The sequence below is a fragment of the Sphaeramia orbicularis genome, chromosome 9, assembly GCF_902148855.1.
Source record: "Sphaeramia orbicularis chromosome 9, fSphaOr1.1, whole genome shotgun sequence".
NCBI classification, from domain to species: Eukaryota; Metazoa; Chordata; class Actinopteri; order Kurtiformes; family Apogonidae; genus Sphaeramia; species Sphaeramia orbicularis.
In genome coordinates this window covers 17,450,693-17,739,050 of record NC_043965.1, presented here as the reverse complement: position 1 = coordinate 17,739,050, position 288,358 = coordinate 17,450,693, and the positions used below count along the sequence as shown (strand labels likewise).

Here is a 288,358-nt window from a genome sequence, read left to right as displayed (position 1 = left end):
GTGTGTGAGTGTGTCCGAATCCATCCATTTAGGTGTCACAGAGTGGGATTTCTTTCTTTCTGCTGAGTGTGGCAGGTAGAGGACTTTAAAAGATAAGTTAGAGCAAACTTCGACCTCCTGCTGAGCTCAGAGTTTGCCCAGAACTCAGAAGTACAGGCAGAACAAAAATAATATCATACACAGCCAAAACTGTGCAGACACCCTAGGTCTGCACTCACAGGGTTTCTGAGCTTTAATCTACTGTGAAGGCGCTTCAGTTTTTGAATTTCAGGCTGCAGCTATTTGGTCCTTTATTTTCATTAATAATTTTCTGCTGACAATTAATGAAAAAAAAAATATTAGTGTATTTTTTCATTTTTTAAAATATACATCCGAGGAAATAACAGCACAATTCCTCTTAATGATAGATGAACAGCCATCCATAATGTAGACATACTAAGTTCAGTTTTCAATATAATTGCTAAGCTTTTTTTTTTTGGTACCAGTTGACGACAAACACTGGCAGTTCTTGAGTTTTTCCTCACCAACTTGTGAAAATGGTGTCCCTACAGGCTTTGTGAATTATTAGTAAATGTTGTCATGTGAAAACAGCTCCACTCTAAAAGTCCTCACAGAGGGGCAGGGGTCTGTGTGTACTCTGGCCACACATATATGCAAAAAAAAAAGATTTTATAATCAAATAAAATGTGATTAAAGCATAAGAACCTGATGAATATTTGTGTGTGATTGCTAATAGCTGAAGTTTTGTTAGAAAGCAGCTAAACTGTTAGTGAAACATGGCTGAATTTTGCTGAAATTGCTTAAACTAGTCCTGCTTAAAGCTGCGTATGACTTTCATCACCAATTTTTTATCAAACCTGTACAATTTTTCCTTTTGATAAATTTATTTTCTACTATCCACTTTTTTGTAGCTTTTTCAGTTTTTCATTTTTATCTTAAAGCTGCATATGACTTTCATCACCAATTTTTCATTAAATCTGTAAAAGCTGAGTCATGGCCTAAGTAACACAAATCCATAAGTCTTTCCTTGGTTATGCACCTGAATCTCTTCCCTCACGGTGAACAGTTTCCAAAAACACTGTATGTGTTTACAAACAGTGGTAGGTCACTTGGGCATTTTTGGAAATTTGTCATGACGTGCATTGTGGGAAGTGGAGCTCCATGCACCTGCTTTCGCTTGGTCGACATGTCTGTTGCTGCTGCTACTGCAGCTGCATAGAGCTCCACTTCCCACAATGCATGTTTCAACAAATTTCCAAAAAATGCCCAAGTGACCTACTGGCTCTGTTTGTAAACACATGGATTGTTTATGGTGGAGTACACTTCGAAAGTGTTCACTGAAATTGTTTTGCTGCTACAAACATTTTAAATTTTGCCCATTATAAGTAAATAGGAAAAAAAAAGATTTTAAAAATTCATAAAAAATTTGAACTTCGACCTACTTTCCCAAAATGTGACCACATCTATTCTGGGTCACTGGCAATCTATTAACCCAGTTTGGTATGAATTCAACCAATAGTTTTGCTGCTACAGAAATTTGAAATTTTGTCCATTATAAGTAAACGGGGACAAAAAGAATTTAAAAATTCATAAAAAATTTAAACTTTGACCTATTTTTCCCAAAATCTAATGACATCTATTCTAAGTTAACTGGCAATTAGGTATGAATTCAACCAATAGTTTTACTGCTACAAACATTTTAAATTTTGCCCATGATAAGTAAAGGGGAAAATAAATATTTTAAAAATTCATTAAAAAAAATGTGAACTTTGACTTAGAAAGAAAGAAAGAAAGAAAGAAAGAAAGAAAGAAAGAAAGAAAGAAACTGAACCAAAAAAAATACCCCTTGCCTCCCCTTTGGGGGGCGAGGTAATAAAGTATTAAATGAAGAGTAGGATAATGTGTGACTGCTGATGTATTCAGTAATAAAGAGTGCATACAACAAGGTCAAAACAACAATCACACAATGATAAAGAGTACAAACAGCATAGTGTGATTGCTGAGTACATCAGCAGTCATACAATAAAGAGTGTGAAGAACATAATGTGATACAAATGTAACCCATAAAGGAGTAGAATTACTGATAGAGCAGGTAACAGAAACAAATCCCCCGTTTGCTCTTAACTGTTTTCTTTTTCCAGCATCTTTATTGTGGCCCTGCCTCAGCCAGGGTCTCTGCCAACAGAAAATAACAGCCGCTGTTCATCATTGCATTCATCACTTGGCTGACCTTCTGCGACTCGCCACTAGTTGGACTGGCCTTCGAGGCAGAGACAGCTCGAGAGTCACTCCGGCCATTATCAAAATCATAATTCATCTTATCGTAAAAACTGTGCAGTGTTTTAGATTGATTTCTAACATCAGAGCTGCCCGCCTGGTAAAGGGCCCAAAAGTGTCGTAACCTTGTGATAATGTTTCATTTCATCCTCTCCTTGTCTTCCTGTACAGTAATACCTCAGCTGGATCATTTGGCCCATAAAGCTTAAGACTTGCTGGGAAATTGGATTTGAAGCTGAGTGAAGGCCCTGGGGGCTGTAACATGATGATGTTAGGGACAAAAAAATAAAAAATATTCACTTTGTTTCCTTTGCGGCTTTTTCACTCCCACTACTTCTGCTCTTCTCTTTATTTATTTCAGTTTTTGAAATAAATTATTCTAGGTTTATGTGTAGTGTGGAATATAATATAATATCCCTGCACTAGATTTTATAGGAAACTATTGTGCTCAAGGCAGAGACACTGTTAATGCTTTATCGGGCAAGTGACTATTTTTGGTCATTTCCACATGCAATACAAGACAGTGACAGCAACAGTTACAGTGAGGACAGTGAGGCAATAACCTCAGGTCCAATGTGGTCTACAGCAGTGTTTCCCAACCTTTTTGAACCGCAGCACATATTTTACATTAGAAAAATCACAAGCTACACCACCAAACAAAAAAATTTCACAATAAGTATATTTATTGAAATATAATGCAAATCTAGTCTCAATTTACTTAATGTGTGAAACCTGGGCCTGTGGAGTTGAATACAAAGTTGATATTCTAGCAGGGATTGAAGAAAGACGCAGGGAGTTAGGAACGACAAAGCTGAGAGGGGTGTGTCGGAGACCCCTTGGACAGGCTGACGGATTGGGATCCATATAATAGAGGCGTACCCCCCCCCCCCCCCCCCAACTCAAAATGCAGGTCCTGCGGGTATCCTGCTGATCCATGGATCACTAGTGGCGGGGGCTTTATCAACAGAACGCACCACATATGGGCCGGTTCACTTTCATTTTCACTTTGCAAAGGAAAACTGTTGTTGGAGTGTATCATTGGTGCCAGTCAGGTGAAATGGGCTCTATGCACAGCTGTATTACTTCCTGAACTTTAAGTTGCTCCTTTACTTCCTGTCTTTCATTATTGGACACAGTGATTAATCCAGGTGTGTCTGCTACTTCTTCTTGTGACTACTGTGGTCAGACACACCTGGATTAATCAGTGTGTCCAATAATGAAAGACAGGAAATGAAGGAGCTGCCTTAAGTTCAGGAAGTCGTGGGGCTGTGCATCGAGCCCATTGGATAATCTTCCACGGCACACCTGATGATTTTCCACGACACATAGTGGTTGGGAAACACTGGTCAACAAGGTCTGTAAGGTCCACCGCTGCATGAACAGTGCGTGTACCTGCTTTGTTAGGTAAAATTAAATCAAATCAAAATTTATTTATATTGTGCCAAATCATAACAAAAGTTATCTCATGACGCTTTACATATAGAGTTGGTCGAAACCAGACTCTAAGCCAATTTACAGAAACCCAACAGAATCCTCCAGGAGCAAACACTTGTGACTGGTGACAGTGGCGAGGAAAAACTTCCTTTTAACAGCAGAAACCTGGAGCAGACCCAGACTCCTGGAGGATGACCATCTGCCTTGACCAGTTGGGGTTAAAGAGAGAGAGTAAAGGAGGAGAAAAAGAGAGAGCGACAGAGAGAGACTAGGGGAGAGGGGGAGAAGGGGGGAAGTAGGAGGAGTACCATGAAGTAATGGTACTAATGTAAGGAATGATGTTCAAAAGGATAATGTGGATTTGGACAGGTGTGTGTGGATCAGCACTTATGTTGGTCTAATGTTCTAAAAGGGATGTTCCTTTCACCTTACATGTGTTTTTCTTGTATTTTTTTAATACAGATTTGGACTTCTTTATTTACTTTTGCCACTTATGGGTAAGAAACCTAATATGGTAACTTCATCAACCTTGATTTTCCACATATCAATTAACAATTTTTGAAAATTTCAAAAAAGTAATGTCTTATGTCCTCTAATATCACACTAAGGTTGAAGTTTTGAATTTCAGAGTATTTCTATGAGTGTCTTTTTAAGGGTTAAACTTTATGAAGGCCTGTTCTACTAGTTCAGGTCTCCTGTGACACTTAAAAAACAGATATAACATTAAAAGTATTAGGCCCCGCCCATTTTATTACAATCAGAGGTTATACAAAAAGGAATGAGGCAGAACGAGAGTAGGAGAGGGACCATAAAGATCATCACTGATTAATATCAAGACGAAGAAGAAAGAAGGTGAATAAGAAATGCAGAGGAGGAACCTTGGAAAAAACCTGCTTTTGAGGAATTAAAGTTGACTACAGATGAAATGGAACAGCCGTCCTCTGGCTCAAATGTATGCGATTAAACACCACACAGCTGCTGCTTCTGCATTTTCCCTCTGTTTCCCTTCCCTGTGGTAGGTCAATATCACAGGAGCTGAAACCTAAGGGTGGGGGCAAAGATGGAAGAATGCAATATCCTCACTAAGCCTGGACCCCCTCCGGACTCTGGAGCTTAGGACTTTATATTTCATCCGGAACTGTCAGCTGACGCCTTCAGCTGCTGATCACCTCCACCCTCCATCAGCAGCTCTCTACAGTGCAGAAGTAACATCTCTTCAGGTGCTTGGCTTCAAATGCACTTTGAATGTGGTCACGGGTCGGCATGCACAGGTCAGCACAGCCGATGACGGATCTGTCACATGCTGCTGTGTTTTAGCCTCTGGGTTGGAGCCTTGGGCAATGAAATTAGCCTGTTTAATATGAATGGCAGGTTATGTATTATGTATGGGTGCCTTTGGAAAGTATAAAGATAGACCCTGTCATAATCATAACGCTCCACATGCTTTTGTGCATCATTGCTAACAGAGAATGCACTATTATCTTGTCAAAAAGGCAGACAGTCTAAAAATCACTTAAGGATGTATTATTCATGAACATATCAAGTATCACAGGTCAGGCTTAAACAATTACCCAAAGTATATTTACAATATTAAGCAGGAAAAATTTAAAGGAATGATATTTTGCTTTTTTAAATGGAATTATGTATTTTAAAACATTTCCCTGTGGTCTACATAAACTGTAAATGCTATGCTTGGGTCTGAATTCTTCATTAATTCAACTCCACAGGTCCATCTTCAACCCTATTTCTGAGTAATGACACCAGAAAGGTCATTTTGAGTGCTGGCCCTTTAAATGTAAATGAGTTACTTCACACCCCGCCCCCTCCAGGTTTTTGGCTGTGCTGCTCTGTCCCGTTCAACCAACAACTGAACATTTTAGGTAATCAGCTCAAAGTTTGGACATATTTTCAGTATGGACTACAACCGCTGCTGCTGATAAACTATTATGTCGTATTCAGAGAAATATTTGTCAGAAGTCTTGCCCTTATATGTGCAAATGTCATGATGTAACTAGTTATAAACCATAACAAATTAAGCAGGAATTGAAACAGGTGGTAGAAATCCACTCAATTTTTGCTGGAATGAATATAAAGATAGCTTTGCAGCACCTGGAGGGTTCAAATTCAAACTTTTGGAACCATTAGGATCCCTAAATCAGGGGCACCGCTACCAATTGTGGGCCCCATGAAAGGTAAACGTTGTGGACTCTTCATACAATTCAGTATCTTGTCAATCTGTTGGAGTGTGTGTGTGTGTGGGGATGCAGTCCATACATACCGTCACTTATGGTAGCCTGAAACGAAACTGAACCTTAACATACTTTCAACATCCAACTCCTGACTTCTATGCCTCTCTTATACAGCGGATCTTACAAGAAATTTTCATAACTTCTAGCCTGTATCCACTGGACCCCCGCCACTGCACTATGGGCCCCCCAACAAATGCTAGGCCCCATGAATTTGTCATGTTTACCCCTCCCTTATCGGTGCCCCAGCCCCAAATACACAATTAAATGTATCAAAGACTAATAAAAGTGGGTTTAGCAAATTATGACCCCTTTAGGATAAGCCAGAGCGTCCTAAAGCTTTTTGTACAAAGAAACTCCAAACCACTGCACTCAAAACACTGCTGAAGAGCCGAATCTGCTTTAGTTTGGAATAATCCACTTTGAATAGGTTTAAAATTATAGATAGCCCACATAAAGCAGCTTATAAAAACAGATTGATATACATGCATTTAATGTAACTGACCACTGGTCATTGATGTGTGGGTGGGAGTAACTTTTGACCACAGAATAGTTTACTGTGGGTCCCAGCAGGCGGTGAGGAGGTGGAGTCTGCCGGAACCATCCACAGTCGAAGCCTCCGGCAGCTGATCCAGACAGCAGAGCAAACGGTGAATGACCTCGCTGCAAGTGCACACACAACTCGCCCTTAAAGTTTGTCCAAATGTTTTGTATATAACAATTTGAACCAAAAAAATGAAAACATGTTATGAGACAAACTCAGAGACTGATTTTCACTTCCTGAAGGTGCATAGTGTAGCTGATTCTAGTGGTGAATGTAACTGTATCCTCATGGCCTCACCCACCCATTCAGGGACCATTGGAGAAAGTACTGTGGCTGATAAAAAAAACCCCCCAAAAAACATCAGAAATGTTTGTTCATTCAGGGGTACTGTAGAAACATTAAATCAGTGCAGCATGGTGTGGAAGACAGCCTGCTCCTTCTGTAGATATAAAAAAAAAACTCCTTCTAAGGCAACAAAAACACAGCAATTCTTATTTTCTGGTGATTAGACACTAATAAAAACATAATAACAAAAATATTATGTTCCATGTCTGCATATAGATCCCCCTAAATCCTACAAACTGCTCCTTGAATATGACTGTATATTTTCTCTTCTTCGTCAAGGATTTTGAAAAATAATGAAACATTTGATACGTATAAATCCATGATTAAAGGATTATATAGATGTAGAATAAACTGAAAGCTCACCCTCACATTCCAGACAGGAGGAGATGTAAAATGACAAAAATGTTTTGTTTGTCTATTCTGGGTTCCATTCTAGACACATTCAAAACAGTGCAACATGCTGTGCTGAGTTTTCCTGTTGTGTTTCTCTGTTTCCTTTGAGTCCTCGTCACCATCAAAAACAGGTAAGTTATGTAACATGCATGTTTATAGGTTCAGCCTCCTGTCTCCTATGGTAGCTCACTGCTCCTAATGTGCTAAAGCTAAAGCCAATGCTGATGCTAGGTGCTGTGTTTATTAGGATGTGTAAAGTGAGCTCACCTTTAAACTTAACCGTTAAAAATGGAACATTATAATATTATTACTGTTGCATAATGTATGTAAAATGTTGTTTTTTGGGTTTTTTTTTGCTGTTTTTAAATTCATGGATAAGCTCCTTTGTGCTCTTTGGATGTATGACTTGGACTATGTTCACACTGCATCAAAAGTGGCCCAGATCTGACCTTTGTCCCCATATGTCAGTGGTTCCCAACCTTTTTTGGAGAAATTTTTTTGCTAAAATTAATTTGTTTCTGATCATGTAACAATTTGCTATGCTATTTTGCAAATAAACATTAATTTTAGATGACATTTAGTCTATATAATGTATATTATTATGGACGGAGGCAGAAAAGCCAGGTGTAGATTACTGCACAAAGTGAGAATCTGATTTTCCTTGGTCAGGATATGTACAGTCAGTCCAGCTTGTATTTACAAGGCTGACAATTAATACTGAACAAACAAGAACTCAAACTATGAATTATGAAAGAGCTGCAGGATCTTAAACCAACCACAAGGAATATTTGAAAGATAAACAGTACCACAGTGCTTCAGTTTCAGCTTCACAGTTTGTCATGTTTTTTATGTGTTATGATTGTCTCTCTCAACTCACCATATATTCATTATTATTATTTTAATCAATTAATAGAAATTTCAGATGACCCCATTTGAATTCCAGGCAACCCCATGTGGGGTCCCAACCCCAAGGTTTAAAATCACTTCCATATGTGATCTATTTCTGATTTCTTATGACAGTATGAGCAGCACAAATATATATTTTTTCCTGATCATACCCAGGCTACTTTCATAGGTGGGTCTAAATCAGATCTAATATTTTGGAATGTGACTTCAGTCTGAATGGTCATGTCGCTTTTCATCCGACTTTTACTTCACTGAAATGCGACAGTTGTCTATTTTGCCCTGGAGGAGGTGGGACTCAGTAAGATGCATAAACACAGAGTGACATTATGTCTTCATCTGTGCATGCAGGTCACTTTAGGTCTGTAGACTGTTAACATGAGTTCTGATGGCAGTCACATGTGAACAACCAAACAAAATAATCAGATTTTAGCAAAAAAAAAAAAAAAACACCCTAAAGCATGAGCATTTAGACCAGTAGTGTGAACGTGGCCAAAGTTGCAGAGTGCAGTCTGGTTTTACAGGACATCACAGCTTGGGCAGAATAAAGTCTTCAGCCTAAAAATATCAGGAAAACTTGACCTCACCAAGTCGGGCTTCTCAATTCTAATATCCAGCCTTTCTATTTTACATCTCTCCTAAAAAAGGTGTTTCTTAGGCTGCATTCAGACAGCAGGTCTTAATGCACAATTTGGATTTTTTGATGAAATCCAATTTTTTTGTGTGCTCATTCATATTACACATGCGACTTCTAGCAGTTTTTAGTATGAACTGAATGTGACCTTGAAGTGACCCACGTGTGAGAAAGAGGTCCTGACATAATACGTGACCATGCAGGCATGGACTGCGTTTATGGAAGTAAATGTGTTTTTCCCATCACTCCTCCTCCTGGGACGCAGAATTGTGATGTTTGTTGCATTTCAGTTACGTAAAGGTTGGATAAATGCAACCTGGCTGTTCAGACTGAAGTCACATTGAAAATATCCGATGCGTATGGGATTTAGGACCACATATGAAAGTGACCTGGGTCGGATTTGAAAAAAATCAGATTTGTGCTGTTCAAACTGGCTTTAACAGATCGGATACAGGTCACATATAGGGGTGTATATTGGCAAGAATCTGGCGATATGATACAAATCACAATAGAACTATTTGATCAGAACAGGATCTAATGCTATATCACAAAATTTTTCTAATTCTCCTAGTTTCCAAAGGAACTAACATCTGCCACTCTCAGAAAAAACAGTAAAAAGTGCTTTAGGATGCTTCAAATAACCATTATTTAATAAAACAGTGTTAAATAATAATAAATAAGATATAAACAATATAAAAAACAAACACGAAAATCCACCATATCTGCATTTGAATAAATACCTAAAAATATTGATCCAATACTTTTTAATATCCAAGGGTTTTTCTGAACCAGGGAACAGGGGTGCTGCGCCCTCATACTTTTGGTTAGCGCCCCCTTACCAAAATTCCGATTTTTTTTTTCTTACCCCGAAGCTCACAGTTACGCCGTACAATTATAGTTACATGCAACACAGTACTTACACAACATGCAATCAGAGGTTGCGTTAACCGAAAATATTCCGTCACTGATGGATTTTTTTTTTTTTTTTAAATGACGGAAAATTCTGAAGGCTGTCCGTCGTTTTGACAGATTAAAATACTGAGGGTAATCTACTGTTAACCTTCCCTGCTCAGCTCGTCCGACCGTAGTCAGCGAGCACAGGGGAGATTTCCTCCAGGGCCGAAGTCAGGGTTACCTCCCTTGCCAGTAGTGGAAAAGAGCAGACTCGGGTCCTTGCTCTCAGACAGCAGCTTTTATTTTATGTACAGTATATTGATGTTAGTACACTTTTTCCTTCTGTCCTCTTACACACTCATACTCAAAACTGCCGCTTCCTCACCTTGCTCAACCACTCACACCATGTGCACACGCATGCGCCACACACTGCTCTCGCACTTAAAGGAACACACACACACACCAATCTCATAACACTACCAAAGAAAGTTTTCACACAACACTGTGAACAGAACCTGCTCGCAGAATCGCTGGTCTGTCTCTCTCTTAACAAGGCATCAAACAGTCCATAATAGCATCCTACCTGTATAGAACCAACAGCACCACTGTTCACAACTACGCTGAATACGGTACTTCAGTACTTAGTTCACCTGTAGTAGACCCCCTGTCCAGTTGGTGCCAGTGTGCATATTAATCAGTCAGTGTCAAGTCTTGTGTCGTTGTTTTGCTGACTTTAGCCAAAATTAGATGTTACGTTGCTAGCGCAAACTGTGAAGACAGCCGAGTCTCCTTAGTTATTTTAAAAAGCCCAGTAAATGGGATGGCATCGATAAACGCAGTGAAAAAAGAGGGACTGATGCGGTGAAAGATGACGGACAAGCAAGGAATACTCCAGTTCTTACGGCATTTGGTGTGCTATATGTACGCATTTTCTACCTTTCATGTGTTATTTGATGGCATGTAAATTCGTGCCAAGATCTCTGGTTCACATAACCCGAACCCTAACCCTCAGTGCATGGTATCTGACACTGTGTGAACATACACAAGGAAAGCTTAGAATGTCTACAGATAACACACCAATTAAAAGTGGCATAAATAATTATGTGAGTCGTGATATCACGCTGGTTTATCAGCCAGCAGCAACTACAGTTGCTGCATCATTGAGATGTTTTTGAACATTAAATACTACTAAATATATCTCATCATTAAAAAATTAAAATTTGAAATGACGGATAATAATATGTTATGACAGAATTTTTACAACCCTGTCTGTCAAAATGACGGACAATAAAAATGTCTAGCGCAACCTCTGCATGCAATCTTTCCAAAAACGATCTTTTCCCGGCGAAACTACCACAGTAACAACGCATGACAATGTGCCTGATCATCAAAAACGATATTATTCCAAAACTATTGTAAACATAGTAGGTAGACCGTCTGATGGTTCAAAACGACACGAATTGGTGTTTTTTCAGACCGCGGCGCCCTCTTACTAATTTTTTCTCGAAAAACCCCTGATATCAATACAGAATTGTGAAATGAAATATTGTGATATATTGCAGAACCGATATTTTCTAAAACCCCTAGTCACATACGGGCAAAAAAATCGGATTTGCCTGCAGTCTGAACGTAGCCTTATTCTGATTTGAAACAATGCTGAAATCCGCCCTCTAAAGGCCAAAAACAACCACTGCAAAATCAGTTGTACACAACATCTTTAATTTCTAGTCTGGTCTCCTTATGTAGATAGGTAGATAGAAAACATGACACAAGTGGCCCAACTCCACCACTGTGCCGCCCTTTAAATGCATTTATTTTGATGTCTGTTGTTTGGGCTTTGACTGACAGATATGATTAACACCTCACTCATCTACTGAGATAGACATTCAGAGCTTCTATTTATACAGCTCTGAAGCCCCACCCCTTTCACTGTGCACCACAAGGCCTAATGTCCAACAAAACATGAACGGTATCAATGGAGAGAGTCAAAAACTTTATGATCCCGTTGGGAAGGTGCCATATTCTGATTTCAATTCACCAGACTGAACACCGCTGAACTGCGCCCTCTAAAGGCCAAAAACAACCACTGAAAAATCAATTGTACACAACATCTTTAATTTATAGCCTGGTCTCCTTATGTAGATAAGATAAGTGGACAGAAAACATTGACACAAGTGGCCCAACTCTTCAATAAAAGAGCTGCTGCAGTGTGGAACAAATGCAAAACATGCCATCTCTCTAAGAGCTTGGTTACGGTGTCACCTGCAGTCAGGAGATGTCGTCCGTCATCCCGGCACTTTCACGCTTCGAGGCTTTATGACCACATCCATTCCCATGATCTCTCCTAACACATCAAACACAATATGAATTCCACCTCCCTTTCTACCTCGCCCCCCCCTCATCTTCACCTCCCCTCCCCTTGCGCACAAATGTTTCTGCCCCAGGTCGCTCCAAGCTCTTTTCATTATCAACGAGGCCATTTGTCTGCCAGGCGGATAGTCGCCTAGATTAGGATCTGTCAGATGTCAGGTAACAGCCTTCGAACAGGGTTGTTATTTTCCAAAGGTCTTGGCAGAGAACAAGGTTGTATTCTAACAGTGGCAATAATGCAGCATCAGAAGAAATGCGTGTCGACTCGGAGATGATGTATCATGAACACAGGCTGTAAGAGTGAAGATTTGTCCCCTAGTTTAATGGTTTCTAACAAAATTCAGTTTTTTTTTGTTTTTTTTTGTGAGTGTCCAACAGCCAGGCTTCTCCTAGAATTCATCATTGCAAGAGTGCAGACAAATTAATCAAAAACCTGCATCACAATAGTCAAAATCAAGACCCAGTGCTAATCTGTGGCAGTTCCCATATGAGTTTTTTTTCCTATAAATTTAATTTTGAAGTCATTTATCACCATTTATTGTAATATTACCCTCTGTTTTCCTATATTTAATTTACTGATTATGTAGATGTTCATGAAAGCTCAGATTAAAGTTGAAAGTTATTATATCAGAAATAGAGAAAACTGAAAAAAGTGAGTGTTTCAACAAAATATATCAATAACTGAACATAAAACAAGTGTATCCATTCACTGTCAGTGATCCAACTCCATGGGTTTTACTGGTGAATCAATGTTGTAGAAGATGACGGTGTTTCCACATTCACTACGGAGCCTCTGAACGTCCAAATAGGTCAAATCTGATGACCATGAAAAGATGACAAACTGCATTTTACACTAATTATTTGCATGAATTGATAGGATTAATGGATCAGAAGTTATTAAACATTTTTGATCAGTAGATGGTTTGGGTCTGTATGGGTTAAACCCCAGTATTATAACTTGTATCAAAACATAACATTAATATTTGCTGCTTTTTGACTTTGAAAAGAAGCTATGTCAAAATTAAGGACATATCTATTCGGTTTTGGATGCTGGTGGATATTTGGGTCTTTATGGGCTAAACGAACCAAAGTCATTATCTGTGTCTTCATGCAGATCTGAGATGTGACCTTGCTGGAGTTGAGATCTGTTTGGCAAATAACTTGCTAAATAGAATTCATTTATATAAATACATCTGTCATCCACAGTGATTTAAAGTGCATCTTTCATTTACCCACATGGCCAATAAACCTATATTTCAGTACATTTCCATATCCTGCTGAATATTCACTCTGCTCGAGCACTTACACCAGTTAAAAGTGCTTTATTGGAGTTATAGGTATATACTTTAACATAATGCATCTGCATGACAGTGTGTTATAAAGCATAAAGTCATTTATATCCTGATTAGAAATGTTACCCTGCTTCCAAACATAATGAGTTTCTTCTCCCATGATTCAAAGCCTTATAACCAGAATCATCTATAATGGAAATAAATAACAGAGTGAAAGTAAAATGGCTATGTGCATTGATTACCACACTTTTTAAAAGCTGAATACAAGGGATGAAGTAAAATGCTATCAAACTCAACAGGTGTCCTTCTACTTTAAAAGCCTTAAATGTTCCTGTTTTCATCATCAACTGCAGTAAAACTTGCCACAACATAAAATGTGATAAAACGGCGCTACACTTTTGTTCAAAAGCTGGTACTTAAGCAGGATATAGGTTGCATTGCCCTCAAATCCTTGATACAAGATCAAAGCGGTGCATAACACTTGCAGAGCTGAAAACTCTAAATGCTGCTTTTGTGAACCCGGGTTTTGTTGTGTGTTTAATGTCAGCCAACACCTGAGTTTCTAACAAGGCGGATTTGTAAGAGAAAACTTTTTCTGACATATTTTTCAGAAAGGTTATCTCTGGTACAGCCGGCATCAAAGCAGTCTTCCGTATGAAAGAAATACAAAATGAAAGCACGAGGAATATCTTTCACTGTCAGATGTTTTACATTAAATATTCAGCAATCTGCCTGTTTGTTTTCCTTTGTTTGATGTTTGCTGAGGTGTAGTAACACATCTGTTTGACATGAATCAAATGGATGAGCACTGACTCAGGGTGGAAGAAGTGCAGTGATTCCGTCTAATCAAACCCTTTTCTTAACTGCACCACAGGTTACGAGTTTAGTGTTTTTTTTTGTGATGAACACATTCGACCCTCAGTTCTTGCTTAAGCAGTTTGGTCATTATAATGGAGGATATTCAGGTGTTACATGTAACCTGTTTTGCTAAATGACTGATATAATGTCTGCAAGCTCATGTTTCGAGTTCATTTGCCCTTGCATTAATTTTTGATTCAAACCTTTTCATATCTTGCTTCTTGCATCAAGACACATGTCTACCAACATGCAGCATGGTGAAACTCAATACAATGCTGTCCATTTCAGGGTTATATACAGAGAACAGTTCAGATTACTGCACAAAGTGAGAATTTTATTTTCCTTGGTCAGGGTATGTAGTCAGCCCAGCTTGTATTTACAAGGCTGACAATTAATACTGAATAAACAAGAACTCAAACTATGAATTATGAAAGAGCTGCAGCACCTGAAACTGACCACAATGAACATTTGAAAGATAAACAGTACCACAGCGCTTCAGTTTCAGCATTTGTCATGTCTTTTATGTATTGTGATTGTCGCTCTCAACTCACCATATATTTTTTTATTAGTAAGTGTTTTTTTTTGTTTTGTTTTGTTTTTTATCAACTAGAAATTTAAGGCAACTCCATTTGAATTTCAGGCGACCCCATGTGGGGCCCCGACCCCAAGGCTGAAAAACACTAAATTAAAGTAACAAGTGCTGTTGCGCTCTAGGCTTGGTTGGAGGTTATATAGTTAGTTTTTGCATGACTCCATCTTCATCTGTTAGCACAAAAGCTGTCTCATACGTTTTAGTAAGTGCTCATCAAAATGCAGATGCATGCATTGGATTTAGCCTTAAGCCACCTAAGCAAACTACCAATATATGTCTTGTAGTATATGAATGCATCATGCGCTGACCATGACAAGGTTCATCTCACACCTCTATTGTGCTCCATTGTATGAGCACACACTACTTTCCGTTTGCCATGCTCTCTGGGGTCTGTGTGACCTTAAGTGTGACCACTGTATTCCCCTAAGAATAAGGCTTTGTTAATAGTGTTTCATAGGAGCAAAAGGGACAAAGACAGTTTTTACACAGCTGCTAACCTTGAACACCCTATACCGCTCATTCCAAGGCCACATCCTTTAGTAGCTCCACCAGGGATGTTATATTTTTGTTAGTATTTGTTTGTTTTCAGGTGGAATAATACAAAAATACAGAGCAGATTTTCAATAAAATTGGTTGCAGGATGGAGCATGAGTCAAGGACACTACCTTTGGTGCAGATCCAGAAAAGGGAGAAAAAACTCAAAACATTCTCTGTTGGTTGAATCCAAGGTTATCAACCACAGCTGAAAACTACAGCCAGTATAGAAGTACCTTTGATGACATGATAACAGCTGCTTCCGAAAAAAACTGGATCCACAGTAATTGATTCCTAGTCAAATAGTGAAATTTCTCCCTAGAAAATCAGTCATTTTTCCAGGCTTTCTGGTCTCATCCACTTTAAGGATCCTCTGTTAAGTGGTTCTTCTGTGAATTAATCCATCAATCCATTTCCTGAATCGCTTAGAAAATGGGGAAGGGAGGTGAAGGTGGGCACACCCTGGACATGTCACCAGTGGATCATATACAAACAATCCTTCACTCTCATATTCACAACTAAGGGGGATTTAGATTAAACCTCATAAGGCACATGTCTTTAGATTGTGAGCTGACAGTGCTAACCACTGCACCACCGTGCCACCCTTTAAATGCATTTATTTTGATGTTTGTTATTTAGGCTTTGACTGACAGATATGACTGACAGTTCAGTTTTGTGTGAAAAGAGTTTAACAGTTTTGTACTAACTGTTGTAGTAGTACATCCACTGTTCATACTTGTTCTGTAGTAGTAATATTAACAGTCATGGACCTTTAGTCTGTTTTTTTAATTATAATAACACCAGCTGATCTACTTTTGACAGTTCTAGTTCAGTTATTTGTGCATCAATTGTATCCATGTGCCTCCCCCTACTTCCCCCCTTCTCCCCCAGTCTCTCTCTCTTTTACCCCAACTGATCAAGGCAGATGACCATCCTCCAGGGGTCAGGATCTGTTCAAGGTTTCTGCCTGTTAAAAGGAAGTTTTTCCTCACCACTGTCATCAGTCACAAGTGTTTGCTCCTGGAGGATTCTGTTGGGTTTCTGTAAATTGGCTTGAGAATCTGGTTTTGACCGGCTCGATATGTAAAGTGTCATGAGATAACTTTTGTTATGATTTGGCGCTATGTAAATAAAATTTGATTTGATCTGATTCAGTCATCTGCTGAGATAAACATTCAGAGCTTCTGTTTATACAGATCTGAAGCCCCATCCCTTCTGTTGTGCATCACGAGACCTAACTTCTGAAAAAACATGAATGATGGTCAATGAAGAGAGACAAAAACTTTATGATCCTGTTGGAATTGTGCATACATCTATATTATAAATGCCAAGTGGCCTCTGCGTGTGTGCATGCATGTGTGTCTCAAGATTCACAGAAAATCCAGAAAGCACTGACTGCTGCAGTTTGACATACTTACGCATTTTTGGTCAAGGAAGAAACTAGCAAAAATGGCAAGTTGACAGGACCAATATTTTGGGAGATATTAGAAATTTCAAAATACGATAGCCTTACAATCACTTTGCTATGCTTTGGCGGTGACTGCTGGACAAACGTGGTACTGCATGCATGAATACACAACAGCATAAACACTGCCACATCTAGAACCTGTGGATCCCCACGGGTAAACATGCTAAAGATCATTTCACGCACCATGAAAGTTACGTAGTGAAGATGCATGTAGTTTAGTGTGGAATGGCTCAGTGGACTGACATGAAAGCGACACCAAAATGACAGTTGGCAGTAAAAGGTCATGGCGACGCTGCAGACATCTACACTGACTTTTTTTTTTGGTATTCATGTGTTTTCAGACAGACAGACAGACAGATAGATTAAAGGCTGTGGTATGTACTCTCTGATTGCCCTTCTAGTTTTATTAATGGACTTGGCTGCACAGTTTATATTAACCTTACATGGAGCTTCTCTCAGCAGAGGGGAGGTCAAGGAGTGATGCAGAGGGGTCAAAGGTCGTGCTGACTGGCTCCTCTTCACTCGTGCTGCTGTTCCAGCTGCCAGAGGCCACCTGAAGGCATGAATGCAGGGCTGAGCTTTTAATAGCATAATACTGCAGGTTAAGGATGATGCAATCAGCAGGTAACATGGAAACATTACTTGAACATAATCTTAAGAAGCTTTTAGAGAAGTGTCTGAGCTGAAGTCAGATGGTGTAGGTTTGACTTAAACACGTGTTAAAAGCTAAAACCACATGTCTTCATCCATGCTCACAACAAATATTACATTAATTCAAGCAGTGACTTTGAACTATGTTTGCAGAATATTAATATACTGTTTATGTCTGCCAATACATGTACAGTAGGATCACCTTGGAACTAAGCAGATAAACTAAGCCAGAGGGTAAATCTGAAGTGAAACTGAGCTGATGTGAGTTCCTGACTCACTGTCTGAGTCAGAGCAGAAACAGGGTGGTCAGGGCTCCATCCTCAGCTTCTCCTCTTCTTTCTGTTCCTCCAGCTCCTCTTTCTGCTTGAGGTGGAAGTAGCTTTGGCTTTGCTTAATTACTGATGCCAAACGCCTGCAAAGCTCAGAAACACAGAGCCATAAATACAGACCGTCAACATCGTACATTAACAATGATATACATGTGCTTTCAGACAACCTAAATGACAGAAATGAGAACAGACAGAATGCACATAAACCAGAAATGCCAAGTCTGAACATTAATCTCCTGTCTTTGTCAGACATAAAAATATCATCAAAGCCAATGAGCTACGGTCAAAAGTGCTCTCCTGTCATTAGAATAATCCTCCCACAGCCACACATGCACACATCCACACACACAACCTGCTGTAAATCATCCAAATCAGAGCACGCCAATGCAGCAGGCAGGCACAAATGACACCTAACTAGAGCATTATGGGTGAAACGTGTTACGTCTGGACAGATTAATGACTTAATTATGGTGGTTTAGCTTTCAACCATAACCTTTCCTCAAATACTGTTTGCTTGTTTTTCTCATACTGCACGCATAATTACCTTTGCATTAATGTGGTGGTGGAAAATTAAAAGACAAACGCGCGGAGGCAACTGTCGAGGTGACTTTGCCAAGAGACCAACCGACGTAACACACCTCGGCGTTTCATACTCATTTCACATGAGTGGGTTTCCTTCTTGTGAGGAAAGGAGGCAGAGAAAAGCAAGTCAAGGTGCAGACTGCTGCAAAGAAGAGAGTCAAGATGGTGTGTGTCACAGTCCTTTCTTGTTGGCATCATATGGGGTTAAAAAGGAATAAAGAGTTGAGTGTGACTTAGGATGAAATGAGAAAGCATCGTTCAGCTCATATAGATGTTGTGGATGGTGAAGGAAATTCAATATGACTGTAATAACATGCATTTATGTGAAATTGTTGAAGACAATGTACAGGGGGTTGTGTATTTAAGGTCAGACAGAAATTCTCTATTCTATATTATAGTGTTTATTTATATGTAAATGAGCCTGAAGATGGGCGCTGTGTTACTGTTTACATAAAGGCAACAAAAGCTACAGCAAACATGGGCAGGAATTACATGTCTCCTGAATGCCAATTTCTTAAGATAAACAGTTGTTAATCTATAGAATAGAATAGAATACAACACAATAGAATACAATACAATAGATCTTTATTGTCACTGTCACAGGAATAATGAAAACTTAGTTTAAAAAAAAACGTTAAAAAAATCGCTTAGCAGCAAAAACACTTCGTACAAAAAGGACTGTATAAAATATCACACAAAATATCACATAGAATACTGAAAAATTTAAGCAATGTACGAACCTTTCAAAATAAAATATTAAGTATGGGTCCGATCAAGTGAAAGTGATCATCAACATGAAAAAGTAAATTTGCACACATCATTTATCAAGTGGGCTCATTTTTAGCTAAATATCTCCATCTTATGGAACTGTTATCCTTTTTAAAACACCACTTTTAGAAAAAAGTTACAACCGATTTTTGATTGTACTTTTTACACCTTAGCCATAGCTCAAATCTGATGCTAAAAATCCTACCTAAAAATGTGAAAATTTATTCAATCTGTTGATTATATAGATGATTAAGTTTCAAGTATTAGATTTTCATTATTTGGAGAATATTATTGATATTTATTGAACATTTGCGAGTTGCTTAAAAGGCCCTGTCCACATGTTACCACAAAAATACCAATTTTTAATTTTCAAGTTACTTATAATTCAGATATTTGACTGAAACTTTCAGAAAGTAATGATCCTTTGAAACATTTTGGGTGATGCATACAGTGGTAAAGAGTCATGCACGTGTTACCACATTCTCATGCCAATAAAACAGAAACTTCAATATTTTACTACAAAATGTATTTTCAGCATAGCTGAACATAATATCTAAAAGGTTTTGTCCTACTTAATATCAATTTCTGTCGATAACCGAGTGTTTTGAATGTTTGTGTAAAGCTTAAAAAAATTGATGTCTGTTTTGGGTCCATGTGTTACTGAGCAGTAATTTGACATTTTTCACCTAAAAATTTTATTCCCCCAAATTTTATTATACATAATGTTAAAGTGCTTATAAATACCTACTCAAATATGTATAATACATGCATATAAGTTACTCTGCTTACATGACAGAGTGTTGAACACCAAATGTGTCCATGTGTTACCGCTTGATTGGACCCATATTCATATCCCTATAACGCCAAACGTATCATATTTGATACATGAGCTTTGAAGCCAACTACATGATCAATGTGATATGTTTTGTCTTGAAAACCCTGATGTATACAATTAGATACATGCAATACACAGATAATTGACCAGGGGGGAGGAATTCATTCACCAGAGGCCTTTCCAGTGACACTACATGATTGTCATTAATGAGGAAGGAGGCAGAACTTTGTCAATTTTGAAAAAGAATTACCAATTCGTTAGACATGGTTGTGTTATATTGTTTTTGTTTGTCCAAAAATAATATTTGAACACTGAGATCCAGTGTATCAAATATGATACAAAATTGAAACTCATACATGGAAATTGATACTTGAAAACAAAAAAAAGTTTTCTTGTTCAGAAGAACAAATAAAGGCTCCAGTTTCAACAAACTGGAATTTTCTGTCAATGATTTAATGGTTCAGGCTTTACAGGGATATAGTATTAAAGTACTACAAAAACTGCTGACTTATACAAAAAAGCAAACTCTATACTACAGATAAGAAATGTGTACAACAAATAGAATATATACAATAAACAGTTGTGTATCTTTACGAATTGTAAACATGAGTAGTTTTAGATGCACTGTGGTGTAGTGGTGAGACCTCCTGCCTCACAGCTGGAAAGTTTTGTGATCGATTCTTGGTCGTTATCTCCATATCACGTGGACCTACCTACATACCACCTCTGGTTTCCATTACCATCAAAAACAGGTACATATGTAATGTACCTGAATCCTCCTCCTGTCAGTGCCCTTGACCATGGTCCATGAAGATCTGAGTTCATTCCTGGGCACCTTCAGTGGCAGCTCACTACTCCTAATGTGCTAAGCGTTAATGCTAATGCATGGTGCTGTGTGGATTAGGATGGGTAACATTCAGAGACAGAATTAATACCAGGATAATAACGTGAGTCAACCAATGAAGCATTTGCACTGATTATAGACATAAACCAAACCTACATACATTGCGTCTCACAGCAGTTTGGTTTATTATAAGTACTGGCTGATCTTTTTGAGAAAGTTGGTGCACACATTAAATAAAAGTAAAGCATTTGTTGCAGACCAAAGAGGTAGTATTTAATGCAACCTCCTACATTTAACATGAGATTTACTGCATTCATTTTCTACCATATTCTACCTGGTTTTAGTCTATATATGTGAAATGTTTCTTTCAGTTCAGGCAACCTTTTTAGTATAGGAAAAATCAGACCAAATACTGACTTTAGCCTGTAGAAGCCATTTAGTCCAGATGTTTTGGTGTTTTTTTTTCTTCTTTTTAAAACAGTGCATGTGTTTTCTGTATTTTCTTGTCGTACTTGAGGAAAAGAGCCTGAGAAATACACATGTAGTTCATTACAACTCTGCAAAAAAAAAAAATTAACCTTTGACAAATACTGTACTTACCATGATGGATTTGGTAAATGTTTGAAAACAGATTCTAATGATTTGTTTGTCTTGCTCAATCTGAAATGGTTGCCATGGTGTCATTTTATTTTCAGAATTTTAGACATCATATAAAATAAGTCTGAAATGTGCAAGAGGCAGAAAACAGGTTGGAAAACACCAGAATGATTTTTCATTATTTTAAAGATAAATAAAATACCATGGTTATGGGAGATATCACGTTGCGTATGCATTGACCAATGGAGCAGAGCAGTAGAGTTGTATCTTACAGAATATTAACAGTAATTCGTAATTAAAGCTGTCATGTATCTGTAGCAATCATGTATCTTCCATGTATCTTTACACTCACACTTCAGTTACAATATGGTGAAAGGTAATTATGGAATTACTGTCCATTGACACCGGTAATGCATTGCTCACTGAACCATTAATTCATAAAGAAACCCGCATAAATATAATTCTTTGAAACATCTGAATACGCTGACGCAGCCTTTAAGATGGTTGAGCTTGTTAAGACAGTAAATGTTACCTATTAATCATCTAGTATATAAATCTATAATAGAGGAGTTTTCTTCTATATGAATTGCATTTAATACAACAATACCTAAATCTACTTCAGGAATTGCTCGTCATATCTCCTGTTTTCTTCAACAGTGAAATTAAATATTAACATCTACAAAAAAATGTTTAATCCCCTCTGCAATAGCTGCTCTTAGCAACACAAAACAGACTGGAAGGTGGTTTTAGTGATTTTAGTCATTTTATGGGATTTACTTGTTTTTATCCATTGTATTGTGCTTTTGATTGTGTTGGGGTGTTTTGTCTGAGTGTGGGTTTTAAACTTTGTCTTACTGTTGTTTCAAACGATGAATTTCTGTTTTCAGTTGGAACAGACAATAAAGCTATCTATCTATCTATGGTCCTTTCCCTGCAGAGTTGTAACCAGTTTTGGTATTATTATTATAAGCAATTCCTGCTGCTAGTGTCTCATATATTGACAGCTGATAGTAACTTGGCTAGCAAACTGCAGGAAAGAGGATGCTGGACGTTAAAAATTACATTTGTTTTTTTTTTTTTAACCTGCCACCACCACCCCTTTTCGGAGGACAACTTTATTTTTAATTACGGCTTGTGTTTAAGTAACAATCTCAAACTTCATATTCACATGTTCATCCATTCCTTGCTTGTATACATATACATAGAGGGAGGGCTCATATAGATGAAAGTGTACAGGGATAGGACGACACAAAACAGCGAGACAAAACAGACATAAGACAAGACAATGGGACAAGCCAGTTAAGTGGTTGCTGTTGAAAACATAATCAAACATCTGAAACATATGACAACAAGTAAGACAAGACAAAAACAGATACTGATTACATATTCATCATTATACATTGGGGTGTGTGTGTGCGTGTGTGTGTGTGAGGAGGGGGCACCAAACAGACAGGGGCTCTGCTGCTGGTGTTGCGTGGTTAGGGTTAAGGTTTTCCAGTGAAATGTGTTCTAAAAAGGGAGAGGGGGAAAAAAAGACAGTTTTACTATATTTTATAACAGAAAATGTTATATGAAAATACATTTGTGGATAGAGACAGCGCATGCCTGTGACACCCTTAAGTGTTTGTTTTAATGGCCAGTGATAAACTGTCTCATCGTGCTGCTCAATTAGTCTTTATGTGTTCTGTATTTAGGGAATGTCCTATCCCACAACATATATTAACAGTGGAATTGGTGTTTTAGTGATTGTGATGCTGAGGCCAATTATCTGATGCATGTATAATGGATCCTCCAATATCAATCACCAAAAATTTCTCCCATTGATGCCTCATGCACATGTAATGACATCTGACTTAAAGTGAGTGTAAAAACTACACAGGCGTCACATTTTCTGATGCTGAATCTAACCAACTATCAGGATGGAATGTGCAGGTCACGGCTACAGTGACATGACAAGATTCTTGTGACCTTTTCTTCCCACAGACTTGGTTTGACTTGCATGGATGAAAGCAGACAAGTAAAGGCACAAACGCCTGCATATGTTCCAACACTCTGCTGCTCCAGTTCCTGTTTGTTATCTAGTGAGCAGCTGGCTGGTAATATCTCGCCCACAAGTGGAGCCAAGCACTTCAGCTTGGAGCAGCTAGGAGTGGAGGTGTGGCGGTGTGGGGGTGGGGGGTGCACTTGTGTTCCAGCATGCTAATTTGGCTCAATTCAGCGATACACAGAGTGCACCAGTTTAGCTCGGAGGCATGTCTGTTCTATTTGCATACCACCACACCCCTGATATTACTTATTAATCTTCAGATGTGACATCTAAGTCCAAAAACGCAGCAGTCTTAATTAAAGTGTGTTTCTATCAGCATCGCTAATGACTCGTAGCTTCAAATGTGCAAAAAGTTTTTCCCTGGAGTCGCTGCCGGCTGCCAAGAGTGTAGGAGGTGGCTCAGTGACCTTGCTTCAGACGTGACTAATTTTGTTCGCTCTTTGTGCTAAAGTGATTCTTTCACTTTAGTTAAGTTAATGGTTTTTTTTTCTAACTGGTTAATTCCTTCTAACTCGCCGCCAAGTGGGTGTCTTTTTCTAGCTGTTGAGGGCCATATGCACAAATATTTGCGTCTGTGTGTTACATGAAAGCTGAGCAATAATAAGCTGAAGGGAAAGGAGGGGGGGGGGGGGGGGGGGGGGAGAAAAAGAAAGACGTAGACAGAAGAAAGCTGCCAAGTCAATGACAGGCTGCAGTATCTGGAGTGACAAGAAAATAAAAGGCATTGAGAAGAAGCAATGTATCATCAATACGTAACCACACAATGAAACTTTTGTGTTTGAAAGCCAAGAAGCTCTGAAGTGAAACCCCATTATGTTTTCTCTCAACACCACCGTCTGTCCTTCCAGTCAATAACAAGTTGTTCTTCTTTGTGAGACTGAGTCATCATCAAAACTGACTTGAAAACTCATTAACGATGACAATATTTGGACGAAAGGCTTAATAGGTGGTTAAAAATTGACTGTGGTGTTAATTATCCGGATGCTTGTGCACAGGGTAAAGGTGGTGGAGGGGGACAGTTTACACAGATCAGATCATGGTAGCCCTTAGGTGGCAGTCTGTTGCCAGGCAACAAAAGAGGCAGGGTGAGGAATCTTTACATTGATCACAACAATGAGCATGCTGTAGCTCTGTTTGGAAATTCATCGTCTCTACTGTCACATCCTCATAAATTTCGGTGCCTGATCTTAGTCATGCATGAAACATGATATGTGCCATCAGCGAGGCGAGTTCTGTGGTGTATGACACACAAACAACATGATGCAAATGAATTCAATCACATGTTATAATTAAATCCTAATGATAAAATCTAGCGCAAGATTGTTACAGTACACGGGTGTAATCCATCAGCTGCAGCGTGATGAGAAACAGGCCTCGCGATAGTGATGACGGGGCAGCATGGGATGTTTCATGTCAACATTGCTGGAGACAAATGGTAAAACGTGACAACACAAGCTGGTGTAGTCATAAACGACAACACCACAGTGTGAGTCACGAGCCAAACCACTCGGAATAGGCTTTGTAGTGTTTACTGAGATGAAATGGGGCTGCAGGAAATACAAAGCCAAATGTTAAACTCAAAGTAGCTGCAAATCAGATAATTCCATGCAGCACTGGAGCATTGACTCCATAATGTGTGGCAAAAGGGAATGAATGCAGTATCAGCACATGAGTTGAATTATAAGTATTTATGCACAAAGTGTACATAATATGGGTGGATAGTGCAGGAATCAATACAATTCAAGTAAAGAGCTTTAAAATTATACTATAACATCACACCTTGAAGCAGATGGAAGTGACAACATGGCATGTCTTTCTAATTAACATTTAATAAATTAATTTTTTTGTTTTACTTCTTGTGTGTGTTTATGTGAACTTTGTGTTCTGTGATGCACAGGGATCCAATCATTTGTTGATGTTGGTTCACTGGTTCACATTTCTTAAAACTGGGTTGTACACTGTTGTTAGAGGAACAGAAGACAGACAATGGAGATCAAGTGATGTCAAGTTATTATTTAAAAAAAACTGACTGGCAGTCAATAGAGTGAGACAGATGATTTGTGGATCCTGTCTGAATTGTTAAATTAAATGTATGACCCCGCCCCTTGAAGGGGAGGCAAGGAGTACAAAAGTTTGACAGAAAAAGACTAGTTACTCTTATCTGTAATTGTTTTGGTGTATTATTGCATTATTGAAAATCAAGAAGGTAGAAACAAATTACATGCTTTCTTTAATTAAATTTATAGATATCACTGAAAACATTGCTGCCTTGAGCAGGTGACAGGTGAATATATAAGTAAATTAAATGTGTGACTTTAATGATTGAATTTAATCTTACATTTTTCAGATAAATTGCTTCTGGCCTATTAACAAGAAAAAATTCACTCATAATTATACAGTGGGTAAAAGAAAACGTGGACAATGAAAATGACACGCCATAGGAACATGAAGATAGTAACAGGTGGTAAATTATCAGTATTATCCCACCTCCGAAGGGAAGGCAAGGGGTATGGTTCAGTTTGTTTGTTTGTTTTGTTTACACTTTAGCAGCAAAACTAATGGTTTAATTCATACCAAATTGGGTTTATAGACTGCCAGTCGCCCAGAATAGATGTCATATTTTGGGAAAAGTAGGTCAAAGTTAAAATTTTTTATGATTAAAAAAAAAATCTTCCCATTTACTTATAATGGGCAAAATACATGCGCGGGGCGGGATTTCTTGTGCTTGGCACCACATGTTTTATGTTCAATTTACAAGTGATATAAGCTCTCTTTTCATGCAAGTCCTACACACACACATTTTTTACAATTTTTTTTGTGACTGCCATGGTTGTAATGCTATGTTAAAGAAAAAAAAAAAACTTAACATCCTCCATCAGGGAGTTTAATAAGGCAGATACAGAGTTGACGCCTCCCTCCCTACCTCCCTTTGTTCGCCAGTCTGTGGCCATAGATGGAGTCCATCACATTGTACCATTTCCATTTCTTCCGATTCAAGCCACTGCTGCCATTGTGGTCCTTTATGGAACGATTGTCACTTTTTAACTTTTTCAGTTTCTCCCGGCATTGTGTGAAGGTCCTTTGGTAACCGTGTTTGGTCGTCTGCTCAGAGTTGCTGATAAACTCACTTGCTGCGTGTTGCCCCATCAAGCTCATGCTGAATTTTTTCATCAGCCACCAAGGACAGAAATGTCTGAACCTCCTCGACCGACCATGGTGTAGTTTTGCGGGCTGCCATCATAGATTAACCTACCACCATATTTACTGTAAAGTTCCAAATCTGTTTTTAAAAAAATGGTGGGTTGCACATTGATGACACAATGAGGCAAAGGCAACTTGTAATGATCGCCTCCCTGTGTACTGTTGCTTTAAATACTTTTGATTATTATGGTGATGCACACCAACATGAGGATGTAACCTGTACACCTCAAGGTCAGACAGGTGTTGCTACCTGTACAATACAATGCTTTTGTTTACGAGTTGGAACTCTCAAACCATTTATTTGCTTCTTCCTCAACAAAAGTGTGCTTATGCGACATGTGAAAAATGTCTGAGCTTCCCTGCAAACATGAAATGTGCAGTGTGACGGTAAAGAGCTGTTTCGAGTCATGTTCACAACTCTTCTGACTTGTGGAGGCCTCTCTGACCAGTACAAACTCTCTGACCAATCAGTGGTTTGCAGTGTTCACACATCACGTTTTAGTATCTCTTCCCCAATTTTAGAACCTCGGTGGAGCAGATACCAAAACTAGTACCAGGTACCAGATTCCAGGCCCTTTTCCATAATGGAAACGCGAAAAGGTCGAGCTGGTACCATGTAGTGGAAACACGGCATAAATGGTCACTTTAACCTTTACAACCACTTTAGATCACTTTTTGTGTCTCTTTTAAGGCTGTGCACATATTTCTTGTGTTTTCTTGATGTATCTGAAGAACAGAGAATGAGAAATAAATATGTGTGGTCATTTTAACCCTACAAAAACAAAGCTAAAGGTGGACTAAGTACATAATTAAGTAGTATTACATGGAGAGTTTTATTGACATTTATATTATCAATTTCTATGTAACCCTTTCACCACTGGCTCGTTAAACAGAGAAACCCTACTTAACACTAAGGGAAGCTGTAAGACTTTTTTTTAACTCAAATATGTTGTCATATGGTGAAAGAGACACCTCACTGTAAATTAACTGTCTAGGGTAAATTATGACTCACTCTCTTTAATAATTATTTAGGCTAACTGGAATACTTCTGGTATTTCTGACCCTTAATGATATGCAAACAGAAATATATTGGGGTAACTGCTTTATGAATTTCACAGCAAGCAATAACACACAACTAGAGTGTCTCAGCTTTCTTTGGATTTGTATTAACAAAATGGGAATGTGTGGAGTTTGCATGTTCTCCCAGTGTCTGCGTGGGTTCTGTCCAGGTACTCCGGCTTCCTCCCACCATCCACAAACATGCACTGATCGGTTAATTGGTTGATCTAAATTGCCCATAGGTGTGAATATGAGACTGATTGTTTGTCTCTATGTCAGCCCTGTGATGAACTGGTGACACGTCCAGGGTGTACCCCACCTTCCCCCATAAGTACGTGGGACAGGCTCCAGCGACCCCCATGACCCTAGTGAGGATAAAGTGGGTTCAGATAATGAATGAATGAATTCACATAAATGAAAACACCTTAGTATGAAAAATAAAAAAGACATAAATGACCTGGGATTTGATTTGGTCTTTAGTTTACGTAACCTGAGTGCACTGTTTGTTTTAAGCTGTTGAATTGTTGGTGCGCTTTAAAGATGGAGCTCATGAAGAAAAGGTAAACGATGTTGTGCCGAATTCTACTCCTTGCTGAAAACCCTCCCCCTTGAAGAGGACAATGTGCACCAAATTCAACCTGTCACAACTTTTTCCCCTTTCTGACCGTAGGGTATGAATTAATTGTGAAATATTCAACCTCTTAACACCATCATAGCTGTGTAGCAATTAAGTAATTAATAACATTGTGAGATATTGCAGTTATATTTTTTGATCTGTTTAATATTAAAGAATGTGCGAACTGTAAGGTATATAAAACGTTCTAAAGTTAAATCTTAGATACACAACACACAAAATATATAACAATAAAAGCAGATACCGGTGAAAACTACAGCACCCATGGCTGGGGATGCAGTTTTCGGCAGAGAGCAGAATTCGGCCCAACAAACAGTACCTCTATGTGTGGAATGAACACAGCTCCTACCGTGTGGAAACTTCCTCCGGTGATTTCCTGGTCAGAAGCAGCACAGCAACAACGAGAAACAGGTGCCACGGCCTCACCATCCACAGGAAAAAATCCGTTCTCTATGACAGGGAGTCCGCTGAAGCTCCTCAGGTCCAACGGCCTCCTCTGGCATCCGTACCGGGGAAGGAATGCGAGTAACGCGATGCGGCGGCTAAGCTAACTCAGCTAGCTCAACTAGCGAAAAGAAAAAAACGCCCGTTCTACCGGCGGAAAACAGTCCAAATTCAGTTACTCGAGAGTGTGGCAACCAGCAAACAGTTCACAGTCCATCAGAAACAGAAAATACACAATAACACAGGCTAGTCTGTCTCCACTCTCACACATTTTTGTCTCCGCTCTCCGCCATTTTCCTCCTCCTTCTTCCTCTCACATACAGGTGACCCGGAAATGACGACTCTATGGGGTCATTAACTCTCGAACGTAACAAGAATTACTTTTTAGCTTTTTTTCCCCTTTTTTTTCTTTCTTTTTTTTTTTAACCACAGAAACAGTCATGAAATGCATTTTATAGGCACACATTTTAACTGTAAATTATTTATGCATTTTAACCTCTTATTTACCTTAGTAATATGAGCTTAACCTTTACGACTGAATATTCATCAGGCAATATTCATCAATGACTTAAAATGTTCCCAAATTTTAAAGAAGAGAAAAAAATAAAATATAACTGATATTTATCAGGTTACTACATCTACATGTGATGCTAGACAGAATCTGTAATGTGTGTAGTGTATTCTAATGTGCAGACTTTTTTTATGTAGAACTGGTAGCTCAGAAACAAACAATGCTTTACTAGTACCCAGTCACTTCGTTTCTCAATATGCGTTCTTGTCTGCTCTTCCTTTCTCAGATTCTCGTGAAACGTCATTAGTTGCAGCCCAAGTACTGTTTTAATTGCAAGTTCGCATAAACCAAGAACACATAGAATACCTGGATGTTGTTCTTGTCAGCTATCTTAAACCAAGGATACACTAGTTGGTGACTCGTGTAGACTTGGCTGGGAAATAATTCCCAAGACGCAGTTTGTGCCGTCCTGGCTGTAAGCCTGCCAGCTCGACCGGGACCTGGGCGGCTGTGCCCGGCTGAACCAACAAAATGTATTACAGTTGTGAAAAATATACAAAATGTATAAATGACATGTAAATACTAATGTATTGTGTACTGAAATCAAATCAAGTGACATTGTGGTGATTTGAGGGAAATACATTAGGGAACTGATGGCAGAAATACAGCAGAGACATGGAGGAAAGTTCACAAGTACGCAGCCGTTCCAATTAAAGATAGACTTGCATTCTTAGGAAGTACATTCTCTGAGACCGTTCTTACCAAGCCTGTACTCGCTGAGTTCACAAGACCATACCCTGCGTTCTTGGTATTGAGAAATGGCCATTATTAATTCATAAAATTTTACATTTTGACCCAGTACTGTGTCTGGAAAACTGCAGCCGCCCTGCACCTTGGACTTCATTTGTCTTTATCGGTGACTCAGAAATGTTTTGAAATGTGTCTGAAATTTTGTCTGAATGCTTTTGCTTGTAGACCAGTGTTGCAAAACATTTCAATTTCATCATGTTTGTACTGATTATTATGGGGTTTACTGGGTCTCACAAAATGGTGCAACACATGAAATACTCAATATGCATGAAGCAGTTGCAGAGTTTAATGTAAAACTGCATCATATAAAACAGAATAAAAAATGAATAGATATGTCCTCAATTTTGACAGAGCTTCTTTACAAGGTCAAAAAGCAGCAAATATTAATGTTATGTTTTGATACAAGTTATGATACAGGGGTTTAACCCATAAAGACTCAAACCATCTACTGATCTGAAATGTTTAATAACTTCTGATCCATTAATCCTATCAATACATGTAAATATTTGGTGTAAAATGCAATTTCTCATCTTTTCATGGTCATCAGATATGACCCTTTTGGGCGTTCAGAGGCTCCGTACTTACTGTTGAAACACCATCATCTTCTACAACACTGATTCACCAGTAAAACCCACAGAGTTTAATAAATAACAGTGGTTGTAGACACTTGTTTTATGTTCAGTTCAGTTTTCTCTGTTTTTTGGTATAATAACCCTCAAGTTTAATCTGAGCATTTACGAACATCTATATCAGTACATTAAATATCGGAAAATACCTGATTTTCACTGGAAACAATGCAAAATACAGAGGATTGTTTCATAATAAATAGTGATAAATCACTTAAGATAGGTTAAATATAGAGAAAAAAAAAGTCAATTTGGAACAACCACAAAAGTAGCACTGGATCTTTATGAGTTAAGACAGTCTTACTCAACTGTGGGTACAGGTACTTGGAAGAAGCCCAGGGGGAACTTGAAATTTTTTGGGGAAAAAATACATTGAATACGTCATCATGTTCTGAATACAAAATAAATAATGACAGTGACTGCAGAAATATAAAACACAATAAATACATTCATATAATAAAACTGACACTTCTGACCTATATTATATTTCTATTATATTTAATATTTTCAAAAACTTGAAGCCCCCCCCAGCTTAGGTAACATTTTATGAACAATTCTATTTTATATTATTCAAGATGAGTTTATTGTAAGTATGAGTTTATTGTGAGTAATTAAGTTGGGAGTTTTTTGTTGCTAAAAGGTTCATTTGTTCATTAAGGACAAATTCATTTATTTTTCTTATCAATGAAAGAGGGCACTTTTCAGTTTATATTTTGTGCACAAAATTTACTTAAATATATGTTGTTTGTTTACAAAGACACCAAAATGCTGAAGCGAGAGAGTTCGAGGTACTTGGCCTAAAAAAATATATTTCAGTGGGTACTCCACTGTAAAAAGTTTGAGAACCGCTGGTTTAAGACATGATGTTGACCAAAAGAGAAGATGTGTTTGTTCATGCTCTGTGCACCTCTCTGATACATTATGGTGCTAATCAATCAGATCATTTACAGCACTAGATATCCATTACAGGGTGTCATGTGTTATTGCTAAAAATCAAATGATGTCAAGTGTTTACACCGGTGCTCCCACCAGCACAGAAAAACAACCCCAGAGCGATTACATTGAATAGGTTTACTCCGGCTTGGGAAGCAGTGAGATGTATGAGCTTTCAACATGTGAGCTGACAGAGAATGGAGCTGCCATTTGGCCTAAAAGCCATCACGGCCGCAAATCATTACTATAGTGTATTCACTTGCAGGGATAAACAGCCACAATTCATTTGGGGAGGGGGGTTAGTTTCTCCTGTGAAAATGGCACCCTTTCCCCATAACACCTGTATGAATAATTCAGTACTCTGGGCTCTATCAGAGGCTGTCAGAAATGTCAGCCGGTTGGAAGTACCCTTGGCTGCCCCCAGAGGATGTTGTCTCTACACCCTGTGGTGGGGTTAGGAGGTTGCACACGTACACACACAGATAACACACACACACATACACACATACACAAATAGGACCAAATGCCACAGCTCTGTTAGTGCCAGGACTCCACAGCCTACAGGACACACAAACACCGAACACTGAGCATACCTGCAGTGAACAGAACTGTTGTTGACTTTTTCCATAAAAACCTCTCACTGCCCCTCGTTTTTTTTTTGTTTTTTTTTTTGTTTTTTTATAGCAGTAGAAGCATGGTTAACTCCTGCATAAGAAACATTGTAAATTCTTGTGTTATTGAGCCACAGATGTGCATCCTACCAGGTATAATCCAGATGCTTCTTTTCTTTTTCTTCCAGTTTCTTTACGTCAAACTGATGAACTCTGAAAGGAGCGTGCACCGAGACAAGATTCCGACATAAACACAAGAAGGAGAAGCAGCTACCATCTTATTTTTGTCTTATCATTGTTTGCTCAGGAACTCAGGGCACATGTTCACCCATGAAAGACTCTACTGCATCCCCATGTGACCTCTGCAGAGGCAAAGTGGGCAACGGGCCAAGAGCGCAAATTGGGTCTCCGATATGTGTGAAAGTGACAGATAATCGGGTAATTAATCTCTACATGATTAAAAAAAACTTGTGCAAGATAAATGTGATGTTTTCTACAGTATAAATTAGATTACGGGGGTGAGAGGAGTATAAATGTGGGTTTAATGATTACCAGTCACACCTAACTTTCTCTTGTGGAATTTGGAAGGATGCTGTTAATGGATCGGTCGAATATCTTTGGCAGATCATCAGAAAGGAGTGTTACATCTGGCAAACACATAGTTTGCATCCTGAGCCATTTTTATAATGACATAAAAAAATAAATATGAGATGACTTTTGTTTTTTTTTTATCATAATAAAACTCAAACCCATAATCACACTGTAACACAAGGACTGTTTATGCACATGTCTATTAGCTAACAGTTCCACTAATAAGACTGTGAAACGACTTTTTTATACAGTGGTTGATGATGTTAAGAATTTAGAATAGAATAGAATAGAATAGAATAGAATAGAATAGACTTTATTTGCCATTTGCACAGATACATCGCAGTATAGATACATTGGAATTTTTGTGCGTTTCCCTGAGTCACAGAGTTAGAAAAAAGACATGAATAAAAACAGAAATAAAACATAAACACGACTAAAACATAAACACAGCTAAAACATATAAAAACAGTTATTGCACAGACAAACACAAATACACATTTGTAAAATGAATACTGATCAGAAAAAAAAAGTAATAATAATCATAATAATAATAATAATTAGAGTACTGAAAGGTAAAAACAAGTTATTGCGCTATTGAATTAAAAGTACTGGGAGGTAGAGCAGGTAGAGCATTTTACTATGTCATTAAAGTAGTGTTTTGCATTAGCTCACCTCTGACTCCTCAGGCTCCTGTGGTTTCTCCCATTTTGTCCAAATATGGTCATTTCTGTCTCTAAAAGCCATCGTGGCATATCACAAACTACTGGTTTAAGAAAGACAGTTCAGAAACCAATGAGGCGTGTCATGGTTCCTCTACTGACTAATTAAATACAGTCTATGGATGAAACTAACCAAAGCAGCTTATTCAAGCCACAGTAGCTGAATATAAATAAAAAGCCTTTTTGTCTACTTCTGTGAGAAATCAACATTCAAAATCAGCTGCTCTTAGTTAAGTGCTTCTGGGCTGTGTGAGAATACAGAGCTTGACAGGAGGAGAAAATGAAAGGGATGAACAAGTGATGACTCCTGGAACATTTCCAACTGATGAATGTAAAATCTTATTAAAAATGTGTCACCTTGCAACGCTGATAAAATTTGACTTTGCCTTTTAATGTCACTTCATAATCACAACATTGTTTTTTTTTAACAAGCAAAAAGGTATAACTGTATAAAGTCGATTTTATATTATTTTATGTTTAAAACTGGAATTACTGCCTTGTAGATGGTTATATTCCTGCACCAACCAGTCAAGTTTGTTCACATGTAAGTCCATGCACTGAGGACTTTGGAAGAATTAACTTTATTTTTTAAACAGAAATTATTACAAAGACCTAATGGCTACCAGCAGTGCAGAGGCATGATCATAATGTTAGTTTACTTTGCTCATTCACAAAAGGTCAAACAGTGTCACAGCTTTGTGCATATTACCCCTTTATCAGACAAGTGACTATTTTTGGTCATTTCTGCATGCATTACAAGACAGTGACAGCAACAGTTCCAGTGAGGACAGTGAGTCAACGATCTCAGGTCCAATGTGGTCTACAGGGTCTGTAAGGTCCACCTCTGCATGAACAGTGAGTGTACCTGCTTTGTTAGGTACCATGAAGTAATGGTACTAATGTAAGGAATGATGTTGAAAATGAACCAGCACTTCTGACACAAATATGTATTCTGGTACCTATGGCAAAGACTTCTGTCTGGTTAAACAAATCAAGTATCCACTTATCTCTGTACACATGTATTGTTTAAATTGTCTTGGTTAATTCTACAGAAGTTTTTTTAGCTGAGTAGTTCTTACTCTTGTACTTCTTTCCATGTCTGTTTTGCTATTGTATGATTAGCCTATTTATTTATTTATTTATTATTATTCAATTTTTTTCTCCTCTCTCTTCTTCTCTCCTTCCATCTTTTAAATCTTATTCTTATTCTAGGAAATGAATTGTACTTTTAGAATGTAAGCTCCTTTTTATGTATTTGGCTGTGACCTTTCGGCCAGAGCAAACTTTCCTATATCTGTCATGTTTAACAGTTTCCTTCCAGTGTATTAGTACTTTGTAATCTATCTGATGTTTTATTATGTTGATCGTTTGTCCAAGACAATAGACGGAAATTAGCTTCTCTGCTAAAGCTGGTGCATGCATCTTGTTCTTTGTAACTAATGCCAATACACACTGTCCTGGAACTAAATAAATAAATACAAATACAAAGGGAAAATGTGGATGTTGACAGGACCTGGATCAGCTCTTATGTTGTTGTAATGTTCTAAAAGTGATGTTCTGATGTTCTAAAATACATATTCCTTTCACCTTACATGTGTCATTCTTGTTTTTTTTTTTATATATATACAGTACTTCTTGGATTTTTTTTTTTTTTTTTGGCCACTTATGGTTAAGGAACCAAATATGGTATCTTCATTAACCTTGATTTTCTACATAGCATGTTGTTGTAATGTTCTAAAAGTGATGTTCTAATGTTCTAAAATACATGTTCCTTTCACCTTACATGTGTTTTTCTTGTATTTTTTACATATACTTCTTGGATTTTTTTTTTTTTTTTGCCACTTATGTGTAAGGAACCAAATATGGTAACTCCATTAACCTTGATTTTCTACATAGCATGTTGTTGTAATGTTCTAAAAGTGATGTTCTAATGTTCTAAAATACATGTTCCTTTCACCTTACATGTGTTTTTGTTGTATTTTTTTTATATGTACTTCTTGGGTTTTTTTTTTTTTTTTTTTTGCCACTTATGGCTAAGGAACCAAATATGGTAACTTCATTAACCTTGATTTTCTACATAACAATAACAAACTTGGAAAAATTTCACAAAAGTAATAAAGTCTTATGACCTGCAATAACACACTATAGCTGAAATGTTGAATTTCAGAGTATTTCTATGAGTGCCTTATAACGGGTTAAAAAGTGAAGTAGCTGTGAAAATTTGCTCTTCTGCTTTTTGAGTTTCCTTTTAAGACAAAAGAACAGGCAGAGAACTGAAGCTGAGCTCTTAGTCTTCAAGAGGGTACAGCATCCAAAGGACAAGAGAAGGTGTGGACGAGCGTGGAAATGCCATGGACGTCATTTTTCACTATGAAGCTTCTCTCTGAGCACCCATGCCTCTGCTTGGCCCTTGCTCCTCCTCTTCATCTTCCTCCTCACCCTCCATCTCCTCATCATCCCCTTGTCCCCACACACTTCCGCTGATGGATGGGCTCATTTGCTGCAAATCTCTTTCGAGTCATACCGGGACACTGTTGTTGCCTTTTTGCTACTTCAGTGGACACAAGGAAAAGAGACCTCAGCATCTGAATACTGTACACACACACACACACACACGCACGCACGCACGCACACACACACACACACACACACACACACACACGGTCCTAAACATTATTTATTGTAAAAATTGATTTCTTTACAGTCTTTGTGTGTGGTGCGTATTTATTTATTTATTTTTTGCAATATCCAAGATAACAGACACACACTGAACGCTATTGTTAGTACTGCATTTGTCTTAACAGCACCACAGAGAGCTGAATCAAAAGCACTGCAAATGCAATAACAGAGCAGAAAGTGCAGAAGATGAGATTGCTTTGTTTCCTCTTTTACAGTGTATACACCGGGCTGCTCTCGTTCACTGTACTCATTGACACAACAGGCAAGGCTAAACCAATTCTGTGAATGAATCTCTACAAGCAATCGCATCCTGTTGTGCTAGATCGAAGTTCAAAAGTCACTTCATATTATTTCACACTCATTCCTGGATGAAATAAGTTGTAAAACAGCTTTCCAAAAAATACCTTTCCATAGATAAGCCACTCCATTCTGATCTGTCAGTTTTGATACCATCCACGTATCTCTCTATTTGCCGGCTAGGCAGCCTGTGACAACGTCTGAGCCAGACTCACAATAACTATGATGAATGCAGTGTCCACAGGAACAAACCAGCCATTTGACACTTCATCCCCCTTGATGCATTATCTGTTAATATCCCATGGATCTGTGGCGGACGGTTTGAGGCCCTGTGATTTGCTGTGACTGGCCACTGCTGAGTCCTCCCCTGAGTGTAGGTGACTGTAGTTGTCTTACAAATGGCAATGTCTTACTCCAAAATACATTAGTCAAAGGGAACAGACTTTGGAGGATCAGACACAGCATCTGTGTTACCGAATAAGGAGCATCCACTGGGCCTCCAAACTGTCTCTAACTGGCTTTAAATCTAAAGTAAACTGGGTCATGGGTGCATTTGCTTTTCTTTGTCAATTTGGCCAAAATATCGTTTCATCTGGGATAGAAAATCTTATTTGCAGCCCATTTGATGTGCTTGATCAGAGAGAAGGATCAGTGTCCATTAAAAGTAGATGAAGTGGCTCATTTTCTTACACGGGACCGTTGAGTCGCTCAAGTGGAAAGCAGCTGAGGTGACAGAGAAGCCATGAAATGAAAGGGATCATGTGCATTGACAGAAAGATGTGAAAACGCAGCAGTTCAAGAAAGGTGAAGCAGGAAAGGACCGTGAGGATTTTCTGATCTTTACTCACAGCAAGATGCAAAGGGATAAATAAGAAATGTGACAAAAAAAAACAAAAACAAGACTGTGATGAGTTTGGGTTCCTTCTCAAATGAGGAGATGAATAAACTGTCAGTGATCTTTGAAGTTAATCCTAATTCAAGACATCAAAATGATTTGGTAATGATGTGTTTACAGGGGGTGGAGAGGCTCATTTCACAGAATATATTCAAATGTCTCTCATTCTCCAAAACACACAAACACACATAAACAAACTCCACTGACTTTGATGGAACTTGTGACTTTTATGAAAGGTAATAACTCAGATAACTTGTCTTTGTGTTCCTGATCCTCCAGTCTTACTGGCATGGTTTGTTATGGTGAGGACCATTTGTTTGCATCATGTGGCTTCCAGAGAGCGACGAACGAAATGACGAAAACTAGAATTGAAAAAACAGTTTCGTTAACTGAAATTCATAAAAACTATAATTAAAAGGAAAAAAAATAACTGAAACTGTATTGTGTGCTTACAAAACTAAAACATATAAAAATTATGGATAAAATTCCCTTTGTTTTCATCTTTATCAATGTCGAATTGATATGAAATTGATCCATTCAATAATTATTTAACTTATATGAGTTGTACTGGTAAGATAAAAACATTTGAGGCCTTTGGTCAGTTTATAGTAAGTGGCTGTTCAGTGGTTCTTGGCTGGTAATTTAGCTTTGTAAATAGATCATAAAAATACTGTAACTACAGTAAACTACACATTTGGGATTTTTTTTTTTTTTTTTTTTTAGCTTACAATTAATTCTCCACTTTTTATTGTACATTCTTTAACCAGCATGAATCAAACTACATTCAACCATTAATGAAATAAACTGTACTGAGTTGCCATTTTTTGCTAACATACTACTGTTTCAACTTTTTTTTTCTCCTTTTTTGTTGTATATTGTGTTATAATTACATATCGTGTGCACATTGTTAATTTGATGCTTTTGTTCAAAGATGGTTGGAATACTTTTTCTAAGTATGTATATTTCTATAGTACTATACATTCTAGTGTGATGGAGCTGATTTCAAAGTCACCTCCCCGGTGCTGGTTTTCAGATTAGTAGCTTAATAGTTCCATCAGTCAGTGCCAATGTGGCCATCAGACCATTAATCTACTTCTCTGTGTTCCATCTCTTTGCTACCTGTTTAATCCAAGTGAATCTTCCCAGTATAACTGCAACAATATCTGTAACCAATTATCTACAAATAAGGTTATGGCCACAACACTGTTTGCAGTCTACTCACTTACTCTGGGACTGTCTACACCAGACCAATACAATCTGAAGATATGAAACTAATATTAATCAGATCATTACTAAGATCAAGACCTGTGACAATGAACTGAGAAGAAAATAAATCAAACATACATAGAAAGAACATACTGTATTACTTTACTTCTTTGCAGTGACCTCAGCTGGAACATCTATTTGTGTTATACAGTATTGTCCAAAAGTCTTAGTCCACCTTTTAGCTTTATTGTTTTTGCAGGGTTGAAATGAGCATACATATTTATTTCTCATTCTGTTTTCTTCAGATACAACAAGAAAATAAAGGGAATATTTGCAAAGCCTTAAAAGACACACAAAAACTAAACTAAATGGTGATAAAAGTTTAAAATCACTATTTATTGTGACCTTTGACCCCATGACAAAAGCAGCACAAACAGTTCGAAACGTGTTGAATGAAACCTGGTATAAAACATCAGAAGATTAATGCAATAAATCCAATATTGTCGGAAAAAAAGGGCTAAAGACATGTTAAGTGCAAAGGGAGGCCACACTAAATATTACCTCTTTGGTTTATAGAAGCTGTTTTTAAATCTTTCATGCATACTGGTCACTACAGTGGACAGCTATTCTTCAGCTGTTCTCTTGTACATTCATGGACTTTGTTGTTCTTTTCATTGTTTTTTTTTTTTTTTTTTTTTTTTTTTTTTTACACATATCTTTATTAAAGTTTTAAGATACTACATATCTTTTCTGACATGAATTGGTAACATTATGTAGATCTCTCCTGAGCATAAACCCCCAGAATCACAACCCCTCCCCATAGTTTTCACATAGTTTATCAGTAAATACATGTTTCTGTGCATCAAAAATTAAATGTGTGGTGTCCAGCTGAGTGGAAATTTTTGCAACTTCATGAAAAATAAGTTCATAAGATTTTTTTTTCATTATTATTATTTTTTTAATGTATTTTTTTTTTTTTAAATTTTTAAATTATTTTTATTTTATTTATTTTTTTAAATTTATTTTTCAGAAGAAAATTTTTAATCACATTGTTTTTTTCATGCCTAAAGAGGAATAAAAACCCTCAGGAAAAAAATTTGATTAAGATTCTCATAATTTGTGCATGAAAGGGTTAAATCCAGACTAAGAAAATGCATATGTGTGGTCATTAGAACTTTACAAAACCTACACACCTAATATTGGACTAGGAATTTTGCACAGGACTGTATTTTAGTACTTTCATACAGCCTTATACAGATAAAATGGGTTTGTTTTTGTGGTACTCACATATTCCAGAATTAAAGAAATAATTAATATTTTTGCAGGTTTTTATCTGTTTCTTTTCCCCAGTTTTACCAAACTTTAGTCTTATTTTTGCAATCTAGTTTTAACGACTACCATGAGGACCTTTGGTGCACTGTAAGCATGGGAGCGTTTAATGTGAACAGGGAGGAAGTGTCTAATGATGGTTTTAACAGAAGGGCCCGTATTTCAGACAGCTCCAGCAGGAGCGGCAAAGAATCTCCAATTTAACCTCACGGTATATCTCACAGACAGAGACTGTGGGCGAGGCATCACACAGAGTGTCAGGAACATCTGTTCAATCTGTTTTGTGCTCCAGTGGACAGTATGCCAAGATCTCAGGGCACACAACTCAAAAAAAAATGAAACACTGACAAGTCTGTCACACTTGATAAAAGAAGGAACAATAATAATCCTGTTGAAACTGCAGGGAAAAAGAAAAACGGACCTTCTTACATTCCCCATACACACACATATACACCACTGAAATGTTTCAGATAACACACAAAAAAGGACACTTTGCAGCTTCAAGCGGAGGTCTTTCCAAACAAATTGTTGTCGCTGAAGGTCCTGTGAGGGGTGAAACAGGAGGGGAAGAGAGTGTATCACTGGCTCATGACAAGACTGAGGAGCCCAGTCACTGCTGACAGAATAGACTTCACTGGGATGTGTGAAGAAGAGTTTTCAGGCAACAGATGCAACAGCTCAAACACAGTCTAGCCTCAGCCAACTGCATGCTATTTGCCATCGTGCCCTTAAAGTTATAAATACAACTAATTAGTCTGTGTTTCGCCTTCTGCGGGCCAGCGAAAGGTAACAGCCTCCCCTACACACCCATCACCCCATGCCCACACACCCTTCTCATGGGATCGGTATGAGTGCTTAATAAGTGCTAAAACAGACAGAACACTATATAAAGGCCCTCTGAGATCCCACCACAGTTAATATCAGAGAATCTCTCTTTTCTAATTCCCTAACTCGTTAAGTAGATTTTAATTGCTGAATTTCCCAAAAACAGGGTGCCAAAATTTACTCTCTGTCATCAAAAGAAGCTGCCTTTTCTTTGAAATCTTCACTCACTGTTTTTTCAGCATCACTTGAAGCATGAGTGGGAAGGCCAAAACAGAGCTGTCTTCTGAGGAGCATGGCAGGGGTGCGCCCTGCTACCCCTTGAGAAAATGGTGGCGGTCCAGCCGGCTTTTCAATCAGGACGTTGGATCGCTGCCTTTCTTGGAGCCGGGGGAGCGTCGGTGGATGGACGTGGACCGGCTCCAGTGGAGTCTGGCAGCCTGCTCCTGGCCCGGGTACATACCTGCTCCCCTGTTTGTGCCCTACATCACTGAGTCCATGCATCATCCCAGCCAGAAGATGAGTAAAGAGCAGCACAAGTGGAGGGTCAGTCTGGACGTTGGTCACTTCTTCCCCTCAGAGGTTTCTCTCAGCGTCAAAGATGGATTCCTGGAGGTCGGAGGTACAGAACACCAGCTTACAGCGTCTTTAATTAAACAGCTCTAAAGGTTCACATTGATAATTACTTTTCCACACAGGCTGGTCCCTGCTTTTTCATCCATTACTTCAATATTAAAATCTCATCTATCTAATATTATTATCTTATAAATTGACAGACTTATCTAAATAGAGTTTTCTCACACTTCACAGAATAAACCCTTAAAACTAAACACTAATGGATAGGACGCTGAATGTAACAAAATTAGAAAGCTGCTTAACTAATGTGCTCAGGGAAATTAAAATCACAGCTCTGTGGCAGAAATTAATTTCTATGTTGAGTGGTTTCTCTGTGTTGCTTGATCCTGCTGTGTGTCCTGAAATTCTTCCCCATAAACGGTAATCCATCCCCAGGGAAACACGAGGAGAGACCAGACGAGCATGGATTTATTGCCAGATGTTTTACAAGGAAATACAGGTATGCAAAGCAAACACTGGAAAATCCACAATTTAAACTGCTTTCAATGCCTCTCAATAGGCAAAAGGGCTGAGTTGAGAGTCTGTACAGCATTAAAAATGTTCACTGGGCTGCTTAATTAGATATTACATGTTTCATTTTTAGCATTTACAACACTAGCACATTATATTTGGTGACTCTGTTGACATTTCTTTGTCGTTTTTAGACTCCCAACTGAGATAGATTCCACCAAAATTGTCTCATGGCTTTCTGTAGATGGTATTTTAACTGTGGAAGCTCCAGTACCTGAATCATCTGTTCCTGCTGCCATCATCATACCAATAAAGGTGATTATAATAAGACACTTCTGGGTGCTTCTATGAAACTGGTCCCTAAAAACAGGACATAGGGGCTAAAAATTCAAACCAGATGAAGACTAATGTTATGAAGCAAGTTTGGAAGCACTTTGGGTCTATTTTAAAAATAAATACTTACTGAGATAAAAGAAAAAATATTTTTCAGATAAAACACATTGTTATATCATTTTACATTATATTTAATACAAAAATCTGTATGTAACATGGTCAAAAGGACATGAAAATTACATGCTACTATTTATTTATTTTTTTAATATCTCTTTATTCTCTCACAGGTACATTTTGGGAATTGAACTAATCATGCAAGGCAGAGTGTTTCACAAAAATGACTGCTGTTGCAAAATCAATCGCAATTTATATGTGTTTAAATGGGCAGGTTCCGCTTGTAACACAAGTGGACACGAGGGGTTACACACAAAACCTGGAATGAGACTGAGATTCAAGAAAAATCCACATATCTGGGTTAGAAAAACCACAAGGATTATAGTGCGATTTAAGACCATTTCAAGCCATGTTTTCTAGATCAAATGTACTGACACCTAGGTAGCTTTTCCTGTCCCAATTTGGGTCCTATTTTTGGACCCCAAATTTTATTAAAAAATAATTAATAATGGGATGGGTCAGAGCAAGAGCATAATTTTTTTGCCTTTGTCTGAGGTCATCATTAGGTACAACCTTGAGGGAAATATGTCTAAATTTCTCTTTTATTATTGGGTCTAAAAAGCTGGCAAAGTGCCAGGTACCAAAATGTACCCAGCCTCATAGAAGCACCCAAATACACCTAAACTGACATTTTCATAGTAGATTCTGAAGAATATGCTGAATATTCTAGCAGACTGGCTTAGAAATTCAATTACAATCAGATGCAGTTAATTTCGGTGCTGTTATCCTCTGCATATTTACACATAAATGCAGGTGGAGGTAACAGGAGAGGAGGAGGGAAAACATGAAAAACAAAACACTGCTGATACAGACCCAGAGAGCTGCAGGGCACCAGAGGCCCCAGAAGTTACATCTGCAGGAGTACCTGATCATGGAGAGTCTCCTCCTGAGCTTCATGGTGATCAAGCCCATACTGACAGCCCCACAGCTGGGCTTCAGCAGCAGGAAGAGAGGAGGGAACAGGAGGAGGACACCCATGAAGAGGCAGCAGGAGAGTCCCACCCAGAGGACACTCACCAGGATTCTGCTAAGAACCATGAAACCTTGGACATATCCACGGAGTTAGAACATAAAGAACCACCTGTGGACAGAGAAGTCCAGGGAAAAACAGGCTCAGATGAGGCGGATGAGGGGAACACCCATACTGAGGAGCCGGAGCTGGGGAAAAGCCCACCGAGTGAGGACCAGAGCCAGGCAACAGAGGCGGCTGACATTAACCCATAAAGACTCAGTGCTCATTTTATGGCAGTTCCAAAGTGAATTTTTCTCTCTAGTTAACCTTTCTTAAGTGATTTATCAACATTTATTACCCTGCCCCCCAAAAAGGAAGACAAGGGGTATTGTTTTTGGTTCAGTTTGTTCGTTTGTTTGTTAACACTCTAGCAGCAAAACTATTGGTTGAATTCATACCAAATTGGGTTTATACACTGCCAGTGACCCAAAATAGAGCTGATTACATTTTGGGAAAAGGAGGTCAAAGTTCAATTTTTTTTTTAAATGAATTTTTTAAAATCTTTTTTTTCCCCATTTACTTATAATGAGCAAAATTTCAAATGTCTATAAAAACATTAATTTTGTTTCAATTTACTTCAAATTTGGCACATATATAGAGGCAATTGATTGCTGCTGACGTCAGCACATGCATAGACATGATGACATCAGCTGGATCGATCGGGGTTTGTTGTGCCTGGCACCACTTGTTATAATATTATCCCTTGTATTTTGCATTTTCACTGTAAATTATGTATTTTCCTATATTTATTTTCCTATATTTAATCTATAAAGACCCAGTGCTACTTTTGTGGCAGTTTCCAAGTCAATTTTTCTCTATATTTAACCTTTAAGTGATTTATCACCATTAACTGTAACATTATCTTCCTAATTTTGCGTTTTTTCAGTGTAAGTCATGTATTTTCTGATATTTAATTCACTGATCATGTAGATGTTCTTTAAAGCCCAGAGTAAAGTTGAAGGTTATTATATCAAAAACTGTGAAAACTGATGAAAAAGTGACTTTTTCAGCAAAGATATCAATAACTGATCTTAAAACAAGTGTGCCCATCCTCTGTCATTGATCCAACTCCATGGGTTTTACTGGTGAATCAATGCTGTAGAAGATGACGCCGTTTCCATGTTCACTATGAAGCCTCGGAACGTCCAAATGGGTCATATCTGATGACCATATAAAGATGATAAACAGCATTTTACACCAAATATTTACATGGATTTATAGGGTTAGTGGATAAAACAGATATTAAACATTTTAGTTCAGTAGATGCTTTTGGTCACTGGTGGATGTTTGGGTCTTTATGTGTTAAACAGGAAGAACAGGAGCACTAATGATGCACAAACTCTATTAACAAAGTCAGCCTGCATTCACTTGGTTTGCATCAGATCTACAGATACACTTTAGCCTTCTCTGTACTGTAGTCCTATAACCATGCTGCATTTGGAGCTCCAATAAAGCAATAGCAAGCAGATGTGTTGTTTGATGACTTCATTGCAGTTTTCAGCAGGATTCATCACGGATTTCCACTCATGTCTGGTAGAGATGATGAAAAGCTCAAAGAAAAAACAATAATAGCATCAACAACAATCTATGTAATTAAACAAAATACTCTTTACGCAACATAAAGTGCGACTTACTCATATACTTACACTCACTCAGGCTGCATGTTCCACCAGACAAAGGAAAAGTCTGGAGGTGTGGCCTAAAATGTCAGGCCAGGTCATACCCCTCCTCTACCAGGAAGTGCAGGTTTCAACCCATATAATATAGTCAGTTAAAAAGAAAATTTCAAGACAGTCACCATTTTTGGGTGAATGTGTCGAACTGTTAGAATGTGAAAACATGTAAATACATAAAAGGTTCAGTATGTGTCTGAAAGTTGCAGTTATTGATCACTGGTACGTTTCTGTCCGATAAATCCTTAATGTCATTCTCCACATGGCAGTTCACATCACTGAAAATTCATCTTTGCTTTTCAATATTTACAGGAAACGAAATCAGGTTGTTTCTTTACATTTAGTCTTGTAAAAGATTTAGGGAAAAGTGTGTATTTAAAAAATTCTGGCATTTTTCCTGCAGCTTTATCTTTTAAAGACCCAAACATCCATCACTGACCAAAATCATCAACTGATATAAAATGTTTAATACCTGTTGATCCACTAATCCTATCAATACATGTCAAGAATTGGTGTAGAATGCAGTTTGTCATCTTTTCATGGTCATCAAATATGACCCATTTGGACGTTCAGAGGCTCAGTATTGAACATGGAAACACCGTCATCTTCTACAACATTGATTCATCAGTAAAGCCCATGGAGTTGGATCAATGACAGTGGATGGAGACACTTGTTTTAAGATCAGTTAATGATATATTTGCTGAGAAAATCACTTTTCCTTCAGTTTTCTCAGTTTCTGATATATAGAGATGTTTATTATATAATAAACCTCAGCTTTAACCAGAGTTTTAATGAACATCTATATGATCAGTAAATTAAGTATAGGAAAATATGTAATTTTCACTGAAAAAAAAAAAAAAAAATCAAAATACAGAGGATAATATTATAATAAACAGTGATAAATCACTTTTAAAAGGTGAAATCTAGAAAGAAATTCATTTGGGAACTATCACAAAAGTAGCACTGGGTCTTTATGGGTTAATATACTGCACATTGAGCATCTGTGTGTTAATCATTACATAAAAATCTTGCTGATGATAAAGTGGTGTGATTCCAACTACTGTTGCCATGGCAGCCCAAGTCCACTTCTATCACTTAATACAAATACAACAGCCTATAAGTACTGATACATTACAGGAGGTGCCACAGACTTTTGTTATTTGCAGTGCAATTGTACTGTGGAAACTTTTTCCATTCAAACCGATCATCCCTCTTGATTTCACTACCCAGAGAAGATTACATTATTTTGCATCACACAACATGCAATGGAACTGGCCCAATTTCTTTTGTGCTCCTTTCAAGAGCTCTGGCGATGCTGCCTCCATGCGTTCGACCCATTCTGCAGCACATGGCCGTGCCAATCTCACCCAGCACTAAGCCCTCCGCTAATCTGCTGCCCAATTCCTTCTGTTATCCAACAATAACACCACAGGCTCCCTGGATCCCTGGAACCAGGCCTGTGAGTGGCATGGTTCTCAATAAAAGACACAGATGTTAAGACACACTGGGACATTGGCTGGACATTTTTATTGCGTCAGCCAATACAAAGACATCAACATAAAAGAAGGCAGGAAACAAACGTGTTTGGCAAAGAAGTCAGTCTGTCTGCTCCAAAATCATGCAGTCATCATCCTGTATGCTCAAATAGAAAAAAAAAAAAAAAAACGCAAACCATATTCTAACACCGGGAACACTTCAGATTATTATTTAGAATGAATTGGCACATATTAAAATCTATTTACAATACACTTTGGTAGAATGCAGTATAAATACACACAATCCACCCTTGATTAAATCACCAAAAGGTGACTCACTTTCATGTCGTCAGTTTAAGTGACATTCATTAACTCAATAACAAGCCCACCTTCAGAGACGAAGTAAAAGCACAAAAGAAAATAAGGCCTTTTTGGTGATTTATTTCTTCTAAAATAAACTAAATTGCATCTTAAAATGCAATATCTACATTTGGGTTTTGAGAACGAATAAGTGAAAGAATATGTGATTAAAGTTCATTAATGGTCCAACTATGGATGCTCATGTTATGCATAGATCACTAAAAAAATCAAAATACTATATGTGTATTAATGACAATAGTATGTTCACCTGATGGTTTTTAATCTTTTTGTTGTAAAGACCTGCATAGAGACAAGAGAAGAATAAGGGGCCAGTTTCATAAAGAGAGTTTAACTGGTGTACAGTCTGAGATCAGTGTAAATTCTGCTTCTAAATCCATCTGATGTAAATTACAGCTTTACAAATGTAAAGTCTGATGGGTTCTGATCTGTATCATATACCCAGAACAGACTGTCACATTAACCAGTAGCTCCAGCTGACAAGAAAGAAAACATATTTAGTGGTTTGCTTATGATTTGACTATTATTTAAAATAATAAGAGGCTAAAAGGTTAAAGAGGATGTGCTGCACACTGTACATTATTTATTCATTTTTTTTTTTTTTTTTTTCAAGAACTGAACCTACATTTTTTTAAATAAAGTGTTGAATTTCTTTTTCTACAGACTGAAACTTAGTTAAACTTAGTCCGTTTTAAGATGGTAAATTGACTAAACAGATTTGTGCAACAGGTACATTTACTGTAGACATCTACTGAGGTCTGAATATTATTATCAATACTAGAAAAAGCCCTAGTTTAGTCAAGGTCTGTGTCTATGAAACTGACCACAGATGTTCACTGAAAGAGTCGTTTGAGAGGACACTCCTGCCTGAATGAAGACGTGTACTTCCTGTTGTATATTGGACTTATTTTAATTCACCCTAAATCTGAGGGCCACATATTTCATATCAAACTTGTAGCAGGATGATTTGGTATGTCAGTGGGGAGGCTGGATCAAAGTCAGGGTTAAACCGTGGGTGCCTCTTGGGGTTTCGGGGCCTCCCCCTCCTGTGTGTCACAGATCTGGGGCCCCTCGTCGCTGAACAGGTAATATGGGGGAGTCTGCCGAGCTTCGATGATGAGTACGCCTTCGGGGGACAAGGAGGCGAAGACTGTCAGAGGGTCCACATCTATCGGGATCCTGGAAAAAAAAAAAAGAGGAGAAAAATCCTGAGAACGAGAGGATTTTGTTATGTGCAGGGTGCGATTTGTGGGGCGGAATCCACCCCCCCTCTGGTTTTTACATCCCTACTTCTGCTGATTGAATTTCATCTTCATCTGCTTCATGCAGTCTCGGAATTCATGAACATCCCCATGCACATAAATACACTGTATACCTTACCTATCTCTCTGTGTTTATATCAGTCTCCCTCTCTGTATCTGAAAGTGATTTTTTTTTTTTTACCCATCCCATCTTCACCTGCGGGTAACTGATCTGCTTATCACTAGTATGGACGTACATCTGCAGGCGCCAATGTACATGTTCAACTGCATCGTAGTCAATTAGGTTCTATGCTTCATTTTACAGTGTGATTGAGTTGCCCGTTGGCCATAAATCCTCTACCATGTTGGTGTGATCGGCCCCTATCCATGGGCCTGAAATTGAATTAGGCCACCTCCCACATCACAGGTGTGGCCGTTGCAGAAAATTAAATGTTTCATATATCCTTAGTTCACATTAAAGATGAATGTTTGACTGTTGGACATGTAATAGGGCCGACCGGCTGACTTAAACAAGAATTAGGCCTGTTGATTGCTTGATTTTTCATGATAAAAAAACAACAACAACAACAACAACAAAAACACCTCCCCTCTCTGTTTTTTTGATACATCGCACCCTGGTTATGTGTATAGATTAGATTATATATTGCTATAGATTAGACAAGATAAGGATAGATAGATAGATAGATAGATAGATAGATAGATAGATAGATAGATAGATAGATAGATAGATAGATAGATAGATAGATAGATAGATAGATAGATAGATAGATAGATAGATAGATAGATAGATAGATAGACAGATAGATAGACAGACAGACAGATAGACAGACAGACAGACAGACAGACAGATTGATAGATAGCAGCATAACAAACAGTAAAAAATAGAATACAAGAATAAAATAAAACACAAGAGCACGATACATAATAAATTACAAGTATATATATATATATATATATATATATATATATATATATATATATATATATATATATATATATATATATATATATAAAAAAACTGGTACAAAATCTAGACAAACGGGATTAAACAATAAGGTGCAACAATAAACTGTAATGTGCAAAGTAAAATGTATTTTTTTCAGTAAGACCTGTACATACAAGGACAGAAGTTTAGCTTAAGTTTACTTTACAGCGAAAAAAAGTGTGTGAAGACGAGCACGTTTAAAAGCACAAGTGGGAGAAACTAAGTAGACAGCAGCGTTCAGCTCGTCCCATCTGATGCCCAGGAGATGAACTGAAAACCACCAGGAGTTTTCATTAAAAATGCTGCAGCTTTGCAACAAAGGCAGACACACTACTGATCCAGGTGTGGGGTTTGCAAGAATGGAGCTGGAGTCCAATTAAAGTGAAGTTGAACACCTGTAACGTTCCATCTGTGTGTGTGCTCCTAATCTGCTGCTCTCAGCCGTCGTAAAGACAACAGGTTATTTTGCATTGGGCGTTTTTCCCTTTTGCCTCCTTTTCTATTACTTTTCATACAGAAAATGTTTTATTTTCCGAAGCACAGTGCAGTAATTGGCTCCTAAACCATGCAGGATGATATAAAGTTTGGATGGAAGTCAGCCAGTATGACAGTGTGTGAGCATTTTCATTCCAAAGGAGATGATCCACTCTAGGAACCAGGATTCTGAATCACTTTTCTGCATGTAACCGTTTATCGGGCAATATTTGGTAATTTCCACTAACAGTGCTCCACTAGCGCTAATGCCTAGGTCGTAAAGATTCTTACGAACAATGGGTTTGTACAAATCTTCCAGTTCATATGAAATTTGGAGTTTGTAGACATTCGTGGAGGGAGCATGTTTACGATGTCCAGATTTTGTACAAACTGGAAGATTCGTACAAATCCATAGTTGATAAGAATCTTTGTGACCTAGGCATTAGCGCTCTGTCCTTGAAAATGACAACATCCGGTCTCAGAAAATGAAAAAAAAACCATCCATTTTTGGTCTGTTCTTCCATTTCTGTCAGGTAGTAACTTTCTTTTTTGTTATTAGAAAGAGCAAACGAAAATCAATCCATTTTGTAAAACTAGGTTGATTTGTTTTGACACTGAGAAAGAAAAACACCTTGAAATTAAATTTTAATTCATTTATTTTAAAACGAAAATCAATTAACCACTAGTTTTTCTTTTGTTTCTGAAAAGAAAATCCAATTACCAAAAGACACACTGACCTACACGGATTGAGGTAGATGACGATGTCCAAAAACACACTAAGGTTTAAATTTTGAATTTCAGTGTATTTCATTGAGTGCCCTATAAAGGGTTAAGTCCAACTCAAGCTTCATTTTAAGGTAATACCAGTGTCACTGTGGAATGAGAGCTGTAAAGTGTGCACACATAGATCCATGGAAAGCCTTCTTTGTCTGACAGCATGGCCAAATATGGGTGTTGGTCGGTTTTCAGCGAGAGCAGCCAAGTGTCTTTGTAAGTTAATATAAACATCAGTCTGCCCGGGCCCTGTTCAGAAGAAGAGATGGTGGGTTTAATTAGACTGAACCCTCCGCTAGCTTCCCACTCCACTGAGAAATACAAGTGAGAACAGGATCGAGTGGGAACACAAAGACTTCACCTAACAGAAGCAGACGCACACAGTACAGAGGTCGAGTCAAGTCTATTAGTGTAGCCAAATACAATATCTAACTGAGTCCACACCGCTTTGAGATGCAGTAGCCATAGGTGGAGAAAAGGGCGATTACAAAACAATGAAGAGAAAGTTGTAAAAATAATAGGAATACAGAGTCCAACAATGGGATTAGAGGAAAACCAATATAGATAAAACACATCCAGTATGCTGTGACCAAAGAGATAAAGTGTAGCAATATAGGTGCATGAAATGTTGTTTCAGGGCTAAAGACAGTCCAGTGGGTGTGGAGGTGGGTGGAGGGGGGAGGGGGAGGGGCAAACTCAGCTGCAGATATAAGACACAAAAATAACAGAATCTACCACACAAATACAAGAAAAATAACGGTTTTGTAGTTGGTGTTTAAAGGTGGCATGAAGCAGAAGCAGTATTGGATTTTTACCATATTTCCATCTCATACATGAATATGTCTCTGCATATTTCGGTATCTGTGCCCCCCCCCGCCCCCCCAACACTATCTTTCAAGGAGCCAATTGCCGCCAAGCAAAGTTGCCCCTTCTGACAAAGTCAAATCACTCAGGCGGCCCATTACGTGAGACTCTGGCAGAAACCTTATCTGTCCAGCTTGGGGAGTTTATTTACCTCTAGCAAGCGCACATTTTATCTCAGACATTGATTTTGTACAGCTGCCAACAAACTGTCCAATATGGTTTTTCCCTGCAGAGATGCTCGAGCAGAAAAAGACAAGACAGTGAGACCGGACGGGGTATAAGCGTACATGTGTGATGGTAACGTACATGAACGCTCCCTCCCACTCACAGTGTGTATTCAGACTGAGTCGATCTGAGGTTTAGATTCACTAAAAACCACTTCAATATGAAACCAGACATGTTACATTTGCCTTAAAAAAACACATGACCTGAGTTCTCAAAACTACCCTTTATCTCTTTACTGATTCACAACATATTTGGTTAATAATTGATATATTTCTACTTATTTTTACCTTAGTCTGGACAAAATGGAGGACAAACCAACCCTTGGACTCATGAGCTTTTGCTGCTCAGTACACATAATCATTTGCTACAAAGGGTTTCATGTGCTGATATTCCAAACTGTCAACAGCAGGGGGAAGTCACCAGAACACACTTAGGACTACCAAAACCACCAACAAATCCACACTATGAATCCACAGACTGCATCATTCACTGACACAAACATAAAGCTCATTGTTTACACACATCTATATTATGGGATCATCAAGTTCTTCAAACTAAAACTTATGGTTGGTTATTTTGACAGTCGATCAAAATAACACTGTTTTACAATATTCATCAGCTGATAGTTTACATTATAGCTCTGTTAGCTTAGCTCTGTTTTTAGGCTGAAATCAGCCACAGTAAAAACCATAAATCACCTCTGTTTTCTGCAGTTTGTGTTGTCAGTAGCTGCACTAAAGAGCTGTTTGGAATCGTCCAAACAAGGTCAGAACTGTCACAGTTCAGTCTGAAAAGTGGATCAACCAACAGCAGCTTAGCAAAAATGAAAACATCCCATAATAACTATACCTTCATAAGAAACTGCACCTGAAATACCTGAAACTGCACTTTATATAAGTATTACACGACCGTCATATCTGCTGCTGGTTAGTTCCATTATGCACCTCATAACCATTACTGTAATTGTACTACTGCTGCTACACATCCACTTTCTATTCTGCTAGAGTTTATTTATTCTTTTTCCTTTTTTTTTTTTCCTCTTTTTTTTAAGTGCATGAAATTGAACAAGGTGAGAGAGAAACACTAACTTAATTTTCTCTCTGTTCTCTGTTGTTCTGTGCATCTAGCAAATTGACAATAAAGAATCTCTGAATCTTTGAAGCTTCATAACCAAACTAACCTGTGTAGATGAAACGCTGCGCTTTCATCAGACTATTTCCACCAGGACGCAAATGTAAATATGGCAGCTATTCTGCTATTTATGTGCAGAAAAAAATGTTTGATGTGAATGAGGACCGGTGTAGATGAATGGATGCAACTTCCAAATGGAAAACCGCGGTTTAATATATGTATATATATAATATATATATATATGTATTACTTTTGAGTTACATACAGACTCTTGTCATAAATGCCCCCCCACCCCCAATGCAAGAGATAGGAGAGCCTTGGGATGCATAAATTTGTGCCCTGAAGTACATGTGGACGATAGCTCAGTCAAATAAAGCTACAGTCTTTGATGTTCAAATCCCAGCAGGAACGCATGCATTTTTTTCAACCTTTTCCATGTTCAAACAGGAGGCACGGCACCGAGGACCGGTAGATAAATCTGCAATTGATAAAGAATTCTACCTAGTAATAGAAACGTTAGCTTAACTTGTCAGTGCTGATCACAGGGATCATGCTAATGCTAACTAGCTTCTGTAAAGCAGGGTTAGGGTTAGTAATGAGCATACGTCCATGTAGACAATAGACTGTCTTCTGCCATCTTCACCCATTGGCTGAACACCAACAGGAAATAGAACTTTCCTGATGCATTTTTGCTTCGTTAACATCTGGCAGTATTCCTGTTTTTTTTTTTTTTCATTTGAGCAATTAAATTATGGGCAAAAAGTGTGTTGTAATGCAAGCGCTATTGAACATGTACCGAGTAAAATGTTACTGAAAACTGATTAGTAGTGCCTTACACTACTGCGTTACAGCAAGAAGTAATCTGTTACTGTAAAGCATTACTTTTGTAATGCATTACTCCCAACACTGGAAGCTGGTATGGTGACCTACAGAGATGCAGGAGACACTTCATGTTGATTTTTCCTTCATTCTTTTCCCAACATGTTATAGAAGATAAAGACTTAACTTTTCTTTACTGTAACTTTAAAGCACTGTGTGAAAAACAGGCTGTACAAACTCCTGCTGTGTCTGCAAAAACAAAGTATCAAACAGAATCATGGAGTAGTATATTATTAACCAGACAAACACAAATAATGCTAATTCTCTGTGCTATACCCCTTCCTGTGCCTCAAATATGGCTGGAGGATTTGTGTATTGAGGGCAGTTATTTATACATGATCCCCCCCGCCCCATCTCTACATATTCAGTCTGTCATCCGCTTCAGGTTTTGCTTCGCTGAGGAACACCGGCCTGATCCGAGGGCTTACCAATTACAAGGATTGTCATATGAGCGTTGTGGGGCAAGCGCAACTACTAACTAATTAGCCAACAGGAAATTAGCAGAACCGGAGTGACGCGCCAGTGAGACGGCGATTCGCACCAGTGATTAACGGTGCTGTTTGAAGTCTTCCCAGTGTCCAATTAAGGCGGTGTGCCGGTCAGGTTGAGGAAATTCTGTTATCTGTTTGGCTACAGCAGGAAAAGGCTTTGTGATAGTTGTGCACTGATCCGTTGTTCAGTATTAATTCACCATGTGCATGATGTTTTATACTGGACTGTTAGGAAGCGTTGTATTGGTCAGTGGTGTCACATGAGAACCTCTGATCAGAGCCGATTGTGTACTGAAAGCTCAGATACTTTTAAAGAAGCTGTTCTAAACGATTTAAAGTGGCACAAAAACTACTATTGACTCTTACATGGACTCTGGACTCTAACAACCATATCTTGTTCACCTTTAAATGATTAAATACAGTCTCAAACTCACACTGTTGAAGAAATACTCTATCATCTTTAAAAAAAAAAAAAAAAATACTGGTTAGAAAAATGTCAGCTCCTGTAGCACTCAAATATTTACAGTATGTATTGGCTTTAGCCGAAAAATTCAAGGATACAACAGTAAATATGTAATGTCATCACATAACTATAAAGGATTTAATTTAACACTACTATGTTTACAGCTAGAGAATGTAAGTGTAAACAGGTTGTTTATGAATGTCAGGAGTGATAGACATATTCTGGTCATTTACTCAAAAGTATTAATTAATACAACACAGCAAAAAAACTTGATTACAAGCAGCACATACTTACATGAAATATTAAATGTCTGTTGTGCAGGTTGCATTATAAATTGTTTTTTTAAAATTGTATTTTAATTGTTTTGCACTGTAAAGTACTTTGCGACTCCCTGTCTGTCAAAAGTGCTCTATAAATAAAATTTACTTACTTACAATAAAAGGTCCCTGCCAATGCTTTAATATTATATACGAGGGTTTTTTTTTTTTGTTTCATCACTGCCACATTGTGTTTTGCATTTGCATTCTGCTGCAGATATGGAAGTTGAGCTCATTTGAACCACTTTATATACAGTTTGATATTTTAATACACAGCAGTGCATCATATTTTATAAAACCATATGAAACACACATCTCTAAAAGGTCAGCTTTTTATGACTTTTTAGGGGGGAAAAAGGCCTGTTTCCAGTGTTTTGATGACACCTTTTCCAGCAGATCCTGAGTTTTTTTTAAGAGTTTACTTAGCTTAGAAAGGAGGACAGTTTTCTTAACTCATCTTCCAGCTTCAATCATAGACTGTATATACTGCAATTAGTGGACAGATGAAACAAATAGGTTAATTTGGTTGTCTCGATATTGACTTTTAGGAATCATAATTGACCAAATTTGAACAAAAGGGGTGGGATTACAGAAGCCAGAAGGGTCAGAGGTCAGCTAAATCAATCAATCACTGTATAACAAAGTCATTTTACAGTCTTGTTAGCGGAACCTGTTGGATCAGTTTGTGTGGGAAAAAAAAAATAGTTTTATTGATTAAACTAAAACTTATCAAATCTGACTCAGGGGAGTGAGTTGTCACACACACCTGTCAATGGAAATCCAACATGACAGACGTTAAAGATTCCATTGGATACACGAGCTGATTAATGGAGGAAAACTATTAAAGCTGGATCAGATCCCTTATTAACCCATAAAGAGCCAAACATTCACTGGCGACCAAAACCATCTACTGATCTAAATTGTTTAATACCTGTTGATCCACTAATCCTATCAATCCATGTAAATAATTGGTGCATACACTTATTTTTATGTTCAATTAATGATAGATTTTACTGAAAATGTAACTCTCTCTAAAGTTTTCTCCATTTTTGACAGAATAACCTTCAAATGTAATCTAAACAATGTGATTAAAATACATGATCAGTTAATTAAATATAGGAAAATACCTGATTGTTCCTGAAAAAAATGTAAAATACAGAGGATAATATTATAAATTGTGATAAATCACTTAAGAAAGATGAAATAGAAAGAAAAAATAATTTGGAAACTGCCACAAAAGTAGCAGTGGGTCTTTATGGGTTAAAGGGTCAAAATAAAATGGATGAAACTGGAATGAGTCCTGGGAAAATTACTGACAGTATTTAGAAAGCAATCCAATATAAGTATGTGGGAGTCAGGGCTTTTAATAACATTTAATCCACATTATGACATATGTGGATGGACTGGATTGGACTGCAAGGGCATGGGATAAAAAATGGGAATCCTGAAAGTAACTAAAACTTTAAGAAAAAAAACTAAGTGGAATAAAAAGTACAATATATGTTCTTTACATGTAGAAGAGTTTAGGCTGCACAAAACCTAAATACTTCCATTCTGTTCTTAAATATGTTACCAAGTTGAATAACTATATTTGTCAGCAACTATATTTGTCTTCATGTTCCTATAAATTCAGGCTGATGTATGATAACATTAAAACAATATCATTAAAAACAGTGGTAATAATACAAAGTAGGTGTTTATAATAGCAGCTATAATTCCTGATTATTTATACAGACCCTACAAATGTCTATATATTTAACTACAGCCTTGTTAAAGTGTGTTGTATACATAACCATCATATTCTGTCCATAAAAGACAAATAGGGGACAAACAACTCTACAGTCAACACATTCTTGTGCCAAAAAAAGAACAGCCAGTGCATCATTATCACATGGAGTTGAGAAATCCAGCGAGAAGAACAAGACATAGAAGAGCGCAGCTGTCATTGACTCAAATCATACTCACTGTATCTTCTTTGTGAAGTTCTTTGTAACTATGCCTCCTTCTTCCTGCTTCTCTTCATGTTTTCCTGTTTGGAGGAAAAAAAACATCAGTGTATAAAGTGAGTCATGTGACTTTAAAGGAGTGATATTTAGCTTTTTTAAATGGAATTGTGTATTTTAAAACATTTCCCTGTGGTTTACATAAACTGTAAATGCTCTGCTTGGGTCTGAATTTTTCATTAATTCAACTCCACAGGTCCATCCTCAACCCTATTTCTGAGTAATGACACGAAAAAGGTCGTTTTGAGCGCTGGCCCTTTAAATGCACATGACCCCACCCCCTCCAGGTTGTTGTTCATGCTGCTCTGTCCCGTTCAGCCACTTGTGTTCGTTAATATTCACTCCCACAAAACATGAGGAACTCGGACTCAATACAAAACTTCAAATCACTTCTCAAAACTCACCTGTTCAAAACTGCATTTTCTTAAGCCTCTTTGTTCTCTTTGTTCTTTTTGTTTTGTTTGTTTGTCAAGCATCTTTGAGTGTCCAAAAAAGCGCTACACAAGTGTGATGTATTATTATTTATTATAGTAATACAAACAACGACTGAACATTTTAGGTAAACGGCTCAAAATTTGGACATATTTTCAGTTTTTACTACAACCTGCTGCTGCAATTATGATGTACAGGGTGGGGAAGCAAAATTTACAATATTTTGAGGCAGGGATTGAAAGACAGTGTATGACCAATTAGTTTATTGAAAGTCATGAGAATTTATTTGCCACATGAAAATTTACATAATAGAAAATGTTTTTATTCTATGTGTCCTCCTTCTTTCTCAATAACTGCCTTCACACGCTTCCTGAAACTTGCGCAAGTGTTCCTCAAATATTCAGGTGACAACTTCTCCCATTCTTCTGTAATAGTGTCTTCCAGACATTCTTGTAATAGTTTTGCTCATAGTCATTCTCTTCTTTCCATTATAAACAGTCTTTATGGACACTCCAACTATTTTTGAAATCTCCTTTGGTGTGACGAGTGCATTCAGCAAATCACACACTCTTTGACGTTTGCTTTCCTGATTACTCATGTGGGCAAAAGTTTTTCTGAAAAGGTATGGATAATAGTGTTAGGTATGATTATGACATCAGTATATGTTTGGTTTCAAAACAATTGACGTAGTGCCTGCTGAGAAAAAACAACTAAATGTTCATTGTAAATTTTGCTTCCCCACCCTGTACTCGGAGAAATGTTCGTCGGAAGTCTTGACCTTATATGTGCAAATGTCGTAACATAACTAGTTGTAACAAATTAACAAATTAAGAAGGAATTAAACGGGTTGTAGAAATCCACTCGATTTTTGCTGGAATGAATATAAAGATAGCTTTGCAGCACCTGGAGGGTTCAAATTCAAACTTTTTGAACTATGAGGGTCCAAATACACAAATAAATGAACCAAAGACTAATAAATGTGGGTTTAGCAAAATATGACCCCTTTAAAGCACTTCAGATATGATTAAGTCCAACATTGTAGTTGTAGTTGCATTGACGTCATAGATAACCGATGAAAATATGCGTTTCTCAATCTCTGAGTTTCACAATGGGATGAAACTGAAGGTGATGATGACACTGGAGGGAAAACATTGTACACACACACCCTTGTGCATTGCTCAATCCAAACCCTTAAGGAGGATGCAGTGATCATGTTGAAATAATGAAACATATTTATTTTGTTCAACTGCTTCTAAGAAACACTCAAACATGTGGTTAGCCCCACCCCCTCTCCAGGGTAACATCCCCTTCTCCTGGGCTCTGTTTATGGCGGTCCTATCTCTTGGGCTTCCTTGCAGCTGCTCTGGTGCTGCTAAATGTCAACGCCACCGCCAGCAGCATGGACTGCCCCCCCCCCCCCCCTCCTCCATCTGCACTCCGACCTCAATTATGCGCTACTCTATACCCCTCCAGTGACGTCTCTGCCTGCCGAAATTGCTGGACTCCACCACAGATCCAGGCCGGAATATGGAATGTTCGAGAGAGGAACGAGCTGAGATCACCGCTAAAGTCACCAAGTTTATTATATGAAGCATCATGAAGTGAAATGTTCCTCCAACAGCGAGCAGCCGCCGCTCCTTCTTACAACACAGACGCCAAATTCCAGATGCTCTATGTAATACATTCAAGAGGCCACATTACAGTTTTATCACAGTGCATAATCCACTATAAGGTTTACTGCCTTTCAGGACAGAAATACGTCATGTTTTCCCCCTTTTTGCTCCTCGGTGACATGAAGGAAGTTGTTCTTTGCTTCTATTTAATCCAGGCTGTCACATCCACATTGAGCCTGCTGTTAAAAATGTGTGTATGTGTATTATTTTAGCGTATTAACCTGACTTTTACTTGAATAGCCAAATAAAAAACATGATTCAAAAGACTAAAACAAAAGGCACTTTAGACATTTCATCCACTGATTCTTGTGGGAAGTTTGAGACATGAAAAACTGAACAAGCTTCAGTTCCAGATCAAGAATATTATCATTAACGCAAACTAATGAAATGACGAAAACTAGAATTGTGAAAACATTTTCGTTAACTGAAATAAATAAAAACTATGATTAAAAGAAAAAAAATGATAACTAACTCAAACTGTATCGTGTGCTTATAAAATAAAACTAAAACATAAAAATTATGGATAAAATTCCCTTCATTTTTGTCTTTGTCAATGTCGGATTGATATGAAATCAATTTATATCCCTCAAGCAATTTTAGCTAGTGGCACCGTACGACACTTCACGGTCTGTCACTTCTCGTCACTTGTCATTTAGAGTCGTCTTCTCATCCCCACTCTACCTAGAAACATGGAGACTAAAGCTGGGAAAAAGCAGCAGAGTTCTGTATGGGATTTATTTGAATACGATGATGAAGAAGATAAAAGATATGAAAAAACTAAAACTAATCATTTAGACCAAAACTAAAACTTAAAAAAACTAGCAAACCTGCTCTACAAAATAATTAAAACTAACTGAATAAGAAAAAAAGTCAAAACTAAATAAAACTAAATTATAATGAAAAATCCAAAACTATTAGAACCTTGTTCCAGACACCTCATTAATGATGGTTCAATAATTTTCATTTTGTCTTCTCATTTTAATGATATAGGGGTTATTTCCTTTTGTTCAGACAAAGTAGTAGCATTAATGAAAATTCTGAAGTTTTTGATAAATATAGTCTGACACATTATATTAAAGGTTCAATTTGTAGTCACACTCACACACACACACACAGACACACACACACTACACTTAGCCAACACAATACATCTGACCAGCATCAGTATTTCCAACAGACACCACTTGTCGCCCTCTGTCTTGTCTTATGTCTGTTCTGTCCCACTGTCTTGTGTCCATCTGTCACTTTGTTACGTCCTGTCCTTTTACACTTTTGTCTATATAAGCCCTTCCTCTATGTATATGTATACTAGCAAAGAATGGATGATAATGTGAGTGTAAAATTTGAGATTGTTACCTAAAGGTAGGGTAGGAGATCCTGGAAAAACGGTTCGAGCAAACAACATTTTGAAAATACACAATTCAAAAGCCCAAACCCCCTTCTTCAGACTTCCCCCCGAAGCCACGCCTCCAGACTACCGTACTGTACCAGAGGTAGGAGGGGGGAGGGACAAATGGCAGTTGAGTTTGATTGACATATCACCGTTCAATCATTTCGATGAACCGGTTAAAATGATTGGATGGTGTTTTTTCAGCCCTGTCCGTTCCACAGGTGACTAAAATGTTTTATTTTTGTGTTAAAGCATTTAATTAATTGGTTGCAATCAGGGTGTGAAGGGGGTTTAAAGCAATATATATTAAAAAAAATGCCCCAGGACAACATCTCCTACCCTACCTTTAAACACAAGCTGTAATTAAAAATAAAATTGTCCTCCAAAGAGGGGTGGTGGTGGTGGTGGGTTTAAAAAAATAAAAAAAAAAAAAGGTTCAATTTGTAAGATAAAGTTTGTATTCAGGTCTGTTTTCTGCTGTTGGTGTTAGCTAACTCCAATTCTAAACTAACAACTGTCCCGTTTGTTTACATCCATGCTAACAGAGTGTACTTCTATTACGATTTAGAGTTTTTTTTTCCGCAAAAACAAAAACAAAAGTGATTATACTTGTATACTTGCTACCATATTCTTCCATGCCTCTCTTCTGTCCCTCTAGCAGCAATGTTTAACCACAATTAGCTTCAAGTTAGCCATCGTCAACAAATGACTGACACAGGTTTCCGATAAGCACACGAGTATACACACATCTTACACACTTATGGTTTGTGGTTTTGTTACTGCTTGTACTTTTGTTCTAATATTCTTGTTCCTGCTGTTGCCTCTTCTCGGAGGGCCTTGGGGTTGATTTGGGTATGGGGGGAAATGATATAAAAGGCAATGTATAATATATGCATTGTAACTCCACTTCTTTGTATGTGCTGTTACATTGCTCAAAAAAAAAAAAAGATTAAAAAAAAAGATAAAAAGTTTGTGCTTTTAATCTGATTCTTACCCAGTCGTCATGTCTGAAATGACAAGTACAAGAGGTTAATTCTATTTCAGAGGAGTGGGAGTTTACTGTGACCACTTGTATCATTGTAAAGCCACAGACATGTGTACACTGTGTTCTCAGATCTGGTGTAGTCCTACAACAATGACAATCACTTTCGAAAACACTCTAATTGAATCCGTGCTGCAATAAGTGACAATGAAAGCCTTCACAGGAAATGAACTGTTCATCATTTCAAACCTTTAGTCACAGTTATTCTGTTGTTATCTTAGCTTATTTATTTATTTATTTTTTCCTTTGTTGTTTGCTACTGGTTATTGCGATATCAGTTCATTCACTGATGTTCTTCTATTGTTCTTGTTACTGTTTATTGTTACTGTTCTGTTTTTGCCTGTTGTTTGTTTCCATTTCAGGGTCTATATCAGTGTTTGTGTATAACCCCCAATAATCTAATCTGTTCTGCCATCAGGTAATATCCATACAGTAATAAAATAATTGAATCCAACCATTAGGGGGAACTGATCTAAGGTTCAAAACCCTCTTAGATCAAAACTGTCAAACTACTTATGGCACCAGTACACTTTTATTGGACGCCAAATTGTTGAACAAGACAGATTTAAAAAAAACAAAACAAAAAAAACAACCTTTAGAAACGTCAACATTCATGAAGTTGCTGATTTGACCTATTTTGAAAAACACAAATAATGGATGATAATGAATAGACTAACTACCTGACCGGTCCTTTCTTATGATGAATAGAATGAATTTAGTAACTTTTCAACAAAAATGTGATAATTTTTGGTTATATCCGAGAAATATCCTTTTGAATTACAGCAAGAAAAAAATCTTTAAAATCATATTGTAGGGCTGTGATAAGTCAACCTATATTTTTTTGATCAAGGAGCTGTAAAGTATCTACATATTAAAGGGGTCATATTTTACTAAACCCATTTTTATTAGTCTTTGGTCCATTTATTTGTGTATTTGGACCCTAATAGTTCAAAAACTTTGTAAAAATTGAGTGTATTTCTACAACCCCTTTTAATTCCTGCTTAATTTGTTACATTTTATAACTAGCAACATCACGACATTTGAACATATAAGGTCAAGACTACCGACGAACATTTCTCCGAGTATGCCATAATTGTTTATCAGCAGCAGCGGTTGTAGTCCATATTGAAAATATGTCCAAACTTCCAGCCCATTACCTAAAATGTTTAGTTGTTGGTTGTATTAACGAACACAAGTGGCTGAATGGGACAGAAAGCGCTGTTAACAAGCTGGAGGGGGTGGAGCATGAAGTGGCTCATTTGCATTTAAAGGGCCTGCGCTCAAAACGACCTTTCTGGTGTCATTAAATAGAAAAATAGTGTCAGAAATAGGGTTGAAGATGGACCTGTGGAGTTGAATTAATGAAGAATTCAAACTTAAGTATAGCATTTACAGTTTATATAGACCACAGGGAAATGTTTTAAAATATACAATTCCATTTAAAAACCAAAATATCACTCTTGTAAATGATGACTGATGAAGCTGTTAGACTCAGTCCTGGTCTAAGATGCTGAAATGACAACGATGCTTTCAGCGACCACAAAGGAAAACTAACTGCTGATTCATAAACTATATATAATGTTTGCTTAGTTCACCCTGAGGATTGTATGTTAAAGATTTGTTCATCCATGTGCTGAACACCTCTGGCCTCAAACATGCTTGTATCACGCTCCCAGTCACACTTTTAGAACGGGGTCGAGTCACTGTGGCAGGCGGGCCTGGCATGGAGCTGATTGAACGACCCAACTGGCATACCAAACAATGTATTTATAAAAGCCTCCGAGATGGGGGTCTGCTCTTCACTGTGCCCTCTTTATTCTCAGGTATCCCTGGAATTTGTCGTCTTCTACACCATTGATTTGAGTCAGTAACGTTTACAACTTGAACTCATTAACCCACAAAGACCCAAACAGCCACTGGCAACCTAAACCGTCTACTGATCTAAACTGTTAAATACCTGTTTATCCACTAACCCTATAAATACATGTAAATAATTAGTGTAAAATGCAGTTTGTCGTTTTTTCATGGTCATCAGATATGACCCATTTGGATGTTCAAAGACCCCATAGTGAACGTGGAAACACCGTCATCTTCTACGACATTGATTCGCCAGTAAAACCCACGGAGTTGGATCAATGACAATGGATGAACACACTTGGTTTATGTTCATTTAATGATATATTTTGCTGAAAAAGTGACATTTTCTTTAGTTTTCTCTGTTTCTGATATAATAACTGTCAACTTTAATCTGTGCTTTTATGAACATCTACATGATCAGTGAAATAAATATCGGAAAATACATAATTTTACTGAAAAAAATGCATAAACAGAGGATAATATTGTGAGAAATGGTGATAAATCACTTAAGAAAGGTCAAATATAGAGGAAGATTCATTTGGGAACTGACACAAAAGTAGCACTGAGTCTTCATGGGTTAAATTAATCACTAAATAAACTGTGCCTACAGAGACGAAACCTGCGCCGGGACTGCTGGGTAAACGCGTTGTCCTATTTCCAGAACATTCCCTCCTGTTTGACGGCAGAGTGCTGCTTGTCTTATTGTAAACAGAGACTGTTGTCACGGGCCTTGCCTTAAATCTAAATCGAGCTCATGAACGACTGAGGGAGTGATTCTCTCGGAATCTGAAACAGGTGTCTAAGCTTGAGGATCTGCCTGCCAACGTGCAAGTCCCGCAAGTCCCAGTCCCCGAAATCTGTCTGGTTCTTCCATATCAAGACTCATTAAAGCTGAGGCCATGCTATACTACTGAGGCTGTCATTGTCCCACCTCCAATGTGCTGCAAAGTGAACCAGCTGATGTGTCTTGGCAACTTAAAACACATCTTGTGATAGATACTCAGGAAGTTGCTGTTTGTACTTTATCTCATTAAAATGTAGTTAGTTCTACTTTTTTGTTCTTTGGACTGAGACTTTTAACCAATAAAGATGCAGTGCTACTTAATTTTTCTCTCTATGTAACCTTTCTTAAGCTATTTACCACCATTTATTATAATATTATCCTCTTTATTTTGATTTTCAGTGTAAATCATGCGTTTTCCTATATTTAATTCACTGATCATGTCAATGTTCATAAAAGCTCTGATTAAAGTTGAAACAGAAACAGAGAAAACTGGAGAAAAAGTGTCTTTTTGTGCAAAACATATAATTAACTGAAGATAAATCAAGTGTCTCCATCCATTTATCAAACTCCATGGGTTTTACTGGTGAATCAATGTTGTAGAAGATGACGGTGTTTCCACATTCATTCCGGAGCCTCTGAACGTCCAAATGGGTCATATCTGATGACCATGAAAAGATGACAAACTGCATTTTACACCAATTATTTACATGTATTGATAAAATTAATGCATCAACAAGTATTAAACAGTAAGATCAGTACATGTTTGGGTCTTTATGGGTTAAACACTTGTGATTTTAAATCAAACCAACTGGAAGGACCAATAAAACTAAAAATACATCAGCGCTACAGCTGGGATTTTACAGATGCAATAGCAGCACTATCCCCTTTGGAGCAACTCTGAAAAACTAAAAATGCCACAGTATATCATCTGTCACTTTTATCAAAATTTTAGTCTAAGTCTTATATTAAATCCGTACTTATGTCATATATGACGAGTATAACTGTACATTTCTGATGATCATACGGTAAGTAACAGGGTTTTTGTCCATAAATTAAACATACTGAGTCATAAATACACAATATGTAATCTGAATTAGGAAAATCTTTTGCAAAATAATAAAATGGTAAATTCTTCTTTTTGTTTGTTTTTACATTATTTACACTCTATTATTAAGACTATATATAAAGATAATATTTAACTAAAATATCTGATTATGTGTTGTGTGTTTTAATTCAGAGATGATAGTTCTTCTTAGGTTTTAATGCCCTTACATTAACATTTATGGTTTTCCATGTTGTCCAGGACCTATAAATAGACCTCCCATGTATCAAATAGTAAACTGACCTGAGGCCATCCAAGTGGGGGATTAACAGGTGTCTTAACATGACCTCCAGTCACTGATCATACCTGTCTTCTAACAGTGGGTACTGTGGATTGATGTCCACGGCCTCTCAACTCACCAGACACTTCTACAAATCCATCTCTCGTTTTGACGTGTAACTCCTCTGGTTTGAAGCTGTGGACGTTCACGCAAACTTTCCACGGTTCCCCCCCGGTGGTGACAGGGGAGCTCCTGGATGTGGGCTCCACGGGGCCGCCTCCGTACCTGCTGGTGTACAACTGGGGCCCACCCGTGGACTGCCGCGGGGGGAATCCTGTGCGTAAAGTGCTGGTGAAAGGAGACGCGCTGAGCCGTGAACTGAGCCGACCAGGCCGAGCCCAGCCCGGCCAGTCCATAGCAAGGTCATCTGGGAAGGGGGGCATCCCAAAGTCATCCTCCATAAACCGAGACGTGAGTTGATCCCGGAACGGAGACTGGTCTCTGAATGGCGACTCCCCGAAAGGATCCCTGGGAAACCTCTGCCGGCTCCCCATGGTGTAGAAGTCTCCCTCTGCCATGTGCGCCTCAGCCAGGAAAGTTCACTAAACCTAATAAATAAATAAATGAATAAATAAGACCCCTAAAGACCTGTTTTCAGATGGATCTACCTGATTATTTTCTCACTATGGTCACAACTTTATCTCTTTTGCGTTACGCGCATCCCTTTTACGCACGCAGTCCCCCTTTTGATCCAACAACAAACTCTTGAAATGGACAGTTTTTTAAAGCCTCGTGCTCTAATTCCCTCTGGCTGTGGGTTTTATACACGACTGTGATTTCCCAGACGACGCGTCACCCCATAACAAGTGTCGGGAAAGTGCTGGGAGGATCTGGAGAACACTCCCACTGCAAAAAATATTTACCGGAGAACAAATTACGCAACTTTAAATCCTATCACTCCTTGCGCTAAGAGCAAGAAATCAAACATTTATGAGCTGCTCGGGGTAAAATAAACCTTTTAATTCACTACCAGCCTCAAGTGACGAGTTAAAACTTAATGTGGTATGAAGTAACTTTACAAAGTGGATATTTTTTGCAGCGCAGGCGCAACAGCTGACCAATAGGCCAGCCTTCTCTTGACCAAATTAAGTTAAGGCTTCATGTCACTCAAGCTAAGTTAAAGCCCCCTCCTCTTAGTGACTCACCAGCTTTTTAATAGAAAATAACTCAGGGCTTCAGAGCAAACACACTGATGTCACCGCACAGATAAAACAAAACAGCTAAGAACCCAAGTTTGTATTTAGTGTTGAACTACTCATGTGTTTCATGCAACATACAAGAAGACTGCGACTCAGTGTTATTGAGAACAGGGTTTTATATAGCTTATTCTGAACACGTAGTGAATGTGTGGGGAAGTTGATTTCATGGGGTTATGGCAGGGACAATTTAATTTCCAAGTGACACATTATTACAAGTTCACACCGACACAGATAAAATGTGACAGTGTGAAAAACATATGCTTTTGCAATATGCTCCTTGGTATGGAAAACGAGGGGAAGTATGCATAATTTAACACCAAAACACTGGTTCACTATTGCTCTATGACCTTGTTATTGGAGTTTAAAAATGAATAAAACATGTGATCAAAGGGATCCACTGAGCGATCCCTAATGTCTTCTTCTCCTCATTGACTGGTCATTGCATCATAGACATACCAACACTAGTCAGTTAAAACATCAACAAGGCCCATATCACATTCTGCAAATTAAATAATCACGCCATGTGTAGAATCGATACCATTCAGATGCATATTTACACCACAGTAGTTACATATTTAAAATTATTTTTGCACAAGAACTCGTGTAAACTTTACATAGTGAGATGAAGGATGAGGCCCATCTGCAGAGTTTGTCAACAATATGACCGCACAAATCCTCTTCTGACACACAATCAACACTGGTAGACACAAGTCATCATCAACTCGTACTTTATGGATGACTTTTTGTGCCGGGTTCCTTCCTTTTCCGGTGTCATATTTCCCTCATTCGTCCAATTTACTTGACATTCAGGGAAATAAGCTGCGAGTATTGAGTGCATAGAGAGCAGTCTGTCAGGCCTGGAGCAGTTACACAGACAGGATGATGGATTTGAGATGATACAGAAATATAACCCTCTTAATTATACTATGGAAAGGCTGCAAAAAGTTTGAAACTCTGGAGTCAAAACCTGCCTCTAAATTTAGCATCTTCCAAAAGAAAAGAAAAGAGAAGAAAAGAAAAAAACAACAGAAAACAAAAGGTCCGACTGGAAGACTCCTTTCTGTCATTCCGTCTGTTGAATATGTGCTTCTGAGCTGAGGTTTCGTCGCGAGCGAGGCTGCAAAACACGAGGAATAATTTACGATATATCAAAAATAAATTACAGCAGTGTCATCGTGGTGAATTGACAGCGTTGCATAGAAAGATTGACCACTACTGAGAGGGCAAAAAAAATAAAAATAAAAAAATAAAAATAACACCCAATAAATATTAAATAAGCAATAAATATGTATGATTCTGCACATTTCCAAACTAGAACCTCTCTGGTATTTTAACACACAAACAGAACAAAACAAACAGCAGCTGATATACAGTATGTTTGGTATGTGTCTGGTTCCAGTGTGGTGGGGAAAAAAAAGAAATATTAATCAGGTCATAGAAATCAAGAATCACTGCTTTTTCACATTTTTCAGTCTTGCCTTTTTTTTCCTGCTTCATGCAACCGAGTGAAATTCAAGTTCTTATTTTGGTTTTTACTTTCTTCAATTAAACATCAGCTAACCACAAATGAAACACAGCCCCAAGAGGACCGTTTAAGCATTAAATTAGATAAAATATTCATTACAGTTATCTCTTCAACGACTGTTTTTCCCTAAACAAATAAGCATCGACTCAAGGAAAAAAATACCTCCTCTGACATTGTGAAGGTTTTGTCAAAAGAAATCCCCCCCGTCCCGTCCCTGCGAGATGTTTCAATCCGTCTCTGTTGTATTACACGGACTGACATTTCAATTGTTTTCCACTTGATCAGAGGATAAATTAATTTGACATTTGAGCTGACAGGCAGTTTGCTCAGCCGTCAGGCCACCCTCGCCGTTTCATTTTTCATAGGAAACGCGTCTGTTCTCCACTTTGTGAAGTGCAAAGATCAGAGCTATAAACCTGTCCTTATTCCTGATAATGATCCCTCTGAAGCCATTTGTAAACATATGAATCAAATGGCCCCAATGTTAACTGTACACATCTCCACAGTAGAATGTCCAACAAATGTCTGGTGTCACATTGGCCTCGGCAATAAAAGTCCATTTTAACCCTGCTTTGAGCATATTTCAAGCTCCAAGAACAATATTGAAACTGGTATACAATTTTAAAGCCTTGCTGAAAACTATAAATTGGCAGAAAATCCACATAAAAGATTAAAGTGTGATGTTAGCCAACCAAAGTGTTTTTGTCTTGTGTGCATTTTCCCGTCGTAAATATGTTAAAAGATGAACAGTCTCAGGCCATTGCAAGTGCTGATGCAAGAGGATGTACACGAACAAAGCAAATGAACAAAAAAAGAAGATATCCGGTCTCCAGCGGTCTTTGTAGGGAGAGCCAACACGGTTGCTTCGATGTTCGGACCCCTGCTGGGACATTTCCACTCAGGCTTCAAGTCAGAGCGTCGATTGCTCTGACATCCATTATCCTCCACAGAAAAAAACAAAAAACCCTCCAGGTCTTTACAGTTCCTTAATGAGCTCTAGTGTCTGGTTTTGTGGCGTTTGTGTAATGAACCAGCGCTCCGGCTCCGACTGCGGGTCCCAAAAATGGAGTTCCAGGAGGAGCTGCGGCTGTAGCTCCTGTAGGAGGAGTAACTGTGGCTGCGGCTCCTGCTCCGGCTCCGGCTCATGCTGTAGATCGGGCTCCGGCTGCGGCTGCGAGTGAAGAGGCTGCTCCAGGACGACACGCTGGTGGAGCGGCTGCTGGACGATGGACTGGGGCGGAAGTATGGGATGGGTCGCTTCCTGGCACTGAGGAGAAACAAACACAGAAGTGGTGTTAAACTGGTGTACAGGCTTTTATTTGACCTGAAGCAGGGCTGTCGAAGGCATTTTAATTCAGGGGCCACATTCAATATGATCAACCAGTAAAATGACAGTGACAAAAGTAAAATTACATTATGGAAGTGTTTACATCTACAAAGTTTTCTTAACCCGTAAAGACCCAAACAGCTGTCAGCGACCAAAACCATCTACTGATCTCAAGTGTTTAACCCTACAACGCCAAACGTATCATATTTGATACATGAGTTTTGAAGCCCTCTACATGATCAGTGTGATTTTTTTACTTGAAAAACCTGATGTATACAATTAGATACATGGAATGCACGAATAATCCACCAGGGGGGAGGAATTCATTCACCAGAGGCCTTTCCAGTGACACTACAAGATTGTCATTAATGAGGAAGGAGGCAGAACTTTGCCAGTTTTGAAGAGGAATTACCAATTTTTTAGACACGTTTGTGTTATATTATGTTTTTGTTCGTTCAAAAATAATAATATTTGAGCATTAAGACCTGATGTATCAAATATGATATAAAATTGAAACTCATACATGGAAATTGATATTTGAAAAAACATTTATTTGGTTGTTCAGAAGGACCAATAAAGGTTCTGGTTTCAAAGAACTGGAATTTTCTGTCAATGATTTAATGGTTCTGGCTTTACAGGTTTAATATCTTTTGATCCACTAATCCTATTAATACATGTAAATAATTTAAGTAAAATGTAATTTCTCAGCTGTAAATTCTACTCAGATATGACCGAGTTGGACATTCAGAGGCTCTGTAGTTACCATGGAAACACCATCATCTTCTACAACATTGATTCACCAGTAAAACCCATGGAGTTGGATCAATGACAGTGGATAGAGGCACGTGTTTTTACACTGAGTTACTGATATCTTTGCTGAAAAAGTCACTTTTTCTTCAGTTTTTTTCTGTTTCTGACCAATAAGCCTTAACTTTAATCTGAGTTTTCATGAACATCCACATGATTAGTTAGTTAAATATAGGAAAATACATTATTAACTGTGAAAAATGTTTAATACAGAAGATAATATTCTAATAAATGGTGATAAATCACTTAAAAATGATTGAATATAGAGAAAAATTCATTTGGGACCTGCCAAAAAAATAGCACTGGGTCTTTATGGGTTAAAAATGTGAATAACATGAACAACCAGAAATGTGTGAAAATCCATTCTTAATGTGAGTGTTTGTTTTATCCTGGGCTTTTTAGTTAAGGAGATAATAACTGTGATGGAAATCGACTGTAACAATGGATAATAGAAGAGGAAGACATATGTTCTGAGCTACTCCAAAAAAGGAACATTCACATTTTTAGGTAATTATACACAATTGAACATATAATTATAGACATTCCATTCCATTTTTGTAATTATGCCCCCTCCCCCCCACAATCCCTGTAAATTTTACTCACCGGGGCAATCAATGTTAATAAATCAATGAGGAGTCAACACACAGCTCTTAAAGTCTACTCGTGTCCACAAAGTATAATCATTTTTGATTTTATTTTTAGTTTTCCTATCATCACTGTCATATTTGAAGGGAAAATTAGGAATAAAGGAAATGAAAAAAAGTGACTATTTTCCAGCAGTTGGTTTGAATAACATTGGCTGAGTAATGACATGTTAAGTACAGTCTGTCTGAGATAAACACAGTAAAAGAAGTAGGAGGTGTGTTAACTGTATAAGAAAAACTGTTTCCAGAATGATGGTGGAAGATGATGGAAATGATTTTTCTTCTCAAGATGCAGAGATGACTGACTGATTTAATGTTTGTTGTCCAAATTTATTCATAAAGATGTTTCAATCTGCCATGACGGTCATTAATTGAGCATCACATGCAAATTGAGGATGTTTTCTTTTTATATTTTCATCAACTCTATAATGTGATACTTCAAAATGGTAAAGAAAGGAATGTGAACACTGAGCCTGACTTTACCAAGTAGTCAGACATACAACAGAACTCTGCTCTATTATGACAAGTGTTAAAGGTGATGTGTGTGATCTTTCTCACCCAAAAAAGGGTGAGAAAGTAGGGATACGTATACATCTAGTAGAAATAGGGAACATAAAGATGCATTAGTCCATCCTGCTCACTCTCATTGACAGGCCACTGACACCACTGCTTTTAGCATTGTTACATTTATACTGTTTACACTGTTAGCACTGGTACATGTATGATTACATTGTTTACACTGTCACATTTGCACATTTTATGCTAGTTTTATATTTTTTAAATTTTATCCTTTCATATAGTATATCGCTGAGTGTTATTGTTTTTGGTTCGGTTTGTTAACATTCTAGCAGCAAAACTATTGCTTCGATTCATAACAAATTGGGTTTATACATTGTATAGATTGTAGATCTGATTAGATTTTAGGAAAAGTAGGTGAAAGTTTCAATTTTTTATGAATCTTTTAAAATCATTTTTGTCCCCTCATTTACTCATAATGGGCAGAATTTCACATGTCTATAAAGACATGAATTTTGTTTCAATTTACTTCAAAATTGGCACATATATAGAGGCAATTGATATTGACATTGCCACATGCCTAGACATGATGACATCAGCTGGACCGATGCCAAAATAAGCCAGCAAAACTATGAGTTGAATTCATATAAAATTTGGTTTACAGATTGCCAGTGACTCAGAACAGATGTGATTACATTTTGGGAAAAGTAGGTCAAAGTTCAAATTTGTTATGAATTTTTAAAATCCTTTTTTTCTCCCATTTTCTTATAATGGGCAACATTTCAAATGTCTATAAAAACATCAATTTTGTTTCAATTTACTTCAAAATTGGCACATATATAGAGGCAATTGATATGCTGACATCACCGCATGCGTAGACATGATGACATCAGCTGGATCGATGCCAAAATAAGCTACAATACGTGTGAGGGGCGGGGTTTGTTTTGCCTGACACCACTTGTTTACACATATTTTCAATTGCACAATATTTTATTTATTTATTTATTTATTTAAAACATGTCCGTATGTATCTTTTGTGCGGTTATTTAGATGAAAGTGCACTATCCCTGGCAGAGACCACCTGCAGTTTTGTTGCACAACTGGTGTAATGACAACAAACCCAATTCTATTCTATTCTATTCTATTCTATTCTATTCTATTCTATTCTATTCTATTCTATTCTATTCTATTCTATTCTATTCTATTCTATCAGTCTGTGTTCACTGAAAAGTGATGCAGTAATTTTGTGTAATTTGTTGCATATTCCAGAATGTATATAATTTGTCTTGTTGAAAAGTATCATGACGTGACTGGAGAAGGTATCTGTGTAGCTGAAAAAAGCAGATCTGTGAATACAAGTAATATCAGCCTGTTGTTGAGTTTCATCATCCTTGTGTTTGCCATCTGCTTCTGTAGCACCTGTTCTGGCTCCAGAGCCAACAGTTATCTCATCTTTGGGCTTAATGCCATTTGGAGGAACAGGACTCATCATCACGAGGGAAAGCCTTCAGGTCAGAGACGTCTCCAACTGAGGCGATGGACGATGAGGCCGGTAGCACCTCTTGCATACATATACTATTGCTCTAAATAGACGCGCTGAAAAGGCTGTACCTTGTGATTCGGCGTGCTTCCAGGTGGCTTGGCGAGTCTCTTCTTCTTTTCTTCATGGGTGAGTAGGATTTGCGTCTTCGTCTCTTCCCACTAACCTTATGTTCATGCTTGGCGTCTGACTCTCTGGAGCTAGGTGTTCTCTTTCTGTCTCGTAGTCTAAGAAAACAGACATAACAATGAGAAACTTTAATCGCCACAACGTAAATATGCATGTAAATATGTATTTGTTTTAGTGCACCGTTACTGAGGACTCTATAAACTTTTCCAATAGCTCACCTGTCAACGCTGTATCTGTAGCTGCCTCTGGAGCTGAGGCTGGCCACGCTGCCTCTTCGCCTCAGATCGGCTGTGTAACTTGGTGAGCGTGAGTATGAGCTGACAATGGGGTAAAAAAAGAAAAAAAATAATAATTATGGTGGATTTTAGGAATGTTACAGTAAAAGCAGAATTGTATTCTGTGTATATGGAAGCACATTTCCACCACAAATGAAAGTCAAAATAATGATTTAGCATCTCAAAATACTGAGAAACTTGACAATATCTCGAAAAATATGGTGTTTTTCTCTAAACAATGACTTATCTCAAAATAACAAGGTACTTTTCCCTGAACAGCAACTAATGGCTGGATCAACAAAGAATGGATTGTGCTGTTATTTGTGCAGGGAATTGGACAGAGTTTACACCGTAATCAGCTCTGTTTTTTTGCACCTATTCACAAAGGTTTTTGAGCTAATGATATGCTGGTGCACACAGGCCGATAAAGTTTTGCACCTGAGTGAAACTTGAACTTATTTGCATGTGAGTTTGTAGTGTTTCAGGTGTTTGTCTGCATTTCAGCCACAGACTGGTTCATGATGAAAAAAGGGAAAAAAAACACAGATTGAGTGTCTTTAATGAGCTGACACACACAAACAGCACTAATGACTCTGCAGGATTTAGCATAGTTAGATTAGTAGATAGTGTTTAGTAAAGTACTTAAAGTATCCACAGTGGTGGAAATGGGCTTTGAAACTTATTACATGTAGAGTCAAAGGTAGAATTATGTCAAGGTACTGAATAATTAGACAATAAGTTTCTGTTGGTTTCTCTGTCTCTTTTAACTGATATGCAAACAGTGTTAGGCATTACAAAAGTAATGCATCACAGTAACAGATTACTTTTTGCTGTAATGCAATAGTATAAGGCATTATTAATCAGTTTTCAGTAATATTCTACTCAGTACATGTTACGACAGACTTTTTGCCCCCATAACTTAATTTATTTAATTAAATTTAAAATGAAAAAAAAACAAAAACAAAACAAAACAGGAAGACCGTGACACCTTAAGGAATCAAAAATGAGGCAGGAAAGTTCTATTTCCTGTTGGTGTTCAAGATGATAGAAGACAGTACATTGGTCACATGGACGTATGCTCATTACTAACCCTAACCCTGCTTTACAGAAGCTAGTTAGCATTAGCATGATCAGCAATGACAAGGTAAGCTAACGTTTCTATGACTAGTTAGAATTCTTTATTGATTGCAGCTTTATTTAAAGAATTACTGAAAGAGTATGTATTTGCAAAACAATGCTCAGTGTTTTACTGTTTAGTTGATTGACAATACATTGATATATAACTGTGAAATACGTCTTACCATTTACAAAGTATGCTAAAAAATACTTTTTGGGAGGTACCGTTAATTGAACTAGGTCCTGTATAACATGTATGTTGTTTTTGTTTTTTAACTGTGATGAATGGTTTTTAGTTGTTGTTTGTTTTGTTTTGTTTTGTTTTGTTTTGTGCGTGGGTGTTTTTAGTAATTTGCGTTCTGCAGTGTAAAGACAATTGTGATGGGTGTGGACTTCAGGACGAATAGCGATGGCCTAAGCCAACGCTAATGGAGATCCAAATAAATGAAATGAAATCTACTGGCGTCTTTGGTGTTGGTGGTAATATTGTAAGGTAAGGAATTACTTTTAAATAACAGAAACAAGTAATTTTGTATTACAGTTTGGAAGTAACTTTTACAACATTGTATGCAAATGAATGAAAACGTGTGAAACATTGTACAGTAGCAGCATTACAGTATGTTCTGGCTCAACAGAAGCAGTGAGTTCACCTGCAGGATGACAGTGTCGGGCTCCTAGAGTAACGTCCTGAGTATCTGGAACTCCCCGAGGATCGGCTCCTGCTCCGGCTGCTGCTGGACGTCCTGTTTTTTAGGCGTCTCCGAGAAGCTCTGCTCAGTCTTTGTGGACAGCTGGAAGTCTTTGGAGATCTCACCACCTCTACCCGACACCCCAAGGTTATCTGGTCCCTTCAAAGAAAACACAGAAAAGGCGTTTAACTGCTCGGACCGATAAAGCTGAAAAAAAAAACCCAAACAACTGTATCCTGGGCTGTTTTTAAGAAAGGCTTTCGAATTATTCTCGCTCGTATGATGAATATTTCAAAAGAGGAAATAGAGCATGGTAACAGAAGATAAACAGCTTGCCATTTTCCTGAGCGGCATTTATTCTGATGGACTATTTATTTTGAACACAACATTACCTCTTGCTGTTTCCGCTGAATAGGGTTGCAGACAAGCTTTCCTCCCTGTACGGTTTGCACAAAGAAGCGTAGCTGGTGACAGAGTTTCCAGAATCAGAGGCATTGTCTCTGTCAGTGGCCAGACGCTGACAGTGGTTCCTCTTGATTTCAGTGACACTTGCCCGAGAAACGCCAGTTTTGCTCGATGGCGGTGAAGATGTGTCATTCCCAGAATCGTAATCGTGGGGGGCCTCAGTCTGGCTCGATAAATGGTGCGACTCTTTTTCTTGTAAAAGCTCGCTTACAGGTTTTGATGACAAGATCTGTAAACAGACAAATACGCTGTAGCTTAAAACCAGGCATGCGCTCACATATGGATCCTTCTACCTGCTTTGATGCACTGTGAATACTCTAGTACAGGGGTGGGCAATCCTGGTCCTCGAGGGCCGGTATCCTGCATGTTTTAGATGTTTCCCTCTTCCAGCACGCCTGAAGGTCATTATCAGTCTTCTGTAGAACTCGATGGTAGGCTTATCATGTGAACCAGGTGTGCCAGAAGAGGGAAACATCTAAAACATGCAGGACACCAGCCCTCGAGGACCAGGAATGCCCACCCCTGCTCTAGTACAAAGGCACATATTCCCTGAAAACACAGAGAAGAGATTTCTTTTCTTTTTCTCTTTCTTGGGACAAAAAACTTTGAAAGATAAAGACGTCATGCAAATTTTGAAGCATGCGAGTAACCTCAAAGAAATTCTGAACTCATCTGAAGTCAAAGAAATCAATTAGAAACAAATTGAGGAAAACAAAAATAAGTCTAAACTAAAACAATTATATGAAAGGAACAACAAAAGAGCAGAGAAGAAAGAAAAACTATGCGTGGATAGATCTACCAGCTCTAACTCGAGTGAAGAGAAAAAAAGGAAGGAGAAAAAATAAACGATAGCCCCATTGAAAAGCCTCATTTAAAGAACATTGAACAAACATCACAAAAATGGGTATTATGTAGAAATGAAAAGGATTGCAGACAAAGAGAGATCCCATCAGTCTAACTAAGAAAGCCCTCAGAATAGGACAGATGACTCTTTTCTCCTGTAAGAAGTAAACAATTAGCCTGCACCGACCTACAGTAAATCCCTAAATCTGCGGATAGCATCGACTTACCAATCAAGATTTCCTCCTTAAGTAGGTAAGGTGTAAGAAAAAGGGAAGAGCGGGCAACATAAGTGCATCATTAGAGTCGTAAATTGCAAGAAAAAGACAATAACCCTCTCTTCAAACCCAGAGCCAGTTAGACTTGTATTGGCATGTTCCTTTTTCTTTCCTTAACAGTGCATTGTTTTGGAGTTTTTCTGGAGCGAGAAGAGTTCCCAAGGACTTTGAATGTGTGCTTGTTTGTGACTAAAAGTATGCCGCACACTAAAATACAATATTATTTTGTATCACTTCAGATGGAAAAGATATTGACTCAAATGTCATCATCTCATAAACGTCATGATCTCTCTTTACTCGATTGGAGATCAAGTCCATCCTCCCGAAGGTTTTCCGTTATCTCGTCTAAAGTCGACACATTGGAGGTAAGCCCCTGAAGGAAGTTTGAAACAACTTTTGTGCTTCTACTGTCCTCTGTAGCGCTCACACCTACACACAAATCTGTGCAGGAGTGAGAGATTAATGTGGAACAGAGACATTCTTCAATGTCACCTCTAGATGGTCGCTGCCTTCAAATAAAAACATTTGAGCTTTGCCTTGGTTTTTGCAAATAATCCTTGTGTGCTTTCTTCCCTTTTGTCACCTCACAGATTTTTTTTTTTTTTTTAAATATGTGTCCACCAAAATAAAAATAGATAAATAAAAATCCAAAACCAAAAAAACAAACAAAAAAACCCCCCAAAAGCTCATCACTTATATTTGCAGCCATACCTACCTTTCCTATTAAGGGCTGCATTTTAGGAAAAAAAAAAATGAAGCAAAAAGATCATCCTGCATAACTTGGAAATTAATTGTATCAAATTAAAACTCATAAATAAAAGCCAGTGAATAGGTCTAATACTGCAGGACGACAACCCATCCAAAACCAGTGGCGAAGTCTTCCTGAATGCCAGGCATGATTCAATATATGGATTAATTTATTGAATTTCAATTAAAACCCTGTGGTGTGTAATTAAAAACATTCATCTGAGCAATTAGCATAATTTAATGATTGCCGGAGAGAAATGTAATATATTTTATGCGCCAGTAAGCATGAGACACACTTTAAGGACACAGCTGCATTCACAGGATGTAGCTATTTTTCCTTTTTATTTTTTTATTTTCCAACCTGCAATAGACAGCACAATGCAAAGTCTATCCTGACAAAATAAAGTCACCGATCACACTCCTCTTGTTCGTTCTTCCTTTATTTGAATGGATGAAACACTCGGTCACAAGTGTTAACATAAAATAAGGGACAGAAAGTCCAAAAGGTAAAGGTAAGGTTTCTGGTCCCATCTTTACTATCATCATGTTTAACTTCTAAAACCTTTGTGTTCACTTTAACGTAAGCACAAGAGCAAAGGTCATGACAGAGGTTAAAAAAAAAAAAAAAGTAAAAAAAACAACAACTTAAAACATAAAAATTCCCACACGTGTTTTTGTTTATCATCTCTAAATAACTCAAGGAGCAGTTATGAGTCAAATGCATTGGTGCCTAAAAAAGGTCGTAAGAAAAATGTATTAAAAGAGTGATATTTAGCTTTTTAAAAATAAAATTATGCATTTATATTATATTGTATAAACTGTCTTCGTTAGTTCTACTGAAGATTGTAGCCCAATAGTTTTTACTTGTACTTTTTTACATGTCTGGTTTGCAATTAGACAATTAGCTTTTTTATCTATTTATTTATTCTTCTTGCTCCTTTTTTTTCATTTATTTTTTTTCTTCTCTTTCTCTTCTTTTTGTTCTATCTTTTATGTCTTATTCTTGCTCTAGTAAAGTTAGTGTATTTTTAGAATGTATTGTATGTATTGAATATATTTTATGTATTTGGATGAACCCGTTCAATCTGAGCAGACTTTCCTATATCTGTCATGTTTAATGTTTTTTTTTCCAGTATATTATGACTTTGTAATCTAAGTGGTGTTTGTTGGGTTAGTTGTTTGTCCAGGACAACAGATGGAAATTAGCTTCTCTTCTAAATCTGGTACTTGCATCTTGTTCTTTGTAACTAATGCCAATACACACTGTCCAGTAACTAAATAAATAAATACAAATACAAAATTTTAAAACTTTTCCCTGTGGTCTACATAAAGTGTAAATGCTCTGCTTGGGTCTGAATTCTTCATTAATTCAACTCCACAGGTCCATCTTCAACCCTGTTTCTGAGTAATGACAACAGAAAGGTCGTTTTTGAGCACTGTGGCCCTTTAAATGCAAATGAGCCACTTCAGGACCCGCCCCCTCCAGGTTGTTGGCTGTGCTGCTCTGTCCTGTTCAGCCAACAACTGAACATTTTAGGCAATCGGCTCGAAGTTTGGACATATTTTCAGTATGGGCTACAACCACTGCTGCTGACAAACAATTATGACGTATTCGTAAAAATGTTCGTCTGACGTCTTGACCTTATATGTGCAAATATCATGACGTACTAAATGTACTTTTCTTTTTAAAGCTGGAAAAGATTAAGTTTTCTGTTTGTGGACAAATTAATTTGTTTTATCAACAATGGAATCCTTTTTTCTCTACTGTCAACAAGAGTGTCCTGCTGTCTCCTATGTCGTCTTGATGGAGAAATTTGTTGTTAGTATGCATTATATTAACTCTCAATCAGCCCTGAGCATTGTAAAGAGGAGATGATAATATTATTTATTTTGTTGTTGTTGTTTTTTGTTGTGTTTTTTTTTCTCTCTCTTTTTTTGGGTTTAATAGGTCTTTAGGTTTGTTGTATAATTCTTTTTATTTTTTTTTGTATTGTGTCTGTGTGGCCCCTTATGTCTAAGTACATGTTTGTGCAAATGTATAATCGAAAAATAAATTAATTAATTTAAAAAAAAGAAAAAAAAGAAGGAATTAATACAGGTTGTAGAAATCCATTTGATTTTTGCCAAAATGAATATAAACTTAGCTTTGCAGCACCTGGAGGGTTCAAATTCAAACTTTTGGAACTATTAGGGTCCAAATACACAAATAAATGAACCAAAGACTAATAAAAGTGGGTTTAGCAAAATATGACCCCTTTAAAATAAATGTAAAACTTTGGTTCTAAATGTAACCCTGCCCTTCTTTTGCAGAAAAACCCCTTTTATGAACGCCACTGTGTCTGAATGTTCCCTTTTAAATCCTGTTAATAATTACATTCATTGAAAAACACTCATCTAAAAACCAAATCTGGCTTTTTCAGTCAAGTCTAACCCAGTAGGTTCACACTTTTCAACTCTCCTCTGTCTTCTCTTTATGTCGTATTTTCAATCATTTCATTTTGTGTGGATTCTTTCTAATGAAGTGCAAATATTTAACCTTTTTTTTTTTTTTTCTAAACAGAAAAAGCAAAGTTCCAACAAAATGAGGAGCTAATAAAATGAGCTCAGAGTCAGGCCATGTACAGTTTCATCCCACATAAAAATGCGTTTGATTAAACTGCATCAAATGATCAGGATGTGAAACCTGAATCATAATTGCTGTAATTGCATTGACTTCATTTTCAATCCAAACTCCTTATTTTATTATTTTTTCTCTGACAATAAGCTGCGCTACATGGCCGTAACTGAGAAACCGAACCACTGGTAGCATGTTCAGAGTCCTAAAGAGTACTTACGGTGCCAGTTGAGAGGATGGAGCGATATTTTGGAGCCGTTTTACACACTGATTTGGTTGCAGGTCTCCACTTCATGCCCGTTTGGTTGAACACTGTGGTGGTTTCCTCTTCAACCGATGCCAGGTCTCCAAATGCCTGATGCACCACAGATTTTTGCAGATGGTGTCTGTGGAAAGATCCTACATTTAGTGTTCCTGAGATAGTACTGTGAGAAAAATGCATCTATGCAATTACAGTCAACAGTTCACTTTAGAATACTAATGTACATTTAATGAAATTCTGTGTTATTTGTGTCATGATCATGGATACTGTCTGTCCATATGTGATGTCTGTTTACATCCCTGTCTGTGATTACATGCTGATATATTGTGTGTGATATTGTATGTGCTGCTTTTGTATGTTTGGAGTGTATGTGCTGTCTCTGTATGATTGTTCTGATGTTTCACTGTTCTCTTTAATCATTTTATCTTTATTGATTTATCTTGTCTCTTAGCTGTCTTAACTCTCTCTTTTTAGTTAATGTACTGTAATATATTGTTTTTTTTAAGGTGCATATTGTCATCAGGCTACAGCAGGATACTAGCCATGTTGGCTAAAGCTGCCCCTTTTGACTGTTTGTAGTCGCTTTTCCATTGACCCTCAAATTGCGAAAATATAACTTGCACATAAAAATGTACCTGATGAAAAAACAACAATTTCAGCAAGTCTCATTTTTCGATTAAAAGTTTTTGCGCTGGCAAGAGGTGGTTTTTCTGGCATAGCGCAAATGGTATATCACACAAAACTGCAATGGAAAGACCTTTTTCGCAACTAGAGTCAGGTGAATTTAAAAAATGGATGTTGACGGACGTTACAACAAGCGAAGAAGAAGAAGAAACATGTCGCTGGATGCGTGGACACACCAGGAAACCCAATCATTTTTAATTTAGTACGAGACAGAGGGGTAATATATAATTAGGGATGGGAATCGTTAGGAATTTAATGATTCCGATTCCATTTTCGATTTTGCTTATCGATCCAATTCCTTATCGATTCTCTTATCGATTCTCATTGGGTGAAGGAATAAAAGAGTACAAACGGATGTGTTTGCATTAACTGTCTGTTATATTTCCATCTCTGCACAGAAAATATAACATATACAGTATGTACAAATAATAATAACAGATGACACCGGGTCAGTTGGGGGGGGGGGGGGGGTGTACAGTGAAAGTGAAACGCTTTACTAATTCCTCTATTGCTGCATGTCCACTACTACCACATACGTCGACTCTGCCCATCTCCCGTTGTTGTGCACCTCATTTCCTTTCCCTTCTTACCTTCAGAAACTTGTATTTGAGGAGTTATGACGTTTGTTGCCCGCACCGGAACTGGCCCGGCGTTCACTCTGCCACTACATTCACAAGCGCTGCTAAGTAGAGTATCAAATACGTGACATTCCTGTAAATGATTCACATGCTGTGGACAAATGTCTGAGGATATTGGAGGGATTCCATCCTTTAGAAGACATGGAAGCTTCGCAAGTGTTCCAAGTAAGTGGACCTGGTGTCATCTTTTTGGACCGTTTCTGCCTCAACGCCATGTTGGCTATGTTCTGACCAAAACAATGCAGCGTACGTGTGACGTCATCGTGCATGCACAACGAAGGCGGAATTGATAAGCAGAATCATTAAGCAGACAGGCAAATGATTCCAAGGAATCGAGCTACTGGGAACCGGTTCTCAAAAAGAACCGGTTCTCGATTCCCATCACTATATATAATAATAATAAATATATCTGTAAATCAACACCATATTTACATTCGTTGCCATGTTTATGAAATGACTTCTTGTGTCATCTTGCGATAATAAATAAACAAATCATTGCATTTGTGATTTAATGGAAAAACCGACATTACGCACTTCTATTTTTTCAGCATTTAGTAAATATCGGTAAAGTTTTGCACAGATGTCCAATGGAAAAGCGATTATTGATACTGTTAATTAATTGAGATTGTCCATGATACAATAAACTAAACTAAACAGTCAAGCATATAAATTCACAATAAGGACATTTCAGGAAGCTTTTCCTTATATTCTAATGATAATACTAATAATAATAACTTGGACTTCTTTCATGGTACTAAGGTCGCTTGACACAGAAAAAAAGAGGGCTGAAAAGGGGAGTGGGGGTTAGGGGTCAAAGGACTTGGTGAAAAGAAATGATTTGAGGTACTTTTTGAAAATGGGTTTCTACCTGAAAACTAATCTGTAGGTATAGCCTACAACTGGAGGAAAATTGCTTGTTTTTTCAACGAAAAACTCATACAAATTCAATTTATTTTCAATGTAAGCTTGAGAAAAGCTGCAGAAACGACAGCCTTGACTGAGGAAATATCTAACATAAATAAAGCACTTGTAAAATGAAAGATGAAGTAAAGCTGTCAGATAAGTGAAACATAATAAAAAGTACATTTTCCTCTTAAATTCAGTAGCATAAATCTATGATTGCACTGTTGTATAATTGTATGCATGCCTATGTGGTTACATAAAGTTTGTCCTGGATTTGTGTTGGAATTTGATGCTAATGCTAGCAAACTTTGCTACTGTAGAGAAGTACTTTTGAAAGGCCTTGAGTCTAAGGATATTCACAGACAAAATAGACTCTGCATAGAAATGAGTTTATAAGCTCAGAGCATGGATGCAGGAAACCGACACAGTTGTTAGCTTACAAATAGAGTTAGCTAATGTCAAACAGAGGGCCCGCTCTGAGCATGAAATTGTCACTAACACAAAGTTCATGTAAGCATTTGTGAATCTTATATATTGAACCTTAAATATAGAACTTCAAAACTCAGTGCACTACACTAAGTAAAGCTCAATATACCTTAGTTGTGACTGTGGTGACTACTGTAATGAATAATAAAAAGAGCTCCAAACAGGTTTAAAACACTGAGCCTGTTTATGCACACTAACAATCCGATCATTTATTCAGTTTCTGGAGTTATCAGATTATTAAGTGATCATGTGTAATAGCGACAATGAGATATTTATAAAAAAAAAAAAAATCATGTGCAAACCTTGATCAATTTTTGCTTGGTGGCTTGCCTTGGTCCCTGTTTTTGTCTATTTGTGTGCACTATGTGTTGCTTGTTTTTCTTTTTGTATGTCTTACTTCAGTTATGGTGTGGGCGAAGTCAAGGGAAGGTTATCATCTGGTCAAAAAAATGAAATCACAATAATCTACACCAAACTTATATTTTTGGGTAGGTATTTACTTATATTTTCATGAAAATGTATTTTGAAATGACAAAAAAGTTGTGAAAAAAAATTTGAGGAGTTTTATAGTGTGAATGTTTGGAAAGTGATAAAGTTTTCTGTCGTCATTCTGGGTTCATTTTATAAACTCTCATAAATAAACTAAATTTATTCCAAATACATTGATATTTGACTATTATATTATTTATGTCATATTCTAAACAAACAGTGTTTAAAATTACTAAATGTATATATCTATGCAAAATACATTTGAATATATTGTTAATATTATTTGTATGTTGTAAATATATATATTTTTTTAATGTATATGATATTGATAATTGAAATAAAAATGTTTAATTTGATATTTACTTTTGTTGTCCATCCATGACACTGCCATTTGTCAAAACTCTTACTATTTAGGTATGATAAAATAATATTTTTCTCTAACCAATTTTTAGGTTGTAAAATAGAGTGTTTAAGGCACAGGTGTCAAACATGTGGCCCAGGGGCCAAATCCGGCCCGCCAAAGGGATTAATTTGTGAAATGCAAAAATTACACTAAGATATTAACAATCCTTCTAGTTCAGGTTCAGCATTCAGACAAATTAAATCTCAAATGGGCGGGACCAGTAAAATACTTTCATAATAACATATAAATAATGACAACTCCAAATTTTTCTGTTTGTAAATGTGAATATTTTCATGTATTTACACTAAAACAAAGGAAATGTCTTAAGAGAATTAAGTACAATTCTAACAAGATTCTGTCTGTTATTAAATGTTTTGTGTGTTTGTAGATCCACTGTGATCTGTACGTTATAATGTACATGTGTAAATGATAAACTGAGACAGAATATTGTTAAAATGACGCTTATTTTTTCAGTTTGTTCATATTATTCACATTGTTTGAAAGGATAGTTTGTAGATGTAAACATTTTCATAATGTAAATTTACTTTTTTCGCTCTAAAACAGAGAGAAAAGTTTGGAATCGACATCATTTATATATTATTATGTTATATTGTTATATGTTATATTATTTTACTGATCCGGCCCACTTCAGATCAAATTTAGCTGAATGTGGCCCCTGAACTATAATGAGTTTGACACCCCTGGTTTAAGGAATACACTGAATACATTTTAAGATGAAAATGTCATAGGAACTTCACTTTTGAGAACTCTCTAATTCTTGCAAAAAATAGACATAATTTGTTTTTGTTCATCTGTGATGCAGCAGTTTTTGATATTCTTTATTTAAAATATTTGAAACAAAATTTTCCCCTTTGAGTATGTTTAAGTTGGCATTTAGACCTTTACTATTATGTGTAATATTTGTTTTGAACTTGTCTGGTTCAAAAATTGTGAATCAAAAAGTAGTGGGCTGTCCATCCGTGACGCCCTTAACCTCACCCATATGTTATTTGTAAGCTGTTTTTTTTATTTTTTACCTGCTAATGGGCTAATGCTTGAGATGGAAATAAGCCGTATCGCTATACTCTCTCAGATTTACGTGTTAATGTTCATTAATACGAACTGTCCTATTTTAAAAATAAATATATCATTCAAAAAACAGCATAATCTGATATACTTGATCAGATAACAGCAGTAATCTGATTATTAGAAATCAGATTAACACCTGGATTTCTTCCCAATACTCTAATGTCTTCATGCATGCACACAGGTTAATTTTGTTCTTTTACGTCCGTGCATGTGCAAACACAATAAAAAATTGTAAAAATGGAGGTGACGTAGTCTAAGTGTAAGCAAGTGAAGTGCATGTAAACACTTTAGATCTGATAATTACAATTATCTAATTATTCCCGGTTAATGGATTTTTACGGTCATGTAAACGGGCTCAGTGTAATTCCAGACATGTGAATGGATATGGAAAATAAATGACCAGTCAGAAAGTTAATTTTGTTATGTTTAATGTGCCAAAGTTGACCTTTTTCTGAAGACACTATCATGATTCAAAGATTAATTATTAACAGTGATTAGTTACTTCAGCCGCCTCTGGAGACCATCACTGCTGAGTGTAATCTATAAAAGCTGTCAAAAACATCGTTCACTTTATCCCACAGTTATGATTTTGCTATATGTCATTATAATTGAGTGCATTGATCTGTGAAGTGAATTTGGGGCCATTTCCTGTGGAGCTGTGATAAGGGCTAGTTGTGGCTGAGATCAGGAAGTCACCTCTGCCTTATCAGTCATCGCTGTGGTGTGTGACCAAGAACTCGGCAGACACCTTGGGCTGATAAGATAAACTGAGGATCAGGAGGAGAGGAAGGGTGGGGGGTATGGGTGGATGGGGGGGCAGAGGGGTCCATACCTGTCCTCTGTGGAAGACTGGCAGGAGGAAGCATCCGACTCTGACCTCCGATAGCGTCGCCTTCGTCGGGAGTGAGTCCGCGAACTGAAGGAGGTGGTGAGGAGAGCAGAGGAGACAGGACACCAGTGGATAAAGAGCAAACAGCACTGGAGCTAAAATAATGAGCTGACTAATCGATTACATGATCACAAGAATCACTCAACTAGACTTCTTACACTGGTCTACAAGTAAAAGGCTTCCAGAATAAAAGTAGTTCAACTTTACTAAATTTGAGTCACTAATAAAGGAAAATTAAATCCAAAATGCTAGTTGGTTGTAGCTTCTAAGGTACAGTCTTGGATCAAAATGTGAAATTCTGAGAATTAAAAAGAGAATGGGTTTTATTCAGAAGGAATGTTTGTGTCAGAGCTACCAGATATACCTCAAAACTGTGTCTGCACATTGAAATATATTCACTTTACAGGTTCTTTCTAGTGGAACATTTATAAATTCATTGTATAAATGTACATAAGCCAACATTCATTCATTATCTGAACCCGCTTTACCCTCACTTGTTAAATACTGGCACCAGCATTTTTATACTTGTTAATGAAGATAGGGTGTGTGCATGCGAGTTGTTTTATATCTATCTATCTATCTATCTATCTATCTATCTATCTATCTATCTATCTATCTATCTATCTATCTATCTATCTATCTATCTATCTATCTATCTATCTATCTATCTATCTATCTATCTAACCCTTTTTATTATTATTTTTTTAATGTTCATTATACTCTATGGACTGTAATTACTTACATGTCTGATACAAATAAATAAATGAAATAAATGAATGAAACTAGGGTCACGGGGGTCACTGGAACCTATCCCAGCTACTTATGGGTGAAGGCGGGGTACACCCTGGACATGTCACCAGTTCATCGCAGGGCTGATATATACAGGGTGTATCAAAAAAAAACATACATTTTGAAAAATCACCCCCAGTTCCGCATTTGATAATTTTTGGAATTTTCGTTTATGGACTTCGGTAGGTAAGGGATTGGTGGATATTTGTCCAAATTTACAGACCCAGGTTTTCATGTTTGAGTGAGCAGGGGCAAATTGTGCAATCCAAGTTAAAACTGGTTTGCGCAATGTAGTGGTGGGATTTAAACCTAATTAAAGGTCATGGGAGGGGACAATGAGGTTAGCCCTAACCCTAACCCTAACTTGGCCTGTCCTCAGTGACAATTTCAGGCCTAAACAAGTTGAATTAACCTTGAAAGGCAGGAACAGCTGCCATGGGTAAAGAAATGGAACTGACGTGGTGGCCAAAGTGTTAATGCTGTAACCTGGCAATTCTGTGGAAAACAAGATGGATGCCCATTGTCCCCTCCCATGACCTTTGATTGGATTTAAATCCCACCACTACTTCACGCAAACCAGTTTTGACTTGGATTGCGCAATTTGCCCCTGCTCACTCATGCATGAAAACCTGGGTCTGCAAATTTGGACAAATATCCACCAATCCCCTACCTACCGACGTTCACAAAAGAAAATTCCAAAAATTATCAAATGCGGAACTGGGGGTAATCCTACTATAATGGACGTTCTGTGTCCGGCGCGTCTTTGTCCGATGCGTGTCCCATTGTCCAACGCATGTCCCAATGTTGCAGCACGGGAGGGCGTACAGGTGCAATGCCACTGTTGCACCATAGGAGGGTGCTATCATACAGTGGCACCACAGGTACAATGCTGCTAGTTTTTCAAGCTGTATAGTTTTTTTTTGATACACCCTGTATACATACACACGTTCATCATTATCTGAACCCGCTTTATTCTCACTAGGGTCATGAGGGTCGCTGGAGCCTATCCCAGCTACTTATGGGTGAAGGCGGGGTACACCCTGGACATGTCACCAGTTCATATAGAGACAAACAATCACTCTCATATTCACATCTATGGGCAATTTAGATTAACCTATCGGTGCATGTGTTTGGATGGCAGGAAGAAGCCGAAATACCCGGAGAGAACCCACGCAGACATGGGGAGAACATGCAAACTCCACACAGAAAAGTCCCACCCCCATCGACTGGTGATGGAATCAAACCCAGGACCTTCTTGCTGTGAGACACGAGTACTATCCACTGCACCACCATGTCGCCCTAAAATCTAGTCAGTCCAAGTGAAATTTTGTGCCACATTTGAAGAAACATTTATGCAAAAGCTAAATTCTTTCATTAAAAAAAACAACTTGAAACAGTAAATGAGGCCTGTGCAGATTAACCAGTAAGTCTTGAAAACACCCAGTTATTGCCTCTTACCCTTTTCTCTTCTGCATCATTCATCTGCTCTTTGAAACGGTTTCAGAAACGTGCATAAATCAGATTATAGGAAGCAGAACACTTGGGGTATGTGAGGCGTATTCGAAAACGTGAGCGGACATCACAAAAGACAGCATGTATAAAAAGGAGGCGAAGGCACGAGAGAGTCAAGCGATCAGAACAAAAGAAGAAAGAGGACAGAGTTGTACTGAGCTGGAAAGCTGCAGTTTGTGTTGAAGTAAGCAGCTACTGAACTTGGCTCTGTGCTTACAAACAACGGTCCGTTCATCCAAAGTCGAATTATAAAATGTTGCAAGATCACAGCATGAAATTGGTTTCTCTTACCCTCTTTCACCCCTCTCTTCTCTCTTTGTGGCTCGAGCTTTCATTCTGTTTTCCTCTTTACGAGGGTTTTTTCACGCTACGCACAAAAGAAATAAAAGCTTCATGTTTCTGTATTCACTGGCCGTGCCCCTACATGAGAGCAGTGGTTGGAGAATCCTGCGTCTTTCGTTCTCAGAAATGGGTGTTCTGAAAGGCCGTGAGCGCTTACCGTGAGGGGGGGGCAACGAGGTGTGGGGGTCAAAAAAGATATGTAGGATTTGGAAAGTACATGATTCTGATGCAACCATCACAGACTGACCTTTTCTTGTGCTTGCGTTCATCCTTCCTCTTATGTTTTAAACTTGAAGAGCTGGCAGGATGAAAGAGAATAGAATCATGAGAGACAGCATTAAGACTGATAACGCCTGCAAAGAAAGCATCCTAAAGGGCATCAGCTTTTAAGGTGCAACAATTGAACTAGAAGCACTGGATCTATTCAGGAAATTCATCCACATTAACCCATAAAGACCTGGAGCTACTTTTGTGAAGGTTCCCAATTTAATTTTTCTGCCTATTGAACCTTTCTTCAGTAATTTTTCTCCTTTTATTCTAATATTTTGCTCTGCGTTTTGCATTTTTAAGTGAAAATCAGGTGTTTGTCTATATTCAATTCACTGATCATGTAGATACTCATTAAAGCTCAAATTAAAGTTGAAGGTTATTCTATCAGAAAAACAAAAGACTGAAGAAAATGGTGACTTTTTCAGTCAATTTTTTCCCCCAGGCTGCAACTAGTGATTTCATTGCAATTAACAATTAAAACTGAAACTGAATATATGTGTTACCCCAAAAAGACCCAGTGCTACTTTGATGGTAATTCCCAAATGAATTTTTCGCTCTACTGAACCTTTCTTGAGGACGATTTGTAATCATTTATTCTAATATTTTGCTCTGTGTTTTGCATTTTTAAGTGAAAATCAGTTATTTTCCTATATTTCATTCACTGATCACATAGATGCTCATTAAAGCTCAAATTAAAGTTGAAGGTTATTCTATCAGAAACAGACAAAACTGAAGAAAATTGTGACTTTTTCAGTGAAATTTTTTTCCAGGGTGCAACTAGTGATTTTGTTACAGTTATCAATTAAAACTGAAACTGAATACATTTGCTACCCTAGTGCCACTTTTGTGGCAATTCCCAAATGAATTTTTCGCTCTATTGAACCTTTCTTGAGCAATTTGTCAACATTTATTCTAATAGTTTGCTCTGTGTTTTGCATTTTTAAGTGAAAATTGGTTATTTTCCTATATTTAATTCACTGATCATGTAGATGCTCATTAAAGCTCAAATTAAAGTTGAAGGTTATTCTATCAGAAACAGACAAAACTGAAGAAAATGTGACTTTTTCAGTCAAATATATCATTAAGTGAACACAAACCAAGCATCTCCATCCTCTGTCATTGATCCAACTCCATGGGTTTTACTGGTGAATCAATGTTGTAGAAAACGACAGTGTTTCCACGGTAACTACAGAGCCTCTGAACGTCCAAATGGGTCATATCTGATGACCATGAAAAGATGACAAACTATATTTACCTCCGCCAAGGAGGTTATGTTTTTGCCGGGGTTTGTTTGTTTGTTTGTTTGTCTGTCCGTTAGTGTGCAACATAACTCAAAAAGTTATGGACAGATTTTGATGAAATTTTCAGGGTTTGTTGGAAATGGGATAAGGAAGAAATGATTAAATTTTGGTGGTGATCGGGGGTGGGGGGGCCCACGGGGGGGGCGCAGACCACAAAATTTCATCAAAATCTGTCCATAACTTTTTGAGTTATGTTGCACACTAATGGACAGACAAACAAACAAACAGAGAGACAAACAAACCCTGGCAAAAACTTGACCTCCTTGGCGTGGGGGGGCCCACGGGGGGGACCACTGATCAGCCTTGGTGGAGGTCTGCGCTCTCCGAGTGCTTCTAGTTTTCACCAGTTATTTACATGTGTTGATGGAATAAGTGGATCAACAGGTATTTAACTTTTTATATCCATCAATGATTTGGGTCGCTAGGTCTTTATGGGTTAAGAACAGTTTGCCTTCAAGGTTTTCTCTTCAAATCCACATTTTAACTCTCAAAATAAGCCACAAAATTAAATCCATACCTGTGTTTGGACTTTTTGGATGTGTACCTGGAATAAAAGAGAGAAACAGCTGAATCTGATTACCTGAAAATAAACCTCCTAATGTAAATAGTGTTGTTTTAAGCTAGAACTACTGTACCTATGCCTCTTGCTTTTCTTGGAACTCTTCTTCTTCTTCTTTTTCTTCTTTCTCAGCGGCGACAGGCTGTGAGAAGGAGACCTAAAGAAGAAGAAGAGCGGATAAATATTAAGAGAAAATATGTCTGTACAGATACAACCCTTTTTCTTCTTTCTCTCCTTCTTCATTTCTTTATTTCAGGAAACATGACAGAGGTGTCCAATAATACGAGTCCTGCCATCTCCTTTTGAGAACTGACCTTTTCCTTTTCCTCTTCCGCTCGGACTTTCTCTTCTTCTTCTTCCCCTTGGGTCGAGGGGAGAGCTCCTCATCAAAGGAGGGGCTGCGGGGGAAGATAAAGCAGAGGGGAAACTACCATTGAATCTGACAATCATTTGTTTGGTTTTCACTTTTTAATCTCTACAAACAGACATTTCATGGTCATTTATACACACAGTTTTCTGATTATTCTAAGATCAACCCCATAAAAACCCAATGTTACTTTTCTGGCAGTTCCCAAATGATTTTTTTTCTCTTTATTTAACCATCCTTAAGTGATTTATCATCTTTTTTTTTTTTTTTTTAATAATATTATCTTCTGTATTTTGTGTTTTTCAGTGAAAATCAGGTATTTTCTTATACTGAATTTACTGATCTTGTAGATTTTCATGAAAAGCTCGGATTAAAATTGAGGGTTATTAAATCAAAAACAGAGAAAACTGAAGAAAAAGGGACTTTTCCAGCAAAGATATCAATAACTGAATTGAAAAATACATATCTCTGTCCACTGTCATTGATCCAACTCCATGAGTTTTATTTGTGAATCAATGTTGTAGAAGATGATAGTGTTTCCACGGTAACTACAGAGTCTCTGAACATTCAAATGAGTCATATCTGATGACCATTAAAAGATGACAAACTGTATTTTACACCAATTATTTACATGTATTGATAGGATCAATGGATTAACAGGTATTAAACATTTACATCAGTAGATGCTTTTGGTCACCAGTGGATGTTTGGGTTTTTGGGGTTAAAGAGTGACTTAATAAGAATTACAAAAAAAAAAAAAAAAGAAGAAGCTCACTTTTCTAAAAGAATCAAACCATACACAATGTTTCTTTCTATTTGTCTGGGGATTGAGATATCCATCTATGAGATTTATTTCTCTCTCAGACCAAATACTATGCAGTGAATCTTATCTAATTTATTGTTCCCTAAACATTTATTTTATTTATCAGTCTTACTCTGAACAGAGGAAACATCAGATAGTGGGTGCTGTGGATTATTTGTCATTTTTCAGTCTTGTAAGAGCCACAAATAAAATCTATTCTCCTCTATTGTACTGAGGTTGAAACAGAGACAGATATCGCCAAACTATCTACAAGAAACAGTGGTTAAGTAAGTTTAGTTATATAATAAATGTGAAATGACTCTTAAATAGAGAATATGAATGATTCATATGCACTGCTGATGCAGTTTGTATTGGATTTGTTGTGATTTATGGGTGCTTCTATGAAAGTGGGTTGTTTTTGGTATCTGGCCAGCTTTTTAGACCCAACAATAAAAGAGAAATGTAGACATATTTCCCCCAGGATGTACCTAATGATGACCTCAGATACATGCAAAAAAATAAAATAAAAATTATACTCTTGCTCTGAGCCATCCCAAAATTTATTAATTTTCAATAAAATCTTGGGGCCAAAAATAGGAGCAAAATTGGGACAGGAAAAGCTACCTAGGTGTCAGTGCATTTGATCTGGAAAACATCGCTTGAAATGGTCTTATATAAAGGCACTGTTAAATTTGCTGATCCTTGTGGTTTTTCTGATCCAGGCATGTGGGTTTTTTCATGAATCTCAGTCTCATTCCAGGTTTCATGTGTAACCCATCGTGTCCACAGGTGTTACATGCGGAACCTGTCCATTTAAACACAAATAAATCGCGAGAGATTTTGCAACAGCAGTCATTTTGTGAAACGCTCTGCCTTGTACAATTAGTTCGATTCCCAAAATGTACCTGTGAGAGAATAAAGAGGTATTCAAAAAAATAGTAGCATGTAATTTTTGTGTCCTTTTTACTGTATTACATGCAGATTTTTGTACAAAAATAATCTAAAAATGTGTTATACCTGAAAAATAGTTTCTCTTTTATCTCACTAAATATTTATTTTAAAAACAGACCCAAAAGTGCTTCCAAACTTCATAACATTAGTCTACATCTGGTTTGAATTTTTAGGACCAGTTCATGAAGAGATCCAAATGTATTCAACAAAATCAAACTCTACATGTTTGCTGTTTTATGTTTTTCCCTCTACACTCTTTGTACACAGATAACCCTCGTAGAATGGGAGGGGTAAAATAATCCACATGAATCATCATCTGCATCACATCACGGCACATAAACACATCCCAATTCCACCTCAAAACAATCATAAGTGAGATTATTTGTGAGCCAAATGTCCCGTATGAGATGATCCCATCACAACAGGATGATCAAATCCTACACAGACCAGAATAAAGCACAAAACGGATCACATACAACGTGTGTTTCCCACGGATGAAATCAGAGATGAAGACAGAGACAGAGGAGAGCAAGAAATTCAAGGAAAAATGAATGAATGAATGAATGAATGGTTTACTTTTGGTTTGTACAGTAATCACCACACACAGTACAACAACCACAATAAACACAAAAAACAAAAAAAAGGAATAGGCCAGAGGCAGAAACTTATTTTTTGCCGATCCTTCTCACCTGACACCCCGCTTACATTAATTTAAATGTGTACATCGTTGAGTATTGTCATTATAACAAAAGAATCAATAACAACAAAAACACATCTACCATCTTCACTTAATATTCCTGAATGATCTTATACTTAAGGCACTTTTTTAAACTTTATCAGAGAAGTGAACAACTTAAATACATCATCAAATCCATTCCATAATTTCACACCCACAACCCAAATACATCTGGACGTCACATTTGACCTCACTTTCATATATTCAAAAATATAAAGACCTCGTAAATTATAATTATTCTCTCTTAATTTAAAGAACTCTTGAATGGTATTTGGAACAATATTATTTTTTATTTTATAAATCATCTCTAATGTTTTAATATATACAATACCCGGCAATTTTAAGGTATTAAGTTGAATAAATAAATTATTAGTTGCTTCAAAATATCCTAGTTTATTGATTATTCTAATAGCTCTTTTTTGTAATTTTACTAATGTATCTATATTAGTTTTTCCTGCATTCTTCCATATTTCTGCACAATATGTGAAGTAGGGCATAACCAAAGAACAATAGATCATGTATAGGCTGTTTTATACAGTATGCCTATAGATTTTGACACTTTACTTTTAATATACACTCTAAAAAAAATCTGTAATTTAACAGAATTTTTACTCTTTATTTTACAGATTTTTCCTGTATTTTCAAGATACAGGAAAATATCAATGAAATAACAAAAAACAGACTGATTGTACATGTCAAATGTAAAATAACAGGAAAAAACTGTAACTTTGAATAACCATAAAATTTCCATTTTTTTAAAGAATTTTTTTCTTTTTTCACAGAAAAATACAGTTAAAATACATTTGCAAATATATCATAATTGCACAAATATTTCTTTTCTATCCATGAGATTAAACTGTTAACTTAAAGTTTAATACTGTAAAAAAAAAATAAAATAAAAGAAGATAAAATTACTGACTATTACCCGTAAAAGAAGTATTTGTTCTGTAAATTTAACAAGACTTGTTTGTTAATTGACAAATATCTTGTGTAATTACAGGAGGTTTCACAACAAAAATGTTGAATAAATATGTTTTTGTGAATGTATAACATGTATAAGCACTGATAAACTGTCCAAATACAGTTTTTATCAGTGGATTGTACAACTTAGTCTCATTGAATATTATTCAAATATATATTTATAAGTAATTTGATTGTTTTAATACATGTAAATATTCTTTATTAAACATTAAAAACTAAATAAATATGCAAAATCTCATGTAAAGTTAGGGCAAAAAACTGTATTTTAAATATGGAAAATTACCGTATTTTTAGGAGATGGTTATTTTCCATTATTTAACAGTATTTTTTTGGCACCCCTGCTGCCGGAATAATACCGTTTTTTTTCTTTGTTTTTGTTTTTTTTACAGTGTACTCAAATACATCTGGAGGGTGGTTTCTTAAAGGGTGGCAAGGCCCTCATCACTGAATGGTTTGATGAAAGTGAATCATATGTATCAGATCTAAACCTACGGCGTCAATTTGTGGACCGTTTATCATCAAAACATCATATCGTTCCTCCTGTAGAATTCACAAAATGCATTACCAATCAGCACATAGCGACCGCCTTACAAAACCGTAATGCTGCTTTCTGCTTTAACTTATTAAAAGTCTGTAAATGTGTGTGAATTTCCTTCCAGTGTCAGCGCCCAAAGCTATTTTCACAGCAGTTTAGTTAGGAAACACCTCCCATCAGTGTTCTGCAGTGAAACCATGTTGAGCTGTTTGTTTACTTTATTACTGTTTCTCTCATTAACATGCAGACCCACACCTCAGCAGGACACAGACGAGTACAGTAAACTACAGCACTTTATAATGTTAAATTTGAACTGGAACTTCACAAACTCTATGTGAAGTTTGTGTTGTAATCGCTATCAGTCACATAGATGGACGTAGTTTCCATGGCTGCATACCATTGGACATGAATAGAATAGAATAGAATAGAATAGAATAGAATAGAATAGAATAGCCTTTATTGTTATTGTATGTACATGAAAATTAAGATATTAGCAAACACCAGCGCTATAGAAATAAGAATAGAGCGAATATGAAATTACAAAAACTAAAAAATAAGAAAAGAAAATATAATAATAATTTAAAAAAAAACTACAATTTAACAACGTAACACAAGAATAGAGCTTAGTAGAATAAAAATAAAAGTGGATAAAATATGAATAGGCATAATTTACAGTATTAACAGTATGCATTACCATGAATAACAGTCTCTATCTCTATTAACAGTATTAACAGCATGTATTTCCTATAAAAACAGTATGCATATCTATGTAAAACAGTATGTATACCTATGAGTCAGGTCTATATAAAAATAGTGCATTTATTTCTTGATACATATTGAATAAATATTGCATTGTAATTTTCTGCAGTACAGAAAATTAATTCAAAGGCAGAACATGAACAAAAGCATAAGCAATGAAAATCTGATTTTTTTTGCTTCATCCAAGCAAAAAAAAAAAAAAAAAAAAATCTGCCAGTGGAACAAGTGAAAATTATCTTGGTAAGATTTCTTGAAATAAGATTTTTGAGATCTATTGTCTAAAATAAGTTCTTATATCTCACTGAAAAGTTACTCTTTAGGTGATTGTGTCTTATTTTAAGTGTGATGAGATATTTTGACTAGAAACTAGAAAAATACACTTGGTAAGATCTAGATTTTTTTTCCACTGCTTTAACATAATCCAAACAAAAATTCTGGCATATCATTTTGTTTATTTATTTATTTATTTATTTTATCACATTCGATATATTGTGCGTTTGGCCTTTTTGCTCACAACAATGTTAATTTTAGACACAAAAATACATTTTACCAGTAGCATTTTGAAAATACAACATAACATTTCAAGGAATTTTTTTTTTTTTTATTTACATAAAACTTTTTACAGCCTTTTTATTTTCCTTGAATGGCACCATAATTTCAATATTTTTAAAATATTTTTCATGTTCTTCTTAATGCAACTTTTTGAAAATTACCAAAGACTTTCCTACAAAATGTGTGTTGGATGATTTAACATTAGCGGCCATATTGGAAAGGAGAAGAAAAAAAAAAAAGCCTTTCCACTGGCTGTAGTGGGATGATAATCCACCAGGGGGCAGAAAATACATATCGGGTCATATACAACAAGTTTTTAAGGAAAGTACTGATCTTGTTCATAAGATAAAGGTCTAAGAACCTGGTGTAGCAAATATGATACAAATGGTTTTATAGCGTTAACATCCATTCGGCATTGGTGGTTTACTTTCATCAAAACTAAAAATATGACAGATTCAATGTCAAAATATGATTAGAAAAGGACTCAGGTATGACACTAGCATCACCTGACTGAAACAATAGATATGCTTCAGTTCCGTGGACTTTTGTGATGCTGGTGCTTGTGGAAGCAGGAGACCGGTGGTGGTTTTTCATGTGGTTTGCAGCCATTACATGCCCGCACACAGTCTAACATTTGCAAACGCACACTTTAGCATGAAAAATTGTCTTCCATCCATTCTTCTATTACACTATGAACTGGTCATCATACAGAGAAGAAAGCTGTCAGATTCCATCTACTGACCAGCTTGATGGCTCTCCAGAGGTCCACTTCATTTTTACTCTCTGAGCATGAGTGATGTGGAAAAGGAGATGAAGGCCTTTGAAGCACCACAGGCTCGCTGAATGGCTCTTTCAAGTGCAGACTGACTGAAATTCACAAGAAGCAACAGTAGGAGGGAGGGTGTGACCATGGAGGACGATAAAGGAGAGATGCACAAGAAGATGCTTCGGATCGTAATTTATTCAGACGCCTTCACCTTGGCTTTGATAATGAGGCGGAAAATAAGCTGTATTTGGGAAACTGAAAGGGTATGTGTTGCTAGTTAAAGCCAAATTGATATAAATATCATGTAGGGGGGTTTTCACACGGCAGTAAATAAAGCAGAGGAGTGAGCTGACGTTGAGACATGAGCCAATTACTTTTTCACCAACGTCCCTGTTTATTCATACGGACAGAAATATATTGGGCGCACAAAAATACACGAGTTGCTTTTCCATTGGACATCCGTGCAAAACTTTACCGATATTTACTAAATGTAAAAAAAAAAACAGAACTGCGTAATGTCGGTTTTTCCATTAAATTGCAAATGCGATGATTATTAGGTTTATTGTTTATCACGAGATGACACAAGAAGTCATTCCATAAACATAGCGACAAATGTAAATATGGTGTTGATTTATAGATATACCGTACTTTCGGGAGTATAAGATGCTACTTTTCTCTCACGCTTTGAACCCTGCGGCTTATACAACGATGCAGCTCGAGGATAGATTTTTACGAACTGATGGCCTCCAGGGGGCGCTCTAACAGGAAGCGCAAAAGCGAGACAGACAGGTGGAAGAAGTGATGAAGAGGAGAAGTTTTAAGCTTAACCTTATACGATCATTTTGCACAAACCCTCATCATGGAAAACACACAGAAATGCATATGATGTAGCTTTTAAGTTAAAAGCAATCGATGTGTCTGTCCAAGAAGGAAATAGAGCTGCAGCACGCAAGTGCCATTGAGAGCAACAACGAAAGAGACACTGAGAAGGTGTGTGACGGAGCTTTTCTGTGGCTGTTCAACTCCGACACTGAAGAAGACGACTGCAGTGGTTTCTATGAGCAGAAGGAAGATGAAGATAGTGATCAATGACTTTTCTGGGTTTTTTAACCAGCCGTGTTTCTGCCGTTTTACTGCCGTGTTACGGGCACAGTTTGGAAAAAAACAGTTAAGGTATGGAAATAAATATTTGAATAATCTTTCTGTTTACCATCTTTCTGTGTAAATATCTCATGTCGCAACGTGGATACCTGCAGCTTATAGTCAGGTGCGGCCTATATTTGTACAAATATTTTTTTCTTTTAAAATTTGGTGGGTGCAGCTTATACTCAGGTGCGGCTTATAGTCAGGTGCACTCCATAGCCCGGAAAGTACGGTATTCATTATTATTATATGTTACCCCTCTATCTTGTTCTAAATTAAAAAAATGATTGGGTTTCCTGGTTTGTCCACACATACCGCAACATGTTTCTTCTTCTTCCTCGCTTGTTGTAACGTCCATCAACATCTGGTTTTTAAATTCACCTGACTCAAAAAAAGGTCTTTCCATTGCAGTTTTGCATGATATAACATTTGCACTACGCCCAAAAAAAACACCTCTTGCCAGTGCAAAAACTTTTAATCAAAAAATGAGACTTTTGATGAAATTTTCGTTTTTCCATTAGATAAATTTTTATGCGCAAGTTATATTTGCGCAATTTGAGGGTCAGTGGAAAAGCGACTAGTGTTTTATTATGTGACGTAAATCAACATCTGCAGCCATGATAGGGATTACAAGACCAGTTCACTTTAACTGACTCCAACTAAGGATTATTTTTCTTGTTGATTAATCTGTTGATCATTTTTTCATAGAGTGATAAAGTAGTTTTTTGATCTAAAAATGTGAGTAAATTGTGAAAAAGTCCAAAAGCTCCAAATCCATCCATCCGTCTGGTTGTGTTTATCCAGGTGAGGGTCACACAGGCAGCAGTTAAAGCAGAGAAGCCCAGACTTGCTTCACCTCCTCTAGCTCTTCCAGGGAGGACGCCAAGATGCTCTGACAAGGAGATTTCTGAAGTCGTGCAGTTTTATCATTTCACACCAGCTGCTGCTGTCATTCAATAACTGTTAATGTAAACTGACTGGAGCCTGACTGGAATAGAGCTGTAACAAACATGGAGTACTGCAAGGGATAATGCATGTAGAATGTAGAGTAAAGAGCTTAACCTGACAACAATAGAAATGTATGGCTTCACTCAATTGGGAGTTATTTAACACAGCAATGAGTAAAATAACAAAATAATGAATGTAGGGTAAGCCTAACATGGACACAAATATGACCACATACATACTTTTAGCACTTATATTGTGTTTTACCCATTTTCCATTAAGGATATGCAAAAAGTAGCATTTTCTTTGTTTTATTGGAACAAGGCTTTGTGGCATCCTGGGCAGTTTTAACACAGCAAAGGAAGTTTTCACCATTTTAACCCATAAAGACCCAAACAGCCACCAGTGACACAAACCATCTACAGATCTGAACTGTTTAATACCTGTCGATCCTCTAATCCAGTCAATCTGTGTAAATAATTGGTGTAAAATGCAGTTATTCATCTTTTCATGGACATCAGATATGACCCATTTGGACGTTCAGAGGCTCCGTAGTTACCATGGAAACACCGTCATCTTCTACATCATTGATTCACCAGTAAAACCCATGGAGTTGGATCAATGACAGTGGATGGAGACACTTAAATTAAGGTCAGTTAATGATAGTTTTTACTGAAAAAGTCACCTGTTCCAAAGTTTTCTCTGTTTTTGATATGGTAATCCTCAAATGTAATCTCATCATCATGATTAAAGTCCATGATCAGTAAATTAAATGTTGGAAAATACCTGATTTTCACTGAAAAAAGCAAAATAGAGGATAATACTATGATAAATAGCAATAAATTACTTAGGAAAGATTAAATAAAGAGGAAAAATGCATTTGGGAACTGCCACAAAAGTAGTACTGGTTATGGGTTAATACATTTCTGAAGGTTTGTCAAAAAAAGTGTCATCTGTTATGTTATGGGTCAAATATGACCCAGAAGAGAAAGCTAGCTGTTGTACATTTAAAAGTTGTGGGTTGCTTTGTGAATTAAATTTGGCTCAATTTGCCAAATTAGATAATATAACTACACATTGTCTTCACTGCAGGAAATATAATGAGTGAATTTGAACATTTTCCAGTTAAAAATTCTCAGAATATTGTGACATGAAGGTCCATTTGACCAAAATACAACATTTAAAATAGTGTTTACATGGAGATGAAAGCAAATTAGGTTAGCTAGGAGACGAAAAATAATAGTGGATGATAATAATTACACTGCAAGCCTTGCAGCCTCAACATCCTGAAATATTTTAACCCATAAAGACCCAGACCTTCTTTTGTGGCATTTCTAAATTAATTTTTCTCTATATCTAACCTTTTTAAAGTGAATTATCACCATTTATTCTAATATTATCATCTGTATTTTGTGTTTCTTCAGTGAAAATCAGGCACATTCCTATATTTCATTCACTGACCATGTAGATGTTCATAGAAGTTGATTTTAAAGTTGAGGGTTATAATATGAAAAACAGAAAAAAACTGAAGAAAAAGTGACTTTTTCAGCAAAGATATGAATAACTGGACATAAAAACCAAGTGTTTCCATCCACTGTCATCGATCAACCTCCATGGGTTTTACTGGTGAATCAATGTTGTAGAAGATGATGGTGTTTCCACGGTAACTACAGAGCCTCTGAACGTCCAAATGGGTCATATCTGATGTCCATGAAAAGATGACAAACTGCATGTCACACCTATTATTTAAATTTATTGATAGGTTTAGTGGTTATTAGACATTTTAGATTGGTAGATGTTTTTGGTTGCCAGTGGCTGTTTGGGTCTTTATGGATTAATTGAGCCAAATATGTTCAGAAAGGAAGAAACTAGATAATGTTGAAATTTAAGAAGTTGGAAATGGATATTCTTGTCCTTTCAAATGTAATATAAGGTCTAACACGATAAGATAAGATAAGATAAGATAAGATAAGATAAGATAAGATAAGATAAGATAAGATAAGATAAGATAAGATAAGATATACTTTATTGCCCCCAGGGGGAAATTTGTTGCAGGCAATGGTGCACAGGGGCAGCAACGCCATACAGAGAACATAGTACAAACAAGAAGACATCTCAGAACAGACACATAATAATAATAAATAACACTGCAGACACATGACAGCAATACAATGACATGGCATACTGAAACATGGGACAGGATTCAGCACCAGTAGATCAATAAATAAAACTACTGCACAAACCTAAATCCATATCAAAATATCTAACATCACAAGAATTAAAGCCAAAGTGATTAAAAATATTACCAATAAAGGATGAGACACGACCATCAATAAATGGAGATAAAATGTGATAAATAAATGAATAAATAAATAAATAAATAGTAAACAGCCATTTCCGCAGTTACAAAGTAAGTGGTCGAGATTTATTAAGAAGAGAGATAAAGGCATTACGTTGCAAATTGCCAAAGTTCCATTCGACTGCAACTACGTAAAAACACTTGTACAACGCAGTAAAAGCTGACTGTCACAATCTCCCAACGTTACATAACTTAGACCGCTACGAGAATTTTAATTAATAAAAATTATCCATGGAAACACATTGCTGAAAAAGTATACGCCTTTGTCCTGAATCAGACTGTTGGCAACGGAGGAAGATCGCCTCATAATTGGAGCTGAGTGTGTAAATCCAGTGTTCAGCGCAAATAATGTCTGCAAGCTTCAGGGCTTGTCAGCAGAACCTGCCACTTTCAATCTGTACAAAGTGTGTAAAGGAGATGAGATGAAATTAATTTTCTCCTTATTAATGACAGAAAGTGTGAACTGTCTGTCCGTTTTAAGATAAAGCGGTATGCCAAAAATAAAAACACAATGTGCAGAAATAGCAGTTGGAACATGTTTTTAGAAAGTGGCTACACACTTAGATACATTACACCAGTGTTTTTCAACCTTCACATGGGGTCGCCTGGAATTCAAATGAGGTCACCTGAAATTTCTAGTAATTGATAAAAATAAAAAATAAAAAAAATCCTTGCTAATGAAAAATATTTGGTGAGTTGACAGAGACAATTACAATACATAAAAGACATGACAAACTGTGAAGCTGAAACTGAAGCAGTGTGGTACTGTTTATCTGTCAAATGTTCATTGTGGTCAGTTTCAGATGCTGCAGCTGTTTCATAATTCATAATTTGAGTTATTGTTTTTTCAGTATTAATTTGCAGCCTTGTAAATATAAGCTGAACTGACTGTACATATCCTGACCAAGGAATTTGACACATCAGTGGCAAACCATTACCCTCCAGTAAGCACAAAAGTGTTAACAGTTTGTCTTGTACAGCAACTGTTGGTAAGATTATTCATGTATTCAGCCCCACAGTTACACTAGGGCTGATTGTATACTATAAAAAACAAGAAAAGCACTCAGAGCGCAGACCTCCGCCACGGCAGATCAGTGGGCCCCCATGGCCCCCCCACCCCTCCATTCCCGATCACCACCAAAATTAAATCATTTCTTCCTTGTGGCAGTATCAACATTTCCTGAAAATTTCATAAAAATCCGTCCATAACTTTGAGTTATCTTGCTAACAAACAAACAAACACGCACACACGCACGCAAACACACAAAGTAAAGCGATCACAACACCTCCTGGGGGTGGTAATAAAACATGTATGTTGATAATGTGTGAAAAAAGCATGTAACACAGTGGTTCATGACCCCATTTTAACATCACAAATTTCTGGCGACCCCAGACATTCAAACAGGAGACTTTTTTTGTTGCTAAAATTAATTTGTTTTTGATCATGTAACAGTTTGCTATGTTATGTTGCAAGGAAACGTTAATTTTAGACGAAGGAAACTAAAATTCTTACTTTGTGCAATAATCTCAACCTGGTTTTTCTGCCTCTGTCCATAATATAAATTATATAACCTAAATGTTGTCTAAAATTAACATTTATTTGCATCATAGTATAGAAAACTATTACATGATCAAAAGCAAAATAATTTTACCAAAAAAAAAAAAAAAAAAAGTCTCTGGTTTGAATGTCTGTGATCGCCATAAATTTGTGACATTAAAATGGGGTCACCAGCCAAAAAAGGTTGGGAACCACTGCATTACACCCTTTTTCCACACATTATTAACCCTTTCATACATAGTGCTCACTACAGTGGACAGCCATTCTACAGCTGTTCTCTTGTATATTCATGGGTTTTGTTGTTTTAGTTCCATATCAGCCAACACATTGGACGCTTATGCATCATCCCATACACTGCAATTGATAACATTTCTGTAACTGTGCTGCTCTTGATAAACCTGATCTAGCATGTTTGAATGTAAATCCATTGCTTGTTATTGTTATTAGACTGTAATTAACAACAATGTGTTTTTTTTGCATATTATGAAGTGAGAAATAACTAGTATTAGAGTATGTTAAAATGTGAGAAAACATCAGATTAATAGCATTAAAATGTTTTTATTTTATAGTTTTCACATAGTATATCAGTAAACACATGTGTCTTTGCGCCAAAAATTAAATGCATGGTGTCCAGGTTTGGGGACATTTTTGCAACTCCATGACAAATAGCTTCATAAAATTATTTTCAATTGCATTGGTTTTTTTTTCAGTGCCCAAAAAGGAATAAAAACACTCTGGGGAAAAAAAAAAAAAAATCTTGATTAAGGTTCTCATAATTCATGCATGAAAGGGTTAACATGCATGTTTTATTTTTCAAAGTATACAATCAGGCCTAGTTGAACTCTGGAGCAGAATACATGAATAATCTTACCAACAGTTGCTATACAAGACAAACTGTTAACACTTTTGTGCTTACTGGAGGGTAATGGTTTGCCATTTATGTGTCAAATTCAAAGAAATGTACTTCTCTGTTGCACCTGCAGCAGGTCGTGTGCAGAGGTGAGTGTGATCAGAGCTGATCCGGACAGTGACAAACTACACTCCTCCTTGATATATGCAACCACAAAGCTCTGGAGACCTAGCGCTTGTTTCATTGGATGCAGAGGACTGTCTTGCTATAATAAATGACCCTGCTTGGTGTAGTCGGCAGTTTGGGAGCATTAGGAACTGAAATGCATTAGGGCTGATTAGACAGACCAGGCCCAAGTACCCTCTCCTGGTAATGAGAATGCTTTGTCACTCATTAACACCTCTACCATTCTGGTCTTATAGAAGCAGAGCACAAGGCACACATTTGCATTTTTCTTCCCAGCAGAAACTGTTTCTTTTGATGAGGCGGAGGGAATCAAAGGGAGAATGAGAGACCAGTCAATTGCAGCTACATTGGGAATGGTGATTGTGCAAAACAATTGTGTATGAAAAAAAGGGATTTTGGGACATCTGATGAGAATATGTTCATTGCTGATTGCAATTCTGTCCTCCTGAAGAACATGTTGATTTGTTACTTGTCTCAATCATGTGCACACACCATGAGCACAAAGATAAGATACGATACGAAAAGATAAGACAAGATAAGACACGAAAAGATAAGATAAATTAAGACATGAAAAGATGAGATAAGATAAAATAAGATGAGAAAGGAAAGATGCAATAAGATGAGAATAGACAGGAAAAGATAAGATAAGATATAATAAGATAAGATTTGAAAAGATACGATAAGAAAGATACAACGAGAAGATAACATAAGATAAGATCCAAAAAGATACGATATGAAAAGATACGAGAAGATGAGATACGATCCAAAAAGATACGATACAAAAGGATATAAGATACAATAAGATAAGATACAATATGATAAGATATGAAAAGATATGATAAGATATAATATGAAAAGATATGATAAGATAGGAGGAGAAAAGAAAAGATACGATACGAAAAGCTACGATATAAAAAGATAAGATAAGATACAATAAGATAAGATAAGTTACGAAAGGATATGATAAGATATACTTTATTTATCCCCAAGGGGGAAATTCAAGTGTTCAGCAGCACAAGAAAAGTGGCATCAAATACAATAAGAAGATAAAAATAAAAACAATAAAATTTGTTTATGTGACAAAAAATGACATGAATGGTAATAATAGTAATAAATAAGTAACAAGTGTGCAGTAGGAGCCACTGAAAAAAATTATGCAAGTGAGTGACAGGACATTGACAGATGCAAAAAGACTGTTTAGAGCAGGATGTAATTAAAGCCGAGCTGCTGTTGTACAGTCTGATGGTGGTTGGAACAAAGGAGTGTCTGAAACCAGGATTATATATATGGTTTGGTTTTAGTAAAAATATCCAGAAAGCACCGCTTTGGATTTAGCACAGACCTAATCAAGACATAGTGTTTTCAGAGAATTTGACATTTAACAGAATTAGTTGCGGCTGAATTTAATGAACATGAATCTTAATTTCTTTTGCTCTTTCTGACCTGAAGCTTTTGCTACTTTAGCTCCTTCACAAGATTAAAAATAGAGTTCAGATAGGAGGCCAGTGGAAGTGGCTTGTTATGCTATAATTACCAGTGGTTCCATTGCTAAACTGGGCTGATGCAGGCCAATTATAAGAGGATTCAAAGAGGGAAAGAAATTGCAGCACCTTTAAAACCATCTTATTAGTCAAAAAATACCCAAACAGTATTTTGTACACACTTCTTCTCCTGCATGCATGAAGACATTTGTTCTAAAGTGGCTGTAGGTGAGTTCAGTAGTTCATCTCTATATCCTCAGTATTCAGTCAGGTTTGGACACAGTTGTCTCTAGGGATGGGAATCGATAAGAATTTAACGATTCCGATTCCATTATCAATTTTGCTTATCGATCCGATTCCTTATCAGTTCTCTTATCGATTCTCATTGGGTGAAGGAATAAAAGAGCCCAAACGGGTGTCTTTGCATTAACTGTCTTTTATATTTCCATCTCTGCACCGAAAATATACCATATGCAGTATGTACAAATAATAATAATAGATGACGCCGGGCCCAGTTGGGGGGGGGGGGGGGTTACAGTGAAAGTGAAACTAAAGACGCTTTACTAATTCCTCTATTGCCGCATGTCCACTACGTGTAACCGGTTCGACTCTGCCCATCTCCCGTTGTTGTGCACCTCATTTCCTTTCATCTACCTTTGGAAACTTGTATTTGAGGGGGTACGATGTTTGTTGCCCGCACTGGAACCAGAACTGGGCCCGGCGTTCACTCTACCGCTACATTCACAAGTGTCGCTAAGCAGAGTACCAAATACGTGACATTCCTGTAAATGAGTCACATGCTGTGGACAAATGTTTGAGTATTGGAGGGATTCCACCCTTTAGAAGACATGGAAGGTTTGCAAGTGTTACAAGTGGACCTGGTGTCATCTTTTTAGACCGTTTCTGCCTCAACACCATGTTAGCTACGTTCTGACCAAAACAATGCAGCGTATGTGTGACATCATTGCGCATGCACAACGAAGGCGGAATCGATAAGCAGAATCGTTAAGCAGGCAGGCAAATGATTCCAAGGAATTGAGCTACTGGGATCTGGTTCTCAAAAAGAACCGGTTCTCGATTCCCATCCCTAGTTGTCTCCTTGGTGTCTGTCTTCATTTCTTTGTGGTCAAAGTTGCTGATGAGCAGAAAAAGGGGCCTGGTAATGATAGTGCCCCCCCATCAGTTTCTGTTGCATTTTCATCTGCCATTCATCCACAGATAATACCTTGAGTAATTTAATTGCTGAGTTGCAAAAGGATTTGTGAAGAGGCTCCACAAAACATCATCAGCATAAGCTTGTGAAGTCTGGACACTGGGTTGTGGAATGTGTGAATGCACAGCGACTGAGCGTGTTGATACAGAGTTCATCATGTGACGTAAGAACAGAGTAAAACAAAACCCGAGCGATGGCTGTCGGATCAAACTCAGACTCTGCCCTGTTTCTTCCGGTAATGTTTTCCACTGTTGCATCAACGTGTAATGATGTGATGTGATTTGACACAGATCTCCTGCTTTGTGTAACACAGTGGTCCAATCCCAATTCACCCCTTGGCCCTCCCCCTTACCCCTATCCCTTCATTTTGCGCGTTCATGTGAAGGGGTAGGGATGAGTCGGAGGGGAAGGGCTAAGGGGGAGGGCTGTTTTGTGCTTAAAACAGAGATTTTTTAGGACCACGTTACAAACGAAGGGGTATCAGAAATCTTCCATAATTCTGTTCAAATCATTGGCAACATGGAGGTAAACACAGCAAAAAAGTGTTGCAAAGTCCAACCCATTTGTTCGGGGTGGAATCACCCAAGAAGATAATTGTCAACCACACCCGAAATTCGGGGCTCTTTGACTCGAGTTCCTGTGGGAGCTCTTGTCTAGAGAGACCAGCACTGGCTTTTATATTTCACATGTGATCAGAATAAATTCTTAAACTGAGACCAAGTGTATCCTGAACGCATCTTTGGAGCTTCCAATCAACAAGCACGAAAAAACTGTGATGAAAGAAACACAAAAATATACACTACCAGTCAAAACTTTGGACTCACCTTCTCATTTAAATGACATGAGAAGGACTGCAGATGGTCAACAAGTGCTCAGCATCACTGGGAACTCCTTCAAGACTTTTGGAAAACATTTCAAGTGACTACCTCATGAAGCTTATTGAGAGAATAGCAAGAATGTGCAAAGCAGTAATAAAAGCAAAATGTGGCTCTGTTGAAGAATCTAAAATATAAAACATGCTTTGAGTTATAAAATTTATGGGAAGGAATGCTTCTAGGACCAAAAAAGAGTTTGTCCAAGGTGGTCTTTGGAAAAAGGGATTCATAAAGTCAATGACAAACTGGAATAAAACTCCAAGGCACTCTCATTAAACATTAAAATGCCTTTATGACCATGGTGTACATGTTTGTTCACCTGATAATTACTAAATGTCTGCTGATGAAATGTACATCCATGACCGAAATAAACGAAATGAATGAAAATGAATTGATTTCAGTCTTTTTGCCAAAGGAATACCATAGATGATTTTATGTACAGTTTTAGATGTACTTCAGTAAATAGTCCATCTGCTTAAATCAGAAGAAAAACAGCAAATGAAACCAAATAATTAAAGATACATCTATGGTCTTAACAGTACGTCGTCTGTTTGGAAGGGAACTCAACTTGCTGTGATTCCTCAGTACTTAACATTCAAATGATTTTGTGCTTCTTCATATCATAGATCAGAGAAAAAAAACATGAGTGTAGTTTTAACTTAAAGAGAATAATTCCGTTTCAAGGAGAAGCATCACTATAAATCTTTTACAACACACTGTTTTTTTTTTTTATTTTTATTTTTTTTATCAGATGTCTTCTCTTGTTCAGACTAACCAGAAAAAAATGATTATCAGAATCCTGCACATTGTTCACGCTCAGAGTTAAATTCCAAACAAAAAGAAGCAGCCGCTGGATAAAGTTCATCCACAGAAAAGCGATTGTTGTTCACGATCCCTTCGGCGCTTTAGATGTTTTACATATCGCCGACTGCTTCGTTCCTGTGTAGCTGCAAATGCTCTGAAGGTGTCAGATTAATTAAGAGTTTCTTAAAAACCGCTTGAATTGATTTTTTCCCCGACACTGTTCTCAGCGTGTGAAGGGGACTTTTTGGTTCATGGTGTTTGTGAAATGGAGGATCTGCTGCATGGCGTAGCCTACTGTGGAATTCTTCATAACATCTTTATATTTCTCCACCAGAACTGACCTGATAAGACTGTTTACATTCCCTGTGCCGTAATATAGAGATTAGCTCCCATTTCTGAGAGTCTAGCCCTGAGGGTGTTTTGTTGTAGCGCTAAAAAGCTTTATCATCAGCAATAATCTACAAAAACACCTCCAAATAGAAATAAAAACTTCAACAGTTCATTAGGAATGCTTTCCTCATCTATAATAAGCAGCACTGATCTCTTGGCTTTATCTCCTCATTAAAGCGTCTTCTTTGAGCAAAAAAAAAAAAAAAAAAAAACACACACTCTGCGGTTTTCAAGAGGTGCAGCTCAGAATTTGGAAAAGTATACAGCAGAGGAGTGTCAAACATATGGCTCGTGGGCCAAAACCAGCTTGCCCAAGCTTCAGATCTGGCCCAAAAGTGCAAAAATTACATAGAAAACATTAACATCCAAGGGTTTTGAAGTCATTTTAGTACATGTTCCACATACAGACCAACACTAAAGTGAAACTGTAATATAATAACCTATAAATAGTGACAACTCCAAATTTTTCTCTTTGTTTTAGTGCAAAAAAACCCATTAAATTATGAAAATATTTACATTAACAAATTATTCTTTAACAATGAAATGTGAATAACCTGATCAAATATGAACAACCTGAAATGCCTGAAGAAATTAACCCATAAAGAGCCAAACATCCACAGTCGACCAAAATCATCTACTGATGTAACGTTTAATACCTGTTGATCCATTAATTCTAACAATACATGTAAATTATTGGTGTGAAATACAATTTTTCATCTGTTCATGGTCATCAGATATGACCCATTTGGACGTTCAGGGGCTCTGTAGTGAACGTGGAAACACCGTCATCTTCTACAACATTGATTCATCAGTAAAACCAATGGAGTTGGATCAATGACAGTGGATGGCGACACTTGTTTTATTTTCAATTAATGATATTTTTGTTTAAAAAGTCACTTTTTCTTAGTTTTTCTCCATTTCTTATATAATAACCCTCAACTTTAATCTGCATTTTTATGAACATCTACATGATCTACAAGACTCACCTGTTCACTGCTGCCTTTGACTAAAAGGCTTTTGACTTTTTAAATTTTATATTCTCTTTGAAACTCTGCACTGCAACTTTTACTTTAATATGTGTGTTTTTATTTTTATTATTATTATTATTATTATTATTATTATTTTATGTGTTGTTTTCTTACTTGCTGTTTTTAATCACCTTTTATATGTTTCTTTTATAATGTTTTAAATGTGTTTCTTTTTGTTTCTTTTATTTCAATGTCCTGTGTGAAGCACCTTGAATTGCCTTGTTGCTGAAATGTGCTATACAAATAAACTTGCCTTGCCTTGCCTTGATCAGTAAATAAAAAATGTGAAAATACCTGATTTGTACTGAGGAAATGCAAAAATAAATAAAAAAGATAATATTATAATAAATGGTGATAAATCACTTGGGAAAGGTTAAATATAGAGATGGGTTGTTATGGGTTAAGTGCAATTTTACCAATATACTGCCTGTTATTAAATGTTTTGTTCCTTTGTAGATCCAATCTGTAATGCACTTGTATAAAAGAAAAGCTGAGGTATAATATTATTAAAATTGCAATTATTTTATCTCAAGAAATGTTAGTTTGTTATAGTTATTCACATCTTTTTTGTGAAAGAACTGTATCTAAATGTAATTATTTTCATAATTTAATGTTTTTTTTCCACTAAAACAAAGAGAAAAGTTTGAAGTTGTCATTATTTCTAGGTTATTATGATAGTATTTAAAGGGGACATATTTTGCTAAACCCACTTTTATTAGTCTTTGGTACATTTATTTATGTATTTGGACCCTAATAGTTCCAAAACTTTGAATTTGAACCCTCCAGGTGCTGCAAAACTATCTTTATAGTAATTTTGGCAAAAATCATGTGAATTTCCACAACCTGTTTGAATTCCTGCTTAATTTGTTCTGTTTTATAACAAGTTACGTCACGACATTTACACATATAAGGTCCAGATTTCCAACAAACATTTCTCTGAGTGCGACATAATTGTTTGTCAGCAGCAGTGGTGGTAGTAAAAACTGAAAATATGTCCAAACTTTAAGCCGGTTACCTAAAATGTTCAGTTGTTGGTTGAACAGGACAGACCAGCACAGCCAACAACCTGGAGGGGGTGGGGCCTGAAGTGGCTCATTTGCATTTAAAGGGACAGTGCTCAAAACAACCTTTCTGGTGTCATTACTCAGAAATAGGGTAGAAGATGGACCTGTGGAGTTGAATTAATGAAGAATTCAGACCCAAACATGCATTTACAGTTTATGTAGACCACAGGGAAATGTTTTAAAATGCATAATTCCATTTAAAAAAGCAAAATATCACTCCTCTAACAGGTCTGATCGACTTGAGATCAGATTAGGCTGAATGTGGCCCCTGAAAGAGCACAACTTTGACACCGATGGCGTACAGTCTCACCCACCTCCGGACCCTGCGATGACTGTGGTGTTTGCGTCCTTTTCCTCTGCTGCAGCCATTTCTGTGGGCGGTGTCCACTCTGTCACCTGAATCTGCTGTTTTCCTCTCGTCAGGCTTGAGCGGTTGGCATGCTGTTGTCTCCAAGCTATGAGAAACAAAACACACACAAGCAAAAACAAGAAAGAGATTTAGTTTTGGCACTAATACTGTCTCATGAGAACTTCTCCTGGTGATTTTTCCAGTTGTCCACACAGTTAACACACAAATCATACAATGGTGAGGAACATTTAGCACGCTTGGTTAGCCTTTTCCCTCTGGTCTACTAGCTATGTGTTTTATTCCCCTCTGTTTCTCCCTACCAGCCATTCTCTGGGAAAATTGGAGGTCAGCCATTTACCATTCAAATCGAGGTGTCAATTGAAATGTAGTTATTTACATGCTTCAGTAGCTCTGACATTTTGGGAAATGGCGCTCTCTATCTCGTCCTGTGCAGATGCAGCCGTGAGAGATGCGTGATTGTGAGAACAGTTGATGATTAAACCCAAGCCTTACACCTTTTAAGCCGCTAACACAGGGGCATCAAAGTCATTTTAGTTCAGGAGCCACATTCAGCCCAATTTGATCGCCACAAGGTTAGACCAGTAAAATAATAATATAATAACCTATAAATAATGACAACTCCAATTTTTTTTATTTTTTTTTTGTTTTAGAGCAAAAAATATAACATTACATGAGGAAAATATTTATATTTACAAACTATCCAAACAAAAAAAAAATTGAATAACCAGAAAAACTGAAACTCTGTACAAAAAATAAGTACAATTTAACCATATTATGACTCAACTTATCATTTATGGGTCCTTCTATAAAACTGGCTCCTAAAAAATGGACAGAGGGGTTAAAAATTCAAGCAAGTTGTAAACTAATGTTATGAAGCAAGTTTGGAAGCACTTTGAGTCTACTTTAAAAACAAATATTTACTGAGATAAAAGAAACTATTTTTCAGATAAAACACATTTTAAACAAAAATCTGCGTGCAACACGATAAAAAGGACACAAAAGTTACACGCTAGTATTTTTTTTTAATCCTCTCACAGGTACTTTGGGAATGGAACTAATTATGTAAGGCAGAGTGTTTCACAAAAGTAGCTGCTGTTGAAAAATCACTCACAATTTATTTGTGTTTAAATGGGCAGGTTCCGCATGTAACATGAGGGGACACAATGGGTTACAAACAAAACCTGGAATGTGACTGCCAATTCATAAAAAAAACACTTCTGGACTAGATCATTAGGTACATCCTGGGGGAAATATGTCTAAATTTCTCTTTTATTATTGGTCTAAAAAACCTGGCAAAGTTCCAAATTCAAAATAAACCCAGATTCATAGAAGCATCAGATCTACAAAGGCACAAAACATTTAATAACAGGCAGAATATTGTTAAAATTAAATTTACTTTCCTTTAGACATTTCAGGTTGGTCATATTTGTTCAGCTTATTCACATCTTGTTAAATGATAGTTTGTCAATGTAAATATTTTCATAATTAATGTGATTTTTTTGCACTACAACAAAGAGAAGCATCTGGAATTGTCGTTATTTATAGGCATATGGTAATGTTATTTTTTTCACATTAAACCAAGACGAAAATTTTGAGTCATTATTTATAGGTTATGCTATTATTTTACTTGAGATCACATTGGTTTGTGCGTGGAACCTGAACTAAAATGAGTTTGACATCCTTGACTGTTCATGTCTTCATGTCTTGTAATTTTTGCACTTTTCAAATTTATCCCACGGGCCAGATTGGAACTTTTCCAGCTGGTTTTGGCCCGCGGGTCACATGTTTGACACCCGTGCACTAACAGATTATGAAGACAGGTGCTAAAATAAGTCAAACGTGAGCGTATTTTGTGCAGTTTGTGAAAGGGAGGTAGTTTAGGGTTTGCCGTCCTAATAAGGCAGGTGTTTTCAACCACTTCCACCTGAGCATTTCCAAAACCTCAAATATGGCTGCAGAACGAATGACTAAATAAACTGAATAATTAGATGTGAGCACACAGTTCTAGCCCTGCTTATTATCCTGTGTTTTAGTCATGGGAGATTTGAGCGTAATTACACATTCTCCTCTTCTTCGAGTGGCTCCCGTCTGATTGTAATGAGAAGATAATCAGAGCCAGAGATTAGGCCGTCATCGCAGCCTCCTCCTCCTCCTCGTCTTTCCCCGGTGAGGAGCAGGCAGGAGCCGTCGCTTTCTATCTACCTCACCTTCTTTTTTCCTCTGCTTTTCCGCATAAGAAGGAGTGCCTCTTGTGTGGAGAGGAGCATGAGAGGCAGGGAACTAATAATGTAAAGCGACAGACTGGGTGCTCCAACATGACCGAGCATTTGAAAGGTGATAGGGGGAGATAAAGACAGCCACCGGGAAGGATGATTAGTCTGATCAAGGAGGCTGATGGGAAAGGAACCTTTAAATATTCAGGGTGATTCAGCTAATGTTCTCCAGAAGATGCAAATCAAAGCCTGCTTATGTTGTTTTCACATTTGCTATGTGTTATTTAAGGTTTGTGAGCAGACAAACTACATGGGTTGTTTTCTCAATGCTCAATCTGTGTGTGAACCAACCACAAACTGAAAAAATGATGCGATTAGATTTTTGGACTGTGGTTTTGAAGCCTTAGGTTTGCATTTTGGACAAAGCCATGCTGGCTTTTTGACCAACTTTGCACAAGGTCCACTTCCTGTCTCCAGGTAATAAGAAGATTTGAAAATGTTGTGAATGACAGTAGATTAACCCACAAAGAACCAGTGCTACTTAAGTGGCACTTCCAAAATATTTTTTTTTTTTCTCTATGCTTGACTTTTTTTTTTTAAGTCATTATCGCCATTTATTATAATATTATCCTCTGTATTTTGTGTTTTTTCATTGCAAATCATTTATTTTCCAGTATTTAATTCAATGATAATGTACATGTTCATAAAACCTCAGATTAAAGTTGAGTGTTATAATATCAAAAGCAGAGAAAACTGAAGAAAAAATGACTTTTTCAGTAAATATATATCATTAACTGAACATAAACCAAGTGTCTCTATCCACTGTCATTGATCAAACTCCATGGGTTTTATTGTTGAATCAGTGTTGTAGAAGATAACGGTGTTTCCACGGTAACTACGGAGCCTATGAACGTCCAAATCGGTAATTTCTGATGACCATGAAAAGATGACAAACTGTATTTTACAGCAATTATTTACATGTATTGATAGGATTAGTGGATCAATAGGTATTAACCCTTTCATGCATAGTGGTCACTACAGTGGACAGTTATTCTGCATCTGTTCTCTTGTATATTCATGGGTTTTGTTGTTTTAGTTGCATTTCAGCCAACACAGTGGATACTTATGCATCATCCCATACACTGCAATTCATACCATTACTGTCTTTTTGCATATTATCTGCATGAAGACAGTAATAACTAGTATTAGAGTATGTTAAAATGTGAGAAAACATCAGATTAGCTGCATGAAAAATGTTTTTATTTCATAGTTTTCACACAGTATCATATTTTCTGATGATGGGTTTTAAATACTTTTTTTGTTTTGTTTTGTTTTGTTTTTAATTAAATGCTTGGTGTCCAGCTGAGTGGACATTTTCGTAACTCCATGAAAAATAAGTTCATAAAAAAATTTCAATCCCATTGTTTTTTTTCATGCCTATAGAGGAATAAAAACACTCAAGAAAAAAATCTCCACTATGGTTTTCATAATTCATGCATGAAAGGTTTAGGATGGTCTACAGAAAATAACAATACAATAATATGACTTTTTATGGTGACGACTACTTTTCTGTCAGAATTATCACTTATTCTATTTTTCCAATGGTTTTTGCTCAGTTCAGGTGAGATTCATGTCACTAAATCTTGAGAGTTTATTGCTGAGACACCTAACACGTTATAAAAATTCTATTTTCTCTGTGACTGAAATTATCACTTTATGTCAGAGGGTGTTGAAAAATGTGTGGCTGATAAAAAAAAACAAAACAAAAACACCTCTCCGGTGTCTTTGGTGACATCACAAAGAATAGGAAATTTTGTTCATGTGAGAAATGTTAAATGCTGCCAAGAATATTCAGCTACACTTGTAATTGATAACAATAATGTACACTTTGTGTAATACATCTATTTTTTTGAATCTGTATGGCTGTGACGTCTTGTTTTTACTTCAGACTGCTGATTCACCCGTCTGCATAATAAATCTACCCTTGGCTTCTAATAAAGGAGCCCTGAGTCTTGAATGGCACACTCTTAGCATTTTAAATCCCCTCTTCTTCTTACACTTGCAATTCAGATTTATGTAAATATAAATGAAAATCAAAGTATTCTTGTGTTTATTATAGACGATACTTATTTTCATGCCTTGGACATTCTGTGAAATTATATTAAAATTCATCTCTGGTATCTGTAAGTGAGCTGACAATTCACACAAAAACAAGATATACTTATTTAATAGAAATATGCTTCAAAAAACTAGCATTTCTACATATTGTATGCAATCTGACAATGATTTAGCATCAGATCAGGCGATCAAACAGACTTTTTCAGTTCAATAATAATGAAGACTATGCAGTGGGAACCTTCAGTACAGTAGGAAGCATTAGCAGTTTCCTTCTGAACCTCTCTGCTACTAAAAGTAATTTATCTGACCCTAATTATATGTGGACATTGTTGCCTGCTGAACACATTCAGTGTGACAAAAGGTATTGATGTTCCAGGCAGAGGTGATAGAGCCGCTTTAATTCCTGCAAAGATCTAAACAATATAATGTATTCGACGTTGGAGGAGAAAAGGCTGAAACCATTGCGTTGAAACTCTTTGTGGCCTTGACTAAAGCAGCAGTGGGAAGTGGCTCACAGCTCCTTTTACTGGCCCTCGCTCACCTTCTTTGTTACTCGCTGTCACTCTAAGAGCTGCAGTTGATGAGTTCTAAATGAAATCGATTTCGCCATCTCGGATGCACATTCCCAAAATTTATGGCTGCAACTTTCTAAGCTATAAGCACCTGGATTTATTGCAGGGTGTTTGTATCTGTCAAAACATTCCTTGCTCACTCTGCACACACACACACACACACACACACACACACACACACACACACACACACACACACACACACACACTCTAACTCTCAAGCATGGACAACCCTTGTGTAGCGGTAAGTCTCAACCAGGCAGAGGCTGAAGATATTCAAAGAAGGAAACAAAACAAAAAAAAAGAAGCTTTAAAACAAATGCAGATACTGAGTAGATTAAGTGCTCAGAATACATAGGGAATAATCCTAAAAAATTCTGACTGGTTTTGTTTACTATAAAACAAATGAAATGGAGTCATAGGCTGGGTTCCATTACAATCAGCCATACATACATAGGACATGATGATAAGAATGACTGCAGCCACTGCATCTGTTATCTGTGTGCAGGAACATTGCACAGAGTGATAGCATGTCTCGTCTTGATTTCCTGACCTCTCTTTGCCATCTTATGTTTTATACGTTTTAGAAGCATTTGCATGACTCCCTAGGTGCCGAGTGTTATTGGAGCTGAGCAGAGTGACCACGCTGTGACTAGCTCTCGTTTCACTCTTTGTCAGATAGGCTCGTCGCGGGGCTCCTCTGCCTCGTTATATACCGCTGCTGTTCATTGTCACAAAGATAGGCAACAAATACTGACAGATGGCGAACAGAAACTCCCTGTAAACAGAAAAACAGTGCTTTCTATAAGAGGACGTGAAAGAGATTTTCAGCTCAAGTTTAGGCAGAAAAATGGATGCAGATAGGTGCAGTATTCTCTACAAAAAAACTTATTATTATGTGAAATGGGGATATTACATTTTGAAACACAAAACAGCTGTAGGTTCATGTGATTCTTAAGTGGTTTGTGCATGGTTTTACAGAACTAGGTTGCCCTATTGTGGCTAAATGAAATATTTTCTTTAGGCCTGATGAATTGGTCCTGAAAAAAACAAAACAAAAACAGGAGAGATTTGCAAGGCAAAACATGTCTAATCTAACCATCTGCTTGTCTGTTGATCATGCCGCTCTGTGTTGAGATATTCATAAAATATCATCTACTGCCAGAGCCACAGGAGGATCATCATAGTTTGTGTACAGTTTCATTGTCCACAGTCCATTTACGATGTAAAATTGAGATAAACTGCTACAATATCTGCCAAGAGTGGCTCAGTAATCCGCCAGCTGCTTTACACAGCACCGGCTCACTGTCGGAGGGCTCAAACTCTCAACATCAGCTGACACTGTACAGGTGTGCAAGAAGCATACAGGCAGCCATTAAACTAACTAGCAAAACAGTGCTATACAGCTCAGTGTTTGCATTAAACTGTGTCAAAATAAGACCTGCAATTAGCAAAGATTGCATTCTAAACTGGTCCAATTACATTCTGCAAAGCATGTTTTCATCTGCAGCCTGGTATTCTGAATCAAATGTTTACTCCAGGCGTGTGAGGCAAACTGCCTGACAGTTTGCTTTAGTAGGCCTTCTGGGGTTTGCGAGTGCGTTATGTTGAAGAGGATCTCCTGGGACTCAAGAAGCAACACTCGAATGCAACCTTTTTCTGCTATTCCTCATTTCTATGATATCCCACTGTGACAGAAGGAAATCTTACAAGATATTGTTAAGAGACACTTGTAGAGAATATTCCAGGATCTCATCTGTTCCTGAAAGCACAAACAGACAAACGTTCTCTATTTCCACTTTGTTTGTGCTCTCGTTGTACCATTGTAAGACCTGTTTATTAAGTCAACTAAGTCAGTTGATTTTCTTTAATTACATATGTTTACATATATAACAAGTGGTGCCAGGCACAACAAACCCTGCCCGTTGCACGTATTGTAGCTTATTTTGGCATTGATCCAGCTGATGTCATCATGTCTATGCATGTGCTGATGTCAGCTTATAAACTGCCTCTATATATGTGCCAAGTTTGAAGTAAATTGGAACAAAACTGATGTTTTAATAGACAATTGAAATTTCACCCATTAAAAGTAAATGGAAGAAAAAAAAATTCAAAAAAAAAAAATTGAACTTTGACCTACTTTTCCCAAAATGTAACCACATCTATTCTGGGTCACTGGCAATCTATAAACCCAATTTGGTATGAATTCAACTAACAATTTTGCTGCTACAGACGTGTGGAATTTTGCCCTTTATAAGTAAATGGGGATTCCTTTTTTTTTTTTTTAACTTAATAAAAAATTTTTAACTTTGACCTACTTTTCCCAAAATGTAATGAGATCTATTCTGGATCACTGGCAGTCAATATAAACCCAATTTGGTATGAATTGAAGCAATAGTTTTGCTGCTAGTGTGTTAGCAAACAAACAAACAAACAAACAAACCAAACCAAACCAAACCAAACCAAACCAAACCAAACCAAAAACAATACCTCTTACCTTCCCTTTTGGGGGGGTGGGGGGGTGGGGTAATAAAAGATATTCATAACTGCTGTTTTTAGTTTCATTTTACAGTACAGCATTTGCAAACATGTTTTTGTAGAATCATTATTCCTTTTAATGAGAATATAAATTACAACAAGAAAACAGATGGGAAGTAAATGTGTAAATGTTGTAGCCTGATATGTGTCCCTTAGCAGCAAAAAAAGAGACAGAGAGATTATTATTTCAATAATAATAATAATAATAGCAGCATACTTTAATGATGGCTACCAGGGGTAAAATATCAGTTTTTCACCTAAATCTTACACACTGATTATAAAACTGGAATTTTTTTATGTCAGAATTTTCAGTTATGTCAAGTCAAAATCATATTAACAGTACATCCCACCAGTATTTTAATTCGAAGTGATCAAAATTGACTTTACAAAAATTGGTGCAAAGTGGTACAAAGCTGAAAGTTGGGATTTTCATCAGTCTGTAGATGGGAGAACTCCTTGGTAAGCCCATATTACCTCAAAGCTGAGCTCTAGACACTCAAGGATTCATATGTGCAAATGGTGCAAAATGTCCTGGACAAATATGGGAAATGAGATTCTGATAAACCAGATGAGGACAGGTTGAAAGCATGTGAACTGGGCGAGATGGGCTGCAGAATGGGACTCAGAATAAATTTCCTTCAATTGCACCTTGAGTTTTTTTCACCTATTTTGGGTGATGTAAGAAATGAACATGGTAAATGATTTCATCCAGATGTATTTCTGAACAGAAACCAGGTACTAAAAGGGCTTCGACTCAGACATGATGGAGATTAGAGTTGGTTTCTGCAGCAGGAAACTGTCTTAGCCCACAAGAAACATTTTGGAACAATTCTGAGAGTGTACTTGGATTTAAGATATCTTCATTGTGCTTGAGTTCATATCTATGAGTAAATTTGAACATTTTATCTGCAGATAGTGAATATACAATAAGTCAGAGGTGAAGGATGGATGATTACATTTTTATTCATATAATGCCAAATCCTGACGTGTTGGAGAAGTCGTGCTACCGTGCTAATATTAGATTTAGAATCAGTTTGCCAGATATAGTCAAGCCCAGATGTTTTAGCTTCAGTAGCAGATGAAAAGATTCATCTAATTTACAGATGATGATGACGATGATAAAGATAAGCATACGATCAGAAAAAGTCAGTATATTACATTTTTTGCTGTATCTTGCTGCACAATGACAATAAATTCTATTCTATTCTATTCTATTCTATTCTATTCTGTAAATCATGTCCTTAGGGGAGCGCATGACTTTTTGTTAATAGTAAAGCTCCACCAGTTCCACTGTTTGTACTATAATTTTAACAAACAGTTATTGGTAAAAACGATGGGCCTTTTCCTCTGCAACACACAACAGTTTTTGGCATTAAACAAACAAACAAACAAACAAACAAATAAATAAAATTGAAACAAAAACTTGATTAAATGATTGACTAACTGGGATGAAAACACTGTTTTTAAGTGACCTCAACACCAGTACACACTAAACTAGTTGACTGTGCATCATTTTGGTTGCCATGCCATCCTCACAGATGTTCTGTTGTGCTGTGTGCCTCAAGCTTAATAGAGCAAATGAAATGTGGTAAACAAGTTAGAGGTGACATACATCGAAGAATCAATACATCTGCTCCATCTAAGAAACTATCAACGGGTGTTAAATGTATAATATATCTGTTTGATAGAGGATGAATTTTAAGCAAAGGGAGGAAAATATACCATTCAAAGTTTTTCTTGAAAACCAAATCAACTAAGCAAATATGTCTACTTTAACACTGACAATCAGAACATTAGGGTTAACCACAACACTTATTCCATATTAAATTTGTTTTAAAATGTTCAGCTCAGCTCAAAGCATGATGTCACATCTGAAACTGCTCAGCATGGTGGAGTGGCCCTCAGTCTGACAATTCAAACATCCTGATTATTCAAAGTGGAGGGATGCCAAATTGTCCAAATTAACACTTAAGGAGCTCTGTTCCAAGTACCAAGCTTGTAAACATGTCAGGCCAATTTGAGCTGACGATGGCAGGCGAGGAAGGACTTGTGTGACCTCTATCCTCCCAGGAATCCAGAAAGAATCTACCCGAGTGCAAATGAAGAGAGTACAGAACAAGGAAGCGTTTTCTTTTTTCTTCCCCATTTTCACTGATGATTTAAGAGTTCCCCAGCCACTCTTGAAGCTTAGGGAGGCTAATAAACTTTTCATTATCCCTGCCAAAGCAACCAGGAACAATTGATTATCGTTATTATAGGAGTGATGATAGTCGAGATAATTACTAGGGAAAGAGATGATCTACTACCACAATTAAAATCTAAACAGGGTGGTCCCAAGGCACCGTGCTGTAAATTATACTGAGAGTGTTTATCCGAGTTTCACTCTGGAGTCATGGATGACTTTATTAACACCCAAATGACACGAGAGAGCTGTTAAATCCACATGAAGTGAATCAAACACAACCCTCTCAAGACAAATCTCTAAAAGCAGTGTGAAGATGTTCAAACTTTTTAATGCAGAGTGGATACTTTGGTTGGAGTGTTATTGATTAAATGTTGAAAGATTTTGAAGTCCCACACAACCACTGGCATGCAATCAAGCGGTTGCATTCAATTAAGCACATAAGCAAAGGAGGCAACCACTTGATCTATAAAGTCTGCAAAACATGAGGAAAATGTCACTGGATTCATGTGCATCGGACTGACATTCAAACATTTCTGAGAATATTTAACTCTTATGTTATTATTAATGCATCAAAATCCATTGGTGTTGGCATCCTGTTTCTTTTGGTCTGTAGAAGAAAAACCATCTCATGTATTCCCTTCCCAGCAGAGGTGATTCATCTCCGAACATCCCGAATATGTGCAGATGGGTAATAGATTTTTTGGTGACGTTCCTACTGTCAAGATAAATTGCAAGGATGAATGCAAATCCTTCTGGGCCGCTGAGATCAGCCCCCAAATTGGCCGCCTCTTCCTCCTTACAAAGCATGATGGGAAAGTGGAATGATAGAAGTGAACATCAAAGATTTAATGGTTGTTCAGCTCTAGTTAGGAGGTATCACTACCTCCAGGCAATTTCCAGTCTTTGCTAGTTTGCTCCAAATCTAACAGCCAATTTCATCATAAAGCTTTGACAGCACATTAAGCTGTAATTATGCAATTTCTCTTGTTCCTTCTAAAATTCAAGCTTCATGATTCATCTATGAATTAATTATTCTAACATGTATGCATTATGTCAACAAACACAGATATATTTGTGGAAATACAGAGAGGACTTTTTAATTGTATTCCCCTGGTGGTGATAAGGTGGATTTTTGAAGAACAACTGGTCCTGATTACTCCAATCAGAAGGACAATGTTGTCTTTGAATGTGAAATAAGCCAAACATCCTCATCTGACTATCAACAAATCAGCAATAGTGGACCCTTTACCTTTCCATTTGGCCGGCGAGCTGCAAGCCAGAGTGACTTTGAAGACAAGTGAGGTTGGTTTATTCAATTATTGTGTCCTGATGATAAAATGGGAGCAACATAATGGCTTGATTAATTTCCTTATCACGGTGAGCACAAAGAGTAATTACAACCAAATCCACCGCTTGGTGAACCACACATCAATCAAATTAAAGCAGTCTTCACTCGGCAGCAATCACTTTCAAACAGAACAAATGAGTCGATTCGCTCAGACCTCTGCCTCTGGCAAGAAAAGTGTTTACCTAAGAACTGTAACTCCAAGTAAAGGTTACTCAGGATGATTAGAGCGCGCTGTACGTACACTTTCAGTATTACACCAGTGCGAAAGCAACTGCGCTGGATCAAGGTCAATTTATTTGCCTTAAGCGATCATTAAACTCATGGCAGTCTTGATAATTTCACACTTCAGTCAAGCAGGATAACTGCGTGAATGAAATCAAATGTTAACTAGTAATGTGCGGATCAATACTGAAATATTGATATTTCCGATACCAGATCTTTACACTCTAGAATTATTTCACAAACCACAATATCAATACTTTTGATACTTCAGTCATTTGAGGTAACATATATCAGGAACACAGTGGAAAGTAGCTAAACTATTGGGATCTTGTCCAAATGATACGCAATTGGTGGGAACTACTTCTTCTTCCGCCTGGATAAGTGTGTACTGCGTCACGCTTCTCAGTCAGTCAACTCTGACTCAGTCTGTGCTGAGCAAAAAATGGAACAGACTAAAGGGGAAAACTATAAATATGCTATTGTTCCTGAACAAAAACTGGTGAATGAGGGAAAGTGTCAATGTTGGAAGCTATTGTTGAAGTGTTACATGTTCAGTATTTTCATATTTCATGTTAACACATTCATGTAACATGAAATAACTGTAAAACCAAATTAATATGCATTAAATGTAAGCATGATCAACATATGCACAACTGTAAATAGCATATATAGCTTTTTTGATTTGTCTTTATTTTTTGATTTTGCACTTCTTTTGGTCTTGTGTGCTTTTCTTGTGTACTTTTTGTGCCTCGCTTCTGTAAGCTGGAATTTCCCCTTGTGGGACAAATAAAGACTTATCTTATCTTATCTTATCTTATCTTATCTTATCTTATCTTATCTTATCTTATCTTATCTTATCTTATCTTATCTTACCTTAATATGCAAGTTTTCATTTTCACAATAGTATTACTCTCATGTCTTGCATTCTTTATTAAGTTATGATTTGAAATACAATATTTATTTATCTATTTTAGATTTTCCAGACATTAAGTATATTTGTACAAAGTATCAGTATCACCAATACCAGCCTGAATTTAACTCAGTATCAGAATGGAAAGGAAATCCATGGTATTAAACATTATTAATGTTAACATAAAGAGTAATAATGGCCTGAACAACTCTATTATTACTGTTACATGACATAGAAATAAACAAGTTACATCATTTTCCGACTACAGCTGAGCATGAGTTTGGAAACTTGTTTCCAGCTTCGGTTCAGTTTTGTTTCACAGCAGAAGCAAACAAGCAAAAATATGAAAACACACATGTTCACTGGTTGCCTGTTTTCAGGCTTCATGTACGTAGACTCAAATATCACGACAATGTAGAAAAAGTACTTTGACATTTGTCCAGTCAAACTTCAGCCTTCTGTTTGGTTCTTCATCTTTCTGCAGTTGCTTATGGGAGCGATTTAAGCCTTGCAAGATCAAGACTGAGTCACGTTCCTGCCACAAATCAGTCCACAACTCATTTGGGATGGATTCTACCTAAGGGTCCTGGTACAAATAGTTCAGTTCACTCTGGAGTTTGACTGATATTTTCATCATACCAAGGAAGATAATTAATCTGACTTTGATGCAACCAGACTCCAAAGTAAAGCTTTAATGGGCCCGGAGAAAGTGGCCATGTCACTCAGCTGTATCTGAATGCTCACATTTCTGCTTTCTACCCACACATTTACATCTCCATTTGACTGTTACTGCGTTCATTTTGGCGTTTCTGGGGTCTCTCAATCAGACAGTAATATAACACAAATCACCGGAGTTGTTTTCTCACCTCTGCTGATCAAAACCTTATCTCATGTAACTCAGAGAGAACTCCTGTTATCAGATGAGGTACTTTATTAAAGTTTAATTCCCACTACTTTTAGTGACATATATTCATCATTTTGGTCTAATTAAATAGCTGCAAGTAATATTAAACATTAATGCTACTACAGGTGACATGACCCCACTGACTGACAACCGCAGTGATGTAATGGGCCAATGCTTTGAATAGAATTACATGTTTCTCTGAACTTTGAACATTGATAGAGCCAATTGATATAATCCAAGCATAAATCAACCCAAAGTAATTTAATGTGGAAAAGTTACAAATAAGAGTTTTAAAATGTATTCACAGGTTTGATAAAGTAGTTGCTGGTAAGTGAAAGCAAAGTCATTTTTACTACATAACTATCAGAGATCGGTCTATTCCCAAAAAGAACTCAAGTCAGGACATTTTCCAAAAATTTAAATATTTCAACATGTTCCTCTGTGTCGCAATGCAAATGCGAATAGTAACATCAACTGGAGGATGAACCCTTTCGGAAAATAAATTCATTTTTTTAGCCAATGTATCATAGCCTGAAGGCTCCATTTGACTTGGGTAAACCTGCTGGATTTCATTGGCAGACTTTCCATTTGCCTACTCTCTGTAGAGCTAAAATCAAATCAAACCACAGCACAAGTGCTCAGATTCACAAGAGCTGTTAGTGCTGTGGTTCATTAGATGAGCCACTGCAGGCTGAGAGCAGGAGAAGAACGTGTAGGGAGGAATGTTAACATTTGAATAATGTCTTCATACAACATGCTGCAGCTGCTGCCGCCGTCTGATTTAACTACAGGTGTCTTTCTGGATACTGACATGTCAAATATAGTAACAAGTACATGTCAGGTCGTTCTGCTTGGTAATGTTTGCACAGCGTGAACTCATGTCAGAGTTCAGGCAGCAGCATTTCCCTGCGAATTAGAGACCAGAAGCTGCAGAAGATGGCACCGTTCCCTAGCTGCTTTACATTTCATTCCTGTTACAATCCGCTTTGGCCCGGAAGCACGGTGTTAGGGGAAGTTCATTCCAGTAGGCAGCACGAACCCAAGGCCAACAGAGTAATCAGCAGCGGTTCAGCTCCAATAGGAGAACAAAGGGATTTTCATATGAGCAAAAAGACTGGCCCCCAGCAAACTGCAACATGAACAACAAAGCTTAACCTGACTCTTAATTAGCTTGAACCTTCTGTGAATGCCATTAGCATCAACGTCACGGCATCTGCAGTAAAAATCAATACCATTTTAAAAACATTTAACATATATTACAGTGAAGGCACGTGGTCACTCTTAGCCCAGATCGTTAACATCTGAACTGGTGACGTTTTCCGCTCTTTAGACTCACAGCAAACTTTACGTGTGCATCAACTGCTTGCCTCCAAATTGAGTTAGAGGTGATTAGAGGGTTCTTTGTGTGAAGGCGGAGAGGGGGAAGCAGGAATAGTTGGGTTTAATTAGCAGCTTGTGAGGCACAGTTCCTCATTGCACTTCTTCCTGTGTGAAGGAGATTACTGAAGAGCCTTTTGCAGATGCTAATGTACGTGGAGTGCAGCGAGCAATAATCATCACGCACCCTATGTTTAATTAGCACAACTATGACACCAGAGATGAACAACATGGCAGGAGGAAGCTGCTGGTTACAAAAAAAAAAAAACCTCTGGATGATTGGCAGAGGGTCCTCACATGGAGTTTGACCAAAGACGAACACAAAAGAATCTGCAGAAATTAGGGAAATGGGTCTCTTAATCTGCACAGTGAAAGACAGCTCATTTTCCCCCATGAAGACTAATTTCCCCACTCAAGTAGGCAGCTGCATTTTGGTCCTGTCAGATGGAGCTGTATTTCTGTGGAAAACTAAACAAATGTATCAACTTTTGCAGCACACCTCTCCTTATTATGTGGGAAAAATACAACTGTCACACGGCTGAAACTTAATCAGCCAATTAAACAACAACAATATTTACCACCAACTCCAAAGAAAACCACAAATAACTTTTTTTTTTTTTTTTCCATGACATTGAAGCTAATTTAAAATCTGCTTTGACAGACCATTTCCCACAGCTCGGTGCATTTAAGTCCTTCTCAGTTGCCTTTTCCCAGTTCTGCTTCCAATTATCCACCATCACGTTTCCTTGTAGACACTCTAAGGGAATAATTCCTAGCTAAGGTGCAGGTTTCTCCGTACACTTGTCTGGATATACAAAGCCCGATGGGCGAACAGATTGGTACCCTACACTTTGCTATTTCAATCTGCCCCGCTGCCTTAATGAGCTCCTAGAGTTCCACACTAATTTGTGTCAGTAAACATATCAGGGTTGCAGCTGGCCATGACAGGCAGAATGAAATTCAATGGGCCCATCGACACCTTGGTGTGGGAAAGAGAGCGGGGAAACTCCTGGTATCTACAGCACAACGGTAATTAGCTGACATTGCACGCAGGTTGAGAATGCACCAACATGTTCCATTATTCTCTACTTTCATTCTGATTTTCTTTTTCCTCAACCTCATCCTTCAATGTGATGACCAAATATGCAAAATTGTAATATGAATTATTCACCATGTCGCGCTGATGACCCCGTTTCACAGTATGCATTCTTTGATTAGATAATCAATGTCAAAAGAGCGAAGGTACACCAGAATTTATAATGATTTCCCTTTTTTTTTTCATACAAAGCAATGCTATGTCCATACTGGAGCAGTGTGCAGACTGAAAAGTACAGACAGTTGACATATTAAAGGAAAACCCTACTGCAACTATCTTAGCATTGTGACCACCTCCTGTAAAAAAGAAAAAACAAAAAGATTGGAAAAAAACCCCACTTTGGCATTAATCATCTTCCTCTATATTGGAGAGTTTTGATGGTGGTGGTAGAGAACGCTGTCTGTTCCTGTATGTCGTCAATTAGGTTGAGATCTGGTGACTGTGAAGGTTACAGCATATGATTCATTTTTCAAGATTATTCAGTGACTCCTGATCTGTAATGATTGTGAGGACACTGTCATCCTCAAGCAATGAGTCAGTCAGGGTTTTTGTAGATTCGTAGATAATATATAAGTAATACTGTATATTTCATTTCAATAACATACAATGGTACATGTATGTTTACATATGTTTACATTGTCAACACTGTTATATTTGCACAGTTTACACTGTAACATGTATGTTTACATTGTTTATACTAGTACATTTGTGCATTTTTATACTACTTTTAAATTTTTTACTTTTTATATTAAATTTTACTTATATTTATATAAGCTATACTTCCTCCCACTCCTTTTCAAATGTGCAAATGAAGTCATGTATATGTATAAGTTGTTTTTTTTTCCATGACTTCTTACTACCCGTTTTATTTCTAAAGACTAAGTAAGATTACATTGTCTTGTTGCATATTCAAAATAAAATAAACCAAAAAAATTACCCTTTTATATAGTTTATCTCTGATTTGCAGAAAGTGCACTGTCGCTGGCAGACACCACCTACAATAAAGCCTATTCTATTCTATTCTATTCTATTCTATTCTATTCTATTCTATTCTATTCTATTCTATTCTATTCATATAAGAGTGTTGCAGTGTTATTGCAAGTAGTGGAGAGGAGTAATTATTTACAGGTAATGTCATTCTGTAATCAAATGTGAAAAGAAATAAATATGTGATTAATCACAGTTAATGAAATGTTCGGCATTACAATGTATAAGCTGTTTATATTGGAAAAATTAAACCCATTTTGTTGCCAATCATTGCACACTGACATCAGCCACTGGGCAGCCATGACATCAGACAAGCGTAGTATGCCCTTCAGTACTGTCAATTTTACTCAATTCAATTCTGGAATTATAAACAGGATTCTAAAATCACCATTCAGTGTAAATTTTGTCATCAAACCAGAGGAAATATCTACAGGTAAAGTGAATAAATCACATGAAATAAAGTACCTTCCACTCCACTCCATGTTATTTATGAGTGTAGATTTAATTTAGCTGTTAATTTAGCTCCATGCCTGTTCACAAGGCCATATATTTGTGTTTAACTGCTGTTTAAATGTATGTTTCAGGTTATTCAGCTTTACTGCGTGATTTAAAATGTTTGTTAGAAAAATAATAATAATAAAACAAATACAGCCTGTTAAGTGTTGAACAGACTATAAAGACATTTGTAACTTTTTTGTACATTTTACAAATAACCTTCCCATCCATCACTACAAATAAGACACTGTATTAAACAGCATTTGAGCCAGAAAATTCTTAATAATCAGGTTGATTCATTCTGTTTGCCTACAGCACAGATAAGAAAGCACTTTAAAAACCAGGGATTTCACTTCCAAACACAACTTCACTATAATTAGTAATAAATTCACAAAAAAAAAAGACACAAGTAGCAGAGGAAAACCTTGCAGGGTGTTTTTAGGCTCCGCCTCAGCTTGAAACGCCTGACACCTGTCTTTTTTCTCTCACCTGTGCTCATTACACTTTCCACGCCACGCAGTCAGCCTGTCACGCTGGTTTTGGCACAGACATGCGAAACAAGTGAACTGTACCCGTGATCCTCCTGTTCTCATCACTGCTCTGACTTTGCCACCTACCAGGTATGGCACCGAGGCAGATGGAGCCTCAGCATCCAACAGATTCAGCAGATCTTTTTAATGTTTTGATGCTATAAATGTGCCTTAGTAGATGGCATCACTCACTGTCTCCAGCCAGCTAGCTCCCCACTCTCCTCGTATGCTTGTATCAGACCTCCAGGCTTGTTCGTCTTCATTTCTGTGCTGCTTTAACCTCATGTCTCTGTCTATTTGAGTCTCATCCAGGAAGACGAGTCTCGGTTTTGAGAGTAGAGCTTCGCATTTTTTGCTCAACACCCGCTGTCTACGGTGTATCAAAGTCAGGACCTCCTCCCACATCTGCTGCTACACCCTGTAGGCTGTTACATGGGCCATGGGTGTCAAATCCACAGTTTCTCCAACGCTCTACAGCAGCTTATTTCTCCATAACAGCATGTCTATCTATAATATATCTCTACTTATATCTCACGCTAGGAGCAATTTATGCAGTCTGTCTCAATGATCTCATGCAATTTTTCAACATCGATCCTTTCTTAACACCATACCATGAATGTAAGTCAGAGACAATGCTCCATCACTGTGCTATGTACCCACCTGGTGGGAAAAAAAAAAAAAAGAAACTCCAACACTCTAACCTCTCTAGCCTGAGCCTTATGTAACCTTTAACTGGGGTGCCATACGGGGGTATTGTTTTTGGTTAGGTTTGTTTGTTAATAGTCTAGCAGCAAAACTGTTGGTTAAATTCATACAAAATTGGGTTTATAGATTGCCAGTGAGCCAGAATAGATCTCATTACATTTTGGGAAAAGTAGCCCAAAGTTAAAATTTTTTATGAATTTTTAAAATCTTTTTTTTTTTTTTTCCCCATTTACCTGTCTGTCTGTTCCCATTTACCTGTCTGTGTCTTACCTGTCTTTGTCTGTAGCAGTAAAACTACTGGTTGAATTCATACCAAATTGGGTTTATAGATTGTCAGTGACCAAAAATAGATGTGGTTACATTTTGGGAAAAGTAGGTCAAAGTTTAATTTTTTAAATTATTATTATTACTTTTTTTATTTCCCCTCCCATTTACTTATAATGGGCAAAATTTCAAATGTCTATCAAAACATTTTTGTTTTCATTTTACTTCAAACTTGGCACAAATATAGAGGCAGTTGATATGGTGACATCAGCACATGCATAGACGTGATGACATCCACTGGACTGATGGCAAAATAAGCTACAATATGTGCTTGGGGCAGGGTTTGTTGTGCCTGGCACCACTTGTTCAAGATGCTTTTTTGGATGTGTAATGTTGTTGAACCTGGACCTGACCAACTGAAACAACCCCAGATCATAACACTGCTCCTACAGGCCCATACTGTAGGCACTCGGCATGATAGGTAAACACTTCATCAACGACTTTTTTCACTTTGATGTGTACGTCACTCTGGAACATGGTTAATCTGGACCTTATACTCTCTATCAAACTGATTTAGAGGACTCATAGAGATACTCTGATATTCAAAATGTCAATCTTAGTGTGTTATGGGAGGACCTAACAAGACTTTACTACTTTTGTGAAATTGTGAAATGTAGAACATCAAGGTGAATGAAGTTACCATATTTAGTTCCTTGACCATAAGTGGCAAAATAATCCAAGAAGTATATATAAAAAATCCAAGAAAAACACATGTAAGGTGAAAGGACTGTGTATTTTAGAACATTAGATCATCACTTTTAGAACATTAGACCGACATCAGTGCTGATCAGACCCCTGTCCACATCCACATGATCCCTTTGAACATCATTCCTTACATTAGTACCATTACTTCATGGTACCTAACAAAGCAGGTACACTCACTGTTCATGCAGAGGTGGACCTTACAGACCCTGGAGACCACATTGGACCTGAGATTGTTGACTCACTGTCCTCACTGGAACTGTTGCTGTCACTAGTCGCTTTTCGAGTGGACATCTGCGCAGAACTTTATCAATATTTACAAAATGTCAAAAAAAACTGAAGTCCTCAATGTCAGTTTTTCCATTAAATCACAAATGCGATGATTTGTTTATTTATTATCGCGAGATGACATAGGAAGTCATTCCATAAACACTGCAACAAACGTAAATATTGAGTTGATTTACAGATATATTCATGATTATTAGATATTATCGCCTACATCCTGTAATACATTTTTAAAAATGATTCAGTTTCCTGGTGTGTCTACACATACCATGTTTCTTTTAAAACTCTTCTTCTTCATTTGTTTTAACATCCCTCAACATCCATTTTTTTTTAATTCATGTGACTCTAGTTGTGGAAAAAGGTCTTTCCATTGCAGTTTTACATGATATACCAATTATGCTAAGTCCGAAAAACCACCTTTGCCAGCACAAAAATTTTTACTGGAAAAATGAGAAGGCAAATTTTTATGCGCAAGTTATATTTGTTATATTTAGATATAGTTATATAATTATACTTATATTTATATATTTGTTTGATTGTCAATGGAAAAGCAACTGGTGTCTTGTAATGCGTGCAGAAATGACCAAAAATAGTCACTTGCCCGATAAAGGGTTAAGGAATGAGGAGCTAATCAGTGCATCAGTTTGTTTTAAAGAACATGTTGCATCTGAAACCTCTGAATAAGTGCAGTAATTATTACGGATTTGCTGAGTTCAGTCTAGGTGGGGACCTTTTACTCATGTACGTATGAGTCTGTGAAGAGGTTGATCACAAACATGACGTATCACTTGTAGCTCTCAGAAACCTAGCATACTCATCTAAAACAATCATCTTAAAAGTGGAGCAGGCCATGCAGAATGTGACGACTACAGAGAGCAATCAAGACACCCGCTGTGTTCCCATTCCTCCACCCACCTCTCGCTCCTCTCCTCTCTCTCTCTCTGCTAATCAGCGTGGGTCTGATCTGAGGCTTCATCTGATTCTCATTTCAAAAGCACCCTCAGCCTGTGGAGCTTACACAGTATAGTCTAATGTGAGGTGAAATGGCTGACCAGTGACCCACAAGAATCTGCAGTATATTGTTCTGCACAGGGGCATAGAATTACGTAGGGACGCTAGGGACACGCCCCTACCAATATCCAGCCACTACTGTGTACTCATTATCAATCCAACTGCTGTCCGTAGTGTTTAGTCAATGATTATGGCACACAAAGGGTTAACAGTCGGTCTCTGCTGGAAGTCCCACCTCTAACATAAATGTTGCTCTCCGATTGGCTCTTTGGTTTTGCTAACGTACAAGTGATTGGCCGTCCCCACTGTCACTCCATCTACTTGTAAAAGGAACCTGCTAGTTGGATCACTAAAGTAAGTTTTCAATATGTTTGGCATTTGTTCTGCCTGGGTTGCGTCAGGTAGACAGATGTGAATATCAGTGGTGTCATTTACATGTACATTTGTACATGTGTTTGTTTGTGTGCGTGTGCGCCCGTGTGTGTGTGTGTGTGTGCTCAGTAATTAGGATGTAAAGGATGTCAAAGAAAAGAAAACTGGTCAGAAGACATTTCTATAGGAGTCAAAGTTTAAGTTACTTCAAGGGTATAGAACTGTAGAGGCTCAACACAGATACTGAAAAAAAGACACTATTTAATGCCAAACAGAAACACTTTTTAAAAATTACTTTACTAATTATTTTAATGCATTCCTATGGAAGAGCAACTGTTTAAAAAATACACATAAAGAAAATTTAAGGGGAAAATACAATAAAACCTCAGATTCTAAATGTGATTCTAGATGTGATTTTATCCATGTTTTTGGGGAATAAATTACATGTAATAATTGAAACTAAAAGCCTTTTTTGCTTAGGTAATAACTGTACCATCAAACTGTATGATCACTGTATCCCTAATCTGTTCATATGTCATGCATCAACATATTTATGTCAGATGACAGACAGTAGAGAGGAGGGAGGAGGCAGAGGAGGAGAGGCTGGAAATTCACAGGTGAGGTTAAATAATAATGGATATGTTAGTCATGAGAATAACTTTGCAGAATGCATTCAATTCTTGTATTGCCCTTAGACATTCCGATATGCACTATAAACATGTCAATTACTGAATTATTTTTCTGACTATGATTGTTTGCTTGTTTGATCAGCTCGACATGACATTATTGACATTATGAAATTATGATTGCAAAAGCAAAAAAATATCAACTTTCAGGAGTGCTGCCTTGGAGCACTTTAGTGTCCCCACCAATGTCACAATCAAACCTACTCCCTTGGTTCTGCAGGTGCGGTATCTCCTTAGCTGTGAGAGTTGACCTTTATCTACAGTTCTACAATAAAAGAGTGTTTAATGTAGAAAAGAACTTAACCGTTACCTACTTGTGAAGCTGATATCAAACACAGTGTAAGTTAATATGGAATGATTTTTTGTTTCTACAACTGAAGCTTTTGATTTCATATGATTAATAACTTATGGCTTGCTGTTATTTATTTATTTTTTGTTAAGGAAAAATACCAATTACCAAGAATTTACTGTCAACAGCTTTTAGTCTATTTGTCCTTGCCTTGCACAAATCTATATCTTCTGTTTTGGATGATTATTTTTGCTGTCATCTTCCACTTATTAAATCATGAAGGTTGTTTTTTGAGAGTCTTGTAAACCTCAGCAGACCAAACAATTAATTGATAAACCAAGGAATAATTTTGTGTTGTGTTACTATTCAACACATTAATCATTAGTTACAGTCCTTTAGGCTTATGCTTCATAATTCCATATCATAAATATGGTTTGTTTTTTTCCTTAAAGCTGTGCCAGCAGAGGCAGACGCCAGATGGAAGTTTTGAAACTTGTCTATTGCTTCAGTTAAATGGGATATTTATGTTGCAGCTCAACATCATAAATTAGGTAGTTAGAAACCGATAACGAACTTGTGAAAATATACTTTTAAGACTTTTAAGAAATATATTTAAAAAGCATCCTAAGCAAGAAATGTTGCTGCTTTATGCTTAGTGTTACTCCACACGGTCTAATGAACCAAAACAAAAAAAGGAAACTCAAACAAACAGAGCTACTTCAAAAATACGTCTGATCCAACACCCTGCATGGCTGATATACAAATTAGGGATGCACCGATACTACTTTTTTCCAGACCAAGTACAAGTACGAGTATTTACATTTGAGTACTTGCCAATACCGAGTACCGATACAAGTACTTAATAATCTCATTCCAGTTCTTAGTTCCTTTTGTAAATGTGCTTTATTGTCGTTGTCATTAGTCTGACTGGAAAAAAAAGTGCTGCTACTGACATTTAATGTGTTGGAATGAGCGTTTCTCAATGAATCTACCAGGGGGCGCCGCTCTGAATTAACCATACTGGACAAATACCACGAAGAAAAGTAAAGTTTTTTTTTGAGAAGAAGAAAGTCAGCAATAACAAACATGGAGACGACAAAGGCAACACTAATGTGATACTAATATTGCAGCGTTTTCACTGGTAAGGTTTAAAAGTTTAGCTTCAGCAGGAAGAGAAAAGAGAAATGAGTGATAAGTTTTGTTTTCACTTCCACTGGCGGCGGTCCGCACCACTCCATACTCCCGCTGGTATTCTCTGTCTCCACCAGCACCTGGAAAACGGATGGAATGTACGCAGAGGATGGACAGAACGCTACTTGCAGTCAGCGTTACTTTTATCACCGTCACTTATTTTAAAAAATCTCCACACTCTTCACACTCCACACACATTATTCCACCACCACGTACCTGCTGCACTGAACTATGAATGTCACATGGCTGTAAGTAGTATCGGTGCATTTGTATCGGATTACTTTTACGAGTACGAGTACACACACTGAGTATCGGAGCCTATGCCCGATTCTGGTATCGGTATCGGAGCATCCCTAATACAAATTATGTAAACTTTTTATTTATGTTGATAAAGCCTTATGTCTGACTATTACATTATCTGAGAATATTGGAATATGCTGACTACAATAGGACTCAGGAAAAGGAAATGAAATGGAACGTCATTAGATAGATAGGTAAATATTTTTAAATAGGTTTGTAGTTATTTAGAACATTTTAATTTATTAAAGATTATAATGTAAATTGTGTTTCTCATCATGTCTGAGGGCCCCCACTTATAAGCTGAGGACTGCTTCTGGGGTTTCCTATTACAAAATGTATCTCTTCTCTCCACTGGCTCCCAGTCCACCATCGTACTGATTTTAAAATTTTAATGTTTGTTTTTAAAGCTTTAAACGGTCTAGCTCCTCCCTATTTATCTGAGATTTTAACAGTTCACCGCCCCAGCAGAGCCCTCCCATCGTCCTCTCAGATGGTTTTGGATGTCCCCAGGTCCCCATATAAACAGTGGGGTGATCGTTCATTTGCTGTTGTTGCACCAAAACTGTGGAACTTGTTGCCTCCTGACTTGCGAGTCCTGGCTGACCTGCCCCTGTTCAAGTCCAGGTTAAAGACTCACCTGTTTAGACTGGCTCTTAGCACTGAGACACTATTAGGTTTGAATCTGTGGTCTCTTTTATCAATGTCTGTTGTGTCCTATTGTTTTATGCATATTTATGGTACTTGATTGACCTGTTTTATAATTTTATTTGTGGATTTTCGACAGCATAGCATGGATGCATCATACAATCTGTACATTTCTGCTGGCTTTTTGAACACAAGTCCCAACCCCCAACTTAAATATAAACATAAACATGTAAATATATCTACCAAAAGACATCAGGATTATGAACAGGAGACATATAGCATTCATACAGAGTCTGGATGTGAAAACATAGTAAAAAAAAAAATAAATAAATACATAAAATAAAATTGGATAACAATTATACATATATTTAAAAAAAAAAAAAAAAAAAAAAAAAAGACAGAAATAAAATATGTACCATACCTACAGTTATCCAGGTGATGAGTGGTGATTTGGTGTTAAAGTCATCATATATTGCTCATTCTATAAGTTTCTGTGAATTTTAGAAAAGGCTGCCATGCTTTCTAGAATTTTACAGTTGATTCTGCTAACGTACATCTCATCTTCTCCATATGTAAAAACCTCATAATGTCTGCAATCCACTGATCATGTGTGGAAGGGGATTCTGTTGTTTTTTATCTTATAATTTAATCATGCTTTTAGAGCTAAAGCACTTTGGGCTTCGTTATGTTGTTGTAAAGTGCTATAGAAATAAACTTTGATTTGATTTAATCTTGGAAATGAATTGTCGATTTTGACTGTAATAATTTCGTAATTAATTGATTGATTGATTTCAAAAACAACAACAAAAAAAACATATCTGCGCACAGTTGTTTACATCCCTATGGAACTAAACACATTTGGAAACAATTGAAGTTATACCAAAAAGCATCAACCTGGCTTCACATCCTTCCTCTCTGGAGGGTCTCTAACCCATTCCTGCTGATGGCTGGAGGTGACCTCAGACCATGTTGGTACACATAATTATCATTTCCCTCCGGGGAAACCTGTGATCAATGAGAGAATGACCTTACCCTCCGCACGCACCTCCTTCAAAGTCGGATAATAAATTGGTCCATCTCACCCCTCCTACCGCCCATGTTATTTAGAGGGCTATCCAAGGGAGTCCATTACCGTTTTATGGAAAGAAGGTTCATTCAATTTGTGAGTGACCTAATGAGAAGTTCTGTATGGATACAAGGCTCAAGGGCTCAAGGGCAAGTGAATTATTACATTATCTTTAATGTATGGCAGACAGTAGGTTCAGAGGGGATTTATTTTGCTTTGTCTGTTTCTTGAGAGGAAACAGCTGAGAAAATATAATATCTCCAGTGTGTATTTTAGTTCTTTAAATTATTATCTTTAAATTATATTCATTTCTAAAGTTTATATGGGACAATGTAAATCACATAGTATACTTTCTACCTGTTACAAACAAGCTGTAGTAACTGATGATTCACATAAAGAGATTATAGCTATTGCTAGTTTCCATCTCCAGTCCCTAGTCAAGCGTTTAGCAGAGGAAAAAAAGAAAGAGAGAGAAGTAAAAAAAAAACATTTAAGGTTCATTCACTGTATTATATGTGTATCTAGTATAGTCAAAAGTCAAATATATTCCATATTAACCTTTACTGCTTCAGATTCATTCATTATTGTGAATATTTATTCAAACCTCACTACTTATAAAACACTATAACTATGTTTGTTTACTTTAGTGCCGCTCTGAAAAGACATGAGGCTATTTTTTTGCACAGGAAAAAACCCCAAAACAAAACAAGTGAAATATTGTTTCATGTCCATTGTTATTTTAATCCATACGTAGGAAATATGCAATAGGCGCCATCTATGTTCTGCCTCCATTCCTGATGTGACAGAAAAAACAGTATTGACGATTCACTGAAAAGCATTTCAGCCACATGACTTGAAATAAATGGCTTAATTAAAGAGTCTTCTTATATTTGGCTTAAACCTTATTAAAGGATAATCCCCCTCAAAGTCAAAGGTGGCGTTTAAAGGATTCATCATGCAGCGTAGTCAGACTGCACATAGTGTACTGTACTGTATTAATGTGACCACAATGAGGGGCTCAAACTGTGAAGTTACATGTACATATATATGCTTTTATATTACCGATTTGTATCGAACCAAAATGTAATGTTTCACAGCAGATTTACTGGTAAAGAGTTTAAAAAAATGACTAATTGGAAGTGAAGGTGTTAATATATGTATGGAGATCGCTTCATCGCTTCAACAGCTATCCAATAATATGAGCAAAAGTATGTGCAGACATATTTTTCAGGTTGTTTGTTTTATCTGAGGCACTGACCCTGTTTTCATTTAGTTTATTAAGCAAATTCTAGTCTAAACACATAACACATTACTTTATTACTGCTGTGTGAAATAGTGCCTCAGCTTGTTTATTTCATAAAATAGTTGAATATAATGATGGATGCAGCAGAGACTTAGAACAGTTAGTTTGCATTAAGTTATTCTAAATTTTCTTGGAGGAAATTATCTTCAGTAATAAAAGACACTTGTATTTGGGTGCTTCTATGAAACTGGGTTACTTTTGGTACCTAGCACTTTACCAGGTTTTTAGACCCAATAATAAAAGAGAAATTTAGACAAATTTCCCCCCAGGATGTACCTAATGATGACCTCAGATAAATGCAAAAAAAAATTATACTCTTGGTCTGAGCTATCCCAAAATTTCAATAAAATACAATATTGGGGCCAAAAATTGGACCAAAATTGGGACAGGAAAAGCTGCCTTGGTGTCAGTGCATTTGATCTGGAAAATATAGCTGTAAATGGTCTTATATACCGCTATAAATAAAGACACTGTCAGATGTGATGACCCTAGTGGTTTTTCTGATCCAGACATGCAGGTTTTTCATGAATGTCAGTCTCATGCAGGTTTTTCATGAATGTCAGTCTCATTCCAGGTTTTGTGTGTAACCCATTGTGTCCACTTGTGTTACATGCAGAACATGCCCAGTTAAACACAAATAAATTGTGAGTGATTTTGCAACAGTGGTCATTTTTGTGAAACACTCTGTCTTGCATAATTAGTTTGATTCCCAAAATGTACCTGTGAGAGAATAAACAGATATCTGAAAAAATAGTAGTATGTAAATTTTGTGTCCTTTTTACTATTACATGCAGATTTTTGTATAAAATATAACATAAAAAATAAAAAAATGTGTTATATTTGAAAAATAGTTTCTCTTTTATCAAAGTATGTATGTATGTATATATTTATTTATTTATTTATTTTATTTTTTTAAACAGACCCAAAGTGCTTCTACAGGGTGGGGAAGCAAAATTTACAATGAACATTTAGTTGTTTTTTCTCAGCAGGCACTACGTCAATTGTTTTGAAACCAAACATATACTGATGTCATAATCCTACCTAACACTATTATCCATACCTTTTCAGAAACTTTTGCCCATATGAGTAATCAGGAAAGCAAACGTCAAAGAGTGTGTGATTTGCTGAATGCACTCGTCACACCAAAGGAGATTTCAAAAATAGTTGGAGTGTCCATAAAGACTGTTTATAATGGAAAGAAGAGAATGACTATGAGCAAAACTATTACGAGAAAGTCTGGAAGATACTATTAAAGAAGAATGGGAGAAGTTGTCACCTGAATATTTGAGGAACACTTGCACAAGTTTCAGGAAGCGTGTGAAGGCAGTTATTGAGAAAGAAGGAGGACACATAGAATAAAAACATTTTCTATGATGTCACTTTTCTTGTGGCAAATAAATTCTCATGACTTTCAATAAACTAATTGGTCATACACTGTCTTTCAATCCCTGCCTCAAAATATTGTAAATTTTGCTTCCCCACCCTGTAAACTTGCTTCAAAACATTAGTCTACATGTGGTTTGAATTTTTAGCCCCTCTGTCCTGTTTTTAGGGACCCATTTTCCTCCTCCGTGACCATCAGCTACAGCAGAATACATCTCAATTTCTAATACAAAACCTCTGGTGGTAAAAACAGTTCCAGTTCCACATGTCATGGGCTGTGTTGGCATAGCCAGCGTTCTGTTTATTTACTGATCTATTCTAAGGGATCTATGAAAAGCATAGCTGCCTCATAACATACACAAACAGCCATGATAATTTAAATTGCATATTTAATATCATCTTCTACAGCGAAAAACACACAGGGAAATAAGATATGTTCAGAAATAATCCCTTTAGGCAAAAATGAGGCATCTGGCACAAAGCCTGTCAGCTGCTTCAAACATCATCAGCGTCTTGACAGCATGTTTTTTGTCACCTTGCAACATTTGCTGTGTGAAGTGAACAGGGGTGTTACCAGAGATATGTGGACAGATGCAAACTAGATTCTGCCTGTTTTTGTCATGAAATTCCCATGAGCACATTTTCCAGAGAGGAAATAATAGCAAGGGAAGGGTAGCGGTGACTCAGGGGTGGACAGTCCATGCTGCGTTCTCTGGGGAACTAGAGGAGACTGAATATAACAGAGGGTGAGTCTGATCCTGCAGCGTTTTAGAGCAGAAGTGGATCATGAACAACAGAAGAGAACCGACAAAGCATGAGCAATGTCTTATTTGTACAGGGAAACCTCAGAATGTTGGTAAAATACTCACAATTTGTTAAATGTGATGTGTTTTTGTGCAGAGTGGATTTACCTACATGTATCCAGTATGTGCTGAGGCTTCAGTCTGTGAAATTTGCCCATGCTTCATCGCTTATGTTAAGTTTGTATGGGAGTCTGTGTTGTTATGGGAGCAGGTCATTAATTAACTCCATTTCTAAGAAACAGTGGCTAGTGTTGCACAATTTGTTGCTATAGAAAAGCAGGAGAGGCACTGAAGAGCTCTGGAAGGAAAATAAGGACTGAAACAAAAACAACTGAGTCCTCAACATGGAAATCAATGTAGATAATCAAGACAGTCATTATGGTGGAAAGTAAGTTAACTAAGAGCAACACTGCAAAAAACAAAATCTTACCAAGTGTATTTTTCTCATTTCTAGTCATATCTCATCACACTTAAAATAAGACATAATCACCTTAACCCTTTCATGCATAGTGGTCACTACAGTGGACAGCTATTCTCCAGTTGTTCTCTTGTATATTCATGGGTTTTGTTGTTTTAGTTCCATATCAGCCAACAAGGTGGACAGCTGTTCTTGATAAACCTGATCTGCAGTAACATGTTTGAATGCAAATCAAGTGCTAGTTGTTATTGGACTGCAATTAAAAGTTTTCTTGCACAAAAAGTTTTTTTTTTTTTGCAAATTATCTCCATGAACTGAGTAATAACTAGTATTAGAGTATGTTAAAATATAAGAAAACATCAGATTAGCATTAAAATTGTTTTTATTTCATAGTTTTCACACAGTATATCACTTCTGGTGATGGGTTTTAAATATATGTTTCTTTGCTTCAAAAATTAAACAGATGGTGTCCATCTGAGTGGACATTTTTGTAACTCCATGAAAAATAGGCTCATTTAAAAATTTCAACTGCATTGTTTTTTTCATGCCTAAAGAGGAATAAAAACAAAAATACTGACTATGGTTCTCATAATTCATGCATGAAAGGGTTAAGAGTAACTTTTAAGTGAGATACAAGAACTTATTTTTAGACAATAGATCTTGAAAATCTTATTTCAATAAATCTTACCAAGATAATTTTCACTTGTTCCATTGGCAGATTTTTTTTTTGCTTAATTCAAGATTTTTTTGCTCAATTTAAGCAAAAAAAAAAAAAAAAATCTGACAATGGAACATGTGAAAATTTTGGTACGATTTCTTCCATTCCATTCCATTCCTTTCTTCAACTGTTTATTTGACTGTTGTTTGTTTTCATATCCAACTAACTCTGTACATCCCTGTGTTTTGTTTTGGGTTTTTTTCTTATATACCTGTTGTGACGCACATTGAGTATGCTTTGTGCATGAAATGTGCTCTATAAATACAGCTGAATTGAACTGAATTAAAATTTGTACACAGTATATCATAAATTGTGGTTGATATAATGTAGCTGTAAACTGATGTGCTGTATGTTTATTTACTGCATTAGTTCAGTACATCTGTGAACAGCTAAACATTTCTTAGATCTGTTTTCAACACTGTTAAATATTGTATATTACTGGTAAACATGGACACTTATGGTCAAATATTAACGCAGTAGACTATTCCAGAGCATCATCAGTACAAGTGCACGGCCTGAATATGACACTTTTTCCATTTCAAATGCAGAGTTCTGCAGTGGATTAGTATTATCAGGACACCTCTGGCTCCATTCAAATACAATCAGAAATTTGCCCCGAAACTTTAACTTTACAAATTAAAGACATGGTAGATTTGCACAGAATTAAATCCGCCATCAAAATGTAAAATGATTTACAACCATCTCACACCCAAAGCTGTGACGGTCCAGTATGAGTGGAGAACGGAGCTCTGGGCTAGAATTAGAGCTGATAGCGTGTTCGTTGATCCAAAAATGATGACCTGGGGCTTAAGGTGGTACGTTGCAAACCAGCTTTTAAAGTTGATTGCTCCGTTTTGACGCACCCTAACCTTGGCGGCTGTCAGTCAGTCAGACTGGAGGACTGTCCTAACGTCTCACAGTTTATGAGAAAAGATATGGTGTCTGAGAGATTACTCCTCCTTTCCAATACCATATTAGAGCTTAATCTCCTGCCTCTCTCGGTCCATTCTCAACAGGAGGAGGCGTTAAGGGTAGCGACAGATGGAGAGAAGGTGGAGGACTTTGCAGGAGGAGTAAATATGTCAATCACTTGAAGGCGCTGAGAGGTTTCCTTGAAGAGCAAGGAGGGAAAAGTCAACAAGCCAAACGCCTCTTTTCCTCTCCAAAGCATTCAGACCATTTACCAGACCAGAACACACCTCTGCTGGATGGTTATTATACCGAATGAGTTTCCTTATCAACGTACAGAGACAGGCCTACTGATTCATGTACATCAGAAATGAGGTATTTCACAAACAGTGTTGGGAGTAACACGTTACAAAAGTAATACATTACAGTAAGAGATTACTTTTTGCTGTAACACAGTAGTGTAAGGCATTACTAATCAATTTTCAGTGATATATTACTCTGTACATGTTCAGTTGCACTTACAATGCACTTTTCGCCCATGATTTAATTGCTCAAATGAAAAAAAAAAAACAAATGAACAAGTGGTGCCAGGCACAACAAACCCCACCCCTTGGCACCGATCCAGCTGATGTCATCATGTCTATGAATGTGCTGATGTCAACATATCAGTTGCCTCTATGTATGTGTCAAGTTTGAAGTAAGTTGAAACAAAATTGATGTTTTTATAGACATGTGAAATTTTGCCCATTATAAGAAAACGGGGGAAAAAAAGATTTTAAAAATTCATAAAAAAATTTAAGTTTGACCTACTTTTCCCAAAATGTAATGAGATCTATTCTGGGTCACTGGCAATCTATAAACCCAATTTGGTATGAATTCAACCAATAGTTTTGCTGCTAGAGTGTTAACAAACAAAGAAACAAACCAAACCAAAAACAATACCCCTTGCTTCCTCTTCAGGGGGAGGGGTTAAAAAAAACAAAAAACAGCAAGAACGTGCGACCTTAGTGAATCAAAAATGCAGCAAGAAAGTTCAATTCCTGTTGGTATTCAGCCAGTGGGTGAAGATGGCGGAAGACCGTACATTGGTCACATGGACGTGAGCTCATTACTAACCCTAACCCTGCTTTACAGAAGCTAGTTAGCATTAGCATGATCCCTGTGATCAGCAATGACAAGGTAAGCTAACGTTCCTAAGACTAGTCAGAAATCTTTATCAATTGTGGATTTATTTACCAACACCCCCTGTTTGAACATGTAAAATTTTGAAAAAACTGCAAGCGTTCCTGCTGGGATTCGAACATCATATGCTGCGTTTCCACTACGTGGTTTCAGCTAGACTCAACTCGACTGAACTCGGCCTTTTTGCGTTTCCATTGCGAAAAAGGACCTGGAATCTGGTACCCGGTACTACTTTTTTGGTATCACCTCTGCCAAGGTTCCAGGACTGGGGACCAGATACTAAAACGTGACGTGTAAACACTGCAGACCACTACCATTTTACAAAAAACAGATGCGGAAGGTTACAGTAAATATAGCGGTAGGTTAATCCACATGATGACAGCCCGCAAAACTACACCATGGTTTGTCGAGGAGGTTGAGACGCAAAATTCAGCGTGAGCTTGACGAGACAACACGCGAGTTAATCAGCAACTCTCTGAGCAGACGACACGGAAGTAACACAGCGCATTGCTATGATGTCCAGGTACTGTAAAGTTGGTAGTATCCTGTAATGGAAAGGGTCTCCAGGAATAGGACCTGGTACCAGAGTCAAGTCGAGTCGAGCGGAGCCGGTACCACGTAGTGGAAACGCGGCAATAGACTGTATGCATCCCAAGGCTCTCCTATCTCTTGTATTATGGGGGGGGGGGATTATTTGACTTTCGGTGGGGTGGGGTGGGTGGGTTCTACTGCGCACGCTGCATTTATGACGAAAGTCTGTATGTAACTCAAAAGTAATACAGGAATCATGTAATGCATTATAATTCTGAGACAGTAATATTGTAAGGTAAGGAATTACTTTTAAATAACAAGTAATCTGTAATGGATGACAATTTGGAAATAATTTGCACAGCACTGTTCACAAAGCATTTCCTATCGGGGCACATAACAAAGCAAATGTGGAAATCAAGTCCTCAGATAAGTGGATTAAAAATAAGCTCAGTTCTCCTCTTTGACGTTGGTATCTCAGTGCATTAAGTTTGCCCTTTGGCCATCATGAGAGGGATTATGCCACCAGTCAGTATCCATTTGTTTAGGCAAATCATCACTTAGGCCAAACCTCACGACTGTACCTCCGCTGAATATATCAAATGGGATGAGGTCATGACGCAGTCAAATTGTAGCCGGCAGCTCAACATCCGTCATGATATAATGCACTATGTCGCATTCGTGTCCAGTAGATTCTGAAATAATACCCAAATATAGACTATGTAGGTTAATGCGGATGTGTATTCGATTAGACAGATCTGCAGCTCTTAAAACGAGGCATCATAATTTCTGCAAAAATGGCTCAGACTTTCTATTTTCAACATTTGGATTATTTGTCAAAGGTTCCCTGAGTGCAATGTGAGAAGAAGTCAAAGGAAAAAAGTCCCAACTTCTAGCACAACCTTAATAATTTAGCAGCTCTGCACAGAACCAGGAGCTCATTCAGATGAGGACAAAAGGCACTTGTGCACCGCCCCGGTCGGATCAAAAGCAAATCATTAATTCGGAGTCTGCTGTTGTAGTCAGATCTGGTGTTTTATTGCAACTAGATTTCCTTAAACTGTCTTCAGAGTCAAAGAGAATGCTGAGACAAAGCAATTCTATTTCTCCAACGAGGGCAGTGCTGAGCTCGACTTTAAATTGAATGCCCCCAAAATAACCATTTAATTATGTGGCTATCGGAGAGGCTTTCATGTTTAGAGAATGAATCAGAGGGGGCGCGATAACCAATTCTTTCATCGATGCAAAACAGGAGGAAAAAACTTTTACCCTCCTCTATCAAAAATTAGACGAAGCCACTGAAATTACCTCGTGTGCCAGAGACATTAATTAGACTGAATATCCCCAGATCACCCAGATTCTTGCCAGATAAATTTAATTAATGGACAAATTCACCCGCACGTGCAGTGTCCGTATCTAAATGAATCAGCCGGTGGACGTCTTAGCTTTTAATGTTTTACTACTGAAGACAAATTGTCACCACGGCAGACAAAGAAGCTGTCGTGTTTTGTGGATTGCACCACGATGATCAATTTAATGAAAGATTTTTCTCTAAATATTTTCTCAGATGAATGATTTCATTGAGTCTGAATCAAAATATAGATGAATAGCAGTGTTTTCCATCATGAACCCCGCTAACAAATTCCAAATCCATTAAATATTCAGAGTACTCCAACTTCAACACACCACGGGACTTCTACTTGGACTATACTTGTCAGAACAAATCTGTCATTGAGAGAATGAGTTTGTGATTCATTTCAGGAAGGCTGCCTATAGCTAATGAATTACTGACAGTGAATATATGAGAGAGCACGACTCCCCAGGATGAGAAATAAGGATGAATATGAAAACTGAGAACTAAGTTAGAGTTGGTGTTCGGAGGAATCTGACAACAAAGACACTTCACTGATGTATTATTTATTATCGAGACAAACAAAAGGACTTTAGAGCGAGGCACACTTTTACCTCAGCTGAGAAAATGGTGTTTTCATTATTCTTTGCTTTTCTGTCAGTAGGATTATGTGAAAACTACTGCAGGAAGAGTAGTGCAAGGGAACTATGTACATTCACAAAGCAATTAAACCAATTAGTTTAGTTTAGTTTAGTTTAGTTTATTTAGTTTATATTTGGTCGTGAAACAACAGTCAGTACAGTACAGGGTTCCTCGAAGTAACACCAATGCGATAGCAAAACAGAAGAAAAAATAATATAAACCCCCCCCCCAAAAAAAAAAACAAAACAAAACAAAAAATCGATCTTGGTGTTGCAACCTAAAAAGATATAGGCTGAAGCTAAAATCTTGTTTGGAGGACCCTTTGAATTATTACCAACATTTATTATATGAAGCAATCCTTTTTAAATTATTAGTAGAGAAAAGGAAAAACAATAGTAGGTTCTCTTGGAGAATGAAACATTTACCAAGAAAAGGAAATACAAAATGAGAAAGAATATTATATATACAGTTATATACACTTATATATACACTTTAGGCATTATACCACACCTACATCCTGGAGAACAGGAACCAGAAGGGGGAGGTGGAAGATCACTTTTTCTTAACATTTTCTTAACAAGATGCTGTAGGGCAGGGCTGTCAAACTCATTTTAGTTCAGGTTCCACATTCAGCCCAATATGATCTAAAGTGGGCCAGACCAGTAAAATACTAACAGTGAAAAAATTAAAATTACATCTTGAAAATGTTTAGCCTACATCTACAAAGTTTCCTTAAAAATGTGAATAACATGAACAACTTGAAATGTCTTTAAAATAACAAGTGGTGCCAGGCACAACAAACCCCGCCCCTCGCATGTATTGTAGCTTATTTTGTCATCGATCGAGCTGATGTCATCATGTGTCTGTGTATGGTGATATCAACATATCAATTGCCTCTATATATATATATATATTTATATGCCAAGTTTGAAGTAAATTGAAACAAAATTGATGTTTTTATAGACTCGTGAAATGTTGCCCATTATAAGTAAATGGGAGGGAAAGAAAGATTTTAAATATTCATAAAAAACCTTTGACCTTTGACCTACTGTTCCCAAAATGTAATCACATCTATTCTGGGTCACTGGCAATCTATAAACCCAGTTTGGCATGAATTCAACTAACACTTTTGCTGCTACAGTGTTAATAAACAAACAAAGAAACAAACAAACTGAACCAAAAACAAGACCCTTTGCCTCCCCTTTGGGCAGCGGGGTAATAAGTAAATTTTTTACAATATTATGCCATTATTTTGTTGTTATTATTTAGGTTATTGTGATAATATTGTACTGGTCTGATCCACTTGAGATCATACTGGTCTGAATGTGAAATCTGAACTAAAATGGCTTTGACACCATTGATTGTTAATATCTTCAGTGTAATTTTTGCATTTCACAAATTCATCCCAGAGGCCACATTAGACCCTTCAGCGGGCCAGTTTTGGCACACGGGTCATATGTTTGAGACCTGTGCAGTAGGGCATTTGATCAAATTTCAAAAGTGTGTGACTATGATGTAGAATGGTAAAAACAATTACAAACAAACCAACAAAAGAAACAGGGACATTTCTATTCTTAAAAGTCAATATATCAAATCAAGGTTATTATACATTATAAAAACAATGACTAAAACTAGACTTAGCAGTATAAAAAATGTTTTTTAAACTAAAATATAAGCAATTATCCTTTGAAAAGCACAAAAATAAAAACTACAATTAAATATAATCACAGGTATAAAAACCCTCTCTTTTATTCCTACTTCTTTTTTTTCCCTTCAGTGCTTTTTGTTATTCATTGTTATTTGTTTACATGGAACAAGAGTAAAATGGATTGGTACATGATGAGACATTTAATAAACAATCATTTAGAAAACCATATTTGATGCCAAGGTTTCATTATTCTGCTTTTTTAAGCTTCTCTAAACAAAAACAACTTTTCATATTAATATCCAGGAAAGCTCAAACTAAAATAAGTGAGTGGATGCTTTACCCTCCTAAGACCCAGCAATGTATTTTTGTCCTCTATAGGGGACAAGAGTTTCACTGCTTTACTTAAAAAAAAAAAAAAAAAAAAAACTTTCTACAGCAAAGGACGTTGAATTTAAAAAAAAAAATTAAAAATGTATCAAATCAAGTTTCCAATCAAGGCAATTAGTTAGTGTAAAAAAAAAAGTTTAAACCTTTACTTTCCTGGGTCTAACGAGATTAAAATACAATTAGAATTACTTCTTTATGTATAATTAATGAAAGTAAAACAAAACTGAAAAACAAAACTTGATGATTAACTTAAAAGTAAGAAGGATTTTAAATTAAATCTTGAAGTGAAGGCAAAAAAACTCTTTTGGGATATCACAGTGATGTTGGCATTTGTTCACCAGAATCTGATCATTTCACCCTTGAACTGATGTGAACATCTGTGCAAAAAGTACAATTAGAAAAATTGTATATTCATATAAACAGAGGTATCTACTTATGTACAACAATAGTACAGCATTATTGTATATAAATAATATAAAAATTACAATAACCCTAAATAAAAACAGTACAGCCCCTTGATTTAATTAAAGTCTCATCTCTTATTTAACAACAGAAAAAAGCTTAATCACTGTCAAACTAAACAAAAAAAAAAATACTCAAACAACAAACTCAGACAGAAGAAAGTGGCTACTGAGTGATTCAGCAACACAATTGCTGAACTGCATCTGCAGTGTCATTACCGCGCCGATGACATCCACAGCCACTGAGTCGCTTTCACTGACCGCATTTAACATATGTCTAATGGCTGAGCTGTTCACAGGACTGTTACTGAACTTAATTAAGGAAAGAAATGAGGCATTTCCGAAGACCACGGCAACAGCAACACCAATCTTGTGGTGTTTGGCCAGTGTGCTGATGTCATGTAAAACGATAACTTTCTTTAATGACTTTCTGCAGTCTGCAAATATGAACGTGCACCGTGAACCTATGCTTTGCTGAGGTCATTATAATATGAGAGATCGCCTGCTCATTGGCAAAAAGAGAAACAAGGAATCATTTCATTGTTCGTCATATCGGTCAGTTTAACCCTTTATAGGGCACTCACAGAAATACTCTGAAAGTCAACATTTCAACCTCAGTGTGTTATTGGAGGGCCGAACAATGCTGCGTTTCTACTACGTGATACCAGCCCAACTCGACTCGGCTACCAGTCACTATTCCTGGAAACTGTTTCCGTTACAGGATACTACCGACTTTAGAGTACCTGGTCGTCATAGCAACTCTGCACGTAACTTCTGTGACGTCTGCTCAGAGAATTTCTGATAAACTCGCTGTTGCCCCGCCCATGCTGAATCTTTTCATCGGCCACCAAGGACAGAAATGTCTGAACTTCCTTCCTCGACCGACCATGGTGTTGTTTTGTGGGCTGTCATTTAGCCTACCGGTATATTTACTGTAAACTTCCAAATCTGTTTTTTTAAAAATGGCATGTCGCACATTGATGATGCAATGAAGCAGAGACAACACTCTGACCATTCAGTGGTCTGCAGTGTTTACGCGTCACATTTTAGTATCTCTTCACCCATTTTGGAACCTAGGCTGAGCCAGAATTAAAAAAGTAGTGCCAGGCACCAGATTCCAGGTTATTTTACATAATGGAAACACAAAAAGGCTGAGTCGAGTCTAGTTGAGTTGAGTCAAGCCGGTACCAAGTAGTGGAAACGTGGCACAAGACTTTATTACTTTTATAAAATTTATCCAAATTTTTTATTGTTATGTAGAAAATCAAGGTTAATGAAGTTACCATATTTGGTTCCTTACCCAGAAGCAGGGTACGATTTGTTGAGGGGATGGGGGGATCAACCCCCCTCTCTTTTTTATAATTCCTTAGTACTGCCGAATGAATTTCATCCTTGGGGGGGGGGGGGGGGGGCAACCAACCAATTGAAATAACAGGCAGGTTGTGACTAAGTTTTCTCACACCTATATCCTACATTACTGGCACTAACTTTCACCTGAGCTGAACTGTTGGCAGTCTCAGAATTTGCAAACATCCCCATGCACATAAATACATCGTGTACCTTACCTCTCTGTCTCTGTATATCTCTGTATATATCAGCAGGCACACCTGCAGACCTGAATTCAGAGGTACGCAGGGATCCACAGTCTGGGGGTGTGGTCCATGCCGTACTGAAAGTGAAACTTAAGATGCTTATAAGACGGGGGGATCAATAAATCCTAAGGAGGGCTGGGGGGAGATGAATAAAACGGGGAATAATATGTAAGAGTGGGGGGAGGGAGTTCTCCATAAGTACCGTGATCGCTCTCTCTCTCTCAAAGATGAATGTCCAACTGTTCGACATGTAATAGGACCTACTGTTAACTTAAAAAAGAATTAGGCCTGTTGATTGCTTATTTTTTCATGATTAAACACCCTCCCATGTCTTTTCTTTTTTTTGACAAATCCCACCCTGCCCATAAGTGGCAATATATATATATATATATATATATATATATATATATATATATATATATATATATATATATATATATATATATATATATATATATATGAGAAAAATACATGTAAGGTGAAAGGAACGTGTATTTTAGAACATTAGACCAACATAAGTGCTGATCCAGACCCTGTCCACATCCTCAGTATCCCTTTAACATCATTCCTTACATTAGTACCATTACTTCATGGTACCTAACAAAGCAGGTACACTCACTGTCCACACAGAGGTGGACCTTACAGACCCTGTAGACCACATTAGACCTGAGACTGTTTACTCACTGTCCTCACTGGAACTGCTTCTGTCACTGTCTTGTTATATGTGCGGAAATGACCAAAAACAGTCACTTGCCTGATAAAGGCTTAAGGTGATGGGTAAAAGTGAATAAATTCAGTTGAACAATGACTAGAGGAGTTTCCTATCACCACAAAAGAGGCGGCCTCGGTTTTCCCGAAGGATCATAACTCGCATCTCTGCGTGGTTTGATTTGCCCTGACAGAAGAGGAGATTTCTACTCCACTTCCTGGCATGTCTCTCTGACTCGGGGAACAGCGACAAACCTGTCAGCTCCGTTCGTCCTAATCAGTTCTCAGCGGGACGTGGCGACCACTGGAACGTCAGTGGGAATAACGCTCACACCGGGAAGTAGCACACACAAGGAAGCCCCCTTCTCCATGGTGCTCGCACTATTATCTTTGACCTTGATGCTGGCCTTCACATGGCAGCGGACCTGATCTATGTTCATCTGTTGTGGCTTAGGGGAGAGTTTGCAACTGAAATTTGACTTAAAGCTCCATAAGGCAGCTGTTCATGGCAACACCAAATGGCAAAAAGAGCTAAAAGGAGAAATGCAATCTTAAATATTAATAGACTGTGTAATGCAGCATTAAATATGTAGAACTCTACTAATCTATTTTGTTACGTCAAATGATACATTTTGTGAGACTCACTTCCAACTTAAAGAGGAAGGCCGATCTAATCATCTCATACTGTGATCGATCATGTCATTTTATATCATCCTGTTTCAAAAGTTCAATGATAACTTTAAGGAGTAAAGTGAATCTACACAATGTGAGCAACCCAGTATAACCTGATATATCTGCTATTTGGACAAATCACTTCATGTCTCCTTCATTCCTACTGCGATGCACATGTCAATAGTTCAACCAGAGCAGCAGCATGGCTCGCAGCTACATATAAAACCAAAACAGTTCAAATGCCGCCCTCAGGTAGAAGACTCAGGGTGCCACGGTGTAAATGAAAAACGCCTGAAGCTGTTGTCTGTTGCAGCTTCCATTAAACTGTTGAACTCCAAAACTTAAGGTTGCAGAAGCAGAGTGTGATCCACTGGTGTAGTCCAGGGTATATGGTGGTATATGGAGTATACCTACTTATTATTCAGTCAGCACTGGCTATACCCACTTCTAAATCCCCCTGATGTGCACCATTCAGTAGTATCTGAGCCAAATTGCCAATGTTTTCCCCTGGGATGGTGAAGTCATGATCCGCCCTACTCTGCCTTTAACTGGCTGGTACTTGGTACCCTCACTGATTAGATAGGTTAACTTTAGGCATGAGGACTTATGAGCCAATCAGAGGCAGAGTACGGCAGGTCATGCCGAGGAAATATTGCTAACTAGCGCTGGCCACCTGTGGAACCTGACTGGACACCTCAGGTGCCCGTGCCACCCCAGTTGATTGACAGGTCACTGCACATCTCATTGAAAGATGCGTGATTTTTGGAAATGCAAACAAGAAAGGCAGAATAAATATATTACAAATGAGTGACTCATATCAAGAGAACCTACTTTCATGAAAGACATAATTCTGAGGTAAGTTTTAAGGTGGTTTCAGAATGAGTCACTGTTTTAAACCACTGGACATACGACTGCAGATTTAGAGGAGAAGAGATTTTGTCACCAATAGTTCAACTATGTGAGTAGGCTAACGTTATGAAAGGCTAACATTATGAAAGGCTATCGTTATCCTATGTTTGCCTCATGTTGAATACATTTACATTCATGCAGCTGCTTGTGTGACCAGTAATACCTACAAACTGCTCCTGATCACGTCATGATAATTTTATAATAGTGAACAAATACTACTGATGGATTTTGGGATAAACTAAATAGAATAGTCTTACTTGTCACTGTTTCTAAAACGTCATTTTTCTGGACTACTTAAAAAAAAAAGGGGCAAAAATTGAGAGTATATCCACTTCTCCAGGGACGACTACACTGTAAACATAGGCGCTTAAGTGTTTATATGTTTGTATCAGGCCTGTTTTACTGCTGTTGTGTGTGTTTATTAGGGATGCAGCAATACCACTTTTTTTCAGACCGAGTACAAGTGCAAGTACTTACATTTGAGTACTTGCCGATACCGAGTACCAATATGAGGACTTAATAATACCATTACAGTTATTAGTTACTTTTGAAAATGTGCTTTATTGTCATTGTCAATAGTCTGACTGGAACAAAGTGCTGCTACTGACATTTAATGTGTTAGAATGAACGTTTCTCATTCAATCCACCAGAGGGCGCTGCTCTGAAATAACCGTACTGCCCAAATACCACGAAAAACAGTAAAGTTTTTTAGGAAGAAGAAAGTCAGTAATAATAAACATGGAGATGACAGAGGTAACACTAATGCGGATACTAATGTTGATATTGGTGAGGGTAGTTATCATAAATCTGTCAGTAGTTTTTCTCTAACTCACACAGTCGCTCTTTGAACAGATCCTCTACCTCCACGGTTCCCGGTGGTATTCTCCGTCTGGGTACGCATCTGCGAGCACCTGGAAAACAGATGGAATGTACGCAGAGGATGGACAGAACGCTCTGTCCGTATCCGTCTGTGTCTTTAACGTTACTTGCAGTCAGCGCTACTTTTGTCACCGTCATTTATTTTGAAAAATCTCCACACTGCTGACATTACTCCTCCGCCACATACTTGCTGCACTTAACTGCGAATGTCACGCTGCCGTAAGTGATATTGGTGTTGTTGTACCGGAGTACAAGTACACACGCTGAGTATCGGACCCGATATCCGATACTGGTATTGGTATCGGTGCATTCCTAGTGTTTATGAATGCACACTGAATGCTACTAGGATATAATAAAGTTCATTTTACTTCAAGAAGTTAACAAAGTCTGACCAAAGTGGCAAATGCAGGAGACAGATGACTGAAAAGACTGAAGTTTTACAGGATTTAGACTTAAAGGAGTGGTATTTTGCTTTTTTAAATGGAATTATGCATTTTAAAACATTTCCCTGTGGTCTACATAAAGTGTAAATGCTATGCTTGGGTCTGAATTCTTCATTAATTCAACTCTACGGGTCATCTTCAACCCTATTTCTGAGTAATAACACCAGAAAGGTCGTTTTGAGCGCTGGTCCTTTAAATGCAAACGAACCACTTCACACCACGCCCCCTCGAGGTTGTTGACTGTACTGCTATGTCCCGTTCAGCCACTTGTGTTCATTAATATGACCAACAACTGAACATTTTAGGCAATCGGCTTGAAGTTTGGACATATTTTCCTCAACCTATTTCCTCAAACCTAAATCCCATTCTGCAGGACAACTTTCAGGCAGTCATCCCTCTCCTGTAAGGGTATTAAACTCTGGAACTCACTGCCATCAGAAATATAATCCCTCTCAGAGTTTAAGATGTTCACCACCAGAACCAAAACACAACTGTTGTCATCTGTAAATATTGTGTATATTGTGTGGAAGAGTGAGTGGGTGAGTGAATGAATACCTCATATATAAATGCAACACTGGATTATTGAATTGTATGGTATGATTGTTTTAAATGATGTATATATTATATTGTACTGCAGTGTTGTGGAAGAGCCCAACCGAGGACTGGAGTTGAGAATTAGCACTAACTATAAACTCTGTATGCATCACATCAGCTGCAACTATGTTTGACTGCATTGTTCCTGTCGAATAAATAAATAAATACATACATAAATAAAATTTTCAGTATGGACTACAACCACTGCTGCTGACAAACAATTATGTCATACTTGGAGAAATGTTTGTTTGAAGTCTTGACCTTGTATGTGCAAACGTCATGATGTAACTAGTTATAGACGTAACAAATTTAGAAGGAATTAAAACAGGTTGTAGAAATCCACTCGATTTTTGCCACAATGAATATAAAGATAGCTTTGCAGCACCTGGAGGATTCAAATTCAAACTTTATGAACTATTAGGGTCCAAATATACAAATAAATGAACCAAAGACTAATAAAAGTGGGTTTAGCAAAATATGACCCCTTTAAATACTAATCTAGATTGTGAATCTGTGATACGACATGCCAAGCTGCAAATATTTTTCTACTACTATCATTATACTATCATGCCAAATAAATGTGTCAGAATTAGACAAAAGCACCTTTTAAACAAGAAGATCAAAAATTTTCATTGTTACTTTGTTATTGAAGTTTTGTTGTTCACTTCTAGTTACTTATTGGTAGTGTTATTTTGAGTCCTACCCCTTCTGCTGTGGGACCTAACTTCAGAAAAACATATGAACAGCAATCAGCACGAGAGATCAATTCTTCTAAGATCCTGTTTGAATCAGATCATCATTTACACATTAGATGTTTGTCAATTTAAAAGATAATATTACAAGCCAAGAGAGTCACAGTGTGTGGCAAATATAACCTTGTTTTGTGTAAAACAGTACAGGTCACACGTGATACATGTCAGCAACGCCAAAGCAGCTGCTGTCTTGGAACATTTCACCTCAGTCTTTGAAAGTGAGGACAAAAAGTATTAAAAGACGTGAAAATCTGTACCTGAATAATGTCACCTCCAGTGCACTGGGTGTGTAGTCTTTAGATTTATATATTTTCACAGTCGAACAGTTTAAGAGTTTAGCCACAAACTTAACTTTAGTGACTTGTAAAATCATCTATTAAATTGGCAAACATAATACGAGGGAATGACGGCATCATGTAAAGGAGATTAACCCATAAAGACCCAAACATCCACCAGTGACCAAAAGCATCTACTGATCTCAACTGTTTAATAACTTTTGATCCACCAATCATATCAATACATGTAAATAATTGGTGAAAAATACAGTTCGTCATCTTTTCATGGTCATCAGATATGACCAGTTTGGATGTTCAGAGGCTCCATAGTTACCATGGAAACAACGTCATCTTCTACAACCAATGGAGTAGGATCAATGGCAGTGGATGGAAACACTTGGTTTATGTTCAGTTAATGATATTTTGCTGAAAGAGTCAGTTTTTTTTTCTGTTTCTGACATAACCATCAACTTTAATTTGGGCTCACATGCACAGTAAATTAAATATAGGAAAATACCAGATTTTCACTGAAAAAATGCAAAACAAAGAGGATAATATTACAGTAAATGATGATAAATTACTTAAGAAAGGTTAGAAATGGAGAAAAATCCATATGGGAACTGCCACAAAAGTAGCACTGGGTCTTTATGGGTTAAAAAAAAAAAAAAATCCCTTGTCAAGTGTCCCTTGGAGCACAACTGGATGGGGTAGGACTTTAGCTTTCAATAATCCCAGGTAACAAAAACATTATTTTAACACCAAAATAATTATATGTCATGGGAATAGTACTATCTTTAATGTCACATTGTGTTTTATTTGTGCAAATAGAGAAATCAGCTTTTTGTCTGTTCAGCATCTAAATCATGGATATAAGTTTCCTGTTCGGTCAGACTGTGTTTGTTAGGGACTAACCTCAGGTGTTACTGTAACTGATAATATGCTGCAAAGTTGTTGTTTTTTTCCCAGTATTTTCTCTTTGCCATTTACTGCAGCATTTTAAATGCAGATGATGCAACACCTGACAAGTTGTGTCAGCATCCTGTGTTTTGGATACTGTTTCCTCCAAAATGTCAAATGTCTTCTTTTTGGGGCAACAATGCAAATGTGTGCCACCAAAGTAAAACTCCACCGAAATATTTTGCAAAGATTTATTTCACCCCTGCAACCAAAACTCAGATAATCTAATGACAGAAACTGAATTTGCACATTTTCTCACACACCAAAATGACACTAATACACATATTGTTCATTTATTACTTCCACACATCCTCTGACGTCCTCACTCAATCTTTTATTTTGCTTATCTGAAGGAGAAACAGTATTGAAATTATCATCCCATCCTGACTAGACATGATTAATTTCTTCTGAGCTCATCACTTCAGCCACAGTAATTGAGTATAACAGAACTTCTACATAATGAACAGAGGGGGATGTTTTAAAGATTCATAATATTGTTGAGGCTCCTTCATTTACATTTACTGATCTGGTGTTAATTTGTCCAAAGCTGGTTTTGTGAAGTGACAGACAGCAGACTGAACCTCAGTCATCACATCCATCCTCTGTGTGATCATGCTGAACTGTGAGGGTTAATTCACTGTCTGTGACACCGGGTGTCCTTGTTACATATAAACCTTCCCCAGAGGGACTATAACTGCACTAATGACTAGAAGTTATATGCTGGGAGTGTCTTAAAACAGGGATTCACTGGTATTGATCAACAGCCCCACAGATATAATAATGATTTTACTGCTAAAGTGCAGTCAAAATTATATTACAGCTTTAAAAAAGCATCCTGCAATAATGGAGCAAATGCGTCCAGTGGGTACAGTTTTATGGTCGTATAAGAAGAGTAAAGCACGGAGCAACAGAGTGGATTCATTATTGATTGTTGAATATTAAAAAAAGAAATTATATTGTAATGAAGGCAAGGACTATTTAAGTACAATCAGAAAAAAGGCTTATGGCAGTGTTTTTCAACCTTGGGGTCGGGACCCCATGTGGGGTCGCCTGGAATTCAAATGGGATCACCTGAAATTTCTAGTAATTGATAAAAACAAAAAAAACAAACAAACAACTTACTAATAAAAAACATATGGTGAGTTGATAAGAGACGATCACAATACAAGACATGACAAACTCTGAAGCTGAAACTGAAGCACTGTGGTACTGTTTATCTTTTAAATGTTCATTGTGGTCAGTTTCAGATGCTGCAGCTCTTTCATAATTCATAGTTTGAGTTCTTGTTTGTTCAGTATTAATTGTCAGCCTTGTAAATCCAAGCTGGACTGACTGTACATATCCTGACCAAGGAAAATAAAATTCTCACTTTCTCACAATTAATGTGCAGTAATCTACACCTGGCTTTTCTGCCTCCGTCCATAATAATATACATTATCTAGACTAAATGTCCTCTAAAATTAATGTTTATTTGCAACATAGTATAGCAAACTATTACACAATCAAAAAAGTCTCTGTTTTGAATGACTGGGGTCGCCAGAAATTTGTGATGTTAAAATGGGGTCACACGCCAAAAAAGGTTGGGAACCAGTGCCTTATGGTGACAATTCTTTATGTAGACATTTTGTCATTGATTGAAAAGAACCAAAACAGCCCAAAACATTTCAGACTCTTGAGAAACAACCTGCAGTAGCAGCAGTTACTGTTTCCCGACTGCAACCTCCCAGAAACTTTGTGCTGAGCACCACAATGCAAAGGAAGCCGCTCTTTCACCTGAAGTGGATTCTTAAAGATGTCACCGGTTTGGAATCGCTTGTCATTGCTGACATTTGCTGTCATGAATCCACAGTAGAGGTGAGACGGCAGAGTGAAGGGAAGTAACACAGCGGGCCAATTAATTCTCCGCTCCCATCTCTGACTGCATTTGTGACATCAACACCGCCACAGTTTGCACCCTTACCCCTACATCAGTTATGCAAATAGCGGCAATTTCACTTGAATGGCAGATCGTCTTCCTGAAATGAGGATGGGCAAGAAGTGAAAATGAAAAATGGAGGAGATGTGGGAGCCAGTCAGCCTTGAAATGATTTAATTTAAGTGAAGAGGAGTTGACTTTGATAAGTTTTCATTTTAATAATGAATGTTATGACCGCTTCAGGGGTCCAGTTACAAAGAAGAACCATACACTGATATAAAAAAAAAAAAACGGAGACCAACTGGGTTGACAATCAGCCGATCAATCACTACCAGAGAAAACTGAGGCTGAATTGTCTGAATGTCCTCTGTGTGTGAGTGTGAGTGAGTGTGTGTGTGTGTGTGTGTGTGTGTGGACCTATTGTACGTAAATAAGATGCTCCTGGGAGTTTTTTTGACTCCCAGACTTAAATTTGCTGCCAGAGGAAAAAAACAGCTTCAGCCTATTATGTAGGATTTTTCAGATTTTCCAATATGCCAACTCTGGGGTGTGTATGCATATTTAATGAGGCCATTGCCTCAGTGCGATTTTAGTCTGAGAAGGATTTCAGCCCACTGTCATTATGAGTGATTGTGCTACCTCATGGCACATTCTAGTTGGATGTGACAATAACTATCTCTACACCCCAAAGCACCACTGATCTTATTATGATTATGACTTCTCCATTCACTGTATAATCAAACCCTGACACGTCATAGAATTTATGCTGGAGCTCTTACAAGTTTAGCACATGGAGGGTTTATTTTATTTTTGTATTTTGTGCGCTCTTTTCAGTAGAAGACAGACCAAATCAATTCTTAAATACGTTGAATCTTGTTTATTTTACAGGTGGCAGGAATAATCAAATGACAAATGAAAAAATAATTGGGTTAATGTTAGGGATGTCTGTTGCCATGGTTAAAAGTGCATTAAAAATAGCTTTTACCGTCTAGCATCTGAAAGTGTCAACACATTTATTCTCAAGTGCCACCACTGAAGGTTTAAATATTAATGTGTTTCACTGTTAAATGAGAGGCTGTCGCTGTGCACATGATTGGTTTCTGCCAAACTTCATATAAAGGATTTAAGGAAAATAGGAGGCAATATTTCCATATTTCAGATAAAGAATGAGGCGTTGTGTCGTTGTTTCTTGCTTACAGTTTACAGCTGTTTGTGTTTCTCTATTACCGCGGTCCGTCTGCCTCGGAGGCAGTGTGATTAGCCGTTAAAGTTTAGATACGCTCGTACCGTTTTCATGTCCGCGGACTGTTTGTGAAGGTCTAATAAGATGTAATGAGTGAGCCGTCCCTCTCTCTGCCACCACAGTCATTAAAATGAATCGCTCAAAGGAATAGGTCATCTCTTACTGTCTGTAAGATTTACTACCATCCATTTCATATAGAGGACAAAGGAGTGTTTCACCTTCTCTCATCATCTATTATGAGTTTATTCAATGCTGTACATTATGTGCCTACATATAATTCAATTCCCTTTGGCCAGGACTCCAGAAAGGATTTCTATTCATGGGCTGGAATATGATATCCGGTAAAATGTAATAACCTTGGCTGCTTCAGTGTCCTGAAATGGACAATCTAAAAATGTCACTCACAGTGTCCCTTTATTTCCGTCTTTCATTCTTGCTTCTATCTGCTCTTCTCCAGACCGTTATTGCAGTCGTGAGCCACTCATATACTGACTTCATCCCTCCTCTGCTAAAAATATTCTCTTTTTTTTTTTTTTTTTTACATTAACAGAACATATATTAACATATTCATTTTTATTTTTGGTGGTTTTTTTCCATCTGTCATAACTAAAACCCAATTACAGATATTTCACTGCACTTTACAAGAGGCCAAATACAGTATACAATACAACATTGTGTTTTGCTTTGTTTTGTTTTGTTTGGTCTGTCTGTTTTTTGTCTTCTTGTGCTGTATGCAAAGCTGCTGAATACTTGAATTTTCCTAGGGATTAATAATCTATCTATCTATCTATCTATCTATCTATCTATCTATCTATCTATCTATCTATCTATCTATCTATCTATCTATCTATCTATCTATCTATCTATCTATCTATCTATCTATCTATCTATCTATCTATCTATCTGAATCTGTCTGTTGTCTATTTACTGTTTACTCATATGACTCAGCTTTAAGCTTGTTGTGTTGCTCCCCAATCTTGAAAAGTTTTACTTCAAGGGGTGAAAAAAAAGGTTAAAGTATGCAGCAGCTACAAGACACAAAACCATACGTCTATCGAACTATGTGAGGTGACATCTGTCTGTGTTTGTGTTATTCACAGCTCCAAAAATGAAGCAGAGTGGTTGTTGTTTCTTTTTTTTGTTCTTTTTTTTGTCTGACAAATACAGATACTCAGAGACAGTGCCACTGATGGAACAACAAAAGTCTTGCAGGGTCTTTATATATTTCAGAGATATTTTGCACACTGATATTGATTTTCCGCCTTTTCCTTTTGTTCCTGTTATTCTTTCAGAAGGTGGGCTCGACAGACTGACAGAACGACAAGCGCACACACACACATACAAACACACACTCATGTATATGTCTAGTGAACAAGCCACACAATTTACTGCGTTAATTGACTTAAATGCCACAAGCCTCTCTAAATGTCACTGCACTCGATTTTAACGTAAAGTAAGTGCAACCAGGTGTGGAATAGTTTTACAAACTACTTGAGTGTAGTTTGTAGGATATTTCTTTTTTTCTTTTTTGGTACTTTTATCATTACATAATAATAATAATAATAATAATAATAATAATAATAATAATAATAATAATAATAATAATAACTTTATTTATATAGCACCTTTAACAACTGAGTTTACAAAGTGCTTTGACAGACAAAGCAAAAGTGCACAGCAGCAGAATAAAAACATAGAAAACAACACAACACAATAAAAGAGATAAGTACAGCAAACACAAAAACAGGAATAACTTTGAATGTATTGTAGTGGAGAGGGCAGAAATAACATCACATGATGATGTCAGATCAATGCGAAATGAAGGAATGGAATAAAACAACATCATGTCCTGTATGTCAATGTGAATGAATAACCAAAACAGGGTAAAATTAAATATTCAACATTAAAAACATGCAACAACAAGGCAAGTCTATAAAAATGTGTTTTAAGAAGTGATTTAAAAGAATTAAACTAATTAAAAAGTAAAAATCCAACCTCAGAAAATCAGTTTCTCCTCCTCTTCTAGAGGAAAAGGAAGTTTTTCTCTCCGCTATGACAGATTACATTCCTGCCTTATGTTTTACTGATGTTGATTGAAAATCTACATCTGTGCTCAAAGCCTTAATCAAATAGTCTTACTGCTGCTGGTAATACCTCAGGTTTATTTCTTCACTGTCTTTTATAGTAAAATATTCTACTTTCAGCTCTATTCAAGCACTTTCATTATTTCACAATGCTTATAATGAACCACAGATGGGTTGGCTTTATTATTTAGAATTTAGATATTTTGATTCTGTAGTTATGAACACAAACGTATTATTATTTTTATTATTAAACTGGATGTTTGTTTATATTGTGCACAAAACCCCCAAAACTCATGACATTATAATAAGCAATAAAACAAAACTGCAGTGGTCACATTTTATTTCCTGTTCATTTCACAACAAAATCATCTAAATCTTCAAAAGAAATGAGGAGAAAGGGCTGTATGTTGTGATTTTCTGATTTTATTTTGAGCCAGTTTCGTCAGTCGTAGCAAATATTTTTACTGTGGGGTCCGATCAGGCAGTAACACGTGGACTGATTTCATGTTCAACAGTCTCTGTCATGTAAGAAGAGTAACTTATATGCATGTATTATACATATTTGAGTAGGTATTTATAAGCTTTTTAACATTATGTGTAACAAAATTTGGAAAGATTAAAATTTTAGGTGAAAAATGTCAAATTTCTGCTCTGTAACACATGGACTTGAAACAGACATCGATTTTTTAAGCTTTACGCAATCATTGAAAACATGCGGTTCTCGACAGAAATTTATATTGAGTAGGACAAAACCTTTTAGATATTATGTTCAACTATACTGAAAATAAATTTTGGAGTAAAATATTGAAAAGTCTCTGTTTTATTGACATGAGAATGTGGTAACACCTGAACAGGTTGCCATAGTAACACTTGGATGACTCTTTACCATTGTATGCATCACCCAAAATGTATCAAAGGATCATTACTTTCTGAAAGTTTCAGTCAAATATCTGAATTATAAGGAATGTGAAAATTAAAAATTGGTATTTGTGTGGTAACATGTGGACAGGGCTTTTTAAGCAACTCACAAATGTTCAAACTCATAAATATCAATAATATTCACAAAATAATGAAAATCTAATACTTGAAACTTAACAGTCATCATATTGAATACATTTTCACATTTTTTAGATATGATTTTTAGCATCAAATTCAAGCTATGACTATGGTGTAAAAAGTACAATTGATAAAATCAGTTGTAACTTTTTTTCTCCAAGTGGTATTTTAAAAAGGATAACAGTTCCATAAAATAGAAATCTTGAGCTTTGAGCCCACTTGATAAATGATGTGTGCAAATTTATTTTTTCATGTTGATGTTCACTTTTGCTTTTGTTGCTATATTGTAGTGATATTTTACTTGCTACTTTACTGAACTCTGGGATCACTAACACTACCAGGTTTTTATGACAAATGACCTTCACTTTTTCATCCACAGCTTGAATTACATGACTTCTCATCTGCATAAAATATACAGAAAAATGCGTTATTGGGGAGAGAGTTGACTTCACAGCAGTGCACAGCAACAGAAGAACTGCTCATGAAGGTGGACAACGGGCTTTAAACAGAGGGGAATTTTCACAGCAGGTTTAAAGGAAAGGGTTAAGTCTCAGCTCTTTGCTTTCATCTTGGAAAATGCTGCTGCTGCTGCTGTTCAGCTCTGAAGGAATTATCATGTTGAGCCTGCCTATGGCGCAATGTGTGTCAGTCACCGTATGTACTGTGTGTGTGTGTGTGTCCATGCATGTCCATAAATACGCCTTCCTATGTGGAGGTAGACCTACATACAACACACATGTGCATATGTGAGAGGTGTCTCTTCTGCATTGTTATTTTTATTAAGGGTTCCTCCCTGTCACAATGATAATTTTCTTTTTAGTTCACTTCTTTTTGTTCTGTTTCTGTGCTGCCACCTCTTGGCCGTCCCTGCCTTTGTGATCAATTAAAGTGTCACTAAATTTTCACATTTGCCTGAGCTGTCTTCGCTTTACATTTTCTCTTCAGTATATAATTACCTCCGCCAGGTGTAACGGTTATGTTTTCATCGGGGTTGGTCTGTATGTTTGTTTGTTTGTCTGTTAGCAAGATAACTCAAAAAGTTATGGATGGATTTTCATGAAATTTTCAGGAAATGTTGATACTGGCACAAGGAACAAATGATTACATTTTGGTGGTGATCGGTGGTGGTGGGGCTGATCTTTCTTGGCAGAGGTCTGTGCTCTCCAAGTGCTTTTCTAGTTATCTTTAGTTTGATTCCCTTCCTGATTTCACCTTTTTTATGTTCTTGTATAAATAAACAACTGAAATTGCAGTTTGGTTGATTGTCATTTCTTTTTAACTTGCTCCCTTTTGTTAAGGGACATGGAAGGAGGGGAGTCTCACGTCATGTTTGCGCCTTGCTAACCCCTAGATCACAGGTGTCAAACATGCAGCCCGGGGGCCAAATCCGGCCCACCAAAGGGTTTAGTCCGGCCCTTTGGATGAGTGTGTGAAATGTAAAAATTACACTCAGATATTAACAATCATTTTAGTTTAGTTTCCACATTCAGACCAATATGATTTAAAGTGGGTCGGATCAGTAAAATAGTACGGTAATAACCTATAAATACTCACAACTCCACATTTTTCTCTTTGTAAATGTAAACATTTTCATGTATTTACACTAAAACAAAGTATAATTTCACAAAAACTGTGAATAAGCTGAACAAACATGAACCACCTGAAATGTCTTAAGAGAAGTAAGTGCAATTTTAACAATATGATATCTGTAAATAATAAACTGAAAATAATATCGTTAAAATTGCACTTATTTATTCAGTTTGTTCATATTATTCACATGGGTTTGAAAGATAGTTTGTGGATGTAAATATTTTCATAATGTAATCTTACTTTTTTCACACTAAAACATAGAGGAAAGTTTGGAGTTGACATTATTTATATATTATTATGTTGTTATTTTACTGGTCTGGCCCACTTCAGATCAGATTTAGCTGAATGTGGCCGCTAAACTATGATGAGTTTGACACCCCTGCCCTAGACTGAGCATAACAATTTAATTTTTCGGGAAGGGATGTATATTTACCTCCACCAAGGAGGTTATGTTTTCATCAGGGTTTGTCTGTTTGTTTGTTTGACTGTTTGAAAGATAACTCAAAAAGTTATGGAAGGATTTAGATGAAATTTACAGGAAATGATACTGGCACAAGGAACAAATAATTAAATTTGGGTGGTGAGCCGGGGTGGGAATGATCTGGCTTGGTGGAGGTCTGCGCTCTCCAAGTGCTTTTCTAGTTTCTAATTATTTTTTTCTGACGTTCCTTTATATTTACCACATGCCGCCTACCCAGTAAGGGCAGTACACAACACAAACCTACTACAGTCTAGTTTTATTCACTTCACTCTTACTCTTCACACTCTATTCCATGCTCCTCTGTACTGCTTGTGTATGCTTATGCCTTCAGGAAAATTGATACACTCAAACACTGCGCACAACAATCACAATGCATATATATGAGAGTGTATGCACTACCCCGAATGATTCAAAGCAAATCTACCCTGATCCATAACCTCAAACACACACAACCTTACATCTTCTTCTGGAGGGAATGTGTAAAAACAAAAAGACAGACACTGACTGGATTCCAGTATCAAAGACTCTTTCAAGCTTTTACTTCACAGGGACTGTCTGCTTTTATGTAAAACCATTGTTACCCATCATGGATGCTTAGCCTATATTAAACATCTGACGTGCAGCACATCATCTCCAGGAATCAATAAAGTCAAGCTCGTTTCTCCTAGTGCCAGGTTGTGCATCTGTGACATAGACGGGAGTGAAATTTGGAAATGTCAAAGTGAGCTTTAAGAGGCAGAAATATCAGACTTTGAAGTAATTGTTGACTCACTGGCATTTCTCAATAAAGCCTTAAAACCCACTCAGTGATATTATTATATTATGGTCAGTCTGTGCCGTTGTGGCTGCCAATGTTTTGAGCCTGTTAAAAAAAACAACTAATCATTCCCATCCAAATTCTCACTAAATCATACACATTTTGTGATGGATGACACATGAACACACACAGTAAACCGTACATTTTCTAAAGGCTATGTTGAGACTGCAGGCAAATGTGGCCCAAATCCGATTTTTTAGCCCATATTTGTATGTTTCGAATTTCCATTAAAACCAAACAACAAAAGGATTATATAAAAGAAAGTCCAACATTCAAAAAGGAGCGGGATGAATTTTAATTTATAATCTCCCGCCCCCTTACCCTAAATTCCTACACAAAACACGATATCGCTGTACATATCACGGATAGATTGTCCATTTTGCAGCAGCATTTCACATTATGGTAAACTCTGTCCTTTTCATAGCAGTAACAGTGCACATATCAAAAACAAAAATAAACTCTGTCCATTTCATAACAATAATACACATTTTCAAAAAACAAAAATAAACTCTGTCCTTTTCATGACAATAATACACATTAAAAAACAAAACTAAACTCTGTCCATTTCATAACAATAATACACATTAAAAAACAAAACTAAACTCTGTCCTTTTCATGACAATAATACACATATTAAAAAACAAAAATAAACTCTATCCTTTTCATGACAATAATACACATTAAAAAACAAAAATGAACTCTGTCCTTTTCATGACAATAGTACACATATTAAAAACAAAAGTAAACTATCCGTTCCATAACAGTAATACACAAAAAAATAAACTGTCCATTTCTTAGCAGTAATATACTTATCCAAAAAAACTGTATCCAATTAATAGCAATACCCATATAAAAAAACAAAAATAAACTCATAGGTCATATGTGACCTGTATACGATCTTTTAAAGACAGTTTGAACAGCACAAATCTGATTTTTTCAAATCCAACCCAGGCCACTTTCATATGTGGTCCTAAATCCGATACATATCCGATATTTTGCAATGCGACTTCAGTCTGAACCGTCATGTCGTGTATTGAAAACGTATCGCTGTATTTGTATCAGACTTTTCAAGTTTATAATTAATCAGTAGTTATAGTCAAAACAGCATCCTCCTGATCTATTCATGTTTTGTTAAACCTTAATTATTTTGTGATGTATTTTTTTTTTTTTTTTTTTCTGAAGATCTATGGTATTAAATGCACTGGTTCTGTCTCATCATCTTTGTGAATTCTGTCATGTTGCCTTTATCTGACCTTTATGTCTTTGAAATGCGACAAATGTCACAATTATGCGTCCCAGGAGGAGTTGCGGTGGAAAAAAACGTATCTACTTCTGTAAACACAGTGCGTGCGTGATCACGTATCACATCAGGACTTCTTTTGTGCATGCAGATCACCTCAGGGTCGCATTCAGTTCATACTCAAAACTGATAGAAGTCGCATTTAATGTGTAATATGAACGAGCACACAAAAAAATCGGATTTCACCAAAAAATCTGAATTGTGCATTAAGACCTGTTGTCTGAACATAGCCTAAGTCTCAAAAGTACATGCAATGGTAAGACCCTGCAAACAAAACATATTCAGTCCTGCCAGAAAAGTAAAAGAAATCAGACCAGCTGACACCTGTAGTTTTCTTCCATCACGACCTTACACGGCATCATATACTTTCAACTCAGATTTATCTAAAAACATTTCCTGTCTTTTAATTTGAAGTGACCAGCAGGAAATTACTTTTTTCCTTTAACTTGTCAAACCATTGTGAGAACCAAACTACACCAACAGGAAAACACATCAAAAAGTACCCCATTTTTGCAACTGTTCTGCACTGTTCCCTCACTACACTGGCATGACAATACACAACAGATGAGCCATTATGTTCCCCCATAAAAGTTAATTAAAGATAGAGCCGATCGGAAGAGGAACACTGCTCTAAATCACACCAGAACAAAATGTGAAGTGATAACAAAGACCGCAATCTTTTATTTGATTCTGCATTTGATTTTTGCATGTGAAAAGCATCCTTTAAAAATCTATATCATTGGACTTTCAGTAATTCTTCATCAGATTCCACAAAACATATCAGACAGAAATGACTAATAAGTGACTTCTTACCACCACCAGAGTGTGAACGTGAGAGCGAATGAATAATGGATCCATAATGTAAAGTGCTTCGGGTGCCTTGAAAAGCGCTATAGAAATCAAATCCATTATTACTATTATTCTACAGTGGCATTAAATTAATAACAGGGAAGTGCACAAATAATTGAACTCATTTTCATTTTGAGGGTGGGAATAAATGTATGTTTTGAGTCATATATATAGATGTTGTCATCATCATATCATATCATCATCCACTATAGATGAATTCCACTATCGATCAGGTCTTCAGAAAATAACACAATCACCAGTGGACTCCCCTTGAGTACACTGAAATGACAAGTAATATCATAACTACAGTAATATAAAAGGTAAAGCTAGGTAATATATTGAATCAACTTGATTAAACAGAATTTTGGTGTCTGTGCAATTGAGATTATTCCTCTGGAGAGTTTACTGGCACAACATAAATCAAAAATACAACCTGTTTTCTTCAAGTAATCGGTTAATTGTGAGTGTGTTTCTCCATTCATACCTGGCCTATGGTTTTAGTAATGAAAAAGTAGCTTGGAATCAGGTTTGTTTTCTATTAATGCAGCCAGAAAATAGTTAAGAGTTAAACAGGTAAAATCATAAATTGTCCATAACATTGGAAAAAAAATCAGAATTCAATAACTCTACTCATAACCAGTGCATCAGTCTTCAATAGGTACTCTAGAGAGATAATCAGCATGTCATATATGAGGGGTCATTCAGTGGGTACCAGAGTTAGAAGAAGAAGTCATGGTTGAGCCTGGAAGTCTGTAGTTTGATGATTCTGAAGTGTCTGTCAGCGGTCACCAGGTCAAACCGGTGAGTCTAGCATGTGAAGAGTCCTTTAAAAAGGTTTTTGGCTCTACAAAGACTGCAGAGAGTGAAAATGTCTCCCTGGCAGGTCAGAAGGCAGCTGATAATTTTCTGTGCTATGTTTAAGACTTTTAAAAGCTCTTTTTTTCTTCTGCTGAGCAGCTGGCATGCAACACTGAGTTACAGCAGGTACGCTCTTGATGGAGGATTTTAGTCGCTGTTATGCCATCTTGATGACCGTGGGGGTGTTGGCAGACCATAATCCTTTGAGATGGTGGCTCCCAGGTATTTGAGAGTGGAGACCTTTTGTCCCTAGTCCCTGTCGATGTAGATTGGTCGTGGGTCTACACTGTGCTTTCTGAAGTGAATGTTGATTTTGTTTTTGTTTTATTCAGGTTGAACGGTCAACTCATCTCCTCATGAGAAAAGTCCAACCACAATTATGTCATCCTACACATTGTCACTCCCAATGTAGTCATGGTGTCACCCCTATAACAATTATCTTTCAACATAAAGGACAGGTGAAATTTCTGCAGAAACGCAAACATTAACACAGCATGAAATGGGATATGAACGTTGGTCTCTGGGTTGCTCACAAACTTTGGCGTTCCACTATGACCTTTCAACTGGGAGTTTGTTCTTCCATGTTCTTCCTGTGCTGTGTGGGTTTCCTCTCGGTCCTACAGTTCTCGCTGCTATCAGAAACATATATGCTATGTTAATTCTCCTGTCGGTGCCCTTGACCAAGGTAATGTATATATCTGGAGAAGCCCACAGCTCCTTGTGTGTACAAGGTTGCTGGAGCACCAACAGGGGGGGTAAACATGACAAATTCATGGGCCCCAGTATTTGTGGGGGGGGCCCCATAGAGCAGTGGAGGGGCCTGGTGGATACAGGTTAGAAGTTGTGAAAATTGGGTGTAAGATCCGCTGTATAAGAGAGGTGTAGAAGTTGGGAGGCAAACGTTGAAAGCATGTTTAGTTTTGTTTTGTTTTCACGTTATCGTAAGTGATGTTGTTTATGGACCACAAACCCCTCCCCCCTCCAAATTGAGAAGACAGTCAATTTCTGTAGGGTCCAGAACGATTATGCTTTCACGGGTCCCATAATTGCTAGCGGCGCCCCTGCAAGGATGAGTTAAATGCAGATGTTGAATTCCCCTATTTGTACAATAAAAGTGAACTTTACTGAACGCTGAGTTAATTTCTGATTTCTAAGTCACACAGACTTCTATGAGGTAACCAGTCATGTCAAAAATGGACACTGCTGGAGTACCAAGTATGTTGTAAACCGACGCCAAGGGATCCTGACCAAGAATCAGTATGTGATAATGTGGGAGTGAGAATGAACGCTGTTGTCCAAGAATTTGATGATGGCGTTGGTGAGTCGGCTCGGCTTGTATCCGAACTGTCAGATGTAGAGAATATGGAGTAATAGACTCAGCACAAAAGCCCTGCAGGGAGTTGGTGCTGAGTGTGAGAGTGGAGGGAGGTGGGGGTCAAGTTTAACAGATTGTGGGCCCGTTGGGAGGTCTTTTATCCAGATCCAGGTGGGACGGAAAGGCCTAAGTCAGACGGTTTGCAGACAAATATATCTACGAAGTAATGATTATGTTAAATGCTGAGCTATAGTCTAGCTCCCCTGGTGTTTTAGGTGACTCAGCACTGGATCAAAAGCAATGGCAAGGACCTACAAGCTGAAAGAGGAAGGGAGGTTGGTTTTAAAGGTGCCCTGCCACACAAAACCGTTTTTACGAATATTTTTTAAAAGTTTTTTTTTTTAAGTCCACAGGTGTTTGTGTTATGTAGTGAATTTGAAATTGAACCACTACCTCCTATCTGCTATCGCCACTGAAAAGAAATAAGCGGAGAAATCAGGCCAATGAGAAAAGCTGGTCAGTGTGACGTGTTAATGTCTGAGCTCATTACTATTCATGAGTACACCCGGATGAGACCACGCCCACAAAATTCATCTAGCTCAGTGACAGTTTTCGTATACAGCAAGCTGTAAAGGGGGGGGTGAACATGACAAATTCATGGGGCCCATACAGCAGTGGAGGGGTGCTGAGCTGCATTATGTAATAAATTCCCATTATGTAATAAAAGTTCAAAATGTAATAAGAATGTCACATCATCTTGTAATAAAGCCGCATTATGTAATAAACTGACGCATTTTATAATAAACTACCTCAATGCATTATATAGTAAATTTTTTCGCATTATGTAGTAAGTTATTACAAATTGAGAAATTTATTACAAAATGCACTTGACACTTGCACTTGAAAATGTAATGTGCTAAATTAATCTTTAAACTGTGTGGTTAAAGTTCTGATTCCATTACCTGTAGCTCCTGTGACTAATTTCTTCTAAATTGCTCTGAAATTATATTAATTTGGATTGTTATTACATAATGAGCCATGCTATTACTTTTTTTTAATAAAAATGTGTCAAGTGCATTTTGTAATAAATTTCTCAAATTGTAATAAGTTTCTACATAATGCGAAAAAATTTACTACATAATGCATTGAGGTAGTTTATTACAAAATGCGTCAGTTTATTACATAATGCGACTTCATTACAAGATGACGTGACATTCTTATTACATTTTGAACTTTTATTACATAATGGGAATTTATTACAAAATTACGGCTCAACAAGGGGGCCCAGTGGATACAGGTTAGAAGTTGTGAAAATTCTGTGTAAGGTCCGCACCAGAGAGGCATAGAAGCTGGAAGTCGGACATTCAAAGCATATTAAGTTTCACTTTCGGTTTCCGCCAGTTCCTCTTCTTGTTGCGCAGGGTAAAGAATGCTGAAAAGCCAGGCTCTCATTGGCTGCTGTTAGCCAATCAGAGCCAAGCAGATTAGCATGTTGAATATTCATGAGAACTAGCACAAACTGAGCTGAATCTTCCAGCAGGCTTTCTATACCACATTAGAATGGCTTGAAACTTGGTAACCAGGGCATTTTTTTCCCCAAAGAATGTGACAGAGTCTGTGGTAGAACTTCAGACATTCCACAAAAGTAATACCGTACTTTCTGGGCTATAAGGCACACCCGAATATAAGCTGCACTTGACTATAAGCTGCGACTGACTTTAAGTCGCACCTGACTATAAGCCGCAGGTGTCCACGTTGTAACATGAGATATTTACACAGAAAGATGGTAAACAGACAGATTATTTAAATATTTATTTCCATACCTTCACTGCTTTTTTCCAAACAGTGCCTGTAACACGGCTGTGAAACGACAGGAACACGGCTGGTTCAAAAACCCAGAAAAGTCATTGATCGCTATCGTCATCTTCCTTCTGCTCATTGAAACCACTGCAGTCGTCTTCTTCAGTGCTGGAGTTGAACAGCCTCAGCTCCGTCACACACCTTCTACGCCTCTCCTCCATTGTTGCTCAATGGCACTTATGTGCAGCAGCTCTATTTCCTTCTTGGACAGACACATCAATTGCTTTTAACTTAAAAGCTACAAAATATGATTTCTTCGTGTGTTTTCCAGGATGAGGGTTTGTGCATGACACGCAAAATGACTGTTCAAAGTTAAGATTAAAACTTCTCTCCGCATCACCTCTTCCACCTATCTGTCTCACTTTTGCGCTTCCTGCTAGAGCGCCCCCTGGAGGCCGTGAGCCCATAAAAATCTATACTCGAGCTGCATCGCTGTATAAGCCGCAGGGTTCAAAACGAGAAAAAAGTAGCGGCTTATAGTCCGGAAAGTACGGTAAAATATGTGTGGCAGGGCAACTTTAATGTAAAAACAGTGTCACAAAACATTTCATGATAATCAGAGTGAGAGAGTATCTGTTCAGACTTCAATGGGTAGGTTTTGGAGGACAGGGATGATGGTGGCTCATTTACATTACAAGTGACATGCGCCTCTTGGTTTGATTCAGAAATCAACGTGGAATATAAATTCGGTCTACTACTTAGCATGTCTGCCTGCTCATATTCCTGTGATATACAAAAAGCATCCTGCTATAAAACACACAGGAACAGTGTGTCAAGAGTAAAGCTACAGACGCTGGTTATATTCAAATGGATTAGTTACGCGAGACTCAATACTAAATGCGAATCCATTTCAGTGATAAGTCCGAATCCTGCCTGGGGAGTCGGCATCATCTCCTACTCTCTTGTCAGCATGCCTGAGCAGCTGCATCTTGTGTGCTCCAAGTAATATGACATAGACACAGAGGGTGAGTGAATATACAATGAAAAAGATAGTGAGGGAGAGAGAGAGGGGGGAGTTACTGATGTGAGGACAGGGAGAGTACTCAGATGAAGATACCCAGCCAAGAGCAAAGCAGCGGAGACAGAAAGATACATGTATACAGTACATGAAAGCACACCTCTATTCCGTTCCTATATCATGTTTGTCGTTTTTGCAGAGAAACAAGAGATATATTGTCTCAAGGGAGGCTTTGACTGTTAATCCTTGATGTTTCTATATAAGCTTTCAGCATATTTCAGTGTCTGTATCTGTAAACACACGTGGATAGTATGTTTCATCAGGCCAAATAACAGATTGTGATGACACAGAAATCAAAACCAACAGATCTGTTGTGCAAACCGTCCAGTACACACACTACAACAGGAATGAATGCAATACACTGAACACAACTGTATGTTTCTGTGCTTTTCCATTGGACATATGCGCAAAACTATACCAATATTTACTAAATGTCGAAAAAAACAAAGTGTGTAATGTCGGTTTTTCCATTAAATCACAAATGCGATGATTTGTCCATTTATCGAGAGATGACACAAGAGGTCATTTCATAAACATGGCGACGAACATAAATATGGTGTTGATTTACAGATATATTCATTATTATTATATATTACCCCTCTATCTTGTATTAAATTTAAAAATGATTGGGTTTCCTGGTGTGTCCACATATACCACAATATGTTTCTTCTTCTTCTTCGCTTGTTGTAATGTATGTCAACATCCGTTTTTTTAATTCACCTGAGTCTAGTTGCGAAAAAAGGTCTTTGCATTGCAGTTTTGCGTGATATACCATTTGCGCTACGCCCGAAAAACCACCTCTTGCCAGCACAAAAACTTTTAATCGAAAAATGAGACTTTTGGCAAAATTGCTGTTTTTCCATTAGGTTTTATGCGCAAGTTATATTTTCACAATTTGAGGGTCCATGTAAAAGCAACTGGTGACTGTGAAATAATTCAGCGTCTGTTAAAGTAAGGTCCAACAATGCAAGGATCTAACATTATGGAAATTATCCTCTGCTTTAAACTGTTTTCTGTGTAGTGTTAATGAAAGGGTGATGGTTGAAATAAGCAACAGTCTGTCAAGTGTCAGGGGGCCTTTCACTTTGTTGTCGCTTTTGTTTAGATACAGTGAGAAAATACAAGGCATACACAAAACTGAAAATACAGACACAATCCAAAAAATAAAAACTGAGTGGATTCTGCGGGCTAAATTCAGTATTTAGTGTGATACCTGTCTCCACAAGAAACATCTGATGTGTTAACTGAATTCTGGTGTAAAAGACCAGAAAATTAATGTGGTAAATCTCATATTGTCTGAACAAAAGAGTTAACGATAAAGTCCAAAAGGAAGTCAGACTAAATAATCGCAACTTTGGTTTGTTTTAGTGAAAATGTAGCTTTATACGGTACTTATTTCCCATATATCCTGGTTGTATCTCAATACAGACACTGGAAAACTGCACTTACGTTGGAGTTTTGGACATGTCCTTAACCCATAAAGATCCAAACATTCACCATCGACCAAAACCATCTGCTGATCTAAACTAAACTGTTTAATACCTGTTGTTGTAAATAATTGGTGTAAAATACAATTTGTCATCTTTTCGTGGTCATCAGATATGACCCATTTGGACGTTCAGAGGCTCCATAGTGATTGTGGAAACACTGTCATCTTCTACAACATTGATTCACCAATAAAACCTATGGAGATGGATCAGTGACAGTGGATGGAGATACTTGTTTTATGTTCAATTAATTATATATTGGCTGAAAAGTCACTTTTTCTTTATTTTTCTGTTTTTGATGTAATAACCCTCAACTCTATTCTGAGCTTTAATGATCATCTACATGATTAGTAAATTAAATATTGGATAATATTACAATAAATGGTGATAAATCACTTAAGAAAAGTTAAATATAGAGAAAAATTCATTCGGAAAGTGCCACAAAAGTAACACTGGGTCCTTATGGGTCAAATCTACTGCTAATATATTGATCACATTATTAAATTTGAAATACTGTGTTAGATACTTGCTAATGTTACACGTAAAATTATAACATTAATGTCAACTTCACATGATGCATTAACACAATAAATAATAGGTTAGCAAAAAGATTCCAAAGTGAAAAAATGCTAATGTAGCTAAGTTATGGTGTTGTATTTGATGGTAAACTTCATGAATCAGCTGCATAATAAACTCTTCACTAACTGTAACGTATTAACCACAACTACATTCCATATTTCTGTTAGGAAGAAACATTTTTGATTCAATAAAGGGAGGCTCAGAAAGTTGGTATCAGCAATAGTACATCTATCTAAACTTACATAACAAATACATAAGCCTCCTGTTTGTCATAAAGTCTTTTTAGTGGAGCAATACTTCACAGAAGGACCACTAGTGCAGGTATGACAGGGTGCACTGCAAGTGAATGTAATCATAATGGCCCCTACAGAAAAAATTACATAGTATTTCTAAAGGCAAGTTGATGTTTTTTGAAAGCACCTTGCAGCTGAGCTAATGCTATGCTATTTCACTTCAAGATACTCCGACAATAGCTTCAATTTCAAGCCGCATTTGTTACCTCTTTATATTAACCTACCATGAGAATGCATTTCTGTCTTTTCTTGTTTCCCTGCTATGTGAGCACAATATTTCCCTAATCGATGGTTAAAGTTACAAAAGCAGGACTCTGGTACGTAATCAAAGGGATTTATTATTTTTAATATAATTCAATTAAGTGTCGTAGTCTTGCTGGAAGTATTTATATATTTATAAAGATGGGGTGATGATGTGTGTTGAACCAAGAGGCCACTTTAAACCTGTAGTTTGACTGTGCCACATTATTTGTAAGGTGTTGCTATTTTTTTGGCCACACTGCTCTATATTCCCACAGGCGCTGTCAGTGTACAAGCCCCTCCAAACCCTTTCCCTCTCTTCCTCGTTAAACCAGCATCTGCTGAGGTAAGAGGCCTGAAACCCCCCAACCACATTCATACACACACAGATACACACACTCTCAGCCCCCCCCCCTTTGCCTTGGTTTGCGCTCTCTCTAGCCTGCCATCTGCCACAGAGTTGGACAAGACCCCACTTATACAGCAGCCACACACAAACACACACACACACACACACATTTACACATTTGCTGGAAAACATCTCCAGTACAGACACACATGGATGCACACAAATATACAAACATCCACACTCGTACACACACAACGCCAAAGTTAGCCAGGCTGCATTTTTAATGAGCAGCCCCCCATGAACAAAACAGCTTGCAGGGTCATAATGGTTTCAAGTGAAGCCCCACCCCACACCCCACTAAACTGAGCCAGTGAACTCCTCCCCTCCTGCCTGTGACTGGCCTGAAGACAGGGGGGAGACAGGGAGGACAGAGAGGGGAGAACAACAAACTCTAATTACTCCTCCGTGGCTCTCAGCCCCCTTCAGCATTTTTATTTCAAGAGTACAGAGGGAAGGAGGCAGGAGGGGAGAGGAAAAGGCGAGGTCGAGGCAAACAGAAAAAAAAAAAAAAAAAAAGGATCTTTGCTGATTGAACATGAAACCCCTCCCTGTGGCGCTCCCTCTGACTCCTCTGTGCTCTCCCTCTCCTGCTTGTTGTTCATAATGCCCCCTCACTTTCATTGCGATTGTTCATCACCCCTCAGTTATCCACAGTGAATAATGATGTTTCCTCTCAGAGAGAAACCAGGAGAGGAGTGGGCCTAAGGCCATGCATTCTGATGGTCTAAGCATTCCCCAGTTACACTCCACTCGGGCAAAATCAACAGTGCATTAGTGAGGGAGGGAGGATGCCTCGTCTTCCTCCTGCATCCTTATTCTCCCGGTGCTGTGTTTGTTTGTTTTACTCATTATTTACAATCTGTATCACCCCAACGTCCCTCTGCATTTCCCCCTGCTGCAACTATATACAAAGATGCAGCGTGAGTGCAACAGCGGATGCAGGAGGATGATGCTGTTGTCTTGTACAAGCAGACCCGTGTGAATTAGTAACGGTATGTCTGCTCTCTGGGGATGTTCATTCTCGCCTTCCATGCTGCTATCATTGTCACTGTCACCCGGACGGAGCTCGTGGAGGGGGCACGGCCACTGGAGGAAAGCTTCCTTTTGTCAGAGATGGTAAAGATGAAGAGACAGCTGGGCCCCGATCCAGAGTTTCTGGCTATTTCAAAAAGGCTGCTCAGTTCACGGCAGCTGCGTTACATTCTATTCTTCCTTTTCCATTGGCCCCGTTTCCATTTTCTGTCCACTTTAGAGTCTGTTATCTATACCATAACATGGGTGATTTAAAGGAAACTGCAAGTGTAGAAATGTACCAAAGCGCATTTGGTCATATAGTTGCAATAAAAAGTGTTATAATTTTTTTTTTTGGTCAAATCCTAAAACCTAACAAAGTCCTTTATAATCAGGCCATGTGCAGTATTATGGTCCTGCTGTAATAGAAGCCATTAAAGACACATTATCTGGTTCAGTGTGTCTATCCGCTGCTTGTGCCGATGTAGGGTGAAATGGGCCATTCTAATCCTCATTAACATAGCTAATTTCACATAAGAGAAAGTTGATAGTGGGTGTCAAAACCACTCAAAGGTCAACCAAGCAAGCTACATTATTTGATATACAAGTACGCATGCGCATTATGTGCCTCTGGGAGTGTGACTGTGTATGTATGTTCTTCTTGTTTGAACATTTATTGAGTTGAACTGCATATACAGGGAGGTTAGACAAAGCGGGCTGGTTGCAGTATTTACAGTATAAAGGAGACTGAGCTTCATCATGAGTCACAATAGGACAAAAAGAAGCAAAGAAAGGATGATAAGGAGAAAGGGCAACAGGCATTCATTTTTTTTCCCCTCTCCTCCCTCAGAGGGTGTAAATGCTAACCTTTGGTCAGATGGAAGAAAGTGGGGATCAAACATGTGACATGATGCTCCTTCAATGGAGACTCTGGCATAAAGCCATGTCATGAGAGGAAGAGGAGACGAGGCTGACATTAGAGGCACAGAGATGCTGCCACATGACCTTTAAAGGGGACAATTAACGGAACATCACACTCTTTATGCCAGCCGTGTTTGGCTGTATGTCACACGTGTCCAGCTGGATAGAGAAGCAAAGAGACGGCGGCACCTGCAGAATATTTAAGCATTTGCCCACCATCAGCCTAGCCAATTATTTAGGTTTTTTTTTTTTTTTTAAATACAACAATCAGTATCATACATCCGATTAGCAAGACAATAAATAACTCTGATACAAGCCACTTCCTTTTACCACCTGTATGAGATTTTGAGCAATGTCCACTCTGATTGGTTATGCATCGCAAGTCACAGCCTATCAACAGTGAAATGAGAAAATAATGTGTGTTTATTTAATTGTTATTTTCAACCTGACAAGTGACTAGTACTGATATATATTATGTTTGTGTTTAAAGCTTTACAGTGAAGTTTGATGCTGGACTTACTCAAAAAATTTGTCACAAAATTCTTCGTTTTTACTACAAATGTATCAGTTCCACACATAGATTAGTAATAACCAGTATCAGCCCCTATATCCAAGAATGTGTATATGTATTTGGAAATTTGTTTACTTTAGGTATTAGCATTTAACAGGCAACATTTTAAGATGGCAGCTTTTTGTTAGTTTTATTTTGTTCCAGACTTACCTGACATGTAACCTAGACTACTTTGAATCTCTAAAATATCAGAAAAGATTGTAATGCTTTGTTCAACTTGGCTTTTATGTGACGAAAAAGCTGGTAGCAAAGGAAATTAGAAACAAACCAAAAGTGTCTGATTCAGAACATCGGGTATGTTAACGTTGTAGCGTTAGCACAAAAAGGAAAACCCACTTCTATATGATAAAAAAGATTCATGTGGTGGTTCTCAGTCTAGTTTATGTACTAATTTTTTGCAATGAACAGTGTCTCTAAACCTACTATACATATGCACTTTATTTTGCTCAATTGTCTTTTTAATGTTCAATGTTTTTGTTAAAGTATGTGTTTTTAAGTGTCTATTTTTAAATACTTTTACTGTTTTTATCATATTGCTTTCCTTATTGCACCAGTACCTGAGTATACATTTCATTCTTTCGTAAAATAAACCTTGAACCTACTTGTTCTTAGTTTATACCAAGAGAGTGACTTGGTAAAAGAAAAACTAGACTTTAAGAATCTCTCACACTAAGACAATCGGATCACAAACACATGTCTTCCTCTTGTTCTGTTACTGCAAAAACAAAAATAAAGGACTCACTCAGTCACCCTCCTGCGGGCAGTGATGCTGGCCACGATGACACTCTCCGGTCTTGGGGTGGCCACAGCTTTGAAAGTCCCCTTCCAAAACTTCTCAAAGAGCTGCTTCTCTTCCAGCTGCTGGAGGCTGGCGGTGCTGCGCTCCGAGCCCAGGGATGGAGGGGGGCCACAGGGACCGAGTTGAAAGGAACAGGGGGGCTCCATGTGCGCTCCCCCAGACTAAAGCGTCTGCCTTGCCGGACAGCGTCTACTCACACATGGAAGCGCTCAGCAGTTGTCGTTGCGGAGCTGTCCAAGTACTGAAGCGATCCGTGCTGAGTCCAGTAACTGTTCCACACCGGCTTCACTCCTCTGGCAGCAGCAGGTCAATGTGTCAGCGCGTCGGTCTGCTCTTGTCTCTAGAGCAGGAGCGTGGGGAGAAGGACAAAAGCTGACCCTCTCCAACTGGAGGCTGAGTATTGTTCTCTGGGATGAGAGAAGGAGGGGTAGGGGGGATTTTTTTTGTTCCTCTCTCCGCCTCCCCTCTTCTGTAACATCTGCTACTTTCTAGGATGGGGTCGGGAGTCCGAGTGCTGCCTTTTCTCTCGGCATCATTCACAAGAGACGAAATATGTTTCGGTCCTTTTGTTGGAGTGAGAGACAAAGTGTTTTGGCTTTAGTTTTTCTTTTTTTTTTTGGCGGGTTGTTGCTGTAAGTGCAGTGTTTTGGTGTCGTGATGATTGCACGCGTACGCACGGTGGCTTGAGAGCGAAGCGGCTGTTGAGGCAAGTGTTGCGGTGTGTCTGAGGGCAGGCGTGAATGTGCGCTGGAGAGTGTGTGAGTGAAAATAGAGTGAGGAGCTCAGCTGAGAGTGGCTTATTTTGTGTCTCTGAGGCTGTGACGTCAAAGCTGGGGGCTGGACGCAAGGGAGAGGGACACCTCTGTCATCTTCACTCTCTCTCTTTTCATCTACATTACACTCATCTTCTTCTGCTATACTGCTGATTGGGATAACTTCTCATCTAAACTCTTACCGGCATAACTTACTCTTCTTTGATCAGTACTGAGGAAGAAAAATCAACTTTTCTTTTCTATTGTCTTTTACAAAAATGTCTAGTTTGAGTGCCACATGTTATGTTACTTTGAGTGACTGCAAAAGGAAAAAAAAAAAGACAATTTAGTATTATATTCAAGATAAAGAGCATCTCATCACATCACACTATCACAATAGGATCCACGAGAACATATTGCATCACTAAAAAAGCAGGACTTCTGTATTTATTCACTGCACATCATAGAATTTTAGTCTTTGTCTGCTTTGTCTTTAGTGCATTTATTGCTGTTGTCAATACTTCACCACACCCCGAATTGAAATTATTTAACACTTGTAGCTAGATTTTAGAGGTAAAATTTATGACATGAACCAAAATCCCCATTCTCATCTTTAAATATATATATATATATATATATATATATATATATATATATATATATATATATATATATATATATATATATTTATATATATATATATATATATGTATCATCAGAGGTCTGTTCATCTGCAGCTGCAGTGTCAGCCACATTACTTTAATGGACATGGTTACAAAGTATTGACCGACTAAAGTGAATAATAAATCACTTTATAACAAGAGACAGTGCTTAGGATGGTGAGTTATTATGAGGTCATAATGTGAAAATGTGATTAGTGATGTGTTCACTGTACATAAAGTGTGCAGTAAACTGTCTTTGCCACTTTTCTCTAACACACACACACACACACACACACACTCAGTGTCTTGGACAAAAGGCAGAGTAAATCAGCATAACAAAAGGCCTGGCTCACTGAGGACCAGCCAGAGCATGTGGCTGACACAAACCTCCCCCAGGGGTTTCAGCTTTTCCCTGCCGTTGGGCACCTCCTCCTCCTCCTCCTCCTCCTCCTCCTCCTCCTCCTGTCTCCTCTCTGCTTGTACACGACACATAACACAGAAGCTCGACAAGCTCCTCCCCAATCCTCCCTCAACTCCTCTCCTCCTCTTCATTCTGTCTCTAATGCTGCACATCATCTGCTGCTTATATGTGGGACTTGGAAATCTTTGAAGGTCTTATTGATACGGGCCAAAATATTACACGGAAAAGCCACTAATCTGTTAAATTTTCATTCTTTTGGCCTTTTATCACCATATCCTGTATTGATGACTGCGGCATCAAACCATCAGATTCGACTTCACTTCAGTACTTTTGCTGTTCTAAGGGTTCATAACATCTGACAACTTCAAATATGTTCAATATATGTGGGTTTTTTTCATTTGAGTCTTCTTAGCAGCCATTCATACCCATTAACTTCAGGATACTAAGATACTTAAGGCAATATAGGTTTGGGCTGCACAACATTGGAAAAAAACTGACATTGCAATTTTTTTTAACCCTGCGATATATATTGCAATACAAAAAACTACTCAGGAGGATATAATAGCTGTGTGGTGATGACATTAATGGTCAAATTAGTTGTGTTTCCTCTTGTTGTGGCGACAGGTGTAACGCACTATTGACACAGAACATGTGTTTCAGTATCATCCTTCTTGTAGCTGAAATAATTTCAGATAACTGACGTTGCTTTTCTTTTTGGCACCAAGTCTTTGTTTTCGGTGATTTTCTCTTGGTCGTTGCTCATTTTTTAATGTTGTTGTGATTTGCTGTTATACATTTTCATACAAATGATTATTTGTAACATAAAACACAACGTATTCTTGCATGAGGAAATACTGAGATGGGTTTATAAGCCAAATAACACAAGATATCAACCAGCCGCTGTTATGTACCAGATGATTTCAGATGGATTCTCATAAAAATACAACATAAACTACTGTCGTATTTGCTGGGTCACTGTTTACATGATGATCTTATAAACCTGGTTGTCATGTTACAATACAACACACTAAATTTCACATAAAGAATATTGTACTCAAATAACTATATAAAGCACCCTGTGGTACGCATTTGTTTCTACACATTTGTTATTACATGGCTACAGATGATGCGTTTAAGGACACAGGGGCAGCCAAGTGATGAGAAAATAAAATGGAACACAGATGACTTGATAAATGCTTTTTCACTTCTTGCAAAATAAAGTTTCAAAAACTCACATATTCTATATTTTTACACCCACCACAGTATTCTCAAAGTGCAAATAAATTGTGAATTTATGTGCCAGTGTATTAAACCAATGATTGTCTTTAACCCACTAAGACCCAAACAGCCACTGACGAGCAAAAGCATCTACTGATCTACAATGTCTTATAACTGATGATCAACTAATCCTATTAATACATGTAAATATTTGGTGTAAGATTCAGTGTGTCATCGTTTCATGGTCATCAGATATGACCCATTTGGACGTTCAGAGGCTCTGTAGTTACCGTGGAAACACCATTATCTTCTACATTGACATGATACATTGACAACATTGATTCACCAGTAAAACCTATGAAGTTTGGTCAATAACAGTGGGTGGTTTATGTTCAGTTAATGGCATATTTTGCTGAAAAAGTCACTTTTTCTTCAGTTTTCTCCAGCTACTTTTACTCAGAGATCTTGGAAAAAAGATGAGATGGTGATCCCACCTTTATGCCACCACTAACCGATTTCCACAGCCAAGACAAAGGAGTACAGAGTGGACCTTCGTTCCAGAATCAAAGGGGTGGTGACGCAACGTAGCGTAAAATGTGACGTATAATTTACACGTGGGAAATACCCCGAGCATAGTGGTGTTGCTAACCTCTCTAGAGTCGGCTCGTCTTTCACGGTTCCACAAATGTTAGCATGAATAGAGTCCTCTGCCTGAAGTGACAACAGCTCGCACATCTCGGCGTCTCACCAGTTCAACATTTTTCTGGTCATGTTGATATGTTTGTTTACTGTACATGGCCTGCCCTCATTTTTAAATCCCCACAGCGCTGGGATCGCACACGTAATACGTCATCAAAACGACACCTTGGTTGCAGAATGAAAGATGTTCCTTTCATATCGTGTTCCAGAATCATGATTCCACCTTTATCACAGCTCTGTTACTACCTCCAGAGGCATTACAGAGCTACGATAAAGGTGGGACCAAATGATCCCACCATTTTATTTACACAGACGTCGTTCTGAAATAAAGGTGAAATATTCCCACAACAGAAGTGCTGTGTAAAAGGGGCTTCTGTTTTTTATATAATAACCCTCAACTTTAATCTGATTTTTTATGAACATTAACATGATCAGTAAATTAAATATAGGTAAATACCTGATGCTCACTGAATAAACAAAAAATGCAGAGGATAATGTCATAATAAATGATGATAAATCACTTAAGAAAAGTTAAATATTGAGAAAAAAATATTTTGGAACTGCCACAAAGGTAGCTCTGGGTTTTTATGGGTTAAAGGGGTGTGTTAAACAGGATGTATACTGGGATATGTTGGTGGATGTATAATTATAAATAGCTTGTATGTTGTAATAACTATATGAATAAGCTATAGATTTTACACAAGTATATATATCTGTCATGCTGCAGTATTCCCATACTGACAGTAACCATAGTGTCATAAATAAAACTTTTCTCCCAGCGCACCAACAACATTACCGTCATAACTTTCTCCTGATGTGAATTTGTCAGCGTGGGCGGGAATTAATACCGCTCAGTGCTAATAGGAATGCATAAAGACAGAGCGCGGTACCTTGCCTGAATTAATAATGCATATATTAGTTGATAACATGAAACCTTGATGTATAACAACGGCAGCCACTTAATGATAAGTGGCTGCTTCATCAGTGCGCTTTGCATAAAGATGGAGCTGGGGTACTCTCGAATCAAACCAGAGGGCAGAGACGAACTGGTCCAGCAAAACACAGAATATGTTTCATTTATGGTGAGGAATATCAAACAGCCGTTTCTGCTGAGAGATGAAGTCGAGGTTATATTGGAGGGCTGCGCCGAGGGCAATGGGGTAGACTTCCTCCCGCTGAGTGTTTTTATGAAGTGCTTTTGCTAGCAGTGGTTTTGTATAGAAAGTTGAGCTGAAGGACACAAAGCTGTTGTGAAGAAAGTCATTAAACTGTGGCGAGACAATCATTTCATGTTTTAGCCTTGGTGTTTTCATGTGGAGAGAAATGTACCTTCTGACAGTTCTTGGTTCTTAAATCTTACATGACATAATATATAAGCAACAATATGCAGAATGACGCTAATTATGCCCCCGTTGTAAATAAATCATACCATTTTGATATCAAAGCGTATAATTATTTCTCATTATGCATGTAGCACTAGACTGTCAACAACTTTAAATCTTTTAACCAAGCAATTCAACAGTCCTCTGTAATTATCTGAGTCTGCTAAAACACAGCCAACCCAACAAGTGCCTCCAATTCGAGTAAATCGCAAATTAGCTGATTTTATTTTAAAAGAAGCAGACGAAACATATAAAATGTTACTGGTGGGGCTTGATTGCTTTACACTGTCAGATCTCAAGCTGTCAGTAATTGCAGTTGTTAGAGCAGATGTATTCATCTCTATTGATTTTAAAAGTACCCAATCTATTCAGCATGAAAGGAAAAAGGCAAATTGACCAGAAATATAATGTTCTTTTCACTTACCAAAAAAAAAGTCAATTTTTTTCACCGCTGATACATGATTTGAAGAAATTTTGATGAAAATGCAAAGAAAAAAGCTATGCAAGTATAATCTTCAACCGTCCTATATAACCCCGCACGGTATTTTACTTTTTTCCTTTTACTGTCACTTTTGAGCATGGAAACCTCTATACAACTTCAGAAGAATTCAACCACAGGTAAAGGCGGCCATACACTGTGCGATTATTTCGATCATTGCACGCAGCTCCATCTCAAACTGTGCGAATCAATTGTGAAGTCAGGCTCACGATTCATGTTCTCACACTGTACGGACCGATGCTCGTATGCAACCTGACTGCTCACACTGCAGGACCATACACCAGAGGACGCAAAACACATTCAAGTGTTGTATCCGGAAATACAACGTAAAAATATCAAGGAATCCGTTAAAGTGCATAGACGATTGTGTATTGGAGTAAGTCACGAAATGGCAGTGCTAAACAAAAACCAACGAGCTGCTTTGGCAATATGTGCCATTATCTGCGGGGAATCAAAAAAGAAGAAAAGACGACAACGTGTTTGGTGCAGGAATGTGTTGTCCAGACGTGGACAGTATGAGCTGTCAATCCTACAGCAGGAACTAGAGGTAAGCCGCAAAAGCTAAACAGCACTAGGCCAATAGCCAGCTACTGTTAGCTTGTACGCTACTGTACGCTTCTGTGTTCGCGCATGCACAGTGTGAGAATTTGAGGCACATCGGCTCGTGGCTCTGCTTTGACAGTGCGATACCCTCACGAGGAGCGAGCAGGATTTCAAACAGCTCCATTTTCCTTGCGAACACATGATTGCTGGTCGTGAGGTGGTCGTGAGGTGTTAATGGCTTCTCCTTACCCCATGTACACTGCACGAAGCACCACACACGATTAGAGGCACATCTGGCCCCATCCCAGAAAGAGTCGCACGAGTGAGAAATCGTCTCTAAAATCGTACAGTGAATGGCCGCCTTAAGGTCACTACATTATTCTGGATGGACAAACTTAGGCCATTTCCAGATGAAGATGGTTTCGGTCGTATCCGCAAAAGTTTTGTATCGGATAGGCCTTTCGTCCACACTAAACCAGCATTTTCAGTCACTGAACTTTCTGAAACCGGGTCCCGAGTGGATAAATTTGAAAACACCAGCCCCACCTCTCTAACCCAGTGTTTTTCAACCTTGGGGTCAGGACCCCATGTGGGGTTGCCTGAAATTGAAATGAGGTCACCTAAAATTTCTAGTAATTGATTAAAAAAAAAAATTACTAATAAAAATATATGGTAAGTTGAGAGAGACAATCACAATACATAAAAGACATGAAGCACTGTGGTACTGTTTATCTTTCAAATGTTCATTGTGGTCGGTTTCAGATGTTGCAGCTCTTTCATAATTCATAATTTCAGTTCTTGTTTGTTCAGTATTAATTGTCAGCCTTGTAAATCCAAGCTGGACTGACTGTACATATCCTGACCAAGGAAAATAAAATTCATACTTTGTGCAGTAATCTACACCTGGCTTTTCTGCCTCTGTCCATAATAATATACATTATATAGACTAAATGTCGTCTAAAATTAATGGTTATTTGCAACATAGTATAGCAAACTATTACATGATCCAAAACCAATAAATTTTAGCAAAAAAATGTCTTCATTTTGAATGTCTAGGGTCACGAGCCAAAAAAGGTTGGGAACCACTGCTCTAACCTTTCACCGCGGAAGCAAGATGCCACTTCACAACAACAACGACAGACTACAGAGTAGTGCTTCTGCTACAACAACTATTGAGCTTTTTGGAAATACTGAATCAAAATCTTCGGCTACTCTTTCATTACAATGAGCAGCAAACAACCATAGATAACAATATTCACTACATGCTCTTGGATCTACCACAGAGAGGGGCAACCAGGAGGAAATATTTGATCAGACCTGGTAGAACCAAGTAAGCTTTATGCACAAGCTCCATGCCTTCTTTTCTGTTTTTTTGCAAGAGCATTACAATGCCACATACAGGTCTGGCATTTGCACTACATCGTTTTCAGTCATTTTCAGTGACGCAGATATTTCCTGAAATGACTATGTTTATGGAGCACTTTTTTGAAAACGACAAAGAAAAAGATTGGATAGGAAGAGATGCAGTTTCACGTGGACATGGCCTTAGATTTCAGAAACTTGTGAAAAGACAGAGCTTATTGGAAATACTGAATCAAAATCTTTGGCTACTCATTCATTACAATGAGCAACAAACAACTATAGCTAACAATAGTCACTACATGCTCTTGGATCTACCACGGAGGGGCAACCGGGAGGAAATACTGAATCAGACTCAGTAGAATCAACCTAGCTTTATATGCAAACTCCATGTCTTCTCTGTTTTTTTGCAAGACCATTACAACATCACATACAGGCCTGGCATTTGCACTACATCATTTTCAGTGACGCAGATATTTCCTGAAACGACAATGTTTATGGAGCACTTTTTTGAAAACGACAAAGAAAAAGATCAGGTAGGAAAAGATGCGGTTTTGTGTGGACATGACCTTAGATTTCAGAAACTTGTGAAAAGACAGAATGAAAATTATACTTTCTGGGTCAACTTGTAGTGTTATTGTGTATTTAGTTATATGCAGTTGCAGATGCTATATTGTAGCTAGCCCAAAAACACAGAGTTTCCAGACCTGACTATATAGATTTTTAACCCTCAAAGACCCCGAGCAGTGCTTCAGACCTTTGCGTCCTCTATGTCCTCTGTACTTATTCTGCTTTTTTTTAATAATTTTGAATCAGTCAGAATAAAGTGCCTTTGATTTAAAACCCAAAGTTTCATCGTTTTTTTTTTTTTAAGTCCAGATTTGACATTTTCTTTATGACATTATAAGTTACAGTCACTTTTTCCTCTACATCTCATCTTTACCAAGCAAGTTCCAGCTCTAACTTTTAAAATTATTGTGGGTGTTTTTCATGGTATTTATACTCCATTAACTGACTGTTTGCATGTGTCAAAAAAAAAAAAAAAAAAAAAAAAAAGGCATTATCAACAAAACTAATGCAAACACTTAAACATATTTGTCCAGATGAGACAAAAAGCTGAGAAACTCTACATTGATACGATTAGAGGTTCACCAGTTATTTTACAGCAAAAGATATGTTCGGTCTCGGTTTTTGAGTGCAAATATCTCTCATTCATACAGCCATTCAGTGAGGGTTTTTGTGCCATTTTGACCTATTTTCACAATTTATGAGAAAGCGGGCTGTAAAACTTGGAAATTTCAACACTAAGATACTCTAAAGAAGGGAATGTATATATGAGGAGAGTAGAAAAATGTGACAATGTTTATTATAGAATGTCCTTGCTTGTGCCGTACAAATAACACATTGCATTAAATGTCCCCTGCTTTAATCTTCCAGCTGAGTAACAATGTGAATATCAATGTGAAGCAATAGTAAAGTCACAGTTTTGTTCAAGTATATTCAATTAACTCAATTAACAGAGCTGCCTATGGGTTGATTCAAAGGCTCCTGTGTTTAATTTAAATGTGTACATTTAAAGACGCCACTTTTACCTCCAGGTGAAACTGTCACAGTGCTGAAATGTTTGACAGCTCTACAATGAATCTCTCTCTGTATAAAATTTGAGCCACCTCTTTCAATTATAAACTACAAATGACTTTTAAAAAGTAGCACCGGCACATTACAGGATAAAACCCAATGCTCACAGGTACTGCGCTAGGAAGGCTGCCAACAAAGACACAACTCTCTGATTGGTTTAATGGTTTACTCAGAATCCCCTCATTAACATGTAAACGCCAAATTCTACGTTCTTTGGCTCAGGCTGCTCAAACCTGATAAGATATTTCATTTTCAGGCTATTGTCACTTTGGAATGAATTCCCAGAAAGTGGCATTTTGATCGACCCCTAATGCACCTAAAAGTAAATAAACCTGCTAACGTGGAACTGAGGTGCCAAGGTGCAAAGTTGTCCGATAAAGACAGAATTAACAAAGACCGGACTATTACAAACACTGACATCAATGCACAATGAATGCACAAGTCCATGAAGCTAATACTATTGGTATATTCGTTACAGCGAACAGTGCAGTGTAGAGGCCAAAAACAGGCAAAGAGCAGCGCTACAATCAAGATGATTGATTAAACCTTAAGAAAAATCGCATGTCAGTCAATGCAGACAGATGCCACATACATTCCTCCATTTATTACACCTTTCCTGTTGCGTTTTATACAGAAAATGATTGGATTCCTATCAATGCTGTCATGGAAAATAGGGAAGATGCACATAGAGGATGTATCCACACCATAAAAAAACTGGATAAAAGGAGCAAAGCAGTCAATCTTACAGCATAATTACCCATCATGCTGAAGCTCACACCTCTAAGAGATAAAATAATCCCTTACATCCAGTGCGAGTATGTTGCAGTCACTGCCTGTCACCATAGAAACTTGGATCTTATGCACGTTGGGAATAATAAAAATGTGATAACTGTAACACTGACGCCAAGAAAAAATGTTGCTATTGTTTGTTTATGCAAACCATGGATACTTATAATCTCCCACTGCACCTAAATAAGTTAAATGGTCACATATAAATCACCCATAGGTGTGAATGGTTGTTGTATATCTCAGCCCTGTGATAAACTGGTGACACATCAAGGTTGTAAACTGCTTTCATTCAGTCACAGCTAGGGTATGCTTTAGCACCCACCACGACCCCACTGAGGATGAAGCAACTCAAAAAACAAAATGAATGAATAAATGAATGACTTGTGAGTCCCATTGTTTTTTTGTTTGTTTTTTTTTTGGCTATAATAAAACGACTTAAGTTGGGGTTAGGAAAATATTGTGGTGATCACTGATTTGTAACTAAATACACCAGTGGTTCACAACCTTTTTTGGCTCGTGACCCCATTTTAACATCACAAATTTGTGGCGAACCCAGACATTCAAAACCGAGACTTTTTTTTTTTTTGCCAAAATTTATTTGTTTTTGATCATGTAATAGTTTGCTATACTATGTTGCAAATAAACGTTAATTTTAGATGACATTTAGTCTATATAATGTATGTTATTATGGACAGAGGCAGAAAAGCCAGGTGTAGATTACTGCACAAAGTGAGAATTTTATTTTCCTTGGTCAGGATATGTACAATCAGTCCAGCTTGGATTTCCTAGAATGACAATTAATATTGAACAAACGATAACTCAAACTATGAACTATGAAAGAGCTGCAGCATCTGAAACTGACCACAATGAAACTTTGACAGATAAACAGTACCATAGTGCTTCAGTTTCAGCTTCACAGTTTGTCATGTCTTTTATGTACTTACCATACATTTTTTATTAGGAAGTTTTTATTTTTATTTTTATCAGTTACTAGAAGTTTCAGGCGACCTCATTTGAATTCCAGGCGACCCCACGTGGGGTCCCGACCCCAAGGTTGAAAAGCACTGAAATACACAGTGTGTTGGTTACATCACATGTCTTTGTACAGGGTTATTCAAAAAGAATGAACCGATTTCATTACGCAATATTGTAATAAGGAAAAGCAATAGAAAACTCCAGCCACGTCACAAGTATTCTACTCACAATCAACTTTTATTTCCTGTCTTACAAGTGTTCAATGTTGCCACCACCTGCAGCACAGACAACATCAATGCGATAAGAGAATTCCTCCCAGACACGTATCAGGATCCACTGAGTTGATCGCTGTTGTTATTCGATGTTTAAGGCCATCGAGGTTAGTGGGTAGTGGTGGAACATAAACTTAGAAAACTCCTCTGTCAAATGGTCATTGACTCATTCCATGACGATGCTTGAAACCTGAAGCAATGCGTCATGAGATCGGTTCATTCTTTTTGAATAACCTTGTATAATGATGAACACATGTTGCCAGTGCCTAAACATAATGCTAAAACTAGTTGAATACTAACAGCACATATAAAGGAATTTGCAGGAGAGACACTGTTGAGCCATAAGCAGTTAAAACATTGATATATACAAAGGTAGAAATGTAGATAGGAAACATATTTCCTATAAGTATCCATGTTTTAAAGAAATTGACAGCACCACTATTTTGTTCATATGATTCCCAACTTTAATTACTACTGTAAATAACATGCAAATACCTAATGTATTGCACACGGAGGCTGAGGTTTTACTAAAAATGGCCTTTCTGTACAATGACAAAAACATTACTTAGATTTAAGTGCATGTAACAAAAAAGTTATTATAATTTATAAAAAACAGACACACTGTTTACAAGGTGCCACAGGCCAGATGAACAAAGAATACCGCAGCGGCTTCAACATAAGAGTTCAATGAAACAGCTGCGGAAAAACTCCTTTTTCTTCTTAAAGCACCCTCCGTCTTCTTTCCATGACTGACACTGGAACACACTGATCAGTAATCAATGCCTCTTTCTGCCCTCATAAGCAGAAATTGTTGTCCAAGAAAACAAATCAGGTTACCCCCATGAATACTGAATCATTTCCCAATGACAAGGACAGAAAGTTTGCGACATGAAATGGGAACACTCCAGCAAAAAAAAAAAAAAAAAAAAGCTGATATGTGCAAAAGAGTGCTTTGTTGTCCTGCCAAAGCACTTTCGTCTACTATGTCACTGAGACTAATTCCAGTCCTATGAGAGTAGGAAGTTCATTACTCTCAGAATTGTGTGAATGCTGATTGGTTTTAATCATCCATGTGACTCACACGTAGTGAATCTAAACAAAAACTTACATGAAGGTGTCACAGCATGATACAATTAAGAGAGAGGAAAAATCCTAAATTATACACATGTTTGCATTTTCTACACTGATGAAGTAAACAAAGTGTTGACTGTTTTCACTACAAGATAATTACTGTGTTATTCACTCAAACAGACAAATCAGAGGTAGATATAGTCATAGACTGCACAAGTTATTACAGTGAATGATGAAGAGGATGGTTGAACATGATTTAATGCCTCATCTTTTATCAGAAATTAGTGTTGGCTTCTTTTAACTTTTATTTAAGTTTCTCCTCATCTTAAACATAATCTTGTTACCCAACAATAAAGGTATAAGTAAACATTAGTCGCTTTTCTATTGACCCTCAAATTGCGAATATAACTTGCACATAAAAATTTACCTAATGGAAAAACAACAATTTTGCCAAAACTCTTGTTTTTTCCATTAAAAGTTTCTGTGCTGGCAAGAGGTGTTTTTTTTGGGTGTAGCGCAAATGGTATACCTTGCAAAACTGCAATGGAAAGACTTTTTTCCGCAACTAGAGTCAGGTGAATAAAAAAACAAAACAAAACAAAACAAAAAACAATGTTTAGGGACGTTACAACAAGCGAAGAAGAGTTTTAAAAGAACCATGACACGGTATGTGTGGACACACCAGGAAACCGAATCATTTTTTTAAATTTATTACGGGATAGAGGGGTAATATATAATAACAACCTCCACCAGGTATGTGTGTTTGTTTGTTTGTTTGTTTGTTTGTTTGTTTGTTTGTTTGTTTGTTTGGTAGCAAGATAACTCAAAAAGTTATGGCTCGATTTTCATGAAATTTTCAGGAAATGTTGATACTGGCACAGGAAGACATTATTAAATTTTGGTGGTGATCGGGTCTGTCTTGGAGGAGGTCTGCGCACTCTGAGTGCTATTCTTGTTGTCCATGTATTTTATTTGCCTTTTTTTGGTGGTTTTTCTGGTTGCATTTTTACAGTGTTTTCCATTTGTTGCATCTTCTATTTAATTTTTGTCTTGGGTCTTCCATGAAACTCAAAAAATGTGAGTCAGAATCTAACTTCTTCAACTGAAATCATCATTTAAAGTATTTTAAGCGATTTGACTTTTATGGTGGTAACTGTCAATACATGTCCAGGGTGTACACCGCCTTCACCCAGTGGTAGCTGGGATACGCTCCAGCACCACTGTGACCCTCTTGGGAATGAAATGGTTCGGAAGATGGATGGATATGAATAAATGAATGAACAGCAGATATCACCTGTCAAGAATTTGTTTTTAAATAGTATTATTTTTCATACAGTTTGGATATTTCCAATTAGGTTTGAATGGAGAGTTTTCATTAACACTCATGACACATACTGATAATAACTGTTTTAAAAACATTCATTGGATATTATACAGCACATATGGAATATGTATTTTGGGATTTTTACTTAAGTTTCTAACATGCAGCCTCTTGGACATACACCAACAAGCAAACGATCTACAAGGCTGAATGTGTATCTAGAAAAAAAGCTGATATTTTGGTCTTTCTGCTTAGATGCACTGCAATATGTAAGCAAGAATATTAGTGTCACTGATGCAAGTTTGGGGAAAATTTACAGTTCAGCTAAGTTACAACTATGCAGATACTTTTCTACAGCACATATAAAAAAATGTGCACTGGTCAGTACTGAAATAAGAATATCATAAGTTGATGATGACTTAATGATGACATATTTCTGTATACAGTATTTGTGTCTTTTTAATGTTTTAACTGTTTTAACTTTTTAAGTAATCAAGAGCATCTTTCATTCTTCCATATATTCACAGGATAAACTAGAAAAGCACTCGGAGAGCAGCTTTGAGGAACTAGAAAAGCAGACCTCTGCCAAGGCAGATCACCCCCCCCCCCCCCCCCCGCCAATCACCACCAAAATTTGATCATTTGTTACTTGTGGCAGTATCAACATTTCCTGAAATTTTCATCCCAATCCGTCCATAACTTTTTGAGTTATCTTGCACACGGACAGACAGACAGACAGACAGACATACACACAGACAGACAGACAGACAGAGACAGACCAATGACAGCAAAATCATAACCTCCTTGGTGGAGGTAAAAAAAATCCTATGTATTGTTACACTGACAAAGACAACCACTGGAAACACACACACACACACACACACACACACACACACACACACACACACACACACACACACACAGTCAAATATCACCCATAGAAGTGGCTTAGTGAAAAGACAGAGACAGAGAGAGAACCAGAATAAAACCCATCTCCCAGACCCGTCCTGGCTCATATCATTACATAACTGCCATATAGACTCTGTTTTCTTTTCTTTTTGTTTTGGTGACTCAGCACAATGTGAGAAAGTGAGGCAGACAGCCAGGCAGGTGAAGAGGCGGTCAGGGAGGGGAGCGAAACGGCACAACCCAGCTGCACCAGGCAAGGGTATAGAGGACGCTCCGATCCTGCTGAATTAAATCACAAGTCTCCATCAGGGTAAATAAACCGTAAGGTTGGGAGAGGACTCAGAGTAGCAGATCTGCTTGTCCCAGCCCCGAGGATACAGAATAACCCTCATTTGTGGTGATGGTGGAGCTGGGCTGTGGAACGTTACGCAGAGCTCCTAAAGGCAGGGTGAGGGTCACCTCACAACAGGAGCTTTGAGCGTACACATTGATAGACTCGATCGCAATTCAAAGGGTTGTGACAGAAAAGGGGAGGTATAATTTCAGCTTCTGTGCCAGACGTACAATAGTGACATGCAAAGCTTATGGTGTTTCCAGAGTAATCTAAAACTGCCACATTCATTTGCTTTTATTGTCATTGATTCTAAGTTGTATGATTATACAGGGTGTCCCATAAGTCTCCATACATAGGAGACATAATACATTCCATACATATATGGTTCTAACATGTATTTCTTCTTTATAGTTCTTCAGCAGTGGAGGACACGCATTGAAATGTGTTCCTGACAAAATGGCAGTCATATAGAGCATATTAAATAAATAAAAATGGTTTATGTCAAGAAACGTTTATTTTTTCTATGTATGGAGACTTATGGAACACCCTGTATATGTATGACTATATGCCATCATACAGCTTGGCCTAAACTGCACACACTGCATTTCCTCAAACACTGATCAGGGCCTTTATTACCTCCGCCAAGGAGGTTATGTTTTTGCAGGCGTTGGTCTGTCTGTCTGTCTGTCTGTCTGTCTGTCCGTGTGCAACATAACTCAAAAAGTTATGGATGGATTTGGATGAAAATTTCAGGAAATGTTGATACTGGCACAAGGAACAAATGATTAAATTTTGGTGGTGATCGGGGTGGGGGGGTGTAACTGATCTGCCTTGGCAGAGGTCTGCTTTTCTAGTTTCTCAAAGCTGCAGACTGTACCAGGCCTTTTTTGAAGAGGGTTTGGAGCAGATGCAGACATTTACTTCTAGAGAGTGAGAGAGAAATTAATGTTATATGTAATATTAACCCTTTAAGCACTAAAGTCACAATATTTCAACAAGTAACATAACTGAATGAAACGAAGAGCATTTTGAAATTTTGATATCAAAATTGGAAAAAAAAATATTTATTTATTTATTTATTTATTACAATGGCGCCTAAAGAGTTTATAATAATAAATATTAGTATTTACGCATATGATGTTTGTCAATTTAAAAGATAATTTTACAAGTCAAGAGATTGGTGGTTTGTGGCAAAAAAAATAAAATAAATACATCCAGTTTTGTGTTAAATGGCTCAATGGACCACATGTTATGGTCTGGCTCCTGCTCACACCCCTTTTTCCCCTTTTACCTCCTGGTGGCATTGGGAGACATTTTCTGTGTTTCCCTCTACAAGCATGGCTCCCTGGAGCTGGTGCACACCTGCAGCTGATCTGTAATTCACACAGTATTTAACACCTTCCCAGACTGATGCAGATTGCCAGATGATTCCACTGTACCTGTGAGACTCCATCTTGTACTGTCCACATTCTGGGAGCACGCCTGTGGAGGAAGCCAGCCACTGCTACTGCCCATGCTGGCCTTTGTTCTTTTACTACTGCTACACTAAAGCCATTATCCTCCTACTGCTAACCTACTGCTATGCTAAAGCCGTTATCCTCCAACTGCTAACCTACTGCTACGCTAAAGCCATTATCCTCCTACTGCTAACCTACTGCTATGCTAAAGCCGTTATCCTCCAACTGCTAACCTACTGCTACGCTAAAGCCATTATCCTCCTACTGCTAACCTACTGCTATGCTAAAGCCGTTATCCTCCAACTGCTAACCTACTGCTACGCTAAAGCCATTATCCTCCTACTGCTACGCTAAAGCCGTTATCCTCCAACTGCTAACCTACTGCTACGCTAAAGCCATTATCCTCCAACTGCTAACCTATTGCCACACTAAAGCCATTATCCTCCTACTGCTAACCTACTGCTACGCTAAAGCCATTATCCTCCAACTGCTAACCTACTGCCACACTAAAGCCATTATCCTCCTACTGCTAACCTACTGCTACGCTAAAGCCATTATCCTCCAACTGCTAACCTACTGCCACACTAAAGCCATTATCCTCCAACTGCTAACCTACTGCCACGCTAAAGCCGTTATCCTCCTACTGCTAACCTACTGCCACGCTAAAGCTGTTATCCTCCTACTGCTAACCTACTGCTACGCTAAAGCCATTATCCTCCAACTGCTAACCTACTGCCACGCTAAAGCCGTTATCCTCCTACTGCTAACCTACTGTAACTAAGCTAATGCTAGCTTGAGACCAACCCTGCCACCCAGAAGGACTTCCACATCACCCACTATGCTACTTCCTCTTCCTCCTCCACTTCACCTTTTCCCGTTGAGACTGTAATAAATCCTAAATGTGTTCTTTAAATCAGCCTCTGCTCCTTGTTCTGCAGTTTGGGTCCAACATTCTCCACCCACACATCCCACCACATCTCTTGTCACCCATTACACATGTCACTAACACCCCAACAGCCACTGCCTTGGCACATTTTGCCTCAATTTTCAAGAGTAAGATGAAAGTACAAAAAGAGGTGAAAATCCCTTCAAGTCTGATCGTACTGAAGCTGCAGAAACATCTTCATCATAGACAGGTGATGATGTCACCCCCAAGACTCTCAAATGTGTAGTCAACATATTTATGCATTTTCAGTCTGATACTTTCTTGAGCCATTTTCTGCTTTTTTTTTTTTTTTTTTCCAAAATCAAGTCCCATGGGGAAACAACCAGCGGGGGCAGGTCTTACCTGTACGTACTCCGCAGGGAACAGAAAATCTATTTGTTTTCTTGTGGTGGTAAGAGCAAGAACAGAGTTAATTCTGGCCAGGACATTTTAAACTTCCCAAAAACTCCAGTGCAGAGCTCCTAGAAGTCCTCCTAGGACCCTCCCACTGCAGCACATGTCATGCAGACATGGTACTAACCACTCCCACTTCAAATTTCTGACCAATCGCACAACAGTTACCAGACATTAAACAAGAAAATCCTTCTGCTCTGTGTCAAGAACAAACTGAGAACTACCAAACTCGAGCTGCAAGAAATGATGTCATTCTTTTGTCTGAGCCCTGGGAGAGAAAACAAATGTCTCTGTTCTTGAGTCGGTACAGACCTTTAGGTTCTTTATTCCTTGTACTCCTGCAGCTTCACAATTTTCTGCCTACATGGTCACTGCCACAAGGTAAACTCCTGACTTTACAACTACAATCCAAAAACCAGTGGATCACATCATGTCTACTTATATAGAGTCTTCAGCTGAAAGCCTCCTTGACGAGGTATAAAGGAAAAATATAGACAGAAAGTACCCATTTCACAGTTAAAAGAAATCTAAATATTGGACAGTCCTATTTTTATATTTGCTAAAGGGATCTTCTTGGTGTGTACACACCACGTACACACTGCTCTCACACTTGGTATAACCAATTGCACTGATTGAAGTGGAGAACGCTGTTGCAGTAGCTGCTCTGTCAAGGGTCTGTATTCAGTACATACAGAGTTATAGAAACAGACTGAAATATAACTGCACTGACATTTCTGTACTGGCTTTAAAAGAGAAGACATCATGTTGGTTGTAAATAAATTTGATTAATTGTTATTTATTGATTTGAATGATGTAAAAATGCCTAATTCACCAGTTTGACATTGTTGCTCTTCTGCTGTCACTCAAACGCCAGCACCAGCATTTGGCTGCTTAGTTCTTCATCGACTGTGTGGACTGCAGAAGTCCAGCAGCAGCAGCAATATCAAAAAGTGTCAAACTGTTAGTCACTCTTGTCTATATGGAGTTACTGAGAAAACAGAGGCATGTGCCAAGTCCATTGAACAGAAAATATAGTGATGAGAGGTGAGAGTCAGTGAACAACACTCACACAGGTCTGGATATGTGGGACAACATGAGGTGTTACACCTTCAGAAAGAAGTGATCATCCACTGAAATTTTGGGGTGATTACTTTATGATCATGACTAATATTCTTAGGAAAAATATCAATATTCACCCTTTTATAGCAATATTTGGGCTCCCTGTTGACTCCTGTCTTAACCAAATAGAGTCTGATATAATAGCTTTTACATCCCTCCTTGCAAGACGACATATCTTATTTTTGTGGAAGTCTCCTAAACCCCCGTCTATTTCATTTTGGCTTAGAGATGTTATGTTTTTTCTTAAATTAGAAAAGATTAGACTCTCACTACAAGGCTCCTCAACTAAATTCTTTAATAAATGGCAATCTTTTTTAGATTACTTTCAGTCTTTACAAACGTTGCCTTCAGATTGATCTCTCACACCTCCACCCTACTCTGTTTTATTATTGTTTAGGTATTGTTGTTTTTTTGTTGTAATTTGTTCTGTCTACCAATTATTGTCACATTTGATACATCTAGGTAATGTCTAATATTTAAAAGTAAACACAGGTATCTACAAGCTATGATTTTTTTTTTTCTTTTTTTTTTTTTTTTCTCTTTTATTTCCATTAGCTCAATTAATATTCTTGTACACCACAGATTTGATACTGCTTGTACTTATTTGATTTTCTACTGCTCAGAGACTGTTGTGATGTTCTTGTTTCTGCTGTTGCCCCTTCTCGGAGGGCCTTGGGGTTGGATTGGGAATGGGGAAAAATGATATAAAAAGGCAATGTATAATGAATGCATTGTATTTATGCTCCTTTGTATGCTCTGTTACATTGCTCATAAATAGATAAATAAATAAAATTTAAAAAAAAGAAGTGATCATCCACAACGAACTGAATATTAGAGTGGAACAAACCTCAACAGGTGATGCAGAGAGAATAAACACAAATTAACATGCATGCGTAAACACTTTAGCTAATATCTGTAATTTGCTGATGCAGTAACAGGTCCATCCAACATGCAGACTCAGATACTGTAATACTTCATTAAAATGAGTAACTTCAGCAAAGTGTTGGTTTAAAACCAGGAACCACATGGTCAAATGAATGCAGTGGAAAATAGGGTAAAACTAGCAATGTTAGAGTTCAAATTAATTGATATTACATATTAAATGTGGAGCTTATTAAAAAAAAAAATCAAGACAAATTTTTTTTGGGGGGGGTCGTATTAGTTCTTGTTTGCTGCATTAATTCTACTTCACTAGTGAGTAAATGAAAGCACATTTATTGTCATTCTGCAGAGTTTGTCAGCATTAACTGACAGAAAAAGTTAAAAATAGTCAATAACACACCCAGAGAGACAATGTAAAAGTGTGAAAATGTTTGAGGAAACTCAACCTACTGCAGTACCTCAGTGAGCTGCTGGTGGGTGCAGATGCCTGAACAGGAAGTCTTGTTTGTCATGTCAGTTTATGCAGTTTGGACGATTAATTCAAGGCTTTGTTTACTTCAACACTGCACATTTGTTGTGCTTTTCTGCTGTGTCTGAACATTGTAATGCCATCTGCTTAAAAATATGAGTAGTATTTAATCAAATATCATAGTTTATCTGAAAAGTCTAAAAGCATAAGGGAACTGATGATATGATAGGTACTCATTTATATCAGAGTTTATGAATATGAGACAAAGGTCAAATGTAAAAGCCTGTCATTGGGCAACATTATTTTCTACAGCACAAGCAACTGATTGTAGATGGGGTTCATCTTAAAACTAGTCCAGTTGACAAATGGCAAAGCCCAGGTTGATACCATTGTTTCTCATCCCAATGTGTAGCGCTGCCCTGCTGCACCTTATCACAGACCTGTATCTATAAATACAGCAAATACAATTAAGAGAAGATGAGGATGACACCTGTTTTCTGATGTTCATTTATGAAGCAAGACACCAAGACTTCTGTGAAACGCGTCATTCTCTGTCATTCTTGGGCAAGATTTTCTTTACTGTAGGAGTAAAGCTTTGACAGTCTAATCCAGGGGTCTACAACCTATGGCTCCTGGACCAAATGTGGCTCTTTAGCCTCTCTCTATGGCTACCCTTGTTAAAAAACATAAGGAGCATTTGAACCTTCACTTTTTGACACTGTTATAGGCCCAAATCAATTCTAACATTGTCCATCTGCAAAAATGTGCAGGCTATACACAGAATACAATATTTTTTTAACAGCATATTATATTATACTACATTATTTTCTTGCCAAATTTAATACAAGATACTCAGTTTGCATTTGTTATTAGTTTGGCTGTTAAAAAGTCAGCCTATATACATGAAAGCTGAGTTTTTTATCCATTACACAATGCATTAATTTTGTTTGGAAATAGTGTACATCATTAGAAAATTGTACAAATCTTTAATGTTTTCTTTAATGTAGTTGTATCATTTCATAAATGCACCAAATATTGCATTATTATAGTGGAAATACAAAGTTAAATAGTTAAATAACAAACTATTCACAAATAGGCTATGAAAGAACAATCCCCTCGTGGTAAAATGTAGATGTGTTTAAATATTTTTTTATGGCTCTGGTCACATTTTTTCTTCTTTTTCGAGTCAAAAATGGCTCTTATGATTGTAAAGTTTGCAGATCCCTGGTCTAATACAAAAGACATACCCATGCCCACTGCAAACTGTGTTCTCTTATTACTAGATATGTATGTTTTATTACCTGCATGATGGTATTTATCTGCGTAAATGCTAACAATAGGATTATTTCATAGGTTCGCGCTGCTCTTTCAACTAAAAACACATTATAGTTTCACACAACTCAGGGCCTAGTAATTGTTATCTCTAAGTCCTTGAGTGTTTTTAGATAAAAGTAAAGACTGTATCTGTATCTGCACTAACCTAACCTTCTTTCAAATCAGTTCCTGAAACGAACACCACAAATGTTACGTAATAATTCTGCTTATAACCCATGGGAATTCACATAAATGAGATAAAATGAAAAACACGCCATTAAAAAGGCTCAAAGAGCGCTTTTGTAACAAAAATTTAATGAGCTTTAGTCGTGAATAAATAATCCCTGTTCTGCACTGCGTGGTCCATTTAATTGCATTACTTATCAACTTGTCAGAGAAATCCATAGCCGGACAGGAGTGAAATTCCCACGATAAACACTGTCTCTTATGGAGCTCAGTTTCATAACAGCTGTGTTTGTCAGATCATCATAATTCTTGTTTATCTTATTTAAAACTACTCATGCATGTAGAATAGAATATGTGGATGGGAGATAAAGAGAGAAAGGCACAGACAGACAAAAAAACAGTGATACAATCATGGTGAAAAACAGAAACGGAGGCAGAGAAAGTCACTTACATTCAAGGTAAACACAGAGGCAGGCAGAGACAGGAAGAGAAAAAGCAAATCACCTCCAGGCGAGGCCTTTTTCGACTCGTTCCTGTTGGCATTCACAGTCCGCCCTGTTTGCCACTGTCTTTATAAGCAGCAAAATCAATATGGCCACTGCTCTGACCTAAGTGCTGGAGCAGCCCAACAGTGGATTCATTTCCAAAACAAGGTCGTCCAAAAGTGGAACAACTCGACACGGGGTAAAAATGTTTTTAAGAGCAAATATATTGGCTATTTACTGTATCATCTGACCTGATGTAGTTGAACATAGTCCCAGTGCGATGCCGTCACTGATCCATAAGACGATTGTTTGTATCTGGGTGCAGGTGTGTTTACAAAATCTAAGGACAGATGAAGTTTATTTCATTTTCCTTCCAACAACAAAACGAGCATATCACTGAACTTCTGGACATTTTTTAACCCGTAAGGACCCAGTGTAAGTTTTGTGGCAGTTCCCAAAGGACTTTTTCTCTATATTTAACCTTTTGTAAGTGATTTATCACCATTTACTATAATATCATCCTCTGAATTTTGCATTTTTTTCCCAGTGAAAATCATCTGTTTTCCTGTTTTTAAGTGACTGATCATGTAGATGTTCATAAACGCTCAAGTTAAAGTTGTGAGTTATTATATCAAAAACAGAGAAAACTGAAGAAAAGGTGACTTTTCCATTAAAATCTATCATTAACTGAACATAAATGAAGTGTGTCCATCCACTGTCATTGATCCAACTCCATGGGTTTTACTGGTGAATCAGTGTTGTAGAAGATGATGGTGTTTCCACGTTCATTACGGAGCCTCTGAACATCCAAATGGGTCATATCTGATGACCATGAAAAGATGACAAACTGCATTTTACACCAAATATTTACATGTATTGATAGGATTAGTGGATTAACAGTTTAGATCAGTAGATGCTTTTGGTCTATGATGGATGTTTGGGTCTTTATGGGTTAAACAATCATTGGTTTGATAGAGAATATCAGAATCAAAATATCCTTTATTGTTATTGTGTGTGCCACGACATTAGGAGTTCTACTCTAGCCAATGTGGAAATAAGAGAGCAAATCTAAAATTACTAAAAAAATAAAAATAAAAATAAAAAGTAAAATAAGAAAATAGAATGTAAAATTTAACAAAAAGGAAAACAAGAAAAGAACTAAAATTGGATACAGAAAAGATGGACATAAAATATGAGTAGACATATTGTTGACAATATTAATAGTATGTATATCTATGAAAAGTATATTTAAAAAATCATGCATTTATGTCTGAATAAAGTATTTAGGTCACTTTATTATGGATCAAATGTCCAATGATGGTGATATGTACAGGCACTGTCAGATGTTATATGCCCAGGCCAATATGTTGGCAAGAAAATTCTCAGTGTGTACAGAAAATGTTATGAAGAATCTCTTCAGAGCATTTTGTACTCCTCTTTATATTGCCCCTTTGTGGGCCAGGTTTAAAAAAGCTAGCTTACATTAGCTCGAAGTTGCATATGATGATTCCATGAGAATACTGTTTAAAAAACCTTGATGGACTAGTCCAAGTGAGTTATTTTGCAATGCAGGAGTTAACACTTTTCAGGCTCTTATGAGAAACTTAATGTACAAATTTATCTGTCGATTGAACAATTCTCAGAATTCAATCATTAGGCTTTTGACAAATCCCAGTCATAGTTCAGTGTGATACCAGTCATCCGTGTGGCAACACTGGTACAGTTGTCTTTTATAGTACTGATGATGTTTTGTCTGTATTTTTAACCTGTGTTTTTAAATTTATTCTGTTTGTTTGCTTGTTTGTTTGTTTTTAAATGGACTCCCGAGTCTGCAAATAAAGAGGATGATGATGATGATGATGAATAAATATTGAATAAATATTGCATTGTTATTATTTTTTGCCACATAATGCTTATGTAGTGTCACAGTAAGGTTCATAACACTTTTCCATTCATACTTGCATTAAGTTTTGATTTTTGATGATGGAGAATTGGACCGCTGCATCAAGTCTTCATCACATCCCAAATAGAGTCTGGACTTTATGGAGGCTAATCCATGTGTGAAAATGATGTCTCATTGTCCCTGAACCATTCTGTCATAAGCCTGATGATCCTGATCAATCCTGGCATTGTCCTCTTTTTGACTTTAAAGACATGAGAGGCTACTTACTGCATCAGTTAGACATTATTAACCACTGTAGTACTTACTGATGGAAGGATCTGAACTATTTGCTCAGATAAATCCAATGAATGTCTCCTGTAATCAAAACCAAAGGGGGTGCAGTGAAATATAACATGTGCTACTTTTTTTTTTTTTTTTGGCCCAGGCAGTGTAGATTGACCACAGAGTCCAAACCTGAAACCCTTTAAGAATTTTTGGGTTGTGATGGAGAAGACCTCATGCAGTGGTCTGGCTGTCCCATCATCAATACAAGATCTTGGTGACAAATTAATGCACCTCTGGACAGAAATTAGTGTTGTGACATTTATTGTGTTGTTTATTGAGGTCGGAGCGGGGCGAATTGATGCTGTGCAGCGCTCCTGAACCCTCGGGAACAAGCACTGTACGTGCCAGTACTCTGGAGGTGTGGCTTCAGGAAAGAAGAAAGGGGTTTGGACTTTTGAATTGTGTATTTTCAAAATATAGCTTGCTCAAACCGTTTTTTCCAAGATCTCCTACCCACCTTGAAAGCTTCTGATTGTGATTAATGATAATATTCTAAAGAACAATGACAACAACAATGACAATTCTGAATATTACTAAAGTTAGATGCCTTTAAATCAAACTCAACTGCCATTTGTCCCTCTCCCCTCTGTGCATACCCCTCTTAGTGCATGAATCATGCGTTCTCAGAGGCTTGGAGCACTTGTACAGAAATGAAGCTAGAGCCAGAGCTTGGCTAAATTAGTCATATTAGGATGGAAAGTTCACCAGCAAACTGTTTTGTCACTTACATAAATCACTAGGGAATGTAACGTTAGCCAGATAGGTATGAACTGGGGCTGTTCTGTAAGAGCGGGGGTGTTGGAAGAGACTGAATGAGATGCACAAGAATCCGTGAGCCGGGGTTGGAGCTGGAGCTGGAGCTGGAACCGTGGCCGGACTCGAGGCCAGAGCCATGCAAACTGATGCTGTGCAGCGCCCCTGAAGCTTTGGGAACAAGCATTGCACATGCCAGTACCCTGGAGGCGTGGCTTCAAGGGGATGTCTGAAGAAAGGGATTTGGACTTTTGAATTGTGTATTTTCAAAATGTAGCTTGCTCTAACTGTTTTCCACGATCTCAATACCCCACCTTTAAAGCTTCCGATTCTGATTAATGATAATATTCTAAAGACCAATAATAATGGATTGGATTTCTATAGTGCTTTTCAAGGAACCCAAAGCACTTTACGCTATTGATCCATTATTCAATCGCTGTCACATTCTCACTATGGTCTTAAACTCCGACCCACACCAAACATTCGCACACATTCATACACCAGTGTGAGTGACACTGGAGGTAAGGAAGTGTCTTGCCCAAGGACACAACCACACATGGGGACACATTGGGAACAAGCAGGATTCGAACTGCCAACCCTTCGGTTACTGGACGACCCGGTCTACCTTCTGAGCTATGGTCAATGACAACACAATTCTGAATATTACTAAAGTTCAGTGCCTTTAAATCAGAACCTTGATCTAATGCGTCCGGACATTATGAATGTTTGCAATAATTTAGAGTTCACCCATTTTTCTCCTTATGTATTTTAATGGCTGACTCACACTGACAGAGCAGGAGGATGATTTGGTTGGATTACCACCGCCATTCAGCTGCACTTACCACTAAAAAAATATTAAGAGCAGTCGTCATCATTTTTCAGCCAGTGACACACTTTCCTGTAATGCACTGCAATGGTTGAATAAAAAAAAAATGGCCGCCTGGTAGTAACCTCTACATGTATATCACAGCGGTACAAGAGCTTGTAAACAATGAATAGTACTTTGAATCAGAGACAGCCGTGGGAGGGTGGAGTGTGTGCTGTGCCCAACATCTTCCTGAGATGACATCTGACAGCACAAGGTAAATGTAGCTCCCTGACGAGTACAACAGCCTCTGTCTCCGGGATAGTGAACAGGGGAGGCACAAAACAAAACACAAACCTGTAGACAAACACAATCTGATGGCCTCAGCTTCATTCTGCCAGTCTACGCTCTCTAAAATACCCCTCTGACTTTCACACCTTCTCTCCCTGACGAAAAAAAACAAAAAAAAAACAAGATCCAGTCCTGATACCCCGACGGAATATGGGATTTATTTTTGCTTTTGTGCCTATAAATGCCAGCCTTATGCAAGTGCTCCACTTTTGAAGCGCTCAGAGGGGTTGAGAGTCCATATTGTGCCAGTTCTGTGCACTGAGCAGGAAAAGAAGAAAAGAGGAAGATGATGATGACTTGACTGAACTCGCTCTAATTGATGGGTCCCTTGGCTTGAGGCATGAGAGTGTGTGTGCTTATATATATGAGTGTGCGTGTGTGTGCTCTCATTCTGAACGGACTAAATCACAGTAATGGACCTCTTATGCCAAAGGAATTCAAAAAGAGAGGACACTCACAGACGATGGCCCTATAAGAAAAATCATCTGAAGGCAAATCCCTTTTGTGTGGGGTTCCTCGCTAAGATGCATCATAGGAAATGAGGATTTTTTTTTTTTTTTTTTTTTTTGATTTGGCCCATATCTCCTTTTCCAGCCCCGTGTTATTTTTTTTTTTTTTAATTGAACAATGAACAATCTAACAGTATGTATACACCAAGGTTATTATCGTTAACGAAAACTAACGAAATGACGAAAACTAGAATTGAAAAAATATTTTCGTTCAATGAAATAAATAAAAACTATAATTAAAAGAAAAAAACGATAACTAACTTAAACTGTACTGTGTGCTTACAACATTAACTAAAATGTATAAAAATTATGGATAAAATTCCCTTCGTTTTCGTCTTTGTCAATGTCAGATTGATACGAAAGCGATTTATTTCACTCTAGCAATTTTAGCTAGCGGCACCATACGGCACTTCACAGTCTGTCACTTCTCGTCACTTGTTGTTTATAGTCGTCTTCTCGTCCCCACTCTCCCTGGAAATATGGAGACTAAAGTTGAGAGAAAGTAGCAGAGTCCTGTCTGGGATTTATTTGAATATGACAGCGAAGAAGATAAAATATATGACAAAATTAAAATTAATACTAAAACTGAACTAAAACTAAGAATTTAGAAAAAAAATGAAAACTAATAAAAACTAACAAACCTGCTCTGAAAACGCATTAAAACTAACTGAATTAGAGAAAAAAAAAGTCAAAACTAAGTAAAACTAAATTATAATGAAAAATCCCAAACTATTTTAACCTTGGTATACACACCTGTATATATCAAAGTAGGATAAAAAAAAAAAAATTATATTTCACAATATATTTTACATTTCAAATATCTAGAAACCAATGTAAGTAAAAATAAATTAAATAAAAGTAAATAAAAAATACAAAAGCTTGAGGTATAAAGTAGAAATTATACAAATTAAATAAGATTATATACTTGCCATAGTTTTTTGATTTTATTTGCTTTAGAGTTTATAATATTCTTTAAATTGTCTAAATAATTGGAAAAAAGGGCTTTAAAAATAATAATGTTTGGACGCTGGTGTGCAAATTTAGTGCAATGAATGTGAAATTTGGCAAAACTTACCAAAAGGTTGATAATATATCTTTTTTTCTGAATTCATTTTATCAATTTGTTAAAGGCCAAATAAAACATGTTGAAAGTTCAATTTACATGAAGGGTGAATTTTGGTGTTTATGAAATTATTTAAATCAATCCAAAATACATGTGAGTAGATGCAATCCCAAAATAAATGACATATTGTTTCCTCTGCGTTGCTGCAAAAAGAACTGAGGACTGAGAAATGAAGATTTTTGTCCGTCGGTGCTCCAAGGGTCTTTACCCGCCACATATCACCAATCTCCACACTTCATGGGAAAATGCATTCATCAGTGTATTTCAAACCAGATTCAGTATTCAGTGTCAAATTACCACATAGTGCATTTTGTGTTACTATTAAGGCTGATTTAGTCTCAAATATGAGGCATTTAACCAGCTGGAGGAGGCACACAAACATAAAATAAAAATAAATATTCTTTCTTCTCAATAATCTGCAAAATTTTCACCAGAGTCTGAAGGATGCAAAGGTGAGGCAGTGCAAATACAGACGACAGAATGAGAAGAATGAGTTCAGGCTTCTCTTCAAGGACAGCACAGCACAGATAGATGTTTAGTTATGACAGAAAACAGATTCATGCTGTTTTTTGTACACCTATGATAAATGAAAGCATTAATTCAACACGCAGGATATAATCAGTTCCTCTATATAAAAGTTATAAAGACACACAAGCCACAAACCAAACCCTTTCCCCAGTTACAAACGGTATAGAACATATCAGTGTTCTGCAGCAGAAGCAAAACTCCATTCATGAATACAGTTGAAGAAGAAGACATGATGATCAGGTGAGAAGAAGATGTCTGAAGAATCCAACTCAACTGTAGATAGCAAAATGTGAGACTGAAATTGTAAAATGTAGAAAGCACTTCATAAATAAACACTGAATATTAAGTGTTAATAAAAGCCGCAGGAAGAATAGGTTTGCTTACTTTACTTAAAAGAAGATCTGAAGATTTCACACTCATTGTTTCTTTAATGAGAGGAAACAAGATCTAAATTATATATAAGCTGTGGCACCATAAGGGGAGGGGGGCATGACAAATTCATGGGGCCCAGCATTTCTAGGGGGCCCATAGAGCAGTGGAGGGGGTCCAGTGGATACAGGTTAGAAATCGTGAAAATTTTGTATAAGGTCCGCCGTATAATAGAGGCGTCAAAGCCGGGACTTGGACCTCCCAGACAAATTGATAACATACTGTATTTTATAAAAGACCCACAATTGCAAGTGGCACCACATATACTATTTTATATCATACATGTTTTCAGTGGATTACTAGAATGTTTCTCATCCTAAATTAAACAAAATGTTTTCCATCTTCATAATTTTTATTTTTATTTTGGTTCAGTAGTTTATAGTTCTATAGCTATGTTAAAAATGTTTCAAAATGTATGTAATCTGGTTAAAGATACAAACACCACAACACATCAAAAACACATACAACAGATAAAAAAAAAAAGCAAAACACATAAAATAAATGAATAATATAAATAAGGAAATTAATGATCACATAGTTTATTTGTACAGTGCTTTTCAAGGTACAGGTCAAGTACACACAGATAAGGTTGTGTTGGAAAAAAAAAGATACCAAACAAGACACAGTACAGTGTTTTTTTTTAAATGAGAAATACAAAGGTAAAAATCATAAGTATTCAAAAACACCCAAAATACACTCAGACTCCTAGGGGCACTGCGAGCATTGAATACTACCTAAAATGAATTATACGTCTGTGGTTCTCACTGGATGAAATGACACATCAAGGTTATAACAGTTTGGAATGTTTCATTATGATTTAGTTTTATTTAGTTTTGACTTTTTTTTCTCCAATTCAGTTTGTTTTAATTAGTTTTTAGAGCAGGTTGGCTAGTTTTTATTAGTTTTATTTATTTATTTTTTTTAATGCTCAGTTTTAATTTAGTTGTAGTATTAGTTTTAGTTTTTTTTCATATCTTTTATTTTCCTCGCAGTTATATTCAAATAAATCCCATCCAGGACTCTGCTGCTTTTTCCCAACTTTAGTCTCCATGTTTCCAGGTAGAGTGGGGACGAGAAGATGACTCTAAACGACAAATGACGAGAAGTGACAGACTGTGAAGTGTCGTATGGTGCTAAAATCGCTGGAGCACAAAAAAATTTCATATCAATTCAACACTGACAAAGACAAAAACGAAGGGAATTTTATCCATAATACTTTAAATGTTAGTTAGTTTTGTAAGCATATAATACAGTTTCAGTTGGTTATAATTTTTCCTGTTAATGATAGTTTTTGTTTATTTCAGTCACAAGAATGTTTTTTCAATTCTAGTTTTCGTCATTTCGTTAGTTTTCGTTAACGATAATAACCTTCGCTTGCATGAACCCCATGTTTCCAAGAGTGCTACACTGTACTGCATATGTGGAGTACAAAGTTCTTCGTATTATTCTGAAATGTAAGTTTCTTTGTACCATTTGCTGTGCCACGAAGCAATTCACTTGGGTTCAACCGTTCTGTAATGACTGGTTCAAAGACATTAGTGGCGACCTGCTGAGCCTCACACTGACACTGCATCAGTTGCCATGGGATTAATGATATGCTGTAACTACCCAGAAAAGAGAAACCAACACCAACACTCTAATGCCATTGTTGCACGCTGTTCATTATAATTAGCTTTAGATTGCTTCTCTGTTCTCAGAGGGCATGAAGGAACTGGAGTATTTTTGAGCTGCTTTTGAGTTAGTCTTCACTGATGAATAGCTCTGCTGTTAAATGTTTTTCATGTAGGTGTAATTCAAAGCAACAATATGAATTCTTACATATAATGGAAAGCCTGGTGGGGTGTTGAAACAAACACAATAAACAGTGGGTTTAATATCACAAATATATCTCGACAGTGACTCAGTGTGACAGAAAAGCCACTTTCCTCCAAAGTAATAACACAAATTATTAATAAGACCAGCCTATCTGTTCTAACAGACATCCGACAGTAGTACATGGTATGTACACTGTCAGAGCAGCTGAGCTTTCACTGCTGTAAAACATATTAAAGTCAAGAATGTACAGTCTATAGGGAAGACTACTGCTTGTCAAAGTCTATATCCATGTACGCCTTAGCTGTTTCTACATCTCAGACATTTGTTCCTCTAACCCAGGGGTGTCAAACTCATTTTAGTTCAGGGGCCACATGAAGCCAAATTTGATCTGAAGTGGGCCGGACCAGTAAAATAATAACATAATAATATATAAATAATGTCATCTCCAAACTTTCCTCTATGTTTTAGAGTGAAAAAAGTTAAATAATGCGATGAAAATGTTTACATCTACCAACTATCCTTTAAAACAATGTGAATAACATGAACAAACTGAAATTCCTTAAGAAAACTAAGTGCAATTTTTACAAAATTATGTCTCAGTTTATCATTTGAACATGTAAATTACAACTTACAGATCACAGTGGATCAACAAATACACAAAAGATTTAATAACAGGCAGAATATTGTTAAAATTGCACTTCAGACATTATAAAATGTTCATATTTGTTGAGGTTATTCATGTTTTTGTGAAATGTTAGTTTGTTTTAGTGTAAATACAGTAAAAGGACATGAAAATGTTCACATTTACAAGGACATAAATTTGGAGTTGTCAGTATTTATAGGTTATTATGATAATATTTTAATGATCCGACCCACTTGAGATTAAAATGGTCTGTATGTGGAGCCTGAACTAAAATGATTGATGTTTTCAGTGTAATTTTTGCATTTCACAAATTCATTCCAGGGGCCAGACTGGACCCTTTGGTGGGCCAGATTTAGCCCCCGGGCCACATGTTTGACACCTGTGCTCTAACCAGGGCTATTGTCATTGAGCTGAGCCTTACAGGGTGTTGGAGAACAGAGAACTGTGCAAAGACCCTGAAACAGTAGTTTAATAATGGAGCTTATTTACATAATTTGACTTTTAATATTTAAGATAAGATAAGGTAAGATAGGTTAAGACAGCGTTTTTCAACCTTGGGGTCACCTGGAAGTCAAATGGGGTCACCTGAAATTTCTAGTAATTGATAAAAATAATTAGTAACACTTACTAATAAAAAATATAAGATGAGTTGAGAGACAATCCTAATACATAAAAGACATGACAAACTGTGAAGCTGAAACTGAAGCACTGTGGTTCTGTTTATCTTTCAAATGTTCATTGTGGTCAGTTTCAGATGCTGCAGCTCTTTCATAATTCATACTTTGAGTTATTGTTTGTTCAGTATTAATTGTCACCCTTATAAATCCAAGCTGGACTGACTGTACATATCCTGACCAAGGAAAATAAAATTTTCACTTTGTGCAGTAATCTACACCTGGCTTTTCTGCCTCCGTACATAATAATATACATAATATAGACTACATGTCATCTAAAATTAACGTTAATTTGCAACATAGTATAGCAAACTATTACATGATCAAAAACAAATTAATTTTAGCCAAAAAAAAAAAAAAGTTTTGAATGTCTAGGGTCTCCAGAAATTTGTGATGTTAAAATGGGGTCATGAACCAAAAAAGGTTGAGAACCACTGGGTTAAGATACGATAAGATAAGATAAGATAAGACTTTTTTGATCCCACTATGAGGAAATTTCACAGTTGACAGCAGCAACATACAGCACACAAGTGCAAAGAAAAAGACACTGATACTGGTACAAACCACAACCACAAATTTACATTTTAATATTCATCCTTAATCCATAAAGACCCAAACATCCACTGTCGACCAAATCCACCTACTGATCTAAACTGTTTAATACCTATTGATCCACTAATCCTATCAATCCATGTAAATAATTGGTGTAAAATACAGTTTGTCATCTTTTCATGGTCACATTGGGACCCATTTGGACGTTCAGAGGCTCAGTAGTTACCATGGAAACACGGTCCTCTTCTACAACACTGATTCACCAGTAAAACCCATGGAGTTGGATCAATGACAGTGGATGGAGACGCTGGGTTTATGTTCAGGTAATGATATATTTACTGAAAAAAGTCACCTTTTCTTCAGTTTTTTCAACTTTAATCTGAGCTTTTATGAATGTCTACATGATCAGTGAATGAAAAAATACAGAGGATAATATTATAGTAAATGGTAAAAAAAAATCACTTAAGAAAGGTTAAATAGAGAGGAAAATTCCTTTGGGAACTGCTATAAATGTAGTACTGGGTCTTTATGGGTTAAACTATATTCAAAACAATATGAAGCCAAGAGGGCAAGATACTTCATGTTTTCACTTAATCATTTGTATTAATTCATTTTTGGCTTCTTTGGATAAAAAATATTGCTTCATAAATGTCCATAATATTAAATAGAAAGTTGCACATGCCATATTTTGGTCACATCCTGCAACATCTGAGAGTAAGTGGCTTTAATTTTGAGAATTTGATTGTGAAGGACTTCAACCTACAAATCAGTATCAGTAATGCAAGGGTTGAAATCTAGAAGACACTTTCTTAGGCTTATACAAGTACTGGCACTTTACTTGATTCTGTCAGAAACATCAGTGCAGTCAGACTACAGGCAGCTGGTCACATCCCATCACATGCACAGGAAAAAAACAAGACACAACATTCAAGCATCCACTGAAAAAAGCAAAACATTGATTCAATGTTTTGCTTTTTTCAGTGAGTGGACTCATTGGGTAGTCAGCGGGATTGGACTTCCTGCTTGCTCAGTGCCTCGGTAGCTCAGCTCAGTTCACTTTACATTTCTAATTGCTGGACTTGAGGTCTAAATGTGGACTCGCATTCAGACCTCAGCAGGGTGCCAGTCTTCTGACAGATAATAACAGTGTTCATATAATATTCTATTTATATCACTCAGTAAATGCTACACAGAGAAAAGACAAAGGTGAAAGCAATTGTTCACCAATGTAATGTACTTTTTTTCATTTGATGTAATTTATTCCTGGGTTTAAAAGGGCACTATAGAATCTATAACTCCCAGTCTGTGACTTACAGACAAACTTCTCTGCCTCCCCTCTTTAAAATATCTTTTTTTTTTTTGAGTGAGAAATTAAAAAAAAAAAAAAACTTGACTAAAGATTCAAATGCTAATCCAAGAGAAGATATGATGAGTACTTTTACCTCCATAACATCCACCTCATTTGGGACGGAATGCAGGAACATGGTTATATTTAGAAAGGAAAACTCAGAAGAACCAATCCAAAATAGACTTACAGATGCAGTCAAGAATGAAGTGTCCAAACACATATTGGCTATTTATGTGATTATGGTGAAATACGAAGTAAAACCTGAGGGTATCAGCCAAAGTGTGTAGCCTAACAGATTTTATATTGAAAAAAAATAAAAATACAAGGGAGAGTCAAAAAATTCTCACACAAAAATCTTATTTATCAAAGCAACTAAATTATTTTTCTACATAAGCTCCATTACAGTCTAAACACTTTTATAATCTGTTTCCTTCTTTGTAGAATTGCTGGGGCTGTCTTTGACACAGTCTTCGTCAGTCATTTGTCTCCTACGTTTATGAAAGTCATTTCTCCTTCATGACAGACCAAGGAGGTGTGTTTCCATACATTTGCACAAACCTTTTTCCTTTACATTCACTTTAAAGTTTGTTTTTTTTAGGTTTCACTGCTTTGGGGGCTGGACTACAATAAACAACAAATGGTGGCAGGCACAACAAACCCCGCTCTTCACACATATTGTATCTTATTTTGGCATGGATCCAGCTGATGTCATCATGTCTATGCATGTGCTGATGTCAGCTTATCAGTTGCTTCTATATATGTGCCAAGTTTGAAGTAAATTCAAACAAAATTGATGTTTTTATAGACATTTGAAATTTTGCCCATTATAAGTAAATGGGAGAAAATAATTATTTAAAAAATTCATTAAAAATTTTTACTTTGACCAACTTTTCTCTAAATGAAATCAGATCTATTCTGGGTCACTGGCAATCTATAAACCAAATCTGGTAATTTTTCAACCCATAGTTTTTTCTGCTAAAGTGATAACAAACAAACAAACAAACAAACCAAACCAAAATGAAGAAATTCAGACCCAAGCAGAGCATTTACAATTTACATAAATCACAGGGAAATGTTTTAAAATGCATTATTCCATTTTTTTTTTTTTTTTTTTTTTAAAAAGGCAAAATATCCCTCCTTTAAAATAAATATTCACCTGAGATCCATGATCATTTTGAACAAGAACTGATGTGAATATTCTTTATAATATTTCACATCAATATCCAATCCAATCCAACTTTATTTGTAAAGCATTTTAAAACAACCACAGTGGACCAAAGTGCTGTACAGAAAAATAAATAAAAACCAAAATAACAGAGTCAAGTACAAGAATAGATTAAAAGACATAGAACAACTGTAAAAATAAATTTAAAAAATAAATAAATACTAAAAAAAAAATACAGAAGAATAGATGAAACCTAAATAAAAGAATAAAATACAAGAATAGATTTAAAAAAAAACATTAAAAAGCTGTACAATTAAAAACAACGACAAATAAGAAAAATAAACCAATACCAAATAAAACAATTGAAAAAAAATAATACATTCAAACATCTCACGTGATTTCAAAAAGCAGAGGAGAAAAAATAGGTTTTAAGAAAGGATTTAAAAACAGACAGAGAGGAGGTTTGTCTGATATGGAGAAGCAGACTGTTCCATAGTTTAGGAGCTGCAGTAGAAGTGGAAAGTCCTACTGACTGTATGTGAAATGTGTCCTGGTGTTTGTGTCCATGTACTGTATGTGCTATAGCTGCTGTTTTAAAGTACATACTGTTCCATACAGTATTCATACCACTGGTTCACAGTACTTTGTCATAACAAGGCACATTGGAGTTCGACCACCAACTGACCTGCGTAGCTTCACATTGACATGCAGAGGATTGTGGGTAGGAGTAACCAGATATTCATGCTGGCATGCATACTGTGATACGGGTCTGGACACAGCAGGACATTGTGGTATTTCTGCCTTAGACATATGTATTAGGACATATAGAATGGTTTCCTGGTGTAGTATTTTGGTATAATAATTACAGGAACACAGCATTAGTCTGCCACTCGGTGTGTGTTACTGCAATGACTTTAACCTTTCATGACTTGTCGAGTTTTAAAGGTGAAATATTCTGTCACTCATTGCACACAGCAGTAAACAGGTTAAACATTTACAAGGTGTTTGTGTGTAGGACTGTGGCAGGCAATTGTTGGAGCTACACAACCCTGGTGAGTTTTAGCTGTAAAACACAATTAAGGACAAGGCTTTGAAACACCTTCACAATGTTGAGTGACAACCCTATTTTACCCCTTTGAGGATATCATCATTTTGTACTGCATGGGAGTAAAACGATTGCCTGCAGCCTCTAAAGACTGAACAAATTAAAATTTCATGAAAGTTGACCCCAGCATTAGCTTGTGCGAACACCTCTGTCTTAAAGCTATTCCCTGTCTCTGCAGTTTGTCTGGCTGTCAACCAGGAACTCCACGCAGACATTAGACCCCTGCCAAACCTGACAGGTCCAGGGTGAGGCCAGCCATGACTCAGGACCAGGCTAATTAGGCTTGGACAACACTGGCCACAGGATGAAACAGACAGTGATGACCAGTAATGACCAGTATGATTACCCAGTCTAACCCTCAGCTGTTTTATTTGTCAGCCAAAACTTCACACTTTAACCCATAAACACCCAGAGCTACTTTGGTTGCAGTTCCCAAATAATTTTTTCTCTATTTTTAACCTTTCTTAAGTGTTATTAGTATATATTATCATATTATGCTTTGTATTTTAAGAAATTTAAGTGAAAATCATGCATTTTCCTATATTTAATTCACTGATCAATTAGATCATAAGTGTCAAACATGCTGCCCGGGCCCAAATCCAAAGGGTCCAAGGGCCAAAGGTCCAAGGGTCAAAGGGTCCAGTCCGGCCCTTGGGATGAATTTGTGAAATGCAAAAATTATACTGAAGAATTTAATAATCCTTTTAGCTCAGGTTCCACATTCAGACTAATTCAATCTCAAGTGGGCAGGACCAGTAAAATACTATCATAATAGCATATAAATAATGACAACTCCAAATTTTTTTCTTTGTAAATGTAAATATTTTCCTGCGTTTACACTAAAACAAAGTTTAATTTTGCAAAAAAATGTGAATAACCTGAACAAATATGAACAACCTGAAATGTCTTAAGAGAAGTAAGTACAATTTTAACAATATTCTGGCTGTTACTAAATGTTTTGTGTGTTTGTAGATCCACTGTGATCTGTAAGTTATAATGTACATGTGGAAATGATAAACTGAGGCGTGATATTTTTAAAATGACACTTATTTTTTCAGTTTGTTCCTGTTATTCACATTGTTTGAAAGGATAGTTTGTAGATGGAAACCTTTTCATAAATGTAAATGTACTTTTTTCACTCTAAAACATAGAGAAAAGTTTGGAGTTGACATTATATTTATATTATTATGTTATTATTTTACTGGTCCGGCCCACTTCAGATCAAATTTCGCTGAATGTGACCCCTGAACTAAAATGAGTTTGACACCCCTGATGTAGATGTTCATAATAGCTCAGATTAAAGTTAAGGGTTATTATATCAGAAACACTGAACTAAAGAAAAACTGACTTTTTCAGTAAAATCTCTCATTAACTCCTTAAAACCTGACGTGTCATCCCTGACACACCCTGCACATATGCATTTTGGATGGCTGTAACTCTTTGTTTCTGCAACTGGAAAAATTCCAACGGTTTCTGAAACCTCAGACATTGCACTTTGTAGGTTTTTGTAGGTTTGGGTCATTAAGGTAATTTCAAACATGCCTGTATTAGAAGCTGGAAAAGAAGCCGTTTTAGCAGAATTAAAACATATAGTGAATTGTAAATAACTGCTAGATTTTGAAAGATCTGGGAAAAATTTATGTGCTCTGGAAAAATGGGTAAACAGTCGCACTCACAGCATATTTTCTAAACTTTTAGTTTGTCAAAATAAGAAAAAAGTCCATTTTAGGTTTAGGATTTAAAGGGTTAACTACATATAATCCAAGTGTCTCCATCCACTGTCATTGATCCAACTCCATGGGTTTTACTGGTGAATCAGTGTTGTAGAAGATGACTGTTTCCATGGTAACTACGGAGCCTCTAAACGTCCATGTCTGTCCACTCAGGCTTGGTACTAGAATGTGTCTCCAAAAGCATCTCATTCATGATTGGATTGTATTTCGTCGCTCTATATGCAAATAAACAAATTCATCTAATATCCTAAGACGAGAGGCACGCTTTCATTTCACTGAGCGTTGCAGATGCAGCGCAGGCTGTTCAGGTCTAACAGGCTGCCGTTGTAATGGTTCTTTGTAAATTTAATTCACTGTGCGGCTCAAAGGGGCATCTGTTAAGGTGGAACGCATTCTTTCCACAGTGCATGAGTTGGCAGGATTCAGTCAGTATACCTTAAACCAACTTTGATCATTCCGTTTGTTTTTATTGGTTTTCTTGTGTAACATATGCTTTAGTGATTACATCTTAAAGAAGCTGAAAATGTTGATGAATTTAAAGTGGTTTGATTATACCTGTTCTACTTCCTTCTATTTTGTTTTTGTGTCGTCGGGGTGCATTCAGGCGGTACTGCGGGCTTTTCAACATTTGTGGACATCTTTAGTGCCAGGTCTGAGGGCCTGAGGTTGGCTACCCTGACCTGTAATGGGGGTGTCTGTCTCCATAGCAACCTGCAGTGACTGGGCATTCACACATATATGCACAAATATGCATAAAATACATACAGCTCTGGAAACAAAATAAGATCCCACTGCAAAATTATCACTTCCTCTGATTTTATTTATAGGTATGTGTTTGAGAAAAAAAAAAAAGAAGATTTCTATGACAACATTTCTCCCAAATTCCACATAAAAACATTGTTATTTAGAGTATGTATTTGCAGAATATGACATACGGTCAAAATAACAAAAAGATGCAGTGTTTTCAGATCTCAAATAATGCAAAGAAAACCAGTTCATACTCATTTCTAAACAACACAATACTAATGTTGTAACTTGGGAAAAGTTCAGACATCAATATTTGATGGAATAACCCTGATTTTCAATGGCCTCTTTCACGTGTCTCGGCTCTCCTCCATTGCTGTTGGATGTCTTTATGCAGCTCCTGACAGAGAAGTTCAAGAAGCTCAGCAATGTTCCATGGCTTGTGACCATCCATCTTCCTCCATAAGTTTTCAAACTGGGTTCAGGTTTGTAGATTGGGCTGGCCTTGACAGGGTCTTCATCCGGTGGTCCGTCATCCACACCTTTATGGACCTAGCTGAGGCCAGGAGCATTGTCCTGATAGAAAAACCAGTCCTCAGAGTTTGGGAACATTGTCAGAGCAGAAGTCCAGTAGTTTTCAAGAGTTTTTTTTTTTTTGTGATAGTTAACAAGACACTGTGGACAGAAAAACAACAACACATAAACAAAGGGAAAATCAAACAAATAAACAAACCAAAAACAACAACAACAACAGAGTAATGACAAACAACAATAATGAAAACATCATATTACAATGAAAAAGATAATAAATGTAAAGAGCAACTAAACAATATAGCTTGGTTAGGGGCGGTAGGGAAAAGGGGAGTGTGAATGAAAGTGAGAAAGAGAGAAGGGGGAGTGAAGGGGAAAATAATAATTGTTGTAATAATTCAAAAATATAATAATAATAATAATAATAATAATAATAATAATAATAATAATAATAATAATAATACCAGTAGCCTAATTTGCTAGTATTATTGTGGTGGCAGTAGTGGCGGAGGTAGCCACAATACAATGAGTTAAATAATTTAATATTTGTAATAATGTGTTTGTATCAGTTACTATCCGTTGAGTTTATATGAATTCATTTAAATTAATATGGCTATGGGGGGGGGGGGGGGGGGGGGGGCAGTATATAGAGCCTGAGGAGTGGAGGACACCATCAACCCCCCACACAACCTCCAGCACCCCCAGCAGCACAGCCACAGCCCAAGGACCAGAACAGCCATAACCAGCCAAAGGGTATTCCTCCTACCCCCTTTTCTTTTTCTTTATTTTAAATATAGACTTAGTCAAATAGTTATTTTTGGATTACAGTTACCTTTGCAATACTAATAGCACTGTTTTTGCCTATTGGAAGAAGATAGTGATGGCCACAGTAGTGGTTTTTAAACTTCTCCTTCTTAAATAAGACATGGATCAGGTGTTTATTTAGTAGAATAAGGTGTGCTGGTGTTGGAATTCAACAGACACAGGAATAGAATGGCTGTCATACTTGCACACATGTTGATTTCACAGGAAATTACAGTGGTCTCTTAATTTTTTCCGGAGCTGTACTAATACTCGGTCATTGAACTGAGACACATTTTCTCTGCTTAAGTTCTCAGTCTCTCTGTCTGTTGTTCCAACTATAAAGAAGCCACCTTGACACAGTTTTGTTTCGGTCACATGTTGTAAAGATGGAGTTACCAAAGAGCCTCATCACACAGCTGAGCTTCAAATTCAGAGTCCAATTTGTTTTCCCAGTGCATGGTCAGTTGGTGACCTTGTAACTAGTGACAGCCCCCCCAGCTGCGACAATGTTTCTGTTCTGTTTACACAAATTATACTGGTTATTCCGTTTTGCACTATTTTATTTTATTCTGCTGTCTACATTCTGTTTATCTATTTATTCCTTATTGCACTCATTTATTGCACTCATCTATTGCACTCATTTATTTTTAGCTTGTTTTTAAAGTTATATAGACCATATTTTAATTCTGTGGATTCCGGAAGCCAAGCAACGGCATTTCGTTGCCAAAATCTCACTGCTGTGTTTTTTTTTGTGCAATGACAATAAAGGAAGTCTAAGTCTAAGTCTAAGTCTAAGTCTAACTAGTGACAGACCAAAAAATTGGTGGTTTGGATACACTCTGAAAATGTTCATTAGTCAGACTATGATTATGATGATAAACTTTATTTTGAATGTAAGTAGGACTAAAATGTATAGGTAAACAGAAGGCAAAGAGATATTACAAATTTATACAGAACACTCCAGGATACTGATGGCAATAATTTAACTAAAGAAAGAAAAAGGAAATGTCAAACAGTGTAGAACTATTTCATTGTACCTCTTAAACAACACTTTATGTCCAAATTGGAGTTGGAAGAAGCTGAGGTTATATTGTCCTACAACAAATTAATTTGACTTGGCTAATCAGCTAATGTATGCAGTCCATGAAAAAGAATAGGTCAGTTATTAAATTACTGAAAAAGAGAACAAATTACAACATACAATCAATTACTGTTGTACTCCCATTCATTGTACGATATCCCTGAAAAATAAGGTTTTTATACATCTTCAATTTTATGATTTTTTTTTTGTTTTTTGTTTTGGTTTAACATTTTAAGAATGTTTAATTGTAATTCTCTATTTATATAAATATTTATGTACATACCAAATTTCTATTTGAGCATACATATTTATTTATTTTTCTTTTTTGCAGATGTAACGAGAAAACACGTATGCACAACCTCAAAGACACACAAATAACTGAACTAAAAGGGTTCTAAAGGTTAAAGTGCCTATTTAGTGTGCCCCCTGTCCCCATTACAAGAAGCATCATGGACACTTATGCAGTTCATGCAATATTTATAGTTTATGCAGTTTAGGTTTTTTATGATTTCCAGACAGGAAAACCTCAATTAATCAAATGAATGTAATGTACAGTACTTTCCATCCCCAGCATATTGTTGTCCAGGTTCTGAAGATGAGGGTCGTTGTTTAAGCTCCGTCAAAACTCACCTTCACTGTGTAGAAGGTGAGTTTTGCCACTCGCTGGCCGTCACAGATGACAACCTCTGTGTTTTGCTCAATGGCAGCTCTTTCCTGGAAGTCCAAGGACACTGCCATTGGCTGGTCTTCAACTTCCTGTATTATAACACATTGTTTAAAATGTGCAATAATCACCTAAAAGGTACTGTTCTGTCGATAACAATTGAAAAACTGACATCATTTTTATGACCCGTGAATCCGTTTGAGTTCTTTTAGTAACTCCTGAGTGTGATAATTCTTTACTCACTGGTGCATTAAATCCTCCTGTGTCTTTTATTATGTGATCTACATGTGTTCACGTAATCTTTACTGCTTATGCCTGCTTTGCAAGATGTAATTCTTTATCTAAAGCCTACAGATAATACTATTATTAAAGGCTTACATTTAAAGGAAACATATTGTAAAAAATCAGGCTTCCATTTCTTTATTTAATAATAAAGCAGGTCTTGTAATGAAAGATGTTTGTAATTGCTAGGGATGGGGATTAGACCGCCTATGTCGAGACCGAGTCAAAACCAAGTCTTTGAAGGGTTGAGACCAAGTCGAGACCGAGACCATAAAAAAATAAGTCAGTTTTGACTGGTCACTCATCTTGTCTCCGTTCTGTGATCGCACCAGCAACTGAAGTGAAGTCACTGACACTCACTGAATGCAGAATCTTTGCATTGCACCATGGGAAGTACTTTTCAAATAATGCCTGTCAACATTCTATTTTTTTTTATTATTATCTAGATTTATTTGTAATGATGCATAATTGGATTTTTTAACATGGACATAAAAATAATCTGTTGGTCTTGAGGACTCGCTCTGAAATTACGAGTCCTCCTCCAAGACCGAGTTCTCCAAGACCAAGTCCTTGAAGGGTCAAGTCCGAGATGAGACCACAACAGTTGTAAATGCACAATTAGAAACATCTGATGCGTTTAATAAAACCTGGTATAAAACATGAGAAAATGAATGTAACAAATCGTATATTGTCTGAACAAAAGTGTTATAGACATGTTAAGTGCAAAAGGTCACACTAAATACAGCTCCTTTGGTTAGAAGCTGTTTTTCCCTTGAAATGTAGTTTTTTACTGCTGTACATATTTATCCAGATTGTATTTTAATACAGAGAATGAGGAATGCATGTGTGGTCAATAGAACTTTACTAAACCTAATGTTGGCCTTGGACTTTTGCACAGTACTGTACATAAAACCCCCTTTTTGGATAAGTGAGTCTGACATAAACTGTTTGTTTTTCTGTGTATTTGTGATGTTTCAACTTTACAGTCAGTGCCCTCGGTCAGTCCTCCAGGAGCCTCCAGAAGTGTTCTGACATGTTTTGTGGTGATGGAATCATTAATGTGTGAAGTGAACTGAATATAGTGTTGTCACTCAAAACTGTTATTAATCCCAGTGGCCACTTGTGATACTGCAGCAAAAAACTCCAGCATTTCCCCAATAGACCATAAAGTCATATCTGTAAAACTGTTAACAATACAAATACAATGGCAAGAAAGGCCAGGAATGACTATGTTTAAATTTATATAGATAAAAATTATTATTATTATTATTATTATTATTATTATTAATAATAATAATAATACAAACATTCAAATTAAATAATAAATAAATAAACTAGAAGCACTCGGAGAGCGCAGACCTCCGCCAAGGCTGATCAGTGGCCCCCCCCGTGGGCCCCCCCACGCCAAGGAGGTTATGTTTTTGCCAGGGTTTGTTTGTCTGTCTGTCTGTCTGTCTGTCTGTTTGTTTGTTTGTCTGTCCGTTAGTGTGCAACATAACTCAAAAAGTTATGGACAGATTTTGATGAAATTTTCTGGTCTGCGCCCCCCCCCCCGTGGGCTCCCCCACCCCCGTGGGCTCCCCCACCCCCGATCACCAACAAAATTTAATCATTTCTTCCTTATCCCATTTCCAACAAACCCTGAAAATTTCATCAAAATCTGTCCATAACTTTTTGAGTTATGTTGCACACTAACGGACAGACAAACAAACAAACAAACAGACAGACAGACAGACAAACCCTGGCAAAAACATAACCTCCTTGGCGGAGGTAATAAATACTATGTTTACCATGACGGGAGTGTGTCTCAAGCCTGTTGAAATGGAAGTTCTCAATAATTAAAACCTTTCCTCCATAGATTCAGGGATTCACTGAATTGCCTTCATCTGTGAAAACACTCATTAGGGTCAAACTGGCGTCGCCTTGAATTACAAAATTTTAAAATCATATTGACACTTATTTCAAGAAAATCAGTGCAGCGCCACCTATAGATTGATCATGGTCGACAAATGTGGTCTTCCCCTTCCCATACTACATGCCTCCACCCAAACTGTAGTAGTAGGTTTTACATAATCTTGCTTCCAGATGCAAAATCTTAAGAAATCTGGAAGCACAGGGATGATTGTTTCATAACATCTCAAAGCCGAAAAAACCGATAGTTTGTGACTCTTCAACATAGAGTATTGAAACATAATCAAAAGAGGTGAAACTTTTTCTTTTGGCAACAAATTGTAATGCTTTTTTGAACTGCTTTCAATCCACAATGCCAGAAAAACAGGTCTGTTGTTTGGCAATTCTGTTGCACTGGACCCATATACTGAGTCTCATTTGTTGCCAATCGAAGTTCTTTGAGTGCAGTGTACAGTCTGAGTGCACATTAGATGAGCTAGAAGCTGCAGGCAGGGGCAGCAGATAAAACACTAGTCTGCATGTGCAATGGACCACAGAATGTTTAAGTAACACAGAAGCAAGAAACTTTTTCAGTTTATGCATCATGTGAGACATATGGGGACGTGTGAGGCTTACATTAACTGGTTAAATGGGGTATAGAATATGTACGATTTATTGCTTGCAGTTGTTTTCACAGCAGCAAACCAGTGTGTGAGATGAAGCTGTGTTTATTAAAGAAGGCTATTTCTAAGTGTCACAGCTTGAGGACTGTTCCAGCTAAGATCGTGCTGTTTTAACTTTAGTCATTATACATGGGGTCCATATATAGAGCCACACATCAGCAGGTGAAACAACGCTAATGTTTACATTATGAATTTAACTGACTGGTGACGAATTTAGCTGACGGAGGGACGAATTTATGTTTAAATACCTGACTTTTTTTTTTTTTTTAATGTAAGCCAACAATGAGCTTCCCCTCTCTGAAAGACAAGCAGCCGCCACTGATTCTGGATTACACATAACACAGGTAGAGGTAGTGGGTACAGTGCCTCCCTGAAGCGAGCTCCAAACTGAGGCGCACACGGTGACTTTGAAGTGCTTCCAGTAATTGTTCTTACTTCACGCAGAGAAGAAGTGCAAACATTTGTAAGACAAAAGATTCCTCTCTTCAAAGGTATCTTCACGCCATCGTCTTCTCACATCCTAAGGTGGTGTGGGTACTGCATATAAATATTTCATTGTCTCCTGCAGGTTTGAGGTCAGCGCTACATCACCCCTTAAACTGTTCAGACTGGCAGTACTGTACTTACTTAATAGTCTGTTACAGTTGTCATCAAATACTTGTTTATGTCACTGTTTGTTGGCCCCATTTGTCCTCACACAGCAAGACAGAAATTAATGAGTCAGTACTTTATTCTCTGGCACTTATCATCCAGAGACCCAGTGAAATAAAAGACAACTCGGCAAGAATAGAACTGTGCTCACACAAAAGATTCAGTGGAAAAGTGGTTTTCAGTTAAGTGACACATTTGTGTTTTTAATGAGATTTTTAACTGTGCAGCACACTCAGCCAGTTTTGGCACGTCTGCCCGGAGGTTTTTAATATTTATGTGATTTACAGTGTTACTAAGTAGAGATTTGTGACTTTTTCTTCACAGAGATTTAGCCAACATTAATGATAGATTTACTTTAATTACCTGAAATAAGTGAATTCTAGCTGAAATGCAATTCTTTTTATTAACACATCAAAAAGGTTAACCCTTTAACCCCTAACACGTCTGTGGTGAGCATTCTGAAAGCATGATTTTATTCAAATATTCCTAAAAATTCAACCATTTGCTCAATAGGAACAATTTCAAAACATCCTGAGAGAATAGACCTGACATCTGAGCATGCTCAGTTCACCCTCCACTGCCTGTGGAATAGGGGGGGGCAAAACACAGAGCAGCCAGTGAGATCATTTTATTTCTACTGTTGTTTGCAATGTTGTTGTGATTTTGGTTTATTTTTTTACCTCCACCAAGGAATGGCTGAGGTTATTACCTCCGCCAGGAGGTATTGTGATCACTTTGCTTTGTGTGTTTGCAAGCGTGTGTGTTTGTTTGTTTGTTTGTTTGTTTGTTTGTTTGTTAGCAAGATAACTCAAAAAGTTATGAATGGATTTTCATGAAATTTTCAGGAAATGTTGATACTGGCACAAGGAGGAAATGATGAAATTTTGGCGGTGATCGGGGGGGCAGATCTGTCTTGGCAGAGGTCTGCGCTCTCCGAGTGCTTTTCTTGTGTTTCCATTGGGGTTTGTCAGTCTGTCTGTTTGTTTGTTTGTTTGTTAGCAAGATTACTCAAAAAGTTATGGGTGGATTTGAATGAAATTTTCAAGAAATGTTGATACTGGCACAAGGAACAAATGATTACATTTTGGCGGTGATTGGGGGGGGTCTGCCTTGGCGGAGGTCTGCTTCTCTAAGTGCTTTTCTGGTTTACTGTGAGTTTTTACTGTGTAACTGCTTTTGGGAGTTCAACCAAGTGTCAAAAAGACTGATTTAGAAAAAAAGAGCCCCAAAATAAAAACTACTGAACCAAAATTCAAATACTTGTTGTTCAGTGTGATCACAGTTCATGTTCAACATTCTAAATCTTTTGCTGATATACATTCTGAGTGCCTTATCTATATTATAAAAGCCAAATGGCCTCTGTATGTGTGCATGTGTGCATGTGTGTATGTCTAGGGACTCACACAAAATCTGTAAACAGTTGACTGCTGCAGTTTGGCATACTTGTGTAGTTTTGGTCAAGGAAGATACTTGTGAAAACGGCAAGTTGATAGGACCAATATTTTGGGAGATATTAGTCATTTTGGAATACAATAGCCATACAATCATGTTGCTATGACTGGAACACTTTGGCGGTGACTGCTGGACAAAAGCGGTATGGCATGCATGAATACACAACAGCATAAAAACGACTACATCTAGAACCTGTGGATCCACACGGGTCAGCGCACTAGTTTCGTAGAATCCTCTCTTTGTGTTTTTCTGTTATTCCACCTGTTTTGACCCTAAAACACACAGTAAAACAAAACCACTGAAGAAAAGGAACACAAGCACATACTCAGAAGCAGCTTTTATAACACTGAAACAGACAGAAACTCCAAGCAACATGTTTCATTGAAATAATGTCTAAGGGGTTAAAGGGTTAAATACATGATTGACAGCTGTAATTACCAACTGCTGATCAGATTCTGTCAAATGTGACTTGGACACAATTCTACTGCTCTGCGACTCCAGAAATGTGAAAATGTTGCTCCAGCTTTCCATAACAGCATGAAACAATGTTGAATTGTCCGTATTACCGTTTAATCTTTGTAAGAAAAGTGTGTGAGAGCTGCAGGAAGAAGGTGTATATTTTTCTAGTTAAATTCAGCTCCTGCAGCTTTAATTTATTTATATATATATGAAAGTGGCACTGAAAAAAATACAAAAACTTAATTTAAGGTATAAATCAACCTAAAAAAAAAGAAAAAAGGACACAGCAGGAAAGGCTTGCACCCAAAACCATCTTTCCAAAGTCACCATCCCAGCAGTTTACACCCTCATGCATCTATATTAAAAGCAAGTAAAATAATGCCTTCAATTTAACATTAAACGACTTTCTGCAGACAAGCCCATCAGCTTTATCTTATAGTTTTTATAGTTTTAGAGTTCATTTTTCAACATATTTTCTTATATGTTATATCATACTAGCTTCCCTGAATTAAAAAGAGTTGTCATTTGAGATACTGAGATAATAGAGCCAAAGTCACGCACCTTCTGATTTACACACACAATGGTCATCAATTTAAAACGTAATTTATGAGCCAAAAAAAAGATGGCGAAGAGAATAAAAATGCAGGAACTATAGTAATGAAACATCTAGTTTTAGTAGACAGTTCACTGGATCGTGTTTCTCATTGCACCTGATCCACATCACCAACACCAAAGTGACACCATTTTACATCAGTCCTCAAGAGTGAGATTAAAAAATATATACATACAAAAAGAAGTAAAACTCATTATAGTCTCATCGTGTTGAAGCTGCAGAGACTTTTTCGTTTTCAGTCACCGCTGCAGCTTTAGGTGTGTAGTCTTTATATTTAGGTATTTTCATAATGTGATTGTTCAAAAGTTTTACCACAAAATGTGACTTTCTTGACGTGTAAAATTATCCTTTAAATGGACACTCATCATATTGTTAGCCTCATAGCATAATTGCCTAAGTCATATTCTTTTTCAGTTCATAGCTGAGGATGCAAAATGAAGCAGCAATGTAAGGAGAGTAAAGATACGAAGATGTCATAATTTGGCCAAAAATATGATGCTATAAGGCTAATGATATGTGTAAATGATGGCATCAATCAAAGGGGATCAATAAACAACCACTGACTCGTTGACTGCATTATCATCTTTTTTTTTTTTACTCAGGTCCCATGGGTCAAACCTGGAAAAACACTTATCTCTTACACACAGTTAGTAAACAACACTGGCACACTAACAATGAGATATACAGAATATGAAAAAATAAAAAATAACTAATAACCCTGACCCTAAATTAAAAAAAAATAAAATAAAATTAAGAAGCCAGCAATCTAACTTTAACTTTAACTGGCAACTTAGCAAGTTGTTTTATCTAAATAACACTGCATTTTAACAGAAAATAGGTAATTATGTGTTTACAGAGATTTCATAATATACAATAATAACATGGAAGTGACTAAATGTAAGTATTTTAGCTATTATTTTGTGTTTATGATAGGATGCCACTCAGTACATGTAACCACAAACTATACAAAACAAGCAAGCAATAGACAGGTATATTACACACTTACTGACATTAAATTATTCCACTAAATTACAAATTTCTCCATGTTTCAAGCTATTTGGCTTTCATGATATACTACAAAATTATCACTGTACACCTGCTTAAACTAAAAAATAAGAGGTCCAGACTCTATATAAACAGGATATAATCCTAACCCTACATTAAACTTTCTACTTTGAAGATGTCCAACTCTGCAGTGTAACTTTTTTCATGTAGCAGCGACATGCTCCATACTTTTATATTTTCAGATCATCCAGGATGACACTAACAAGATATGTGATCTTTACTGAGGTCATTCAGTGCACAACACAAAGCACACAGTGTGTCAGAATATACACAATATTTAAATGTGGCATTTATATATTTAAAGTACACTTGATTAAAAGCTATTGACGTTTTCTTTTATTAATTAATTTGAATAGATATAACTATGTTAACACAAGTAAACTCATGCTGTAGACATAAAATCTGAACAGGTTAACTTTGATCTGACATGTAAACGGTATGTAATGTTTATTTTTGGGCTTGGCGGATAGAATCACAAGGATCAAATGAGACAGTCTAATGAACACAGTCTGAATGTCAAACAGCAGAAAATGTAAATAAGTAGACTATCCCTCTGCATTCAGTCACGTGAAAACAACTGATTTATGCTTTAGGCAGGATACACACATAAAGATAAGTGGGCTGTTTTTGTCCCGATTTAACCCCTTCCTGACCAAGGATGGCAAACGCCAGATTATGCTATGTCTTATAAGATTATCCTATAAGATTATCCTGTGGCCTGACATGTGTTAAGAGTGAATTTGTCCTGATAATCGGCTCTGAAACGGGTCGAGGCTGACAATTGTAAATATTAAACTTGTTCAATAGTGTGTCTTGACAAAGACACAGTAGCTGCTGTTGACACAGTAAAGCAGACATTTGACTGAAAGATGAAAGGCTAAGTTTACAGTGTTATTTACTAGCAAGATGTATCACAAACATGACTGAATGAGTTAGGGAATGTGACAGATCAGAGCTAAACCAACAAATCTGAAAGGTCATTTAGAACTAAAACACATAAAACACATTTCTGCAGTAACACTCCATTTCACTCCATTTATTATTAATGCGCCCTGAATGCACTGATGAAAATGTGTTTCTTTTGTTGAAAAATAATAATTAAAAAGAAGCTTTCAATGATGCCACTTGATAACTGAATATATTCACACCTACCACATCGACCACACCAACCAGCGTTCATTTCCCGGTAAAGTCCAGACTTTTTTTTAGGTGTGAATACGAACATGCAAACTCTGATTCGAATCAAACAAGCGGTCTGCTTCCAAACGGACTTTGGGCCGGTTCACTTCTGGTGTGAATATAACAGGCCTCAAGCTGAAACAAACCAAGGAAACATGCACCTTTTTGTGCTTGATGAGCCACCGTAGCTGCTAGAAGTAGCTGAGCCTCATGGGTAGCCAGAGCCAGGTAGCAGCAGCCATGAGCCGTGGACAGACATAGAGCAGAAGGAGACTGAACGTCTCATTAACGTTTGGTCAAATGCACATGTTACAAAATTGGCTCAGAATGAGCTGTTCTTGACAATTAACATTATTTCTGTAAATTTGTGTCTGTAAAAACAGAATACATGTTCTGAAAATGATAACTACATGTAGGACCTCAACATTTGTTTTCATCAACGCTGGCCATCTCTGATTCATCCCATCCACTATAATCCATGACTTATCTGTCCAATGCCAGCATAGTTCGTCACATGTGTGCTTCTGTTTACAAATTTGGTCCACTAGCAAAAAGTGCAATGAGAAAGCGATCTGACAGAAATGAAAAAAATAAAGTCTGCATTCGATCCGAATCAAATACACGGACCAAAGGACTTTCCAGGTGTGAATGCACCCTATGTAAACCACTGCTGTAAGGTACAACAGAATGACTTTGGAATAACTATTGGTATTGCTTGTCTTACACATAGGATGCTGTTAGCCATTTCCCCCATTTCTTTAAACGCATCCATTAATTTCTAGAGTCACCTCCCCTGAGAACTACGTCTATTTATTTACATCTATTTAAGCTGATAGGTCAATTGAGCACCAACTTACCTATTTACAATGATGACCTGGCCAAGAGACAGCGGTCATAAGATGACCTCATATTTGAAACATGGTACTCAGTAATGTGAAGCCAGGTTGATGGATCAAAAATTTAAAACTAATCACATAATCTGAGGAATTCATATTTGCACTTAAATGGATGCATTAGACTTAATTCTTGTTTGTAACAGCATCAGCTTTTAAAATAGTCTCTTTTCTGTACTTGCCTTGACAGTCCATTAAAAGTGTCACTTCTCCATTCGCCTCCATAGGCTCATACTTGCATTCAATAGAAGTCAAATTCTCTTGTCAGAAACTCGGGGGGGGGGGGGGGGTAAGGCAATAAATGCTTACAATGTCGAGCATGTTGGCTAAGAAGCACTGAAAACACTCTGTACAGACATGTTTCTGGTCAAGGTCTGTTGAATTGTAATAGCAGGTAATAACTTCCATTGAATAGAGTGAAACTTCCCTGGTTTGTTGGATATTAACTCTGTTCTACACTCAGAATAATACATGTCAGTTATGTACCTCAGAACCTTAAAGCAGCGCTTGACTTTCATCACTAATTTTTCTTCAAATTTTTAAAACTAAAGTGATAGTCTAATTATCACTAATCCAGGAACCCACTATTCTCAGCAGTGGACACGGTTTCTCCATGTATGTTGCTGCTGCAGCTGTGTAGAAGTCCCATTCCCACAATGAACTTTGTGACAAAATTTCTGAACAGGCCCAAGTGACGTATCAGTTTGGTATGTAAACAAACAAACTGCTTGTGATGGAGTCATCTTCGAAGTTGTTCACTGTGAGGGAAGTGATTCAGGTACGTGGGTACGGAAAGACAACTATCACTCACAAATGTGAAGAAAAATTAGTGATGACAGGTATACGTTGCTTTAATAGTATCTGAGGAGAAAGAGTGGACTGAGCTGTATAGGCTAATGACAACACAGCGCACTCACTGAATGGTGACTCAGTCCCTCTGTAGATATTAACATCTTCTTTTAAGGTCATGAAAATACAAAGATTCTCATTGATGAAAACACAATTATTAAAATAATTCCCATGTCCTCTAGAGATGTGGAAATAGATCCAACACCCCCTGTGGTTTTTACATCCCTACTTCTTCTCAATGAATTTCATCCTCGGGGGGGACAACCAACCACTTGAAATAACAGGCAGGTTGTGACAGTTTTCTTCCACCTACATCCTACATTACTGGCACTAACGTTCACGTGAACCGAACTGCCGGCAGTCTCAGAATTCGCGAACGTCCCCATGCACTGGGGCGCTGTAAAGGAGGGGTAAACATGACAAATTCATGGGGCCCAGCATTTGTGGGGGGCCCATAGTGCAGTGGAGGGGGTCCAATGGATACAGGATAGAAGTTGTGAAAATTTTGTGTATAATAGAGGAATAGACCCCGGGAGTTGGATGTGGAAAGTATGTAAAGTTTCACTTTCGTTTCACGCCAGCGTTAACTACATTAGTTATGGACTGCACCAACCCCCCCACCCCTTTTTTTTTTTTGACAAAACACACCCATCTTTGATATTATAGTACAATGATAAGATTGCATGTTTTAAAATATGAAGTCAGTCTGATAAGGTGAGGAAGATGATGAAGAGAAAGTATGTTCAAATGTATATTAACCCTTAAAGACCATGAACTGCTTGTGTAGTGGCTTTTTTTTTCACAGTGAAATATAGGTATTTTCCTATATTTAATTTACTGACCATGTAGATGTTCATAATAACTTTGAGGGTACCTATAGGAATTTTTATTGCTAGCTATTTCCAGAAAAATTACATATAATACTAGCGCTTCCATCAGGTAACTTACATCATACCCTGTTGTCGAGTGCGTGCCAGGACTAAGTCACTGTTCTATTGGTCAGTTATGGTCAGCAACATGTTGCTTTCTCAGGCTGTCCCAGTACCAGTAGTGATGCCGACTCGTTGATTTGTCCAATTACCTGGGCTGTGATGGACTGGTCTTTGGCCCCATGCAGTAGACACCAGTCTAAGATGACACATTATCATCCAGAGCTGGGTCACATCTCTAGGACAATAGCGGAGTGCAAAGCTTACGTCTGCACAAACAACCAGTGCAGGCTTTACACTCAATCGCGGCCACTGACTGCTGCTTGTTTACTGTCACTCATCACCTGGAAACAACGATGGTACATCACTTCTGGTCGGCAATGGCTGCTCCCCATAGGTTCTGTCTTTGCCCATAATTCACATAATAAACAGGTTCAGTGTGGTGCGTTCATGGTGATTTTTTACCTCTGCCAAGGGGGTTATGTTTTTGCCGGCGTTGGTTTGTCTGTCTGTCTGTCTGTCTGTCTGTCTGTCCGTGTGCAAGATAACTCAAAAAGTTATGGGAAGATTTGGATGAAAATTTCAGGAAATGTTGATACTGGCACAAGGAACAAATGATTAAATTTTGGTGGTGATCGGGGGGGGGCGGCACTGATCTGCGTTGGCGGAGGTATGTGCTCTCCGAGTGCTTTTCTAGTATTTTACAGAATTTGCGCCTCTCTTGCTTATAAGTAATACGCAAATCACAATTAATGTCAAGCATGACCAGTTCAGGTAAACTTTAAGTGAATTCAAAGGTTATTATATCAAAACAGAGAAAACTGAAGAAAAGGTGACGGTTTAGTTTTACTGGTGAATCGTTGTTGTAGAAGATGACAGTGTTTCCAGGTTCACTACGGAGTCTCTGAACGTCCAAATGGGTCATATCTGATGACCATGAGAAGCTGAGAAATTGCATTTTACCAGAATTCTTCACATGTATTGATAGATTTAGTGGTTAAACCTTTTTGATCGGTAGATGCCAGTGGCTGTTGAGACTTTTAGGGTTAAAGAGTTAAAAAAATAATCTAAAATTAGAAAAGCACTCAGAGAGCACAGACCTCCACCAAGGCAGATCAGATCAAAATTTAATCATTTGTTCTTTGTGCCACTATCAGCATTTCCTGAAATTTTCATCCAAATCCGTCCATAACTTTTTGAGTCATCTTGCACACGGACAGACAGACAGACAGACAGACAGACAGACAAACCAACGCCGGCAAAAACATAACCTCCTTGGCAGAGGTAACAAAGACTGTAAATATGCAACTTGGGGTTTGGTGACGGTAGTGGACTGTAAAGGATCAGGTTCAGAACATGAAAACTAAATCCATTATAGGTGAGAGAAATTCATCTGCATTTGTGAGTTCCTGTGGAGCCTGTGGCCTTCTCTGAGGTCCTTCTTTATGCTGGTCCTGGTCTTCTTCCTTCTCTGTTCATCATACAGTGTTGACTTGAAAATAGTGAAATATTTTGTGGAACTGGCAACCATAACTCTACAACACTAATTCTGCTGTGAATTCCCTGCAGGTTTGTTACTGCATCGGTTTCTTATGTGTGGCTGCACAAAAACAAACCACAAACACTGGCTCGAATAAAAGACTGTCACACTTTTTTTAATATTGAATTAGTTGGAGTCTGAAACTTAACCACTAGATGTCGCTAAATCTCACACACTGAACAATTAAGCACAAATTATTGAAACTGCTCAATATGAATTAACTGTAGTTCTGTAAAAATAGAAGAAAAAGCAAAATGATGGAATAATATTAAAAATGCTCTTTATTTTTAACTCCTGACATACCAATAGCTACATTTGACTGCGTGTGATCGACATTGTCATTCTCTTCTGTTGTTCATAATCTACGTGGGATGGAACTGTTTGTCATAGAAATTTACACAATAACTTCACTGGTGGACGTCAATCAAACTACAGCTATAAAATGTCAGCGTCGGTTTAACAAAGGGAACAAAAATAATATTTCTACGCCTGTCTCCCCAGCATCCAATTTTTATTCAACTGTGGAGGTTCAGCCAAGCTTCTCCATTTTCTTGCGTGCAGAGATATTTTTAGTGTCCTTTATTTTGACACACTTACTTTGTGACTTTTCCTGGACAGTCCCTAGTACACTTCAGTTAAAGTGACATCAAAACAGCAGTATCCTTAATGTTTTTCTGAGACCTTGCAAAGGAGACTGAAACTCAGCTTTAAATATCCTTTTCAGGAATTTCTCATGATGATTACATCTGGCCATTATTTTATAAAGGGCTTTTATATGTTGGGTATTCGAGTCCTGTCAATCATCGGTACTGCGCATCAGTTTTCGATGTATCTCATTTTACCAGGCTCTCCCCTGTTCCTCATAAAATCTTAAAACACAAGGATTTTCTGTGTTGACAAATCGACTTGTTTAGTAGTGCCTTAAACTGTCACCGTGACATTTCCTTGGCTCAGAGTCTGTTGAACTGGCAGAGTCGCTCCACTGCTGCCCCAGTGTAAATCCCTGATAATGGAAAATACGCATTCCCCACAATGCTTTGGTCCCTTTGGCTTTGTGTGTGAGGAAATAGACAGTAGGCGTGGAAGTGACTTGGACTAGGGTTATGTCGTTGCTGATTTGACTTGTCTTTCGAGTAAACATTGTGTGGATCCCCTCGCAGTAACACATTTGTACTTCAGGGAGACCCCCCATCACTAGCTCTTTAAAATTTAACACCATGACTGTTTTTCTTTTAGAATTGTTTCCATGGTTTTCCTCAGCCTTTCTTCAATTTTTATCTTCTGAAACACATTTCAGAACTGAACACAGTGATGGTTCAACCATTAGACAGTATTACCCACAAGCCTCTCTGTGTTTAATACTTAAAAACCTAGAATTATTTTTGCGATAACAATTTTTCTCTGTACTTAACCATAGTGATTTGTCACAATCCTACTATACAATGCACGTTCTGTGTCCGATCGATGGATGTTGCAGCACAGGAGGGTGTTTGTACGGATTTTCCTCAGCCTTCACAGGCCCGATCACTGCCAAACTTGGCAAATGATCAGAAGCATTACCTGACTGTCTACTACGCACAATTTTATCTCCGTATTCAAATGTTGTGAGGTATCCTGGGCGATTTTAGCCTCTCTCTACTTTGAATTCTTCATCCCTGCCGCCATACTCCATCTTTGGAGGTGGTTATGCTGCTGTTCATAAAATTTCTACTGCTAGCAGACGATGCTACAATGTGAAGGCTGCAGTTCACTACTGCTGTATGAATTTAATCATGCTTGACAGGCCAAACAAATACATGCTCCTCCCTTCATGCCTCACATGTTGGCTCAAATTATCACCTGCACAATGCATGATTAAATGGTCGTTTACAAATGGACAGTGGTGGCAGACAAGTTCTACTTATCATGCTATCGTACAAAGGCACCACGGGTACAATGCCACTAGTTTATTATAATATCAATATCTGTATTTTGCATTTTTCAGATATAAGATGATATTTTCCAATATTTAATGTTGTGACCATGTAGATCAGTGGTTTCCAAACCTTTTTTGGCTCGTGACCCCATTTTAATATCACAAATTTCTGGCGACCCCAGACATTTTTTTGCTAAAATTAATTTATTTTTGATCATCCAATAGTTTGCTATACTACAGCGCAAATAATGTTAATTTTAGACGACATTTAGGCTATAAAATGTATATAATGCACTTTTTTGATGTCTGCTTCTCAGTTTCTCTTGGAGATGTCTTAGTGCGGCCAGGTGGGTGAAGAAATCTTTCCATTTTCTGTTCGGTCTGGTTTTCTGACTGCGATTGTGTCCGGGCAGGTTGAAGCGTAGTAACGCACATGGTCACATGATCGGGTCAGCCAAGATATACCCTCTCAGATATTATATCCTGCATTTTATATGAATTTGATTGTTATTAGGAAAAGTGTGTAGTGTTTTAACAATAATGAAATATATATTGAGTCATTAAAAGATATTTTTTATTAGCAATTTTGTTTTTTTTCAATTACTAGAAATTTCAGGTGACCCCAAGATTGAAAAACACGGATGTAGATGTTCATAAAACCTCAAACAAATTTGAAGGTTTTTATATCAAAACAGAAAACTTGAGAAAAACTGACTTTTCAGCAAAATTTATCATTAACTGAATGTAAGTATACACATCTATAACCACAAACTACATGGGTTTATTAGTGAATCAGTGATGCTCTTCATGACCATAAACTGTCAATAACTGGGGGGTAATCAGGTAATAATTGGATATGATGCATGTACATGTACTTCAGAAATGCAATGATCAAAAAACCCTGATTTACATGGATTCCTTTTGAAGCATATGCATACGTTTCTTATTATTGTGTATGTGTGTGTGTGTGTGTGTGTGTGTGTGTGTGTTTTGCTTCACATGTGCAGATGTAAAAGAATGAAATAAATCACATTAACGGACATACGTGCGTGAAGACATCTGAGTACTGGGGGGAAATCTAGGTGTTAATCCGATTTCTCCTAATCTGATTACTGCTGTTACCTGATAAAGCATATCAGATTATCCTGTTTACATGATCACTTGAATAATCTGATAACTCCAGAAATCAGATAATGATCAGAGTTTTAGTGTGCGTGTAAACGGCCTCGGTGCTGCACAACATGATGGTGTTTCCATGTTCACTAAAGAGCCTGTGAACGTCCAAATATGTCAAATCTGATGCCTCTGAAAATCTGAAAAACTACATTTTACCTGAATTATTTACATGTATTGATTGGATTAATGATTCTGAATTTATTAAACATTTAGTAATTTAGTAAAAGCATATAATAGTATGTGCATAATAGCATAGAAACTTCATCCAGTATCCATATGAACAGTGGACAAGTGATCTAATCCAGTACAAGAAAGTGTTCTGTGGCTATAATTAAAACTCAAACACCCCCTTCTATAAAGTCAGAGATTAAGAAAATGTTTGCATCCACGTTATGAATGGTCTAACTCCCCCTCTACTACCTTTGCCAGCGGTGTGTATCACATTTGTGTCCTACATTATACTCTCCCACTTTTTAATATTCACAAGGAATACCCACAGTAGCTGCTTGGAAATAACTTAATTCAGACCCCAACTGCTGTGTAATTCTAAATCTCAAAATGCAATTAACACAGGGGCCATCCCTATTATTTCTTGGCAGCGCTAAAGTATTTCTTCGAAATGAGAAGATTGGATGATATGAGGAGCCATAAGATATCCTGTGTATATTAGGTTCAGTATTTACTTCATGCACCTGAGGATGAGGAGGAGGAGAAAGGGGGATGAGGGGCAGGGTGGGGTGGGGATGGGATGGGGGGGGGGAGTGTAGTCCTGTTGCAATGTGTGGTGGCAGATTCATCTTCTTCCCTCTAAAGGTCATGTGGTTTTCACTGAAGAGGAAATGATTATAATCAGGAAATATTATCGACCTTAATTTGATGGAGATGGTGGTGACTGTGGAAAAGCAGGGAAGCATATTGGTTTAATGGTACATTAGGAGCAAAATATACATTTAATCACATTATATAATGTCTGCTGCTATAGGCAATTCTAAATAAAAAGAACATGAATTACAGTGCACCACTTTTCCACCAGTTCTATTATTTTTTGCAACGAAAGCATGTGGCCTACTGTGTAAATCAAGTCAATGTGAGCATTTCGCTAGGATTTAACACAGTAAAATAGCTTACATTAGGATTTTTTGTGCAATATTTTAGGTTATTAAGGAAAGATAGTGAGTTACAGCTACAGCAGTGGAATTTTTATATGCTGCTTGTTACTGTTAAATTAAAGCGACTGTGAGGAGTTTCTAAGCTATCTTGGAAAAGTCTCATTTTTATATATATGTCTGATCGTAGTCCCCAATTTAAAATGAGATTATCAGCAACAAAAAAGGTTATTTCCAAATGATATTTCTCAGTTTCCCTGATGTGAGTACCGGACTGATTTACGGCAGACTTATGTCACTATGACAACGCTACACCAACTGGCAAAGTTTAGCAGTGAGAAGTAAGATCTGTCCTTTTTCCTGAAGAAAGGGATTTGTTTGATTTATTTGGTTGCAATGGTGGACACTGGAACTGGAGCTGGACTGGCAAAAAAAAAAAAAAAGAAAGCCAAACGGGAGAGTGAAAGAGCATGGGCTAAGATACAGGTAAACCTTGGCATTGCTTTGAACCTATGGAGAGAACTAAGGGCGTGAAAAGGAATGAAAACAGACCCTGAGTTGTCCCTCTTCCTGCTACACAGGTATAGAATGCCTCTATTCTTTATACATATGCACTGGAACATTGTATTTGACTATAGTGGCTGTTGGTAGCTCAGTCAAACACTTAGTAAACACTTCTGCGTTAGCTGCACTGCTAGCTCTTTGGTGTTAGCTGCAGGGCTAGCTCTTTGGGGTTAGCATCATATATTGAGCAAAAAAAGCACAGTCAAGCTGTTTTCGATGTGCGTACTGTGTTGTTGTCTTGAAAACAGAAATGCAGAGTTGTAAAGAAGATCCACTCTTCATTCATTAGCTTCAAAACAAATACACGCCTTACCCAGAGTTATGCCCTTATGACAGTAGTTGCTAGTGTTCATGGGAAACGGAGTCTTTGTCCTGGAAAAACACCACCATTTCCAGCCAAAGGAGTCACTGCAAACAGATAGTTTTTTACAGTACCTTTAATAAGAAAGCCCGTATAGGTACTTTTTGTCATACTTTGGACATTTTTAGCGCTCTTACGGTACAAGAGAATAAATCCACAATCTGATACAGAATGGTAAGGCAAGGTAAGGCAAATTTATTTGTGTAGCACAATTCATACACAGGGCAATTCACAGTGCTTTACAAAAATGGAAAAGAGACAGGTTTAAAACACACAAGTACAATTAAAACATAATCAATAAAACATAAATAATAATCAATTAAAATAAAGTAAAAGAGAAGAGTGCAGATAGAATCCTTTCATTTGTTACATGCGCAGTTGAACAGAGCTGTTTTCAGTCTGGACTTAAACATTATCAGAGTATAGACCTGTCTCACATCATCAGGAAGACTGTTCCAGAGTTTAGCTGCATAGAACTGAAACGCAGCTTCACCGTGTTTAGTCCTGACTCTGGGCACCAGCAGAAGACCCATCCCAGAGGTTCTCAGGGTCCAAGATGGTTCTGTATATTTCTTTTTACCTGGTGGTTTAATTTGTGCCATCCCTTATAATGACCACATTTCCGCTGTACATCCATGGCCTAAATTAGTTAATAAAATTCCCCAGAATGCAGGACCTGATTTGTTTCACACTGAAAGAACCCCCTTAGACTCCCACTGAATGCATCCCTCCTAATGTTCAAACAAAAACTATGCCTATGAGAATGGGAACAAAATGTGATTACTGAACTATAAAAGTGGAAATGTTAATTGTATGGACCATACACTGTTTTCTAAGGGAAATTGTAATATTTCAGGAGTGAAACTCTTAATATATTTCCCCTTTGGCATCTGATAAAGGGTAATACCATAAACAGCCATAGGGAAAGAAAAAGATAAGTGGACTGAGTGGGTGGAGAGTCTATTAATTTTTTTTTTAAACACACACACTTACATAAGCATACATCTTTTTCATTTTGCAGTGCAGAAACTGTGTTCTTTCCTATTAATTACTATAGAGATAAGACGTCTCTCTCCTCTTAATTAAAATGTAAGGATGGTGAGTTTCAAATACTTCAGAGAATCCTATAACCCTCATGTTCTCAGCTAACTTTTAAGCAAATAACTTTAACCTCCTGAAATGATGAGTCACTGGCTGTTTGGTTTAATTTAATCTTAGAAAATAGCTGAAGGGAAATAAAAAGAAAGTTAAAGAACACGTTTTTTCCTTTCAAAACGAGGCTAGAATGGCTGAATAAATTGAGAAATGTAAAGTGTAAGGGGAAAAAAAGTAAAACTTTCATTTAGTAAACTTTTGCAAAGTCAAAATCTCTCATTAAAACCCCATTAAATACAATTATATTTGTTCATTCCCCAATAGCAGGTGCATATTTCCGACATTTTGGAAAAATGTGGGGGCGGTTGTGGCTCAGGAGGTAGAGCGGGGTGATGATTCGACTCCCGCTCTGTCCTAGTCATGTGCTGTTGTGTCCTTGGGCAAGACACTTCATCGACCTTACCTCCAGTGCTGCTACTCACACTGGTGTATGGATGTGTGTGAATGTTTGGAGGGGCTGCTGGTGTGTATTTGCACCAGGGCAGCTGTTTACCATCATCAGAGTGTTCACACTGTATGTATTAATAGGAAAACGCTACATAAATCTAATCCATCATTATTATTATTATTATTATTATTATTATTATTATTATTATTACATTTTATTTATTACATTTTACAGTAAAATACTGTACATTGCAGTATCTACTACAAGTATAAATAATATTATAATATGCCCACTAACTCTGGAGAAGCAGAAAGAACAAAATTATCCATCCATCCATGTATTTTCTGAACCGTTTAGACCTCGTGAGAGTTGCAAAGCCTGGATGTGTCATCATCACAGGACTAACATATAGAGACAAACAACCATTCACTCATACATTCAGTCCTATGGGTGATTTTGAATGACCTACTAAGTTGAATGTCTTTCGATGGTGGGAGGACACTAGAGTAACCATAGAGACCCCACACAGAACATGCAAACTCTTCAACAAAAGACCCCTGCTGGTGCTGGGATAGAAATAGAATCGTTTTACTCCTCATTCAACTCATTCAGGGTCATATTTGTGCTACGTCCTGCCAGTGAATAACATTGTAAACTTAACCTTTCATTGTTCAATCAAATCCCTCAAAATAACCAGACATCAGTAAAAAGGAAATAAATAAAAAGTAACAGAAACAGTAGAAAGTACAAATGCACGGTCACTTCTGGATGATGAACAAAGGTGAAGAGATAATTAATGTATTAAGGTGGATGTCATTGGATGGTGTTAGGACACGGCAGAGAACCCATGTAGACACTGGGAGAACACACAGAGGAACCCAGATCCTTCTTTCTGTGAGCCAACAGCACTAACCACCGCATCGCCATGACACCCAGAACATAATTGTTTGCAAATATATGTACTTATGTACTGTAATGTGCTGCAGATTTTACCTCTAAACTTCTACACTACAAACAAATTTAAGGATATTTTTAATTTTTGGGATGTTTTTTTCAGTTCTTGCACAGCACTTTTTACTTTTTTGTGTGTGACTTGAAACACATTTTCTTAATGACCAGACATAATATTATTTACAAATGGCAAAAATGACACACACACACACAAAAAAAGAAATATCCTTAATTTTTGTTTGTAGTGTATGTCTGGACTCCTGTTAAAGCCTCCTGTACATCACAGTGATAGTACACCCATAAAACTGATTATTTTATCGACATCCCATACTATAATTCCAGATACGTGTTCCAGTTGTTTTTATCTTTTGCTGCAGATGTACACATGCACAGGTGGAATTACTGTAAATCGTTAAATGAATTACACTCTGTCTATGTGTGTGTGTACGCCACCGACACCAGCGCCTTTTCACCGTTTCCTACTCAGCCAGAACCTTTTCAGTTAGTTTACTCTGCTGAAGGGCAAAGTTGACAGGAGGTCAACTCTAAAATCAATGTCAGGGCAGAAACTGATCGATCCTGCTCTGTCCCACCTCCAGAGACACAGTAACTCATACACTAATATACAGCTATAGATCTGCTGTCATGAGGGGGATTTGTGAGACTCTCCTTCAGTCTTTCCATAATCAGTGAAAGCATGAGGGCAGTAGATTTTTCAGCCAATGGTGAGGAGTGTTTCTTCCATAACAGGCCTGATAAGTATTGACTTTGCGCTGTGTCTCATTTCATTTTTTCTTGTTTGGCAATTTCACCAATAAAGCTCATAAATTTGCATCATATAAAGAGATAAAAGCCTACCTGATGATATAAATATTTGTGAGCTCAGGAAATGGGGTTGTTTTGCTGCTATTCTTTAACATTTCCAATTATTCCACAAGATACTCCAAGGACTTTCACCTTCCATGCTGCTTAACTTCTGTTAATCAATATTCACGAAAATATCCATGTCTATGGATCAATCTTCACGCTCACTCTTCAAAGAACATCTACATTATCCATATTTAAAAAGATCTGAAAGGAGCCTAATTAGTTCAAATGTATACTGTATGTTTTAATGATGTTCACTCTTATTATGAGATGTTACGGAAAGCAGTTTTGAATTTTATACTGCGTTTAAGTCATTCTAGAAATGTGATTTTTACAATTGTTAACTCTGACTTTTATACTAATTCTACACTTGTTAAATACTGGCACTAGCACCTTTATACTTCTATACTTGTTATTGAAGATAGGGTGTGTGCATGCGTGCCGTTTCTTACATTTATAACCCTTTATTATTTTTTTAATGCTCATTATACTCTATGGACTGTAACTATATACATGTCTGATACAAATAAATAAATGAAAAAAAAAGTATCATACAGTTTCCTTTTATCCTTGTATGGTATTTCAGTGTCAACAGTATAAGGCTACGTTCAGACTGTAGCCAAATGTGGCTCAAATCGGATTTTTTGTCGCTATTTGACCTGTATCTGACCTGTTAAAGACAGTCTGAACGGCACAAATCGGATTCTTTCAAATCCGACTGAGGTCACTGTCATATGTAGTCTTAAAGCTGATACATATCGGATATTTTGCAATATGACATCAGTCTGAATGGCCAAGTCGCATTTATCTGACCTTTATGTCATTGAAATGCAACAAACGTCACAATTCTGCATCCCAGGAGGAACAGCAGCGCGAAAAACAACAGCCATGATGGAGGACGGAATGGAAATTGGGCAGTGGAAGGAGAGTGAAGTGTTGGAATTAATAAATATTTGGGGTGCTAATATCACTATCCCACCACTCCTGACTCAGACTCCACATCCAAATACGCTGTTGTACAGACGTAGCAGCCATTGCACCACAAAAGGCCATAGCAAAAAACCTGGCTCTCCTCTTTTTTAATCGTCTACTTAAAATTATTTGATTGTAATGGTGCTGACTTCGGTTGTAGAGAAACTTTATCAGTGCCACACATACGCCGATACATCATGCCTCTATATTTACTTCCGTAAACACAGTTCGTGCTGTGTGGTCATGTATTATGTCATGACCTCTTTTGCGCATGCGGGTCACTTCAGGGTCAGATTTAGGTCATACTGAGAGTTGATAAAAGTCGCATTTAATTTGTAAAATGAACGGGCACACAAAAAAATTGGATTTCACAAAAAGATACGAATTGTGCATTAAGACCTGCTGTCTGAACATAGCCTAAGATCATCAGTATTTTTACCAGGTTTATATACAGAGGAGAGTGAAAGTGGCTGATTGTTGGCAGGTGGCTTGATTGAGGATGACTGATGGTGTGCAGGTATGCAGGTAAGAGGTCAGTTCTAGCTCCGCCCAGCTCCAGACAACACACACAAGACAGGGAAAGAAAAAAAACAAGACACACACCCACAAAAGGGAGGGGGAACACAAGAAAAAAACACTAGGATCCTAATCCGTGTATCATTCGTTTTTCAGTTTAAAAACAAAAAACAAAAAAACAAGTCATTTTTTTGTTTTTTATTTTCAAAACCAAAATTAAAAACTAATAACGGTTTGTTTTTCCATTTCCTGATTTTGTGCTCAAATGAAAAATGGAAAAAACGGATAACGGCCGTTTCATTCGATTTTGCTATTTTCAGTATAGTAAAGTTGTCCGACCCGGAAGTAGTCATTACTAGGGAAAAAAATAAACAAACGGAATCATGGCCGGACTGGAGGAATATTGTGCTATAATTAAGCAGCTGTTTGATACGTACGGAAGTGTATTGCATTCACACAAAAAATTAATTTGGCTCTGTTTTTCTGAATTAATTAATTCAGAAAAACAGAGCCGAATTTTTTTTTTTTTTTTTTTTTTTTTTTTTTTCAGAAAACAGTATCTCGTTAATTCAGAAAATTCTGTTTGTTTAGTTTTTTCCCTAGTAATGACTACTTCCGGGTCAGACAACTTAACTATATTGGAAATAGCAAAATCAGATGAAACAGTCGTTTTCCGTTTTTTCCATTTTTCATTTGAGCACAAAATCAGGAAATGGAAAAACGAACCGTTATCAGTTTTTCATTGTGGTTTTGAAACTGAAAAACAAAAAACAAGTGTTTTTTTTGCTTTTTGGTTTTAAATTGTAAAACGAAAGAATGAATGATAAACGGATTGATCCTGACAATTGTACGCACAAATTAAAAATTGGAAATAAGCAAATGGACCAAATGTCAGGTTTCATGTTGACATTTTTATATCCAATTTGGTATGACTCGGAAGCTACTGGCTTCTTGTGTTGAGCTGTACAATCGTAGGTTTGCTAGTATTCTGCTAGAATTTCGTGTTATTCAGAGGCAGTAAATGTATTACTCTCAAGGAGGATGACATGACAACTGAAAAAAATTGGCCCGATCTTCCAGGTATTGTTGTTTTGTCTAATACAGTGCGGCCATGGTAACCAATCTAAGTACAAGCCACTTAGCGTAACACACAAAGAAGTTAGTTTTTAAGTATAAGAGCAGATCCATGTGAGTTATCTTGGGTTTTTTTGTTTGCTTTTTCAGTTTATTATATTATATTGAAGACTGTTGGTGGATTAGTCTGTGATTTTCATATGACTGTTTCATTTTATTTAAGAGGCTTTATTTACATAAGCTATTTTTGGCTTCTGATATCTCCTGCGTAATTTGCAAACATTTTTTTTTTAAACATCTTGTTTGTTACGTGCAAATCAACTCAACCTCCTTATACTAAACTACACCCAGTCACATCTAACAGCTCCTCTTGTATTCAGCCATACTTCACATTTTCACTGGACTCATTCCGCCATTTGTTCTAAACAGTTGATGCTATTTCTGAAGCAGCATCATTTCCTGTTTTGTCTGAAATGCTGTGCGATGGATTTAATTGGCAGCCAGCACACCAGCTGCTGCCAAAGTTTTATCTAAGAAAGCATTTGTCACTGAAATTCTTCTCTGATTTAGATGCACAGCACTAAAACAGAGGCTTTAGTTTACAACCAAAGACACTTGATTTAAAGATCTTAATGGCTTAACCCACAAAGACCCAGTGCCGTTTTTTTGGACAGTTCCCAAATTAATTTTTCTCTAGACTGAGACATTTTTAAGAGATTTATCACCATTTATTATAATATTATCCTCTGTATTTTAAGTTTTCTCTGTGTAAATTATTTATTTTCCTATATTTGATTCACTGATCATGTAGATGTTCATTAAAAGTCAGATTAACCCATAAAGACCCAGTGATACTTTTGTGACAGTTCCCAAATGATTTTTTCTCTGTATTTAACCTTTCTTAAAGTGATTTATTACCATTTATTTTAAAATTATCCTCTTTATTTTAAGATTTCTTAGTATAAAATATTTATTTTCCTATATTTGATTCACTGACTATGTAGATGTTCATAAAAGCTCAGGATCAATTCAAAGGTTATTAGATCAAATCAGGAAAAAAAAAAAAAAAAAAAGAGGAAATAGCGACTTTTTCAGCAAAAATATCATTGACTAACTATAAAATCAAGTCTCCATCCACTGTCATTTATCAAACTCCATGGGTTTTACAGGTGAATCAAAGTTGTAGAAGATGAAGGTGTTCCCATGGTAACTACAGAGCCTCTGAATGTCCAAATGGGTCATATCTGATGACCATGAAAAGATGACAAACAGCATTTTACACCAATTATTTACATGTAGTGAAAGGCTTAGTGGGGTCAGAAGTTATTAAACATGAATCAAACAGGAAAGTCAGGAAATCTTCTTCTTCTACTTTTTCCAGTTCCATAGTGAGTAGCATTCAGCCTTAACCCATAAAGACCCAGTGCTACTTTTGTTTTCTCCATATTTAACTTTTCTTAACCATTTCTATAAGATTATCCTCTGTATTTTGAGGGTTTTTTTTTAGTGAAAATCAGGTATTTTCCTGTGTCTGATTTCCTGATCATGTAGATGTCCATAAAAGCTCTGATTAAAGTTGAGGGTTATTATATCAAAAACAGAGAAAACTCAAGAAAAAGTGACTTCATTAACTGAAAATAAAAACAAGTGTTTCCATCCACTGTCATTTATCAAACTCCATGGGTTTTACTGGTGAATCAATGTTGTAGAAGATGACAGTGTTTCCATGGTAACTATGGAGTCTATGAATGTCCAAATGGGTCATATCTGATGACCATGAAAGAAGATAAACTGCATTTTACATCAATTATTTACATGTAGTGAAAGGTTGAGTGGGGTCAGAAGTTATTAAACATTTTAGATAGTATATGGTTTTGGTCGATGGTGGGTGTTTGGGTCTTTATGCGTTAAAGTTGAGAGTTATTGAATCAGAAAGTGAAAAAAACAGAAAAAAAGTGACTTTTTCAGCAAAGATATCAGTAACTCTGTAAAAACAGTGTCTCCGTCCACTGTCATTGATCCAACTCCATGGGTTTTACTAGTGAATCAATATTCTAGAAGATGACGGTGTTTCCATTTTAACTACAGAGCCTCTGAACGTCCAAACAGGTTATATCTGATTATAATTTACAGCTGAGAAACTGCATTTTACCTCAGTTATTTACATGTATTGATATGATTAGTGGATCAACAGGTATTTAACAGTTTAGATCAGTAGATGGTTTGGGTCGGCGGTGGCTGTTTGGGTCTTTATGGGTTAAATACACTTTGTCCATTTTCCATCCCTGGTTAAAGATGAGCTTCTCTTTATTCCTCTTGCTGTGACGTCAATAAGCTTTGCCATACTTCTGACAATATTATAAACTGGGGAAAAAAGATTCTGCGTACAATGTCACTGCCTTTTTTGAAAGCAGAAACAGCACTCCAGGAGCAGAATAAAGCCAAAGATTACTTGCTAAGCGACTTGGTGCCCTTGTGTGGGAACGAGTTAGTCGTATCTTCACCAGGAGTTTTTCTGGATGAGATAAAGCCTCCTACGCTTCCTACTACCTCATCTCCGACAGGACCTCCGTATCACTGTACTCAAATCTCAATCAGCCCGACTGCCTTCCTGGAAATACCTGGGGAGAGAGGGAAAATCACTGTCTGGCCCAGTTCCCTGTGCACTTTACAGGTTTTTTATTTGATCTCTATCGCGTCTTATTAAATATATTTCAGCGTCTGGCATCACAGAGGCACCGTCCTCTTGTGTCTTCCTCTGGAAAGTGTCGCTCTGTGTTGTCGCTCGGATCTGAATATCAAGAAGGTTTGAAATCACCTCTCCATCGCTCTTCAGCCTTAACATCTATGCATTTTTTTTTTTCCTCCAGAGAAACCTGTCATCAGCAATCTAATGAAATTTTTTGTTCAATTATCCAGAACACTGATTCGGATTCAGTCGACATGCAAGCGACATGCGCAAGTCAAGCATGGCATCCCATCCGTCAGTTTCACTCTTCAAGCATGTCATCTGCATTAAAGAAAGAGCTGTGTGATGAAACGGACGTGAATGTGATAAACAGGAGCATTAAAAGTAGCATCCAGCTGTGATAGTACACACTTCTTAAATAGCCTCGACACAAGTGCAGAACTTTTTTCAGAATAGGTATTTTGTCTGGTAATAGCAGAAAATGAGCAAAGGTAATTACTTTAATTCACAATGGCACCATTCCAGTTCTGGGGGTTTTGCTTGTTCATACTGGTTCAATGACTGGATTTTTGGAAAAGCTAAAAATGGAAGACATTCATCAGTCATGTGTTTGTGTTTGTCCTGGTGCGACAACATTATAACTGCATTTTAACCCTTAGGGGTCTGAGCCTATTTTGGTCGTTTTTTTAGTACTTTTGATTTTACCTTTATATACAGAAATGTTTTCTATATCCATATTTGGCATCTTTTTTTCAGTACAGCTTCATCTGTCTATTTTTTTACTTTAACCTACTATATCAACACAAAAAAAACAAAAACATGTAAAATCCAGTTTGAAAAATTTATGCAATTTATTGCGCAAGTAACACAAAGATGCTTAACAAACCTTTCCAGAGACTTTAAAAGTGAATATTGGTTCCAAATATTCGGTGTATAAAATCAAAATTGGAATAAATTAAAACTATATTCAAATATTTGTCATAAAAGCATATCTTTACATAGGTGTTTTGTAACAGGTCTGGTACAAAGGCTGAACCCAAATGCAAGACCAGAAGACAGACGTAAAGTTGAGTGTGTTTATTGAACACAATCACAAAGGTAAAAGCACAACACAGAATGATTACTAAATCTGTGATGACGCTGAGTTCAGGGTTAGACGTCTGGGCCGTGAACGGGGTCAGCGGGCGGCCAGTGTGGCAGAGCCGGAAAAATCCCAACGGCACCCCGACTAGGGAACAACAGAGGGATGTCAAAAAACAGACCAGGTCATACAAGGGAAGGCAATACGATACGATAGGCAACAGGACATGAGGGACAGGCTAAACTCACGGTCAGTAATCCAGGCGAAGGGTCGAACACACAGGTAAACGTTGGAGGCTGAGGTACACAGGGTTTAGGCAGAATCGGTAGTCGGATAAACGAACCAGGTCACAACAGACGAGCAGGCTGAACAGGAACAGGCAGAATCGGTGCTCGGAAGACAAAAACGGGTCACAACGGGCGGACAGACAGGATCCAAGAAACACTGGTAAATAAGCACACAAGGGAGCAAGCAAACTGGCAAAAACAAAGGGGAAGACTCCGGGTTTAAATACACAAGAGGGTGGGAAGACAATTAGACACAGGTGGAACACATCAGGGTGGAGACAGGTAATCAGGAGCAGGTGAAACAATCAAGGAGGGGAAGTAAAGACACCAGACAAGACACATGAGGGAAACTTAACAAAATAAAACAGGAAATGACAGACAAAACAGAAAAGACAGACAAAATCCAGACACAATCTGGGAGCCGACATGACATGTTTTCGCTGGTTTTCTCACCCCCCCGGTCCTCCTGGTTTCTGCATCCACTTCAGGTGGGGGTCATTCTCACCCTTACCAGTAATGCTAATGCAGCCTGTGGACTAGAATCCACAGATTCACCCAGTTTTTTCCGTTTTGAAAAAGGACAAAAAATGATTAAGATGTGGTCAGAAATACAACATCCCCCTCGTCTCATTTTCATACTTTTATTCATATTTGTTTGCTCCAGTTTCAAACCGTCATATGTATTTGTATTGTATTTGCTCTATCAACATCAAATTAAAAGTGGGAGAATGTTTCAAGTCCACACTTTCAAATGCAATTATCCCCAGTGGTCAACGTGACTGACTTCCGACACAACGACGTGTTGAAAAGGTCATGTGATTCAGTCACAGGGCAGTGACCATGGACCCCTAAGGGTTAGTAGTGCATTTTTTTTTGCTAAGGAAATTAATAAAATAACCCTGGTAGCAGCCATGACAAGGGCTGGTTGAAATCCCTAAAGGTTTTTTTGTCCCTTCATCCATACCAGAGAGCTGTTTGGTTCTCTCCAGGCTTCTTTTTCAGGACTGAGACCTCCTTTTTTGGTTGAACCAGACCAGGTGTTTGGTCTGCAGTGTGGTCTGGGGGAGGTTTCAACCAACAAATCTGTCTGAATCAAACAGGAAAGTCAAGAAATCTTCTTTTTCCAGTTCCATAGTGAGTAGCATTCCGCCTTAACCCATAAAGACCCAGTGCTACTTTTGTTTTCTCTATATTTCACTTTTCTTAACCATTTTTTATAATATTATCCTCTGTATTTTGATTTTTTTTTTTTTTTTTTTTGTGAAAATCAGGTATTTTCCTGTATCTAATTTCCTGATCATGTAGATGTTCATAAAAGCTCTGATTAAAATTGAGGATTATTATATCAAAAACAGAGAAAACTCAAGATAAAGTTACTTCATTAACTGAACATGAAAAATAGTGTCTCCATCCACTGTCATTGATTCAACTCCATGGGTTTTACTGGTGAATCAATGTTGTAGAAGATGACGGTGTTTTTACATTCACTATGGAGCCTTTGAATGTCCACATATGTCATATCTGATGACTGTGAAGAGATGACAAACTGTATTTTACACCAATTATTTCAACATATTGATAGGATTAGTGGTTCAGAAGTTATGAAACATTTTAGATCAGTCGATGCTTTTGGCTGTTTGGGTCTTTATGGGTTAAGATATCTTATCATCACATACTGTGTTTGTGAACAGAGTTATGTAAAGAAGTGGACAAAAAAAATACTCTTTCTGTGCTTTTTGTAGCCATCACATAGGGCAGTGTGAGGTGAAGGGTATTCAACTCAGTAGATATAATACATTTTACACATTACAACCACACTGATTGAAATAAAAAGAGATGTTTTTTATGTGGACCTGCAAAACCATGTCTGTAGTCTAGGAGCTTTGCCACTAGAAGAAGCTTGTTATTTGCCATTTCTGATATGTATGCTAACCAATGCTAATCCTCAACTGGCTCTGGCCCCAAATGTAAAGGAGAGACATGGTGTGAGAGTGCTGTCAATCATCAACCCACTGCAAGAAAGGCAAACACAAAAGCATGGTTTCCAAAATGTCAGACTCTTTCGGGTGAGTTACCTGGAAAGACATTTGGTTTCACTCACGTAAAATTCAAGCTTCAGCTGGACAGTTAGATGTCCTCTCAGGTATTATCATGTTACAATACGGCTGATGCAGTTCCGATGAACTCTGTCTATTTCAATTAACATTTATAGAGAAATCCTAATCAAATACAACGGTACATCTGCCACTGTGAAACAGCGGGGAGATCCATAAAAAGGTTCATGCTTGGGAAGTTAGTGACTTCCTTAAATTCTTAAAATTGCTCAAATGTCATTTAGTGTCTGCTTTTACTCCCAGGTATGTTATGATTAATTCTCAGAATGTTCTAATCTTTTCTAACACCGTCAACGCTTTAGCATTTTGCCGCCGGTCAGGAGCGTTCCCAGAAGAGCCAGGGGAGGCAAGAGACAAATTGACGCATGGTATGGAATGGTAATGTGGCATTTACTCAAATAATGTTGCCTTGACTTACAATCCATCACCACACTTAGTGAAAATGTCTTGTAAAAGCACACTTCAAAGTCAAGTAAAAAATGACTAAAATAAATCCTCAAATAAGCGAATAAATTCTTTTGTGAAGTTAGGGGTGGAAAGCTGCCTGCTATTGCGTCGGGTGTGTGATTTTGTGTAAATATGTGTGCTCGGGGGTGGCTGCCACGCATACAGACACACACTCACTGTTGTCACACAGCCGCCAACACACACACACACACACACACATACAGCTGCATTAGATTCTATGGTTAAACTAATCCTGTTATAGTGTCTGGAAATTTGTATGCGCTTGTGCAGTGTAACCTTGATTTTGCTGAGAAAAGAATCGGCCTGGTTACAAAATCAGTGCTTTTTTTTAGCCTTCCCTCTTTTTTTCCTTTGTTCCTTTTATTTTATCTACAAGTGGCATACGGTTCCCGGTCCATTGGCATCCTTATCAAAGGCTGTCCAGAGCCCCACCTCTTAACCCTCCATAGGCCCGCAGCAACTTACAGTGGATGACTGCACAAATGCACACACATTCATACAATATACACTCAAAAACACGATCAGCTCCCATGGCTTTATGTGTAAAGCTGAGGGTTAGAGTTAAGGTGCTGTGAACATTTTATGGTCCGAGGTTTGGTCCCAGTTATCCCTTATAACCCTTCCCCTCATTTTACACTCTGAATGGAGCGGGATAAAAAGAGTCACAAGGCTGCGACTGAGACCGGGTTAAAATGACGCATTTACAAGCTCAAGGGCTTTATTTTTGCAGATAAAAATGAGAGTTTGCATTGCAGAGATTCTCAGACCAACACAGGCACATGTATGGGAGTAGTTTATTAAAAACATGCACAGCTCACAGGGATGTCTGCAGAGACAGGAGCAGGGGCGAAACAGGAACACAGCAGGTAGCAGGTAAGTCCACATCAAGAAGAACAGAACAGTGATGAAAACTCAAAAAATCTGGCAAAACTGGTGGGGAAACAGGCCTGTGGAGCAGGGTTTGGATAAAGGACAGCAGGTAGGCACACCAGGGGAGGAGCAACAGTCTGAAGGAAAGAAAAGATTTAGAGAGGGGCATTAGACTGCAGTCAGACTACATGATATCAACCTGCTAGTACAGATAACACACCAATTTACCATTAAAAGTGACATGCATATTGACGCTAAGTCATGATATCATGTTGCAACAGGATTCTAGTCATATCTGGAGAGTCTGCCCTATGTTAGCCAGTACTGAGGGTTAGGTTCAGGGGCTGTTGTTAGGGTTAGGGTAAGACTCTGAGCAATCCCGCTTCTGACACCAAGTTTCTCTATAGCTGTTTTCAGACCAACAGAGAACCCGGCTGACATGTTCACAGCGAAAATCATTGACCGTTGATTTGTGTTCGCCTCCTGAGGTTACATCTCTGGATTCGGCGTCGCTGCCTTCTTCTCCACAGCAGATGTTGTAGCATGGCTTGGTGCAGATAAATAATGATCTGTTTTAACATCAGTGATGGGGACGAGACCGCCTATGTCGAGACAGAGTCTTTGAAGGGTCGAGACCAAGACCGTTGGTTTTCAAATGCAGTTGAAACAGAGTCAAGGCCGAGTCTTTGAGGAAGCAACACCGAGCTGAGACCAAGGGCATGATTTACTAAGATCACAAATAACGGGCGCAAATGTGCTTGCTCGCGCAACAAAATACGCGTGCTATTGATTTGCGTGTCACAGGTGATCAGCTAAGATTGCCTGCGCAAATGACAACAGGCGCAAAGTCTTGGAGACTGCCCTATTTAAATGAGGATTTTGCGTGCACTACTGGTTGTCGTCATGGAAACAGTACGCTGTAAAAATTGCTCTGGGATACACCAGCACTCAAAAATATGAAGTTGTTCTTTTTCCAACAGGCATTTCTCTGTTGTTTATCAGTGGTGAAGTGTGTTATGAGTGAAATAAATACCTTGTCTCTTTATGTCGCTCTGTATGGTGAATGAAAACTTTTAAGTCCGTGGGCATGATAAAAAAAAAAAAAAACACATCCCCTTATATAGCTGGTTCAGGAGTCCAGTCACAACACCGTGGACAGCGCTGTTTGTGTGTGTGTGTGTGTGTGTGTGTGTTGTGCAGCACTAGAACCCATCCCGTTCGGTCTCCCTTGCGTGCGAGAGAGAGAGAGAGTCGTCTCTCAGGAGTCTAGTCCCGGTCTAATGGTGATGTGCCCCTGGTGGAACCGGGCATGGGGGGCAGGCCCATAAAGTGGGGGGGCCAAATGTCTCAAATTATTATTTTTTTCTCCCGTCATTCCAAAAATGTTGATGTGAAAAGAACAGATTGGTTCTGTGCGTTCCCTTTGGTTGTGCCCATGCTGCCTCCTCGCCATAACACCTGCAGCCAGTTTTGCGTGAAGCTGTTCCAGTTAAAACCTGCCTTTCAGATGCGCTAAATACAGACACAAAATCAGCCACCGCAATCAGTTTCAGGTTTGGTAAATTACATTGCACGCACTAAATAAATATTTGCATTTACTCCTCCCAATAATTTTGCGCATTCTGGCAGAAACGCCCATATAGCATATTCATCAGGGCAAACATACTAACATAACATACTAAGCGCCCTGTTAGTAGATAAGCTTCAACGTGTTTTTGCATGCGCTTTCAAGTTTGCACACGTTTTTACACACGCAAACCTTTAGTAAATCAGGCCCCAAGTCTTTCAGGAGTCAACTCATAACCATGATTTAATATCACCCCAGTTAATAATCAACAGTTAGGCCTGCAGACTAAGCTAAACTGGGAATTGTTTATAGGAGCACTCTGGCACACTCCTGTCTACTTAACCTCTTCATATGGATTTTTTACTATCATTAAAAAGAAAGCGCTACCCAGGGCCACCTTAACCTAATGGTAGGCCCCGGGGCTGAGGGAGGTGTTGTAGGCCCCCCTGTCCCATCCTTCAAAATTACAAGCTCATTATAAAATATAATATCTTGGTAATCTACAACAGCGAGTAGATTGTAACCAAGATGGATGGAAGTTTGACTTCATGATAAAAAATATTATCAACGACCATCGACTGTCGAGAAAAACATTTATTTAACAGCAGCAACAGATGAAACTATAAATTCTGAGAACCCATACACCTGCACATAGGCGTAAACTCAACCGCGTGCACTTTAATAATTCTGACTCTCGATCATGCTTTTCTCGAGCCACTTTTCTTTTGTGGGCACCGCTCTTAAGTTTCTTCTTCCCCGACATTTTGTAATTGAACGTGACCTCTTGACACATGGGGGGGCGGGGCTGGGCTTACCAATTGGGATCAAGAAGCAGCTTCAGATGTGCGTACAGTATGTATAAAAAGATTGACAGGAAAACTGACAAATTACAAATTGATGTTAGTTTATATGCTTGTTGAGTCCATAAAATGATAGGCCCCTTAAGTCAGTTGGCCCCTGGGCTTCAGCCCTGGTTAGCCCATGCATTAAGGTGGCCTTGGCGCTACCATATGCATCATCTTCTGCCAATTTTTCCAAAACTGCTTCAACAGCGCTGCTCTGTCATCAATATGTTAAGCCCATCCTGATTTCACACTGGACTGTCTAGAACAGCGGTGTCAAACTCATTTTAGTTCAGGGGCCACATTCGCCCCAGTTTGATCTCAAGTGGGCCGGACCAGTAAAATAATAACAGTGAAAAAAGTTAAATTATGTTGTGGTCAGGTTTACGTCTACAAAGTTTTCTTAAAAATCTGAATAACATGAACAACTTGAATTGTCTTAGGAAAAACAAGTGCAATTTTAACAATATTCTGCCTCGGTTCATCAGTTTATCGTTTACACATGTGCATTACTATCGCACAAAACATTTAGTAACAGGCAGAATATTGGTAAAATTGCATTTACTTTTCTTAAGAAATTTCCGTTTGTTCATATTCGTTCAGGTTATTCACATTTTTTGTAAAAGTATGATTTGGTAATGTAAACATTTTCATGTAATTTTACTTTTGTTTTTTTACACCAAAAAAACAAAGAAAATTCAAAGTTGTCATTATTTATAGGTTATTATGATTATATTTTACTGGGTCTGACCCACTTGAAATCTAATTGGACTGTATGTGTCTGTACGTGGAACCTGAATTAAAATGATTTTGACACCATTGATTGTTAATATCTTCAGTGTAATTTTTTGCTTTTCACAAATTCATCCCATGGGCCGGATTGGACCCTTTGGTGGGCCGGATTTGGCCCCCGGGCCGCATGTTTGACACCTGTGGTCTTGAACACACAGAAGAAGCAGCACAATGTCTCTTCAGGCAGATCCTCCAGGTAGTTGATGATGTGATCCATAGCACTGTTGTTATTTTCTCTGCTGTGAACATGACCATTTTCGTATGGCCATTTATTTATTTATTTATTTTTTGGGTGGCAAAGCAACGTCCTCTGTCAATGCTGAATCATGGGCTTGCATAAAGGTATGAATATGGACTGTTCACGGGCAAGCACTTCAGTTCCCAGTGTAACTAGTACGGAACCAGCTCCGACATCAGGCTGGCTGGTCTAAAAATAGCTTATGTGACCCTTTATAGGTACTGGGGAACACAGATACGGTCCTGGATCAGGCTGCCGTACACTGTTGGTAATGACAATGGGGTGTAGAGAATAACTACCAACCATTTTATCAACATATAATGTGATCAAAGTGGACCGCAACCAGAGCTGACACCATGACTTTACAGTGCACAAAGCTGAACTGTACAGTCTATCCATTACAACAGCATCTTCATAGTAGAAGGGTCTGGGTACTGAACTAACCTGCTGCCATCCAGACCTCTCACTCATTTACTGAAAACAATTTAAAATCAGTGAAATTAAAGCTAAAACACAGCAGAGGAGCTGGTATCTTGTATCAACATTCCTCTCCCAAAACTCCAGTAATGGGTCTCCTCAGTCCAGAAGATGCTACACATGGGAAAACATGGGTACGTCCCAATTTCCTGGAGGCGTGTTGATGTTTTCTATGTTCTAATGTGACTAAAATATGGGTTTATGATTATAATTGCAGATCACTGTATTCTGTTTTTATTTACATTTTAAACAGTGTACCAACTTTGTGGAAGTGGGTTTGAACAGTATGTGAACAGAAAACCGCAAGCTGTATTTGCAAATTCACATGGCAAGTTCTTCTCTCTATCGGACGATCAGGTCTATAGGCTCCTCCTCTTCCTCTTTATAGGGTTTTTCTTTCATACTTTAAAACAAAACAATTATTTAACCAGATAAAATCCCATTGATATTGAGATTTCTTTTACAAGGGTGACCCGGCCAAGAGGTCAAGCAGCACCCACCATACCATAATAAAAAACAGGTTAAAAGACTGGTGATAATAATACAGTAACCCATGAAGACCCAAATATACACCAGTGATTAAAACCAGCTACTGATCTAAAATGTGTAATAACTTCAGAGCCACTAATCCTATCAGTACATGTAAATAATGGGTGTAAAATACAGTTTTGGATCTTTTCATGGTCACCAGATATGACCCATCTGGAGATAGTTACCATGGAAACACTGTCATCTTCTATTACATTGATTCACCAGTAAAACCCATGGAGATGGATCAGTGGCAGTGGTTCTAGACACTTAGTTTACGTTCAGTTAATGATATATTTACTGAAAAAGTCACTTTTTCTCAAGTTCTTTCTGTTGTTGGTATGATAACCCTCAAAAATAATCTCAGCAAGATGATTAAAGTACGTGATCAGTAGAATAAATAAAGGAAAATACCTGCTTTTCACTGGAAAAAAAAGCAAAATGGAGAGGGTAATATTATGATAAATGGTGATAAACAGTTAAATAGAGAGAAAAAGTTATTTGGGAACTAACACAAAAGTAGCACTGGGTCTTTATGTTTGAAAAAAATTAAAGTAAAAAAAAAAAAAAAAAGGCAATAATAACAGCAACAGCTTGACAATTTTTTTAAAAGTACAATGTAGTTTAAGTCACCAGCAATTTTTTAAAGTGCAATGTAGTTTAAGTCACTAGCAATTTTTTAAAGTGCAAGATGTGGTCGAGGTCAGCAAACAACTTAAAAACACAGGCACTGTCCAAAGGATTCTCACTGTCTAGTCAGTGAAATGGTGCGAAATGCTTGGAGTAAGACGGGTTCAGCTCCGATTGGACAGTATTCGAGGCAAAGGGGGAGGCAAAACAAAAATTTAATTTCCACAATTCAGTTTGAATCCTGGGAACATTCAGGTAGTGATACTTGCTGGAGTCTATGCTTAATGCTACGTGTACCTGCTGATGACAATATTGATAAAAGGGAGGGGTAGGTGATACTATTTAATTGTGGCCTTTGTAGAGGGAGATCTTCTAACGGTAGGCCAAAAAGCCATCTGCAAATGGACGTCCATCAGTCCTGGTGCATCTATAGCCTGTCCTTCCATGGGAGTGGATCTCTCCTTCACTGTGGTTCTCCCCGAGGTTCCTCCCTTTTCCCACTGGGTTTGAGTTTTTCCTTGCCGAGAAGGAGGGTCTAAGGATGGGGGATGCCCTGGACATTACTCATTTTCTTGCTGTTTATTTGACTGTTGTTGTTTACATCCAACTGACTCTGTAAAGCCCTTTGAGACAACCTTGTTGTGATATTGGGCTATACAAATAAAATTGAATTGAATTGAAATTGAAAAAGTCTGATGAAAGGGCAGGGATCAATGGTCAGACCTGAAATTGTTGAATAAGCTTCAAACATATGAAGACCAGAATACAGTTAGACTTGAACATGACCAAAAAGTGTGAAAGAGTAGCAGGTGCTTGTCTACATCTATCACAAATAGGATTAACTCCTGGGTACATTTTGGATAACTTAACTTCAGACATGAAGTCGGTGTACAATTTTAAACCGAATAAGACTATGCCTTGTACAAATAGAAGTGGATTGGATTCTCTGAAGTATGCTTGCCCAGGTAGCAAAGAGATACTGGGACAGATCTGGAACAGAATCGCACCCCGACTCAGCCCGAAACCATTTGACAGATCCATCCCAGTGTCCAAACGCACATCGGGCCAAAACAGGTACTGCTCCACGAAATGGATCTTTTACAGAAACGGTCCAGCTCTGGCCCAGCTCCGTTCACTCACATCTAGAATATACACAAGAATCATGTTGGCCCAGATTTGTATTACGACTCTGGTCCAGATTCATATTACGATTCTGGTCCAAATCAGCGTTACAACTTTGAAAATCAGTCTTGGTTGTGTGATGGGAGACTGTTCTGGGCCGAATCTGTAAGCTAGCACAACTCCGGAACTGCTAGAGAGAGCTGAAAGATGGATCAGATGCAGATTTGGTCCAAAGTCAGATAACGGATGTGAGCTACAAACGGATGTAAAGGCTTTAATGCAGATCCGGCCCAATGGTAATTGCTATCTGGGTAACCACTGATCATCAGTAATGTTTGTACCCATATCCTTTTCCCAGTTTTCTTTTATTATTGTCAACGAGGAACATTCCATGTCGAATATATTTGTGTACAGTTTTGATATCTGAACTTGGGTCTTTACTATAGTGGTCACAAGATCTGTCTGAGATCTCTGTCTGTGGGTTCTTCCAGAAATCTACTGACTGCCAAGACCAAGGAGGATTATCACAGAGCTGGCTTTGTGGGGGGGCGCCCTATTGTCAGAAGGCCCAAAAAGGGTTAGGGTTAGATTTATCAACTAAATCCAAACTAATTTTCTGACTAAAGGTCCTTCTGACAATAAGATGGGCACCAGCTTTGTGACAGGTGCCATAACAGAATTGTGCTGAAAGGATGTTGTGAAATTCCTGTGACACATGAAAGTAGGCACAGTTTAAACCACCTCGTCTGTCCTGCTGTTGTTTTCTTCTTCCTTGTGGTTCTTCTTGTTCTTGCATATGATTTGCTAGTTCTCAACACATGCAGTAATGAATAAGATTGCGTAGGAGGTAAAGGAGAGAGAAGAGAAGGCCATGTAAGACTGTTGGTGTATACCAGTTTGACTCATGGCACATAGGTACGAGGATATGTTTTTAATGAATTCAGTGTCATTTACATTTCTTCATTATTGTGCTTTTTATGTAGATTGTCATCTGGAAGAAGTGATGGGGAAAAAAATAAATATTGATTACAGTCACTGAACATGGTTAAGAATGAGTATAAGAAATAAACCAGATTCAGCCCCATAAATGTACAGTCTAGGTACTGCTCAGTGTGTGCTGCAGTGGAGGCTTGTCTAGTTGTCTTTTAGCAGGAAAATACTTGGCATGTGTCAGTCAGCTCTGTCACCCGTAGCACAGGCCTTTTGATCCCTTTCACCCTGCAGCCCGTTGACTGACAGCTCACATCTGGGACTAGACTTGACAAACGCAGGGACATAGTAACACATATAAAACACCAAAAGACATGAACCCGCCTCGGCATTACATTATATTAAATCCATAATGATATGGAAATATAACATTCAATAACTGATAGTAGTTTTAGACAAAATATCAAATCATCAGACCTCTGTTTGACTCAAGTTTGATTGAATATTTCTGCAGTATTTACTCAACTTTCTTATTTCTATGTTTTCAGATAAAAAATACTCTAAATTACAACATTCTATATGAAAGTTTTGAACATCTGGTTCTCTGGGTTTTAACGTACATAAGTATGTTACATGACTCAATAAGATATCTAAGACTTGAACAAAAACATGGAAAAACCTAACATTTTACTCAAATATTTTCAACATTTTTCACATTTCTGTTAATGACTGGTTTTAAGAAGCAGCAAAACACTGTTTTTTTGCTTGCATTGTAAAAAAAAAAAAAAAAAAAAGGAAAAGGCAAGGTTGCATTGAAAGCAAGGTCTCAGAGCTTGTGCTGAACATCCTCAACGGATGTTATGTAAAAGGATCTGTAGTCAGCCTCTTGCATGTCCTCTGGCTGTACGAAATGACCTTTATGTGACTCCTTGGTGGAAAAATAGGTTGCTAAAAGATCAACTGGAAGTTGACCAGCAGAATTTTTAAGCACCCCGTCGCCGTGATGTGAAGAAAGGCTTGATGAAAGTATAACTTGGGCCAGCAGCATCTTCCTCCTGCTGTGGATCTTACTAAAAGTAAGGCAGAGGAAGAAGTGATCATTAAAGCTATATTATATAACACACCCTAAAACATGTAAAAAATAAATAAAATTAAATTTAAAAAAAACTGCCTGAGCTTCTGTTATAAAGTGCTGACATGTATTTTCATGATATCTAATGTTTCTGACACTAATCAAATTCAGAGGAATCTGTAATTTTATTCAGTGTAATGGTCTGTTTCATGTGGGTGCCTGCCGATGTCATCATTCAGAATCAGAATACTTTACTAACCTCAGGGGGAAATTATTGGGTGTTACAGTCGCTCCATTCAAGTAGAATAAAAAGTAGCAGGAAATAATTATCATACAACAGAAAAAGAAAAATATATATGTAAAGCTCTAAATATACAGACATATATACAGCTCTGATACGTATATACCAAATACCCTTTATTAACATTATCGTTACTTGCAGCTATTTTGTGACACTAACATGTTGTAAGATGAAAATATGTCACTGATCGCACTGTAAATCACATGGAAAGAATGGACACTTGTCTTTTTTTCTCCTTTTCTCCATTTCATAGTGAGTTGCCTCCAGCACTGACATCCATTACCGTCACCACTATGTTTGAGAGTGGACCAAAGTGATTTTCCCCTTAAACTAAAAAGCCCAGAATAGGAAAACCATGCGCTGACTCTACGGAGGGACTTTTAGTGACCTTATTTTCAGTGGTTACTGTAGTGGAGAGAGGGGTATTCAGTTGTGATCGCAATTCAACCATTAGTCTTCAGTTTTTTTTACTCACTCTCTTTAATGCAAAAGCCACAGTTGAGTTGAGAGTGTCCTTGGCTGAAAAAGTATTCTAGTTTATTCTAGTTAATTTAGCTTAAACCAGAAAAAAAGGCTGAAATCTTCACTTATGCCGTAATATACATTTTGGTATACATTAAAAAGCGTGCTGGGGAAGGACAAGGTTTAGGAGAGAGGACCAGGCTGACCAGTTTAACAACAGAATGACATAAAGGAATTTGGATATTTTCCTTCTATGGTCCATATGTATTTAACCCATAAAGACCCAAATATCCACCGATGGCCAAAACCATCTACTGATGTAAACTCTTTAATACCTGTTGATCCATTAATCCTATCAATACATGTAAATAATTGGTGTAAAATGCAGTTTATCATCTTTTCATGGTCATCAGATATGACCCATTTGGAGGTTCAGAGGCTCCGTAGTGAACGTGGAAACACCGTCATCTTCTACAACATTGATTCACCAGCAAAACCCATGAAATTGGATCAATGACAGTGGACAGAGACACTTGTTTTTATGTTCAATTAATGATAGATTTTATAAAACAAGTCACTTTTTCTTCAGTTTTTTTCTGTTTTGATATAATAACCTTTGAATTTACTCTGAGCTTAAATTAACAACTATACGATCAGTGAATTAAATATAGGAAAATACCTGTTTTTTTATTGAAAAAAATGCAAAATACAAAGGATGATATGGTGATAAATGGTGATAAATCACATACAAAAGGATAAATGGAGAGAAAAAATTATTTGGGAACTGTCACAAAAGTAGCACTGGGTCTTTATGGGTTAAAAGACCAAACTAATCTGAGTCTAGTTCAGTGGACACAGTCTAAGATAAACTGGGATCTCTAATGTCTTACACTTCAGATGACATCACACAACCCACATAAGTTCAGGATTATTGTGGCAAATGTTTGTCAGACATTACAAAATGGAGTTATGGCCACAAACGCTTGTTCAAACTTTACTGAGACAAAAGTAAGGCTTATGTTAACAGAGTCCAGAAGCTTTGTGGATTTCTCGGGCCTCAGAGACACCATTCAGTGGAAACTTGGATTATGACCAGATCAACCAGTTACCAGGTTTTTTTTTTGTCAGAAATAGACTTTATGTGCTCTGGGCCAAAGATGTACAGGACCAGACCAAACCTGGGCCTTGTATAGTCTGTGATAGCTGACCCAGACTGGCCCACACGAGGTCATTTTGCAAATTAGAAGTCCATACAAATATATAGCATCGTAATAAAGGCAACCAATCCAACGACACTGCTTTGATTTTGAAGGATGTGTTAAATTTTAAAAATGTTTGCACGTTTTTTCTGTACTTAGCATAAGGCTTATGCGCTGATTGGTTTGTTGGTCAGTTTCAGCCCATGAAGATGTCAGCTAACACTAAGGTATGCAAACAAAGATGGATGCATTTAAAGTTAATGGACCTGGTTTTTCACATTTTTGAAGTTTTTGTGAATATTCATCAAATAGTTGCATTCTGTGCTCCACATTTTTATCGTATCATTATATTGTTGCATTTACTGTTTTTATAGAGATACATATTGAGCAGAGCTGCAGGTGTATTGGTCTGGCCCTTAGCAACTGTCAAAGTTTCTCATGTGGCCTCATAAGAAAATTAATTGCCCACCCCCTGATCCAGACTTTTACCAGCATCCAGGCTCTGTCATGGTCTTGGTGAAGGTTATTATTGTCACTGAAATGCATCGTTAATGCTGAAAGTACATGGAGTTTTTGGAGCAACAAAACTTTTCCAGGGACTCTCATGAATATTTCAACGAAACAATACAAAACCACATTGTGTACACATTACAAAAGCCTGGATGAGGAAGAAAAGGATGCAGGTTCTGGACTGACATGATGCAATCCTCACTAGTCCACACAAGACAATGCATGGAGAAAAAAGATCTGTGACATTGAACACACAGCATTGTTTCACACTTTAACTCTTTAAAACCTGACGTGTCATCGCTGACACACCCTGCGCATATGCTGTTTGGATGGCTGGAACTCATTCACTGTTGGAAAAAGTCCAACAGTTTCTGAAATCTGAGACATTGTGTTTTATAGGTTTTATTCGGTCATTATGGTAATTTCACTCACACCTGTGTTAGAAGCTGAAGAAGAATCTTTTTTTAGCAGAATTATAACATGCATTAAATTGTAAACGACTGCTAGGTTTTGAAAGATCTGGAAAAAGAAGTGCTCTGGAAAAATGGGCAAACGGGCTCATTCATAGCATATTTTCTAACCTTTTTACTGTCAAAATAAGAAAAAAAACATTTTCGGCTTAGGGTTTTAAAATTTCCCCTTTAACTCTTCATTGCTTGGTATCTTCAGCCCGTGAATGTCCTTCAAATGTTGTGAAAAGAAATGACAGCTTTACTAAAATGGTAAATGCTACTGTTCCAACTTGTTCTCAAATGTGTTGCAGACCTGAATGAGGAAAATATGTTGAGTTTATTCTATTTTAACACCACTGCATTTGTACATTTGCATTTTTCATACTGTTCAACTATTTTGCATTTAGCTTGTAGCAAATTTCTATAAAATCACCCTAAAATTCACCTTACACTTAGAGTAGCAGTAACTACTATTGCATGCTTTAGTTATTCATGCTGCGATTTGTGATATGATACATTATGTTATAACACTAAGTGATGCTAACTGAGTGGGTGGATTTGTCTTCACTTACAAATGGGTAAGTTTTATCACCGGCACATGTATTCAGAACAACCTTGAGTTCATTTTTTTTTTCTCTTTAATAAAATCACATGCTCTGAGGCTTCGAGAATGAGTCAGTGTTTAAAAAAGGGCGCAGCACCTTAGTTCTGTTAAAGATATCAGTAAAGTGCACACACCATTATCAAAGCCCAGTGGAGAGCGCCTGTTTCCAATGGATACAGAATTGAAATCAAGTGGAGAAGACAGGGGGATATTTGATTCATCCATAACCTTCAGCTCTCTCAGTCTTTATCTTCCCATCCCAGCATGACATTGTTTAAAGAAAAGCTATGCAAGTGGAAACAGAAGTCCAGCTCAGGGGAAACATCTGATGGCCTAAAGGGGTCAAGATTATGTATGGAAACAATTTAATTCTTCCCGAGATTAGAAAACAACATTTGCATTGCTGCAAATAACTATGAGGCCCAGTTTCCATTTTACTGTAAAGGTCCTTTTTAAAGCGTCAGTGGGGGAAAAAAATGTCATCTTACTTATTTCCACTTGGCATTTCCATGTGAAGAGCAGAGTCATTGAACTGTGGACCAGCAAATCTAATTAAAACCAAAATAAAATGGTGGTCAAACAAGGTCTTTTCATTTTTTTCAACACAAAAATGTTAAACAGTATGCAGAATTCATTTATAGGGTACTTTATTTAATTCTGTCAGTATATAAAATGCAGCTCAAATGACTCATTATTCAAATCGTTACTATTTATTATTGAATTTATGGACATATGCACCTCTGTCATCATGCTTTTACATCGAATTGATTGACAGAACGCATAAATACAGAGCATACTTGAGTGTCCAACCTCGTTCTTTTATTTTCAGACATTAAACCAGCTCTTTGTGTATCATTCCTTTTACAACAATTATTTAAAGCATGCTTTTATTTGACACCATCAGGTCCAGATGTTAACAGATCAAGGTTTCAAGTAGCAGGTCTTTGTTTAAACCTCATATATAACATATATAACCAGCAAATATAATTAAAACCAAAATAAAATGGTAGTCAAACAAGGTCTTTTCATTTTTTAAACATGAAAATAGACCGGTTATTGTATTAAACAGTATGCACAATTCATTTATAGGGTACTTTATTTAATTCCATCAGTATATAAAATGCAGCTCAAATGGCTCATTATTCAAATCGTTACTATTTATTATTGAATTTATGGACATATGCTGCTCTGTCATCATGCTTTTACATCAAATTTATTCACAGAACGCATTAATACAGAGCATACTTGAGTGTCCAACCTTGATCTTTTATTTTCAGACATAAATACAGCTCTTTGTGTATCATTCCTTTTACAACAGTTACTTAAAGGATGCTTTTATTTGACTCCATCAGGTCCAGATGTAAACAGATCAAGTTTTCAAGTAGCAGGTTTTTTGTATACAGCTCATATATAACATATATAACCAGCAAATATAATTAAAACCAAAATAAAATGGTAGTCAAACAAGGTCTTTTAATTTTTAAACATGAAAATAGACCGGTTATTGTATTAAACAGTATGCACAGTTCATTTATAGGGTACTTTATTTAATTCCATCAGTATATAAAATGCAGCTCAAATGGCCCATTATTCAAATCGTTACTATTTATTATTGAATTTATGGACATATGCTGCTCTGTCATCATGCTTTTCCATCTAATTTATTCACAGAACGCATTAATACAGAGCATACTTGAGTGTCCAACCTCGTTCTTTTATTTTCGTACATTAAACCAGCTCTTTGTTTATCATTCCTTTTACAACAGTTACTTAAAGGATGCTTTTATTTGACTCCATCAGGTCCAGATGTAAACAGATCAAGGTTTCAAGTAGCAGGTTTTTTGTTTACAGCTCATATATAACATATATAACCGGTAAATATAACTAAAACCAAAATAAAATGGTGGTCAAACTAAGTCTTTTCATTTTTTCAACATGATAATAGACCTGTTCTTGTCTTAAACAGTATGCACAGTTCACTAATAGGGTACTTTATTTAATTCCGTCAGTATATAAAATGCAGCTCAAATGGCTCATTATTCAAATCGTTACTATTTATTATTGAATTTATGGACATATGCACCTCTGTCATCATGCTTTTACATCGAATTGATTCACAGAACGAATTAATACAGAGCATACTTGAGTGTCCAACCTCGTTCTTTTATTTTCGTACATTAAACCAACTCTTTGTGTATCATTCCTTTTACAACAATGATTTAAAGGATGCTTTTATTTGACACCATCAGGTCCAGATGTTAACAGATCAAGTTTTCAAGTACCAGTTTTTTTTTCTAATGAAGTTTAGATTTAAATGAAACTTTCATAAAGATATAAACATTGCAGCTGACTTGACTCAACACACTCCCTCATTCTAAATCCTGTTAATATCCAGGTTTTTCCTAATGTTTAAAAATAGGTGTGTATTTCTTCTTATAGAACAGAAACATGGGCTTTGCTTTTGGGATTCACTCTCTACCGTAGACATCGGATGGATAATAGCATTTCCAGAGAATTCTGATAAGAGAAAAATCATAATTCAGAATATCTAAGATGAATTTGCTGAATATAATGCCTATAAAATTATCATATTGAAGCACATGTAAATGTATTCATTGATGCCAGGGTAAGATGCAGTGACAGACCATAACATTTCCATTAAAGTTAGTGGACGGTTCAGGTGCTGGGTAGGGGGTCAAAGTATAAATATGGATGTTTCATGTCTGGGCAAACAGAACCTTCAGAATAGTGTTTTAGGTTCTGGAGCTGTCTGACAGACTGAGGGAAATATTGGAACAGAGTTGTAATAAATTTTAGTCGACTATAGAGTGGATGCAGTGAGACATAATGAGCTAATACCCAGAATAAATGATGCTTGTCATTGCTAGTTAACCCTTTAACCCAGTGTTTTTCAACCTTGGGGTCGAGGCCCTATGTGGGGTCGCCTGGAATTCAAATGGGGCCGCCTGAAATTTCTGGTAATTAAAGTAACTTAATGAACAACTTACTAATAAAAAATATATGGTGAGTTGATATCAGTCCCAATCCATAAAAGACATGACAAACACTGAAGCTGAAACTGAAGCACTGTGGTACTGTTTATCTTTCAAATGTTCATTGTGGTCAGTTTCAGATGCTGCAGCTCTTTCATAATTCATAGTTTGAGTTTTCGTTTGTTCAGTATTAATTGTCAACTTTGTAAATCCAAGCTGGACTGACTGTACATATCCTGACCGAGGAAAATCAAATTCTCACTTTGTGCAGTAATCTACACCTGGTTTTTCTGCCTCCGTCCATAATAATATACATTATATAGCCTAAATGTCATCTAAAATTAACATTTATTTGCAACATAGTATAGCAAACTATTACATGATCAAAAACAAATGAATTTTAGCAAAAAAAACAAAAGTCTCTATTTTGAATGTCTGGGGTCACCAGAAATTTGTGATGTTAAAATGGGGTCATGAGCCAAAAAAGGTTGGAAACCACTGATTTAACCCCTGATGTGTCTGTGGTGAGCGTTCTGAATGTATGATTTATTTTAAATATTCATAAGAATTCAATAGCAAAAATTTGAAAACTTGCTGATAGAATAGACTTTGTTCTTTCCATAGACATCTGAGCATGCTCAGTGCACCCCCACAACCTGTGTAATGGGGGGTAAAACACAGAGCGGTGAGTGAGACCAACTCGCTACAAAAAAATAGACTGTTTGGGTTTTTTTTACACCGATTTCCTTGAGGTTTTTTGTTTTGTTTTTACTGTTGTTTCCAATGTTTTGGTGATTTTCCTTTCTTTTACTTCCCTCTACACGTCTCTCCTCTTGGTCAAAATTAAAAGACTAAACATTAATACAGATAGCCTGATATCATTATATACTGCTGTAGAAAATAAGCATAGAAGCTTTGAGTCAAGTCAATTCTTGCAGTAGAGCGATAGAGCCACAAATCTGATCAGTGATCAGTAATTACAGCCATCAATCACATATCAAACCCCCCACCTGTCTGGGAGAAAAAAGAACCTCTGATTAGCTAAACGTCTGCATTATGGAGTAGATTTTCTACAGCCTGAAAATAGTCCAGTTCAGGTAGAATTCAGGTTTCCTCTCAGACTACTAATATGCTGAAAGATAACGTTGGAAATTTTGTTCAATTAAACCAAAAAACTATGAGGCACTGCAGCGTTAAGGTCTGTTTTGCTGATATGTGTGATTCATCTGGTTAGTGGAAGTGGTGCAGTGGTTTCCAAGCTTTTTTAGCTCGTAACCCCATTTTAACATCACAAATTTCTGGTGACCCCAGACATTCAAAACAGAGACTTTTTTTTTTTTTTTTTTTTTTTTGCTAAAATTTATTTGTTTTTGATCATGTAATAGTTTGCTATACTATGTTGCAAATAAATGTCAATTTTAGACAACATTTAGTCTATATAATGTATATTATTATGGATGGAGGCAGAAAAGCCAGGTGTAGATTACTGCACAAAGTGAGAATTTGATTTTCCTTGGTCAGGATATGTACAGTCAGTCCAGCTTGGATTTACAAGGCTGACAATTAATACTGAACAAACAATAACTCAAACTATGAACTGTGAAAGAGCTGCAGCATCTGAAACTGACCACAATGAACATTTGAAAGATAAACAGTACCACAGTGCTTCTGTTTCCGCTTCAGTTTGTCATGTCTTTTATGTATTGGGATTGTCTCTGTCAACTCACCATATATTTTTTGTAGTACTTTTTTTTTTTTTATCAATTACTAGAAATTTCAGGTGACCCCCATTTGAATTCCAGGTGACCCCATCTGGGGTCGCGACCCCAAGGTCGGAAAACACTGGTGTATGGTAAACATTATATTTGTGACTATTAAATGTCAAATTTGGTAAAATAAGGTCTTTGGACCAGCAAGAAAAAATAGCAAAAATAATGAAAATAGTAAAAGGTAACTAAACTGAAAATTCACCCAAAAAATAATGTTGCAAAAAATGCCTCATGATTATTACCTGCTGATCTATTTCACTTTTCAGCCTTTTGAGTTCATTCAAAGAGTCATTTCAGCCTGTCTCTGTTGAATCCAGTTGACTGATGCCTGCATATTGCCGTCCACTATCTTTTCTCTTGCATGTGTTTGCTTCAGCTGAAACTCGGTGTGAGCAGTCGTGATGAATGTTGATGTATGTCGGAGAGAATAGTGGATGACAGCCAAAGTGGCCCTTCTGCGAGATGACTCAGGGAACCCGCCAGTCTCTTCCCAAATGATGACATTTGATTTTGTCTGGTGCTTTTTCTTTCTCTATGGCAGGTGCAGAAGCGACAATCAATAGCTCTCTCTTGTTCTCACTTTCTCCCCTCGCCGTCCCTTCGCCTCTGTCTTTCCTCCCACCCTGTGAGCATGTCTGTGCTTTTTTTTTTCTCCTTCAATTTCTCCAACTCTATTGAGCTCTTTTTTTTCCTCACTCTTTCCTCCCTTCCCTTTTTTGTCTCCTACTCCCTCTCTCTCCTCTCCTTCCCCGTTTCCTTCTCACCATCCTCTCGCTCTGTCATCCTTGACTCTATGTGGCACATATCTGCGGATAACTAATGATAATGGACTTTGCTCCCTGATGTGGGAATTCTGCAATCAGCCACTCTGCATGACACATTCGTTGATGGCCTTAATTTTCTCAGACTTGAATGCCCCTCAAGACCATCAACAGTGAGAAGACAGAGCACACAAATAAACACTGCTAACAAAGAAAAAGTGATTAATTCTGCCAGTGATAGTGCTCTATGTTGATGTGGTGGTAATTCAGACAGACTACAACAAATACTCAGTGCTTAGTATGCACTGGTTATGTATCCAGCTCATGACCTTCACTGCATGTCATCTGTGGGGAAAAAAAAAAAAAAAAAAAAACAGTACGTCTTGTCTCGAAGAAATGACTACATCATGGCACACTCAAGTGTGACTTTCCCCCCTAAGCAGCGTTCATTAATGTGTCTGTGTAGATCTTATTTGTGGTGACTCCAGCAGTACTTCAGGGGCTGAGAAATAATTCATCAAACACTGATATTTTAGCAGTAATATTTATTTTTGGCACATGTATATAAGTATTCAGTCACCAAATTACCCACTCCATGAACAACAGCAAATAAACTAATGTAGTGAGAAGCATCCACTTTGATATATTTATAGACTTTTTTCTTAGAGAACATGCATATCATAGAGGGGGAAGGGTTTACAGGGGTCCTTAAAAATAATACAATACACCTCAAGTTGTTGTTATGCTTAATTGCGCCCCCCCCTCCCCCGGAAAGGGAGGCAAGGGGTCTTGTTTTTGGTTCGGTTTGTTTGTTGACACTCTAGCAGCAAAACAATTGATTGAATTCATACCAAATTTGATTTATCAATTGCCAGTGACTCAGAATAGATGTCATTAAATTTTGGGAACAGTTGGTCAAAGTTCAAATTTTTAATGAATTTTTCAAATCTTTTTTTTCCCCATTTACTTATAATGGGCAAAATTTCAAATGTTTGTAGCAGCAAAACTATTGGTTGAATTCCTACCAAATTGGGTTTATAGATTGCCAGTGACCTAGAATAGATCTCATTAAATTTTGGGAAAAGTAGGTCAAAGTTCAAATTTTTATGTATTTCAAAAAAATATATATATATTTCATTCACTTATAATGGGCAAAATTTCAAATGTCTGTAGCAGCAAAACCATTGCTTGAATTCATACCAAATTTGGCTTACAGATTGCCAGTGACCCAGAATAGATGAGGTTACATTTGGGAAAAGTAGGTCAAAGTTCAAAGTTTTTATGAATTTTTAAAATTTTTCTTCTCCCATTTACTTATAATGGACGAAATTTCACGTCTATAAAAACATCAATTTTGTGTCAATTTACTTCAAACTTGGCACATGTATAAAGGCAATTATATGATGACATCAGATGGATCGATGCCAAAATAAGCTACAATATGTGCGAGGGGCGGGGTTTGTTGTGCCTGGCACCACTTGTTTTTCCTCTATTTTTTTAATACATTTTCTACATTAACCCATAAGACCCAGTGCCACTTTTATGGCAGTTCTCAAATAATTTTTTCTCTGCATTCAACCTTTCTTAAGTGATTTATCATCATTTATTATAACATTATCCCCTGTATTTTGCATTTTTTCAATAAAAATCAGGTATTTTCCTTTATTTAATCAACTGATCATGTAGATGTTCAGAAAAACTCAGATTAAAACTGAAGGTTATTATATCAAAAACAGAGAAAACTGAAGAAACAACAGCTTTTTCAGTCAAATCTAACATTAACTGAACATAAACCAAATGTGTCCATCCATTGTCACGGGTCGAGCTGCTCCTTGCGGATGTCACTCCTTTTAACTGAATTTTTCTCTCTGGGTCAAACTGGTAGATCCAAGTTTCATCCCTAGTGACACAGCGCTCTGATGGTCTTCTTTCTCATTCGCAGTTTGAGCCTGATTAATCCTGTCATTGTCATCTTGGAATATGTCTGTGTCATCATGTTCAGACGTGGTCATTCAGTATATTCAGGTTCAGCTGACCTCCTTTGACAGACACAGAATATTTACTGAACCTAGACCTGACCAACCATCACAACACTGCCCCCACAGGCTTGTACTGTAGGCGCTAGGCATGATGGGTAATCACTTCAGCTGTCTTTCTTCTCACCCAGATGACCTTTTTCCACTGAAACACAGTCCAGTCTTTATGCTCTCTATCAAACTGATGGTTAAGAAATGAGAATCTACTCTATGCATCAGTTAAAGGGTTAAAGAACCTGTGTCTAAATGAAACATATTAATCATGGCTGTTATTATCCAGTGGAAGGATTAAGGAACTATTTGATGAGTTAAATCTTGACTTGACTTTTTTTTTTGGACTAGGCAGTGTATTATTTCTTCATATTCGGATGATATTTTTAGTCATTTTCACCCATAAAGACCCAAACGTCCACCTGATCATGTAGATCAGGGGTGTCAAACTCATTTTAGTTCAGGGGCCACATTCAGCTAAATTTGATCTGCAGTGGGCCGAACCAGAAAAATAATAACATAATAATATATAAATAATGTCAACTCCAAACTTTTCTCTATGTTTTAGAGTGAAAAAAGTAAATTTACATTATGAAAAGGTTTACATCTACAAACTATCCTTTCAGAAGATGTGAATAACATGAACAATCAAAAAAAAAATAAGTGTAATTTTAACAATATTATGCCTCAGTTTATCATTTACACATGTATAGTACACTATAACTTACAGATCACAGTGGGTCTACAAATACACACAACATTTAGTAACAGGCAGAATATTGTTAAAATTGTACTTACTTCTCTTAAGACATTTCAGGTTGTTCATATTTGTTCAGGTTATTCACATTTTTTGCGAAATTATACTTTGTTTTAGTGTAAATGCATGAAAATATTTACATTTACAAAGAGAAAAATTAGGACTTGTCATTATTTATGTCATTATGATAGTTTTTTACTGGTCCTGCCCTCTTTAGATCATATTGGTCTGAAAGTGGAACCTGAACTAAAAGCATTGGTAATATCTTAGTGTAATTTTTGCATTTCACAAATTCATCCCAAGGGGTGGACTGGACCCTTTGGCGGGCCGAATTTGGCCCCCGGGCCGCATGTTTGACACCTGTGTTGTAGACGATGATGGTGTTTCCATGGTAACTACAGAGCTTCTGAATGTCCAAATGGATCATATCTGATGACCATGAAAAGTTGACAAACTGCATTTTACACCAATTATTTACATGTATTGATAGGATTAGTGAATGGACAGGTATTAAACAGTTTATATCAGTAGATGATTTTGGTCTCCAGTGGCTGTTTGGCTCTTCATGGGTTAAAGAGGGTTACTACTTTAATCTTGTCTGATTTTATTTTCATCTGTTTTTAACAGTTACTTCAGAGTATTTGAAGAAAACAGCGGCCTTCATACTGTCTTTGCTTCGTCTTATAGCCACGTCTGTTTTCACCCGTCTCCGCTGTCAGGTTCACGGTCAGATTGTAAGTGTAGAATGAGGGCTGTTGCTTTGCTGTGTCAAAGCCATGGAAGACGCTCTGTTTCTGCAGCCAGGGAAAAGAAGCTCAAGCACTGGGCATGACAACAATCCACACAGCAGAGCCAGCATCAAAGCCAGCTGTCCTGCTTTAATCTTCTGGACTGTTCTTGTGAGAAACCCGTATGTCTGACTGGCCTGATGGCGTTTTCCAACCTCGATTTGTTGTCCGAGTGGCCAGAAAAAGAACAGGAGAGGTGTGGTTGGATACCGCTGTGCTCTCCTCACATTCACTTCTTTATCTCTTTCTCTCTGACATGCATCCTCAATCTCATTGTCCCAATTTGTTTGGCATTCTCTGTCGCTTCTCACTCACTCATGCACAACACTAGCACAAGACGCCAAGTGTTGGACCTGTGATCGCCCAAGGGAGGAGGCAGGAATATGTTTATGTGACGCCACATAGAAATAATGGCAGCTAATCAGAGGCATCTGCTCCTCCATGCTGCCAGCATCATCTCAACACAAGCCAAACTGGTGAATGAGTGAAAAATATCTTTATTTTCTCACCTCCAGAAAATAGAACGGGCACAGGGTCATGTCTAACTTTTCCATTCCTGTATTTTTCTTTTTTATATTAATATTATTATCATTATTATTATTATTATTATTATTATTATTATTATTATTAAATTGGGCTTGGTTGTCAGTTCAATCGAATCTTGAAACAAAAAACCAAGCCTCAGGCAGAATGTTACTTCTCTAAAAACATGTGCCTAGCACCAACTTATGTTTTGTGAATGCTCTTGTCACTGTGGTGTTTGTTACTTCAGTACCTTTTGGTAGGTACAATCCTCCCCCTCAGTCGTCACCCACTGAAGAAAAACATGTTGTCTATGATCAAGGTTGAGGAGTGGAAATGCAGGATGACGGTAAAGAGCCTTGGGTAAACAAGCAATAATTTTCGCTTCCTCACAAGTCCGACAAGAAGGAGTGAGATAAACCTATCCATAACTTCCAGGTGGTGCTGTTTACATATTTTAGAGTCAGCCAAAGACAAGTCAGTAACCAACAAACTATTTATTGCCATTTTCAGAGGTTCTGCTCATTTTGCTGATTGAAAGTGAAAGGTAGGATTGGGAGGAACAGGATGAGTGAATTATTTTCTCTCCGCAGTCAACACAACAGTAAACATTTACAATATAATACACTTTCATGGTCTTTGATCAGAAGTGGCAACAACAGTACATAATCCACTTCAGACTAGCAAAAGCTGGTAACTAGCAAGACATCATAGTGTTGGCATGTAAATATATAAAGGATAATGTACAGCAAGGCAGACAATGTACAATAAGAGCTGACAGGCAGAGGATAATATAACAAATGGTGATAAATCACTTGGGAAAGACAAAAAAAAGTCATTTGGAAGTTGTGAGAAAAATTGTTGTTGGTCTTTAACCCTTTATCGGGCAAGTGACTATTTTTGGTAATTTCCACATGTGTTACAAAACAGTAATAGACAGTTCCTTTCACCTTTCTTGTGTTTTTATTGTATTTTTTTTATATGTACTTCTTTGCTTTTTTGACACTTATTTGATTAATTAATCAATTCAATTCATTAATACAGACTATTATGATTAGGAGATATTATCACATTTATTAATGATTGTACTTAGAGTAAATATTTAAAGTGCATATAAATGTTATGGTTTATATTAATAATGATTGATTATGCAAATACGATTATTTGTGAGGTAACTAACAACAGTGTATGTGAATGGTTTGTATGGATGCTTTGTGTTATTGTAAAATTATATAGAAGAATATGAAGGATAAAATATAAAGAAAGAAAAACTAACTTATGAGTAAAGAGCCAGATATGGTAACTTCATTAACCTTGATTTCTCAGAAAAATCTTGGAAATTTTCACCAAGTAAAAAAGTCTTATGTCCTGCAATAACATACTAAGGCTGAAATTTTGAAAAAAAATTTCCGAATATTTTTTATGAGCAACCTGTAAAGGGTTAAGGTTTAACCACAGCATAGTGAAGTGTTCATCACAACAACAACAGGGTCTTTCACAGGGTCTGTCGTTTTCCATGACAGTAGTAGTTAATGGTATTTAAGATACGCCTTCCAGCTCAGTGGTGCATTCAGATATTAACACTACTTCAGTATTAGACTTTGCAGCTGAAGAGTGAACTCATAAACCCAACTTCTGACCTTGGATGTTTTTTCTACTGTCTACATAATGTAAAACTGTACTGCATTTCTTTCACTACTTTTTGTGGCTTATGACCACTATTCATGAGATGTGTTTGACATCACTAGCCACTTTTACACAGAGATCCCAGAAAAAAGGCAAGATGGTGATCCCACCTTTTTTCCACCATTGATGGATTTCCACAGCCAAGCCAAAGGAGGAACAGAGGTGAGACAGGCTGGACTTTTACACAGCAGATATGCATTCCAGAATCAAAGGGGTGGTGATGCAGCGTATAACTTGTGCATTAGAAATACCCCGAGCATAGCGGTGCTGCTAACCTCTACAGCAGTGTTTTTCAACCTTGGGGTCGGGACCCCATGTGGGGTCGCCTGGAATCCAAATGGGGTCACCTGAAATTTCTAGTATTTGATTAAAAAAAAAAACAAAAAATAACTTACTCATAAAAATATATATGGTGAGTTGAGAGAGACAATCCCAAGCCATAAAAGACATGACAAACTGTGAGGCTGAAACTGAAGCACTGTGGTACTGTTTATCTGTCAAATGTTCATTGTGGTCAGTTTCAGATGCTGCAGCTCTTTCATCATTCATAGTTTGAGTTATTATTTGTTCAGTATTAATTGTCAGCCTTGTAAATCCCAGCTGGACTGACTGTACATATCCTGACCAAGGAAAATCAAATTCTCACTTTGTGCAGTAATCTACACCTGGCTTTTCTGCCTCCGTCCATAATAATATACATTATATAGACTAAATGTCATCTAAAATGAATGTTTATTTGCAACATTGTATAGCAAACTATTACATGATCAAAAACAAATTAATTTTAGCAAATAAAAATGTCTGTTTGAATCTCTGGGGTCGCCAGAAATTTGTGATGTTAAAATGGAGTCAAAAAAGGTTGGGAACCACTTGTCTCCAGATTCTTTCACCGTTCCACAAATGTTAGCATGGATAGAGTCCTCCACCCTAAATGACAACAGTGTAATGGCGTTAGTACAAACACTGAATCCAAATGCAGTAACTCGGACACAAAAATAAGGTTCAAAAGATTTATTATTCACACACAGGTGAAAGAATAATAATAATGACAGAATCTTGAGGATAAAGGTTGAAAATATCCTCCTCTGATTCGTCCTCCGGTTCGAGGGCGGCAGCCCGTCTCCCCGAGCGGCGTTTGGGGTATCTTTCCCGACTGGGGAAAAGCAAAGGGAGGTCAGGGACGGAAACAGGTCATGCACAGGCAGGCTATCACTCAGGCAACAGGACATAAGGGCTAGACAAATACTCACGTACCAGTAAGTCAGGGCGAGAAGATTGAAACCAGGAAATCAGATGAGGCAGACAAAACCGACAGGGAGCAGGCAGTAGGCAAAAAACCGAGGAATCCAAAAAGGGTCACAACAGGCAGACAAAACGAACAAACGAGGTCAAGACGCTGGTAAGAACTACAAGAGTTACAAACTGGCGTCTGACTGAGGGAAAAGACAGGGTTTAAATACACAAAAGGGAGGGAAGACAACTAGACACAGGTGGAGCAGATCAGGGCGGAGACAGGTAATCAGGTAAGAGGTCAGGGAGAACAGGGAACAGGAAGTAAAGACGACAGACAAGACACATGAGGGGAAACTTAACAAAATAAAACAGGAAATGACAAACAAAACATAAAAGACAGACAAAACCAGACTAACGTCTGGCTGCGGGTATGACAAACAGTTCATGGGTCTCGGCGTCTCCTTAGTTCAACATCTTTCTAGTCGCATTTATATGTTTGTTTACTGTAAATGGCCCAAGCTTATTTTTAAATCCTCCCGGTGCGGGGATTGCAAACGCAATAAGTCATCAAAACGTCACACTTGGATTGCGGAACGAGAGGTGTTCCTTTTACATAGTGTTCCAGAATCATGATTCCACCCTTATCACAGCTCTGTTACTGCCTCCAGAGGTGTTACAGAGCTGCGATAAAGGTGGGACCAAATGATCCCACTATTTCATTTACACAGACGTCATTCCAGAATAAAGGTGAAATATTCCTGTAACAGAAGTGTGTAAAAGGGGCTTCACACTGTCTTGCTAGCTAGAAGCACATGGACACAGCATTATGGCTAATTTTGTTTTGTGTTATAATGATCACCTCGTGGCAGGAGTCCTATTCCTGGATCACCACCAAAATCTGGTCATCTGGTCCACAAGCCAAAGAATGTCAGTCCAGTTCGGCAAAATCTCTACTTAACTTTTTTGAAATATGTTGTGGTAGAGCCAAATATGACTGAGCACAGTGATTCCTCCTAGTTTCTCTGGCAGAGGTGAGACATGCTCTGTCTCACCTTAAGCTCTGATGATCCTCACATGGATGCAGGACACATGGGCGCTGTGTGTCTACAACGGCACAGCAGGAAGGAGCGGTCTGAACTGTGCTTTGGGGCTTCTGCCAGAGTACAGCTGTAACTGGGAAACCCAGATGTCCTGTGGCTAATGGTTCCACTGGAACACTTACTAGATGACTGTTCATTTCTGTAATCTGTAGGGACAGGTGCAGGCTGGGTGCCAGTGGGTGTCACAGGTGAATTAGGGTGCTGGGTGGGATGGGAAGACAGCGAAAGGTACAGAGAGCTGAAGATGGAGATGGAGCTCTGACTGTAAAATGCATTTGGTTTAATGACCTAATAATTCATTAAGTCTTGCTGCAGTGTCACATCACAGAGCACAGATGGTGGTGAGCTGGGAACAGTGTCTTCCCTGCAGTTTTATGTTTTAATCTGGTAGGAAACCAATTATGCCTGACAGATTTAATATTACGAGATTGAGTTGGTTTGAGGCACAATATACAATAAGATGCTCCCTGTGCATTTTGACATGCCGTATTTATCATCGCATCCAAACGGCTCCCTGTGCTACAGTCAACACTCTCCAACTTCAGGATATTACATGGTAGACGATAGTTACAATGATCTTTCAGCAGAGAAAAACAATAAAGTCTTTGCATTAGAAATGTAACAAAAGTGAGATATTACTTGGTGGTGGTGGTGGTGTACATATAGATGTTAAAGCCAAAGATTTAATATGTTTTTTGAGGGGTGACTGTAATTCAGCAATGACTTTTCATAAAGTCACAATGATTACATGTGTTTATTTGTGTACGTATGATGGATGATGTTTTTCATTTGGGGCCTGGTAGTTTCCTTCTTTACATTTTAGGCATTTATTTCATTTTATATGTCATATTGTTTTTATTAGGTTTTATGGCAATGTTTTCTTGTAGAGAAAATAAAGTGAAATCAAGTGGCTAGAGGTAATAGCTGTAAATAGTGGTTCTCCTCACATTTTCCCAGTGTAATAAAGACATGACCCATTTTATAGAAATCAAACCAAGCATAATTATTTTACAACAATAAGCTAATAAGCAAATGTCAACCAAAATGAGGCAGCATGAAATACACATATATTCATCCCTGCATCAGAGAATATTACTCATAATAAACTGCAAGTGGTTGCTGTTAATAATTAGGGATAATATTAGCTTCATAATAACTGTGTAACAAAATAACAAAGAACACAAACAAGAGGCAAGGATTTGTAAAATATTTAACATAGTCCGGGTCATATCTGTGGTCCGTCCTCTTGCCTGCCAACAATGATGTACACTTAGCCTATCATGTCATCGTCACATCAAATGTTAGGGATATAATATGACAGTGCCTTTAGCGAATATACATTCGTTTGTTTGTTGCTGTTTGTCAGAATAATTTCTGCTCATAACACACTGTCATTGTAGTTTGATGTACAGCGCTGTGCAAAAGTCTAGGCAGCCATTAGCTTTGTTGTTTGTACAGGGTTGTAATGGGCATGTGTCTTTATTTCTAAGAAGAAATATGCAGGAAATATGTGCACAGTATTGAAACACATACACACACAAAATGAGAACTAAACAGCTCCTGCAGGTAAAGTTAGTATTGGTATGATTTGGATTCAGTAAATCATCAACTCTCTTGGGTCAACTGTCTGGATGGGTTTTCTTTAAATAACCTTGTGTTATATTACACACCTTCAGAATGTCCCAGAGCTGTTCATGGTCTTCTATCTAGTGATGTTCGATACCACGGATTCCTTTCTGATCCAATACCAAGTAAAATTCAAGCTGGTATTGGCAATACTGATCCGATACCGATACTTCGTACAAATACACTTAATGTCTGGAAAATCCCCAAAATATTGTGTATTTCAAATCATAACTTCATAAAGAATACAGGATATGGGAGTAATTATAGTTTAATTATTAAGAACTTTTGTAAGAATGAAAACATATTAATTCACGTTACACGAACATGTTAATGTAAAATTACTGAACATGTAACAGTTTAACAAAAGCATCCAACAATAGCATATTTACTGTTTTCTCCTTTAGTCTGTTCCAGTTTTTTGCTCAATACAGACTGAGTCAGAGTTGACTGACTGAGAAGTTACCCAGGCGGAAGAAGAAGTAGTTCCTACTAATCACGTATCATTTGGACAAGATCCCAGTAGTTTAGCTACTTTGCACTGTGTTCCTGATATCCACTACCTCTAATGACCAAAGTATCAAAAGTATCAATATTTTGATTTGTGAATCGATTCTAGAGTGTAAAGATCTAGTATCGGAGATATCAGTATTTCAGTATTGATCCACACATTAGTACTTTTATTCCTTTTGTCTGACCAGATGATCCCACATAGCTTCTACAATATTCATATGATTTTTCCTGGAATGCATTTGATTTTTAATACTGTTTACACATTTCCTGTGTATTCCACTTGTACATATATTACTACAATGCCTGAAAAATGCATATGTGTGGTCATGCATTTCAGAAAAAGAATTGTACGTTTGCCTTGGGCAGTAAAAATCACATATTATCTTATATTTTAACGATAAATGACATGTTCCTGCCTTTCATGCTTTAGTACATCTATAGTACATGTTTCTTTTTACCCCGCCTCCCGAAGGGGAAGCAAAGGGTATTGTTTTTGGTTCAGTTTGTTTCTTTGTTTGTTAACACTTTAGCTGCAAAACTTTTGGTTGAATACATACAAAATTGGGTTTATAGATTACCATATATAATAACAATAATAACCTTCCTAGTCTAATCATATCTATACTATATACCATAATATGACTGATACTTACCATTAAATAATTTGGTTTCTGGCTTTATAGTATTATGAACAAATATACTATGATTTACATAAACACATAATCCAATAACACATATGTAAATACATATTCATACACAGATCTATACACCCACACATATACATATACAGATTAATATATATATACACACACATACACACCTGTACATACATATACATACACATACCACCTTCTTGTTGTCTTGTGTCTTGTTTATGAGTTTTTAAAAACCTTTTTATTCCCCTATTTACTTATAATGGGCGGAATTTCAAATGTTTATAAAAACCATACATTTTGTTTCAATTTACTTCAAACTTAGCACATATATAGACATGATGACATCAGCTGCATCAATGCCAAAATAACCTACAATATGTGCGAGGGGCGGGGTTTGTTGTGGCTGGCACCACTTGTTTTGTTTTTCTTTTTAGAAATGGTAAAATATTTAAACACATACATCAGATTGAACCGAATCTTGCAGGCTGTAACACCTAGCAGGGCGATAACATGGGTCACAGGTTTGTGTTTGGATACCAGGTGGTAAACACTTTGTTTATATATCCAAAAGAGCAGGCTTCGATCTGATTTATCGATTTCCCCCTCTAGCCTTTCTCTTGTAGATCTAAAGATGCAGGTAAGGGAGGTGTGAGAGTGTACATGTGTGTATTTGTGTGTGTATTTGTGTCTGAGGCCAGCAATCCTCTTCATCTATATAGCAGATGATAAACAGATTCAAACAGGTTCCTCTGGGGACTTGTGTACTCAACATGCAATGTCAAATTTAGCAAAGAAAATCTCTATATGAATTTATCATCCTTCTCAAAACGACTTCCCACCTGCATATGGTATATTACTTAAAAGCCCATCGTATTAAAGTGGTTCCTCTGAGGTACTTTGTTGTGAAAGAGCTGTGAGTTTGTTCACAGTTATATCCATAACTTATCTGCAGTAGAACCCATGGCTGTGGCCCCTGAGAAGCTTCGAGTCAGCACTTTAACCTCATAGTTATTGTTTCATTTCAGATTCACTGTGGAGTCAAAACAATACACACAGACTGCACCGAGGAAGAAACTATCAAACTTATTATATGTATACATCAATATGAATCCTGGACAGAAAGTAAAAGTGATTTGCTTGATATTATCCAATGGTTGACAGCAGCAAATAGCAACTCTTCTTTAATTCAGTGATCACTTGTTTACTCAGTGCATTGCTTTAAAGGCTTTCAGACATTCTATCACGCTAAAAGCCCCTTTACTTGACTGTTTGACAAGGAGAGGCAGGCTATTATTAAACATCATGGTATGTGAAGGATGCAGAGACGAAGACCTCCGCCTTCAGCTTTTCACCGAGTCTGAAATCTGACGGATCAAAAACATTTATACAAGCGTTAATGGCTCTGAGTCGGAGAAGATGTCGGAAAGGCAACAATGACAGAAAAGCGCCTTCAAACAAACATTCAGCTCTTTTTCACCTCAGTATGTAATTTGCAGTGTCAGATAAATTGGTAAATTGTGCGTTTTGTAACTCATTCACACAATTAATGACATTAGTTGCAGCTTAACTCCTTTTTCAGGGTGACATTTTACCCTTAAAAAGAACAAGGAAGGAAATAGTTCCAAATAAAAATAACACCATGTTTGGTCACAGACAATAAATAGCCTCTTCACCCTTAACTCACTCCTATATGTCAAATCTTATGACTATTTGCTTTGTTCCTCCTAAATTTTTTTTACCTTTATTTGTTTAGGACACACTAGTTTTTACAACAGCATACTAGGGCCACATAAGAAAATAAAAACGTTTGTCACTACGAGAATAAAGTCGTAATATTTCAAGAATAAAGTCATAATATAATGAGAATAAAGTCGTAGTTTTAAAAAACTCATTTAACAAGAATAAAGTCATACTTTTATGAGATTAAAGTTGTAATATTTTGAAAATTCGACAGAGTTTCCGGTTTTACAGCGAACACAACAAGCGAAGCAGCAACTTTCACTTCTGTTGGACTCCAAAACTCGGAGAGGAATCCTCAGTATCTTCAGAAACAACAAACCCTCTCTTATAGCTCTCTGGTGTAAGCACCGATAGCCCTGCAGCCGACCACTTCGTCAGTGTCTCCTCCACAAAACAGGCAATTTCCTCTAAATCAGTTTGGTTCTTACGACGAAACAAACCCAAATGTGTGCAAACTGGCTTCGAAGTCCTTAGACAAATGATAATGTGTTGATGGGTGTGTGTGTGTGTTGGGGGGGGTGCTCAGTATATGGCCTTTGTGCATAAACCCCAAATGAAAGTATAACTTCACAAAATGTTCCAAGTTCTCCCTTATTTGATGAGTGGGTACGACTTTATTCTCATTATATTATGACTTTATTCTCAAAATATTATGATTTTATTGTTGTAGTGACAAACGCTATTCTCTTATTATTCTCTTTTATTCTCTTATGTGGCCCTAATACGCCATGGTAAGTTTTATATTTAAGAGTGAAAAATGCCTCTTGAGCTAAAACAGGTTAATATTCAGGGAGTAACTAGTGTCGGACCTTATTTATCTAATTGTTGAATGAAAGTCATTACAGGCTTAAAAACTTTAAACTGTGGATATTTAATTCTGGGTCATCAGACTTTAATAAATATTTTAAAACACAAGTGCTGCCGACTACTATTTTCCAAAAGATTTGGCTCTTAATTAGACGTAAACCCAGGAGAGGAAGGAAGGAAATAAGCAGAATGTATTGCATTATCTTCTGCTGTCCACTAACTCCTGAAAGCAAAAACAAAAAAACACAGCATGAAAATAAAAGCATTAGACTAAATGTATTTTCCACCTTTTTCCATCCCCGCTGCAGTGTGCGGCTCACTATGAAGTTACTAAGAGCAGCTCTCATAAGCAGCACAGATTAGTAACAGCAGTAAATTTCATCTACGGCTCTATCAGAGTAATTGCTTGGAAAGAACAAGGAGTCTATTTCCCTGAAGTGGACAGTGATAAATTCCCCCTGTTGGATTAAAGCTTCATACAGACTTGAAAGGTCTTTAAGTGACCGTCCTGATCCCAGTAAAGACAGACTGAAAACTGAGAGAACCTTCTACTGTTACACTGTAGGCAAAACAAACCAGATCTAGTGTAGAAATGTATATTCTTATCAACATTTTTGGATGTTTTCTTGACAGTCGAGGCATAATCCTATCAAAGTCATAGTAGATTAAAGTGAACTACTACCACTGAGGGCAGGGCTCCAGAACAAGTCTTTTTCATTATGTTCTTCACTTTATTTAAAGCCTCTAAAGTCTCCTGATGGTCCATTTGTGAGTTATTTGTTATAAAACTTTATGTCAAATGGAAGGTTCTGATGTCATAACCGACAGCAGGCTCACTGACCAATGACAGGTGGAGTTAAGTGTAAACTGTTCAGTTATCTAAGAGCTTATTCTAACAAAGTAACATTGACTTTTACTGTCCCTGTAGAGAAATTCAGCTGCATTTAACCCGAACGAAGACACCCAGAGTTGAGCTCCATACCTACACCCGTGCCCTGATCAAGGGTACCAACAGGAGAATTAACCTAGCATACATGTTACTAATAGCAGGGGAAACCGGAGGATCTAAAAAAATCTCACTGCACAGAAAAGACCTGGTCCAACTGGGAATCACACCTGGAACCTTCTTCTTGTGAGACATTGCTAACCTCCATATTACCATGCAGTCCACCAAGACCACTATGGGATTCTGGTGCACATTTGTTACAGGAAGTTAATACTGTTACTGAATTACCTGGCCTGTAACTTCAACTATCTATTAGCTAATGTTAGCATTAATTGGGTATTGCAGTGGTCTCTTAGCTAGCCTGCTAATTAGCCCAGCTAACCTTCAAATTAGTCTTTTATACATGAAGCTGATATTATTATTATTGAACTGTTCAGCAAGTAGCTGAAATAATTGCACCAGGACATGTAATTAACATATGATCATGTGTCCTGGTGGGGTCAGTTACTAATGTTATCATATAATTTAGTTAAGTGTTAGCTAATAATAGCACACACCAAATTAGCAGGTGTTACTCCCGTGGAAGTACATGGAAGCAAAGTCCCCACTAGGGAGAGAAAAAAAAAAAAAAGTAAAGACAGGTAATTTTTATTGTTTAAATTAATGCAAAATTCTCACATATGGTGTTTCAATTTAAAAGAATGTCACTGGAGTCACTGTTTTCTGTAACACTCTTTAAGTAGCAGACTGTGAAAATAAATAACTAAACTACACACCCAGAAGTCATGGAGATGACAACATCATAACTGTCCACGATCTGCTCAGACACTGAAGATGTCTCTGCAGCTTTAACCTGAACTGACTGTAGTGACTTTAACCTTTTTTAATATCTTTCATCATCCTGTTCAACAACGAGGTGAAATAAGCCAATGTAATGGCCATATTGATGTTGGTGACGTGTATCACTTTATACAAGAAATGCTATTGATTGAGCTGTTTAACATAAAATCAGATGTTACTTTCTATCTTTACTCCAAACTGCTACTTTCTTCACACTACACTCTTGTTGACCCCCCTAGTGGATACTTGTGGAACTGCAGTGAAAGAAGTTCCTGCTGCGCATTTTCCCCATAGACCATAATGTAAAAGACATGTCTGTAAAACTGCTGAGAAGACACTGTGAGGCAGCTGTAGTGACCCCCCCCTCACTCATCAGGCGTATGCCCTCCACCTCACACCTATTTAGTTTAATCATTTAGTATTTGCATTTAACCTTTCATTCATTTCATTAATTAACCTGAGTTACTGGTGATTACTTTTGTGTTTACAGCTAAAGATGGTACCTATTTAGTATGTTCTCACTTACAGTTTACCGATTAATTCCTTTTGGTCATTGTTTTCTCTTTTCCTTTGAGGCCGGTGGGTGGAGCACTCACATGGAAGCGCGCTCATGTAAGTACCGCCAGGTGTAGACGATAGGCCTGATCAGACCAGACCATGCAGCCCAGAGGGAGGGGAGGTCTAGCAGGGGAAGCAAATGACTAAATGTTAGTAAGAACGGGGAAAATTTTCATAAATAACACATTATATGAAATACAAAGGTTGATCTATAGGTTTATTTTAGAAATCCTACTATAATCCACGTTCTGTGTCCGTCCAGCATCCGGTGTCCGGCATGGCATCCAATCGATGTTGCAGCACGGGAGGGCGTACGGGTACAATGCCGCTGTTGCACCACGGGAGGGCACTATCGTACAATGGCACCATGGGTACAATGCCGCAAGTAGGTGTAAATAATGTTCATATTTATTGGAAGCTTAAAGCTCATCTGCACTGAATTCACCTGTCGGGGGGTTAGTGGTTTAAGCCAGACCTATTCTCTGGTCTAGAGTGATGTGACTTGTTCTTCATTTTCCTGTCGCCTGTGGAGGGGGTACACACTGTCTGTTTTTGGTGTGTGAGAAATAACAGTTAAGTATTTTTTCGTACTTCTAATGGCTGCCAGCACTTCCTTGTTTTTTTGACTCAGGCGCTATGGCTATCCGGCAAAAGTAAGAGTACCAGCTAATTCTTACAGACACTTACAACTGAAAAATAGGTTGGATATTTCTCAATTAACATACATTTTTTTGATTTTTTTAAAATCATATAAACCAGGGGTCTCAAACATGCGTCCCGGGGGCCAAATGCGGCCCGTCATAGGTTCCAATCCAGCCAGTGGGATGAATTTGCAAAGTGCAAAAATTCCACAGTCAAGGCTGTGGAACTCATTTTAGTTCAGGTTCCACATACAGACCAATATGATCTACAGTCAAATAATAACATAATAACCTACAAAAAAGAATGACTCCATATTTTCTTTTCAGTTTGATGTGAAAAAATTAATATTACATTATACCTATGAATTATGACAACTTCAAATTTTTATCTTTGTTTTAGTGCAAAAAATAACATTAAATTACGGAAATATTCACATTTACAAACTATCCTGTAACAATAAAATGTGAATAACCTGAACAACTATGTCTAAAGAAAATTAAGCACAATTTTAACAATTTGATCCATAATGCTCAAGTTGAGGCATGATATTGTTAAAATTACACTTATGTTTCTTAAGAAACTTTAGTTTTTTCTGGTTATTCACATCTTTTTTGTTTGGATAATTTATAAAAGTAAGTATTTTCATAATTTAATGGGGGGGTTTTTTGCACTAAAACAGACAAAAATTTGGAGTTGTCATTATTTATAGGTTATTATGCTATTATTTTACTGGTCCGGCCCACTGGAGATCAAATCGGGCTGAATGTGAAAGAAAATGAGTTTGAGACCCCTGAGCTAAACACACAAAAGATATATTTTAAAGTATGTGATGTTAATGCAGTGTACAGTCTGAGCCCAGTGGTCCAAGCAGGAAGACATGGACGGGGTTGGTGGATAAATCGCTAATCCATATGTGCAATGGGCCACATAACACACAAGTCAGAAACTGCTTTGGCTGGGGCACCACTGAGCATTCAAAAGAACAGATCCCACTGGGAATTCAGCTCCAATAGTACACTGTAAAAAACAAAAACAAAAAAAAAACAGTACAAAAAACAATATTAGACTGGCAGCAGGGGTGCTGAAAAAATACTGTAAAATAACAGAAAATAACCATCTCATAAAAATCCGGTAATTTTCCAGAATTAAAATACATTTTTTTGCCCTAACTTTACATGAGATTTTGTATATTTTTTTGACTTTTTAATGTTTAATAAAGAATATTTACATGTATTAAAACAATCAAATTACCTATAAATATATATAGAAATAATTTTCAGTGAGACTAAGTTGTACAATCCACTGATAAAAACTGTATTTGGACAGTTTATCAGTGCTTATACATGTTGTACATTCACAAAAATACATTTATTCAACATTTTTGTTGTGAAACCTCCCGTAATTACACAAGATATTTGTCAATTAACAAACAAGTCTTGCTGAACTTATAGAACAAATACTTTAACGGTTAATTGTCAGTAATTTTATCTCGTTTTATTTATTTATTTATTTTTTTACAGTTTTAAACTTTAAATTAACAGTTTAATCTCATAAATAGAAAAGAAATATTTGTGAAATTATGGTACATTTGCAAATGTATTTTAACTGTATTTTTCTGTTAAAAAAGAAAAAATTTCTTTTAAAAAATTGAAATTTTTCAGTTATTCACAGTTACAGTTTTTTCATGTTATTTTCTAGTTGACATGTAAAATCACAGTCTATTTTTGTCATTTCATTGATATTTTCCTGTATCTTAAAAATACAGGAAAAATCTGTAAAATCAACAGTGACAATTCGTTAAATTACAGATTTTTTTTTTACAGTGTACACCTCAGTCTTACTTACGCCTACCCTGTCATCCAAGTATGACCACTATTGTTGTGAAGACTTCAAAAGTGGTAGTCCTCAGACCAGTGGTTGTTATATCAATTTCTCTCTACAGTCTAAAGCACAGGTGTCAAACATGTGGCCCGTGGGCCACAACCAGCCCGCCAAAGGTTCCAATCCAGCCCGTGGGATGACTTTGTAAAGTGCAGAAGATATTAACAGTCAAGGGCATCAAACTCAAAAATAACAGCATAACCTAAAAATAATCACTCCAAATGTTCCTCTTGGTTTAATGTGGAAAAACTAATATGACATCATGCCTATAAATTATGACGACACCATTTTTTTCTATTTGATGTAACACGTCAGGTACAAAGGCTGAACCCAAATGCAAGACCAAAAGACAGACGTAAAGTCGAGTGTGTTTATTGAACACTGTCACAAGGGTTAAAGCACAACACAGAATGATTAGTAAATCTGTGATGACGCTGAGTTCGGGGCTTGACGTCTGGGCCGTGAATGGGGTCAGCGGGCGGCCAGCGTGGCTGAGCCGGAAAAATCCCAACGGCACCCCGACTAGGGAAAAACAGAGGTATGTCAACAAACAGTCCAAGTCATACACGGGAAGGCAATATGTTAGGCAACGGGACATGAGGGGCAGGCTAAACTCATGGTCAGTAATCCAGGCGATGGGTCGAACTCACAGGTAATTGTTGGAGGCTGAGGTACACAGGGTTTAGGCAGAATCAGTAGTCGGAAACAAACCAGGTCACAACAGACGAGCAGGCAGAACAGGGACAGGCAGATTCGGTGGTCGGTAGACAAAAACGGGTCACAACGGGCAGACAGACAGGATCCAAGAAACGCTGGTGAGTAAGCACACAAAGGTAGCAAACAAACAGGGGAAGACACAGGGTTTAAATACACAAGAGGGCGGGAAGACAATTAGACACAGGTGGAACACATCAGGGCGGAGACAGGTAATCAGACACAGGTGAAATAATCAAGGAAGGGAAGTAAAGACACCAGACATGACACATGAGGGAAACTTAACAAAATAAAACAGGAAATGACAGACAAAACAGACAAGACAGACAAAATCCAGACACTGTCTGGGAGCCGACATGACATTTGATTTATTACAAAGAACATAAAATTTTGATATCCTTTAATAATAAAATGTCAACAACCTGAACAAATATGAACAACCTGAAATGTCTAAAGAAAATTAAGTGTAATTTTAACAATATTCTGCCTGTTTTGTGTCTTGGTAGATCTGATCTGTAATACACATGTATAAATCATAAGTTGAGGCATAATATTGATCAAATTTTTCTTATTATTTCTTCTTATTTTTTTCTTCAGAAATTTCTTTTTTTTTCAGGTTATTCACATATTTTTTGTTTGGATAGTTTGTAAAATGTAAATGATTTCATCGTT

General features: G+C 37.4%; 2 protein-coding genes and 1 long non-coding RNA gene across 3 annotated transcripts; 1 reads left to right on the top strand and 2 right to left on the bottom strand.

Moving 5' to 3' along the window:
- Positions 1-46,590: 46,590 nt before the first annotated feature.
- Positions 46,591-66,237, bottom strand: hspb8 (heat shock protein b8). The gene is made up of 3 exons (XM_030143444.1): positions 65,443-66,237; positions 56,766-56,829; positions 46,591-48,114 (listed from the first exon to the last, which is right to left on the bottom strand). Exons 1-3 carry the CDS (start codon positions 65,879-65,881, stop codon positions 47,940-47,942), a joined length of 678 nt encoding a protein of 225 aa, XP_029999304.1. The 5' UTR covers positions 65,882-66,237; the 3' UTR covers positions 46,591-47,939.
- Positions 66,238-66,658: 421 nt separating this feature from the next.
- Positions 66,659-179,443, bottom strand: srrm4 (serine/arginine repetitive matrix 4). The gene is made up of 13 exons (XM_030143443.1): positions 178,630-179,443; positions 111,350-111,490; positions 91,005-91,088; positions 90,767-90,847; positions 90,649-90,675; positions 88,808-88,858; positions 85,861-85,944; positions 80,295-80,460; positions 75,523-75,824; positions 75,092-75,289; positions 73,269-73,367; positions 72,993-73,148; positions 66,659-69,354 (listed from the first exon to the last, which is right to left on the bottom strand). The coding sequence occupies exons 1-13, from the start codon at positions 178,830-178,832 to the stop codon at positions 69,084-69,086; spliced, it is 1,863 nt and encodes a 620-aa protein (XP_029999303.1). The 5' UTR covers positions 178,833-179,443; the 3' UTR covers positions 66,659-69,083.
- Positions 179,444-252,520: 73,077 nt separating this feature from the next.
- On the top strand, positions 252,521-267,489 carry LOC115426137 (uncharacterized). The gene is made up of 4 exons (XR_003936314.1): positions 252,521-252,531; positions 253,403-253,407; positions 264,519-264,525; positions 267,364-267,489. It is a non-coding gene; the product is annotated as an uncharacterized LOC115426137 (long non-coding RNA).
- Positions 267,490-288,358: the final 20,869 nt, after the last annotated feature.

What these genes read in the sequence shown, in the direction of transcription:
- hspb8 (XM_030143444.1), bottom strand. Translation starts at nt 65,881, where the DNA reads ATGGCAGAGGGAGACTTCTACACCATGGGGAGCCGGCAGAGGTTTCCC. An exon ending in TGGATTTGTAGAAGTGTCTG is followed by an intron (nt 56,830 to 65,442) that starts GTGAGTTGAGAG and finishes TCCTCCAAACAG; the next exon opens with GAAAACATGAAGAGAAGCAG. An exon ending in AACTTCACAAAGAAGATACA is followed by an intron (nt 48,115 to 56,765) that starts GTGAGTATGATT and finishes TTTTTTTTCCAG; the next exon opens with GATCCCGATAGATGTGGACC.
- srrm4 (XM_030143443.1), bottom strand. Translation starts at nt 178,832, where the DNA reads ATGGAGCCCCCCTGTTCCTTTCAACTCGGTCCCTGTGGCCCCCCTCCA. An exon ending in CCATCCTCTCAACTGGCACC is followed by an intron (nt 75,825 to 80,294) that starts GTAAGTACTCTT and finishes GTCTGTTTACAG; the next exon opens with ATCTTGTCATCAAAACCTGT. An exon ending in TACAGATACAGCGTTGACAG is followed by an intron (nt 73,149 to 73,268) that starts GTGAGCTATTGG and finishes CTGTTTTCTTAG; the next exon opens with ACTACGAGACAGAAAGAGAA.